Source organism: Rhinoraja longicauda, chromosome 5, assembly GCF_053455715.1.
Source record: "Rhinoraja longicauda isolate Sanriku21f chromosome 5, sRhiLon1.1, whole genome shotgun sequence".
NCBI classification, from domain to species: domain Eukaryota; kingdom Metazoa; phylum Chordata; class Chondrichthyes; order Rajiformes; family Arhynchobatidae; genus Rhinoraja; species Rhinoraja longicauda.
Genome location: NC_135957.1, coordinates 74,886,224 through 75,174,581, shown reverse-complemented (window position 1 = coordinate 75,174,581; position 288,358 = coordinate 74,886,224). Strand labels below are relative to the sequence as shown.

At 43.6% G+C, this 288,358-nt stretch overlaps 3 protein-coding genes across 5 annotated transcripts; 1 reads left to right on the top strand and 2 right to left on the bottom strand.

Annotated features, from left to right (window-relative positions):
* Nucleotides 1–32,398: 32,398 nt before the first annotated feature.
* LOC144593939 (calcium homeostasis modulator protein 4-like) lies at nt 32,399–38,907 on the bottom strand. Its single transcript, XM_078400072.1, is given in 3 exon segments — nt 32,399–32,794; nt 38,412–38,619; nt 38,621–38,907. Coding segments are annotated over 3 exon segments (891 nt in total).
* Nucleotides 38,908–90,870: 51,963 nt separating this feature from the next.
* ibtk (inhibitor of Bruton agammaglobulinemia tyrosine kinase) lies at nt 90,871–212,092 on the bottom strand. Of its 2 annotated transcripts, XM_078399822.1 has the most exons (28): nt 211,966–212,092; nt 185,136–185,878; nt 183,516–183,615; nt 181,844–181,968; nt 179,399–179,509; nt 174,242–174,412; nt 172,937–173,054; nt 169,627–169,807; nt 167,228–167,351; nt 158,221–158,398; nt 154,527–154,707; nt 147,548–148,153; nt 145,788–145,874; nt 141,567–141,649; nt 141,443–141,480; nt 139,326–139,422; nt 137,264–137,365; nt 134,136–134,253; nt 131,936–131,996; nt 129,032–129,159; nt 122,254–122,360; nt 114,923–115,074; nt 112,102–112,250; nt 108,366–108,458; nt 104,781–104,942; nt 101,250–101,411; nt 96,196–96,328; nt 90,871–93,753 (listed from the first exon to the last, which is right to left on the bottom strand). In XM_078399822.1, the coding sequence occupies exons 2-28, from the start codon at nt 185,457–185,459 to the stop codon at nt 93,628–93,630; spliced, it is 4,017 nt and encodes a 1,338-aa protein (XP_078255948.1). In that variant the 5' UTR covers nt 185,460–185,878; nt 211,966–212,092; the 3' UTR covers nt 90,871–93,627. The 2 variants fall into 2 exon arrangements, with proteins under 2 accessions (XP_078255948.1, XP_078255950.1); XM_078399824.1 differs by lacking the exon at nt 147,548–148,153 and having other exon boundaries at nt 90,875–93,753.
* Nucleotides 212,093–230,575: 18,483 nt separating this feature from the next.
* tpbg (trophoblast glycoprotein) lies at nt 230,576–242,727 on the top strand. Of its 2 annotated transcripts, XM_078400235.1 has the most exons (2): nt 230,576–231,732; nt 242,676–242,727. In XM_078400235.1, the coding sequence occupies exons 1-2, from the start codon at nt 230,576–230,578 to the stop codon at nt 242,695–242,697; spliced, it is 1,179 nt and encodes a 392-aa protein (XP_078256361.1). In that variant the 3' UTR covers nt 242,698–242,727. The 2 variants fall into 2 exon arrangements, with proteins under 2 accessions (XP_078256361.1, XP_078256360.1); XM_078400234.1 differs by lacking the exon at nt 242,676–242,727 and having other exon boundaries at nt 230,576–232,174.
* Nucleotides 242,728–288,358: the final 45,631 nt, after the last annotated feature.

Genomic DNA, 288,358 nt, shown 5'->3' with positions numbered 1-288,358 from the left:
AGTCCAATCAAAGATAGACAGAGGGTCTCCAGGGAGGTAGATGGTTGCTCAGCACTGCTCTCTAGTTGTTGATGGGATGGTTCAGTTGCCTGATAACAGCTGGGAAGAAACTGTCCCTGAATCTGATGGTGTGCGTTTTCACACTCGTACACCTCTTCAATACCTGGTGGGAGAGGGGAGAAGAGGGAGTGGCCAGGGTGCGACTCGTCCTTGATTTTGCTGCTGGCCTTGTGTCCTATGGAGGAGGAGAGAGTGGAGAGCTTTGGAGAGTGAATCACACCACATGGAGCCCAAGAGATGGATGGGAGTACGGGGTACGGTGTGTATTGATCAAGATTTTAGTATGAGACAGGATACAGTCTGGATGTGACTGTAGTAATGGGGCCACGTGGAGGTCTGAAGAAGGATCCTGACCCAAAAACGTCATCCGTCCATTTCCCTCCTGAGTTCCTCCAGCACTTTGTGTTTTGCTCAAGATTCCAGCATCTCGGGTCTCTTGTGGCGCTGGATTTAAAGGATTAATTTTAGATTAAAGTTTAGGTTTAGTTTAGGTGCACAAGACATTGTTGTCTTGTGTACCGAGGTACAATGAAAAGCTTTGTTGTGCCTGCCATCCAAACGGGTCAGGTATACCGTACATAAATACAATTAAGTCAAACTCAAGTACAATAGATAGAGCAAAGGAAAAGATACAAAGTGCTGAATACAGTTCTCAGCATTGCAGGGCAACAGTCCCAGAGACAAAGCTCAACGCCTGCAATAACATATAACAATATAACATGTAACAACTACAGCATGGAAACAGGCCTGTCCGGCCCTACCAGTCCACGCCGACCATTCTCCCTGACCTAGTCTCATCTACCTGCACTCAGACCATAACCCTCCAATCCCCTCCTATCCATATACCTATCCAATTTACTCTTAAATAATAAAATCGAGCCAGCCTCCACCACTTCCACCGGAAGCCCATTCCATACAGCCACCACCCTCTGAGTAAAGAAGTTCCCCCTCATGTTACCCCTAATCCTTTGTCCCTCAATTCTGAAGCTATGTCCCCTTGTTGGAATCTTCCCCACTCTCAAGGGGAAAAGCCTACCCACGTCAACTCTGTCCGTCCCTCTCAAAATTTTAAAAACCTCTATCAAGTCCCCCCTCAACCTTCTACGCTCCAAAGAATAAAGACCCAACCTGTTCAACCTCTCTCTGTAGCCTAAGTGCTGAAACCCAGGCAACATTTCTAGTAAATCTCCTCTGTACCCTCTCCAGACAATGGGGTAGGGGTGAATCAGACAGTGCCCTAGCTTATGGAAGGACCGTTCAGAAGCCTGACAACAGAAGGGAAGAGTCTGGTCAAACCTCTGTATCTTCTGCCAGACAGAATCAGGGAGAAAAAGAAAGTGGATTGAGAGACCAGTGGATAGAGAGGGGCCAGTTGACTTAATATATTTTGGATTTTCAAAAGGTACTAACCCAAATTATTACTTTGAGGGAAATACCCTGGGCAGCACAGTGGTGCCAAGGTAGAGCTGCTGCCCCACAGTATGGAAACCCCGGTTCAATCCTCACTCCCCCCTGTGTGGAGTTTGTACATTATCCCTGTGACCATTTGGGTGAAAGAGAACAGCCTCAGTCTGCTTCATGCAGGGGATTTTGCCTTATCTAAGACGGATCTAAGGGGAGAAGGCAGGAGAATGGGGGTTAGGAGGGAGATATAGATCAGCCATGTTTGAGTGGCAGAGTAGACTTGACGGGCCGAATGGCCTAATTCTGCTCCTGTCACTTATGGATGGTCAATCAAGCACTTTGGAAGTCATCAGTAAACGCGCGCAAGCTAATGTGTAAATAATGGGTGTTACCAAGTGGCAGCATTTAGACGAAGAGGATGAGAAAACGCATCCATGGGGGACATTGAAGTGACATTATTGAAAAAAGGAAGAGATGCCACTGTCAGTAAAGCTACACCTGTGATCAAATGTGAAAGATATTGAACACAATAGACAAAAGATAGACACAATTCATTAAAGAGACGACAGTCCCAAACAAGCAGAGAGCACTTCAAATGAAACAACGTCTCCAGGTTTAATGGCAATCTAATATTGAGCAAAAGTAGCGTGGAGATTAATGAGGTGCTTACTGCTTCAAATGAAGTAGTTAGACGGCACTGAATGTGGAGAGGCAGATTGGACCTAGGCAACGTCCACATTCAGAAAGGCTGACAAACTGACAGGCAATTACACCTCAGCCCTGTACAAAATAACAGGACCAATTCTCAACTGAAAAATTACACAGAATTTACAGCATCTGGCAAGGCCCACCTGTGAAATGGCTTTGGACGGATAGAATTTCCCGGCAGAAGCAAGACTGTGAGACTCGTGCCAAGAAAAGCCCTTTCGGGCCAGCCCAGTGTCACATCTAACGTTGTTTAATGTATTTTCCAGGTCAGGGACAGTTCGATTGTTATGTTGACCACATCAGTTTGAACAACTAACGTTTACCGATGCCATTAAAATCATCCCAGGTATATTTATGGTCCACCACATGGAGATATTTTACTTTAGATTTGGTTTTGCTTGTTTTCGATTGACAACTGAGCATGATAAAATTAACTGGCTTCAATTTTCCGGAGCGACTCGTTGACCCAGGAGAGAGAGCACGGATCCAATAAGAACTTCGCAACGGTGTGAGACCCATATTTGGATGCGAAAAAAAAAGGCATTGAATGTTGTGTTGCATTACTGAGCGTCCTTAATGTATTCATCTCGGTTTGTTTTCAAACAGCACTTTAGGGAATTTAATTCCGACGTTTCAAGTATTTATATCAAAATGTCAAACAGCCTAGTTTCCAGGGCAGAAGCTGCTTTGCAGCAAGCACTCCAGAAGATTCCACGCTAACACAGCAAACATTTCCATAGCAACCAGCAACCATAGTTGCCAGTGAATCTCGGAACCTCGAAGTGACTGTGGCAGATTACCAACCTGCTTTCTTTTAAATCGCGTCAGGAACCTTGCATTTCTTGAAGGGATCTAGGAGCTGCGTCAATAACTCTCTGATCTGATCACCACTTGCAAGTGTCTGCCTTTGGATACATATGATGCACATATTTAACTTCATGTGCACCAATGCTTCCATTCTGTTCCCATCCTACTGTTTAAACCACTGTTAAAGGGCAGCACAGCGATGCAATGGCTTGGATCAAGGAGAAAGTCACGGGGAGAAGGTACAAACTCCATACGGACAGCACCCGCAGTCAGGATTGAACCCAGGTCTCTGCCGCTGTAAGGCAGCAACTCTACCGCTGCGCCACCGTGCAGCCCATGTCGTATGGACAGGTTGGGCTGAAGGGCCTGTTTCCATGCTGTATGACTCGATGACTCTATGGTGACTTCCACTGAAGTCGCTAACACTCAAGGTGCGGAGGTGTGCTCTTATTCTCACATGGACATTGGGCAATTAAAGACGTTAGGGAGACCCAGCGTTGGGGGGGGGACACTGAGAAGAAAGGGGAACCCGGCATGGGGGGGGGGGGGGGGGGGGGGGAATGCTGAGAATAACCGGGGACCATTAAGGACTAAATAAGGACCAACAACCAGCAACCAATATGGGGAGAAGGCAGGAGAATGGGGTTAGGAGAGAGAGATGGATCAGCCATAATTGAATGGCGGAGTAGACTTGATGGGCCGAATGGCCTAATTCTGCTCCTATCACATGAACCTTTGAACCGGGCCTGGGCATTGACTGGGTGCCCTGTACTACAGGAAGGAAACCCTGTCCTTTAGACTTTAGAGACACAGTGGGGAAACAGGCCCTTCAGCCCACAGAGACTACACCAACCAGCAAACACCCCACACATTAACACTATCCTGCACACACTATGGACAATTTACAATTTTACCGATGCCATTTAACCTACAAACCTGCACGTCTTTGGACTGTGGGAGGAAATCGGAGCACCCGGAGAAAACCCACGCAATCACGGGGAGAACGTGCTAGGTTTCCATGCAGTCAGCACCCATAGTCAGGATCGAAAACCTGGGTCTCTGGCGCTGTAAGGCAGCAACTCTACTGCTGCCCCCAGCTTTGCCTGCCTTAAAGCCTGTAAAATACGTTTTAAAAGTTTTTAAATGCTTCTGACATTAAAAGAGATTAAAATACTTTAATATTGACAAAAACAAATAGTTAAAAGAAGTGAAACAATTAAAACCGCTACCAATTAGTTTTAGTTTTAGAGATACAACGTGGAAACAGGCCCTTCGGCCCATTGAGACCAAGCCGCCCATCGATCCCCGTACACTAGCCCTATCCTACACACAGGTGACAATTTTACAGAAGCCAATTAACCTACAAACCTGCATGTCTTTGGAGTGTGGGAGGAAACCAGAGCCCCCTGAGGCTCCACAAGGCGCTGGTATTTGGAGTATTGTGAGCAACTGTAGGCCCCATATCTGAGGAAGGATGTGCTGGCCCTGGAGAGGGTCCAGAGGAGGTTTACAAAAATGATCCCAGGAATGAGAAGGTCAACTTATGAAGAGCGTTTGTCGGCACTGGGCCTGTACTCGCTGGAGTTTAGAAGGATGAGGGGGGACCTCATTGAAACGTACCGAATAGTGAAAGGCTTGGATAGAGTGGATGTGGAGAGGATGTTTCCACCAATGGGAGTCCAGGAGCAGAGGCCATAGCCTCAGAATTAAAGGACGGTCCTTTAGGTAGGAGATGAGAAAGAGTTTCTTTGGTCAGAGGATGGTGAATCTGTGGAATTATTTGCCACAGAAGGGTGTGAAGGCCATCAATGGATATTTTTTTAAAGCAGAGAGAGTTAGGTTCCATTGGCTATGTGTCTTGTTGCTTTTTACGTAGTTTGGCTGCATGGTAACTCAAATTTCACATTACCTGAATTGGTACATGTGACAATTAAATTGAATCTTGAATCTTGATCTCTTGATTCTTGATTAGTACAGTCATGCGGAGAAGACAGGAGAATGGGGTTAGGAGGGAGAGATAGATCAGCCATGACTGATACTTAATGGCCTAATTCTGCTCCTGTTACTTATGAACTTATAATAGTGTCAAAGAACATGACGAAGTTGACCCTCAGATCCCCTCGAAAACCTACGACATCTAGTTTTAGACTCTCCTACCCTGGAAACAAGGCGATGCTTGTGTCATATGAACCTTCTGACCTTACGAAACCCACGCGGTCACTGGGAAGGACGTACAAACTCCATAGAGTCAGCAGCCGTAGTCAGGATGGAGCTTGGATATCTGGCGCCAAAATAAAACTCAAATGAAACAGCTTTAAAAACACCAGCATTCCTTTCCCAGTAGCATTTTTTGTCTTTTTACCCGCCCGACTCCAAAATCCCATTCCTATCAATAGGATCTCGGGTCTGGCACAGGGTCCTACCCTGGCACAGGATGAAAGAGACGACTTCCGAGGATCAATGCAGGGAGATTGGTTCTGAGCCTGGGGACCATGTGGAGTCTAGTGACGGATTGAAAGGGCAGATTCAGCATTCCATTTGGAACTGCTGGCAGGAGCCAGTGGAGACCTGGCCCGGCATATTAGTTCAGGAAGCAGGGCAGGTTTTCTTGGAACTCCACAGGATCCAGGTGCTAATGACACATGCAAGAAAGAATCTCACTGTTCTACGAGCAAATTCTCTTTATTTACAATTTCCAGTGAATAATTTGACCCAGATGCCTGCGTTTTGAGAGAGAGAGAGAGAGAGAGAGAGAGAGAGAGAGAGAGAGAGAGAGAGAGAGAGAGAGAGAGAGAGAGAGAGAGAGAGAGAGAGAGAGAGAGAGAGAGAGAGAGAGAGAGAGAGAGAGAGAGAGAGAGAGAGAGAGAGAGAGAGAGAGAGAGAGAGAGAGAGAGAGTCATGCAGGGTGGAAACAGGCCCTTCGGCCCAACTTACCCGCACCGGCCAACATGTTCCATCTACACTACAGTCCCACCTGCCTGCGTTTGGTCCATATCCCTCCAAACCTGTCCGATCCATGTACCTGTCTAATTGTTTCTTAAACGTTGGGATAGTCCCTGCATCAACTACCTCCTCTGGCAGCTTGTTCCATACACCCACCACAAGTTATCCCTCAGATTCCTATTGAATCTTTTCCCCTTCACCTTAAACCTATGTCCTCTGGTCCTTAATTCCCCTATTCTGGGCAAGAGACTTTGTGCATCTACCTGATCTATTCCTCTCATGATTTTATACATCTTTATAGGATCAGTTTGTCAGTTTGCTGACGACCCTTTGATAACTATGTACCCCGTGGACCACTGTTCAAGCACAGCTGTCGTCAATTCGGTCACTTTGTTTAGTTTAGAGATTTAGCGCGGAAACAGGCCCTTCGGCCCACCGAGTCTGTTCGAACATGGATCCCCGCACATTAACACCATCCTACACACACTAGGGACAATTTACAATCATACCAAGCCAATTAACCTACACACCTGTATGCCTTTGGAGTGTAGGGGTGGGAAACTGAAGATCTCAGAGAAAACTCATGCGGTCACGGGGAGAGCATACAAACTCCGTACAGACAAGCACGCACAGTCACGATCGAACCCGAGTCTCTGGCGCTGTATGGCAGCAACTCTACCGATGCAGAAAATATGTGTGATTATATTGTTTGGTTTTTTTTTATACAATGTTTTTTGCACTATTTAACTTTCACAACTGTATGGTCAATCTGTTGTATTGTATTGACCGGAAAAATAAATAAATAAATATATATTTTTAACTCTACCGCTGCGCCACCGTGCCACCCACTTTTTTCCGAAATGAAGCTTTTCCTTTCTGCCCCTCTGCGTCCAACCTGTCTGAGGGAAATAATTACAGAAGCAAGTGGCTTTATTTCGTATAGTGTTCCGCACAGCTGTAGTCGTCTGTATGTTATTTTAAGCAGTGCCAGTAAAACTTCATGTGGCCCTATAATCCAGGAATTCAGCAAATTATTAAAACATAGGGAAATTCAAACATCATCTGCATGAATTGCAACTGTTCCCTTTCCATAAAGGGGTGGGCGTTAATTTGGATATTATCCTCCCTGCGTTTTCTGTTTATGGATCAGTTTTCCAAATAACTAATTTTTTCCTGCCTCTCAGATCTCTCCAGCTCACACTATTCTGGAACAATTACACCCCCCTATTAAAGAATAAATAAAGATCTCAATACAAAGTTGCTAAGGACAATGTTAACCCTTTTGTGCTGTTACCATGTTGCAGCAATGCAAAGTGGCCCACAAGGTACTTCCTCGGCAAGGCCACCAACATAGGACCATTTCCTCTTCTCCCCTCTCCCATCAGGCACGAGGTACAGAAATGTGAAAATGCAAACCTCCAGATCCAGGGACAGTTTGTTCCCAGCTGTTATCAAGCAACTAAACCTTCCTACCACCAACGAGAAAGTCAACTCAAGTCAATTTTATTTGTATAGCACATTTAAAAACAACCCACGTTGACCAAAGTGCTGTACATCTGTTCAGGTACTAAGAAACAAACATACAATGGCACACAAACATAACAGCACATACATAAACAGTTCACAGCGCCCCCTCAGAGGGCCTCAAACGCTAGGGAGTAGAAATAGGTTTTGAGCCTGGACTTAAAGGAGTCGATGGAGGGGGCAGTTCTGATGGGGAGAGGGATGCTGTTCCACAGTCTCGGAGCTGCAACCGCAAAAGCGCGGTCACTCCTGAGCTTAAGCCTAGACGCGGGATAGTGAGTGGCCCCAAATCGGCCGACCTGAGGGACCTGGAGATAGAGTGGTGGGTTAGAAGATTTTTGATGTGGGGGGGGGCAAGCCCGTTTAGGGCTTTGTATGTGAATACAAAGCGGTCCTGAGCTACTATCTACCTCATTGGATTTGCACAAAGTATCTCTAATCAAACTTCAGTGGACTTTATCTTGCGCTAAACGATATTCCCTTTATCCTGTATCTGGATGCTGAGGACAGCTTGGTTGTAATCATGTGTAGTCTTTCCGCTGAGTGGATAGCACGCAACAAAAAAGCTTTTCACTGTACCTCGGTACACATGATAATAATAGTGTACACATGATACACATGATAATGTGTACCTCGGTACATGTGTACATGATGTGTACATGATAATGTGTACATGATAATGTGTACCTGATAATGTACCTGATAATGTACCTGATAATGTACATAATGTACATAATACCTGATAATATACCTGATAATGTACCTGATAGTGTACCTGATAATGTGTACCTGATAATGTGTACATGATAATGTGTACCTCGGTACATGTGTACATGATAATGTGTACCTCGGTACACATGATAATAAAGCTTTTCACTGTACCTCGGTACACATGATAATAATAAACTAAACTCAACTAAATTAAATTCCTAACTAAATTAGTTATCAAAGCATATTCAGCAAACAGAGAGAACCAGGTGTCTGGGTCAAATTATTCACTGTGAACTGTAAATAAAGGGTTTTTGCTCATGGAACAGTGAGATTCTTTCTTGCACGTACCATCAACACGTGGAATTCCACGGATCAAATTCCAAAGAGGATGGATTTGGCTGAATAAATTGCCACCCTGATTATGTGGAATTCCAATTGTTATTCAGCCAAATCCATCTCTCCTGAGACAAAATCTTCACTTACTCATTTCCTAGGACCGTGAAATGGTTGGCAAGGCTAACTATCTCTAACTGCCCCAGAGAAAGTGGTTGTAACCTAGCTGCTTAAAACGCTGCAGCTTTTCTGTCAAGGTAGTCCCGCCATTGTTGGGAAGAGAAATGCAGGATTTAGAGGAAGGAATGCACACCTCCAGAGTCAGGGATTGTTTCTTTCCGGCTGTTATCAGGCAACTGAATCATCCCACCAACAACTCGAGAGCAGTCCCGAACTGCTCTCTGCCTCATTGGTGACCCTCAGACTATCTTTGATCGGACTTTACTGAATTTATCTTGCACTAAACGTTATTCCTTTATCATGTCTCTGTTCACTGTTAATGGTTCGATTGTAATCGTGTCTTGTCTTTCTACTGACTGGTCAGCACGCAACGAATGCAATTCACTGTACCTCGGTACACGTGACAATAAACTAAACTGAATGGAAAAATATTTTAAACCCAGAGTGATGCACAAGTTGAAACGTATCTTAATTAGTTTAATTTAGAGATACAGCGTGGAAACAGGCCCTTCGGCCCAACAAATTTATTTAGATTTAGAGATACTGCGCGGAAACAGGCCCTTCGACCCACCGAGTCCGCCCCACCCAGCGATCCCCACACATTAACATTATCCTACACCCAATAGGGACAATTTTTACATTTACCCAGTCAATTAACCTACATACTTGTACTTCTTTGGAGTGTGGGAGGAAACCGAAGATCTCGGAGAAAACCCACACAGGTCACGGGGAGAACGTACAAACTCCGTACAGACGGCGCCCGTAGTCAGGATCGAACCTGAGTCTCCGGCGCTGCATTCGCTGTAAGGCAGCAACTCTACCACTGCGCCACCGTGCCGCGCTCTATCTTACACGCTAGGGACAATTTTACAGAAGCCAATTAATCTACATACCTACACGTCTTTGGAATGTGAGAGGAAACCGGAGCACCTGGAGAAAACGCACGCGGTCATAGGAAGAACGTACAAACTCCGTACAGACAGCACCCATAGTCAGGATCGAACTCTGGCGCTGTAAGGCAGCAGCTCGACTGCTGTGCCACTGTGCCGCTCCGGGTCTGGAACACACACAGAAGCCACATCTCTGATTATTTGCACATCTTTATTACAGTTTTAAACAAGCTCTTTCCGAGTAATTTTCTGCAGACAGCTCTGCAATAAATTTTTAGACCTGGGCTCTTTCGTGAATTTTGGAACAGGGCTGCTTTAGATTCCTTCTCAACAAGCTCAGGAAATGAATGAAAGCAGATGTTGAGAAAGTGCATTCATCTCCATCCACCTGCAGATTCAATGTTTAGGAAGGAACTGCAGATGCAGGTTTATACCGAAGATAGACGCAAAGAGTAACTCAGTGGGTCAGGCAGCTTCTCTGAAGATAAGGAATAGATAATGTTTCGGGTCGGAATCCTTCTCCAGTCTGTGGAAGGGTTCCGACCGGAAATGTCAACCATTCCTTCTCTCCAGAGATGCAGCCTGACCCGCTGAGTTACTCCAGTACTTTGCGTCCACCTTCAGATTCAGATTGTCAGTGGGTGCTGGTAAATTCCTTCCTCAGAGGGGCTTTAAGCTTCCAGCTCACAATATATAAACAAGCAACTAAAATCAAACACGGCACTAATGAAGCCATGCAAAATGTCAAAAGTAAAAGTAATTTAAGTAGAGGTGGTTGAAAATTTTCAAATTCCTACGAGTCAATATCACCAACAATTTCTTCTGGACCACCCATATTGAAGCAATGACCAAGAAAGCACACAAACGCCTCTACTTCCTCAGAAGGCTTAGGAAGTTTGGTATGTCCCCTACAACTGTCCCATACTTCCACAGATGCACCATAGAAAGCATTTTATCAGGATGCATCACAGCTTGGTTTGGGAACAGCTCCATCCAAGACCGCAAGAAATTGCAGCAAATTGTGGACGCAGCCCAGACCATCACACAAACCAACCTCCCTTCTATTGACTCCATTTATACCTCACGCTGCCTCGGCAAGGCCAATCAAGCATAATCAAGGACATGTCGCACCCTGGCCATTCCCTCTTCTCCCCTCTCCCAACAGGCAAAAGGTGAAAACGCACACCACCACATTCAGGGACAGTTTCTTCCCAGCTGTTATCAGGCAATTGAATTATCCTGCCACAACCAGAGAGCAGTGCTGAACTACTATCTAGCTCTTTGGTGACCCTCGGACTATCCTTGATCGGACCTTGCTGGCTTTATCTTGCACGAAATGTTATTCCCTTTTCATGTATCTATACAATGTAAATGGATCGATTGTAATAATGTATTGTCATTGTGCTGATTGGTCAGCACAAAAACTTTTCATTGTATCTTAGTACACGTGACAATAAGCTAAACTGAATTTTATTATTACCTTAACAATACTTTCATCAAAAATAATTCCCAGTATCTCCTTATATTGCCGTGCATCTAATTTTGTTGGTTAATACTACACACAATATGCACTTTGATGTGACTGGTTTATAGGCAACTGTGAACAATTAAATATTGTCCAGTTTTAATTTGTATCCCTCCTTTAATTTGTCACCTTTATTTTGACGCAAGAGAATAAATAGAAGTAATTAATAGCCACTTCCTGCGATGATCTAAAATGGCTGCCCAATGTACCATGATGCATTGCACTGGTGAGGAATTTGAAACAATGGGGCTTGAAGACATGCAGGCAACAAACAAAATCAGGAGAACCTATCCATTGCTGGAATTGGTAGGTGTGGAGCATTATTTGATAGGCCAGATGGTTGGACAAAGGCCAGAGATGAAAAAAATAGGTTGGGCGGCAAAAGGTTTGAAGAGTTGCAAAGAGTGAAGCTAGAGGATGGAATAACTTTAGACTTTAAGTTTAGAGATACAGCAAGGAAACAGGCCCTTCAGCCCACCGGGTCCATGCCAACCATACGCGAGCATTATCCAACACACCAGGGATAATTTACAATTTACAGAAGCAAATTAACCAACAAACCTGCACGTCTTTGGAGTGTGGAAGGAAACCTGAGCACCCGGAAAAATCCCACGCGGGCACGGGGAGAACGTACAAACTCCGCACAGACTGCACCCGTAGTCAGGGTCAAACCCGGCTCTCTGGAGCTGTAAGGCAGCAACTCTACCGCAGCGCCACTCTAAAGCTGTGCTGTCCTCAGAATGTCGATGGGAGGGGTGGGGGAGGGGAGAAATTGGTGCGAGTCCAGGTGGGGTAGAAGGGAGAGTGGGGAGGGGAGCAGAAGTGGGGGGAATCTAAGTTACATAGGAGGAGAAGGGAGAGTGGGAGGGTTAATGTACAGTAGTTACCTAAAATTGGAGACTTCAATGTTAATACAGCTGGGTTGTTTATTACCAAAGCAGAATACGAGGTTTATAGGATTATGTGCATCAGCCTTTCTGCACCCATGTGGTGAAACAAGTGAAACTGTACATTGGCCTTGAATCCAGCTGATTCATTATATAAAGATTATATGAGCAGCAAATGCATTCTACAAATGGGTTCAGATTACAGCCAAGGTATGTCTTCAATCTTGGAGCATTGGAAGTGGACATTTACATGAAGCAGATTTTATTCTAAACATGAGTCAGAGAATCACGCTGACATTTCTGTTTCTTTGAACATCAACATTTGCAAAGAAGGACTGATGAAAACCAGTTGTGGAAAGGGGTGCAGCAAACGCCCAGAGAATTTGATTAGCATGGGTGTCAGGGCTTATCGGTAGACGGCAGGAGAATGGGGTTAGGAGGGAGAGATAGATCAGCCATGACTGAATGGTGGAGTAGACCTGATGGGCCGAATGGCCTAATTCTGCCCCTGTCACTTGTGAATTTACGAACTTATGAATTCTGAAGCACCAGCCTTCCAGCGCTGGTGAAAATCCAAACCCAGAGCATCTTAAAATCCCAGCGCATTTCATGCTTGAATTAACAAGTTAAATAATGGAACGAAACGCCGGCATGGATGATGTTTCAAACTTGAACGAAGAACGGGGACACAAGGAAACTGCAGATGGGTGGCATGTGGTGCAGCGGTAGAATTGCTGCCTTACAGCGCCAGAGACCCGGGTTCGATCCTGACCACGGGTGCTGTCTGTACAGAGTTTGTACCTTCTTCCTGTGACCACGTGGCTTTTTCCCCGGGTGCTCCCGTTTCCTCTCAAGTTCCAAAGATGTGTAGGTTTGTAGGCTAATTGGCTTTGGTAAAGATTGTAAATTATCCTGAGGTAGTTGAGACGGGGTCTATTTAGAATCATGGGTCAAACGCAGGCAAATGAGAGTGTTGTAGGTGGGACATGTTGGTCAGTGTGGGCACACTGGGCCAAGGGCCTGTTTCCACACTGTGTCACTCTATGACTTGTCAGGTCAGGCGGCATTTGAACAGACAGAAACAGACTTAAACTTCCAGGTCATTGACCTTTCCATCATAGAATGGGAGGAAAGAATATTGACAGTGTTGTTAAAAAATCTCCTGGAAGTTGTTTTATAAAATATGGAATTGAAACCCATTTGCTTTCTTGGTTTAGTATGTACAATAAGTCTGAAGGAAAGGGTAGCTGTCAAGTGAGCTCATTTGTTATGAATGTGACCTGCAGCTGTGTTTAAAGTAGGAATAATTCCTGAATGTCTGATAACCTCACGGTTAAGGTATGGCTGGGTTAATGCTGGGTTATTTCATGTGAAGGGGCTGGAACATCATTCCACACCAAAAAGATATAATAATATTTGTTAATCAGCTCAAACCCAAATTTTTGTTCAAGTCTTAATTCACGAAATATTTCAATATGGTTGCTGAGATTTACAGCATTACCGCTCTGTTCTAAGTGGCCAACAGGATGTGTGAGAGTGTGAGTGCATTATATATATATATATATATATATGTATGTGTGTGTGTGTGTGTGTGTGTGTGTGTGTGTGTGTGTGTGTGTGTGTGTGTGTGTGTGTGTGTGTGTGTGTGTGTGTGTGTGTGTGTTTTGTATGTATATGGTATGTGTGTGTGTGGGAGTGTGTTTTGTGTGTGCGTGCATGCTTGCGATCGCCTGTGCGCATGCACGTGTGTGTGTGTGTGCGTGTGTGTGTGTGTGTTCAATAAACACAGATGACCACTGCCTCCAGTGCTTCACCACTGTCTTTGACCGTCTGGGAAGCAATGTTTGAAGGTTAAGCCCTCCATCCCAGCACAGACGGTTCAGTAATGATCTTTAATCTGCTGCATGTTTCAGGGATAAGGATAACTTGCAGTATAGGAGAGTAGGTTTCAAGAAATTGGCAGAAGGATGGGAGGACCGTTGAGGAGATATTTCATGAGGATGATGATGAGGGACTGTTTTGAGCAAGTTCACGGCCTGAAAAGGTGATTTTAGTTCATTGTAAAAGATGCCCAAGGATGTCACCAAGACTGCAGGGTTTGAGTTATAAGGAGAGGTTGGATAAGTTGAAGATTGTGCCTCTGGAGAGTAAGAAACTGAAGGGTTATAAAACCTATGTAGGGTTTTATAAAGCCACGAGGCAAATAGAAAGGGGAAATGTCCCGTCTTGTTTCCAGGGTAAGAGAGTCTAAAACTAGATGTCATAGGTTGTCAGAGTGGGAACATTTAAAGCGGATCTGAGGGGCAACCTCTTCACATAAAGGGTGGTGCGTCAATAGACAATAGACAATAGGTGCAGGAGTAGGCCATTCGGCCCTTCGAGCCAGCACCGCCACCACAGCGTCTATGGAATGAGCTGCCAGATGAACTGATAGAGGTAGCGGCATTTAAAAAATAGACAGACAGAGCGTTTTTCGGCACTGGGCCTGTACTCGCTGGAGTTTAGAAGAATGAGGGGGGACCTCATTGAAACTTACCGAATAGTGAAAGGCCTGGATAGAGTGGATGCGGAGAGGATGCTTCCACTCGTCGGAGAGTCTCGGATTAGAGGTCATAGCCTCAGAATTGAAGGACATTACTTTAGGAAGGAGATGAGTCGGAATTTCTTTAGTCAGAGGGTATTGAATTTGTAATTGAGGCAGTGCAGCGTAGGTTCACGAGATTGATCCCTGGGATGTCGGGACTGTCATATGAGGAAAGATTGAAAAGACTAGGCTTGTATTCACTGGAGTTTAGAAGGATGAGAGGGGATCTTATAGAAACATATAAAATTATAAAAGGACTGGACAAGCTAGATGCAGGAAAAATGTTCCCAATGTGGGGGGAGTCCAGAACCAGGGGCCACAGTCTTAGAATAAAGGGGGGGGGGGCATTTAAAACTGAGGTGAGAAGGAACTTTTTCATCCAGAGAGTTGTGAATTTGTGGAATTCTCTGCCACAGAGGGCAGTGGAGGCCAAATCACTGCATGGATTTAAGAGAGAGTTAGATAGAGCTCTAGGGGCTAGTGGAATCAAGGGAACCTATTTTCTATGTTTCTATGTTTCTATGAATCTGTGGAATTCTTTTCCACAGAAGGCTGTGGAGGCCAAGACAATGGATTTTTTTTAAGGCAGTGATAGATAAGATAAATTCTGCTCCTATCACTAGTGACCTTATAGACAATATACAATAGGTGCAGGAGGAGGCCATTCGGCCCTTCGAGCCAGCACCACCATTCATTGTGATCATGGCTAATCATTCTCAATCAGTACCCCGTTCCTGCATTCTTCCCATACCCCCTGACTCCGCTATCCTTAAGACCTTATGACACACGCACACACACACATCTATGAGATGGCTTGTTTGGTATTTTACCCCTGTACCCCTGCTCAGCGGTGCTGGCTCAAAGATCCAAATGGCCTCCTCCTGCACCTATTTTCTATGTTTTCCTATGCTACCCAGGTCACATGTCCAATTTGCACATCAGGACTGCTGCGGGCTTCCACCAGAGTTTACACTGGTTTCTCTCTGACCTGGCATGGTTTGCCGTCTTTCAGCTCCGAACAGGTACGCTCCTGGTCCACCTTCCTGCCTGCACGGGCCCACCCCGCAGTAAAGGGAATCAGCTCAGGTCTGCATGGATGAGTTGGATCGAAAGGCCTGTTTCCGTGCTATTTAGCTAAAAGACCCTGTGATTCTCTATTTACAAGTGCACGGAACAGTTTTTTTGCAAACCCGTGTGAGCAGGCAAGTGAGATTAGACAAGGAGGAAGGAATAGGATTTCCAAAAATTAGGTTTGAGATTTGGAAGGAGATGTCAGAGGAGGCAACGGAGGTAAGCACTATTGCAATATTTAAAAGGGATTTGGACACGTACACGGATAGGAAAGTCATTGAGGGATGTGGGACAAACATGAGCAAAAGGGAGTAGCGTAAATAGGCATCACAGTGGAAAGGATGAGGTGGGCAGTGAGAGGTTTTTGTTTCTCTGCTGTACATTTCTACCATTCTGTGATGCCATAAAAGGTGTTTTGGTGTCATCTGCACCATACATTTCTCTAAATCTATTAATTAATTTAATGCAGCACTATTTGCAAACATCAGAGTTGTGAAATCCATGGTATAATTGGACCAATTTATCTAAGTGACCAAATTAAACTAAACTAAACCAATTATATTAAATAGCTAAGAACTCCGGTACTCTGAACAGGGCATTTTGATGTTAACGAACTATAAAGTTCCTTCACAACTTTTAGCTGCGAACACTTAATTTGATTCGAAAATCCATTTAAAACATTGACCGTCATAACAATAAAATGCAATGTATTTTACTTCCTGCGCTCAGGGGCTAAAGTGTTTTCTAATTGCACCAGTCATTATTTTTTAACATGAGGAAAACGGACGAGTTGGGAGTAGTGAAATTAGGAGGCTGAGGGGTGATCTTAAAGAGGTGCATAAAATCAGAAGAGGAATAAGTTCATAAGCTCATAAGTGATAGGAGCAGAATTAGGCCATTCAATCTACCCCGCCATTCAATCATGCCTGATCTAGCTTTCCCTCTTAACCCCATTCTCCTGCCTTCTCCCCATAACCCCTGACACCCGTACTAATCAAGAATCTATCCATGTCTGCCTTAAAAATAGATATGGTGCATGCAGAGAGCCTTTTACCCAGAATAGGGGAATCAAAAACCAGAGGACATGGGTTAAGCTGAGAGGGACAAGATTTAATAGGAACCTGAGGGGGAGATTTTTCACACAGTGAGTGGTGGGTGTATGGAACAAGCTGCCAGAGGAGGTAGTCGAGGTAAGTATTATGACAGCATTTAAGAGACACTTGGGCAAGTACATGGATCGGAAAGGTTTAGAGAGATCTATCTTAGATGGGGCATCTTGTTCAGAATGGACAAGTCGGGCTGAAGGGCCTGTTTCTGTGCTGTGTGATTTTATGATGTTATGTTCATTGGGAATCAAGAGAACATACCAAATCCAGATAATGTGAAATAAATATTTTTCAAGATCAATGCAGATACTTCCTAATTTACCCCACTTAAAAACAAATAATTTAAAATCCTTTATACTTTAGAGATACATAATGTCATAAGTAAAAGGAGCAGAATTAGGCCACTTGGCCCTTCAAATCTACTCTGCCATTCAATCATGGCTGATCTCTCACCCCCTCCAATCTCCATTCTCCTGCCTTCTCCCCATAACCCCTGACACCTTTACTAATCAAGAATCTATCTATCTCTGCTTCAAAAATATAAACTAACCTGGCCTCCACAGCCTTCTGTGGCAAAGAATTCCACAGATTCACCACCCTCTGACTAAAGAAATTCTTCCTCATTTCCTTCCTAAAAGAACATCCTTTAATTCTGAGGCTATGACCTCTAGTCCTAGACTCTCCCACTAGGGGAAACATCCTCTCCAGATCCACTCTATCCAAGCCTTTCACTTTTTGGTATGTTTCAATGAGGTCCCCCCTCATTCTTCTAAACTCCAATAGTGCCATCAAAAATGTTCATCATATGTTAACCCACTCATTCCTGGGATCATTCTTGTAAACCTCCTCTGGACCCTCTCCAGGGCCAGCACATCCTTCCTCAGATATGGTGCCCAACATGGAAACAGGCCCTTTGGCCCAACGAGTCCGTTCTGACCAGCGATCACCCTGTACACTAGTTCTGACCTACACACTCGGGACAATTTACAGAAGCTTATTAACCTACAACCTTGCACATCTTTGGAATGTGGGAGGAAACCGGGGCACCTGGAGAAAACCCACGTGGTCACAGGGAGAATGTACAAATTCCCCCCAGACAGCACCCGTGGTCAGGATCGAACCCGGGTCCCTGGCACCACAAGGCAGCAACTCTACCACTGCGCTACTGAGCTGCCCTTTCACTGGACCAGAACAATGTTTGTTCAAGTTTTGAATTTTAATGCTCAGCAAAAAATCTCTCTGACAAAGACACTGAGTGCTGGAGTAACTCAGCGGGTCAGGCAGCATCCTTGGAGAACATGGACCCGGTCATGTTTCGGCTCGGGAACTATATTCAGACTGAGAATTCTCTGAGCGGATTCCACTGGACACATTACAATGCCACGTGTTAGCTCTCCGATAAATCGGAGCCTGTGCTGGGAGGGGATCGGGATGAAACCATGTACACCAGGCGTTTTGTTCATATCTCTATGTGTCCTGTCATTGGAGATATGCAACTTGCATGGGTCAATAGTCTGCACAGTTAAACAGTTTGCTTTGGACACGAATACAGTGCATACATTTAAAGTCCAGCCCAAGCAGTGAACCAGGCAGCAAGGTGGGTGTCCGAAGTCACCACCAGACTTTCTGAGCACCTTCTTCAGAGGGGCGAAACAGCGCTCTCTTAGTTGAAGCTGGTGACCACTTCCCTTCACAACTCCCCTGCCCTTGTTGGCAATGCTGCCGGCATGCCACTCGATCCCAGAGGTTGAAATGATTTGGATCGAAAATCATCACCATGTTTCCACATTAATTTCCTGGTTACCATGGTGACCGTGGCATTTTAAACACAACACATTTGAGGTGAAATAGTGACCTCAATATTTATCGACCGTAGTATTTAAAAAAAAAAAAAAAACAAAGTTCAGTCTTAGTTTAATTTATTTTTAGTTCAGTTTAGTTTATTGTCACGTGTACCGAGCGAGGTACAGCGAAAAGCTATTTTGCTGCGTGCTATCTAGTCAGTGGTAAGACTATACCTGATATACCTGTCCACAGTGTGCAGAAACAGGATGAAGGGCATAACATTTTGTGCAAGATAAGGTCCAGTAAAGTCTAATAAAGTTACAGATACAGCATGGAAACAGGCCCATTGAGTCCACGCCGACCAACGATCGCTTGTACACCAGTTCTATCCTGCACACGAGAAGTCAATCAACTTACAAACCCGCACGTCTTTGGGATGTGGTCACGGGAAGAATGTACAAACTCCATGCAGACAGCACCCGTAGTCAGCATTGAACCCCAGGTCTCTGGCGCTGTAAGGCAGCAACTCTACCGCTGCATCACCCAGGAATTAATCATTAATATTTTAATATCGTTCTAATATATTCATGAAAATTGAAGGATTAATATTCACTCCGCCAACTGCCTCTCTTCATTGCTTTGTTTTCATTCTGCAGCCTTGTTGCATTTAGTTGCATACCATTTAGAATTGATTGGGGATCTGGGGAAAGGATTTGACTAATCCCTTGTGCTTTTGCAAATGAAAATGGCTGACTGTCTCCACACAACCTAAACCACGAATGTAACGTAAGTAATGACCTGGAGTCTTCTGTGACATGATAAAGAGTGTATTAGTCGCACTTGAACATTCCAGATGAATATTAGTGATTCATAACGGCAGACAGAATGCCAAAGAATCTCAGAAACATACAGGATTGAAAGATCTCTCCTGCTTTAGGGTAATTTTGTAGTCTGCACGCTTGTGATAAATTGATTGCAAAAGCAGACTGTATGCTTTGTATCTCATGACAGAAAATTATGTCTACTCGAGCTGTCAATCTGTAAGAATTACTGTCCTGAATGAGCAGAAATCACAAGGAAGGAGATGCTGCATGGAAAATATATATTTGCCGGAATCACAAGACTCAGGGATCAGTTTTAGTTCAGTTTTAGTTATAGAGATACAGCACGGAAACAGGCCCTTCGGCCCACCGAGTCCGTGCCGACCAGCGATCCCCACACACTAACACTATCCTGCACACAATTTCACATCTCTACCAAGCCACTTAACCTACATACCTGTACATCTTTGGAGTGTGGGAGGAAACCGAAGATCTCGGAGAAAACCCACGCTGTCACGGGGAGAACGTACAAACTCAGTACAGGCAGCGCCCGTAGTCAGGATCGAATCCGGGTCTTTGGAGCTGTAAGGCAGCAGTTCTACCGCTGCACTGCCGTGCCACCCTGATCTTTGATCTTTGGAAAAAATAATATTTGGTTGGCAGCAGTGGACCATCCGTTGACATTCACTACCATGGGAATCGATGGATGTAGATTCAAGGAGGTGAGAACATGTGACTCCTTTCACCTCCTTTCAGTGGAGAATCTGTGGAATTCTCTGCCACAGAAGGTAGTTGAGGCCAGTTCATTGGCTATATTTAAGAGGGAGTTAGATGTGGTCCTTTTTGCTAAAGGGATCAGGGGGTATGGAGAGAAGGCAGGTACAGGTTACTGAGCTGGATGATCAGCCATGATCATATTGAATGGCGGTGCAGGCTCGAAGGGCCGAATGGCCTACTCCTGCACCAATTTTCTATGTTTCTATGTTTCATGACAAAGGTATCAAAGGATCATTTTAATATCAGTCAACTGAACCATCCTTTCACCAAATAGAGAGCGGTCCTGACCTGCCATCTACCTCATTGGATACTTTCAAACTATCTTTAATCAGGCTTCACTGGACGTTATCTTGTATTAAACTTTATACCCTTTATCTTGTATCTGTATACTATGGGCAGCATGATTGGAATCATGTATAGTATTTTCATTGATTGTACATCACACAACAAAAAGCTTTTCACTGTACCTCACTGCACATGACAATAATAAACTAAATTCGATTGATATTTGGATGTGTAGACCATGGGCTCACCCTGCCTGCCAAGAGTTGGCACGGTGGTGCAGCTGGTAGAGCTGCTGCCTCATAGCGCCAGAGACCCAGGTACAAAAACCTGACCTCGGGTGCTATCTGTGTGGAGTTTGCACGACCGGGCCGGTTTCCTCCGGGTACTCCGGTTTCCTCCCACCACCCAAAGACATGTGGGTTTAGAGATTGATTGGCCTCTGTAAATTGTCCCTAATGTGTGGGGAGTGGACGTGGAAGTGGGATAACATAGAACTAACGTGAAAGGGTGATCGCTGGATGGTGTGGACTCGACTGGCCGAAGGGCCTGTACCCTTCGCGTGGCTGCGCCCTGCAGCTGCGGCTCACCGGCAGTCTCTCTGTCTTTTTTTTTTGTTTTTTGTCTATTGTTATCGTTTAAATGTACGTTTTGATTTATTTTTAACTCTGTTTATGTGGGGGGTGGTGGGGGGTGGGGGTGGGGGGGGGGGGTGGGGGGGGTGGGGGAAACCTTTTTTTCCAATCTCCTCCTCAACGGAGATGCGACCTTTATCGTGTTGTATCTCCGTTCGTGCTATGGCCTAACACCGTGGAGTCGGCGACCTCCAGCTGGGATCGACCTTGAAGACTCCGGTCGCAGGGCCTGGACTTACCATCTTGGAGGCTTCGGCCGTGGGCCCTGCAGACCGCAACATCGGGAGCTCGCAGGTCCCTGGCTGCCGACCGGCTTTCGGGAGCTCCAGCCATAGCAGCTTCGACCGCCCCGGAGCGCGAGGTTTGATCGACCCGCTCGCAGGACCTTCATCGCCCTGCGTGGCTCGGCCGCGGCACTTTCCATCGCCCAGTGGGGGCTCAGGACCTTCATCGGTCTGCTCGGCTCGGCCCTGGGACTTTCCATCGCCCGGTGGGGGCTTCAAAAGTTGGGAGCCTCGATCGCCTCGTGCACCACGGGAGAAGAATGAGGAGGAGATAAGACTTTTTTTTGCCTTCCATCACAGTGAGGGTGTGCCTGGAGCAATCACTGTGATGGCTGTGTGTTAAAAATTGTAATTGTGTGTCTTGTGTTCTTTATTGTCTACTGCCGGACCCTGACGTGAGAGGACGCTGGCGCTATTTGTTCGCCGCTTCTCCGTCAGGACAGTTCGTCTGTTTGTTTTTATGTCTTGACTGTTTTTGTAAAGCGTCTTTGAGCACTTGGAAAAGCGCTATAAAAAATAAATGTTTATTATTATATTATTATTATTATCCTGACTGTATCTCTAAACTAAATGGAGGGCCAACCTGATTGATGTCTGCACAAGGAACTGCAGTTGCTGGAAACTTGAGCAAAACACAAAGTGCTGGAGTAATTCATCGGGTCAGGCAGTACCTCTGGTGGACATGGATAGGTGATGTTTCGGGTCGGATATTTGATGTTGGCTATGGAACTCAAGTCATTGTATTAGGTTCAAAGTCGTCTTGTTGAGTCTCATTGTCTGTACCTTGTTTTCACCTTGTCCACAGCTAACAATGGCTTGTTTCCTTTATCATCCTTACTTATTTGCACATCTTTCATTCATTTGTTCCATATATCTCTCTATATCACCTCTTGTTTGCCTTTCCCCTGACTCTCAGTCTGAAGAAGGGTCTCGACCCGAAACGTCACCTATTCCTTCTCTCCACAGATGCTGTCTGACCCGCTGAGTTACTCCAGCTTTTTGCGTCTATGTTCAGTTTAAACCACCATCTGCAGTTCCTTCCTACATCAAGCTGTTATTGTGTTTGTATTCTGATACAATTGCAATTTCTATCATCCATCTAATTTCTATTTTGCCATTGAAAGTCCTGTTGCAAAGCCAACATTTATCAAATGGAAAATACCAAATCGAAACGGGTCCTTCGACCCACTGAGCCTGCCCTGACCATCACACATACTAACTATACTGGCTCGAAGAGCCAAATGGCCAACTCCTGCACCTATTTTTCATGTTTCAATGTATCTAGTCCTAGATTCTCCCACTAGTGGAAACATCCTCTCCACAGCCACTCAATCCAAGCCTTTCGCTATTCTGTATGTTTCAATGAGGTCCCCACTCATTCTTCTAAACACCAGCGAGTACAGGCCCTGTGCCGACAAACGGTCATCATAAGTTAACCTACTCATTCCTGGGATCATTCTTGTAAACCTCCTCTGGACCCTTTCCAGAGCCAGCGCATCTTTCCTCAGATTTGGTGCTCAAAATTGCTCACCATATTCCAAATGTGGCCTGACCAGCGCCCTAAAGAGCCTCAGCATCACATCCCTGTGTATACTGGGACCATGTCTGCTTTGGCTTTTGGCTTTAGAGTGGTCACTATTCCCTCAGGTTCAGGCCTATTCTAACAATAGGGCCCTCTCACCAGTACAGTAACCGGGGAGGGGGAGGGGGGGGGGGGGGGGTTAGGGGGACTGCTCCAACTTCAAGGGATCTCTCGAACATTTAAGTTTTGTGTCTCAGTTTTGGAAATAAAAGCTTAGAAGTTTCTTCCCTTAATAGATAACATCAGAAACCAGTATACAGGAAGCGAAGATGCAGCCCAAGACAATTAGAAAATCATTCTTTCATTGTCTAAACCAAAACACATTAGCTTCACCCATCAGCTGCTTTTGGCAAGACTGATAAACAGCTGCAGAGCAGTGCTGAATAATAAAGCAGCAGGGCCAGTAAACAGGAGACAGAGGCCAATTGATTTATTGACAAGATACTGTACTCAATCTGGATCACCGGCCAGCAGATATCCCTCACATTGTAGCTGAAAAATCAGTTTGAGTTTCAGTTTAGTTTATTATCACGTATACTGAGGAACAGTGAAAAGCTTTTGCTGCGTGCTAACCAGTCTGTGGAGAGACAATACATGATTACAGTCGGGCCGTCCACAGTGCAGATACCTGATAAGGGAATAACGTTTAATGCAAGATAAAGCCAGTAAAGTCCGATCAAAGATAGTCCGACGGTCACCAATGAAGTAGATAGTAGTTCAGGACTTCTCTTTAGATGTGGAAGGACGGTTCAGTTTACCTGAAAAAAACTGTCCCTGAATCTGGAGGTGTGCGTTTTCACACTTCTATACCTTTTGCCTGGTGGAAGAGGGGAGAAGAGGGAGTGGCCAGGGTGCGACTCGTCCTTGATTATGCTGCTGGCCATGCCAGTGTGAGGTATAAATGGAGTCAATGGAAGGGAGGTTGGTTTGTGTGATGGTCTGGGCTGTGTCCACAATTCTCTGCAATTTCTTGTGGTCTCGGATGGAACTGTTCCCAAACCAGGCTGTGAAGCATCCTGATAAAATGCTTTCTATGGCGCATCTGTAGAGGTTGGTGGCAGTTGTTGGGGACTTCCTAAGCCTTCAAAAGAAGTAGAAGCATCCCAATGCAAAGTTTAAGTTCATAAGTTAATAAGTTCTAGGAGCAGAATTAAGCCATTCGGCCCATTAAGTCTACTTCGTTAATACAATACAATACAATACAATATATCTTTATTGTCGACCATGGCTGATCTATCTCTCCCTCCTAACCCCATTCTCCTGCCTTCGCCTCATATCCCCTGACACCTGCACTAATCAGAGGTGATTATGTTCAAAGGTGTGTCCATAAATGATGAAATCTGACATGACGGCAGGATGATGTTGTGTGTCATTGTCCAGGGAAATGGGTTTCATGAAGCAGCAGGTAAAGGTGATAGTGTACGGGAGAGGCCTGAAACAGAGAGATGTCATGGAAGCTGATATTCACTCTATGCTTCTCAGCAGGGGCATGCCTTCTTTACAGTTTATTAAACTTCCTGGACGTCCAGTTTGCATGTGGAACCCTAAACCAGATGTGAGAACCTGGCTTCCATCACACAGATCCGCAGATAAGAGTCAACCTCAGAGGAAGGATCCAAAGAAATTCAATGATTGCAGACTCACTTTGAACTCAGCTTTGTATTTTATAAACTTGAAGAGAACCGGTTTTGTCAATGCTATCTAACTGGTGATTTCATGAAATGCCATTTATGCATAACTTCATAGTGCCTTTGGTAGTAATATTTCAAAGTGTGTAAGCTAACTTTATCAACTGACTTTTCACGGTACATTGATCCTTATGGTATTTTCCACCATGAGGAATCATTCCTGCTCTTTGAATGTTGCCAGTGTCGAGAGAAATCATGCTTTGCATGGGTGATACAAACAATCTCTCAGATGTTCCAGTGGCCAGAGATCCTAGGGTGACGGAGGAACTGAAGGAGATTCACATTAGGCAGGAAATGGTGTTGCGTAGACTGATGGGACTGAAGGCTGATAAATCCCCAGGGCCTGATGGTCTGCATCCCAGGGTACTTAAGGAGGTGGCTCTAGAAATTGTGGACGCATTGGTGATCATTTTCCAATGTTCTATAGATTCAGGATCAGTTCCTGTGGATTGGAGGGTAGCTAATGTTATCCCACTTTTTAAGAAAGGAGGGAGAGAGAAAATTATAGACCGGTCAGTCTGGGGAAGATGTGGTGGGGAAGATTCTGGAGTCAATTATAAAAGACGAAATTGCGGAGCATTTGGATAGCAGTAACAGGATTGTTCCGAGTCAGCATGGATTTACAAAGGGGAAACCATGCTTGACTAATCTTCTGGAATTTTTTGAGGATGTAACCAGGAAAATTGACAGGGGAGAGCCGGTGGATGTAATGTACCTTGACTTTCAGAAAGCCTTCGACAAGGTGCCACATAGGAGATTAGTGGGCAAAATTAGAGCACATGGTATTGGGGGTAGGGTACTGACATGGATGGAAAATTGGTTGGCAGACAGAAAGCAAAGAGTGGGGATAAATGGGTCCCTTTCAGAATGGCAGGCAGTAACTAGTGGGGTACCGCAAGGCTCGGTGCTGGGACCGCAGCTATTTACAATATACATTAATGACTTGGATGAAGGGATTAAAAGTACCATTAGCAAATTTGCAGATGATACAAAACTGGGTGGTAGTGTGAACTGTGAGGAAGATGCTATGAGGTTGCAGGGTGACTTGGAAAGGTTGTGTGAGTGGGTGGATGCATGGCAGATGCAGTTTAATGTGGGTAAGTGTGAGGTTATCCACTTTGGTGGTAAGAACAGGGAGGCAGATTATTATCTGAATGGTGTCAAGTTAGGAAAAGGGGACGTACAACGAGATCTGGGTGTCCTAGTGCATCAGTCACTGAAAGGAAGCATGAAGGTACAGCAGGCAGTGAAGAAAGCCAATGGAATGTTGGCCTTCATAACAAGAAGAGTTGAGTATAGGAGCAAAGAGGTCCTTCTGCAGTTGTATAGGGCCCTAGTGAGACCGCACCTGGAGTACTATTCTTGTTATTGAGCATAGGTTTACTAGGTTAATTCCCGGAATGGCGGGACTGTTATATGTTGAAAGACTGGAGCGGCTAGGCTTGTATACACTGGAATTTAGACGGATGAGAGGGGATCTTATCGAAACATATAAGATTATTAAGGGGTTGGACACGTTAGAGGCAGGAAACATGTTCCCAATGTTGGGGGAGTCCAGAACCAGGGGCCACAGTTTAAGAATAAGGGGTAGGCCATTTAGAACGGAGATGAGGAAAAACCTTTTCAGTCAGAGAGTTGTAAATCTGTGGAATTCACTGCCTCAGAAGGCAGTGGAGGCCAATTCTCTGAATGCATTCAAGAGAGAGCTAGATAGAGCTCTTAAGGATAGCGGAGTCAGAGGGTATGGGGAGAAGGCAGGAACGGGGTACTGATTGAGAATGATCAGCCATGATCACATTGAATGGTGGTGCTGGCTCGAAGGGCCAAATGGGCTCCTCCTGCACCTATTGTCTATTGTCTATTGTCTATTGTGAGAGGGAAGAATAGTGTGTAAAAAATGACTAATTAAGAGAAAAGTTTACAATTTTTACTTTTCACTTGAACCCACACCAGTGCTAGGCCCAGCCATCAAATAAACGAATATACTTTTAATTGCCACACACCTCCTTCTTTTATGTACATGATGTCTGAAATTATTTGGAGTATTGCATGCAGTTGTGGTCACCCCATTACAGGAAGGATAGGGGTGCCAACTATCTCACTCCCAAACTAAGGATGAGGTGACGTCACTGCCTTGCGCCCCAAGTGACCTCACCCAGCCAGCGGCCACGTGCTCCCGCTCCACCAATGGCTGCCACCCAGGCTGGGAGCCGGGTTGCTAAGCAACCTCTGTTAGGCGGCGCCTGGGCTTCCAGACCTAGTCTGTCCGGAGCTAAAATGTCGGAAACTTAGAGTGTCAGGACCGAAACTGTCGGGGCCTACAGTGTCTGGGCCTACAACGTCCGGGCCTACAGCGCCCCCCGGGCCTAATAATGGACAAGGGCAGTCCCGTAAGGGACAAATCAATTTAGCCCAAAATATGGGATGTCCCAGCTAATACGGGACAGTTGGCAACCCTAGATGTGGAGGCTTTGGAGAGGGTGCAGGAAAGATTTACCAGAATGCTGCCTGGATTAGGGGGCATTAGCTACGGGGAGAGGTTGGACAGCCTTGGATTGTTTGATAGTCATAGAGTCATACAGCACGGAAACAGGCCCTTCGGCCCAACTTGCCCATGCCGACCAAGATACTCCATCCACACTACTCCCACTTGCCCACGTCTCTCTAAATCTTTCCACTTGCTTGTCCAAATGCTTTAAATGTTGTTATATTACCGGCCTCAACTACATCCTTATACCCACCACCTTCTGTATGGAAAAAGTTGTCCCTCAGGTTCTTATTAGATCTTTTCCCTCTCATTTTAAAGCTATCTCCTCTGGTTCTTGATTCTCCGACTCTGGGTAAAAGGCCCTGCACATTCACCATATCTATTGCCCTCATGATCTTACACACCTCTATTAAATCACCCCTCAGCCTTCCTTGTTCCAAGGAATAAGGTCCTTGCCTGCTCAACCTCTCCCGATACTTACCGAATGGTGAAAGGCTTGGATAGAGTGGATGTGGAGAAGATGTTTCCACTAGTGGGAGAGTCTAGGACCAGAGGTCATAGCCTCAGAATTAAAGATTGTTCCGTTGGGAAGGAGATGAGGAGGAATTTCTTTAGTCAGAAGGTGGATGCCGACAATGGATATCTTTAAGGCAGAGATAGATAGATTCTTGATTAGTACAAGTCTTAAGGTCATAAGGAATAGTAGAATTAGGCCATTCGGCCCATCAAGTCTACTCCGCCATTTAATCATGGCTGTTCTATCTGGCCCTCCTAACCCTAAAGTGTGGGAGGTGACAGGGGTTATAGGGAGAAGGCAGGAGAATGGGGTTAGGAGGGAGAGAGAGATCAGCCATGATTGAATGGTGGAGTAGACTTGATGGGCCAAATGGCCTAATTCTCCTATCAGTTATGCCCTTTGAAAGCTGCCAAGCATGTTAAATATGAGCACATGACCTTTTTGGGCCTTGAGGTCAAATCAAAATCAAGCTGCAAGCATCACACGTTGCCCGGAATTTTGTGCATTTAATAAGATTCACATAACGGGGGCCTCCAAAGAATCCGCCCTTAAAAGGTGACTTGATTCTGAACTGTAATCAGGTGATGTTGGCGCAAGTTGACCTTGACTGCGATCCACGCGACACTCTCTGGAATGTTGGTCAAAGCCAAACAGCAAAAGCAAATTGGACCCGTTAGTGGGCGGATAGCATTGCTCAGTTCCTGTCAAAAAGTGGTGCGGGAAGCATTGCCTAAAAGTAACACGGCTTATTAATAGCAGCATACTCTTTATTTGGTGCAAACACCAAACAAAGAGTATGTTGCTATTAATAAGCTGTGTTACTTTCAGGCAATGCTTCCCGCACCAGTTTTGACAGGAACTTAGTGTTGCAGGACTCCCTAAATACTGGCACGGAGCAAGAGCATCAACCACAGGTTGCATAGGTCAATGTTGTAAATCTCTCTGTGTAATATCATGCACAGACTGACTTTGTTGGCATTCACCCCACTGATGCCTGATATACTGTTTGTTGTACTAATGCCTTTGTTGGTATTCATCCTACTGAATCAGTCTCGACCCGAAACGTCACCCATTCCTTCTCTCCTGAAATGCTGCCTGACCCGCTGAGTTACTCCAGCATTTTGTGTCTACCTTCGATTTAAATCAGCATCTGCAGGGTTTTTTTTCCTACACTTCTGAATCTTTATTGCCATTTCTCAATGAGTTGTGCCACAATACAAACAAGAGTCTTCAATTGCAGGAAATGGTTCGACTGAATGAATTGATGTTTAGATGAAGGGAGGGGGGATAGGAGAGTGATCTCACAGGGGTCAGTGGAGCCAAGGCAGGCCAGTGCAGGGCTGTTACTGCAGAAGGCATCTTCTTTGTGTAACCCTTCATTTTTTGGTGTTGAATACTCAGTTATTCTCGGCTGTGGGCGAAAATCAGGCGAAAGTTGGGTTTGTTTACTTTTCTGTAGAGTGACGCAGTGGTCGGGTTGATGCTTCTCTGTGGGTGCTGCCTGTGTGGAGTTTGTATGTTCCGAAGGCCTGTTTCTTCGATGAATCTCGACACTAAACTAAACTAAACTAAAATATAAGATTATTAAGGGGTTGGACACGTTAGAGGCAGGAAACATGTTCCCAATGTTGTGGGGGGGGGTCCAGAACCAGGGGCCACAGTTTAAGAATAAGGGGTAGGCCAGTTTGAATGGAGATGAGGAAAAACGTTTTCAGTCAGAGAGTTGTGAATCTGTGGAATTCTCTGCCTCAGAAGGCAGTGGAGGCCAATTCCCTGGATGCATTCAAGAGAGAGCTAGATAGAGCTCTTAAGGATAGCGGAGTCAGGGGGTATGGGGAGAAGGCAGGAACGGGGTACTGATTGAGAATGATCAGCCATGATCACATTGAATGGCGGTGCTGGCTCGAAGGGCCGAATGGCCTCCTCCTGTACCTATTGTGTATTGTCTAAACTAAATCCTCATGGAAGATGAATGTTGTCTTTTACACCACTATTACTGTCACTTGGCCAAAAGTGAGCAAAGGGGTTTCCCGACAAGCACCCAAACACCCAGAGCGTGTGCGCATTGCACACACCGACCGAGTGGAAGCTTGACTAAACCAGCCATATCAATACTGAGGCTGCAAGAGCTAAACAAAGGTTGGATATACTGCAGCAAGTTATTCATCTGACATCTCAGAACTTCATCATCTGTAAGCCAGGGAATACTTTCCACTTCATGTTCATAAGTGATAGGAGCAGAATCAGGCTGTTCGGCCCATCAAGTCTACTCCACCATTCAACCATGGCTGATCCACCTCTCCCTCCTAACCCCATTCTCCTGCCTTCTCTCCATAACCCCTGACACCCGCACGAATCAAGAATCTATCTCTTCTCTGCCATATCCATGGAAGGCCTCCACAGCCTTCCATGGCAAAGAATTCCACAGATTCACCACCCTCTGACTAAAGAGATCCTCTTGTTCTCCTTAAAGGAACGTCCTTTAATTCTGAAGCTATGACCTCTGGTCCTAGACTCTCCCACTGGTGGAAACATCCTCTCCTTATCTACTCTAACCAGGCCTTTCAATACTAGTCATAAAGTCGCACAGCAAGGAAGCAGACCGATCAGCCCAACTCGTCCATGACGACCAAGATGCCCCATCCATACTAGTCCCATTTGGCCACGTTTGGCCCATATCCTTCTAAACCTTTCCTATCCATGTACCTGTCCAAATATCTTTTAAATACTAATATAGTACCTGCCGCAATTACCTGTTAAATTCACAACCTGTATGTCTTTGAAAGGTGGGAGGAAATAGGACCACCCAGAGAAAGCCCACGCAGTCACAGGGAGAACATACAAACGCCGTCCAGATTGCACCTGTAGTCAGGATTGAACCCAGGACTCTAGCACTGTGAGGTAGCAGCTCTACCACTGTGCCACACTATGGAACTATTTATCCAAGAGGGGTGTGAACACTTAGATGGTTAAGTACATTCATAGCAGAGATCAATAGGTTTTTGTATATTAAGGGAATCAGGATAAGTGGTTAGTGCAGGAAAGTGGTCATAGATCATGATTTGATTATACGGTGTGGCGGACACAAGGGCCGTATAATCTACTCCCATCTCTTATGTTCTACATTGAAATGCTTATGTAAAAACTTCAAAATTGGTCATTAGGAGCCAAAAGTATCCAGTCATGCAGTTTGGTAGTAGGAATAAAGGCATAGATTACTTTCTAAATGTCGAGAGAATTCAGAAATCGGAGGTGCAAAGGGACTTGCGGGTGCTGGTACAGGATTCCCAAAAAAGTTAATTTGCAAGTTGAATCAGCAGTAAGGAAGGCAAATGCAATGTTAGCCTTTATTTTGAGAGGACGAGAATTTAAAGACAGGGTATAACGGTGAGGTTTTATAAGGCACTGGTTGGACCATAGAAACATGGACATAGAAAATAGGGGCAGAAGTAGGCCATTCGGCCCTTCGAGCTAGCACCGCCATTCAATATGATCATGGGTGATCATCCAAAATCAGTATCCCGTTCTGGCCTTTTCTCCATATGCCTTGATTCCCTTAGCCCAAAGAGCTAAATCTAACTCTCTCTTGAACACATCCAGTGAATTGGCCTCCACAGCCTTCTGTGGCAGAGAATTCCACAGATTCACAACTCTGGGTGAAAAAGTTTTTCCTCATCTCAGTCCTAAATGGCCAACCCCTTATTTTTAAAATGTGACCCCTGGTTCTGGACTACCCCAACATCGGGAACATTTTTCCTGCATTTACCCCGTCCAATCCTCTAAGAATTTTATATGTTTCTATAAGATCCCCTCTCATCCTAAATTCCAGCAAATACAAGCCCAGTAGACCCATTCTTTCATCATATCTCAGTCCCGCCATCCCGGGGATTAACCGGGTGAACCTACCTGCATTCCCTCAATAGCAATAATGTCCTTCCTCAAATTAGGAGACCAAAACTGCACATAATACTCCAGGTGTGGTCTCACCAGGGCCCTGTACAACTGCAGTAGGACATCCTTGCCCCTTTACTCAAATTGGCTACCTTCCAGTCCACAGGAACTGATCCAGAGTCGGGAGAACATTGGAAAATGATCACCAATGCATCCATGATTTCTGGGGCCACCTCCTTTAGTACTCTGGGATGCAGACCATCTGGCCCTGGGGATTTATCTGCCTTCAATCCCAACAGTTTACCTTACACCATTTCTGACTAATGTGGATTCCCTTCAGTTCCTCCCTCCCAATAGATCCTCGGTCCCCTAATATTTCCAGGAGGTTGTTTGTGTCTTCCTTAGTGAAGACAGAACTAAAGTATTCGTTTAACTGTTCTGCATTTAAAGTATTGTGAGTAGTTTTGGGCCCCATATCTGAGGAAGGATAAGCTGGCGTTTGAGAGGGTCTAGACGAGGGGAGACCTGATTGAAATTTACCGAATAGTGAAAGGCTTGGACAGAGTGGATGTGGAGAGGATGTTTCCACTAGTGGGAGAGTCTAGGACCAGAGGTCATAGCCTCAGAATGAAAGGAAGTTCCTTTAGGAAGGAAATGAGGAGGAATATGTTTAATCAGATGGTGGTGAATCTGTGGAATTAATTGCCACAGAAGGCTATGGAGGCCGTCAGTGGATATCCTTAGGGCAGAGATAGATAGATTCTTGGTTAGTACGGGTGTCGGGGGTTATGGGGAGAAGGCAGGAGAATGGGGTTGAGGGGGAGAGTTAGATCAGCCATGATTGAATGGCAGAGTAGACTTGATGGGCCGAATGGCCTAATTCTGCTCCCATCACTTATGAACATGATAAATTCATTATGCATCAACCACCACATCATCAACTGGAATGTAATGACCACTTAGAGTTGATTCATCAGCCCACGTATGCAGGAGGCTGTATTGACAGGAGTCTTGGTCCAATTTAGTAAACATATCTATGCCTGAGATCATTCTCCAATCCTTCTTGGCAGGCAAGCATATTTTCTTGACTTGTTTCTCTTCTGATGTAAAGCCAAAGAACGTCTTGATGTGCTTCAAAGCATACAGTTGAGAATGTTTTTTTGATGTTTCTTGAAAGAGTGCACCTTCATTTTCTAAGTACTGAACACAGTAGTTGAGGTGCAGAAAGCTGAGTGGAGAGCAGCATCTTGGAATACAAACAATTAGAAAACCAGCGATGGTGATACACGCCATCAAAATCCAACCCGCAATCTATGGAAAAAAATAAACAAAAATCGAGGAAAATCTAATTAGTAATGAAGGCAGTCACATTCAAATTGTGGGGTTGCTTGTATTTCATTAGGGTTAGAATCAATTAGAATGCAATTAGATCCCAATAGAAGGTGATTTATAGATGCTAAAATAGATGCCAAATATGATGAATGCATTTTGGAGAGTAATTTTACATTGCACAGTAGTGCAAAATGAGAGATAACAGGACAGTTGTCCATTTTACATCATTTTTGATTTTGTTTAGGATATACTGTTATATGGAAAAGGCTCTATTGTTAAAAGGCTAAAAATTAGCTGTCTCAAAAATACTGCCCAGCTACAAATTCTAATTTTAAATAATTCTTGAGATTTAACTTTTATTAACAATCAGTAAATAATTCTGCAATACTTTTTCACACTTATGTAGAACCAAAGGAACAGAAAATGTTTAAACAGAGTATTTATTGCTACAATGATTTGCCACATGATGAACAAAAAAGAAAATTCAGAACACAATTAGTTACTAAACCTTGTAGAGGAATAATCCCATTGTGCATGTATAAGATACCCTGCAAATAGAGCAAATAAATGGAATGGGTGATGAGGAGTAATGTGAAGATATTCACACTGATATTGATAATGTTGGTATTCAGAGATATTGATCCAAATTGAAGAAGCAATTTTTTTTTTTTTTTTTTTTTTTTTGTGTGTGTGTGACTGCAATGTAATTTTGTTCGGTACCCCGGTACCGAATGACAAATAAAGCTCTGTATTCCTCTGTATTCTGCAAGCAGGCACCAGAAGTAATCACACAGACAGAAAAAAGAAAGGAATACTAGAGAAACATGCAGCAGATCATGCAGCATTTGTGAAGCAAGGAACTGAGTTAATTTGGGTGAAAATGTCTTATTAGGTGCACATCTGATGGTAGACAGATGTCGACACACTGGCATAAAAAGCATTTGGAAATAGTCGTTCCAATTTTTGCAATGGGAGCTATTTCACTTTGGTATGATTGGTAGAGTGATCCAACTTAAAGATTCAAGATTCAAGATATCTTTATTTGTCATCCAAAAAACAAGTTTTTTGGACGAAATTCAGTCATCCACAGTCCAACAATAAAAGCATTAAAATAGGCAAATTACACAATAAAAGCATTAAAATAGGCAAATTACACAACCCCAATCAACACACAAAAAAAAGAAACATCCATCACAGTGAGTCTCCTCCAGTCACCTCCTCACTGTGATGGAAGGCCACAATGTCTTTTCCCTTCCCCTGCCGTCTTCTCCCGCGGTCAGGTTGTTGTGGTTGTAGGCCGCGCCGGACGGTGGAAGGTCCGCAGCGGGCCGACCCAAGCCCCGCGCTCCGGGGCGGGCGAACACTCTGTCGCTGCCGCTGTTGCTGCACGTCGGGGCAGTCGGGGCTCCCGACATTGCCCAGCAGAGAAAAATCCCGCGGCCTATTTTAGGCCGCGCCGGACGGTGAAATGTCCGCGGCGGGCCGACCCAAGCCCCGCGATCCGGGGCGGGCGAACACGCTGCCGCTGGCGCTGCCGGAGCTCCCGATGTCGGCATCCACGTGGCCCGAGCCTCCGAGGACGGCCGGCTCCACTGATGGTAAGTCCAGTCCGCGGGCTCTGCGAACCAGAGCCCTGGAGGCCGCCAGCTCCAGGAGTTTGGCCGATGGTAGGCCGCAGCAGGAACGGAGGGAGACCCGACCCAGAACACAAAGGTCGGGTCTCCGTTCGGAAGGGACAAATTTACAATTTTACAGTTCCCCCCCTCCTCCCCACACCCACACATAGTACACAAACACAAAAACACGACATCACATTTACACTTAAGACAAAAACAAAAAAAAAACACAAACACAAACGGACCGCAGATAATCCGCAGCTGCTGGGGCAGCGCCACCATTTAAGATCAATCGTTAAATGATCCAAGTTTTTCTGAAACAATTTCTCAAGGATTTTGCAGTTGTGTGTAAAGCTGTTTAGTTTCGGAAACAAATGTGTACAAAAAGTCTATGATTCGTCGGCAATCATCGTTGGTAGAATTTGAGTCTCTGAGTCAAAGTTCCTCTCCAGAATTGAGTGGGAACTTTAGGCTGATAGTTAGTCCAGTCCTGAAGGACTGCTGCAGTACATTTCAGACTAGACTTTAAATTGTGATGCCCACTATTCCTCTTGTGTGGAGTTTAAAGATCCCATGCAGTATTTAAAATTCTCTCTGGTGATTGATCCAATATTAGGGCGGTACTGTGACACAGCTGGTGGAATTGCTGCCTTACAGTGCCAGAACCTGGGTTCAATCTTACCTCAGTTGTTGTTTGTGTGGAGTTTGCACGTTCTGCCTATGACTGTGTGGGTTCCTCCGGGTATTCCAGTTTCCTCCCACCTCCCAAAGGTTTGAGGGATAGTTGACTTTGTAAATTGCCTCTAGTGTGTAAGAAGTAGACATGAAAGTGGGATAAGATAGAATGTGTGAACGGGTGATTGCTGGCCGCCATGGACTTGGACTTCTGTTCTGTGTATTTCAATCAATCAATAAATTTAGTCCTCTAGTGACATTGCTAAAATATGTATCACTTGCTTGTTCACTTATTTCTATTCATGGATGTATTAGAGCACAAATTACGTGCAACATATTTTTTATTTCAAGCTTGAACTTTCAGTGTTTAATCTTCGTCTGCTCATGTTGATCCTTTCAATCCAACTGTGTGCTCTTTAATTTATGAAGGAACTGCAGATGCTGGTTTAGTTTAGTTTAGAGATAGCGCAGAAGCAGGCCTTTCGGCCCACTGAGTCCGCACTGGCCAGTGATCCCCGTACACTAACACTATCCTACACAGACTTGAGACAATTTACAATTAACCTACGAACCTGGACATCTTTGGAGTGTGGGAGGAAACTGGAGATCCCAGAGAAATCCCATGCAGGCCACGCGGAGAACGTACAAACTCCATACAGAGAGCACCCATAGTCAGGATCGAAACCGGGTTTCTGGTGCCGTACGGCAGCAACTGTACCGCTGCGCCACCAACTCAACTCAAGGTCTACTCACGAAAATCTTTATTATTCCTTTTGGAACAAGTAAACCTGATGCCACCTGCAATATTTACATTTCAGCTCCACTTAATTTCTTGCAAAGCAATTTGAATCTCATATGGAAGTTGCCAGATATGTGAAACTCTTCGTTTGCATTGGGCAAGAAATCAAGTCAAGTCAAGTCAAGTCAAGTCAAATTTATTTGTCACATACACATACACGATGTGCAGTGAAATGAAAGTGGCAATGCCTGCGGGTTGTGCACAAAAAGAATTACAGTTACAGCATATAAATAAAGTTAATAAGTTACTATTAGTGTCGACAAAAATTTAGTCTCTGGGGTTATAAAAGTTGACAGTCCTGATGGCCTGTGGGAAGAAGCTCCGTCTCATCCTCTCCGTTTTCACAGCGTGACAGCGGAGGCGTTTGCCTGATCGTAGCATCTGGAACAGTCCGTTACTGGGGTGGCAGGGGTCCCTCATAATCTTACTTGCTCTGGATCTGCACCTCCTGATGTATAGGTCCTGCAGGGGGATGAGTGTAGTTCCCATGGTGCGTTCTGCCGAACGCACTACTCTCTGCAGGGCCATCCTGTCCTGGGCAGAGCTGTTCCCAAACCAGACTGTAATGTTGCCGGACAGGATGCTCTCTACAGCCCCAGATGCTCTCTACAACCAAACCCCAACTTTCCATTAAATTTGAAGTCTAAGATGTGTGTGGAATTCAGAAGTCGCTTGTCTTTCAGCCAACTGATGCAATGAAGTTCCTGAATCTATTATACTTCCAGAAACTGAGTACGAAAAATATATTTATATGTATTGAAACAGAAAGCACCTAATTTAACAGTTTTCAATAACAATATAAATAAGATTGCTGAAAAGTCAGATCTGCCTTTCTCAAAAGGAATAATGAAAATGTTCCTGAGTGGGGCTCGTAGGCAGATTGAAAGTAAATTTAAACTGAATAAGATAAACAATTTTACTTAATAGAAAAAAGGAACTGCAGATACCGACATACAAAAAAAAAGACACAAATTGCTGGAGTAACTCAATGGGCCAGACAGCATCCCTGGAGAACATGGATCTGTGACGTTTTGGGTTGGGACCCTCCTTCAGGCTGACAATGTTTTCCTGTAGATCAGAAATAGTGTTTTTTTTAAAAGTTTCAGAGATACAGCACTGAAACAGACCGATGATAAGACACAAAAAGTTGGAATAACTCAGCGGAACAGGCAGCATCTCTGGAGAGAAGGAATGGGTGAAGTTTCGGGTCGAGACCCTTCTGCAGACTGAAACAGGCCCTTCGGCCCACTGAGTCCACACCCACCAGATATCCCTGTAACACCAACACACACTGCACACTAAGAACAATTTACAATTCTTACCAAAGCCATTAACCTACAAACCTGTACATATTTGGAGTGTGAGAGGAAACTGGGGTACCCGGAGAAAACCCAAGCGATCACGGGGAGAACGTACTAACTCTGTACAGACAGCACCCGTAGTCAGGATCGAACCCAGGTCTCTGGCACTCTAAGGCATCAACTCTACTGCTGTATATCTGTACCACCCTAGTGGGCTTGACTAAATTTACTTTCATGCTCCCATAGACCACGCTGATTAATCTTTTTATTTTACATTATAATTTAATAGTGTGTTATTCTACCCCCATTTGGCCAATGGCATATTGTAAAAGCTCTGAAAATACTTGTGTTTGGCTATTGAACTCCTGAGGAAGGTTTCTTCAGCACCATCAGCTGGAAAAGGAGATGAAACCCTTATTAATTTCTTTAGATATACAGTATTCTGCTGGCAGCCACACAGTGGCCCACTGTGTATTGAACTGTTCTACCTTGTACAAATGCACAGAAATTACTTTTTTACCTAGATTTTGTTTGACATTCTGATATAATAGAACACATGGAATCGGACCAAAATGACATTTGAAGAAATTCGTTTCACAATTTATTTGAATTAATATTTATTAAGAGTGTTACAGGAAAGACGTCTCCAAAGACGTACAGGTATGTAGGTTAATTGGCTGGGTAAATGTTTAAAAAAAAAATTGTCCCTAGTGGGTGTAGGTTAGTGTTAATGTTACGGGGATCGCTGGGCGGCACGGACTTGGTGGGCCGAAAAGGCCTGTTTCCGGCTGTATATATATGATGATGATGATATGAATAGTGGAGAGAGCTTACTGCTACTACTAGAGATAATTATGTCTATCATTTAGCTACATTTTCTCAAGAAATACTACAGTCAGTACTGTATAACACTCTTGGCAAGAATGAAAATCACTTTTTAGCAAGTTTAGTGAACACTGAAAGCAAATTGTCACTAATCCGTTGTGTAGGGTTATACTGTACAACTTATTTAGTAAGTTTGCTAAACTTTGCAATTGCAACTCCAATAAAGAATCATAAATATAGATGTTTTTAAAACAAATTTCGGAAATTGAATGACATAATGAAATTTTAATCCCTAGGAATCCGCATATAGAATGGAAACGGTAAAGAAAACAGTTGTTCAGCCTTACATACCTGTGACTGGAACAGAAGAATACGATTGCCTTCATCCCTTGTATGCCTGTAATTTTCACATTTGGACAGGGAAAGCGAGCGAGAATGTCCCTCTTTTCATGAAGACTCATATTCTCAAAAACTTTCCAGCCATCAACTGATAAAAACTCACTCAAGGCACACTTGTAATACAAGCCATTTAGCAGAGTTACTGCTACCCAAGTTACTGGAGCAACTAAAGATATTAACATTATGCTGACAAAGAAAGCAAATCAATTCGATTTTTTACGAATTTGAGCCAATTCTTAAACTCATTATTAGTTTCCAGGTCAGATTATTAATGGCAAATCCAATAATCAGCAACACGAGGGCAGGAACTATTGAAAAAGACAGGCCATAGTATAGATTTATCCTTGGCTTGCATGGACACTTGAAAGCGAAGAATGAAAAAGCCTGCTGCCGCAAGGCTGTTGCCAGAGTAATCAACGTAGTTAGAATTGTTGTCTGCTTGTGTACAAAAAAAGACACAAGGTTGGAAATCAACATTTTTGCAACAAAAAAAATTATCTCGTTATCTGACACTGCAGGTACTGTATATACTACAGTACTGCCTCCAACTCAAAAGATGGGCTTATAATGTCAAACACAGTTAACGGAACTACTTAAACATTTGCAATGTCATTTCCTTTGTTCTAATCTCATTACTGTTTAGAGGTGTTTTATAATCAGTGGTGAAACAAGTTGACTTGCCTGCAAGCTTTTGATATTTTATGTTTCTTACCTGGTCATTTTTTTACCATTTTCATTTTGATTTGATTAACTACTTACACTTTTCCAATTCTTTATTTGTGGGTAATGCTGCTTCAACAGTCGCAACCTGCATTGAAATACTAATTTTAACACAGTAAGACCTTAGTAACATTGAAGAGGTTAAGATAGGGTCTGAGTTTCTGAATGCAATTAAGATCTTTTCTTATGTCTATTTTTTTTTTTTAACCATGATGCTTTGCTTGAAGCTCCTACTCACACAAGAGGGTGGTGGGTATAGGGAACAAACTGCTAGAGGAAGTAGTAGTCATTCCTTTGTTGTAATCTCATTACTGTTTGGAGGTGTTTTATAATCAGCAGTGAAACAAGTTGACTTGTCTTCAAGCTTTTGATATGGGCCAAAATGCAGGCGAGCTAAAATGGGGTATCTTGGTCAGCATGGACAAGTTGGGCTGAAGGGCCTGTTTCCATGCTGTATGACTCTAAGCACTCCAGCAGCCTTCACCACGACCACTGGCTGCTGGTTCCACGCACCCACTAGTATAGACAATAGACAATAGGTGCAGGAGGAGGCCCTTCGAGCCAGCACCGCCATTCAATGTGATCATGGCTGATCATTCTCAATCAGTACCCCGTTCCTGCCTTCTCCCCATACCCCCTGACTCCGCTATCCTTAAGAGCTCTATCTAGCTCTCTCTTGAATGCATTCAGAGAATTGGCCTCCACTGCCTTCTGAGGCAGCGAATTCCACAGATTCACAACTCTCTGACTGAAAAAGTTTTTCCTCATTTCAGTTCTAAATGGCCTACCCCTTATTCTTAAACTGTGGCCTCTTGTTCTGGACTCCCCCAACATTGGGAACATGTTTCCTGCCTCTAACGTGTCCAACCCCTTAATAATCTTATACGTTTCGATAAGATCTCCTCTCATCCTTCTAAATTCCAGTGTATACAAACCTAGTCGCTCCAGTATTTCAACATATGACAGTCCCGCCACTCCGGGAATTAACCTAGTAAACCTACGCTGCACTACTCTATGTGAAATACTAGCCCCCAACCCGCCTCCCGTATCCCCTTTAAGCTTTGCTGCTCTCACCTTAAAACTATGCCCTCTACTGACTGGCAGCACGTAACAAAAATGCTTTTCACTTGGTACCTTGGTACACGCGACAATGATAAACGAAACTAAACAATGTGCAAGGCCACAGTTCAAGGGCCGGGAAATGAGATTAAACTGAAGCTCATTTTTTTGCTAGTATGGATGAGATGGGCTGAAGGATCTCCCCCTAAGCCATAGATCTTGATGGCTCTCCAGTGCCAAGGCCTGTGTGTGGACATGGTGATTCCTACTAAAATGTACATATATGGATAAAACAGTGTTGCCGTCTATATCCATTGTATAACACTGCACCAAGGCAAAGGGAACAACACATTGTGTTGTGTGCGAGCAAATACTTTTCAGGCTGACCCAAAGTTCAGTGCTCATTTTTTCCATTTGCCATAGTTAAGATGACTCAGGCAATATAACCGAATGGACAATTATACAAATTGTTTGCAGACCCTTCAGAACCTGTGATCATTAATGTATACAGAGACTGTGGGAAGTTTGTTATTCCATGTGATTCTAATAAACAAGTCCCTTTCCAAAATTTTGTTTTGTGTTAGGATTTTTCAGAAGGATCTAAAGAACACGCAACTGTTGTCCATTTAGCAGGCATCCTACCAAAGACTAGAGAGCAGTCCTGAACTAGCATCTACCTCATTGGAGACTGTCTTTGTTCGGACTTGCACTACATATTATTCATGTTATTCCCAATATCATGTTTCTGTTCACTGAAGATGGCTCGATTGTAATCATGTATAGACTTCCCGCTGGATGGTTAGCACGCAACAAAAGCTTTTCACTGTACCTCGGTACACATGACAATAAACTAAACTAAACTAAACTAAACTAAACTAAACAAAACATAGCATTAAGGTGAAAGGAGCAAGATTTAAAGAAGATGGGTTTTTTCACAGAGGGACATGCTGCCAAGGGTAATGGTTGAGCCAGATACGATGGTGGCATTTAAGAGACTTTTGAAATAGGCACATGGATATGCAGGAAATGGAGGGATATGGATTGTGTACAGGCCGGTGAGAGTTCATAAGTTCATAAGTTATGACAGAATTAACCCATTCGGCCCATCAAGTCTACTCTATCATTCAATCACAATAGACAATAGACAATAGGCAATAAGTGCAGGAGGAGGCCATTTGGCCCTTCGAGCCAGCACTGCCATTCAATGTGATCATGGCTGATCATTCTCAATCAGTACCCCGTTCCTGCCTTCTCCCCATAACCCCTGACTCCGCTATCCTTAAGAGCTCTATCTAGCTCTCTCTTGAATGCATTCAGAGAATTGGCCTCCACTGCCTTCTGAGGCAGAGAATTCCACAGATTCACAACTCTCTGACTGAAAAAGTTTTTCCTCATCTCCGTTCTAACGGTTCTCCGATCATGGTTGATCTATCATTTATTCTCAACCGCATTCTCCTTTCTTTTCCCAGTAACCTGACACCCGTACTAATCAAGAATCTTTCAACCTCTGCCTTAAAAATATCCACTGACTTGGCCTCCACAGCCTTCTGTGGCAATGAATTCCATAGATTCACCACCCTCTGACTAAAGAAATTTCTCTTCATCTCCTTCCTAAAGATACGTTTTTTTATTCTGAGGCTCTGGCCTCTGGTCCTAGACTCTCCCACTAGTGGAAACATCCTCCCCACATACAGAGTTGATCATAAAGAGTTGGTCTTGGTATCGTGTTTGGCACCTTATTTGTGGCTGAAGGGCCTGTTCTTGTGCTACAGTGTTCTATGTTCTATCTTTTCAACCGCAGGAATGTTTTGAAGGCACAGAGGTGCAGTTGGTAGAGCTGACCTTGAGTGCTGCCTGTGTATGGAGTTTGCACGTTCTTCCTGTGACCTCTAGGTGCACTGGTTTCCTCCCACATCCCGAAGACATGCAGGTTTGTAGGTTAATCGGCCTCTGTAAAATTGCCCTTAGTCTGCAGGGAATGGATGAGATAGTGGGATAACATAGAACTAGTGTGAATGGGAGATCGATGGTCAGCGTGGACTCGGTGGGCCAAAGGGCCTGAATCTATGTTGCATCTGACAATCAATCAATCAATCAATCAATCAATCAATCAATCAATCAATCAATCAATCAATCAATCAATCAATCAATCAATCAATCAATCAATCAATCAATCAATCAATCAATCAATCAATCAATCAATCAATCAATCAATCAATCAATCAATCAATCAATCAATCAATCAATCAATCAATCAATCAATCAATCAATCAATCAATCAATCAATCAATCAATCAATCAATCAATCAATCAATCAATCAATCAATCAATCAATCAATCAATCAATCAATCAATCAATCAATCAATCAATCAATCAATCAATCAATCAATCAATCAATCAATCAATCAATCAATCAATCAATCAATCAATCAATCAATCAATCAATCAATCAATCAATCAATCAATCAATCAATCAATCAATCAATCAATCAATCAATCAATCAATCAATCAATCAATCAATCAATCAATCAATCAATCAATCAATCAATCAATCAATCAATCAATCAATCAATCAATCAATCAATCAATCAATCAATCAATCAATCAATCAATCAATCAATCAATCAATCAATCAATCAATCAATCAATCAATCAATCAATCAATCAATCAATCAATCAATCAATCAATCAATCAATCAATCAATCAATCAATCAATCAATCAATCAATCAATCAATCAATCAATCAATCAATCAATCAATCAATCAATCAATCAATCAATCAATCAATCAATCAATCAATCAATCAATCAATCAATCAATCAATCAATCAATCAATCAATCAATCAATCAATCAATCAATCAATCAATCAATCAATCAATCAATCAATCAATCAATCAATCAATCAATCAATCAATCAATCAATCAATCAATTTAAACCAGCATCTGCAGTTCTTTCCTACACAATCAATTAATCTATCAACTGATGGTGTATTTACCTTTTATTGATTTAACAGCAGCTAGGTTTTGTTATTCAGACTCAAAAAACATAATCTTTCACGGCATTTCTCAGGAGAATATTTACAGAGGAGACAAAATGTGTAGGACGAACCTGAGGTGCTGGTGCTACACACACAAGGGACAATTTACACCTACACCAATCCAATTAACCTACAAACCTGTAAGTCTTTGGAGTGTGGGAGGAAACCAAAGACGTACAGGTCACGGGGAGAACGTACAAACTCCGTATAGACAGCATCCGTAGCAAGGGAGCAACTCTGCCGCTGCGCCACCTATTGGAAAGCAATTTGGATCCGGAACTCAGTCCTTGGGTTCCACATGTTGAGTTCATGAGTTCATGAGTTCAACTAAGTGTTTCAGGATGGTGTTAAATACAGATTATGCAACCTAGACCAAAGAGAGAGAAGGAAGCAAGGTCACCAAGTAAGGTTACAAGTAACCTAATAAAGTAGGGTTGACGGGACCTGGGGGCATGTGTTATAGGGGGAGATTGGGCAGGCTAGTACTTTGTTCCTTAGAGTGCAGGAGGACGAGGTGTGATCTAAAAAGATGTCCATGATCTAAGATCATGGAGGGCAAAACTGTAGACAGGCTGAATGTACAGTCTTTTACCCAGCAGAGAGGAATCAAGAACCAGAGGACGTAGGTCTCAGGTGAGAGGGGAAAGATTTTAAAAGTCATAGGACCATCAAGTCTACCCTGCCATTCAATCAAGGTCAATCGAGATGAGAAAACATTTCTTCACACAGAGAGTGGTGAGTCTGTGGAATTCTCTGCCACAGAAGGTAGTTGAGGCCAGTTCATTGGCTATATTTAAGAGGGAGTTAGATGTGGCCCTTGTGGCTAAATGGAACAGGGGGTATGGAGAGAAGGCAGGTACAGGTTACTGAGCTGGATGATCAGCCATGATCATATTGAATGGCGGTGCAGGCTCGAAGGGCCGAATGGCCTACTCCTGCACCTATTTTCTATGTTTCTATGTTTCTATGTTTCTATGTTTCTATGTTTCTATGTTTCTATGTTTCTATGTTTCTATGTTTCTATCTATCTTTCCCTCTCAACCCCATTTTCCTGCCTTCTCCCCGTAGGAACTTTAGGGGCACCTTTTTCTCAGAGAGACATATAGAACAAGCTGCCTCATGAGGTAGTTCAGCCAAGTACTATTACAAAATTTAAACATATTTGGACAGATACAGGGATAGGAAAGATTTAGAGGGATGTGGGCCAAATGCGGCCAGATGGGACTAGTGCAGATGGGGCTTCTTGGCCGGTAAGGTGAATGAAAGGGCCTGACACATGCTTTATCACCATCTGGCTCTTTCCACAGGTAGCTGCTAATAATTGTTATTTCACTTCAAAAGTGACTAGTTGCAGCAGTTATTTTGTTTCATACGAAGCAAAAAAAACACAGCAATGGAGAAACTAGGGGGGCGGGGGCGGGAGCGAGAGGGGAGGGGCAGATCGTTATGGTGGGTATGGACAAACAATGTTTTGGGTTGGGACTCTTCTTCATTTTTGAAGGGCAAGGAAAGGATTTGTATGATCTCAGTAAGCAATTTACAATTTGCAACCCAAAGCAATTTCTTCCAGGTGATAAAAAGCTGCAACCAATATGATGCCATGCAATCACCCGCAAGCAGAAAGTAAATGAAACAATGACCATAAAATGTTGAGGAAGGAACTCCAGATGCTGGTTTACACCGAAGACAGACACAAAGTGCTGGAGTAACTCAGCGGGACAGGCAGCATCTCTGGAGAGAAGGAATGGGTGACGTTTTGGGTCGAGACTCTTCTTCAGACCCTGTCTGAAGATGGGTCTCGACTCGAAATGTCACCAATTCTTTCTCTTTGGTGATGCTGCTTGTCCCACTGAGGTACTCCAGCGCTATGTGTCTACCATAAAATGTTATACACATTGGCCAAGGCAGCTGAGAATCTACCATTCTTCAAATATCATGGGATATTTTACATCTACTTGATGTATAGACAGGGTTTTAGTTGATGTACGGAAGAGCATTATGTGTACCAGTTTAAAGGAGGCACAAAGCAAGCATGTAGGTCTTTATTTACAAAAGTAAGCATGGCTTGCTGCGATTATGTAGAGCTTTGACTTTACTTTAGACTTTAAACTTTAGAGATGCAGTCTGGAAGTAGGCCCTTCGGCCCACCGAGCCTATGCCAACCAGCAATCACTCCATATACCAGCTCTATCCTACACACTAGGGACAATTTACAATTTTTACCGAAGCCAATTAACCTACAAACCTGTACGTCTTTGCAGTGTGAGAGGAAACCGGAGCACCCGGAGGAAACCCACGCAGATCACAAGGAGTATGTACAAACTCAGTACAGACAGGACCCGTAGTCAGGATCGAACCTGGGTCTCTGGAGCTGCAAGGCAGCAACTCTACCGCTGCGCCACCGTACCGCCCATGATAGTAAAACGTAGTTTGGAGCACTCCATGTAGCTTTGTTTTCCATATCTAGATTTCTGTACACTTGCCTAAATATATTTTGTGTGATTATTTGATGAACAGCGAATCCTTTTATTGCTTTCAACAGGTAACTAATACCCAGATTGGCCAAATAACTGTACTCTGCAACAACTGGTCACTTTTGAATTAAAGTAACAATTATTAGCCGCTTGGAAAGACACTAAATGCTGCAGTAACTCAATGGGCCAGGCAGCATTCTTGGAGAAAATGGGTCAGTGACGTTTCAGGCCGAGACTGACACACTGAATTACTCCAGAATGTTGTTGTCTTTCCTTGCTAAACCAGCAGCTGCAGTTCCTCTTCCACAATTATTAGCAGCTAGTTGCTTAACAACGGAATTTCTTACAGACACAAAGGTAACACCGGGCGATGGAAAGTCCCAGGGCCGAGCCGAGCAGGCCGATGAAGGTCCTGAGCCCCCACCGGGCGATGGAAAGTGCCGCGGCCAGGCCACGCAGGGCGATGAAGAGCCTGCGAGCGGATCAATCAAACTTCGCGTTTCGGGGCGGTCGAAGCTGCTACAGCTGGAGCTCCCGAAAGCCGGTCGCCAGCCAGGGACCTGCGAACTCCGGATGTTGCGGACTGCAGGGCCCACGGCCGAAGCCTCCGAGATGGTAAGTCCAGGCCCTGCGACTGGAGTCTTCAAGGTCGATCCCAGCTGGAGGCCGCCGACTCCACGGTGTTAGGCCATAGCGCGAACGGAGACACAACACGGTAAAGGTCGCATCTCCGTTGAGGAGGAGATTAGAAAAATAGGTTTCCCCCACCCCCCCCACCACCCCCCACATATACAGAGTTAAAAATAAATCAAAAGAAACATTTAAACGATAACAAAGACAAAAACAAAAAAAGACAGAGAGACTGCCGGTGAGCCACAGCTGCAGAACGCAGCCACGCCCCCTAAAATGGGGCGTGTTGGTCAGTTTGGACAAGCAGGGCCAAAGGGCCTGTTTCCACATTGTGTCACGCTATGACTCTCAGGGCAAGTGGCATTTGAACAGACAGAAACAGACTTAAACTTCCAGGTCATTGACCTTTCTATCATAGAATGGGAGCAAAGAATATTGACAGTGTTGTTAAAAAATCACCTGGAGGCTGTTTTATAAAATATGGAATTGAAACCCATTTGCCTTCTTGGTTTAATAAAGAAGGGTCTCGACCTGAAACGTCACCCATTCCTTCTCTCCTGAGATGCTGCCTGACCTGCTGAGTTACTCCAGCATTTTGTGAATAAATGCCTTCTTGGTTTAGCGGGATGGTTCAGCGCCAGGTGCGGCTCGGCCGCGGGACCTAACATCGCCCGGCACGGCTCGCCGCGGGACTTTACATCGCTGGTGCGGCTCGGCCGCGGGGCCTTCCATCGCCCGGCGCGGCTCGGCCGCGGGACTTAGCTGCGCACGGTACGGCCGCGGGGCCTTCCATCGCCCGGCTCGGCCGTGGGATGTTTCAGCGCCCGTTGTGGCTCGGCCGCGGGGACTTGGGCGTGGGGAAGAGAGCGGAAGTTTTGTTGCCTCCATCACAGTGAGGGGGTGTTTGGAGTCACTGTGATGGGTGTTTGTGTTGGGGTCATGTGTCTTGTGTTTCTTTTTTTGTGTGACTGCTGGTAACGTAATTTCGTTCGGTACCTCGGTACCGAATGACAAATAAAGGCTCTGTATTCTGTATTCTGTATTCTGTACAATAAGTCAGAAGGAAAGGGTAGCTGTCAAGTGAGCTCACTTGTTATGTAGATGAGACATGTTGGTCAGTGTGGGCAAGTTGGGCTGAAGGGCCTGTTTACACATAGTATGGCTCGATGACTCTATGACACTATGTAGAGTTACCCTTCAAGGTTCAAGGTTCAAGGTCTTTTATTGTCACGTGCACCAATTAAGGCACGGTGATATTCGAATTACCATACAGCCATACCAAGAAGAAAGCAGCAAGACCACAACTACATAAAAGTTAACATAAACATCCACCACAGCGGCTCCCCACATTCCTCACTGTGATGGAAGGCAATAAAGTCCAATCTTCTTCCCTCTTTATTCTCCCGCAGTCGGGGAAAATTGAACCATCTGCAGTCGGGGCGATCGAAGCCACTGTGTCGGAGTGATCGAAGCCACCGCGTCAGGGCGGTCGAAGCTCCCGCGTCGGGGCGATGCTCCCTTAGGAGTTAGCTTGAGTAAGATTCTTCTCATGGAAGTTTAGAACCATGTTGTTTGCTACCATTAACACATTGAAGGTTCTGAGGGGTGTTTGGACAGTTCAGGGAGTGGGGGCGTCCATCCCAGCTGCAGAGTTTAGAGCTGTCATCCTAGCATAAAGAAAAACTCATTTATAAAGTTTATAAATCTTTTGGAATTCTCCATCTCAGACATCTGTGGATGCTTGGCTGTTTAGTTGATCCACGGCCTAATGTGTTGGATTATTGTACACCGTGGGCATCAGAGGGTGTGAAGTTGGACAGCATAAGATCATCCTTGAACTAAGTGTTGGAGCAGTTGTACAGGGCCCTAGTTCCTTCTACAGTTGTACAGGGCCCTAGTGAGACCGCACCTGGAGTACTGTGTGCAGTGTTGGTCTCCAAATTTGAGGAAGGATATTCTTGCTATTGAGGGCGTGCAGCGTAAGTTTACTAGGTTAATTCCCGGAATGGCGGGACTGTCGTATGTTGAAAGACTGGAGCGGCTAGGCTTGTATACACTGGAATTTAGACGGATGAGAGGGGATCTTATCGAAGCATATAAGATTATTAAGGGGTTGGACACGTTAGAGGCAGGAAACATGTTCCCAATGTTGGGGGAGTCCAGAACCAGGGGCTGAAACAGTTTAAGAATAAGGGGTAGGCCATTTAGAATGGAGATGAGGAAAAACTTTTTCAGCCAGAGAGTTGTGAATCTGTGGAATTCTCTGCCTCAGAAGGCAATGGAGGCCAATTCTCTGAATGCTTTCAAGAGAGAGCTAGATAGAGCTCTTAAGGATAGCGGAGTCAGGGGGTATGGGGAGAAGGCAGGAGCGGGGTACTGGTTGAGAATGATCAGCCATGATCACATTGAATGGCGGTGCTGGCTTGAAGGGCCGAATGGCCTCCTCCTGCACCTATTGTCTATTGTCTATTGTTTATTGTCTAGCAGGCTACAAGGATCCTAGTCTTCTGCCTCCTACATCACATGAAAAGAGAACATCTCTAACAGCACAACAGTCTAGGTGGCACGATGGCGCAGAGGTAACGTTGCTGCCTTACAGTGCCAGAGACCCGGTTTCAGTCCTCACTACGGGTGCTGTATGAACGGAGTTTGCACATTCCCCTAGTGGCCGTGTGGGTTTTCTCTGGGTGCTCAGGTTTATTCTCACATTACTGAGACGTGCAGGTTTGTAGGTTAATTGGCTTCTGTAAAACGTCCCAAGTGTGTAGGTTAGAGGGAGAGTACAGGTCGGCTGTATCTCTAAACTAAACTCCCTCACTGCCATCTTGAATTGTCATCCTAGATTATATGCTGTGGTGTCTGGAGTGGGAGTTAAATCTTCCACCCGTGAGTTAGCAAGATAACCACAGGTCTACTTTCTCTGCTCAAAATGTCCTCAGGAACAATCAGGATTGCATCTCAGTTTGGTCTGGAGGGGTATTTTTTTTTAAATCCCTTCAGAAATCAGCTAAATGTACAGATTGGCTATGTTGTTGAACTTCCAACACAACAAACAAGAACAAAGCACAACCCAGAGGCAATGATATACGGTTCTCAACATCCCTCTTTATTAAAATAAAGTTGGCAACTGATGAGAGAATGTCAACAAAGCCTCCTTAACCTATTGAGCTCAATTTTGATTGTTCCATAAATGCACAGATGTACATTTTTGAGGGGAAAAAATGGGGAGTAAGTTGTAGGTTTAAAGGAATTCAACCAGCATCCAGTTAGAAACAAAAAGCTGGTCTGCGAGATTAAGGCCTGGTGCTAATCTGTGGTCCATGGTCCAGCTGGGCTGAGGAGCCAAAAGGTTGGAGATTTTACAAGGCAGAGAGCCGGAAGGAATGAAATCAGAAATGGTGTGTGATATTGAGGTCTGGAGCTCGTCTGTGGGGTCATGGTCCAAGGGTAAGTAGGAGGTGTCTGAGGGCTGGCGTCTGGCCTCAGCCCAGTAGAGTCTGGAGCGCCAGACTATCACGGCACCTCCCTTGTCGGCGGGTTTGATTATCGTGTCGGGGTTGCTGCAGAGTGAGCGGAGGGCTGTACGTTCAGAGGGGGTGAGGTTAGAGTGGGTAAGAGGATTGGAAAGATTGAGACGATTGACGTCACGCCGGCAATTCGAAATAAAAAGGTCGAAAGAGGGTCGAAGGTCAATCGGGGGAGTCCAAGAGGAGGGAGGGGTCATGACTGGGTGGGGAGGACTCCATCTTGCATCCCCCTGCTGTCAGCCCTGCATTCCCTCTCTCCATCCCTCCCCCATCCAAGTCATACCAACTTCAATGTCGTCTTGTTGAGTCTCATTGTCTGTACTTGTTCTCACCCAACCAACAACTAACAATGGCCTGTTTCCTTTATCATTGTTACTTGTTTGCGTATCTTTCATTCATTAGTTCTATATCTCGCTGTATCACCGTCAATATCTCTCATTTCCCATTCCCCTGACTCTCAGTCTGAAGAAGGGTCTCGGCCCGAAACGTTACCTATTCCTTTTCTCCAGAGATGCTGTCAGACCCGTTGAGTTTTTTGTGTCTATCTTCGGTTTAAACCAGCGTCTGCAATTCATTCCTTCACCATGCATCACAACGCATCCAGTTATTTTAGTTTAATTTAATTTAGTTTGGATTAGTTTAGTTTAGTTTAGTTTAGTTTGGTTAGTTTAGTTTAGTTTAGTTTAGTTTAGTTTAGTTTATTGTCAAGTGTACCAAGTCATAGAGTCATAGAGTCATAGAGTCATGCCTCGTAGAAACGAGGGCCCTTCGGCCCAACTTACCCACACCAGCCAACATGTCCCAGCTACACTAGTCCCACCTGCTCGCGTTGGCTCATATCCCTCCAAACTTGTCTTAAACGTTGGGATAGTCCCTGCCTCAACTACCTCCTCTGGCAGCTCGTTCCATACACCCACCAACCTTTGGATTTTAGATTTCGAGATACAGCGCAGAAACAGGCCCTTCGGCCCACCGGGTCCGCGCCGCCCAGCGATCCCCGCACATTAACACTATCCTACACCCACTAGGGACAATTTTTTTTTTTTACATTTGCCCAGCCAATTAACCTACAAACCTGTAAGTCTTTGGAAACCGGAGATCTCGAAGAAAACCCACGCAGGTCACGGGGAGAACGTACAAACTCCGTACAGTACAGCACCCGTAGTCAGGATCGAACCTGAGTCTCCGGCGCTGCATTCGCTGTAAGGCAGCAACTCTACCGCTGCGCCACCGTGCCACCGCCCCTTTGCTACAGTGAAAAGCTTTTCTGTTGCTCCATTCATTCAACAGCCAGATATCAGAGATGAAACGTGAAAATTCCGTGCCGGGGGAATTAAACTGTTGAAGTTAATCGAGAGTGGTGCAGCAGAGCTGGAGGAGATGAGACCGTTGTTGCCATACTGTTTTCCCCTGACAGTTCTTCACTATCTCACTCCACCCAGACAAGCACAAGGTTGCATCTTCATTTGGTTGATTGACCTTGAGGTCAATGGATTACAACAGCATGTGCTGTATAATCTTGCATTGCATCGAGCAACAGCATTTAGTCATAGAGTGATACAGCATGGAAAAAGGCCCTTCGGCCCAACTTGCCCACACCGGCCAACATGTCCCAGCTGCACAAGTCCCAACTGTACCAGTCCCACCTGCTGCGTTTGGTCCATACACCTCCAAATCTGTCCTACATGTACCTGTCTAACTGTTTCTTAAATGTTGGGATAGTCCCTGCCTCAACTACCTCCTCTGGCAGCCTGTTCCATACGCCCACCACACTTTGTGTGAAAAAATTACCCCTCAGATTCCTATTAAATCTTTTCCCCTTCACCTTAAACCTATGTCCTCTGGTCCTCAATTCACCCACTCTGGGCAGGAGACTCTGTGCATCCTCCCGATCTATACCTCTCATGATTTTATGCATCTCTATAAGATCGCCCCTCATCCTCCTGCGCTCCAAGGAATAGAGTCCCAGCTTACTCAACCTCTCCCTACAGCTCAGACCCTCTAGTCCTGCTAACATCCTTGTAAATCTTCTCTGCACCCTTTCCAGCTTGACATCATCTTTCCTAAGAAACATGGTGCCCAGAACGGAACACAATACTCCAAATACGTCGGTCTCACCAACGCCTTATATAACTGCAACAAACGACATCTGTACAGGGCTTGGCTGAAGGACGAGGAATGAGAGAGGAATGTCAAATTTCATTGCTCAGGGTAACAAGCAAGTGAATTCTTGCTTCTGATTCTCACTGGTTCGAAGCATGTTGCTGCAGAATAGTTCATCCTTATGTTGGAATGAAGTAACAGTCAATTCTTTGTTGACCTCCATTCTCTGAATTAAAGCCAGCCTTGATGTAAGTGCAGAATGACAGCGGCATTGAGAGAAGGGAAAAGTTCCTTAACCTGCTATTTTTCAAGTTTATTTTTATAGATTAAAAGTAAGGAATGTCGGGAGTTGTTACGATGCCTGACATTTTATGAGATAAGCGTTGCCAGAATTTCTTTTTAATTTGTACGAGGTGATTCTTTTTGTTTTGTACATGCCACCTGGTTCTCAGGATGGTCCAAGACTCTCTGGGCTTTCAAAATGTCATCACTACTGCAGGACCACAACAGTTTCGACCCGATCAAGGCATCGCAAGCAGCGATTAAATAACTTACCAGATCATGGGGTTAATTTTGATTTTTTGTCATGAGCATTTTCTCCCACCTGCATCACTGCGTGGGCAGGTTAGCTAGTGCACACGGGTCAGCTTATTCTGTATTCAAAGAGGTTTTGGTTTAGGTTTATTATTGTCACGTGTACTGGGGTACCAAGCTTGCTTCGCATGCTATCGAAACAGATCAGATAACACCATACGTAAATATAAGTAAGTCAAACTCAAGTTTAGTTTAGTTTAGGTTGGAGATACAGTGCAGGAAACTAGGCCCCTGGTCCGCCCAGACCAGCGATCCCCGCACATTAACACTGTCCTACACTAGGGACAATTTTATATTTATACCAAACCAATTAACCTACAAACCTGTACGTCTTAGGAATGTGGGAGGAAACCGAAGATCTCGGAGAAAACCCAAGCAGGTCACGGGGAGAACGTACAAACTCCGCACAGACCTGCACGAGATATCCACTTATGAGGTGTTTGTGCAGTAATCAACCAGAACCAGACAGCACCCGTGGTCAGGATCGAACCCAGGTCTCTGGCGCTGTAAGGCAGCAATGCCACTGCTGCGCCACTGTGCCGCTCGAAGTACTATAGATAGAGCAAGGGGGAAGATACAGAATGCAGAATATAGTTCTCAGCATCGTGGTGCATCAGTTCCATGGACAAAGTCCAATGCCTGCAGTGGGGTAGAGGTAAAGCGGAAGGACTGTCCAGAAGTCTGATAACAATTGAAAGAAGATGGTAAAGGTATGAATGGAGGAAGTGTAAACAGCAAGAAATAACAGCAATCTGAACTAACGGAAGAGGGGAAAAAACTAACTGTTTAATTTAAGATAGACACAAAATGTGGGAGTTTCAGCTCAACCCGAAACGTCACCCATTCCTTCTCTTCAGAGATGCTGCCTGTCCCGCTGAGTTACTCCAGCATTTTGTGTCCATCTTCGCTTTAAACCAACATCTGCAGTTCCTTGCTGTACAACTGTTTAATATAGTTTAGTTTAGCTGAGTTTAACGCAGTTTAGTTTAATTTATTATTGTCATGTGTACTATTGCATACTATCCAGTCAAAGACAAGACTTTACATGATTACAATCAATTTGTCTACAGTGCATCGACGAAGGATGAAGTATACAACATTTAGTGCAAACATAGAAACATAGAAAATAGGTGCAGGAATAGGCCATTCGGCCCTTCGAGCCTGCACCATCATTCAATATGATCATGGCTGATCATCCAACTCAGTATCCCGTACCTGCCTTCTCTCCATACCCCCTGATCCCTTTAGCCACAAGGGCCAGATCTAACTCCCTCTTAAATATAGCCAATGAACTGGCCTCAACTACCTTCTGTGGCAGAGAATTCCACAGATTCACCACTCTCTGTGTGAAAAAAAACGTTCTCATCTCGGTCCTAAAAGACTTCCCCCTTATTCTTAAACTGTGACCCCTTGTTCTGGACTTCCCCAACATCGGGAACAATCTTCCTGCATCTAGCCTGTCCAACCCCTTAAGAATTTTGTAAGTTTCTATAAGATCCCCCCCCTCAATCTTCTAAATTCCAGCGAGTGCAAGCCGAGTCTATCCAGTCTTTCTTCATATGAAAGTCCTGCCATCCCAGGAATCAATCTGGTTAACCTTCTCTGTACTCCCTCTATGGCAAGAATGTCTTTCCTCAGATTAGGAGACCAAAACTGTACGCAATACTCCAGGTGTGGTCTCACCAATGCCTTGTACAACTGCAGCAGAACCTCCCTGAGGTCTGATAATGTCGGGTTAAAGATAGTTCAAAGGTCTCCGATGAGTTAGAGGGAGATCAGGACCGCACTCTAACCGATGAGAGGATGTTTCACTGGTTCACAAAACGGCACTGAGTGCTGGAAATATGGGACAAAGACTGGTAAAGCTGAAATGATTTTCAATGGTCAGTCTGGAAATCTACAGTGATGGCCTCCAGCAGATGAGATATTGTTCCATAAGTTTACATTGAGTTTCATCAGAGGCCAAAGGCAGAGAGATCGTAGTGGGAACAGGATGGAGAATAATGTTCATAATATTCATGTCATGGGAGTAGAATTAGGCCATTCGGCCCATCGAGTCTACTCCGCCATTCAGTCATGGCCGATCTATTTTTTCCTCTCAGCCCCATTCTTCTGCCTTCTCCCCGTAACCTTTGACCCCCTTACTAATCAAGATCTGGCACTCTGGTGTCAGGACAGCAGCCTCCTCTTGAATGTCACAAAAACTAAGGAGCTGATTGTGGACTTTAGAAGGGCTCAACCTCCGAGGACGTACACGCCACTGGAGATAAATGGGTCTACTGTGGATAGGGTGAGCAGCTTTAAATACCTGGGAGTCCACATCACAGAGGATCTGACATGGACAACACACATTGCCGTACTGGTGAGTAAGGCAAAGCAGTGCCTTTACCACCTCAGACTGCTGAGGAAATTCAGAGTCTCTCTGAGGATCCTTCTGTGTTTCTACTCTGTAGAAAGCATCTTGTCCGGCAACATCTCAATCTGGTTTGGGAACAGCTCTGCCCAGGACAGGAAGGCCCTGTGGAGAGTAGTGCGTTCAGCTGAACGCACCATGGGAACTACACTCGCCCCCCTGCATGATCTATACATCAGGAGGTGCAGATCCAGAGCCAGCAACATTATGGGGGACCCCTACCACCCCAGCAACGGAGTGTTCCAGCTGCTACGGTCAGGCAAACGCCTCCGCTGTCACGCTGTGAAAACAGAGAGGATGAGACGGAGTTTCTTCCCACAGGCCATCAGGACTGTTAACTCTTAGACCACCAGGGACTAATTTAATTTACTGTATTCATTTATTTTTTGTGTTGTGTCTTTTAAAAAAAAAATCTATTCTGTTTGTAGTTTAGCACAATCCGCAGGCACTTTCATTTCACTGCACATCTTGTATGTGTATGTGAAAAATAAAGTTGACTTGACTTGACTTGAACCTGTTAATCTTCGCTTTAAAAAAATCCCGTTGACTTGGCCTCCACATCCGTCTGTACCAATGAATTCCACAGATTCACCACCCTCTGACTAAAGAAATTCCCCCTCATCTCCTCACCTCCTTCCTGTTCCTATAAGGTACTTCCCTTTATTCTGAGGCTGTGCCCTCTGGTCCAAGACCCTAACCCGGGCATCAGGGGTTAAGGGGAGAAGGCAGGAGAACGGGATTGAAGAGGGGAAGACAGATCAGCCACGATTGAATGGCAGAGTAGACTCGATGGGCCGAATGGCCTGATTCTGCTCCTATCACTTATGAACATTATGAACCGATGAACTTATGAACCCTCCCATGTGACAGGCAACTGGAAACTCAGGATCATTCCCGGAGATTGAAAGGAGGCATTATATTAAGCAGTCGTCTAATCTGTATTTGCTCCCTAAATGTAGGAGGGAGAGACCACGTCATGACCACAAATACAGTGCATGAAGTTGGGAGTACAAATAAATCACTGCCTCTCCCACGAGGAATGTACGGGACACTGCTTGGTGAAAGGGCTTGTTGTGTCTGGCCTGGGTTGCAGATGTTTGCACTATATCCCAGAGCCTCTGCAGATCATCACGGATTACCGCAAACGATTGGGAGAATTTCCACCAGAAAATCAAACCGATTTGTTCAGAGATAAATGCCATCAGTAAAAACCTCTCACGACTTTGAACATACGATAAAAAGGTTCAGGTTAGTTCAGTTTAGAGTTCAGAGATACAGCGAGGAAACAGGCCCATCAAAGTAGGGATGACGTTATGAACTGCAGCAGCTTGAAAGCAAAATTCCACTCACCCTCAGGCAGCATGAAGAGAAAGTGCCTCCACTCAAACTATCTTTATTTCTTAGCTTTTTATTCACAAAATGCTGGAGTAACTCAGCAGGTCAGGCAGCATCTCAGGAGAGAAGGAATGGGCGACGTTTCGGGTCGAGACCCTTCTTCAGACTGATTTGGCTGCAGTGGCGAATAGCTACAAACGACATTGTAAAAGGGTTTCAACCTGTAATCTTGGAACCTCCTTGTCAAAGGGCTTGTTTAGTTTGGTTTAGTTTAGTTTAGTCCAAATGTTCATCATTAAAACGTTACTTGTAGGATCACCAGATAAGCCAAGAGTTTATTGATTAGCAAGCGAAGTTTGAAGGTGAGAGTGGCAAAGTTGAGAAGGGTGATATGTTTAGTTTAGTTTAGTTGAGAGATACAGTGCTGAAACAGGCTCTTCGGTCCACCGATTCCGTTCCGACCGGCGATCCCCGCACACCAATGCTACATTACCCACCAGGGATGATTTACAATTACTGTAGAGTAAACCAATTAACCTACAAACCTGCACGTCTTTGGAATGTGGGCGGAAACCGGAGATCCCGGATAAAACCTACACGAGTCACAGGGAGAACGTACAAGCTCCGTAAAGACAGCACCCATAGTCAGGATCGAACTTGGGTCTCTGGCGCTGTAAGGCAGCAACCCCACTGCCGCCACATCACCCCGATTCTGGCCTCTCTCCACTGGCTCCCAGTACAGTACAGAATCAACTTCAAGCTCCTCCTATTCACATACAAAGCCCTAAACGGGCTTCCCCCCCCCCCATATCAAAAATCTTCTAACCCACCACTCTATCTCCAGGTCCCTCAGGTCGGCCGACTTGGAGCTACTGACTATCCCGCGGTCTAGGCTTAAGCTCAGGGGAGACCGCGCTTTTGCGGTTGCAGCTCCTAGACTGTGGAACAGCATCCCTCTCCCCATCAGAACTGCCCCCTCCATCGACTCCTTTAAGTCCAGGCTCAAAACCTATTTCTACTCCCTAGCGTTTGAAGCCCTCTGAGGGGGCGCTGTGAACTGTTTATGTATGTGCTGTTATGTTTGTGTGCCATTGTATGTTCGTTCTTAGTACCTGAACTGATGTACAGCCCTTTGGTCAATGTGGGTTGTTTTTAAATGTGCTATACAAATAAAATTGTCTTGACTTGACTGCTGCTCAGCTTCTATCAACCATAACCATGTAACCTGGAACATTTGAAATATAAATGCCTGCATGTTTTGAACATTAATATTCCATTGTAGATCTGTATTTAATTATACGTAGAAATGTACTTGTCTTTCAAAGGGCGTCACAGCGACACAGCGGTAGAGTTGCTGCCTCACAGCGCCAGGGACCCGGGTTCGATCCTGACCTCGGGTGCTAACTGTACAGAGTTTGTACGTTCTCCCCGTGACCTGCGTTGGTTTTCTCCAGGTGCTTCGGTTTCCTCCCACACTCCAAAGAGCTGCAGGTTAGCAGGTTAATTAGCCCGCAATAAATTTTCCCCAGTATGTAGGATAGAACAAGTGTACGGTAGAGCATTGGTGGGCGGCAACTTGATGGGCTGAAGGGCCTGTTTCCACGCTGGATCTCTAAACTAAATGTAGAATAGCCAGCATCGTGGATAAGTTAGGTTAGAGTTAAACAGGAGTTATATCAGAGAGAAGAATGATTAGCATGAGGTATGGGATGTTGCACGCATGGAATTTTAATTGCTGGACAAGCTCCATCATGTCTGGGCCCAGAAAGCACTGAGGGAGGAGAATAGGGCTAACTGTAATAAATATCCCAGAGAGATAAGGACGTGAAGGCTACCCAGGACAAACACAGCATCTTATTGATGGAGAATATCCAGAAACAGTGAGCAGAGTAACATTAGTAATAATGTTGATCTACACAAAATGCTGGAGTAACTCAGCGGGACAGGCAGCATCTCTCTCTGGAGAGAAGGAATGGGTGATGTTTCGGGTCGAGACCCTTCTTCAGTCTGACCTTTTCACTCAGAGGGTAGTGGGTTTATGGAATGAGCTGCTAGACGAGGTAGTCGAGGCAAGTACTAAAACAGCATTTGCAAGACACCTGGGCAGGTATATAGATAGGGGAAAAGTTCATGGGGAAATGCAGGCAAGTGGGATTAGCTTGGATGGGACATCTTGGTCAGTATGGACAAGGTGGGCCAAAGGGTCTCTTTCTATGTTGTATGACTGTACGACTCTATGCATCTACACGCTAATGTCATGCTTGTCCTTGATTATACAAATTAGGGCTCAGCCCTTTCAGACCAACATAGAACAGATTACATGAAAGAATACAGCAGAAAAACAGGCCCTTTGGCCCACAATGTTTGTGCCGACTTTACCTAGCCTTAGTTATTTAGAGCATCGGTGATCTGGAGAACACAGTGTTTAAGTTCCGAACACTTCCCACTTCATGTTTTTGGTATTGGATGTAATGTGGTGTATCTGTGTTTTTCTGCAAAGGCTATTAATCAGGAATTCTTCTTTCCATTGGTTCTTTCTCCAAGTCGACCAATTACTGAGGCTGGTCTCGAGAAGAGTGGCCCAAGTCACTCTTGCCCAGAAAAGAGTCAGGATTTTTGTCTCTCCGCAAAACACTGACAATCCCTTTCCCTCTTCAGATGCTGCCTGACCTGCTGAGTCACTCCAACAGTTTGGGGGTTTTTGCTCCAGTTTCCAGCATCTGAGGAAAGACACTTTTGTCCAAATAAATGACAAGAACCCGAGGGGAAACATTTTGCACAGATGGTAGTGGGTATATGGAGCGGGTATATGGAGGTAGTTGAGGCACCTACTATAACAAGCTTTAAAAGATATTTGATTTAGATTTTTTTAGATTTAGAGATACAGCGCGGAAACAGGCCCTTCGGCCCACCGAGTCCGCGCCGCCCAGCGATCCCCGCACATTAACACTATCCTACACACACGAGGGACAATTTTTACATTTACCCAGTCAATTACCCTACATACCTGTACGTCTTTGGAGTGTGGGAGGAAACCGAAGATCTTGGAGAAAACCCACGCAGGTCACGGCGAGAACGTACAAACTCCGTACAGACGGCGCCCGTAGTCAGGATCGAACCCGAGTCTCCGGCGCTGCATTCGCTGTAAGGCAGCAACTCTACCGCTGCGCCACCGTGCCGCCATTTGAACAAGTACATGGATAGGAAAGGTTCATCGGGATATGGGCCAAGTGCAGGCAGGTGGGACTAGTGTAGTTGGGGCATGTTGGTCGGTATGGGCAAGTTGGGACGAAGGGCCTGTTCCCACGCTGTATGGCTATGAGTCTATGACTGACAAAATATGCCTTTTCTGGTGGCAACTTGCTGCTAGGCATTCCCACAGTCAGCTCAGTGTTGAAGTGGTGCAGCGGTAGAGTTGCTGCCTTACAGCACCAGAGACCCGGATTCGATCCCGACTGTGGAGTGTGGAGTTTGTACATTCTCCCTGTGCCCCAAGTTTCTGGGTGCTTCTCTTTCGCTTCCAGTTTTTTTCCCCCATCCTATCACAACCAGTCTGAAGCAGGGTCCCTACCCCATACGCCATATACCCATGATCTCCAGAGATGCTGCCTGGACTGCTCAAGATTCAGGATATGTTTATTTGTCATCCAAAAAACAGTTTTTTTGGACGAAATTTCGTCACCCACAGTCCAACAATAAGAGCAATAAAATAAGCAAATTACACAACCCCAACCAATACAAAACACACAACAACATCCATCTATGAGTCTCCTCCAGTCACCTCCTCACTGTGATGGAAGGCCAGAATGTATTTTCTCTTCCCCTGCTGTCTGCTCCCCGCGGTCAGGCTGTTGTCGTTGCCACGTTCCAGGCCGCGCCGGACGGTGAAAGGTCCGCAGCGGGCCGACCCAAGCCCCGCGACCGCCCCTGCTGAGTTGTTCCAGCACGTTGTGTGTTTTTTTGTAAACCAAGGACATACAGGCTTGTCGGTTAATTGGCATCGGTAAAAATTGTAAATTGTCCCTGTTGTGTAGGATAGTGCTGGTGTACGGGGTGATCGCTGGTCGGCACGGGCTCGGTGGGCTGAAGGGCCAGATTCCACGCTGTATCTCTAAAGTCTAAACTCAGCACACCAGAGTCTCCATCTGCTGCAGCACGCTAGGAAATTTGCCCAAACATGTTATCCCGTGAGAGCAGATGGAAAGTTTTGTTCTCTTCCTTGCTTATAACTGATGTGCTCCGAAAGCTTCACGCAGGAAGTGAAGGAGAAAAATATGTTGCCTATTGTGATTTGAATTGAAATTGCCTTCTTTCTGTAATGCCTTGCATTGTGAATATCCAAACAGTTTTCCCATTAACTCTTCCCTCTGCTACAGCTTGTGACTTATTTCATTAAAAGAACGTCCTGGTTCAGGAACAACTTCTTTCCTGCAGCTATTAAACACTTCAACCTCAAATAAGCTCTGAACCACATAGACTATTATTGTTATTATTGCACTATTGCTGTTTGTTTTTTGTGTGTACGTACGTGTGCTTGTTTATATATATATTATATACACACACGCGCGCACACATATATATATGATCTCGATATATATGTGTATTTGTGAGTATGTGTATATATACACACACAGAACCTTTTTTTTCTCTCTCGTTTATTATATCGTTTACAGTGCACTATGTTTACATATTCTGGTGTGCTGCTCAAAGTAAGAATTTCATTGTTCCATCTGGGACACACGACAATAAAACACTCTTGACTCTTGACTCTTGAAAGACTCCTCAGCTTCAATCTATTTTTTTTTGATGTTATGAAAGAGTCATAGAAACATAGAAAATAGGTGCAGGAGTAGGCCATTCGGCCCTTCGAGCCTGCACCGCCATTCAATATGATCATGGCTGATCATCCAGCTCAGTAACCTGTACCTGCCTTTTCTCCATACCCCCTGATCCCTTTAGCCACAAGGGCCGCATCTAACTCCCTCTTAAATATAGCCAATGAACTGGCCTCAACTACCTTCTGTGGCAGAGAATTCCACAGACTCACCACTCTCTGTGTGAAGAAATGTTTTCTCATCTCGGTCCTAAAAGACTTCCCCCTTATCCTTAAGCTGTGACCCCTGGTTCTGGACTTCCCCAACATTGGGAACAATCTTCCCGCATCTAGCCTCGCCAACCCCTTAAGAATTTTATATGTTTCAATAAGATCCCCCCTCAGTCTTCTAAATTCCAGCGAGTATAAGCCTAGTCTATCCAGTCTTTCTTCATATGAAAGTCCTGCCATCCCAGGGAGTCACAATCCCATTTCCTTACATTCCCTAATTACACAGAATCACATAATGGGCCACTCCCGAAACACAGGAGGATCACATAATGGGCCACTCCCTTCAACCCACTGCCCCTGTCCAGTTCCCCAAAAGTGGCACCCCACGTTCTACATGCTCCATGTTCAAATCGACGAGACGGTGGCAAAACTCACACAGATTGGAGTCATATGGTTGGACAAAGGCCAGAGATGAAAAGACTAAACGTGTGAGATAAGGATAGAAGAGTTTCAATTTGTGAAGCCACTCTTCGAAATTCTTTGATCCTTATCTTTGGCTTTTGTCCAACCATCTACCTATCCAAAGCCCCCTCCCCTGTGTCCACCTATCACTTGCCAGACTTTGTCCTGCCCCTCCTCTCTTCCAGTCTTCTTCCCCCACCCTACTACATGTTCTCCATAGACGCTGCCTGGACTGCTGAGTTGTTCCAGTACATTGTGTCTTTTTTAGTAAACCAGCATCTGTACTTCCTTGCCTCAACCACACTGTGAAGAATCTTGCCATTAACTTGCATTTGATCTCCCAAAGTGCAAAGATTAATGTCTATCTGCCATTTCTCCGCCAATTTCTATGGCTGATCTATATCCCACTGTATACTTCCTCGCTGTCTGCAACTCTACCAATTATGGCATTGTTTACACGCTTACGAACTGACCCATCTACATTCACGCCCAAGCCGTTTATACACAGTCTACATAAGAAGATAGACACAAAATGCTGGAGTAGCTCAACGAGACAGGCAGAATCTCTGGATAGAAGGAATGGGTGACGTTTCAGGTCGAGACCCTTCTTCAGTCTGAGAGTCAGGGGAGAGGAAAACAAGAGATATGGTAAGGTAAGGTGTGAAAACGAAAGATCAAAGGGAGACGAAAATGAAGGAAAATGTAGAATAGATCATTGTTAGCTAGGGGAAGGTGACAATGAGGCACACAATACCTATATTATATTATATTATATTATATTATATTATATTATATTATATTATATTATATTATATTATATTATATTATATTATATTATATTATATTATATTATATTATATTATATTATATTATATTATATTATATTATGTTATATTATATTATAATATATTATATTATATTATATTATATTATATTATATTATATTATATTATATTATATTATATTATATTATATTATATTATATTATGTTATATTATATTATATTATATTATATTATATTATATTATATTATATTATTTTATATTATATTTTATATATATATATCATGAACAGTAGGCCATTCGGGCCTTCGAGCCAGCATCACCATTCAATATGATCATGGCTGATCATCCAAAATCAGTACCCCATTCCTGCTTACTCCCCATATCCGCTGATTCCGTTAGCCCCAAGATCTAAATCTAACTCTCTCTTCTAATTCTAGTACAGTTCCCTGCGGACCTCCGCTGGTCACAGACCTCCAGCCAGAGTCCTACCACCACAACCCTCTGTCTTCTGTGAGTCGGCCGGTCCTGACTCCTAGCGACCAAGTCTCCGTGGATCCCATGCATCTTAATCTTCTGGTTGAGCCTACGAAGCTTTGCTAATACTTCAGATATCCATGCATCTCCGTCCACTGCTTCACCACTCTGCCCTTGTATGGTACCCCGTCTCCTACTAACTCCCTGCGTAAATTAAGACATCCTAAACTCCACCGACATTCTTTTGGGCAAGACTTTCAAAGTAATCTCCTTGATTACATACCGGCCGTCCATTGGAAGTGCCCTCGTAAATCTAAATATCGCTTCCTATCCTTATATAGTTCAGTGAATGTTATTGCTATTAAATGATTTGAACGGTCTTTCATCCAAGGTAAGTTATTGTATTTGTTGGCACGCTGAAATGCAGTGGGTAAAAAGTGGAACCATCCCTTTTTTTATTGGGTTGGTGTTAATGATTCCCAAGGAGGTTGAAATAACAATAAAATATACCAATGAGCGAAATAGTTTAGAAACTGACATTCTAAACACGCTTTTTTTTAACATTTAAAAACAATATTTACAATACATTAAAACAAGACAGAACCAACCACCAGAATACAATACAAACAAATATACCAAAAGAAACTATTATATAACTGTACAACAATCCCTATCCAGGATACATCCAATCCCCCGCGGTGCCCAGCGGTCCCGGAAATCCCCCAGGGTGCCCGTGGGCAGCGCCCAGTCCCTCTCCAACACCACCCGGGCGCGGACGTAACCCCGGAAAAGGGGCAGGCAGCCGGCTCGGGCAGAACCCTCTTCCGCCCGGCGCCGTGACTCGCGGATGGCCAGCTTGGCCAGGCCCAGGAGCAACTCAACCAGGACATCTTCGGCCCTGCCCCTCTCCCCTACGCACAGGGTGTCCAACGATGAGAATGGTGGGTGAGAAGTGCAGCCAGAAGGCAAGGAGCAGCCCCTTTAGATATTGATTCTAAACAGGCTTAGCCTTAATGACATGGTCACCGTGCCTGGAGCATCTAGATTCACAGTCTGCACTCCATATCCTAAGGCACAGATTCCCCTCTTGACTGTGGAGCAATGGTGAAGCACAGAACAGGCCTGGGTAGAGTGGATGTGGAGAGGATTAGTTTAGTTTATTTTATTTTAGAGATACAGCGTGGAAACAGGCCCTTCAGCCGACTGGGTTCGTGCCGTCCAGCGATCCCCACACATTAACACTATCCTACACCCACTAGGGACAATTTTTACATTTACCAAGCCAATTAACCTACATACCTATACGTTTTTAGAGTGTGGGAGGAAACCGAAGATCTCGGAGAAAACCCATGCAGGTCATGGATAAAACATACAAACTCCCTACAGACAGCACCTGTAGTCAGGATCGAACCCGGGTCTCCGGCGTTGCATTCGCTGTAAGGCAGCAACTCTACCACTGCGCCACCGTGACCGCCCAGTGGACTAGTGGATGTTTCCACTAGTGGGAGAGTCCTGGACCAGAGGTCACAGCCTCAGAATTAAAGGACGTTCCTTTAGGGAGGAGATGAGGAGGAATTTCTTTAGTCAGAGAATCTGAATCTGTGGAATTCATTGCCACAGAAGGCTGTGGAGGCCACGTCAATGGGTATTTATAAGGCCGAGATAGATTGATTCTTGATTCATACGGGTGTCAGGGGTTATGGGGAGAATTCAGTAAATTTAGTTCAGTAAATTCAGTTGAGTTTATTGTCACGTGTACCGAGGTACAGTGAAAAGCTTCTGTTGCGTGCTATCCAGTCGGCAGAAAGACAACACATGAATACAATCGAGCCATTTACGGTGTACAGATATATTGGCAGGAGAATGGGGTTAAGAGGGTGAGATAGATCAGCCATAATAGAATGGCGGAGTAGACTTGATGGGCCGAATGGCCTAATTCTGCTCCTGTCACTTATGAACTGATGAACTTATGAGCATGTAGTCACTCGAAGGGAAGGATTGATTGAATGGGCTGCAAAAGACCCAGGTCATTAGCATACTCCTTGGAGTTCAAAGGAAGGCCATTGCAATTAAGCTACGTCGTTGTCAAGAAGAGATTTTCTAAATGGGTTAATATTCCAGACAAATAGCTTGAAGAAAGATCCAAAGATCTTGGAGAGCAATAGAGGCTACTGAGGCAGCAATGGTCTGATACCATAAGTTTTAAAATATATAAAAGACTTACCTCCTTCATGACCTTGGGATGTTCAAACTGCTTTGCTCCCAACGAAGTCGATTTCAATTGCAGTCAATCTTGTAATGTTGGAAGCAATTTTCGTGTAATTGTTTGCTTTCAATGTAGCTTCCATTGGCCCAGAAGGTATATGCCTATAAGTGTATATTGCTTTCACAGCGGTCATGGTACAATGGTGAAATTAAATGGGATTGCTCACATCACTTAGTCAGCTGCATTATAATGTTCAACCACAAATGGTCTGGAGAAACCACAATGAAAGTGAGGAGCTAAAACAAGATTATAGAGTCATAGAGTGATACAGCGTGGAAACAGGCTCTTCAATCCAGCTTGCCCACACCCGGCCAACAATGTCCCTGGTACACTAGTCCCACCTGCCCGCGTTTGGCCCACTTCCCTGCAAACCTGTCCTATCCATGTACCGGTCTAATTAGGGAAGACTCAAGAAAGACACAAAGGGCTGGAGTAACTCAGCGGGTGAGGCAGCATCTCCGAAGAACATGGATAGGTGATCTTTTGGGTTGGGACCCTCCTTTCAGACTGATTAGAATACGCTATGCAAAGTCGGCAGTAAATTCTCAGCAGCGCTGAGGTATGGTCGAGCATGGCACTTTATTTATCTCATGTACGAGCGGGGATTTGTGTGAGGGGGGAAAAAAGCAACAGCAACTTTTTTCAGAGTCAAGAACTTTAACCAAGCCAAGCAGACTGCAAATCAGGGAGTATTTACCAGGTTATTTCATTCAATACAGAACTATGCACTGAAAACAAGAATTAGGAAAGATAATGTCGACAGAGAGGGGGAGAAAACAGACATAGCAACAAAAATCAGAAAATTACTGTCTTTCGGTAATTAAATTCTTAAATATCACTGAATTAAATTTACCAATTGAAAATGTTTTTCTGGGAAAAAAATTGGAGGAACAGCACCTCATATTTTGCTTGGGCAGCTTACAACTCAGCAGTATGAATATTGATTTATCTAACTTCAAGTAACTCCTGCATTCTCTCCCCCCCCCCCCCATAACCCCCCCCCCCCCCCCCACCACCCCCCCCACCATCTCTCCCCTCCTCATCTAGTCGACTCACCAGTTCCACTGTTCGCATCTTTGTATCCCTCTCATTAGCACACCTTCTCCAGCCAACAATGGGCCATTATGGACTCCACCTTTTCCTGAGGTCATCTGTTGCCAGTTCTGTTGTGTTCCCCACCCCCCCCCCCCCCACCTCCTCTCCGTCTTTCAGTCTGAAGAAGGGTTCCGGCCCAAATATTCACCTCTTCCTTTTCTCCAGAGATGCTGCCTGACCCGTTGAGTTACTTCAGCATTTTGTGTCTATCTTCAAGATTTCATGTTTAGCTGCCTACTTGCAGCCTCTGGAAGCCTGTGTCCAATTTAATCCGGGCAAACACTGAGCACCCCCTGGCTCACCATGATCCTGAGGGTTAAATCTGGCATGACCACTTCTAGCCACCCTCACATCCATATCCCACTTGTGCACTTCATGGGACTGAATTTCATCTATCTCCTTTCTCCATAAATCAAAATGAAGATTAAAAATGATGAAAGCAATGGAAAATGAAATTTGTGTGGGTTTGAAAATCTTTTCCACTTCGTAAAATGCATTTATTTGATATAGAAATATTTACTGTTTCCACGATGTTAAATCACTTTTAGACTCTACACTTTAGAGATACAGGGCGGAAACAGGCCCATCGGCCCACCGAGTCTGTGCCGACCAGCGATCACCCCATAGACTAGCATTATCCTATACACTGGGGACAATTTACAATTTTACTAGAGCCAATTAACCTACAAATCTGTACATCTTTCAAGGGTGGGAGGAAACCGGAGCACCCGGAGTAAACCCACGCAGTTACAGGGAGAACGTACAAACTCCGTACAGACAACCCCCTTAGTCAGCATCGAACCTGGGTCTCTGGCGCTGTCAGGCAGCAACTCAACTGCCGCGCCACTGTACTGCGGGAAATGAGGAAAAACTTTTTCACTCAGAGAGTTGTGAATCTGTGGAATTCTCTGCCTCAGAAGGCAGTGGAGGCCAATTCTCTGAATGCATTCAAGAGAGAGCTAGATAGAGCTCTTAAGGATGGCGGAGTCAGGGGGTATGGGGAGAAGGCAGGAACGGGGTACTGATTGAGAATGATCAGCCATGATCACATTGAATGGCGGTGCTGGCTCGAAGGGCCGAATGGCCTCCTCCTGCACCTAGTGTCTATTGTCTATTGTCTATTGCCCCAACATTTTAGCATGTTCTCCTAACTACATTTCCCTTTCTTTAGGAAAAAGTAAACATCTTTCAATCCACCAGGATTTTTAGATACCTTGAACGTCTTCCAAAATCTGCTCTTTCAGGACCCGTGCCAGAAAGATTAAGCATGAATCAAATATCACAAGTGATTCAAACATCCCACTTAATGTTTAACTTCTTTCCTTAACTCTATGAAACGTAGACTGTCTAAGGTGAAAAGACATGTTTGCACACCCATGCCTTCCACTCACTCATCTCCCTCAGGATCAGTGCTTTTTCTGTGATGGTTTGCACTGGTACAATGTCACGGCACCTCTAAAATTATAAACATTATTATTTCGTTTTCCAGTCACGTAACAAGTATATTTATTAATCGTGCTTGCCGGGACATCTTTGTGTACATAAAAAGCATTGATTCAGATAATATAAGTTTAAAACAAACACTAAGATAGAAACATAGACACAGAAACATACAAATTAGGTGCAGGAGTACGCCATTTTTGGCCCTTCGAGCCAGCACCGCATTTAATATGATCATGGCTGATCATCTAAAATCAGTACCCTGTTCCTGCCTTCTCCCCATATCCCTTGATTCCATTTGCCCGAAGAGCTGAATCTAACTCTCTTGAAAACATCCAGTGAATTGGCCCCCACTGCTTTCTATGGCAGAGAATTTCACAGATCACAATAGACAATCCTTCTCTCCAGAGATGCTGCCTGACCTGCTGAGTTACTCCAGCATTTTGTGAGTATAGACAATAGACAATAGGTGCAGGAGGAGGCCATTCGGCCCTTCGAGCCAACACCGCCATTCAATGTGATCATGGCTGATCATTCTCAATCAGTACCCCGTTCCTGCCTTCTCCCCATACCCCCTGACTCCGCTATCCTTAAGAGCTCTATCTAGCTCTCCCTGGGTGAAAAAGTTTATCCTCACCTCAGTCCTAAATGGCCTACCCCTTATTCTTAAACTGTGACCCCCGGTTCTGGACTCCCCCAACATCGGGAACATTTTTCCTGCATCTAGCCTGTCTAATCCCTTAAGAATTTGATATGTGGTAAAGTATGTTATAGATTGCTAACCACCATGAATTGGCGTAACTTAAGAACACATTGGCTAAAGGATAGATAAAGAGCGAATAAAAATAAGATCTAAAGACATAGGAGCAGATTTAGGCCATTCGGCCCATCGTCTACTCCGTTATTTGACGATGGTTGATGATGGTTGAACTATTTTACCCTCTCAACCCTATTCTCCTGCCTTCTCCCTGTAATCTGTGATGCCCTTACTAATCAATAATCTGTCAACCTCTGCTTTAAAAATATCCGATGTCCTGCCTTCTACAGTCTTCAGTGACAATGAGTTGCCAAGCCAGGCCAGACTTGATGGGCTGAAGGGCCTGTTTCTGTTCTGCATCTCTAAACTAAAGCAATCTAAACATTGGTGAGGCTGCTTTTGAAGTACTGTAGATAGATACAAAGATACTGTAGATAGATACAAAGCGCTGGAGTAACTCAGCATCTCTGGAGAAAAAAAGGATGGGTGATGTTGTGGGTGAGAAGTACAGTGTTCAGTTTTGGTTCACCCTGCTATAGGAAAGATTTCATTAAGTTGGATGGAGTGCAGAGAAGATTTACGAGGATGTTGCCAGGACTTGAGGAGCTGGGTAATGGGGTGTGGCTGGACAGGCTAGGACTACACTCCTTGGAACGCAGGAGGATGAGGGGTGCATTGCAGATGTGTATGAAATCATGAGGGGAAGAGATAGGATGAATGCATGGAATCTTTTACCCAGGGTAAAAAGGGAATCAAGAACTAGATGACATAGGTTTAAGGAGAGAGTGGAAAGAAGAGAGTTTAATAGGAACCTGAGAAGAAACGTTTGGGCTCAGTGTTACAAGATTGGCTGAAGCACTATCTGAGTAGGCCTGTATTTATGGGCATCTCAAGGCCTATTAGGTTAATGTTTTATTGTGGTAGCATCTTTATTGTGGCTATCATCCGTGCGGTCTCTTGCTCTGACAATCACGTCATCTAACAAGTGACGGTCCCTTGTAGTGTTGCTAATGACTGCCAGTAGGTCTTATACTTGTCTCTCTGACAAAACTTCTCGATTTGTACGGGTGTCAGGGGTTATGGGGAGAAGGCAGGAGAATGGGGTTGAGAGGGAAAGATAGATCAGCCATGATCGGATGGCGGAGTGGACCTATCTGAGGCAGAATGTGCTGGCATTAGAGAGGGTGGCACGGTGGCGCAGCGGTAGAGTTGCTGTCTTACAGCGAATGCAGCGCCGGAGACTCAGGTTCGATCCTGACTACGGGTGCCGTCTGTACGGAGTTTGTACATTCTCCCCGTGACCTACGTGGGTTTTCTCCAAGATCTTCGGTTTCCTCCCACACTCCAAAGACGTACAGGTATGTAGGTTAATTGACTGGGTAATATGTAAAAATTGTCCCTAGTGTGTGTAGGATAGTGTTAATGTGCGTGGATTGCTGGGTGGCACGGACTCGGTGGGCCGAAGGGCCTGTTTCCACGCTGTATCTCTAAATCTAAAAAAAAAAAAATCTAAAAAAGGTTCCCGAGGAGGCTCGCGAGAATCATCCAGGGTTAATTTTAAATTGAATGATCCAGTTTTATCTGTAAACTTCCCCAGTGTGGGACAAATAAAGGAATATATTATTAACACACGAGGCCGTTTGATGGCTCAGGGCCTGTGCTCGCTTGGGTACATTAAAATCTACCAAATAATAAAAAGTCTGGAAAGAGTGGACGTGGAAAGGATATTTCCAGTAATGGGAGAGTCTAGAACCAGAGGGCACAGCTTCAGAATAAACGGAGGCACCTTTAGAATGGAGACGAGGAGTCATGTCTTTAGCCAGAGGGTGGTGAATTTGTGGAACTCATTGTCACTGACGGCTGTGGAAGGCAGGACATCAGACTCCGCTATCCTTAAGAGCTCTATCTAGCTCTCTCTTGAATGCATTCAGAGAATTGGCCTCCACTGCCCTCTGAGGCAGATAATTCCACAGATTCACAACTCTCTGACTGAAAATGTTTTTCCTCATCTCTGTTCTAAATGGCCGACCACTTATTCTCAAACTGTGGCCCCTGGTTCTGGACTCCCCCAACATTGGGAACATGTTTCCTGCCTCTAACGTGTCCAACCCCTTAATAATCTTATACGTTTTGATAAGATCCCCTCTCATCCTTCTAAATTCCTGTGTATACAAGCCTAGTCGCTCCAGTCTTTCAACATATGACAGTCCCGCCATTCCAGGAATTAACCTAGTAAACCTACGCTGCACACAGTACTCCAGGTGCGGTCTCACTAGGGCCCTGTACAACTGCAGAAGGACCTCTTTGCTCCTATACTCAACTCCTCCTGTTATGAAGGCCAACATTCCATTGGCTTTCTTCACTGCCTGCAGTACCTGCATGCTTCCTTTCAGTGACTGATGCACTAGGACACCCAGATCTCGTTGCATGTCCCCTTTTCCTAACTTGACACCATTCAGATAATAATCTGCCTTTGTTTGTAGAATGTCAGCCTTCCTCCTAAATTCAACAGTCAGTTCCTTGGTTTTACTGATGTTAAGAGCAAGGTTGTTGTTCTGGCACCGTTCAATCACACAATTGATCTTCCTCCTGTGCTCTGACTAGGGAGTGACACAGTGGGGGCTGCTGGTAGATCTGCTGACACACAATGCCAAAGAGCCAGGTTCGATCCTGACGTCGGAATGGCTGATTGATGGTCGGTGTGGATCGATGGGCTGAAGGGGCTGTTTCCGTGCTATATTTTTCAATGAATTTAATCAAAGGTGGAAACTCTGCAGCTGCAGTAACACTTTAACGGCCTTCTCCTCTTACAGGAAAATAGACCAAGTGGACCCGTTGGGCCCAAACCTCTGCTGCATTGGTGCAGCACCCTCTCCTCCCCCCTCCACCCCTCCCTCCACCCCCTCCCCCACCCCTCCCCTCCCCCCTTCCCCTCCCCTTCCCCTCCCTCCCCACTATTCCCCTCAACCCCCATTATCCTCCCTCCCTCCACCCCCTCCCTCCCTTCCTCCCTCCCCCTCTCTCCCTAGGAGATAGATTTAAACTTTAAAATGTGAATAACTTTAAATATATAACAGATTTCAATGAAACGTCTTCCATTAGCACCAAAGGGACGACGGTGAGTAAGGTGGGCTAAAATTGTCACGCTATCGTGTACCGTTTTGGCTGTAGTTCAGGAACAAACAAACAAACAAACAAACAAACAAGAGTTTTAGTATATAGATAACAGAACAGTATTTACTTGTGTGTAATACAAATGTGGCATTTTGCAGTATCGGAGGTCTTAGTTTCTCAGACTTCTGCAATGTTGTTGATGCATCTCACTTGGGTGTCAGCCAAACTTTCCCTTCAGGATTCATCAGAATTTCTCCCAGGTTCTCTCTACCCACTTCCTCTGTAGCTTCTTTATGCACTGACATAATATCCTCATTGAGCATATCATGGGGATCATGTCTGAAAACCTTGTCTGTCTTACAACTGGTGTTTTCATTGGTCTCGATCCCAGTGGCTCTTACCTTCTTGAATGCTTTCCTTTAGAGTTTCGATCGTCATATCAGCAGAAAGATGATGAATAGTTAGTTACTGTCTCGTTGGACCCACTGCCACTTCTTCATCCATGTCTAGGGAGCTCCACACTCACTGTTCGCCTCTCACCTGTGGAATTGCTTCAACATTGCAGAGTAACTTTGGCCTTCTCAATATGATTGAAATCAGACACGTGCAACTCCTTCGTATTTTATTGTATTTCCTTTGCTATTTTGATCCACAAAGCCATTTCAAGAATCTTCTGAAGAGGCATTTCTTGGCAGAATGTTCTGGGCTGTGTAACACAACACCTGATATCATTTTGGTCCCGACTTCACTTTGTTTAGTTTAGAGACACAGCGCGGAAACAGGCCCTTCGGCACACCGAGTCCGTGCCGACCAGCGATCACCCCGTACACTGGCACTATTCTACACACTAGGGACAATTTATAATCTGTACCGAAACCAAATAGCCTACAAACCTGTATGTCTTTGGAGTGTGGGAGGAAACCAGAGCACCCGGAGAAAACCCATGCGGTCACGGGGAGAACGTACAAACTCCTTACAGACAGGATCATAGTCAGGATCGAGCCAGGATCTGGCGCTGTGAGGCAGCAACTCTACCGCTGTGTCACCGTGCCGCCATGAACGGATCACTGTTGCCAGTAAATCGACCAATAGACCAACTCAATAGACAATAGACAACAGGTGCAGGAGGAGGCCATTCAGACCTTCGAGCCAGCACCGCCATTCAATGTGATCATGGCTGATCATTCTCAATCAGTATCCCGTTCCTGCCCTCTCCCCATACTCCGCTATCATTAAGAGCTCTATCTAACTCTCTCTTGAAAGCACCCAGAGAATTGGCCTCCACTGCCTTCTGAGGCAGAGAATTCCACAGATTTACAACTGTCTGAGTGAGAAAGTTTTTCCTCATCTCCGTTCTAAATGGCCTACCCCTTATTCGACCTGTGCCCTGCTACAATTTCAGTTCTGTTCTACTTCCTCTTTGCTTTCAAATTCAAGTTTACAAAAAGCTTTGTGATGCCATTACATCATAAGAGGTAGGAATTCTGGTGTTAATAACAGCTTTGAAAGTTACTTTAGGACTCCCAGACATTATCTTGAGTAGAAGGTATGTGACAAGCAACCTCTTCAATTCATCAGACACAGGGAACTGCAGATGCTGGCTTACAAAAAAAAGACACAATATGCTCGAGTAACACAGCGGTTCAGGTAGCATCTCTGAAATCTGAAGAAGGGTCCGAATCCGAAACGTCAACTACCCATGTTCTCCAGAGATGCTGCCTAACTCGATGAGTTACTCCAGCACTTTGTGTCTTTTTCTCTTCGAGTGTCTCAATAACATGCAGCATATCCCTCTGCTTGCCTCAAAGATATGTTTGGTTGCTCTCCAAATTCTTGTGGACCACTGTTCTCCAAACTCGCTGCGCCTTGTCTAACTTTGATTTATTGCAGCCAGACTGAATGGACTGAATAGTTTCGTTTTTGAGATACAGCATGGAAACGGGCACTTCGGCCCACCGAGTCCGCACCGACCAGTGATCCCCGCACACTAACACTATCCTACACACTAGGAACAATTTACATTTATACCAGGTCAATTAACCTACAAACCTGTACGTCTTTGGAGTGTGGGAGGAAACTGGAGATCCCAGAGAAAACCCACGCAGGTCACGGGGAGAACGTACAAACTCTGTATAGACAGGGCCCGTGGTCAGGATCGAACCTGGGACCCTGGCGCTGAAAGGCAGCAACTCTACCGCTGCACCACTGTGGTGCCCTGAATAATTAGCGACCAGCAAAATAAAACCGCAAAGTGCTGGAGGTCAGGTAGCATTTCTGGAGGCAATGAATGGCAACGTTTCAGGTTGAAACGCTTCCTCAGAGCGGAGAATCCAATCTGAAGGAAGGGTTCAAAGCCAAAATGGCGTCCGTTCATTCCATTCAGTCCGACTGCAATAAAACAAACTTAGACAAAGCACAACGAGTTTGGAGATCAGTGCTCATTGAGAGGCAGACACAAAATGCTGGAGTAACTCAGCGGGTCAGGCAGCATCTTGGGAGAGAAGGAACGGGTGACGTTTCAGGTCGAGACGAGAGGCAGTCTGAAGAAGGGTCTTGCCCCGAAACGTCACCTATTTCTTTTCTCCAGAGATGCTGTCAGTCCCGCTGAGTTACTCCAGAGTTTTGTGTCTATCTTCTGGTGCTCCTCGAGAATTTGGAGAACACCGAAATATATTTTTGAGGTGCGCAAGGTGGGATGTTCTACATGCTTTTGAGATACTTGAGGACAATGAAGAATTGAACAGGTTACTTGTCTAGTAATTTCTACTCAAGATAACATTCAAAAGGTAATTCTCAAAGATGTTATTAATGCCAGTATTCCTGCCTCTTATGATGCTGCCTGACCCGCTGAGTTCCTCCTGCACTTTGTGTTTTGCTCAGGATTTCAGTATCTGCAGTTGACTCCAAAAGACTGTGGATGTTGGAAATCTAATAAAAAAGGAAAATGCTGAAAACACTCAGCAGGTCAGACACCATCTGTGGGAAGAGAAAGTGTTCAACCATAACAAAGTAACCTGGATTATTGAAATATAAATGGCAGTGGAGGCCAATTCTCTGAATGCATTCAAGAGAGAGCTGGATAGAGCTCTTAAGGATAGCGGGGTCAGGGGGTATGGAGAGAAGGCAGGAACAGGGTACTGATTGAGAATGATCAGCCATGGTCACATTGAATGGTGGTGTTGGCTCGAAGGGCCAAATGGCCTACTCCTGCACCTATTGTCTATTGTCTTGTAGATATGCATTTAATTGTACTTGTAGATATGTATTTAAATGTACTCGTCATTTAAAGAGCGCTACCGTGACACAGCGGTAGAGTTGCTGCTTTATAGCGCCAGAGACCCGGATTCGACCCTGGCTGTGGGTGTTGTGTACATGGAGTTTGTACGTTCTCCCCGGGACCGCATGGGTTATCTCCGGGTGCTTCAGCATCTCCAAAGACGTACAGGTTTGTAGGTTAATCGGCATCGGGAAAGTTGTAAATTGTCCCTCGTGTGTAGGATCGTGCTAGTGCATGGAGATCGCCGGTCAGCATGGACTCGGTGGGCCGAAAGGCCTGTTGCCATGCTGTAACTCAAAGTCTAAAGTAAAAGTCTAAAGTCTAAAATCTAAAGTTAATATTTTCGGTCAGTGACCTTGGATTAGCACCTGAAACCTGCACTTGGCACATATTCCAAATAGGGACCAAATGTCTCCTGTATTTTCATGCACTCTTGAAACCTCCTGACATATGTGGCTCCTATTAGACTGGTTACAAACTCCATTTTGCACTTCTCTGAACTTTCCACACTTGGACTGCAATGTTCCCAATCTCCCGGCCATCTGGACTTGCTGTAGCCTTGCGTCCTTGGCAACGATGCAGTGTCTGGATCGTTTACATAAGTTTGTGGGTGAGCAATGACCAGGCACAGGAACGCAGCACAAAATGACTCCTTATTCCAGGGGCCTCTCCAGACAGGCTCTGTCCGTGACTCCAGACAAGTGCTGCAACCCTGGAAGTGGTCCAACTCATGACCTTCTACCTAATGAGGTGAGAGCTTCAAATTCACACTTTTTGAAGGATTAACCACACCGCCGGACAGAAATGAGAGTATCCCTGTGACTGTACAGAGCTCTCGTGAGACTGCATTTTGAGCACCGTGCGCAGTTCTGCTCTCCCTCCTCAATAAACAAAATCAACTTCTTCTTAGATAGGCCCAAAATGCTGGAGTAACTCAACGAGTCATGCAGCATCTATGGAGAAAAAGAATAGGTGACCTTTCAGGTCGAGACCCTTCTTCCTTTTCTACGGAGATGCTGCCTGACCCGCTGAGTTACTCCAGCATTTTGCGTCTATCTTCGGTGTAAACCAGCATCTGCTGTTCCTTCCTGCTCATCTTCTTCTAAGGGCAGTCTCTCTGGGTCGAGGGCAACTTGATCTTCTCCAGTTCTCTGGTTTTGAGATGGGTGATGAGGCCACAGACACAGCTACATAGAAAATAGATGCAGGAGTAAGCCATTCGGCCCTTCGAGCCAGTGCCACCATTCACAACTTTCAGTCAGAGAGTTGTGAATCTGTGGAATTCTCTGCCTCAGAAGGCAGTGGAGGCCAATTCTCTGAATGTATTCAAGAGAGAGCTGGATAGAGCTCTTAAGGATAGCGGAGTCAGGGGGTATGGGGAGAAGGCAGGAACGGGGTACTGATTGAGAATGATCAGCCATGATCACATTAAATGGCGGTGCTGGCTCGAAGGGCCGAATGGCCTCCTCCTGCACCTATTGTCTATTGTGTATTGTCTAATATGATCATGGCCTATAAGTGGAGCAGGCAGTGGTTGGTCACGTTGGTCTTCCGTATGCCACCATTGTATGGACCTGAAGTTCTCAATGCCATTCAGAGCCCCGTAACGCTCATTACTTTGAGTGGCCAACAGTCAATGTTTCCTACCTTTATGCGGATGCTGCAACTTCCCGTTGAGCTTTTGAGGCTATCCCTGATTTATTTCTTCGGTCCAATTTTCGGCTGCTATCAAGCACGCCACTACTATGGTCTATCCATTAGCGCTGTGAAGGTAATTAGGCCCTCAACACTGAAGATGTTGATCTGGGAGAAGATGGGAAAAGATCCTGCCAGTGCATCTGGAGGGCTTTGCAGATACAGAGTGCCAAAGAAAAGCAAGATCTCATGACTTGCCATCCACTGGCCTTGACATCCACCATCGTGAAGTGCTTTGACAGGCTGGTTATGGCACACATCAATTCCAGCCTTCCATGCAATACAGATTGTAGACAATAGACAATAGACAATAGGTGAAGGGGGAGGCCATTCGGCCCTTCGAGCCAGCACCGCCATTCAATGTGATCATGGCTGATCATTCACAGCAGCTCACCTACTGCCACAACAGGTAGCTGTTGCCATCTCCCTGGCCCCACACTCATCCCTGGAACACTTGATTAGAAGGACATCTACGTCTGACTCCTATTCACAAACGTGTAGGAAGGAACTGCAGATGCTGGTTTAAATCAGACCCAAAATGCTGGAATAACTCAGCGGGTCAGGCAGCATCTCTGGAGAGAAGGAATGGGTGATGTTTCGGGTCGCGACCCTTCTTCAATCTCAGCTCTGCTTTTACTACCATTATCGCAGCCAAGCTTGGAGTCAGCATTCCACTCTGAAACTGAATCCTGTCTTCTTGACCAACTCTGTTCCAGGTTTGAGTTCAAGAAAAGCTAGACTTGCTTTCATCAGTTCAATAATATAAGAAAATAACTGCAGATGCTGGTACAAATCGATTTATTCACAAAATGCTGGAGTAACTCAGCAGGTCAGGCAGCATCTCGGGAGAGAAGGAATGGGTGACGTTTTGGGTCGAGACCCTTCTTCAGTTCAATGCAGACTCGCTAAGATTTATCCCCGGATGAATGGATTGTTGTATGAGATAAGTTGGACTGCGCTCGACACTTTAATGAGAGGCGATGTCTTTGGGATTCTGAAATGGATTAGCTGGGGAGAGTCTGGTTGTTGTTTTCCTTCGGCTGTAAAGTCTAGACTCAGGGATGGTGTCTCAGAGTAAGGAGCCCAGCCATTTGGGACTGAAAGGAGGAGAAATTTCTTCCTGCAGAGTTTCGAATCTTTGAAATTGTATACGTCATTAAGCAGAACAAAGTCTCAGAGCGACAGATTTTTGGATGCTAAGGAAATCAAGGTTTATGAAAATCAGCTGAAAAATCGGACGAGGATGAATCATGACACTATGTAAGCAGAACAATCTCTAAAGACTATATGGCCTCTTGTTTCCAAATTCCTTAGGCAGAGAAATCGGATAGCAGTGGAAGAGCTTATTCTTCCAAACAAGGTTGATGTATTTCTTAATATGGGCGAAATAGGAGGATATGAAGCTAGTAGTTGAGTTTAGTGTTTTTTGCAAAGAATCTGTGCAATGAAAGACCATTTGGAACTATTTACCAAATGGGAACTTGTTAAACGAAAAACTAGTTATTTATTTTAATTGCACGCGTTAAAAAAAACCTCATCAAATGCTTCTTAAAGGACAGTTTCTTCCCAGCTATTATCAGGCAACTGAACCATCCTACCACAACCAAGTGCATGGAAACACATATTACACACTCGTAAAACTGTGGTGTTGGTTGGAAATTAAAAACGCTTTGAAATCATCTCCAGAGGCAGATACTTGCCGATTGTTTACATAAATTGCTCTTCGAGCCCTTTCTTTTTGCGAGTCTTTTAATTACATGCACGTTTGGAAGTTTTCTTTCCCTGAATTTACGAGCCCCGGGAGTGGTCTCCTCCCATCCCTTCTGAACCAGCGGAGCAGATGCATCAGTATCGGCTGAGATGGCGGTGGCAGATCCAGTTGAAGTTTCAGCTGATGAGCGAAGTTATCATGGTCACATTATAGAGAGATGACCTGGGCGTGTTCCACAGCCCTGGGAGAACGATGATCTTGTCTGAAGACCCATGGCCCAGGCTAACCACTGTCGTGAGCGCCTCTTTCATTTTTTAGATTTTAGATTTAGAGATACAGCGTGGAAACAGGCCCTTCGGCCCAACAATATCCCAGCTACACTAGTCCCACCTGCCGGCGCTTGGTCCATATCCCTCCAAACCTGTCCTATCCATGTACCTGTCTAACTGTTTCTTAAATGTCGGGATAGTCCCTGCCTCAACTACCTCCTCTGGCAGCTCGTTCCATACACCCACCACCCTTTGTGTGAAAAAGTCACCCCTCATATTCCTATTAAATCTTTTCCCCTTCATCTTAAACCTATGTCCTCTGGTCCTCGATTCCACTACTCTGGGCAAGAGACTGTGCATGACTCACAGTCCACCCCAACCATCAATCACTCATTCACACAAGTTCTATGTTGTATTACTTTCTCATCCACTCCCTACGTACTCGGGGGGCAATTTACAGAGGCCAACTAACCTACAAATCTGCACGTCTTTTGGACGTGGGAGGAAACCGGAGGATCTGGAGCGAATCCACAGGGAGAACGTGCAAACTCCACACAGATAGCACCCGAAGTCAGGAGAGCAGGGGTCTCTGGCGCTGAGGCAGTAGGTCTACCAGCTGCACCACTGTGCTTCCCCTGCAGCGTTTAACATGGATAATAGAGTGGGGAGTGTCTCATATAGTGACTTGCCTTACACAAAACTGCTGGGAGAAATACTTATCCAGTCAGTCATCACCCTCATCACAAGCAATTAATTAATTGGAATATGTTCATTCTAACTTTTACAATGTTGTTGCGGTTCCTTTTAAATCATTAAAGTATCACCAAAAGGCTTTTAATTTTTGCAGCTCCGGCTGGTTACAAAATCCTGCAATAACTCGCCCCACTTCCGCAAGGATTGAACGTGAACATTAGTTTGTACGTTCTCCCCGTGACCTACGTGGGTTTTCTCCGAGATCTTCGGTTTCCTCCCACACTCCAAAGACGTACAGGTATGTAGGTTAATTGGCTGGGCAAATGTTTTTTTTAAATTGTCCCTAGTGGGTGTAGGATAGTGTTAATGTGCGGGGATCGCTGGGCGGCGCGGACTCATCACACTGTATCACTGTATGACTCTATGTAGCCCATGCCTCATCACTAAGCTAATCTTAGACCGGACTATGCTGATCATTAATCAAGTTTTCTCTTGCAACTGGACAGCAGGTATTTCATAACAGTGAAAAACTGCAGATGACGGAAATCTGAAATAAAAGCAGAAAATTCTGTAAATATTCAGCAGGCCAGTCTGCATCTGCGGCAAGAAAATTGGAGCTAGATTTTCGGGCAGAAACGTGTATTGTTCCTTTCCCCCTGATGTGGTCTGGTGTGTTTAGTATTTATCAGTATTTCCTATATTTTGTATTTTACCCACTCTATGTTGGGTGTCTCCAGTTTAGATGAGAGTGTAAGAAAATAACTGCAGATGCTGGTACAAATCAAAGGTATTTATTCACAAAATGCTGGAGTAACTCAGCAGGTCAGGCAGAGCATCTCAGGAGAGAAGGAATGGGCGACGTTTCGGGTCTGAAGAAGGGTCTCGACCCGAAACGTCGCCCATTCCTTCTCTCCTGAGATGCTGCCTGACCTGCTGAGTTACTCCAGCATTTTGTGAATAAATACCTCCAGTTTAGATGAGATATGTACATGCATTAAATATAAGGGAGTGCGAGCATATTGTTGTTTTGCCTGTCAATGGACATTTTTACGGCAGAGATAGATCGATTCTTGATTAGTACGGGTGTCAGGGGTTATGGGGAGAAGCCAGGTGAATGTGGTCAGGAGGGAGAGAGATAGATCAGACATGATGGAATGGCAGAGTAGACATGATGTGCTGAATGGCCTAATTCTGCTCTTATCACCTATGAACTTATGAATGCTAAAAGTTGAGGAAAGGACTGTATCTGAAAGGTGGAATATTTTAACTTGAGGTTAGGATCTGCAGAAGAGTGGAAGGTTGGCACCGATCCAACATAAACAAAGGCGCAGAGCAATTAAAACATTGAACATGGATAAACACAACACAGGCCCCCAATGGCTGTGCCAAACATGATGCCAAGATAAACTAATCACTTCTGCCTGCGTGTGATCCATAGCCCTACGTTTCCATGTGCCTATCTGAAAGCCCCTCAAACACCACTCTCGTAACTGCTTCCACCACCACCCCACCCCCCCATCACCAGCACTTTCCAGCTACCCAACACCCTCTGTGTAAAATAACAAACTTGCCCCGCATGTATCCTTTAAACTTTTCCCCAGTCGCCTTAAAGCCAAGCCTTCTACCCAGGGGGAAAAGGTAGTGACTCTCTCCCCCCAATAATACTTCTTGCAGGTCTCGACTCAACCTCCTGCAGACCAAATGCCCCACCACCATGTTGAAAGATGGTTCGTAATTGTTTCAAGGTATGATGAGTTGCTTCTGTATCAAATTGAATTTAGAAAAAAATGATACTGATGTTCAGTACTGGCAAAACAAATAAATATTGAACCAGTCCGTATTATACTGAAATAGCCTTCTGAATAAATGTTATTGCCAATTGCCGCATATTGTTATAGCAACATTTTAAGTGTCAGATCTGCTCCCAGGAACACACAGAGACCAGCATTTAGCAGATTAGAAAATATGCATAATATATACATTATTTCTTATTTTCTTCCCCCCGTTGACGAACTGTACACTGCAAGGGCCAGGAAGCGAGCGGGCAAGATCATCTCTGACCCCTCTCACCCTGGCCACAAACTCGTCGAAGCAATTCCCTCTGGAAGGCGACTCCAGACTGTCAAAGCAGCCACAGCCAGACATAAAAACAACTTTTTTCCACGAGTGGTAGTTCTACTCAATAACCAAAGTCTGTAGTCTCTTTTTTGCTCTGGTTTATTTTCACCCACATGTTTAGACCGTAATGTTGTATCCTTATTGTTTTGATGTGGTTATGCTTTATTTTTAATTGTTAACTGTATGTTTGTGTTGTCATTTGTGAGCGGAGCACCAAGGCACATTCCTTGTATATGCACATACTTGGCCAATAAACATTCATTTATTCATTCGTTCATAATTGCTGTACAAGTGACTGGTGACAATAGACAATAGACAATAGACTATTGCCAATCTCCATCTCCTGGATAACTTCCGGTTCCCAGGCCCCCACTCCCTCATTTTCACCATGGATGTCCAGTCACTCTACACCTCCATCCCCCACAAGGATGGTCTCGAAGCCCTCCGTTTCTTCCTCGACCGTAGAACCAGCCAATCCCCATCGACCAACACTCTCCTCCGCCTAGCAGAGCTGGTTCTTACCCTCAACAACTTCTCCTTTGACTCCTCCCACTTCCTCCAAACCAGAGGCGTAGCTATGGGCACTCGCATGGGCCCTAGCTACGCCTGCCTCTTTGTCGGGTACGTCGAACAATCCCTGTTCCAGACGTACACTGGCCCCATCCCCGAACTCTACCTCCGCTACATCGACGACTGCATTGGTGCTACCTCTTGCACCCATGCAGAACTCACTGACTTCATACACTTCACCTCGAATTTCCATCCTGCCCTTAAATATACCTGGACCATCTCTGACATCTCCCTCCCGTTTCTGGACCTCACCATCTCCATCACAGGAGACAGACTAGTGACGGACATTTACTACAAGCCCACCGACTCGCACAGCTATCTGGACTACACTTCTTCCCACCTGGTCCCCTGCAAAAAGTCTATCCCCTACTCCCAATTCCTCCGTCTACGCCGCATCTGCGCCCGGGATGAGGTGTTTCAGACTAGGGTTCCGAGATGTCCTCGTTCTTCAGAAAACGGGGCTTCCCCTCCTCCATTATAGATGAGGCTCTCACTAGGGTCTCTTCTACATCCCGCAGCTCCGCTCTTGCTCCCCCTCCCCCCACTCGCAACAAGGACAGGATCCCCCTCGTTCTCACCTTCCACCCCACCAGCCAGCGGATCTAACATATCATCCACCAAAATTTCCGTCACCTACAACGGGACCCCACCACTGGCCATATCTTCCCATCCCCTCCCCTCTCTGCGTTCCGCAGAGATCGTTCCCTCCGTAACTCCCTGGTCCACTCGTCCCTCCCTACCCAAACCACCCCAACCCCGGGCACTTTCCCTTGCAACCGCACGAGATGCAACACCTGTCCCTTTACCTCCCCCCTCAACTCCATCAAAGGACCCAAACAGTCTTTCCAGGTGAGACAGAGGTTCACCTGCACCTCCTCCAACCTCATCTATTGCATCCGCTGCTCTAGATGTCAACTTATTTATATCGGCGAAACCAAGCGCAGGCTCGGCGATCGCTTCGCTGAACACCTGCGCTCGGTCCGCATTAACGCAACTGATCTCTCGGTGGCCCAGCACTTTAACTCCCCCTCCCATTCCCAGTCTGACCTCTCTGTCATGGGCCTCCTCCAGTGCCATAGTGAGGCCTGCCGGAAATTGGAGGAGCAGCACCTCATATTTCGCCTGGGCAGTTTGCGGCCCGGTGGTATGAACGTCGACTTCTCCAACTTCAGATAGCTCCTCTGTCCCTCCCTTCCCCTCCTCCTTCCCAGATCTCCCTCTATCTTCCTGTCTCCACCTATATCCTTCCTTTGTCCCACCCCCGACATCAGTCTGAAGAAGGGTCTCGACCCAAAACGTCACCCATTCCTTCTCTCCCGAGATGCTGCCTGACCTGCTGAGTTACTCCAGCATTTTGTGAATAAATAGACAATAGACAATAGGTGCAGGAGTAGGCCAATCAGCCCTTCGAGCCAGCACCGCCATTCAATGCGATCATAGCTGATCACTCTCAATCAGTACCCCGTTCCTGCCTTCTCCCCATACCCCCTCACTCCGCTATCCTTAAGAGCTCTATCCAGCTCTCTCTTGAAAGCATCCAACGAACTGGCCTCCACTGCCTTCTGAGGCAGAGAATTCCACACCTTCACCATTCTCTGACTGAAAAAGTTCTTCCTCATCTCCGTTCTAAATGGCCTACCCCTTATTCTTAAACTGTGGCCCCTTGTTCTGGACTCCCCCAACATTGGGAACATGTTTCCTGCCTCTAATGTGTCCAATCCCCTAATTATCTTATACGTTTCAATAAGATCCCCCCTCATCCTTCTAAATTCCAGTGGTGAGATGGCACTGAAATCCAATGTGCATTCCTGGTCACCATACTGTAGGAAGGGTGTGAGGATACACAAAAGATTCAGATGGGTATTGCTCATACTGGAGTTCTTCAGCTAAAAGGAGAGTCTGGATAGGCTGGGATTGTTTTCCCTGGAGCAATTGAGGATGAAGTGGGGGGTGGGGGTTGAACTTATAGAGGTCTATAAAATCACAAGGGGCAGATAAGAATGATTGTCATAGTCTTTCACAGAGTAGCAGAGTTTAAAAAGAGAGGGCATAGGTTTAAGGTGAGAGGGACAGGTTTTAAAGGAGACCGTGAGTTAACACAGATGATGATGGGTATATGGAACGATCTGCCAGAGGATGTGGTAGAGGGTGCTGGATATCCCTTAGATGTATGAAGGTAGAAGAATCTCTGGGGCCTGATTAGGACACTGATAAGCATGAGAAGAAACTGCAGGAGTCCTGGCTGAGATGTGTGAATGTTAGGTGCGGGTGAGGTGTTGAAGGATGGTTCATGTCGTGCCTCTATTTAAGAAAGGATGTGAAGAAAATTCTGGGACCCATAGACTAATAACCAAATATCGATAGTGAGAAGGACGGCACGGTGGCGCAGCGGTAGATTTGCTGCCTTACAGCGAATACAGCGCCGGAGACCCGGGTTCGATCCCGACTACAGATGCTGTCTGTACGGAGTTTGTACGTTCCCCCCGTGACCTGCGTAGGTTTTCTCCGAGATCTTCGGTTTCCTCCCACACTCCAAAGACGTACAGGTATGTTGGTTAATTGGCTTGGTAAATGTAAAAATTGTCCCTAGTGTGTGTAGGATAGTGTTAATGTGCGGGGATCGCTGGTCGGCGCGGACCCAGTGGGCCAAAAGGGCCTATTTCCGAGCTGTATCTCTAAAAACTAAACTAAAGGTACCACAGAGGACACTGAGAAATAAGATATACATTCATTTGGAAAGACAGGAGTTGACAAGGGATAGTTAGCATTGGGTTTTGTTTTTGCATGGGGGACATGTCGCATAAATCTAATTGATTTTCTTGAAGTAATTACGAAGGTTAATGAGGGCAAGCATGGAAATACCCTGCATGGACTACAGCACGATCATTGAGAAGGTTCTGCATGGTTGGCTGTTCTGGAAGGTTTGATCGTCTAGGAGAGTCTAGGACTAGATGTCATAACCTCAGAATCAAAGGACGTTCCTTTAGGAAGATGAGAAGGGATTTATTTAGTCAGACAGTGGTGAATCTGTGGAATTCTTTGCCACAGAAGGCTGTGGAGGCCAAGTCAATGGATATTTTTAAAGAAGAGACAGAAAGATTGTTGATTAGTACAGGTGTCAGGGGTTGAGGGGATAAAGGCAGGGGAATGGGATTAGGAGAGAGAGAGATCAGCCATGTTTGAATGGCGGAGTAGACTTGGGATGAATGGCCTAATTTAGATTTAGATTTAGATTTAGAGATACAGCGCGGAAACAGGCCCTTCGGCCCACCGAGTCCGCGCCGCCCAGCGATCCCCGCACATTAACTATCCTACACCCACTAGGGACAATTTTTTACATCTACCCAGTCATTTAACCTACATACCTGTACGTCTTTGGAGTGTGGGAGGAAACCGAAGATCTCTGAGAAAACCTACGCAGGTCACGGGGAGAACGTACAAACTCCGTACAGACGGCGCCCGTAGTCAGGATCGAACCTGAGTCTCTGGCGCTGCATTCGCTGTAAGGCAGCAACTCTACCGCTGCGCCACCGTGCCGCTTATGATCTTATGACCTTATGACCACGAAGAGCTAGAAGTTGGGCAGGCTAGGACTTTATTCCTTGGAGTGCAGGAGGTTAAGCTGTGATATTATAGAGGTGTGTAAAATCAACCTGTACCCTAGCTTATGGAAGAACCGCTCAGAAGCCTGATAACAGGGGGGGGGGGGGGGGGGAGAAGCTGTCCCTGTGGCTGGTGGTTCACACTTTCTGGAGGAGAGAAAACACAGAATATTGCTCAATGCTTTTGCTGTACATTAGGACATTTTATCTGATTCACATCTGACCACAATAGAAATGTTGACCATAAAAGATAATAAAAACGACCATGCGAGACCCAGGCGGCATTGTGCACGTGAAATGCGGAAGATTACCAAGCAGATGCAGCGAGTAATTTGGAAGAAATACGAAATTTTGGCCCGTGTGGAAAGCAGATCGGGTTTAAAATAGGACGTGCCACTGTTGTACAGTGTGCTGTTGAACCGGCTCCGCACAGTGGTCGGCCGGTTCAATGCCAGCATGCATCGTTGGGGGTTGCGTCCATCAGCAGCCTGCCTGTGTGGAGCAGACCAGCAAACAGCGCAGCACGTCATTTTCGACTGCGCTGTCCTCCGTCCCCCTGGTGGAGGGGTAGACCTCACGGCCCTCGACAACAGCACATTGCACTGGCTACAGCGCCTGGAGGGCGTTACATAATTTCTGCTGCCTCAAACGCAAGAAGGAGAAGTGTGCTGGTGAAACCACACCCGGAGCACTGCATAGAGTAGTAGACTCCTTATTCAAGTATAATAGTTGCATTAGCTAAAGTTCATTATTTATAGCAAGTTCATTATTTATTGCTTTAGAATCGAGATTTATAACTTGACTCCTAGAATGAATGGGCTACCTTATGAAAAGTTGCAGTGTCAAAGATATAAGACAAGTTATAGAGTCAAAGGCTCATACACCATCGAAACAGGTCATTTGTCTCATCTCGTCCATGCCGGCCGAAGGTCCCCTTTAAATCTTTACCTTCGCCATCTGGGAAATAGACTATGACAATGCCCGTCATAGTCTATCTAAGCCCGCCCTTACTTTATAAACCTCTGTAAGGTCTCTCCGCACCTTTCTGCATTCCAAGGAAAACAGCCCCAGCCTGTCCTGCCTTTCTTCTTAACTCAAGACTTCGAGAACTGCACATCCTCGTGAATCTTTTTCTCCACCTTCTCTCTCAATCACACCTTTCCCACATGTCTTGCATTCTAGTTCTCGAAGTATTTCCTACTTTACTCTTCTGTCAAAATTTCTTTGCTTTTAAAAAAAATAATAATCGGTCCGACCAACTGAACTGCCAACTGTCTTTGTGGAATTATACGTCTTGAGTTTGAGTTTCAGTTGAGTGGTAAACTGTCAGCAGAAAGACAGTACATGATTACGATGGAGCATTCCAGTGTACAGGTACACGATAAAGGGAATAACATGAATTAAAGACGTCAGTAGTCAACCATTGAAGATGGATCCCCCCCCCTTTCCCACCCCCTTCCTCCTTAGGATTCTTTCTATCGTTTTGCGAGAAGAGAGTTGGGACTATAGTTATTAGAGTTGATGGAAGAATGAAAAATTGATCTTATAAAAATATAAGAATCTGGTTTGTGTTGGGGGGGGGGGTATTTAATGATGGAGATGCTGAGAGGAAGTTTCCTTTACAGGTTTGTCTAGGACTAGGGAAACGGTTATTGTACTAAGGGGATGCCCATTTAAGATGGATAGATGGATGTGCGGCAGTTTCTTTCATGAGAGGGTGTGAACATTTGGATCCCCTCTGGGGGGGAGAATTCCAAGTCTAAGATTCATGATCTGAAGAGGTTGTTGGGAACAGGCAGGAAAGTGGAGCTGGGGCCAAGATCAGATCAGTCATGATCGATTTGAATGGCATGGCAGCTTCAAGGGCCAAACAGCCTACTCCTAGTTTTCCAAGTTCTTGTACTCCATTTAGAGTCTATACCCCAGTCCCAAAATTCCTCATGTAATCAACTCCAGACTGGTTCCTGATTCACTTGCACCAATGACATAATGTTAATTAATTCTCTGATACCAACATCAAACAAGAAGAGGCTTGAGTGCACTAATAGTTGGCATCCATATCTGGCATAAAAATATAACATGTAAATACTTTATAATATTATAATCATTAACATACTGAGGAACAGGCATTTATTATAATTGAGAACATTTGTTATTTTTTTCCGTAATTCTGTTCAGGATTTAAAATTTTTAAATTGTGGAAATGAGCTGCACTCCCATGATAGACATAAAGCAGACAACATGCAGTACAGGAACGGGTCCTTCGGCCCCCAATGTCCGTGCCCAACTTGATGCCAAGATAAACTAATCTCATCTGCTTGCATATGATCAATATCCCTCCATATCCATGCGCATGTCTAAACGCATCTTCAATGCTATCATATCTGCCTCCTCCACCACCAACCATTGTAGCATGTTCCAGGCATCCAGCAACCTGTGTAAAAATACCTGAAAAGGGCGGCACGGTGGCGTTGCGTTAGAGCTACTGCCTTGCAGCACCAGTGACTCGGATTCGATTCTGACTATGGGTGCTAGTCTGTACGGGGTTTGTACGTTCTCAATAGACAATAGGTGCAGGAGGAGGCCATTCGGCCCTTCGAGCCAGCACCACCATTCAATGTGATCATGGCTGATCATTCTCAATCAGTACCCCATTCCTGCCTTCTCCCCATATCCCCTGACTCCGCTATCCTTAAAAGCTCTATCCAGCTCTCTCTTGAATGCTTTTAAAGGTATTCCCTTATCATGTATCTCGATACTGTAAATGGCTCTATTTTGATCTTTTGATTTTAGATTTAGAGATACAGCGCAGAAACAGGCCCTTCGGCCCACCGGGTCCGCACCGCCCAGCGATCCCCGCACACTAACACGGTCCTACACCCACTAGGGACAATTTTTACATTTACCCAGCCAATTAACCTACATACCTGTACGTCTTTGGAGTGTGGGAGGAAACCGAAGATCTCGGAGAAAACCCACGCAGGTCACGGGGAGAACGGACAAACTCCGTACAGATGGCGCCCGTAGTCAGGATCGAACGTGAGTCTCCGGCGCTGCATTCGCTGTAAGGCAGCAACTCTACCTCTGCGCCACCGTGCCGCCCACGTGACTTGCGTGGGTTTTCAGTTTCCTCCCACACTCCAAAGACGTACAGGTTTGTAGGTTAATTGGCTTGGTGTAAATGTTAAATTGTCCCTAGTGTGTGTAGGATAATACCAGTGTACTGGTCGACGTGGACTTGGTGGACTGAAGAGCCTGTTTCTGCGCTGTATCTCTAAACTAAACTAAACTAATCACTCTTTCAACTTTGTCACTCTCACCGTACAAATCTGCTCTCTAATCAATAAACTCTTGGCTTATCTGGTGATCCTACATGGATTATGTTTTATGATGAATGGTTGGACTAAACTAAACTAAACTAAGCATTCTGAAGAAGGGTCTCAACCCGAAGCGTCACCCATTCCTTCTCTCCAGAGATGATGCCTGTCCCACTGAGTTGCTCCAGCATTTTGTGTCTACCTTTGAACTAAGCAAGCCCTTTGACAAGGAGGTTCCAAGGTTACTAGTAGTCATCGTTGGCAGGTTTTTGTTATGCCTGTTTCAGTCACTGATTCCAGTACTTTGCAGCCTCTTGGACAAGCCGTGTTTTCAAGGTAATCTTCTCGTGGTGTGGATATCCACTGGCAATTTGAACAACCTCCCATTGATCTTCCATAAGTTCCACGACCCATCCAATGGGTCAGTAACAGTGTCCTGGTCAGATGCAATTGGAGGTCCACATTTAGGACAACAGCATCATGATTTCCTTTTAATATTCAAGCCCATGTTACTCTTCCATATTTTCATTTCATCCCAACACGAACAAAATATTTATTATGCACCATCTTTGTCCGTACTCAAACTGCTGTGGGTACATTAAAATACAAGCATTCAATTGTAAATCATTGATGCGTTTGATAACGTAGATACAATATATCCTGTCCATCACAGGCACTATTTTCAGTACTTAATCATGTTTCAATCCTCTTTCTGACTGCTACATATCCAAATCAGACCCACACGTGTCAAGCTGCCAAAAAAAGATTTATTCAAGGCAGGGGCGGATTAAGCTAGTGAGGGGCCCCTTAGTATCTACATACTAAAACTCTCGTTTGTTTGTTTGTTTGTTCCAGAACTACAGCCAAAATGGTGCACGATAGCGCGACAATTTTAGGTCCACCTTACTCACCGTCGTTCCTTTGGTGCTAATGGAAGAAGTTTAATTGATATTGGGGTTATATTTTTAAAGTTATTCACATTTTAAAGTTTAAATCTATCTCCTAGGGAGGGAGGGGAGGGAGGGGGGGATGGAGGGAGGATAAGGGGGGTTGAGGGGGATGGAGGGGAAGGGGGAAGGGGAGGGGAGGAGCGGGGTGGTGGAGGGAGGGGATGGAGGGAGGGTGAGGGGGAGGGGGAGGAGGGAGGGGTGGAGAGGGGAGGGGGGGGAGAGGGGAGTGAGCTAAGAGAGGGTGCTGCACCAATGCAGGAGAGGTTTGGGCCCAACGGGTCCACTTGGTCTAGTATGTTATAAAGGGGCCTTAAATTTAAAAAATACACATAAATATTAAATAATGGAAATATTCTCTCCACATCCACTCTATCCAAGCTTTTCACTATTCTGTATGTTTCAATGAGGTCCCCTCTCATTCTTCGAAACTATGTAGCATCAATACTGTTGAATATGTGATTTCCCACAGTTGTTATACATATCCAAATGTCCAGTATGAATCTCAGGGCATTTTGCTCCCAGTGTAAATCTCCAGTAATCAAACCACCCATAAAATATTCTGCACAACTGATAATCATCTTCCACTCAAAACACACAGGAACCTGTTGTACTGCTGCTGCAGCAAGCAAAATTTAATTGTTCCGTTTTGGTGCATATGACATTTAAACTCTTTTAACTCTTGAGAGGGTGCAAATAATCATTTTGTAATCGAGACTTAAATAAACTATGAATCTGCTACAGAATCAAAAAGATTAATATAAGCTGATTTCTGCTAGAGATATAGGAATATCTATAAATTGAAATTTCAAATTACATGTTTGTAAAACCTTTATTTGAAAATGGATATTACCTGTACAGCAAGTGATAGAAAAACAAAATGTTCCTATGGATCAAATCATAAAAGGTGTAGCATTCACTTTTTAATTTCCTCATGGAAGTTGGAATATTTATTGATTCAAGTGAGTGAACAGGAAAAAATAAATATAAAATCTATTAAGTACACTCCAAAGAAATACAGATTGTAGGATGATTGGCTTGATATGATTGTAAATTGTCCCTGGTGTGTGTAGGATAGTGTTAATGTGCGGGGATCGCAGATCGGTGCGGTCCCGGTGGGTCGAAGGGCACGTTTCCACACTGTATCTCTAAACTAAACTATTTAGATAGACTGCATATATAGTGTTAGAGAAAAAAACAAATAATTATTTGTTCAAGTACATATTTATTATTTTTATCACTTCCAGCTTGCCACCCATCGTGGCTAAACATTTGCATGATATTTGAAATATACTGAAGAATCGTGAACACTGCATCTTAATTATGTTTTGGAATTGTTTCTCTTTGTTTCAGAGTTTGAAGACAGGTTTCGAACCAAAATGTAATTTGTCCATTACCCCTAACCCGCTGGATTCGTCCAGCACTTTATACTTTGTTCACACATACACACACACGCGCACACACAAACCCATCCCATCTCAAAGTGCCATTAAGGCATCTTTTATGCAGTGACTCTCCTTTATAAGTGGTCATGTTTAAATTGCAAATGAACAATTAGAAGAAGCACACATTTCACTCGCTGGAGCCCAAAATCACAGTTTTTGTCAATGGTACAGAAAAGTCAACAGCTCCAACCTCAGTTGCACAAACACAAACAAGTCAACAAATAAATCATGCATGAATAGCTAGACCCATTACACAGTTAGGGTAATGTCTCTCGAACACAAAAGCACAAATACCTGCATTGTCTCAATTACATAATGGGGAAAGCTAGATAGCATAACAATTTAATTTTTGTTTTAATATTGCCATTTATAACTTTTCAAACCTACCAGATGGTTTGAAATTTATTCTCATTCTTAACAGAATGTACAAAGTTATGACTTTAAAAATAGTGCAAGCTTAAAATGTTCAACTTTGCAACAGCAAAAAAGCTTATTTTCACTCTTGTGTACATCATGTTTATATTAATATATTTCTCATAAGAAGCTTATTTCAGCAATTATTAAAACAAACAAGCGTTTGAACTGCACTGGAACAGCAACATATCAACATGTGACACTTAATAGCAATGTTTCCAATGACACAATTGCAGTCAAACCTGCCAAGTTTAATTAAAAGCCAATATGCAGCATGGGTGTTCTTTAAGTGGGAGCTTCTTAAGCTCTTTGCCTGCAAACAGTGCCAAATATAAGTAGCATCCATTACTGTCATAAAGGCTGTCATGTTAAGTCTGTACACAGGCAGGCTGAGCTGCCAGCATGCCTGCACCCAGACCTAAAATGGTGAAGTCAACCTTGGTGTCAGCAATAGGTTAGGTAACTGGAGTTTACTTTATTTAGATTTAAACCAACCATGAAAAGAAGAATAATGCGATGCTCAATTTGATTTTTGCTTGGCTTTGTTGCACTATAAAAAATTGTATTATGAGATGCTTTTTGTGCTTTTGTACGATAAACAGCACCATTATTTTTGCAAATACGCACTTTGAAGATGTTTTTTTTTTTAAATGAATGCAATTCATTATGCAGATATGCACGAGTTGTAAAGTAATATCATCAAGCAGCATTGGTTAAGCCTTAGAAGTCATTTAGAGTATGGTTGACTTCTAAGGCTTCACCAATATTGTTTTCGGTTAATTATCAAGAAATGTCACTGCATTTTTCTCCCCCACAAATTTTCTTGTCCCTGTGATCAGGCATTAAATACCATTAACACTATGAGTGAAATTAGGAGTTAGTGAACAATAAACCTTTGCTGGTGCTCTACCACTGAATCAATTTCGAGGTTGGCTCATTCCAGCTCTATATCTTATAGAGGTGTACAAAATCATGAGAGGAATAGATCGGGTCGTCTCTTGCCCAGAGTAGCGGAATCAAGATCCAGTGGACATTGGCTTTAGGTGAGGGGGGGAAAGATTTAGTAGGAAGCTGAGGGGTAACTTTTTCACACAAAGGGTGATAGGTATATGGTATGAGCTGTTGGAGGAGGTAGTTGAGGCAGGTACTATTGCAATGTTTAAGAAACATTTAGACAGGCACATGGATAGGACAGGTTTAGAGGGATATGGGCCAAAGGCAGGCAGGTGGAACTATTGTAGATGGGACATGTTGGCCGTTGTGGGCAAGTTGGGCCTCAGGGCCTGTTTCCACGCTGCAAGACTCTATGACTCTAAGTGATCACTTCAAGACCATTTACTACTGGAGCTGGAGCTGGCCAAGATCAGAAACAATAGGCCGAGTGTTCCTCTTATGCTCATGCTTTAAAGTGAAACAGTAAAACTGCTACCTCCAGAGCTCCTGTGTTTTCTTACTGACCCCATGTTCTGTACCCTGTAACCCATTATTTATCCACCATTCTAATTCAGAATTCTCAGCCACCAATTTTGCACCATGACAACTAAAAGCAGGCTTTAAAGTCTGTGTGAAAATATTTGTGGAGGGGAAGTTGAAAGATGATCAATATTTGATCAGCACTAATGAAAACGGTCTATAAAGGAATAGAATCCAGATGAAAGCATTTTCTTGACAGCAATTGAGATCAAACACACCAAATGATCTCCGACAACATGCAACACAGAGGAACACCTTTGCTCCGTTAGCATTGACCAATTTAACTTCATGACCATGTAATATTGTAAATTCAAAACAGAAGTTGGCAAAAATCAGTGTTTACTCCATACTGGGGTCGCCATGGGCCTTTGTGGTGATCTATCTATTATAATGAATTCTTCAGGGTTGTCACAGGCATGATAGTGAATTCGTAATTCCTGGATAGCACATTCCTCGATCTGAAAATAGAGGGGAAAAAAATCACTTACAAAATTTGGAGATATCACTTTATGATCACTTTATGACCATTTGAAAATTCTCTGGGGACAGACGATTAAGATCACCCTCTCTGCCCCCCCCCCCCCCCCCCCCCTCCACCCCCACGCACCAGAATCATGGCATTACAAGGGACAGAAAAAAGCCCATCTGTCCAACTCATCCACGCAGACCAAGGTGTCTTGCTGGGCAAGACTCATCTGCCTGCATTTGGTCCATATCCCTCTAAACCTTTCCCGTCCACGGACCTGTCCAAATGACCTTTAAACAACATGATTGTACCTGCTTCTATATCTTCCTCCTCTCTCTCCTAGATGCTGCCTGACCTGCTGAGTTACTCCAGCATTTTGTGATACCTTCTATATCTTCCTCTGGTTGTTTGTTGCCCTCTATGTGAAAAAAGCACGGTAGCGCAGCGGTCGAGTTGCTGCTTTACAGCGAATGCAGCGCCGGAGACTCAGGTTCGATCCTGACTACGGGTGCTGCACTGTAAGGAGTTTGTACGTTCTCCCCGTGACTTGCGTGGGTTTTCTCCGAGATCTTCGGTTTCCTCCCACACTCCAAAGACGTACAGGTATGTAGGTTAATTGGCTGGGTAAATGTAAAAATTGTCCCTAGTGGGTGTAGGATAGTGTTAATGTGCGGGGATCACTGGGCGGCATGGACTTGGAGGGCCGAAAAGGCCTGTTTCCGGCTGTATATATATGATATGATGATATGATATGATTGTTCCCATTGAATCTTTTCCATCTCACCTGAAACCCAATCCCTCTAGTTTGAGCCATCCCTACCCTTGCAAATATATTGTGAATAACTACCCTACCTATCCCCCTAATGATGTTATAAACCTCTGTGAGGTAACCCCACAGCCTCTTTTGCTCAAGGCAAAAAGGTTGCAGCCTATTCAATCTCTCCTTCTATCTCAAGGCCTTCAGTCCCTGCTACATCCTTGTGAATCTTTACTGCACTCTCTCTAGCTTAATTACATCCTTCCTATTGCGAGGCAGTCAGAAGTGCACACAATACTCTAACCTACTCCAACATAACATCCCAACTTTAGTACTCGATACCACAGCCAATGAAGGGAAACATGCCATACATTTTCTTCATCACCCTGTCTATTCTGATCATTACAAGTGCAGCTTGATCGCAACATCACAGCAACTGTGGCACTTTGAGTTCTGAATAATATCCTCAACTTGGAAGTAACCCTTCCAAATCTCTCATACTTGGCATGCAAGAAACATTGCATTCTCTGTTGACATCCTGATACAACTAGCAAAAAAAAAGTTGAATGTGTTTTTTTTTAAATGCTTAGATCTATGGCACTATTCAGGGGGTATATCTTTCTACTGAGATTATAAAAGAACATGACGATGAATCAGGATAGACCAGGGAAATAGGATTTTTTTTCCTTTTCTATAGAAAGCATCTATGAAGCTAAGAATATGAGTCACGGGCCTCTCACTTTACACTGATGACATTTATACAGAAGCACCACATGGGAGTACCTGGATTGATTAACACAATTCTATTCCAGAATCTTAACTGAGCGCTTTATATATAAAAATATATATTATCCACTGGAATGAGGAGTGCTCTTGATAAACTGGTCTGGTGTAATCTAATCAAGAGTAACACTACATAATGTGCCTCAGATAATTTCTCCATGAGTAAAGAATGTTAGTTATGAGAAGTGTTTGCATGTGCTGGAGTTGCCTTCTTTGGTACGCAGAGGGTTGAGTGTAGTTGTAAAATTATGCAAGGTCCAGATACGGTGCACTGTGAGGGCACAGATTTAAGGTAATTGCTGGCTTAAACAAGAACTACTGAAAAGTTCAAACCCACACTATAGTGATGTCTGAAAGTTGCTGCCCGACAAGGTGGTGGAGGCAGAACCATTCATTGTATTTATAAGAAAATAACTGCAGATGCTGGTACAAATCGATTTATTCACAAAAGGCTGGAGTAACTCAGCAGGTCAGGCAGCATCTCCCGAGATGCTGCCTGACCTGCTCATTCATTGTATTTAATGACCTCACCCCCCCCCCCCCCCCCCCCAGAGCCCTGGTGCATTTCAGGGAACCATCACTTCGATGGGTCGATTGGTCTACTTCTGCTCCTATGACTTATGAGAGCCAGTTGCCAAACGATCATGGTTTCCAAGTAGTCGATTGGCGTATTTTCTGAAAATTTACTGTACCAGGCTACCTTTGATTGTCAATATACACCCTGTCTATTTTGGATTTGTTCACGAGTGCTGCTGAAAACTATATTTAAGCACTTGCATATCTATTGCTACCTTTTCTTTCCTCTGAATATTCAACATAATTGAGATCTCCAAAAAAAAGGTTTTATGAAATTGTTAGCACTCTAAACAGTTTCCACAAATCAAGTGACATTACCTGAATCAATGCCAGTGGCTTCTCCCTGCTCCTCACAAGTGCAGCCTCTTGCCGACGTTCCTCTTCCACAATAGCCGCAAAAGTAATCGGAGTCATTGTTGGTTGACTTTTAGCAACCGTCGTTAACCATGGACTGTTATGAGATGAAGCAATTTCAAGTTAATAGACTTCCTGATTTACAGACCATTAGTCCCAGTTGCTCTTACGGATTGGTGAAAATAAATTGGGTGCAGTTAGGAAAAAGAAAGTTTACTCACAATATTCTAAATCTCATATTTTTCAACTATTACCAAGTGATATTTAGACAATAGACAATAGAAAATAGGTGCAGGAGAAGGCCATTCGGCCCTTCGAGCCAGCACCGCCATTCAATGTGATCATGGCTGATCATTCTCAATCAGTACCCCGTTCCTGCCTTCTCCCCATACCCCCTGACTCCGCTATCCTTAAGGGCTCTATCTAGCTCTCTCTTGAATGTATTCAGAGAATTGGCCTCCACTGCCCTCTGAGGCAGAGAATTCCACAGATTCACAACTCTCTGACTAAAAAAGTTTTTCCTCATCTCTGTTCTAAATGGCCTACCCCTTATTCTTAAACTGTGGCCCCTGGTTCTGGACTCCCCCAACATTGGGAACATGTTTCCTGCCTCTAACGTGTCCAACCCCTTAATAATTATATACGTTTTGATAAGATCCCCTCTCATCCTTCAAAATTCCAGTGTATACAAACCTGAATTCATACTCATATTCTAAAACAAATACGATTAATTACTGTGTTGATTGCAATGTTAGCTTTAAATTTCTCAGAGGCATAAAAGGTCCAATTTTCAATATGCTGATCATAACAGCAGTTAATACTGCTGGATAAATATTACATCAAAGAACAATTCACAAATCCATGGTAAAGATTTTAATTTAATAAGGTGGTTTATAATAAAGCCCTTATAACAAAGTTGTGTAAACAAGTAATTGCTACGTATAAACTAAAGACCAGATTTACAATGTACTATATGGCAGCACAGTGGCATGGTGGTAGAGCTACTGCCTTACAGTGCCGGAGACCCGGGTACAATCCTGACTAAGTGTGCTTGTCTGTACGTTCTCCCCTTGACCTGTGTGGGTTTTCTCCGAAACCTTTGGTTTCCTCCCACACACCAAAGACGCACAGATTTGTAGGTTAATTGGCTTGGTATAAATGTACAAAATTGTCCCTAGTGTGTGTAGGGTAGAGTTAACGTGCGGGGATCGCAGGTTGGCGTGGACTCGGTGGGCCAAAGGGCCTGTTTCCGCGCTGTATCTCTAAACTAAACCAAACTATAGATATGAGCAGAGAAATGACAGAATGGAGTTTAACCCCAGTAAGGGGTTGCACTTTGGGAGGTCAAATGTACACAATGGCAAAACCGTTAACGGCACTAATGTTCAGAGGGATCTTGGGGTCTTGAGTTCATAGCTCCCCGAGTTATCTACACAAGTAGACAGAGTGGTAAAGAAGGCATATGGTATGCATGCCTTCATCGGTCAGGGCATTGAGTACGAGAGTCAGGAATTCATGCTGCAACTTTATAAAACTTTGGTTCGGCCGCATTTGGAAAATAGCGGGGAGATCTGGTTAAAAAATGTGGAGACTTTGGAGAAGGTGCAGAAGAGGTTTATTAGGCTGCTGTCTGGATTAGAGGGTATTAGTTATAAAGATAAGTTGGACAAATTTGGATTGTTTTCTCTGGAGAGCGAGAGGTTGAGTGGAGACTTGATAGACGCTTATAACATTATGAGGGGCATAGATGGGGTAGACAATCAGAATCCCAGGGTGAAAATGACAAATACTGGAGGGTGTTGCTTTAAGTTCAGATGGGGCAAATTTAAGAGAGATGTGCTGGGCAAGTTTTGTTCATACACAGACAAGTGGTGAATGGCTGGAATGCACTGCCAGGGCTGGTAATGGAAGCAGATACGATTGTGGTGTTTAAGAGGCTTTCAGATGAATATGCAGGGAATGGGTGGATTTGGATCACACGCAGGCAGAACATATTAGCTTAATTTGGCATTATGTTTGGCACAGACATCATGAGTCAAAGGGCTTATTCCTGTGGTTTACTGTTAGATATTCCATGTTCAATCCTGGATACTTGCAGAGATTCACTGATGCTTTTTGTATAAAATTGAGATCATGGCGAATAAATACCATCATAAATTATTCTCTAAAATTTGGTCCAAAATGTTTCCATTCATACTTTTATGCCGATTTTATGATTAAAAGTATTAACTTTGTAAAGCTCGTCTTTAGCTTTGGTCGAGTTTCTCTCAGCACACCAAAGTGCATGCAGTCTTATGGATTGAGACAAAGTCTTAGATTCATTTCAGTTTTATGCTAACAAAAAAAACTTTTTTAAAATCACTCTTTGAAAAGGTCATCCAACTAATGGCACCATAACACCAAACTAAGAGGTTCGCATCAGGGGACATTCCTGCAATTGCTAACTCCAGTAACACTGCCTGTAATGGTCAACCGAAGATAGGCACAAATGTGCCGGAGTAACACAGCGGGTCAAGCAGCATCTCTGGCGAAAAAGGATGGGTGATGTATTGGATTGGAACTCTTCTTCAGACCCCCACTCTTCTACGATTTTCTGTGTTTATCATTTTCTGCCCAAACTTTCCAAATGCATTTTTTTTCGTAATGGTCTACCATCAGTTTAGAATATAGCCAAAATATTTACAACGCAAGAGGACACATAACTCATCATGTCTCCTTTAGGTATTCACTAGAAAAATCTCTAACAATCTTGTTGCCAAATCTCCTCATAAATGCAAAGGAAAGGTTACAAATACTTTTAAAATTCCCGTCCCAACATTTCAAGAACTCCACTCTTCTACGATTTTCTGTATTTATCATCTTTTGCCCAAACTTTCCAAATGCATGTTTTTGTTCGTATAAATAAGGGGATATGTGGTTAATAAAGAAAGTGATGTTGAGAATTATTTTAAAAAAATCATCCTCCCTCCATTTGAATAACAAATCAACCTTTTTTTAAATTTGGTTGGAGATACAGCATGGCATCAGACTCTTTGGCCCACCAAGTCCCTCGATCACTCTTTCACACCAGTTCTATGAAATCCCACTTTCTTATCCACATTAGGGGCAATTTTATTTTACAGATGGATATGTCTTTGGGGTGCACCTGGAGAGAACCCATGTCGTCACAAGGAGAACATGCAAACTCCACACAGACAGCACCCAAGGTCAAGCATAGAACCTGAGGCTCTGACCCTGTGAGGCATCTGCTCTACCAGCTGTGCCATTGTGCTGCCTTACCTGACATGTCAAATGGAAAAGGAAAATTATACTATGTAAATTATCCTACAAAAGGGAAAGTGGAAAGTCTCAATAGATTATATCAAATGCAGAAATTACATTGAAACTTGCCTTTTTTTTAAAAACAGCGCTTAACGTGCTCAGAATAAAGGTTAGGCTGATTAGGATAAAGGTGGATAAATTTATTTACGCAGAGAACGGTGAATCTTTGGAATTCTCTACCCTGGAAGCTCAATCATCAAGTTTGTTCACAACAGAGATCATGATGATAGAGCAACACGCTGAAGGGCGGTACGGTGGCACAGCAGTAGAGTTGCTGCCTTACCGTGCCAGAGATCCTGACTACGGGTGCTGGCTAAACAGAGTTTGTACGTTCTCCCTGTGAATGCGTGGGTTGCTTAGGGAGCTCCAGTTTCCTCCCACATTCCAAAGATGTATAGGTTTGTAGGTTAACTGGCTGCAGGAAAAAATGGTAAAGTTGTCCCTGGTGTGTAGGATAGTGCTAGTGTACGGGGGACCGCTGGTCGGCATGGATGCAATGGGCCTGTTTCCGCGATGTATCTCTTAAACAACAAAAAACGGAAACTAAAGAAATTTCAGAAACAGTAAGTGATGATTGTGGGACTTGGGCAAGAAATTGGCATTGCAGTAAAAAATCAGTCACAATCTTGATGGATGGCAGAGCAGGCTCAAAAGGCCGTCTCCTATTTCTTTTGAGTGGAAAGATACACGATTAGTACTGATAATCAAGAACAAAAAAAAGAATTTGCACAAGATCTACTTATCTTATAGCTGACCTCAAGGCACTTAAAAAAAAAAGACAAAACCTCTGGAAAAATGAAGAATGAGTTGATTGTTAACACATGAACTTGAATGTTTAACCTAAATATGATTTAAATTAGTTCTCTCTTGAAAATCTCATATGCATTTTCCTCTACAGCTACTTGAAGATGCCGCCAGTGGAAGTGAATGATGATAGGGATGGAGAGACAGAGGCCAAACGTGCATGACTTCCGATAAAAAAAGATGAAATTGTCAACTAGAATAGGAAAAAACAAGTGATTGAACATCCAAAGATCACTCCACAGCTTTATCCTACACACGAGAGACAATTTACAATTTACAGGCACCAATTAAACTATAAATATGTGGGTCTTTGGAGTGTGGGAGAGAAAAAAAAAGAGCACCTGGAGCAAACCCACGCGGTCAATGGAGAACGCACAAACTCCGTACAGACAGGATTATACCCAGCTCTCTTGCGCTGTAAGGCAGCAACTTTACCACTGTGCCGCCCCAACAGGCCTTTTAGCCCAACTTGCCCATGCTGACCAAGCTGTCCCATCTACACTGGTACCACCTGCCCGCGTTTGGCTCACATCCCTCTAAACCTGTCCATTTACTTGTCCAAATGTCTTTAAAATGTTGTTAACTGGTCAAATGGTTGTGGATGACGCAGTCTATAGTAGCAGCATGCCAAAAAGAACAGTGATACAGTCATATCCAAACCTTCTTTATCTTGTTGGAGATAAATTTGGATTAGAAAATTGAATATATCAACTGGATACTGTTAGTTTGTTATGTGCTGATTTAAATAGAAGCACAAAATGGAGTGAACACCCAGCACATCAGGTGGCATTTGTTCTCATTTCAGATTTCCAGTATCTGCGGAATTTAAACATTTTATTTATCGATTCAGCAAACCAATTTCAAAGATAAAAAGGTTTTCTTGAATTCCTCACCTGATGGGTTGCTCATATTTGCTGTTAGGCTGCTCTTGTGGTTTAGAATTATGTTCCCACGATCTGGAAGGCAAGGAATCGCCTGTTCTGTCTGAAGACTTTTCTTCTACCAAGAGGTCACGGAATGATTTTGGGGAGGCAAGTCCATTGAATGGGGTAGCCCTGAATGAAAATGTTTATTAACAGTTAACAAGAACACTTCAAAATAACCAAACAGAACTAAATAAATGAGTAGGAAAGAGCTGCAGATGCTGGTTTAAATCGAAGATAGGCACAAAATGCTGGAGTAACTCAGCGGGACAGGCAACATCTCTGGAGAGAAGCAATGGATGACATTTCAGGTTGAGACCCTTCTTCAGACTGATCTAATAAATAAATGAATGAGTAATGGTTTTGAACTACACTAATGCTAGAGCCAAGCTTGTCTTCACTTGAATTTTCAAATTAGTTTTGCATAACTGGAAGTCTAAGCCTTTTATCTTTAGAATTTACTTTAGACATTTAGATTTTGGATACAACATGGAAACAGGCCTTTCGGCCACTGAGTCAATAGACAATAGACAATAGACAATAGACAATAGGTGCAGGAGTAGGCCATTCAGCCCTTCGAGCCAGCACCGCCATTCAATGCGATCATGGCTGATCACTATCAATCAGTACCCCGTTCCTGCCTTCTCCCCATACCCCCTCACTCCGCTATCCTTAAGAGCTCTATCCAGCTCTCTCTTGAAAGCATCCAACGAACTGGCCTCCACTGCCTTCTGAGGCAGATAATTCCACACCTTCACCACCCTCTGACTGAAAAAGTTCTTCCTCATCTCCGTTCTAAATGGCCTACCCCTTATTCTCAAACTGTGGCCCCTTGTTCTGGACTCCCCCAACATTGGGAACATGTTATCTGCCTCTAATGTGTCCAATCCCCTAATTATCTTATATGTTTCAATAAGATCCCCCCTCATCCTTCTAAATTCCAGTGTATACAAGCCCAATCGCTCCAGCCTTTCAACATACGACAGTCCCGCCATTCCGGGAATTAATCTAGTGAACCTACGCTGCACGCCCTCCATAGCAAGAATATCCTTCCTCAAATTTGGAGACCAAAACTGCACACAGTACTCCAGGTGCGGTCTCACCAGGGCCCGGTACAACTGTAGAAGGACCTCTTTGCTCCTATACTCAACTCCTCTTGTTACGAAGGCCAACATTCCATTGGCTTTCTTCACTGCCTGCTGAACCTGCATGCTTCCTTTCATTGACTGATGCACTAGGACACCCAGATCTCGTTGAACTCCCCCTCCTCCTAACTTGACACCATTCAGATAATAATCTGCCTTTCTATTCTTACTTCCAAAGTGAATAACCTCACACTTATCTACATTAAACTGCATCTGCCATGTATCCGCCCACTCACACAACCTGTCCAGGTCACCCTGCAGCCTTATTGCATCTTCCTCACAATTCACACTACCCCCCAACTTAGTATCATCTGCAAATTTGCTAATGGTACTTTTAATCCCTCCGTCTAAGTCATTAATGTATATCGTAAATAGCTGGGGTCCCAGCACCGAACCTTGCGGTACCCCACTGGTCACTACCTGCCATTCCGAAAGGGACCCATTTATCCCCACTCTTTGCTTTCTGTCTGTTAACCAATTTTCTATCCATGTCAGTACCCTACCCCCAATACCATGTGCCCTAATTTTGCCCACTAATCTCCTATGTGGGACCTTGTCGAAGGCTTTCTGAAAGTCGAGGTACACCACATCCACTGACTCTCCCTTGTCAATTTTCCTAGTTACATCCTCAAAAAATTCCAGTAGATTTGTCAAGCATGATTTCCCCTTCGTAAATCCATGCTGACTCGGAACGATCCCGTTACTGCTATCCAAATGCTCAGCAATTTCGTCTTTTATAATTGACTCCAGCATTTTCCCCACCACTGATGTCAGACTAACTGGTCTATAATTACCCGTTTTCTCTCTCCCTCCTTTCTTAAAAAGTGGGATAACATTTGCTATCCTCCAATCCACAGGAACTGATCCTGAATCTATAGAACATTGAAAAATGATCTCCAATGCTTCCACTATTTCTAGAGCCACCTCCTTAAGTACTCTGGGATGCAGACCATCAGGCCCTGGGGATTTATCAGCCTTCAGTCCCATCAGTCTACCCAAAACCATTTCCTGCCTAATGTGGATTTCCTTCAGTTCCTCCATCACCCTAGGTTCTCCAGCCCCTAGAACATTTGGGAGATTGTGTGTATCTTCCTCAGTGAAGACAGATCCAAAGTAACGGTTTAACTCGTCTGCCATTTCTTTGTTCCCCATAATAAATTCCCCTGCTTCTGTCTTCAAGGGACCCACATTTGCCTTGACTATTTTTTTCCTCTTCACGTACCTAAAAAAACTTTTGCTATCCTCCTTTATATTATTGGCTAGTTTACCCTCGTACCTCATCTTTTCTCCTCGTATTGCCTTTTTAGTTAACTTTTGTTGCTCTTTAAAAGAGTCCCAATCCTCTGTCTTCCCACTCTTCTTTGCTATGTTATACTTCCTCTCCTTAATTTTTATGCTGTCCCTGACTTCCCTTGTCAGCCACAGGTGTCTCTTACTCCCCTTAGAGTCTTTCCACCTCTTTGGAATAAATTGATCCTGCAACCTCTGCATTATTCCCAGGAATACCTGCCATTGCTGTTCTACCGTCTTCCCAGCTAGGGCCTCCTTCCAATCAATTTTGGCCAGCTCCCGCCTCATGCCTCTGTAATCCCCTTTGCTATACTGTAATACCGACACTTCCGATTTTCCCTTCTGCCTTTCCATTTGCAGAGTAAAACTTATCATGTTGTGATCACTGCCTCCTAATGGCTCTTTTACCTCTAGTCCCCTTATCAGATCAGGATCATTACACAACACTAAATCCAGAATTGCCTTCTCCCTGGTAGGCTCCAGTACAAGCTGTTCTAAGAATCCATCTCGAAGGCACTCTACAAACTCTCTTTCCTGGGGTCCATTTCCAACCTGATTTTCCCAGTCTACCTGCATGTTGAAATCTCCCATAACCACGATGATCAGTGGAGTGATCACTCCGTACACTAGCACTATCCTGCACACTCGGGACAATTTTACAATTTTTACTGTAGCCAATCAACCTACAAACCTTTACGTTTTTAGAGTGTGGAAGGAAACTGGAGCACTCAGAGAAAACTGTGAGAGGGAGAACGTACAAACTCCGTGCAGACAGCACCCGTAGTCAGAATCGAACCCAGGTGTCTGGCGCTGTAAGGCAGCAACTCTACAGATGCGCTACTGTGCCGCCCTAACTTTGTTAACTTTATCTAAGAAACCCAAGAGAAAAAAATGTCTTTAACTAATGCAAGTTGCAGTCAACATGAAACAGACTGGTGGAGAAACAAAACAACAATCTGAAAGAAAATACTATCCAGGTAGCGGTGTATGGTATATCAGAAAACAAAACAGATACTTTAACCATGTTTAAAATCCATTCAGTTTAAAATGCCACACTAAATCTTACCAAGCACTTCCGGTCTTTAATGGAGTTAACTGCGCAATCAGATTTGATTTCAGTGGAGGGCTGTCCAGTCTGTTATTTGGGCTTGGTTCTTTAGCAGCCATTGCAATCATCTTCCTTTGTTTCTGAGAGAGCTTTCCTCCATGGCACAATGATTTATTCCCACTGTGAACAAATTGTATTGTTAAGCAAACCCTTCTTACAAGTTACACGGTTCTGACAGACACGTTTTGCTATGTTACGTGGAAGTAGAATTGCCTTGTATTTCAGTCCTCAGAATATAAATCTACTCTAAAAGTTTAAATATAATGGCTTTCATTTTAAATTTATGAGTCATTGAGAGACAGAGATTGGAAACAGGCCCTTTGGCCTGTTTGTACCATTTACACCAATCTTCCATTAATCCCATTCTTTCATTCTCTCCATATTTTTCATAAAATAATTAGAAACACGAAATCTCATTCTTTTAACACTTAGAATTCTTAGCATACCATTGTCTACTTGATTCAGTTGCTGAAGCATAAAAATAAAATCTTTATCTTTATAATCTGGACTGTTCAAAACCTGGTCCACCATCACATGCATATCAACCTTTGAAGTATTCAAGATAACACTAGTCCCATTCCTTGAAAATCATCTGTGTCAAGTCTTATACAAAACTTTTGGCCAACACAAACTCAAAAGTTCTAGAAAAGATAGGTGCGTGGGATTGTGATGCCTGAAGGAGTTGCAGATAAAAAAAAAAACAGTTTGCATTAAGGAAACATTCACAGGCCCATACGAGACTTGTTCACACAGTGCAAATGTAGGGAGGAAGAGAGGGGATTGGCCAGGAAATTCAAATCCCTATTGCCAAATGATTCTTGCATAATAATTACATTTAAATAGCAACATCAACAGGCATTCAATGCACATCCCAAATTGCACCCAAATTAGCCATGTCCTTTCAGAGAATTATTAAAAGTCTCCAGCATTGTTGTACGTCTGTGTTCGCATCAGAGCCCCTCCAGGTATGGCCATATTGGCTTTCCTGTGAGTATTCATGGATCAGTTGTGTTTTCATATCAAACTAGCAAATTGACGGTCACAATTAATGATGCTAACTTTCTTCCCAAATGTATTTGTTCAGTTGTATATGCTGCCTTGCAGGGTCAGAGACCCGGGTTCGATCCTGACCACAGGTGCTGCCTCTACGTTCTCCCTGTGACCGCGTGGATTTTCTCCGGGTGCTCCGGTTTCCACCCACACTCCAAAGACATGCAGCTTTGTAGGTTACTTGGCTATTGTAAATTGTCCCTACTATATAGGATAATGCTAGTTAGTGTATGGGGTGATCGCTGGTTGGCGCGGACTCAGTGAGTTGAAGGGCTGTTTCCATGCTGTATATCTAAAATCTAAAAAATACTAAAAATTATTACTCCAGTCTGCTTTCTCCTGTGCTACTGGGTCATTGACGGCAAAGAGGAAACACTCTGGGGACTTTATTGCTATTGGAATGATGGCTGAGCATGGTTAAATACATGATGATTTGCCAAATTCGCCAGTTTGGATATAACCTTGATGAGCATTTACATAGTGAAACCTATGGCACATTTCTCCAACTTTGAATATGTACAAATATGGGAAGAACACCTCTTGATATAAATGGAACACACTAAACACCCCCAACCCTGTGAAGCAAGACTCCAAAACAGAATTCAGCCGACAAGAACTTAAACCAGCGACTTATGAAAGCTACTTAAAAGCTCAATTCAAACATTAGTTCTAGATTTTATGAAAAAGTCTTCAGTTTTCCTTGCCACGGTCATCTCTGCAAGCACCTCACGAACAAGGGGTGAAATTGGTGGGGACTGAGGATGGGTACATATGCAGATGCTTCTCACATCCAGGGGGGAAACATGTGGTTATGTGCCCTCACTGATCTGTAACTTTAGTGTATTACTCCACTTGCAATCCATTAGTACAATGGCAGAAAGTATCCTGGATGTTGCACTGAACCAAACTCCCAGATTTCACAAGCTTACACTCTCCTTTAGTTTTAGTTTAGTTTAGAGATACAGCACAGAAACAGGCCCTTCGGCCCACTGAGTCCACACTGACCAGTGATCCCCGCATATTAACACTATCCCACGCACATTAGGGACAATTTTTTTCACATTTACCAAGCCAATTTACCTACATACCTGTATGTCTTTGGAGTGTGGGAGGAAACCGAAGATCTTGGAGAAAACCCACGCGGTCACAGGGAATATATACAAACTCCATACGGATCGAAGTCGGGTCTCCGGCGCTACAAGCGCTGTAAGGCAGCAACTCTACCACTGCGCCACCGTGACGCCCCTTACCTCTGGACTTCTGCCTCAACAATACCCTCACTTTCAGCCTGAACCATCCAAAAATATTGAAGAAACAAGGAACTGTAGATAGTGGTTAATACACAAAAAGACACAAAGTGCTGGAGTAACTTAGCAGGTCAGGCAGCATCTCTGGAGCAGATAGATAGGCAAAGCTTCAGATCGAGACCCTTCATCAAGCTGTCGATGAAGAGTTAAGAGTGTCTCGATCCGAAGCGATACCTATCCTTATTCTCCAGAGGCGCTGCCGGAACTGCTGAGTTATTCCAGCAATTTGTGTCCTTCCAAAAATATTGTTGCTCTGGCACGGCAAAGCTCCAAAGCTATCTAATTATAATTTCCACATATGAAGGAAACCCAAGGTCCAACATGCAGCGACAGTTCCTTCCTACACATAATCCAATTACATTTGTTCCCCAATCCAACCATGCAACTCCCATCACACTGCGACAAATGCTGACTTACTCTCAAGACTCCAATATGCTGTAACTCTGGAATCTACGCCGCAATAGTACGCTGATATTTGTCGTACATTTTGCTTTAGGTAAAGTCAGTGCTCAACGTGGTTAACAGGTACAGTTCTTAACGTATCGGTTTATTAGTTACTACTATTTACAATTGTTTTCATGCAAAATCAAAGGGTAACTCACATATTGTGCTTTTTGTTTTTAAAAAGAGGATAACTTTCTTCAAAGACAAAATCCTTTACAGAAATTAATATTATTTGAATCAGATAGCCTTGTGCGCTGAAACTAGTGCATTTGCTCAGTTTAATAAACATTCGAATGGACAATTTGGTGATAAGCCCAAGCTAAAAATGAACAAAATATAGTGATCCAGTTAGGAGCTCAAATGTTTACAAGTATATATATATCCATTGTGTGTAAAGGCTCACTGAACAGGTGGTGACGAAGTATGCTTATAGACAATAAGGGATGATATTAAGAACTGACATTAATACGGATGGCTGTGGCTTTAACTCTAAGTCCCAGTATCGGGTACTGTATGCAAGTAAGAATTTCATTGTTCTATCTGGGACATAAAACACTCTTAACTCTAGGGATCAAATTTTTAAAGATTTGTCTAAAAAACCATTTTCAACAAAAAATAATGTTCTGCAATGTGCAAATATAGTAGAATGGAGAATAATAATGAGGATCTTTGTTCAGATTTATTATTTAATTTTGAATGCAGATTTATTATTTAATTTTGAATGCATTCAAGCTTATCTTACCTTGCATTGGTCTTTGGCGCATTGACACATTTTTGTATATTTTCTTCCATTTCCATTATCGCTCGTAGGCCTACAGTGGGAGGGCTTGCAGGACTACAAAATAATAATTTAGTTTAGGACGTCCTGGCCAATTTAGTGCGTTGCATTCAACTCCTCCAATGACAGAAGAATTAATACAATTAAATATATTACAATTTTAAAGTAGTCTCAAATATTGAAGCTAAGGAGTACTAAAAATGTCTTTGTGCCAGTAGGAGATGAGTCAGAATGATTGCTTAGACTTGACAAGGCAAGAAAGATGAACAGCAGGATCGCAATGATGGCATGATGTTGTACAGGGCCCTGGTGAGACTGCACCTGGAGTACTGTGTGCAGTTTTGGTCTCCAAATTTGAGGAAGGATATTCTTGCTATTGAGGGCGTTCAGCGTAGGTTTACTAGGTTAATTCCCGGAATGGCGGGACTGTCGTATGTTGAAAGACTGGAGCGACTAGGCTTGTATACACTGGAATTTAGAAGGATGAGAGGGGATCTTATCGAAACATATAAGATTATTAAGGGGTTGGACACGTTAGAGGCAGGAAGCATGTTCCCAATGTTGGGGGAGTCCAGAACCAAGGGCCACAGTTTAAGAATAAGGGGTAAGCCATTTAGAACGGAGATGAGGAAAAACTTTTTCAGTCAGAGAGTTGTAAATCTGTAGAACCCTCTGCCTCAGAAGGCAGGAGGCCAATTCTCTGAATGCATTCAAGAGAGAGCTAGATAGAGCTCTTAAGGATAACGGAGTCAGGGGGTATGGGGAGAAGGCAGGAACGGGGTACTGATTGAGAATGATCAGCCATGATCACATTGAATGGCGGTGCTGCTGGCTCGAAGGGCCGAATGGCCTACTCCTGCACCTATTGTCTATTGTCATGAGATCTCTCAAAAGAAAAGCAAGAAAGTCAGAAAAGAAGAAAAAGAGCCAGAGGAAAGATGCAACAGAAAAAATGTTAAGATGACTCTGGGAGACTGTACAATTACATAAGCCACCTTCTACATGTGTTGAACTCAATACTGGGCCAGACCAATGCAATTCTGTCACATCTCAAATGGAATTGCAAACCAAAATTCTCTTTATTTACAGCACAGTAGGCCATTCCTCTAATTTCTTTAGATGATTTGCAGATACAACTGTGCATCCATTATACACTGTTGAATTAAATAACAGTACCCAATGTTTTTCAGCCTTACTGCAAATTCCTATCTAAGTTTAATTAATATAAATCATTTATTAACATTCTGCATTTCAAAACAGCGGCAGAGACCCGGGTTCGATTCTAACCTCGGGTGCTGTTTTTGTGGAGTTTGCAATAGTCTCCCCGTGACCGCAGAGAGGTCCGGTTTCCTCCCACGTCCCAAAGAAGTGTGGGTTTGTATTTTAATCGACTTCCGAAAATTCCCCCCTAGTGTGTAGGGAGTAGATGAGAATTTAACATGACATAGAACTAGTGTGATGGTCTTGGTGGACCGAAGGGGTTCCACACTATAACGTGGAAACGTTATAGCTAAAACGCTATAACGTGGAAACGTTAACGTGGAAACAAAATCAGTCAAAAACCTCACTTTCAGCCCCTTCAGCATACTCCTTATACTTTAACCCTTTGTTTAAGCTTCTAAATACCTCAGAAACCATTTAATCATAATTATTCTTCTGTAGTGCTTTGGGAAACATTTTTGCTGGAAAATATAATTATTCCAGGATAATTTTCTCGCAGTAATATCTCTACAATATACATGAATTGGAGAAAATTTGGATTGCATTTCGCCCTGCAGCACTCCAAGAATTACTCCTGCGGCTCTGGTCATTGTTCTTCCTCAGATTTAATTGCTCTACCTATAGTTATCTCATTAGCTGTCAAGATCTTAAAGGTTTGGAATTCTCTCCCCTACTCTTTGGCCTCTCAGTTTTCTTTTCAATATTCCTTGAAAGTTACCCTTCTGAACAAGCTCTTGGTCATCTGCCCTTATAAACTCACTGACGAGTGTCACATTTTGTTCCTATGAAATACTTTGCAATGTGAAAGATACCACAAAATTACACATTTTTGCTGTTAATAACATTAAATAATCATTGCAATGTTTAGGTTTATTATTGTCATGTACCGAGACACAGAGCACAGATAGAGCATTGGAGTGCATCAGTTCCCTAGACAAAGTCCTCAATAGTGTAGAGATGAACCGAACAGTACCCTAACTTATGGAAGAACTGTTCAAAAGCCTAAAAATGGAGGGAAAGAAACAGCTCCTGAGTCTGGTGGTGCATGCTTTCTGTATCTTCTGCCAGATGGGAGCAAAAGGTTAAGACTGGGGTGGGACCAGTCTTCGTTTAGTTTAGTTTAATGTCACTTTGATTAAATTGCAGTGAAGAAAGCTAATGGAATGTTGGCCTTCATGACAAGAGGATTTCAGTATAGGAGTAAAGAGGTTCTTCTGCAGTTGTATAGGGCCCTGGAAAGACCACATCTGGAGTATTGTGTACAGTTTTGGTCTCCTAATTTGAAGAAAGACATCCTTGTAATTGAGGCAGTGCAGCATAGGTTCACGAGATTGATCCCTGGGATGGCGGGACTGTCATATGAGGAAAGATTGAAAAGACTAGGCTTGTATTCACTGGAGTTTAGGATGAGAGGGGATCTTATAGAAACATATAAAATTATAAAAGGACTGGACAAGCTAGATGCAGGAAAATGTTCCCAATGTTGGGGGAGTCCAGAACCAGGGGCCACAGTGGTGGAATAAAGGGGAGGCCATTTAAAACTGAGGTGAGAAAAACCTTTTTCACCCAGAGAGTTGTGAATTTGTGGAATTCTCTGCCACAGAGGGCAGTGGAAGCCAAATCACTGGATGAATTTTTGGATAGAGCTCTAGGGGCTAGTGGAATCAAGGGATATGGGGAGAAGGCAGGCACGGGTTATTGATTGGGAACGATCAGCCATGATCACAATGAATGGCGGTGCTGGCTCGAAGGGCCGAATGGCCTCCTCCTGCACCTATTTTCTATGTTTCTATGATTATGTTGGCTACTTTTCCAAGACAGCGTGAAGTGCAGATGGAGTCAATGGTGGAAAGGCTGGTCTGTGTGACGGACTAGGCTCCATCTACAACTCTCTGCAATTTCCTGTGGGGGTGGGCAGAGCTGTTCCCCAACCATGCTGTGATGCAAACAGTATGCTTTCTATGGTGGATGCTGGGGTTTGTGAAAAGATGCTCAGGGGTTTTGTTCAAGACAGCTGTTTTATACACATTTTCTTACTATTGAGATCCCCAAAAAGTGGAGAAATCTAATGAGGTGCAAGTAGTACAGATGATCACGGTACAGAAGCTTGAAACTGTGCACCACCAGACTCAGGAACAGCTTCTTCCCTTGTTATCAGGCTTCTGATCGGTCCTTCTATAAGTGAGCGTACTGTCCGATTCACTTCTACCCCATTGCAGACATTGGATTTGTCTATGGAACTGATGCACTGCAATGCTGAGAACTATATTGTGCACTCTGTTCCATCTATCATACTTGAGATTGTGTTAATTGTCTTTACATATAGTATTACCTGATCTGATTGGATAGCATGCAAAACAAAGCTTTTCACTGTACACGTGACAATAATATGCCTAATAATATGAAAGGTTTCATGTTAAACCTATTATTAATATAAAGCAGTTTTCAGATTTTCTGAATCAGAAATGGATTACTTTACCTTAGAGAACAAGTAGTCCAGCCTGTAGCATTACTAGAGCTAGATCTCAGGGAGAATTTGGGGTTCGACTCCTTCTTAGAAGGCAATAATTTCTCATTCATTTTTGCCTCTTCGGTTGGACTTTTTCTTTCTGAAACTTTTTCTTCAACCTCAAAATGTCAAAAATCATCCATTAAAATACCGATCAACTCTATCATTAACTGTTGGTTATAAAGCACTAAAGGCAATTATGTGTCACAGATGATAGATATTAATACACCACAATTTATAGGTTCAATGTCAAACTGAAAGAGCTTAACCTCATCAAATATGCATCATCTCAATATATTTTGCTCTGATGTCATTGAAAGATTTGGTATTCTCCTCAACAAGATTGAATTATTTTTTAAAATGTTTTAAAACATGGTAGAAGGTCCATGATAGAAAGGGGCTATTGCCTTGAGAATATTGGGCAATTTATCAGCAAAATAGGAAAGATAAAATCAGATTACTCTTTAGAGTTAATTCGCTACCACTCAATAAATACAACAGATCTGCCTTAACCTTGACAGCAGTTCTACTCCATTTACTTCTTTGAATGGTGTCATGTGCTTGGAGCTGTTAATAGCTTCTCCATATTCATTACACTTTTGCAGGTCAAAAGTGATAACGAATACAACCAAGGAGGACAACTAAAGATTATTAAAGTTTTGTTATTGCATAGATCAACCCCAGATATTAGACATGTATTATTTGTTTTTTTTAAAAATAAATTAAACTTTTTTCTTTACTGTGTTATCAATGAACACTGTATTTGCAGAACAGTTATGCTACTGCAAGTAAGAATTTCATTGTTCTGCTTTCGATACATATGATAATTAGACACTCTTGATTCTTGACTTAACTCTTTGTAGACTTTGATGGGCCAGTGCTTGCTTTTGTTAAGCTAACTGGTCAATTGCAAACCATTGATTAGTACTGGTATGCACATCTGCACACTACAACAATTTGAATCTCCATCTTTGTCCCTGGATTCACCATCAGGTCCAGTGAACGCAGGGGTCAGACATACTCCATCGAGTCCCTCAACTTTATGCCAACAATAGTTGGCGCATTTAGCATAGCCCTATTTATTTAAATATGATTTAATTGGGGTGGCACAGTGATGCAGCTGGTAGAGCTGCTGCCTCACAGTGCGAGAACTGGGTTCGAGCCTGACCTTGGATGCTGTCTGTGTGGAGTTTGCATGCTCTCCCTGTGACCATATAGGTTTCCTTCCAGGTCCCAAAGACGTGGATGTTTCATTGGCCTCTGTAAATTGCCCAGAGTGGATGCAAAAGTGGGATCACATAGAACTAATGTGAACAGGTGATTGAGGGTCTTGCAGAATTCTCGTCGGAGCGCCGAAGGGCCTGTTTCCATGCTGCATCTCTAAACTAAGACTTTAAAAAGTGTTTTATTTTAATTAATATTTGTTGTGATTTCAAGTGAATTCAATATTTAGTTTTAAAAATAATAAAACTCTCATATTTAAATTATTTTTGGCAGTTTGTACATGTCTTCATTGAAAGAGCAATGAATCTTTGAATTCCACACCCACTCCCAAAGAGTGGGCCTACTTTCTTGCTACTTCATAGCTCCAGCAGTCTGAAATCAATCATGATCTCCGGCATTATCTGCATGAAATCTGCACACTTTCCCCGTGACTGGAAGGGTTTTCTCAAGGTACTCTAGTTTCCTCCGAACATAGACCCAAAATGCTGGAGTAAGTCAGCGGGTCAGGAGAAAAGAAACAGGCGACGTATCGGGTCGAGACCCTTCTTGTAACTAGTTTCCTCCTATGTCCAAAAGATGTGCAGGTTGATATGTTGATTGGCTATTGTCAATTGCCCCCTAATGTGTAGGTGAGTGGAAGAAGTTAGAGGAGGGAACATGAAGGGAATAAAATGGGATTAGTATAGGGTTACTATTCATGGATGTTTGATGGTACTTGGTGGGCCAAAGGGCCCGTTTCCATGCTATGCCATTCTAAATGGTACTGATCATATGAGAAATAGTAAAAAGGCACCATTTCTCAGAAGTCTGTCAGGGCACTCTAGGGACTCTGTATGAACCACCTGAAACCAACTTGCTGCTTGCAGTCCTCCAATTTGTGTAACCACTGCCTTGGGGATTATTAGGCCTTGTATATCCACAAAAGATTATTGCATTTACAGAGCTGGAGCAGAGTATGAGCAGGCAAGACGAATCCCTCTGCTCACTCACAGCAATCATACCAGGGAAATTTAACTTGCAAGTATTTCAAAAATAGTCAGCATTCGTTTTGTGTCCCCCATTATCATATTAGTTTTATAGTTATAAGTGGAGCAATTCATGTGAAAAAAAGCTACTCCATGCCAGAAAGAAATGTAAATGTTTCAAATACACTTCTATTAAGTATGTGCTTTATGCCCTTTAGCCGTTTTAATAATTTTGTGTAAATGACAGTTCCAGGATTTTATATTAGTGGTGGTTTTTTAAAATATCGTGTTTCATGCTCAGTGACTTCCCCAAATGCATTTTATTTCCCATTTATTCAATAACAGCTACTTCATAAGACCTTTCAAAACAAAATATTAATTTTTACATTGGACAAAATAAAACACTGATGAGAACCAGGCACCAGAGCAACGAGGACCTGCAACAAACCACAAAGGAGACGGTGTCATTAAAAAAATAGCGAGCTAACAAAGACCTGGCAAGGCACTTGAAACCTGCAGAGTGTCACTTGGCTGCAGTACTTTTTGTCTGGTTTTGTGTTTCACTGTAACCATCAACAACAAATTATATTTACTAGGCAGACCTCTGATTTCTCTTGCAAGAACCCAGCTGCAAAGTCAGGTGAAGCTAATTCTCTGGGGCTGGCTAGTCCGCCAGCATAGCTGCCTTCAGAATCGGACATCAACAGTTCTTGCAGGGATTCCACCGAATTGGTTTTAGCTGGTTTTAAAAATTCTGCAGAAATAAAAAGAATGATCTTACAGTAACAGTAAAAACATTTTTTTGTACAGTGAAATGTTATTTTACTGACTTGACAGTTCCAACATCAATTCTTTGTTTCCTTATAGAGTGATAGTGTGGAACATTGCACTTCAGCCCAACTTGCCCACACTGACAAACATGCCCCATCTACACTAGTCCCACCTGCCTGTGTTTGCCCCATATCCCTCTAAACCTGTCCTATCCCTGTACCTGTCCTATTGTTTCTTAAATGTTGCGATAGTCCCAGTCTAAAATAGATTATCTCACTGCGGCCTTCAGAGGTTTCACCCAATTATCCTCGTCAGTTTGTCATTTGTATCAAATGTATTAGGCATGATTGGTAAGATGGCACCAAAATAGGTGGCATAAAAAAACTTGATCCGACGGGCAAGAGTGCAGAGGAATGCCAATGGAGTTTAATTCAAATAGGTATGAGGTTTTGCAATTTGGGTTAAACCAGAGCAAGATGTTTACAGTGAACGGTAAGTTCTGGGAAGTGTTGTAGAACAAAGGGACCAAGGAATGCAGGTACGTAGTTGAAAGTGGTGTCAAAGGTGGTGAAGGAGGCCTTAGCATGCTGGCCATGATCAGTCTGGGCAATGTGAAGAAGGGTCTCAACCCAAAACGTCACCCATTCCTTCTCTCCAGAGATGCTGCCTGTTCCGCTGAGTTACTCCACATTTTTTGTCTATTAAGTGTACAAGTTGGATATTACATTAGCTGTCCAAGATGCTGGTGAGGCTACACTTGGAGTATTATGTTTAGTTTTGTAACCCTGTTATAGGAAAGAAGACATTAAACTGGAAAGAGAGTGCAGAGAAGATACAAGAGGATGTTGCCAGGACCAAACGCCGAAATTAGAGACATTGTGCAGGCTGGACTTTATTCCTTAGAGTGCAGAACGAGGGATGATCTTATAGCGATGTGTAAAATAGTGGTGTGTAACTGCTGACTGGTTAACACGCAACAAAAGCTTTTCACAGTACCACGGTACACGTGACAAAAAACGAAACTAAACTACACTCAAACTCAAAAATCTTGAGGAGCATAGATATGCTGAATGCGCACAATTACATTCCCCAGATAGGGGAATGAAGAACTAGAGGGCATAGATTTAAGATGAAAGGGGGAAGATTCTAAGAACCTGGGGGCGACGTTTTCCAGAGAGGATGGTGTCTATTTGGAACAAGCTGCCAGAGTAAATAATTGAGGCATGTACAACAACAAAATTTAAACGTTATTTGGTCAGGTTATGGACAGGAATGGTTGAGAGAGATATGGGTCAAACACAGGCAAATAGGCTAACTGAAATTGGACACCTTGGTCAGCAAGGATGAGTTGGGCCAAAGGGCCCGTTTCCATGCTGTATGAATATGACTTTATCATCTTTTCATTCTTTCATCCTTAAACCAGGAACCAAGTGCTGCAAAGTAGTGTGCACCATCATTTCTATAATGCACAAATGGAAATTATCTTTTATTTATTTTGCATCACTCAGGGATAAGTATTCTTAAGTATCCCATAGACCCACTGAGATAGACTTTTGATAGATAAGTGCATCAAGTAAAATATGGCAAAGGCAGAATACTCAGTTTAAGTGGTAGAGCAGACAAATTAAAATTGACCCAGATTTCATATTCTTAACTCAAACATACAGCACAGAAATAACCCCTTCAGCTCAACTCGTCCATGCCGACCAAGATGGTGCATAGTAGCGCAGTGGTGGAATCACAGCACAGTGCCGCAGAGAAATGCTGCCTTACAACGTGAGAGACCTGGGTTCGATCCTGATGATCGGTGCTGTATGTATGGATTTTGCACGTTCTCCTTGTGACCGCGTGGGTTTTCTCCAGGTACTCTGGTTTCCTTCCACATTCCAAAGAAGTGCAGGTTTGTAGGTTAATTGGCTTCTGTAAAATTGTAAATTGTCGCTAGTGTGTAGGATAGTGCCAGTCTCGTTGGTCGTAGGATCGTTGGTTGGTGTGGACCCGATGAGCTGAAGGGCCTGTCTCCATGCTGCACCTCTAAAGTCTAAAGATGCCGCATCTAAGCTACTATTTGCCCTTGTTTGGCCCATATATCCCTTTAAACCTTTCCTAAAGGTCTGCTTAAACTTAACTGCGGTTCCCAAAGCTGCACTAAGAGAAACAATAATCTTGGGCCGACTGGACATTTGAAGACAAGCAAGAAACCGGATTCGACCTATGTAATTACAGAGTAATTATTAGCATCAGTAACAATCATGTTAGATTGATTGAGAGTGCGCCTGTAGGAAGTAGCCACTTTCACTGAATGCTTACCACAATCGGCACTGTTAGTATTACTACATTACAAACTTACATAAATGATGCACTTGTGCAACCCATGTCTAACCGCCTGTATTCAGGATGCGCAAGTTGCATTATATGGCAAAAGACAGAAGAAACCAAAATATTGCATAACCTTCTGAAATCTAGTCTCAACAGATGTTTCGGCCAAAAGACTTAACGCTGCAAAACCTTACATTACGGCATCATTACCCCCGGCATAATTTTAAGCAGTAACGTTTTTCTTCTATTCTTAAGTGAGGAGGAGTGGGGAGTGAATAGATGGGAGGCGCATTTGGAAATAAAATGATTTGATGAAATTATTTAGTGTTTAAGTAATTGCATAATTCAATAACATCCAAGAGCAACTAAGCAATCCCCAATTCTTTAAAAAATAAAAGCAACTAAAATCAAAGTGGCAACTATCGGAACAGAGTCGTACAATTGTTTAAAACAACTTGTATAGTTGAGCTACCTTTTTATCTTTTTTAACCTACCGAAAATATAGGATGAACAGATCACTGACAATAGATTTTATTCTTGTCTAAGTAGCCTAAAAAATCTTGAAAGTCCAAAAAATTATCTTTTAAAGCAAAATATGTTCTTCCATTAGGAACTTGGCATGCGATGTAGAGTACTTGGCTGCAGTTCAAATTATTAAGATGGATTTAGTTAGCAGTTCTGCTAACATATCACAACCTCCCAACTAGCTGTAGTCGACACCATTCTCAATAGTCAATTTGGTTTTGCACACTATTTTCCAAAAATTCTTTCAACCAGATTTCTTGTTCATTTTACATTCCGACCTATGGGGTTGCTCTGATGGTAAGGAATGATATTCATTCCCTTGCAAGGGGTGACATAGAATCAGGAGATGTTGAATCAGTATGGATAGAAATGAGAAATTGTAAGGGTAAAAAGACCCTAATGGGAGTTATCTATAGGCCCCCAAACAGTAGCCTCGACTTAGGGTGCAAGTTAAATCAGGAGATAAAATTGGCGTGTCAAAAATGTAATGCTACGGTGGTTATGGGAGATTTCAACATGCAGGTAGACTGGGAAAATCAGGTTGGAAATGGACCCCAGGAAAGAGAGTTTGTAGAGTGCCTTCGAGATGGATTCTTAGAACAGCTTGTACTGGAGCCTACCAGGGAGAAGGCAATTCTGGATTTAGTGTTGTGTAATGATCCTGATCTGGTAAGGGGACTAGAGGTAAAAGAGCCATTAGGAGGCAGTGATCACAACATGATAAGTTTTACTCTGCAAATGGAAAGGCAGAAGGGAAAATCGGAAGTGTCGGTATTGCAGTATAGCAAAGGGGATTACAGAGGCATGAGGCGGGAGCTGGCCAAAATTGATTGGAAGGAGGCCCTAGCAGGGAAGACGGTAGAACAGCAATGGCAGGTATTCCTGGGAATAATGCAGAGGTTGCAGGATCAATTTATTCCAAAGAGGTGGAAAGACTCTAAGGGGAGTAAGAGACACCTGTGGCTGACAAGGGAAGTCAGGGACAGCATAAAAATTAAGGAGAGGAAGTATAACATAGCAAAGAAGAGTGGGAAGACAGAGGATTGGGACTCTTTTAAAGAGCAACAAAAGTTAACTAAAAAGGCAATACGGGGAGAAAAGATGAGGTACGAGGGTAAACTAGCCAATAATATAAAGGAGGATAGCAAAAGTTTTTTTAGGTACGTGAAGAGGAAAAAAATAGTCAAGGCAAATGTGGGTCCCTTGAAGACAGAAGCAGGGGAATTTATTATGGGGAACAAAGAAATGGCAGACGAGTTAAACCGTTACTTTGGATCTGTCTTCACTGAGGAAGATACACACAATCTCCCAAATGTTCTAGGGGCTGGAGAACCTAGGGTGATGGAGGAACTGAAGGAAATCCACATTAGGCAGGAAATGGTTTTGGGTAGACTGATGGGACTGAAGGCTGATAAATCCCCAGGGCCTGATGGTCTGCATCCCAGAGTACTTAAGGAGGTGGCTCTAGAAATAGTGGAAGCATTGGAGATCATTTTTCAATGTTCTATAGATTCAGGATCAGTTCCTGTGGATTGGAGAATAGCAAATGTTATCCCACTTTTTAAGAAAGGAGGGAGAGAGAAAACGGGTAATTATAGACCAGTTAGTCTGACATCAGTGGTGGGGAAAATGCTGGAGTCAATTATAAAAGACGAAATTGCTGAGCATTTGGATAGCAGTAACGGGATCGTTCCGAGTCAGCATGGATTTACGAAGGGGAAATCATGCTTGACAAATCTACTGGAATTTTTTGAGGATGTAACTAGGAAAATTGACAAGGGAGAGTCAGTGGATGTGGTGTACCTCGACTTTCAGAAAGCCTTCGACAAGGTCCCACATAGGAGATTAGTGGGCAAAATTAGGGCACATGGTATTGGGGGTAGGGTACTGACATGGATAGAAAATTGGTTAACAGACAGAAAGCAAAGAGTGGGGATAAATGGGTCCCTTTCGGAATGGCAGGCAGTGACCAGTGGGGTACCGCAAGGTTCGGTGCTGGGACCCCAGCTATTTACGATATACATTAATGACTTAGACGAAGGGATTAAAAGTACCATTAGCAAATTTGCAGATGATACTAAGTTGGGGGGTAGTGTGAATTGTGAGGAAGATGCAATAAGGCTGCAGGGTGACCTGGACAGGTTGTGTGAGTGGGCGGATACATGGCAGATGCAGTTTAATGTAGATAAGTGTGAGGTTATTCACTTTGGAAGTAAGAATAGAAAGGCAGATTATTATCTGAATGGTGTCAAGTTAGGAGGAGGGGGAGTTCAACGAGATCTGGGTGTCCTAGTGCATCAGTCAATGAAAGGAAGCATGCAGGTTCAGCAGGCAGTGAAGAAAGCCAATGGAATGTTGGCCTTCGTAACAAGAGGAGTTGAGTATAGGAGCAAAGAGGTCCTTCTACAGTTGTACCGGGCCCTGGTGAGACCGCACCTGGAGTACTGTGTGCAGTTTTGGTCTCCAAATTTGAGGAAGGATATTCTTGCTATGGAGGGCGTGCAGCGTAGGTTCACTAGATTAATTCCCGGAATGGCGGGACTGTCGTATGTTGAAAGGCTGGAGCGATTGGGCTTGTATACACTGGAATTTAGAAGGATGAGGGGGGATCTTATTGAAACATATAAGATAATTAGGGGATTGGACACATTAGAGGCAGATAACATGTTCCCAATGTTGGGGGAGTCCAGAACAAGGGGCCACAGTTTGAGAATAAGGGGTAGGCCATTTAGAACGGAGATGAGGAAGAACTTTTTCAGTCAGAGGGTGGTGAAGGTGTGGAATTCTCTGCCTCAGAAGGCAGTGGAGGCCAGTTCGTTGGATGCTTTCAAGAGAGAGCTGGATAGAGCTCTTAAGGATAGCGGAGTGAGGGGGTATGGGGAGAAAGCAGGAACGGGGTACTGATTGATAGTGATCAGCCATGATCGCATTGAATGGCGGTGCTGGCTCGAAGGGCTGAATGGCCTACTCCTGCACCTATTGTCTATTGTCTATTGTCTATTGACCTAATCTGTATTCTATGCTTTCTTCATAGATTGACTTGTATGGAATTGATTGGATCCCATATTGCTGATTTTCCCCAGCTCTTCCCAAAGGATGAGCATCTCCTCAAGTTCCTCCTAAAACACCGCAAGGCTTTCTATCCTAATATCTGTCCAGATCTCTTTTAAACTTAGTAACCGTCTCTGCTTCCCCCACTTTCTCGGGAAACTTGTTCCAGATATTCAGCGTGAAAAACCTGCACCTTGGGTCTCCTTTAATTTTTTTTCTTTCTCACCATAAACCTGTGGGCTCTGTTTCCAGATTACCTGCCCTTTTAAAAAATATATATTTTGACTATATATTTCAGCTATGCTCACCGTGATCATATAACCTCCAATAACCTCTCAATCTCCTACATTCTAGAGAAAATAATCCCAATTTATCCTATTTTTTCCGATAACAATATTGTTCCATTCCAGGCAACATCCTGGTGAATCTCTTGTGCAGTCTCTCTGTTGCTAACAAATCCCTGCTACTGTGTGGTGACCAGAACTGTACACAATACTCGAGGTACAGTCTTACCAATGTTTATTTAGCTGCAACATGACATCCCAACTCTTAAAAACAATGCCCTTCTGACTACCCTTTGTATCACGGTCACTAATTTCAGGCAGCTATAGTCTTGCCATAGAAGGTTCCACTGGACATCAATGCTTCTAAATTCCTGGCCATTTACTCCAAACGTCCTACCAGAATTTGACTTCCCAAAGTGCATTACTTCACACGTGTTTGGGTGAAATTCTTTTCGTCACTGGTCCGTCCAATTTTGTAGCTTATCTATGTCCCACTGTATCCTTAGACATCCATCGTTGCTATTCTGACTCCACCAATTTTAGTGTTGTCTGGAAACATACTAACCAGACCACCTACATTCACATCCAAGTAATCTATACAGATTACAAACAAATCTTCTGGCACTGATCACTATGGTACACTCCTTACAGCAGACTTCCAATCAGAAAAAGACCTATCCACCACTCCTCCAGCTCCTCTTACCAACCAATTATGGATCTGCTTGTCAACTTGCCTTGGAGGCTTTATGCCTCAACCTTCTGAACCAACATACCATATGGAACCCTCCCTAAATCAAAAACTTTGTATGCGATAATATCACGTCAGCATATTATGTTGCTCAAACAAAAAAAATTACTGTTCAAATGACAGCCTTATAGTCCCAATATTGAATGAAAATATATCTACCAGATATTTAATGACCAGTAATACAAATCTAGGTCATAACCTTCCTTCAAACGCTCCTTCACCGTGGTTTGCTCACCTGTTGAAGTTGGGCTCGGAATGAGATCAGATAAATTATATCCTCCTGAACTGTCAGATCGTCGTCTCGGTTTCTTCTTTGCTTTCGCCTTTTTGAGCAGCTTTTCTCTGAGGAAAAACAAGTATAAACTGCCTGTTTAAATCATACGCACTTTTACACAAAATGTCACAGAAAATGGGTTTCTGTATATTTTCTCATCTTAATTCTTGAAAGCAAAGTACCTGATCTATGAAACTTACAAAAGCAAATTACTTATCACGGTGCCAATTTATGTTTTTGACGTTGCGGTTAATTAACATTGATTTAGTTGTTTTTTTTAATTGATGCTCTCACTTTTCCTTGAATAAAGGGACCAAATCACAACTCCATACATTCAATGATAAAAGATTTTTCACTCAGAGGGTGGTGACACAAGGAATAAGCTGCCAGAGAGGTAGTTGAGGCAGGTACTATACCAACATCTAAAAGACACTTGGACAGGTACATGGGTGGAAACCCTTAGAGGTATTTGGGCCAAACACGGGCAAATGCGACTAGTTATATGGGGCATCTTGGTTGACATGTACGAGCTGAGCTGAAGGTCCCGTTTCTATGCTGTAAGACTCTATGTCATAGGTTAACCTGTAGAGCTACCTCACTAAACTGGCAACTTCATAAAAAAGTGACGATATTTTCTTTGGTGGGTACATGCTGCAGTTTTCACTGAACGGTATTCTAGAATATCAGCCACTCCCCGTTTCATTCCTTTTCACCATATGCGGGAAACGTTCTCAATTCACTTTTTCGAAAGTGATTTTAATATTTCATAATCTCTGCCGTGACTGCCCTTTACATTCATTGATTAAGCAAGAGGAGCAGAAAATGTTCACAGATTGATAGCATGAAACACGCATTACAGTTTTGATATTACATTCCACTCCCCTGCTCGATAATCAATTTTACTAAAGTCAGTGGAGAGAAATGCCGTCACAGTCAATAGTTTAGCAACCATTTAGGACGACTGGCCATCTAAGATGAATTTTCTCCACAGGAAGCTGGACAGGCAGCATCTCTGGAGAGAAGGAATGGGTGATATTTCGGGTCGAGACCCTTCTTCGGACCCAAAACATCACCCATACACTGGAATTTAGAAGGATGAGGGGGGATCTTATTGAAACATATAAGATAATTAGGGGATTGGACACATTAGAGGCAGATAACATGTTCCCAATGTTGGGGGAGTCCAGAACAAGGGGCCACAGTTTAAGAATAAGGGGTAGGCCATTTAGAACGGAGATGAGGAAGAACTTTTTCAGTCAGAGGGTGGTGAAGGTGTGGAATTCTCTGCCTCAGAAGGCAGTGGAGGCCAGTTCGTTGGATGCTTTCAAGAGAGAGCTGGATAGAGCTCTTAAGGATAGCGGAGTTGGGGGTATGGGGAGAAGGCAGGAACGGGGTACTGATTGAGAGTGATCAGCCATGATCGCATTGAATGGCGGCGCTGGCTCGAAGGGCTGAATGGCCTACTCCTGCACCTATTGTCTATTGTCTATTGTCCAGAGATGCTGCCTGTCCCGCTGAGTTACTCCAGCTTTTTGTGTCTATCTTCGGTTTAAACCAGCATCTGCAGTTCCTTCCTACACAATTTTCTCCACAGGCTTTCTTCTTGCTACTGTGGTAAGACTCGAGCCCTGCTAAATCAAAGGACACACGCCTCAAACATAGATGTGAATAATCACACCATTCAGATAACTGACGTTCCAAAAATTTTGAACATGGGCAATGACTGTCATACCCTCCCTAAAACCACTGGGGGCTTCTAGTTTGTATATTTGTCCAATCAGACCAAACACATTGTGTTAAATACTGTAAGAAAAATTGACAAAGTTGGTTTAGAATTAAACAATTTGGGAACCATCTAACCAAATTACAGAATCATTAATTTACTACACAGGCGGTCATTAGGGCAATCCCAGTCAAGAACTACAATAGAGGCTACAGGACCAAACACCACTCAATTACAGTACTGATTGGCCTGTACTCCAGGAATAGCCAAACTGTTCAATTACAATTATAACATTGGCACCTAAAAGCTACAGTACCCAACAACATAAAACTATGTGGGAAAACTACATAGAAATGTCCTGTTCACAAATCCATTTTGGCTAATTTCCACCTCATCTGTCTATTCTCAATCATCAAAATGATGTAAGTCATCATTGATAGTCTTATCAAGTGGCGTTACCTCACCAACAACCAAGTCACTGTTGCCTGGTTAGGCTTTTAGAGCCATAGGGTGATACAGTGTGGAAACAGGCCCTTCGGCCCAACTTTCCCACAGTGGCCAACATGTCCCAGCTACACTAGTCCCACCTGCCTGCGTTTGGTCCATATCCCTTCATACCTGTCCTATCCATGTACCTGTCTAACTGTTTCTTAAACATTGGGATAATCCCAGCCTCAACTACCTCCTCTGGCAGCTTGTTCCATACACCCACCACCATTTGTGTGAAAAAACAGGACCAAATCGCTCTGGGCTTCATCGCAGCCTTGGTCCAAAACTTGACCAAAGAACCCAGACAAGGTGAGTATGCTGTGACTGGAGCATTTGATTGAGTGAGGCATCAAGTTGCCTAGGTAAAGGAGAAAAACGTCAAACGGAAAATACTCATGCGGTTGGGTCATAACAAAGGAAGGAGATTATGGTTTGTCAGAGGTCAATCATCTCAGCCCTACGACAAGACTGTACGAATTCCTTGGGACAGTGTCCGAGGCCCAATTATCTCCATCAGTATTTCCATCATAAGGTCAGAAGTGGGGATGTTTGCTGATGATTTCACAATGCCTAATATTTCCAACTTCTTACAAATGAACTAGCCTATGCTTGCACACAACAAGACATAGACAATATTTACACATGAGCCAATGAGAAAGGTACCAGGTAATGATCATCTCCAACAAAAGTCTAATCATCAATCCTTAGCAATGATAATTTCATTGAAATTTGAATTGCATGCTGTCTATATCCTGAGGGATCACCATTGAGAAACTCACCTCAACCAACCACAGAAATATCTGGGCTACAAGAACAGGTCAGAGGCTCTGCATTCTGAGGTAAGTTTCTCACATCCTGACAACCAAATCCTTTCCATCACGTACCAGGTACAAGCCAGAAACACAATGGAATACTCACCATTTGGAAAGAGAAAGTTCAACAACATTGACAGCGAAGTCACCAGTAAATACCACCATATCCACCACCAGTAACATTTAATCTCTCCACCATCGGTCACAATGGCTGCAGAGAGCACCATTTACAAAATGCACTGCTGTAACTCACAGTGGCTTCTCCAACAATACCTCCCAAACCAAACCCATGACCTCCAACATCAGGAACACTGAGCAGAAGGTGCATAGGAACACCACAAACTGGAGGCTCCCCTTCAAGTCGCATAACATCCTGACTTAGAAACATATTGCTTGTCCTTCACGAGTCTAGATCGTGGAACTCCCTTTCCAACAGCACCATAGGAGTACAAGTTCACAAGTTATAGGAGTAGAATTAGGCCATTTGGCCCATCGAGTCCACTCCGCCATTCAATCATGGCTGATCTGTCTTCTAATCCCATTTTCCTGCCTTCGCCCCATAACCCTTGACACCCGTACCTCAGCAGGTCAGGCAGCACCCCTGGAGAACATGGAATTTGTGACTTTTCACGTCGAGACCCTTCAGATTTTAGTCTGAAGAAGGGTCTTGACCTGAAACGTCATCTATCCATGTTTGCTGATGATTGCACAATGCCGAATACTTCCAACTTCTTAGCAAATGACCTGCTGAGGTACTCCAGCAATTTGTGTCCTTTCATGTATTAACCATCATCTGCAGTTACAGAACTTTATTGTCATTCGGTACCGAGGTACCGAACGAAATTACAGCAGTCACAAAACACAACAAAAAAGAAAAGAACACAGGACACACGACCCCAACACAAACATCCATCACAGTGACTCCAAACACCTCCTCACTGTGATGGAAGGCAACAAACTTCCACTCTCTTCCCCCCACGCCCACGGACAGGCAGCTCGGCCCCTACCGAGGCGACCGACACGCACAGTTCTTTGTTTCTACTCTGTGGGAGCACCTTCGCAAGATGCACTGCAGCGGTTCAAGAAGATGGCCAATCACACCTTCCCAAGGACAAAATTATGGAAAGTCAATTCATGTCGGATTTGCCAACAATGCCCTAGAAACACATAAATAAAGGCTCTGGCAGTCCTTTGACCCCTGTAGGATATGCTACATTAAGTGGTCATCCAGATACTTTTAAATGTAGGGCATTTCTACCTTTACCACGCTTTTTAGAAGGGTTCAGACTCACCATTCAACTAGTATTAGAAAAACGAATCCTCAAATTCTTCTAATAACCAACTTAAACCTATGGCCCCCAATTATTTATCTCTGCCAAGAGGAAAATAGGTCATGTGGAGGAAAGAACTGCAGATGCTGGTTTAAATCAAAGGTAGACACAAAATGCTGGAGTAACTCAGCGGGTCAGGCAGCATCTCTGGTGAGAAGGAATGGGTGACGTTTCGGGTCGAGACCCTCTCCAGAGACGCTGCCTGACCGCTGAGTTACTCTGGAAAATAGGTCATTCCTGTTCACAATATCTAGATCTTGCATCATTTTAAAAGTCTCATTTAAATCTCCCCTCAGATTCTTCTGCTGCAAAGAGCACAATTCAACCCAGGGCAATCTCTCCTCTTGATCAAAAAAACTTTTCCCGTCAATATGTGGGTCAGAAAACAGATCCAAAGAGTCAAAAGCTGCAATCCATATTTAGCATCTGTGGTTGCTTCAATTAAAAAAAGGATTTATAAAATTAACTTCTTCATGTATATAAAACGTATTCATCTGTTTAACCTCATGCACCCTGTTGATAATAATTACTTATCTAGGCATTAGCAATTGTAAAAATCTGTTTGACTTAAGAGTAGATGTTAATTCAAGCTAAACAGTAATGCCAATAACATTTAAGCAATGCTGCTGCTCCCTCAGCTGGTCTACATTTGAAATTAATTCCACTACCGTAACTTCCTAAAGCATTATCATACTTCCTTATAAGGGGTGCTGTGCATGCTCAAACAGCAAGACATCCAAATCAACAGGATGGGTTAATGGCTATTATATTGATGCAGTTGCAAAGGTATCCAAAAAAAGTGTCAATGACCCAGTTTCTCAAATTTATGACAGATTGCATACGTTTCAAATTGACAATAGACAATAGGTGCAGGAGTAGGCCATTCGGCCCTTCGAGCCAGCACCGCCATTCAATGTGATCATGGCTGATCATTCACAATCAGTATCCCGTTCCTGCCTTCTCCCCATACCCCCTGACTCCGCTATCATTAAGAGCTCTAGCTCTCTCTTGAAAGCATCCAGAGAATTGGCCTCCACTGCCTTCTGAGGCAGAAAGTTCCATAGATTTACAACTCTCTGAGTAAAAAAGGTTTTCCTCATCTCCGTTCTAAATGGCCTACCCCTTATTCTTAAACTGTGGCCCCTGGTTCTGGACTCCCCCAACATTGGGAACATGTTTCCTGCCTCTAGCGCGTCCAATCCCTTAATAATCTTGTATGTTTCAATAAGAGTCAGCTTTTTGAAGGAAATCACTGGAAGTTCCCATCCAGCGCCTAATACGCAGGCACTGATACACATACTGCATTGATCAACATAACAAGAATGAATGACTTAAGATGCATACTGCTGCTAAATGCCAACAGTGTTGTGGTGATCGGTCACATTTACCTTCCTCCCAAGCTTACCAACAGATTCTAGGGGACCTCTGTCAGCACACTATAACTATTGGAATTAACACAGGTCCAATAGCAATAGCGCACTGAGATTTCCCCAACACTGCTGCAGAAGAAATCTGAACTCAAATCTCGCACCTACATTTCAACTTTACTTTCGCCAGAAAGGAAGTGAAAAATGAGGCATGTCATGCTTTGTCAAATTGTGCTTATTGTAATATTTAATTATTTAACAGTGTTCAGACTTTGGTGACATTATTGGGGAGAAAAAAAAAGAATTTCCAGGAAAGCAGAGAAACATTTCAAAGGTATGCACCAGTGGCCAGTTGGTTAGACCTGCTGCTGTACAGCTCCCGTGATCTGGGTTCAATCCTGACTTTTGTTGTCATTAGTATAGAGTTTGCATGTTCTCCCTATGACTGCCTGGATATCCTCCAGTTTCCCCCACATCCCAAAGATGCAGCGGTTGAAAGGTTAAATGGTCTAAATAACCAGGTGAGTATGCAAGTGGGGAGCAGAACAGAATCAGGGAAGATTGGCAACAATGGGTGGTTGATCGCAGGCGTGGACTCAATATAAAAGGACACAAAGTGCTGCAGTAACTTAGAGGGTCACTCAGCATCTCTGGAGAACATGGATGGTTGACATTTTGGGTCTGGTCCCATCTTCAGACTGATTTTGGACGGGAAAGGGGGGGGGGAAGAGTGGAAGAAAGCTGGAAGAAAGGAGAGGACAAAGCATGGCAGGTAATCGGCAAATACAGGCAGGAGGGGGGTTGATAGACAGATGGTTGGAACAAAGGCCAGGGATTTTTTTAAAAACAGGAGGTGCGATTAGATTCAATACTTGTAAACTTACTATTTTAAAAGATTTAGATAGTTAGATCATCAGCACAGATGATCCAAATGTAAATCTGGTAAGATTTTTCATTTTTAGATAAAACATAAGATAAAGAAAACATCATCTCATCCAGGACAGTACAGGCATTTACCTGGAAGCTTGCTCCATGTCCAATTCAATGTTGCCGGTTGCACAGTCATCATCAATCCCTTCTCCGAGAAAACGGATATCTGGACCATCTGGATATGGAGTAATAATTCTTTTTTGCATTGCTGGAATCTGTCATTTAAAAACTCAAGATAAAAACTCTGCTTTTGAACTTAGAAAATAAATATAAAAGCAAAGTATTCCTGAAAGTATTGTAGTTTCATCTATCAAAAAAATAAAAATCACACAAGTCACAAAGGCCCCACATGAAATATAATATGTCTACAGCTGACAAAAGAAATAAGTTAAAGTGTTAGATCAATGCAAGTGGTTTGTAAAGTTTGCACGGGAAATTTTAGGCCCATCTTGAGGATCAGCAAAGGAGGACAAAAGGCATCAGATAAGATGTGACTGTTTTTATTTTTAGTTTTGGACTGGTAAGAAATAGAATCAAACTGCAAACCAAAATCTGCAGAGAACAACTAATAAGGACAAGTGAGTCTTATTACAGTGGAATTTATTGTGGGGAATAAGGAAATGGCAGACGAATGGCACCATTGCACCAGTCTTCACTGAAGGCACCACAGAAAACCTCTCAGATATTTTAGCGAAATTATGAATCTGGCAGGAAGGAAAAACTGAAGGAGCCAGGCATTAGTCAAAATAAAAAAGTTCTAAAGAAGTTGGAGAGTCTGAAAGCTGATAAATTGTAAAAAACCAATGGTTTTCATCTGAGTTTTGAAAGAGGCATCTTTAGAGACAAGATGATGATAACCAGACATCCATTAATTTGTATGAATTCTGGAATTGTGCTTCTGAATTGGAGGGTAGCAAATATGACCCTATTATGGAACGAGAGAGAAAATGGAACATGCTTAAAGTCAACAGCAAGCAAATCACTGGTATTTATAATGTAAGATGTTAAAAAAAAAACTGGGCTGAATTGAATACAAATTTATGAAAGAAAAATCATGCTTGTTAAAAACCAGTTCTTTGACTACTCTGAAGTCCATTTAATTGAATTGATCTGGGAAATTAAGGGCAGCACGGTGGCGCAGCCGTAGAATTGCTGCCTTACAGCACTTGCAGCGCTGGAGACCTGGGTTTGATCCCAACTATGGGTGCTGTCACTATGTTCTTCCCATGACCACGTCCCTAGTGTGTGTAGGATAGTGTTAAATGTACGGGGATCTCTGGTCGGTGTGGACTTGGTGGGCCAAAGGGCTTGTTTCCACATTGCATCTCTAAACTAAACTAAATCAATGGGCATGGCGTATTTCCAAATTTGCTGATGATATTTCCCAAGAGGAAGGTACAAGAAGGTATCAGTAAAAAATAAAGATGGTCTTAAGCACACAGGAGATTTTAAAAGATGCTAGAGAAAGCAGAAGATCTGAAGATTGGGAGCATTTTAGAGTTCATCAAAGAAGGACCAAAAATATCTTTAAAAGGAGAGATATAACTAGAGAGTAAACCAATGCAAAACATACAAATGGATTGGGGAAAAAAAAGAAACAAAGCGGAGTAATCAGCAGATCAGGCATTCGTGGAGAACATGAATAGGCATGTCCAAAGTGACACCATGTCCTCCAGAGAGGCTGCCTAACCCACTTAGTTACTCCGGCACTTTGTGTTTTTGGTTTGTTTTGTTGTAAACCAGTATCTGCAGTTCCTTGGTTCTACAAATGGATTCTAACCATTCCCTAAGCATGTAAAATGTAAAAATTGAGCTAGTGACATGAGAATTCATAAAGCGTAAGGAGTAAATAGTAAAGAATAAGGAGGATTTAAAGAAATATTTCAGAACATAGAACAGTACATCACACGAATAGGGACCTTCAGCCCATAATATCTGTGCCGAACATGATGCCAAGACCAACTCTTATCTGCCTGCACATAATCCTATCCCTCCATTCCTGCATATGTTTATGCCTATCCAAAAGTCTCTTAAATGCCACTATCGTATCTGCCTCCACCACCACCCACTGGCAGCACGTTCCAGGCACTTGCCACCCTCTATGTAAAATAACATGCCCCGCACATCTCATTAAAACTTTGCCCCTCTTACCTTTAGGCTATGCTCTCTGATATTCAATATATCCATCCTGGGAAAATAGCTCTGACTGCTCACCCTATTCCTGCCTCTAATAACTTTATATACTTCTTACTGGTCTTCCCTCAGTTTCTGATGTTCCAGAGAAAGCAATCCAGGTCTGCCCAACTTCTCCTTGTAGCTGATACCTTCTAATCCCAGCATCTTTCCGATAAACTTCCTCTGCACCCTTTCCAAAGCTTTCCTGTATTGGGGCGACCAGAACTGCATGTAATACTCCAAATGTGGCCTAGCCAAAGTCTTATAAAGCTGCATCCTGACTTCTTATACACAATGTCCCGATCAATGAAGGCAAGCATACCGTATGGCTTCTTTACCAATCTATTTACATGTGTGGCACTTGCAGGGATTTTGCAGAAGACACAAACAAATATAGAAATACCAGAGAAGTATCTCATGAGAATACGGAATTTAAGGAAAATAGTACTATTCAAAAAATTGTGCCAAAGAAATTAGTGAAGCCAAAAGACAACACAATAATGCAACTTGACTACATTTTACTTCTGAATTTAGGTTGAATTATGACAGGATGTATTTCTACGTTTGTGTAGGGTGTCAGGGGTTATGGGGAGAAGGCAGGAGAATGGGGTTAGGATACATAGATCAGCCACGAATTAATGACAGTGTAGACTTGATGGGCCGAATGGCCTAATTCTGCTCCTATCACTTATGACCTTATGTTCTTATAACCTTTACAACATGATGAGATGTTTTCCTTGTTCAATTCTGAAGTACTAAGGATTGTCATCATGTGGTTCACTCACTTTTATATCCGAAAGATCTGAAAATTCTTACCATATTTCGATAAGCAATTGAAAGTTCCTTCAGCACTTCATCGCTGAGAACATCCAGAGATCTGAAAAACAGTAGCTATTTTCAATACTCTTTTTTTTTGTAAATCTTTTGATTTGCATGTCTCGGTCGGGACCACTTCTTATTCAATCTACTTTTAATGGCTTAAAACAATTTTACAAAAAGAAATTTAACCTAAATGCTTTACATTTAGAAAGCATATCATTTAATGAAGTGAAACACATGAAAGGATTATACAATCACAAGATAGATTCTGAGCCAAAGGACATGTATGAAAGATAAGGCAAAGCTGTACGTGGATAGGACATTTTGGCTAAGCCACAATTGCAGGCAAGATTGAGGAATTTATGGGGCATTTTTTTTCTCCTCATGAATGTATTTCAGGAAACGAAAAAACATTTCAAATCAAGACGTTATTTTTGCCTTTCATTATTTTATCAATAAGTTAAAAAAATATGAAGACAGAAACCGCCAAAGGTTGATAACATTCTATTTGCCCATAAATTAATATGGCTCAAAATGAGTAGGAAGGAACTGCAGATGCTGGTTTAAACCGAAGATAGACACAAAAAGCTAGAGTAACTCAGCGGGTCAGGCAGCATCTCTAGAGAGAAGGAATGGGTGAAGTTTCAGGTCGAGACAAGAAGGGTCTCGACCCAAAACGTCACCCATTCCTTCTCTCCAGAGATGCTGCCTGTCACGCTGAGTCACTCCAGCTTTTTGTGTGTAAATCAGTATTGGTGTTTATGCTGCCGAACAGCGGTAGTCAAGAGTGCTTAATTGTCAGATGTACTGAAATGGAACAATGAAAATCGTATTGTTAGAAGCATAACAGGTCTGTAAAAAGTCTGTAAAAAATTCAATACATTTTTTTAAAGTGTAAGACCAAAGCAAAAGCCCGACGTCCCTACTGCAACCAAGACTGTTCATAGTTCAGTTGGTACTTGTGGTGGATTTTGTAGTGTACTAATCTATAAGCCTGTCTTTTGTTTCCATCTTTGATCACATTTTCAATATGTATCCATCTAACAATCTCAAATCTTAAGTGTAATCAATAGAAATAAGGAGATAATGTCCTAAAAATAGTAGTGTCGGCCCCACAGGATCTTTCCACCGTTCCCTAGAGGCTAATGTGTGAGCTGGAGAGCCTCATGAGTCAGGCCACCTCAATGCATGAAGTTGCCTTAAATCCAGATTAAAGCCATTTCAGTAAACTAGGCCAGACCAGTACTTTGGACACTCTGCAGAGATTTGGCCTGTGCTAGAGCTGTAAAAGAAACTTGAAAATAACTTTTCATTTATTTTTAGAACTAGGAAAACTGGGATGATCTCTTCAAGGGTTCCACCAAATACACATATCTAAATTCTTCCAGAAACTAAATAACAAACCATGCATATCGAGTTCATTATACAGGTGATCTCAGAAAGAATTTCAAGAGAAAGAACATTACAAAAACAAAAGCATACACATGAACAAATGAGTCAGTCCGCCATCAAGATCTCTCTGCCTTTCTTTAAGATCGTGACTCCCTTGACAGTGACTTCAGCTCTCTGGTTACGCCTACTTACACGAACCTTTCATCCTCTTGCTCATCAAGAATATTTCTAACTCTGCCTAAAAAATATATAATGACTCTGCTTCCTTCATTCTTTGGTGAAGAGTTCCAAAAACTCTCATTGCTCATCTGCCATAAAAGGTTAGATTTAAACATTGACCCTTCATTTAGATACCCCCACATGAAAAATAATCCTCTCCACATCCACCTTTTCAGGACCTCTCAGAGTATTTTATGTTTAATTTATCCCTTGTTTTTTTTTAATATCTTCAAATACAACCCTAGCCAACCTTATAAGACAAACCACCCATTCCAGATATTAGTGCATTAAACCTTCTCTGAAATGCATCCAAAGCATTAATATCCTTCTTTAAGTAAGGAGACCAATATTATACACGTATTATAAAATGGATGGGATGAAAAATGGTGGCAAAGGAAAGGAGTTGTGTAAGATGGATAGTGGGTTGTGGAGTGGCGTGAGCTTGGATGTAGTAGTTGATCTCCAATGGTGAAGCAGCAGGGTGAATATCAACATTCTGTGCAAAATGTAACATCAATAACAAATAAAATCGAACCAGTTAGAAAACCCGATAGAAGTTCTAAATGGTGTAAGAAATTGATTTTACCTTATTTCAAGCAAAGCTGGCACATTTAGGCCTATAAATTGTAGACAGGACACTTTTAATTGTTCAGCGTTGTACATTGCAGCAAACTCCAGAAGTTCCGCAGCATTTTTCAAAGTTACTGAAAATAGAATATAGTTAATCCGTTAAAACAAAACAGACACATACGAACAAGAAAAGGCTATTTTGACTACAAACCCGAGCCTAATCCTGCATATGATGAGGTCATGGCGAACTAAAATTTATAAATGCAGATGCTCGAAACAAAACAGAAAATGCTGCAAACATTCAGCAAGTCAGGCAACATGTGTGGAGAGAGTTGGATAGTTAAGCGTCCAGACTAAATATCTTCCATCTGAACTGGAAAAGAGAGAAAACATGTTAGACCCAGAAGTTGTGAAGAGAAAAGTCCCATCAAACGGAATTTGTTTCTGGTGGTGAAAATTATAAAGGTTGATCTGTTGAATGAGAGGCTAGTCAGATGGAGAGAGTAGGAGCTCTACCCTTGTTGTGTTTAAAAGGAGAGGGTTTAAGAGCAGAGGTGTGGAAAATAAATTAGTAGAATCAAGAGTTCGGTCTACCATCGTAGAGGGGAAGCACTGTTCAAGAAGAAAGACATCTCTGGAAAGTCTGTTCGTCAGAAAATGGGAGAACGTAACGCTGAAGGCAGGGTTGGGGGAAGTTTAGACAAGATAGCTATAAAGAGCTTGTCCCACTTAGGCGATTTTTTAGGCGACTGCCAGCGACTGTCAAAATCGTAGCAGATTGCCAAAATTTTCTTTTGACCGACGACAATGACCACGACAATGCCGAGTCAGGTCGAGATTACACCGTCTTCGGAAACATCGCAAAATTCCCACGCTGTCAATGCTTCTCCGGCGTCCTAATGTTCGCTGAAATCACTGACAAGTCGGTAAGTACTTGAGAGTTTTGAAATATAACATCTTGCCCGGGTTACTTGAAAACCAAGCTTCACGGTAACAAGGCATAAACTGGATTGACTTCCAGTTTATTAACAGCAGTATTAAGAAATTTAATTTTAAAAGTGGTTAAATGAATTTTTGTGGGGAGTGTGGGCATTCTTTGAAAATGTACGGGAGATGCATATCTGGTTTCTGGGTTGCATATCTGGGTTTGGAGCCCACTTTAAATGTAATTGCTGATGGCCATAAACATCGCGAAAATTCCCATGCTTACCTCACCGTCAAACTGTCGCCTCCAATCTACCTGTCAAATGTCCTGGGTAAATAAATTAGTTAAACACAAGTGTTTTATGGTATCTTCAAAAGACTTTACTTAATTTAATATTATGTGCTTCTAAATGCATCTAGCAAACCTGGGGACAGCATGCGACAGCGCCCGCAATAAGCGATGATACCTGGCGACAAGCCAGCTGTCGCCGAGAAATTTCATTGGTTTCTCAGCGATGTGCCGAGATCCACTATGATTCTTTGAAGACACCTCACGATCATGCCCGTGACACCCTGGCGAACTGTCGGCGACAGCCTAGTCGCCGGCAGTCGCCTTAAAATCGCCAAAGTGGGACAGGACCTTAAGAGTGTAAAGGCTGATAATGAATGTCTGAAATGGATATGAAAAGTTGGGAAGGGAGAGGTCAGCGATGGACCATACAAAGAGATGAAAGCAGGATTGAAATTAGCAGCAAAAGCAAATGAAATTTTCTAGTTCTATCTAAATGCAGGCAGATCAATTAGAAACATAGAAACGTTGAAAATAGGTGCAGGAGGAGGCCATTCGGCCCTTCGAGCCAGCACCGCCATTCATTGTGATCATGGCTGATCATCCACAATCAGTAACCCATGCCTGCCTTCTTCCCATATCCCCTGATTCCACTAGCCCCCAGAGCTCTATCTATCTCCCTCTTAAATTCATCCAGTGATTTGGCCTCCACTGCCCTCTGTGGCAGAGAATTCCACAAATTCACAACTCTCTGGGTGAAATAGTTTCTTCTCACCTCAGTTTTAAATGGCCTCCCCTTTATTCTAAGACCGTGGCCCCTGGTTCTGGACTCCCCCAACATTGGGAACATTTTTCCTGCATCTAGCTTGTCCAGTCCTTTTATAATTTTATATGTCTCTATAAGATCCCCTCTCATCCTTCTAAACTCCAGTGAATACAAGCCTAAATTGTATTTAACTTCCCGTGTTCCATATACGTCGATACACTCCAAGCTCCAAACATGACTGATTGGAGTGTGTGACGAGTTTAATAGAGAACATGTTTTCAGCTCAGTTGGAATTTCATTCAAAGTGTTACAAATCTAGAAAGAAAAACTAGTACAAAAAAGTAATCATGAGCTTTCATGTTGTCATTGAAGCGCAACTGATTCACTAATATCCTTAAGGAAAAGAAAGCTTCCATCAATTCCTCGTTAGACACTCATAACTCAGGCCGCACACCACAGTCACTGATCCAAATGAATTGATCCAAGGAATCAGCTGGTAAACCAAATCACTACAAAGAGCTAGCTGAAGTAACTGAAGATGATGGCTCACCACTACCTTGTTGGGGCACCCAGGATAGAAACCAAATGGATGTCAAACACTGTGGGCAGCACGGTGGTGCAGCAGTAGAGCTACTGCCTTAAGTTGCAGAGACCCGGGTTCAATCTTGACTACGGGAGCTGTCTGTACAGCGTTTGTACTTTCTCTCCGTGACCGCGTGGGCTTTCCCCGGATGCTCCAGTTTCAAACTCCAAAGTCATACAGGTTTGTAGGTTAATTGGCATCAGTAAAAATTGTAAATTGTCCCTAGTGTGTGGGACAGTGCTACTGTAACAGTGATCACTGGTTGGTGCGGACTCAGTGGGTCAAATGGCATTGTATCTCTGAACTAAACTAAACACTGGCCTTGAATACGCCAACCACATCCTGAGAATTGATTTTAATAAAATCTAAACATTTACCAAAATTTAAGATTATTGTCCAATCATAACCTAAATAATAAGAGATCATTACTAATCATATCTGGAAACAATCATGATGTGCATATATTTGTGAAAGCTGTCATAAATAAAATTAAGTCCTCCCTTCACAAAGTACCACGTCTCAATTCATTTGACTCTGAATCTCCTAAAAATAGACACTACATAATTAAGCAAAGAAACTCACATTTTTCTGTAATGACCACTTCACATATTTCCTTGAGACGACCGATAAGCAGTTGATCGGCCACCACCAGCACATTACAAATAAACTCAACGTCTTGTGAATCTGTAGGGAAAAATACAGAATGTGAACATTTCCATTTGTAATCAACACAAAAACTACAGGACAATTTGACGATTTTTCACCTTAAAGCTAATGACTGTTCAGAGCTTTTAATACATCATGAAAGGCTGTCTAAGCAGCTGTAGTCAACATTAACGTGCAGCTAACATTAATGTTAACCACTGATGTAGTCATTATTTCGTCAAAATGAATGCAATTGAAGCGGTTTTAAGTGAATGATTAGGACAGGCATAAAGAATAAGAAATAGCAATGAGAGAATGCCATTCAGCCCTTGGCTGTTGGCTACTCCAACTCAACTCCATTTACCTGTCCTGATCCCATAATGACAGTCTAGCGATTAACAATCCCTTCGGAGAAAAAAAATATTCCTCATTTCAATCTTAAACCTTATTCTGAGATTACTCTCACAACACATCCTCCCAGCATTTTATCTTGTCAGGGACGCAGGTATGTTTAATTAAAAGTGCCTCCTTAAACTCCAGCAAGTGCAGGCCCAATTAACTTAGCCTCGCGTTTCGGTATCATATTTGGCACAGACATTGTGGGTTGAAGGGTCTGTTCCTGTGCTGTTCTATGTTCCTGGGATAATGCATGAAGGGACAAAGTTCAATGAGTATATCAATTTTTGGCATCAAGTGTTTAAGAAAAAACAAGGAACTGCAGATGCTGGAATCTAACCCCATTCTGTTTAAACTAAACTTAAATATTTGTGTTAGACATAAAGTGCTGAAGTAACTCAGTGGGTCAAGCAATATCAGTGGATGGAATGGATAGGTGACGTTTCAGGTCAGAACCTTCCTTCAGACTCTTGGTCTAAGTCTGAAGAAGGGTCCTCACCAGAAACATCGCCTAACCCACTGAGTTACTCCAGCACTTTGTGTTTAACACAAATATTTAAGTTTAATTTAAACAGAATGGGGTTAGAAAGGAGAGATAGTTCATCCCTGATTGAATGGCGGAGTAGACTTGATGGACCGAATGGCCTAAATCTACTCCTATCACTGATGAACTTATGACCTTATGAACTTGGTTCGGTGTGCCAACTGCTAACAACTACTAGGGCATTCAACTTCCCAGAAAAAATCCTTAAAATCTATTATGCAATGAACGATTAACCTTTTAGAGAAAGGATCCCGAATTAGTTGCTTCTAAGCCTCAGCCTCCTTTACACAACAGAAATTGTCCCAATAGTTAAGACAAGCAATTTCTAGTGAAATAAAAATGTGCTTGATTTTAAATGCTAGAATTTGTTTTTAAGACTACAGGCCATTGACAATGCAATCTCAGAGCATGTCTTTGATGGACAAAATGATCAATGCACAAACAACATAGCTAATGACAATCTTCTTTTCCATCATGCAGTTTTCAACCTTGAAAGGATTCTTGTTTTAGAGTCATGGAGTTATATTCTTACAGCATGGAAACAGGCCCTTCGGCCCAACTTGCCCACACCGTCCAACATGTCCCATCTACACTGGATCCATCTACCTGCATTTAGCCCATATATATCCCTCTAAACCTGTCCTATCCATGTACCTACCAAATGTTTCTTAAATGTTGCGATACCGCTTGCCTCAATCACCTCCTCCTGCAGCTTGTTCCTACACCGCCACCTTTTGTGTGAAAAAGTTACCCCTCAGGTTCCTATTAAATCTTTCATCCCCTCACCTTAAATCTATGTCCTCTGGTTCTTGACTCCCCTACTCTAGACACGAGTCTCTGTGCATTCCTCTCATGATTTTATACACCTCTATAAGATCTATGTATTATATATCTTTCTATGTATTAAACCAGAGCAAAATCCTGTCCAAGATCTGTGACGTTTTATATTTGAAGGATTAAAATATCAAGAACTAAACTATTGGAAAGTAGAAGGGAGGCTTTTAGAAATTAATTGCATATATTTGCATATCTTAACATGATTTGCAATATAAATCTGACCTTTAACAGCTGGAGCTTCATCTGTATAAATATAATCCAAAATAACTTCCAAAATATCAGAATGGATGGGCATTTCCAGTGCTGCACAAGTTGAGGCCTAAACACAAAATACAAATGAGAGGGATTGGTAGGTGGAAGGGGGGGAGAAGATGGGTAAGAAAATCAAATTCAAGTCAGATTTAGATTCAATAATATTATTCATTGCCTCTCAAATTTCACAAATTACTCACTTAAAGATTTATTGCATGAATAATACATGAAGTCAATAAATGTGTCCCGGTGGTCATATTTAATAAATCGCTTAACAGAATACGAAGTAAATTTGAGTCACCAAAAATAGCAGCAACCGTTAACCAAATCAGTTACATCAGTATCCCTAGAACATAGAACAGCCCTTTGGCCCACAATGTTTGTGCCTTTGCCCCACAATGTTTAGAGGCAGCATGGTGGCGCAGTGGTAGAGTTGCTGCCTTACAGTGCCAGAGACACGGTACAGTACAGTGCCACCCTATCTACTGTGGATAGGGTGAGCAATTTTAAATACTTGGGAGTCCGCATCACAGAGGATCTGACATGGGCAACGCACATTGCCGCACTGGTGGGTAAGGCAAAGCAGCGGCTTTACCACCTTAGACAGCTGAGGAAATTTAGAGTGTCTCTGAGGATCCTTCATTGCTTCTACTCTGGGGCTGTAGAGAGCATCCTGTCCAGCAACATTACAGTCTGGTTTGGGAACAGCTCTGCCCAGGACAGGATGGCCCTGCAGAGAGTAGTGCGTTCGGCAGAACGCACCATGGGAACTACACTCGTCCCCCTGCAGAACCTATACATCAGGAGGTGCAGATCCAGAGCAAGCAAGATCATGAGGGACCCCTGCCACCCCAGTAACGGACTGTTCCAGATGCTATGATCAGGCAAACGCCTCCGCTGTCACGCTGTGAAAACGGAGAGGATGAGACGGAGTTTCTTCCCACAGGCCATCAGGACTGTCAACTTTTATAACTCCAGAGACTAAATTTTTGTCTACACTATAGTAATTTATTAACTTTATTTATATGCTGTAACTGTAATTCTTTTTTGTGCACAATCCGGCATTGTGCACAAAGAGGCATTACCACTTTCATTTCACTGCACATCGTGTATGTGTATGTGACAAATAAACTTGACTTGACTCAATCCTAACTACGGGCACTGTCAGTATTCAGTTTATGCATTCTCCCCGTGACCTCGTGGGTTTCCCCCGGGAGCTCCCGTTTCCTCCCACACTCCAAATGCATACAGGTCTGTATTTAATTGGCTTCAGTAAAGATTGTAAATTGTCCCTAGTGTGTAGGATAGTGTTAGTGTATGGGAATCGCTGGTCGGTGTGGACTTGGTGGGCCGAAGGGCCTGTTTCTGCACCGTATCTCGAAACGAAACATGATGTCAAGTTAAACTGATCTCAACTGCCTTTACATGATCCATGTCCCTCTATTCCCTGCACTTCCATGTGCCTATTTAAAAGGCTTTTCAACAACACCATTGTATATACCTCCACTACCACCCCTTGCAGTGTATTCCAGGCCCCCACCACTCCCTGTGTAAAACAAATTTGTCCCACACATCTCCATTAAACTTTCCCCCTTCACCGTGCAGCTTGGCCTTCTAGTTTTGGACATTTCCACCCTGGGAAAAAGTTTCTGACTGTCTACCCTATCTGTGTCTCTCATAATTTTATATACTTCTGTCAAGTCTCATCTCAACCTCCAGCGTCCCAGAGAAAACAATCCAAGTCTATCCAATCTGTCCTCTAGCCTAATCCAGGCATCCAGACACAGTGGGCTGAAGGGCCCTTTTCTGTTTGGTATGACTTTGATAAATGTTGGCCTTGCATCACAACATTCAATGGTAAATAGAAATTAGATGGACTAGAGAAGTTGTGATGGTATCAGAATACTGCACAATAACAGCTTTCCTCTGATTTACAGATTAAACAAATTGCTCTTAATTTGAAATTTCAGATCATGTTACAATTATAAGGAACATAGACACAAAACACTGGAATAATTCAGTGGGACAGACAGCATCTCTGGAGAAAAGGAATGGGTGACATTCAGGTCGAGATCCTTCTTCAGTACCTCAATCCAGGCGTTACTCAGCATGATATGAAAGTACTCTAGAAGGAATGAAAAAACATTATAAATATTCCCAAACAGAAATAAAAACATACAAATTCAAAATATTAAAAGCAAGCATCTTTACCCAGTCTTGCACACAGCACACATTTGTGGCAGAGAAACTCTTTTCCATCTTTTGACTTCAAAGTTACGTCATACAAGTAGGAACTAAGAAATAAAGCAAAGATAAGGGAAACAAGCTCAACCCAGGCAATATCAACACAATGGAACTGTCTAAGAACAGCAGAAAACTAAAGAAAATCTTAAATCTTTATCATTTTTATAAGAGTAAAGATTGTTTTGATTTATGGTACATACAGTGCATTCAGAAAGTATTCAGACCCCTTTGTTTTTTCCACATTTTGTAACATTACAGCCTTATTTTAAAATGGATTAAATTCTTTTTTTTTATCATCAATTTACACACAATACCCCAGAATGAAGAAGCGAAAGCAGGTGTTTAGAAATTTTTGCAAAGTAATTAAAAATAAATAACTGAAATATCGCACTTACATAAGTATTCAGACCCCTTGCTATGACACTCAAAATTGAGGTTATGTTCATCCTGTTTCCATTGATTATCCTTGAGATGTTTCTACAACTTGACTGGAGTCCACCAGTGGTAAATTAAATTGATTGGGCATGATTTGGAAAGGCACACACCTGTCTATATAAGGTCCCACAGTTGACAGTGCATGTCAGAGCAAAAACCAAGCCATGAAGACAAAGGAATTGTCCGTAGACCTCCAAGACAGGATTGTGTCGAGGCACAAATCTGGGGAAGGGTATAAAACAATTTTTGCAGCATTACAGGTCCCGAAGAGCACAGTGGCCTCCGTTATTCTTAAACCAAAGAATTTTGGAACCACCAGTACGCTTCATAGAGCTGGCCGTCGGACCAAACTGAGTAAACGGGGAAGAAGGGCCTTGGTCAGGGAAGTGACCAAGAACCCGATGGTCACTCTGACAGAGCTCCAGAGTTGCATGTGCACTTTAACCACATGTGATTTTTTTCTATTACAAATCTCAAATTGTGGAGTATCGAGGCAAATAAATAAATGATGGGTCTTTGTCCCAAACATTATGGAAGGCACTGTAATAAAGCATTACAATTCAGTCAAAGTTATATGCTTCAATGTTACTGCACGAAGAGCACAGTAGTTAACCAGTGCTATCTTGTACAGTCAATTATGGCTAGTTTTATACACAATGGAATTGAAGGTTGGCAAGTTTTTGATAAAAGAGTCCTTGCAGACAGAACTTTCATCCCATTCGCATGGGAATCCATATCAAAAAGTTGGACTGGTGATTGTCTAAATTCTCTTTCCCATCCTGATCCGATACCTATGGTCTATGCAACATTTATTTAATTACTTTAAAGAGAGATCCACATTTAATGCTTCTAAACAATTTAAGTATTAAAAGGGGACAATTTTGGAAGTGAAAAGATCCAACAAACTTTACACTCTAAAAATGAGGTTCATTTCACGCGGGATGTACCACTGACTGCAACTCAGGAAGATGCATCAGTTCTAATACAGAAGTTGGAGACACAAGGAACAGCAGATGCTGCAATCTTGAGCAAATTGCAAAGTGCTGGAGGAACTCAATGCATCTGCTTGTCTGATGATGGACCTTGACCTGAAACATCGTCTGTTCGTTTCCTCCACAGATGCTGCCTGGCAGGCTGACTTCCTCCAGTACTTTATAGACAATAGACAATAGACAATAGGTGCAGGAGTAGGCCATTCAGCCCTTCGAGCCAGCACCGCCATTCAATGCGATCATGGCTGATCACTCTCAATCAGTACCCCGTTCCTGCCTTCTCCCCATACCCCCTCACTCCGCTATCCTTAAGAGCTCTATCCAGCTCTCTCTTGAAAGCATCCAACGAACTGGCCTCCACTGCCTTCTGAGGCAGATAATTCCACACCTTCACCACTCTCTGACTGAAAAAGTTCTTCCTCATCTCTGTTCTAAATGGCCTACCCCTTATTCTTAAACTGTGGCCTCTTGTTCTGGACTCCCCCAACATTGGGAACATGTTTCCTGCCTCTAATGTGTCCAATCCCCTAATTATCTTATACGTTTCAATAAGATCCCCCCTCATCCTTCTAAATTCCAGTGTATACAAGCCTAATTGCTCCAGCCTTTCAACATACGACAGTCCCGCCATTCCGGGAATTAACCTAGTGAACCTACGCTGCACGCCCTCAATAGCAAGAATATCCTTCCTCAAATTTGGAGACCAAAACTGCACACAGTACTCCAGGTGCGGTCTCACCAGGGCCCGGTACAAATGTAGAAGGACCTCTTTGCTCCTATACTCAACTCCTCTTGTTATGAAGGCCAACATTCCATTGGCTTTCTTCACTGCCTGCTGTACCTGCATGCTTCCTTTCAGTGACTGATGCACTAGGACACCCAGATCTCGTTGAACATCCCCTCTTCCTAACTTGACACCATTCAGATAATAATCTGCCTTTCTATTCTTACTTCCAAAGTGAATAACCTCACACTTATCTACATTAAACTGCATCTGCCATGTATCCGCCCACTCACACAACCTGTCCAAGTCACCCTGCAGCCTTATTGCATCTTCCTCACAATTCACACTACCCCCCAGCTTAGTATCATCTGCAAATTTGCTAATGGTACTTTTAATCCCTTCATCTAATTCATTAATGTATATCGTAAATAGCTGGGGTCCCAGCACCGAACCTTGCGGTACCCCATTGGTCACTGCCTGCCATTCCGAAAGGGACCCATTTATCCCCACTCTTTGCTTTCTGTCTGTCAACCAATTTTCTATCCGTCAGTACCCTACCCCCAATACCATGTGCTCTAATTTTGCCCACTAATCTCCTATGTGGGACCTTGTCGAAGGCTTTCTGAAAGTCGAGGTACACCACATCCACTGACTCTCCCCTGTCAATTTTCCTAGTTACATCCTCAAAAAATTCCAGTAGATTTGTCAAGCATGATTTCCCCTTCGTAAATCCATGCTGACTCGGAATGATCTTGTTACTGCAATTTCGTCTTTTATAATTGACTCCAGCATCTTCCCCACCACTGATGTCAGACTAACTGGTCTATAATTACCCGTTTTCTCTCTCCCTCCTTTCTTAAAAAGTGGGATAACATTTGCTATCCTCCAATCCACAGGAACTGATCCTGAATCTATAGAACATTGAAAAATGATCTCCAATGCTTCCACTATTTCTAGAGCCACCTCCTTAAGTACCCTGGGATGCAGACCATCAGGCCCTGGGGATTTATCAGCCTTCAGTCCCATCAGTCTACCCAAAACCATTTCCTGCCTAATGTGGATTTCCTTCAGTTCCTCCATCACCCTAGGTTCTCCGGCCCCTAGAACATTTGGGAAATTGTGTGTATCTTCCTCAGTAAACACAGATCCAAAGTAATGGTTTAACTCGTCTGCCATTTCTTTGTTCCCCATAATAAATTCCCCTGCTTCTGTCTTCATGGGACCCATATTTGCCTTGACTATTTTTTTCCTCTTCACGTACCTAAAAAAACTTTTGCTATCCTCCTTTATATTATTGGCTAGTTTACCCTCGTACCTCATTTTGTTTAAGAAATTAAGTTAGTTGATGCATCTCCACAGTTGCTTGGGAAAGTGCAATACAGGCAGTGGTTGTTGAAGTCAGACGACAGGGCCAGTGAGTGATGAAGGGAGCAACCTCTTCAAAATGCTGCAGAGAAAGGGAAGCTATGTGTGGTAATGGAATCTCATTACTTTGCTCTCTCGTATGCATTGGAACTTGTCAATGCATTTGTGATATTGGCATGGTTTTCTCAGGTTGACCTGCCAGGCATATCCTACAGGTCTATATCTCACAACTTTTACATTCCTTTGTGTTTTCACTCTCAAACAGCTCCCATTTCATTTCATTTAAGTTCTTTTGTTCAGATTTGCTCCTAGCAGATCCCATTAATCTCTTCATCTGGACAGCCTTGCTTACAATTCATCCCTGAGGCAACCTTGGCCTCGCCCACTGTCTTATCCAATGCCTCCCCAGATACAAGTCCAACTTTCTCTTTCCCACTTCCGACAAGAGGCGAGCTTACCTTGGATCCCACGTGATCTAACCTTCCAGACAAGCCTACCATGTGGGACCTTTTCAAAGGCCTTTCCAAATCCCATTTAGACACCATCCATTGCCCAACCCTCATCAATCCTCTTGGTCATCTCTTAAAAAGAAAACTTGCGATTTGTGAGTTACGATTTCCCACTTATGACAAACATTTTAACATTGTTTTCTTACATTTTGATTGTACCTACCACTTTTTCTGAGTGAACTTAAATTTGTTTCCACTTATTTTGTGCACAACTTTTATGTTCCAATTTTCCAATTTAACGCCATCTAGCCTGCAATATACAAGATGTGGAAGGTTATTAAGCATCAATTGACACTAGCCCCACCTCCCCGCATTTGACTGATAACCTTCTAAACCTATCCTATTCATATCATCATATCATCATATATATACAGCCAGAAACAGGCCTTTTCGGCCCACCAAGTCCGTGCCGCCCAGTGATCCCCGTACATTAACACTATCCTACACCCACTAGGGACAATTTTTACATTTACCCAGCCAATTAACCTACATACCTGTACGTCTTTGGAGTGTGGGAGGAAACCGAAGATCTCGGAGAAAACCCACGCAGGTCACGGGGAGAACATACAAACTCCTTACAGTGCAGCACCCGTAGTCAGGATCGAACCTGAGTCTCCGGCGCTGCATTCGCTGTAAAGCAGCAACTCTACCGCTGCGCTACCGTGCCGCATGTACTGTCAAAATGTCTTTTAAATGTAATGATAATACCTGGCTCAACTACCTCCTCTGGCAGCTCATAACATATACCCAACAACCATTTGGGTTCAAATATTACGCCCTCAGGTTGCTATTAAATCAATCCCCCCTCACCTTAAACCTGTCCTCTTGTTCTCGATTCCCTTCCAATGGACAAAAGACTCTGGGCATTTGCCCAATCTATTTCTCTCTTGATCTAGCAAACCTCTATAAGATCACCCCCTCATCCTCCTGTGGTCTAAGGAATAAAGTCCTCACCTTCTCAACTTCTCCCTATAGCTCAGGCCTTTGCAACTCCAAACTCCTATACATGGACTGATGTCGGCCAATGTGCCAAAAGCCCTCTGGACCATCTATGATGCCGCTTTCAAGGAACTCTGTACCTGCACTCTTTGATCCCACTGCTCTACAGCACTCCCCAGTGCCCTGCCATTCACTATGTACGACCCACCCTCGTTAGACTGCCCAAAATGCAACACCATGCATTTCTCTGTATTAAATTTCATCAGCCATTCCTCAGCTTACCTGCCCAACCGATCAAGATCCTGCTGCAATTTTTGACAACCATCTTCGCTATTTACAATACCACCTACTTTAGAGACATCTGCAAATTTGCAAATCATGCCTTGCACGTTCTCATCCAAATCATTGGCATAGATGACAAGCAGCAATGGACCCAGTACCAAACCCTGAGGCACACCACTAGTCACGGGCCTTGAGTCCTCTCTAGTTTCACACAGTGTCCTCGGATTTATATCATCAGGCCCAGGATATTTGTCTACCTTCATAAGTGTCAGAACCTTCAGCACCTCTTCGAACGTAACACTAACTGCCCTCAAGACACTTCCATTGACTGCCCCAAGTACCCTGGTCCTCATGTCCTCCTCCATGGAAAAACAGAGAAGAAATATTCATTGAGGACCTTGCCCTTCGCCTGCGGTTCCATGCAGAGTTGACCGCTTTGATTCACGAGGGGTCCCATTCTCTCTCTGGTTAGCCATTTTCCCTTTAGGCATTTATAAAATCTCTTGGGATTATCCTTAATATTGTCTAGGATAGTAGAGCTATCTCCTGCTGTCCCCTTTTTGCCCTCCTGATTTTCTTTATCAGCTTGCTCCTTAGGGATTTATTTTAACTGGACCAAAAGTGCTGGGAACAATGAAAGAAGAAAAAAAAGCCATTAGTTTAAAATATGCACCTCCGATAGGGTTTCCGCTCCATTCTTACCTTGCAGATAGACTAGTAAGACCAAGTTTCTTTGCTGTAGCCTGCAGCATTTTAACTGGATTAGCCTCTTCATTAAGCCCTTTATTCTTTTTGCTGGTTTTATTTTTGGACTTTGATTTCTGACTCTGCTGGTTTTCAAAAATAGCTGATGCAGATTTCCCTTTTAAATCTTCACAATATTTGAATTTCTGCATAGAGCTCTCCAATGTGGATATCAGTGGATCTTGATAAGTTTCTATTTTATCTGTGAATTGGATTTTTGGTTTGTAGCCGTCTGTTAGCAAGTCACAAGTGTCTGTATATATGAACTGCAAAATATAGGCAAACAAGTCGGCCTGAATCTTATCCAGAACGTACAAGTCACATCCCACTACATCCTTGTCTTGCAAATGGGCATCAGGGATCTCCACATGGTCTCCATCAGGGAAGAAAAGCTTTCGAAAGAAGTCGGATCGCATGGCCAGGATGTACTTATGACTGGGAAAAATTTGATTGCCAACCTGACACGTGACATCATGGATATTGTCAGTTTCACTGACTTCCCTGAGAAGTTTTCCTAAGTCTTCAGTAAAACTTGAAGATGACGCATTTGGAATTTCATAGAGGCTAAAAATAAATAAAACATTCCATGAAAGTGTAACGGTGCAAACAGAACACCAAACCCGGTGACACAGCAAGCCTTGGTGAAGACGGTTTTAGCAGAAGAAATAGGTAAATGTAATGGGCAGATATTGTTCAACATTAAGAGACGTGAATACATTTTGGTACAGAAGCTATAACGAAGAAAATGGAAGTTTCAATAAAATGGGCTAGGTGGTTATATGGACGTGTTAAAAAGGTGGACCATAGAAAGAAAGTGGGTCAGGACATTTTCTACAATTAAATATAAATGTACGGAAATGACACTTGGCACAATTCATATAATAATAATAATAATAATAATATATTTATTTTATATAGCGCCTTATCACATGCTCAAAGCGCTTTACAAATACAATTAACATAGAAACAAACAGACAAACTATCCTGACGGAAAAGCGGCGAATACTCAACGCCAGCGTCCTCTCACGTCAGGGTCCGGCAGCAGACATCAAAAAGCACAAGGCACACAGATACAATTTTTTACACAAAACAGCCATCACAGTGATTGCTCTAGGCATACCCTCACTGTGATGGAAGGCAACGTCTTATCTCCTCCTCATTCTTCTCCCGTGGTGCCACGAGGCGATCGAGGCTCCCAACCCCTTGAAGCCCCCACCGGGCGATGGAAAGTCCCAGGGCCGAGCCGAGCAGGCCGATGAAAGTCCTGAGCCCCCACCGGGCGATGGAAAGTGCTGCGGCCGGGCCACGCAGGGCGATGAAGGGCCTGCGGGCGGGTTGATCGTACCTCGCGCTTCGGGGCGGTCGAAGCTGCTACGGCTGGAGCTCCCAAAAGCCGGTCGCCAGCCAGGGACCTGCGAACTCCCGATGTTGCGGTCTGCAGGGCCCAACGGCCGAAGCCTCCGAGATGGTAAGTCCAGGCCCTGCGACCGGAGTCTTCGAGGTCGATCCCAGCTGGAGGCCGCCGACTCCATGATGTTAGGCCGTAGCGTGAACGGAGATACGACACGGTAAAGGTCGCATCTCCGTTGAGGAGGAGATTTAAAAAAGGTTTCCCCCAACCCCCCCACCACCCCCCTACATACACAGAATTAAAAATAAAACAAAACGTACATTTAACAACGACAATGACAAAAAAAAACACAGAAAAAAAACGGAGAGACTGCCGGTGAGCCACAGCTGCAGAACACAGCCACGCCCCTCTATCTTGGCACAATTCATATAGATTAGACATTAGGCCACATTTGGGCAGCTGAATGCGTTCAGGATAAACCAATTTGCAGGAATATTAAACGCGTGTAAATGGCACGGAAAATGCATCACAAAGACTTGAACAATTAGGATCTTTATCCCACAAGGGAGATTAAATAGGATAATCTTATTGATCATCAAAATTATGCCGTTTTGAGATAGGTTTCACTGATTGACAAGTTGATCACTAACTGAGGTGAAACAATGCATCCAAAGGCCACCTGTGCGATTATCCCTGTTACTATATTAAAAAAAGTAAGATTTACTTCCAAGTCTCCTACATAGTGTTTTTCATAATATAATAACCATATAACCATATAACAACTACAGCACGGAAACAGGCCCGTTCGGCCCTTCCAGTCCACGCCGACCACTCTCCCTGACCTAGTCTCATCTACCTGCACTCAGACCATAACCCTCTAATCCCCTCTTATCCATATACCTATCCAATTTACTCTTAAATAATAAAATCGAGCCAGCCTCCACCACTTCCACCGGAAGCCCATTCCATACAGCCACCACCCTCTGAGTAAAGAAGTTACCCCTCATGTTACCCCTAAACTTTTGTCCCTCAATTCTGAAGCTATGTCCCCTTGTTGGAATCTTCCCCACTCTCAAAGGGAAAAGCCTACCCACGTCAACTCTGTCCGTCCCTCTCAAAATTTTAAAAACCTCTATCAAGTCCCCCCTCAACCTTCTACGCTCCAAAGAATAAAGACCCAACCTGTTCAACCTCTCTCTGTAGCTTAAGTGCTGAAACCCAGGCAACATTCTAGTAAATCTCCTCTGTACCCTCTCCATTTTGTCGACATCTTTCCTATAATTTGGCGACCAGAACTGCACACCATACTCCAGATTCGGCCTCACCAATGCCCTGTACAATTTCAACATCACATCCCAACTTCTATACTCGATGCTCTGATTTATAAAGGCAAGCATACCAAATGCCTTCTTCACCACCCTATCCACATGAGATTCCACCTTCAGGGAACAATGCACAGTTATTCCCAGATCCCTCTGTTCCACTGCATTCCTCAATTCCCTACCATTTACCCTGTACGTCCTATTTTGATTTGTCCTACCAAAATGCAGCACCTCACACTTATCAGCATTAAACTCCATCTGCCATCTTTCAGCCCACCCTTCCAAAAGGCCCAAGTCTCTCTGTAGACTTTGAAACTCTACTTCATTACTAACTACACCACCTATCTTAGTATCATCTGCATATTTACTAATCCAATTTGCCACACCATCATCCAGATCATTAATGTAAATGACAAACAACAGTGGACCCAACACAGATCCCTGGGGCACTCCACTAGACACTGGCCTCCAACCTGACATACAATTGTCAACCATTACCCTCTGGTATCTCCCATTCAGCCATTGTTGAATCCATCTTGCAACCTCACTATTAATACCCAACGATTTAACCTTCTTAATCAACCTTCCATGTCGAACCTTGTCAAATGCCTTACTGAAGTCCATATAGACAACATCCACAGCCTTGCCCTTATCAATTTCCCTGGTAACCTCTTCAAAAAATTCAAGAAGATTAGTCAAACATGACCTTCCAGGCACAAATCCATGTTGACTGTTTCTAATCAGGCCTTGTTTGTCCAAATAATTATATATATTGTCCCTAAGTATCTTTTCCATTAATTTTCCCACCACAGACGTCAAACTAATAGGTTTGATAAGCTAATAGGATATGATAAGCTTTGGATATCATATCCTCTCCCAGAGGTCATAAGTTTAAGGTGAAGGGGGAAGATTTAATGGGAACCCGAGGGGTAAATTTTTTTTTACACAAAGGGTGGTGGGTGCATTGAACAACCTGGCGGAGGAGGTAGTTAAGACAGGTTTAGTTTAGTTTAGAGTTACTATCACAACGTTTTTAAAAAACATTTGGACAGGTACATAGATCGGATAGGTTAGAGGGATATGGGCCAAAAGTGGGCAGGTGAGACAAGTGTAGATGGGGCATGTTGGGCGGAGTGGGCAAGTTGGGCCATAGGGCCTGTTTCTACGCTGCAGGACTCTATGACTCTATCTCAAATCATTTACAAGATATTATGTAATTTTTAAACATGGTAATTGTTATAATGCAATTAACTTAGCAGCACATAAATACATAACAAATAAACCATTGATTCAATTTGTAAATTCTGAGGAAGATCTCAAAAAACTGGCATAAGATAGATAATGTCTACCCAACAGGATGGAAGACAGTCTTGGTTTAACACCTCAGCTGGGAGACATCACCTCATTGTATTGCTCTGGAAATCTAAATCTGGATTTGTGCACAAAACACTGGAGAGATTCCAGTACTAACAATTAACCCAATTGTTTATGTAGTGGAAAATCAAATCTTATAATTATTGCATTTCCAACTAAATCCAAAGATATCAGAAGGTGTAATGCTACATCTAGTGAGGCATTTTAGAAAGCAAAACAATACAAATCTTGAAGACATGGCTCACAAATGAGAGGAATTCTGCTTTTGCCTGAAGCAACAATTTCTCTGTAGCAAGCTTTTAACATTTTAGTCCAAATAAAATTCTAGATAATTGTATAGGTTTCTGCATATCTCAGATCCCTGTTTTCACTTTCCATTTCTTTGTACGTGCACCTAGCCTGCTAATTCATTACCAAAAACAATCCCCCTTTGATTCTGTCTTCTGCTTCTCTCGTTCCCCTGTACAGATCCTATCTCAGCTGCTGAAATTCCTGAAATCACTTTTTGTTCATAAGTCAATTTAAATCTAGTCCTTAATGCAGGATAATATCTGTCACTCTTCCTAACAGGTAAAGTATGTTTCATTTATTACATTGCTTAATTTCCAACAAAGTAATAAAACAGTTACATGTTAAATAAAAGTTAAAATAAATCAAGAAATAAAACAAAGCCAATAACATTATATAACTGGGAGATCCTATGCAGCAAAACCTCAATAATCCAGGACTTGTGGTACTCGTTTCCAGACCATTTAAGACTCCAATTAAGGCTCAAACACACGTATTTCACTATTTTATAGTACATAATACTTTTTCAGCAAACCAAGAGAGTTTAATGGGGGCAAGAAATGGCATTTGGTGAATTTCAGCCTGCGTTTAACCTCTGCCCTGGTGTCTACTCCAGCTACACATTCACTTAACACTTTGTTTTTTGTACAACTGAATGATTGTTTCAATAATTGATTGTATCATTGTTATCAGAGTTTCATTCCATTTATATCTCAATAAATATGTGCACGTATCGTTGTCATACAGCATAGGGGACCATCATTGACACCCTACGACATCTATGACACACTATGACCACAGTAATCTCACGATTGATGGGTCAGCAGTGAAGAAATGTAGTCCTGGATTAAACCAAGATTAAGTGTTGATGGAGCTGCACTCATCCAGGCAAGTGGTGAATAGTTGACACTTGAAATCATAACTTTCAGTACAGGTGTCTGAGGTTATGGGGAGAAGGCAGGAGAATGGGGTTAGGAGGGAGATAGATCAGCTATGATTGAATGGCAGAGTAGACTTGATGGGCCAAATGGCCTAATTCTACTCCTATTCCTTATGACCTTATGATATTATGACGATAACGTAGCTTATAATAGTTGAGCCGAGAATACAGTCCAGAGGAATTTGGGAGGTAATGCAAGGGAGGAGGGTAGGCGAGGTAAAGATGATTGACCTCTAACAATAACCATCAAGTTCCTTTACACTATGTATGATGGTCAGCTGTGAACCTTCCCCATTTTAAATTAACTTCAGTTGAATAACACTCCTTTACAACGCTGTACGACAACAATATACGTACATACATATAAGCCTTCCTTTGTCCCGCCCCCCTGACATCAGTCTGAAGAAGGGTCTTGACCCGAAACGTCACCCATTCCTTCTCTCCTGAGATGCTGCCTTACTCCAGCTGCTGTTACTCCAGCATTTTGTGAATAAATACATATTTATTGAGATATAAATGAAGTGAAACTGATGACAATACAATTATTCAATCAAATGTTGCTTATATCTAACCCAGAATCTAATCCTTGACAATAAATGGACTGTGATTTTAATGAAGCCAATAGAGTGATCTTTGCACAATTGAAAATGAGCATTAGTGATACAGTTCTGCCCGTGTCATTTAAAGTGTTCTTTCATCACTTTGACGCTGGTTAAAAGTGGACTAAGATGGACACAAAAGCTTGAGTAACCTAGCAGGACAGGCAGCATCTCTGGAGAGAAGGAATGGGTGACGTTTTGGGTCGAGACCCTTCTTCAGACTAGTCAGGGGGAAATGGAAATGAGATATATAGACGATGATGTAGAGAAATAAAGGACAATGAATGAAAGATATTTGTTAAAAGTTACAATGATAAAGGAAACAGGCCATTGTTTGTTGGGTGAAAACAAGAAGCTAGTGTGACTTGGGTGGGGGAAGGAATGGAGGGAGAGGGAATGCCGGGGTTACTTGAAGTTAGACCATACCACTGGGCTGTTAGCTGCTAACTGGGGCGACACCAAGTCTGGTCTACATCTTTTATTGGGGTATAAAATAATGTGAAGCGATTGAGGCAGTTGAAAACACTTCATGGCAAATAATTAACTCCTGTTCCTATATGACATAATGTCCTGCCACACCATATCTGCTATTTTATATTTCTTGGGATTTTGAGAAATGTAATTAATTTTGAAGAAAATATCCTTTCAGCGCGTAATAATATCACCTAAGCGGAAAGTCGATATTTAGAATGTTTACAATTTAATTAGCCATGAGATAGCAAAAGTAACACAAACAGAAGGGCATAGCTTTAAGGTGAGAGGGGCATAGTTTAAAGGGGCAATTTTTTTAAATATAGAGGGTTCTGGAACGCGCTGCCAGGTTTGGGTGGTGGAGGCAGAAACAATAGTGGCATTTAAGAGCCCTTTCAAAAGGCATATAGATATGCAGGGATATAGATTATGTGCAGATAGAAAAGAGATGGTCTTAGCATCATTGTGGGCCGAAGGGGCTGTTTTTGTGTTGTACTGTTCTATATTCTATTTTCAAAGTAGTTTCCTTCTCTTATGTCATTTGTCTTGCTGCAAGTTAGGCTTGGACACTGCACAAAGTAAATAAAGTTACCTAGTTTTAGGATCAGACTGCAAAATAGCAAAGTTGCGCCCATTTGAATCACTTGCAACGGAAACAGCACGATGAACGCAAGGTAGTTTCTCGAGTTTGATCCTTTCATACAAGTTGTTGCTCAATTCCGTAGTGTTAATCACTTGATCCATAGGATTCTGCAGAATGCAGGACAATTCATCTAATAAAAAGGAAAATAAATTCAAGCAATATTACACATTTTAATCAAGTAAGGCTAACAATCCAAATGGGAGATAATTAGACATTACACAGACTGCTCCTGCATTGAAAATAACAATTTATGAGAACTGTATCAGCAAATTTTACCAAGGCATTGCAGCAATTATATTTTGATGTATGAAAACCAGGAATATTATTTTTGATGCCAGTAATATTTTATTTTTAAACATCTCTCCACATTGCACTTTAACTCCTCAAGTGACAGATTATAGTAATTCAAGTACCAAAACAAACTGTGACGGGTCTCCTATCAATTTCTGAAGACTTGCGTCATGAATGGCAAACTTAAAATAGGTCATCCAAGTCAAAGATTAATAGTTTAAACAAATAAACAACTTCTCCTTAATTCTTCCCATCTCCGAGCACCAAAGAAGATAGGTCATTTGATAGAGGTCATTAGCGTGAAACATCAATACAGATTCCCATGGATGCAGCCCAACTTGCTGAACATCTCCAGAGTGTACTCCAGAGATTACCACCGGGTGGCGCCAGCAATGCCTGCCTCGCCAACAGTCTGTCTGTCCCTTCCTTCCTTGTTGTTTTTTAAGTATGTGTTAAATGTATGTTTTTAGTTTTCTTTACCTTCTTTTATGTGGGTGGTGGGGGAGGGATGGGGAAAACATTTTTAGATCTCTTACCTCGATGGAGATGTGATTTTTTGCCATATCGTATCCCCGGTCTAACACCGAGGAGGTGGAGGCCTTTGCTGGAGACCGACTTTGGGAGCTCCAACCGCGGAAGCCTGCGGGACAACATCATGGAGCTCGCAATCCCTGTCGGGGATCGACCTTCGGGCTCCTATCGCGGGAGCCTGCGGACTTTAACATCATGGAGCTCGCGGTCTCTGGTTAGAGACCGACTTCGGGAGCTCCAAGCCACAGGAGCTTCGATCGCCCCGACGCGGGGGCTTCGATCGCCCCGACACAGGGGCTTCGACCTCCAGCTGCGGAAGCTTCAATCGCCCCGACTGCGGATGGTTCAACTGCCCCGACCACGGAAGAAAAATGAGGGAAGAGGATTAAACTTTATTGCCTTCCATCACAGTGAGGAAGGTGGGGAATCCGCTGGGGTGGGTGTTTATGTTAACATTTTTGGTTTTGTGTTTCTTGTTGCTTTTCTTTAGTATGGATGTATGGTAATACGATTATCACTGTACCTTAATTGGTATATGTGACAATAAAAGATCTTTGAAACCTTACTCTATTTCAGACGTCCAGCAGTTTTTGACTTTCAAAGAAAAATATTTTAATTGCCATGACCACCTGTGTAATCAGCCAATTGTGAAGAAAAATATCTTTTTTTTTAATGTAAATGCAAAGTTGTGCATTTAAAGTTGTACACATAATTCTGAAGTTTCTGAAGTACATAATCAATTCACATTGAATAAGCGCCGTTAGTTTAGATGAAGCATACTAGTTACTCATTCAGAAGCATCTAAACAAACATTTGAAGGAGGCAAATTCCCTGGTTGCACCACTAGATGGACCTAGAAGTGAGCTGGATGATGGCACAGGCAATATGGATTTGTGTTGAATTAGATATATTAACAAAGGAACTGGCTGCTGCACTACCTGACTGGCAGACCTATCATATAGAACTGGTCAAGACATTTCCTCCACCTCTGACCCTCAACACTGGGCTCCTCGGGGATGTGTGTTCATTCCCCTGTTCTACTCCCTCCACACCCACGACTGTGTGACCAAGTATAACACCAACTCAATTTCTAAGTTCGCTGACGACACCACTGTCGTCAGTCAGATCAACAATAACGAAGAGATGAAGTACAGAAAGGAGATTAAGAACTTTGTGTCATGGTGCCAGAACAACCTAGCTCTTAACTTCTTCAAGACGAAGGAGTTGGTTGTTCAGCTATTGAATGGGGAGGAGATTGAAACCAAATCTTCATCAATGGCGCTGCTGTAGAGACCTTCCAGTTCCTTGGGATCTCATATCACCAGCAACCTACTCTGGACCTCACACAGTTGTGATCAAGAAATTTACTTCCCTAATGCATCTGAAAGGATCTGGCATGTCCACAGGATTCTCTTGAACCTCCACAGATGCACTATAGAAAATATTTTGACAGGATGCATCTCTGCCTGGTATAGCAAGCGCTCTACTCTTGACGACCTGAACCTGCAGAGCGTGATGAACCCTGCCCGGTCCATCACCGGCTCATCACTTTCTTCTGTCTAGTCCATCTTCACGGTGCATTGTATCATGAAGTCTGGAAATATCATCAAGTATGTCTACCACCCTGGCCAATCCCAATCTCCCCCTTCTACCTTCTGGAAGAAGATACAAGAGCTTGAAAGCCCAAATTTCCAGACTCAAGAATAGCTTCTTCCACAAGAAACTCCATACTCCAAACCAGTCATCTTCAAGGAGGTGCTGTCAAATATTTTCCTGTTAACTATGAATTTTTGTTTATATCTGGAGAACCATACTTGGCCCATTTAAAGATACTATTACTTAAGCAGTTAAGCTTAACTACCCCATACTGAAGCTCAAATTTAACAAAAATCAGAACATTAAATATTAACCTGATTATTCCAAGGCAGAATCAGATGCAAGAGCTCAGCAGGGTAAAATTTCTTGCTACAAATTTAAGCACAAAATGTCCTTGATAATTTGGCTGTTAAAATTAATGGATGGAAACAAAATCACAAGCAGCTTATGACTGAACCTACAATGAGCTATTACAACTGCCAATTTTTGCATTCAGGCACTGGAAAGGAAAACCTGCCTTAAGCCAACATTCCAATTTTGGCTTCAATAGGTTGATTTCAGCCTTCTTTCAGAAAATGAAATGCGCTGTTGATATCCACACATTTAAAATGCCCAGAGTTAGATAAGGATTGTTTTGTTTTAGGGAGAATAGGCTGGAAAAATGGCATGGGTAAAAGGCAAAAATTAGAAGAAAGTTATTCATGTTTAACTTTTTCAGACAGAATTTTATATTTAAAGATTATCAATCATAGATACCGTTAAAGGAAACATACCACAAGTATAGCTCAAATTAATTGCTGGAGCATTGAAGCTAGAATAAACTTGTCAAAAGCATCTTTAGTTTAGTTTGGTTTAGAGATACAGCGCAGAAACAGGCCCTTCGGCCCACCGAGTCCATGACAACCAATGATCCCCGCACATTAACACCATCCTACACACACTAGGGACAATTTGCAATTATGCCATGCCAATTAACCTACAAACCTGTATGCCTTTGGAGTGAGGGAGGAAACCGGAGATCCTAGAGAAAACCCAAGCAGGTCACGGAGAGAACGTACAAACTCCGTATGGACAAGCACCCGTAGTCAGGATCGAACCTGGGACTCTGGCACTGTAAGGCAGTGACTCTACCGCTGCGCCACGGTGCTGCCCATCTCAACTAATTGTTTTGCAACATTAAACTTTAATCCATCTATATTATTTCAAACAAGAATGAAATGCTTACCTTTCTTTTCTAAATTCTTTTTTTCTGATTCAGTCCAGCTTCCCGTAAACCCATCCCCATCTTGTGTTACAAAAATCATTCCATTCTTGTTCAAAGCAATATCCGACATGAAAACCTGTCGCCCATATGCCCAACGACACTGTTTAGTCAAGCAGTTTGTTGATCTCCAACAAAAAATCTAATAAGGGCACAAGGAGAGCAATTTAATTAAATATCTTACTATAAATAATATTTCTCCAAGTGAAACCTCCTCCTGTATATTCAAAAGACGAGAAACAACACAGCTGTAAAAACAATGAATTGGAAATAATACATTCGGTCAGATTTGTGCAATAGTCTGTATCCATGAATTTAACTTTATTTAATTTTTTTTTAAATCTAGTCAATTTATCATGCTTGACAAGGCCAGGAAAAGAGGGAAATAAGCTTCCTATCCCTTTTGTTTTGCACAATTCGATCAATGATCTAGATAACTGTCCCACAGAAGCAAGCTGCAGTAAAACTCCTAATCATGCACATATTGCTAGTCCAGGACAGCCAGATTTTCCAGGCTACTGAATGCTGTTCATATTAATTCTCCAAATTGTTTTAAAACACTTTAAAAGTATGGTACACCGCAGAAAGATAAATGTTGCAGTGAACCCGGTATGTTTCACGGTCACAGGGACACTAATGATTATGAGCAGGGTCATAGTGAGGGTTATTATTTCAATACGAAGACAAATAGGATATTGTTTTAAATGGAAAGAACTGCTAAATGTTAGTGTACAGACAAACCGAGCTGCGTTTGTGCATGAAACACAACATTTTCACTTGCAGGTTAATATTTACATTCAAACCTATCAGATACTCTTAAAAGACAAAACTATGACAGAACATTCATCCTCTGGGCAGTGTCCTAGACTCAACCACCATCACCATGACCTTCTCTCCATTATAAAATAAGAAGCAGGATCGCCTGAAGATAACTGCTCAATGTTTAATTCTTCAGACAATGAAAACATCCATCCTTACATGCAGAAAATAATGGACAATATTCAAGCACAGACATTATAATTTAGAGAGAGATATAGCATGGAAACAGACCATTCGGCTCACAGAGTCCACGTCGACAGACCCGCGCGTCTTTGGAATCTGTGAGGAAACTCACATGGTCACAGGGAGAATGTGCAAACTCCACACAGACAGCACCCGACTTCAGGATCCAACCTGGGTCTCTGGTGCTGTGAGGCAGCGGTGTTTTACCAGCTGAGCCACACTGCTGCCCTTAAACAGCAACTACACATGTGCAGGGCATTGACCGTCTCCAATTGGAGATTCTGACCAATTCCTAATGTAGCCTGGCATATATCTTGGGAAAGGTTAAATTATCAAAGTAGTAATTCAGAGGCCTAAATTAAAACCCAGAGCACCAGCTGTGGAATTTAAATTAATTAATTATATAATGGTAAATAGAAAACTATTGAATTGGCCCATATGGTTCACAAATCCTCTTCTGGTGAAGAAATATGTCATCTCCACCCATTGACCTAAATGCAACTCGTGGCACAAATTCAATAGGACAAATCTCCTCTTCCAAGCAATAACAATTCTATTAATCTCTGAACATTCAAAAATATTACCATACCAAAACCCATCCTACAGGGATGTAATGCTGAGGCTTTATAAAACACTGGTCAGATCATATTTGGAGTATTGTGTGCGGTTTTGGGCCCCATATCTGAGGAAGGATGTGCTGCCATTGGAGAGGGTCCAGGGGAGGTTTACGAGAATGATCCCAGGAATGATTGGGTTAACATATGATGAGTGTTTGACGGCACTGGGCCTGTACTCGCTAAATTTTAGAAGGATGGGGGGGAACCTCATTGAAACTTACCAAATAGTGAAAGAACTGGATAGCGTGGATGTGGAGCGGATATTTCCACTAGTGAGAGAGTCTAGGACCAGAGGCCATAGCCTCAGAATCAAAGGACGTGCCTTTCGAAATGAGATGAGGAAGAATTTCTTTAGTCAGAGGGTGGTGAATCTGTGGAATTCATTGTCGCAGAAGGCTGTGGATATTTTTAAGGCGGAGATTGACAGATTCTTGATTAGTAAGGGTGTCAGGGGTTATGGGGAGAAGGCAGGAGAATGGGGTTGAGAGGGAAAAGTAGATCAGCCAAGATTAAATGGTGAAGTAGACTCAATGGGCCAAATGGCTTATTTCTGCTCCTCTTACTTATGATCATCCATTGCCATTTTGAAGATCAGGGTTAACCGGACACTTAACTGTACCATCCACGCAAATACTGTAGCCATAACAACAGGTCAGAAGTTACTATATTTTGCGAGTGATTTGCCTTTTGACTCCTCACATCCTTCCCAACATTTTCAAGACCAATCCAGAAGTGGATGTGAAGGAATAGTCCTAGCTTCCCTGGATAAAGCAGTGCAGTTGACAAGCAATCCATCCACCAAAAAGGCACATGCTGAATGTTATAATTAGGGAGAATGTTATAAGTTAGAGTTAGAGTCAGCTCTTAGGGCTAAAGGAATATAGGGATATGGGGAAAAAGCAGGTACAGGGTGCCATGATCATATTGAATGGCTCGAAGGGTTGAATGGCCTACTCCTGCGCCTATTTTTCTATGTTTCTATACTGATTGGAGTATGTACATTAGCAACAATATGTACTTCTTATCATCATATCATATATATACAGCCGGAAACAGGCTGTAAACTTTTCGGCCCACCAAGTCCGTGCCGCCCAGTGATCCCCGCACATTAACACTATCCTACACCCACTAGGGACAATTTTTTAAAAACATTTACCCAGCCAATTAACCTACATACCTGTACGTCTTTGGAGTGTGGGAGGAAACCGAAGATCTCGGAGAAAACCCACGCAGGTCACGGGGAGAACGTACAAACTCCTTACAGTGCAGCACCCGTAGTCAGGATCGAACCTGAGTGTCCGGCGCTGCATTCGCTGTAAAGCAGCAACTCTACCGCTGCGCTACCGTGCCGCCCATGTTCTTACATGTTGTGGTGCAGTGGTATGACAGGACTTCCTTGACATCATCCATCAAACCAAAAATCACCATCACCCCGAAGGTCCACAGCATGGAAATGCCACTATCTGTAAATTGCCCTCAAAATTGGACATTGGCCAAATGTGGAAATATGTCACCAGAGATACTGGGTCAAAATCCTGGAAACCAAATAGCATGGCAAGTGTAGTTTCACTATAAACTGAAGTTATTCAAGAAGGTGACTCGGAGCTACAATCTCAAAGGCTTCTAGGACATCAATAATTATTGTTTTTGTCCAAGTCATCCAGAAATTGATAGTTTATCAGCAAGCTCAATCTGCACCTTGAGCAGAACTCACTGCTCCTGTTACATGCAATCTTCTTGAGTTAAACCTCCAGGTTTTAGTACCTTTAGGAAGTACACATTTTGGTAAGCAACGAGAATCTGAATTCTATAAAATAAGATTTTTAAACAAGTATGCCTTATTACCACATCATATGCGAGCAAATGTTATCATCCTATCATAACATTTTTAGTGCAAACTATTTTTTTCTTGCAGAATTACATGTATGTTGATTAAAAAGACTTCAGGAACTGGAACGAGTCATGGTTGAATATATGTTAAAAAATAAAGTCAAAGCATTTGCAATTTGTCAATGAAAATAGATTTCAGACCAGTGACTGAAGTTGACTCCTGTTACAGATAATTCTGCTATAACATAACAGTTAGGTTCCTGCGAAAGCTAGTGTTGTACGAAATCATGTTATAAAAATAATTGTGTCAATGAAGAAAAGGATTTATGGGCTAAAGAGCTTCAGACTTGCAATAAAAATGGGGTTTTTTCTCCTCCCGACAGGATTAAAGGTATTTTGTTAAGAGCTACAATTTAGTTTTTGGTGATGCATGTTAAAAATACTAAAAATGTTTGTTATAGTGTTTAATAGAATACCATTGCACAAGCATCATCAGATGGAATTACATATTGATTTCGATGGCTATCTGTGGTGAAACTGACAGTGTTCTTAAGACAGTGGTGTCTGATTACCACAGGAAGATTACATGGAAGCAATTTTATTCCCTAGGCTGTTTTTTCCAAGATAGTTTGGAAATTGACAAACCAAAAACAAGCCAATTTTTAAGTGGTTCTCTGGTTCCCCTTTGAAATCGCTTTATGACCAATTCAACCCACGTAATATCAATAGTTTTATAACAAACAAGCGCTGCAGCAGATTGCTTAGAGAGCTGAAATTCAGATTTGTGCTTAGTAAAATGGATGCATGGAACAATTCATCCAGCAGAATCAAAACATTAGTCACTGTGTGAAATGGGCTTAATTTCATAAAAATTAGTTTCCATCAATAACAAAGTGGCACAAAAGCACTTTACAGTAAACCCACGTTATTCCAGGCCTCTCTATAATGGATTTTGGTTATAGCGGACGGACCGACCGACCTTTCTGCCAGTCCGGGCTGCCGACACCACCCCCGGCCCACATCATCTGCCTGGCCACTTTCAGGCCGGGCTGCCAACGCCATCTACAGCCCGCACCACCTCCCTGGCCGCTTCCACTATCTATACAATGATACTGTTTTACTCGGTAGTCCCTCTCTTGATTATTGCGAACAATCAGCTGTAGTGACACCATTCTCCTCCCTGCCCCCATGTTCCTTTATAACGAGGGTTTACTGTATTTTGTTAAGATTCTTTGTACTAAGAATTTTACTAAGATCACCATCTCTGCTGACATTAACCCAAGGGAAAGAAACACTATTTTAATCCATTAACTATGATGCATTGAATGCAGAGTAGGATCTCCAATGTGAAATTTCCCTCATTTTATTGCGAGCTCGACTATTAAACCTGTGGCTGGCACTTAGCTAGTCTCATTTTTGTTAGAGAGCTGAGCACAGCAGGTAGCTTGTGTTCTTGGTAATTGCCCATTTGCTTATATTGATGAGTTGCTAAGTGTACAATATTTCTTCTAGTACTCCATTAGGCTGCCTTCACCTTCATGGTCTGTAATAAGATCTATCTGCCCTTCAGATGCGTCTTGACAGAGCAATTCCCACGATCATTGCAAAATAAAGCTTTATAATAATCTTGAAATTGTCCTGTTCTACGCTGAAAGATTTTAAATTTCTCGTTCAAAATTTTATTTAGCTAATTTTACATTCACGCGGGTGGGCCAAAGGTGGGTTGAAGTAGGTAATTATAGAGTTTAAATATTACTACCACCGTAATATTTTTAAACTACTACAATCACTGGTGCAATTTCCACCTTTTGCGTGCTGGCATTAAACATTGCCTAAGTACCACATGCAATGAAGAGAACCTGAGGCAGCAATATTATAAAGTTGTACCAATAAAATGTATTGAATTTTTTCAAAAAGACAATAATTAGTGAATCTAGCCTTTCCTTTTAAGCCTCCCAATAGGTATTTTATTTAATTTGGAATCTAATAACCTTGTTTCCTATTGACTCACAAGATTTCAATTGGCATTTTTAAAACTTATTACAGTTTTGTATTTCAGCTCAGTGCGATATTCTGGGCATCATCGATATGTACATATAAAGAGCATGTGACATTGAAAAACATCCCCAAACACATCACAAAAGGGAAAACAAATTTAAGCCAAAGTTTAGATTAGAGATACAGCATGGAAACAGACCCTTCGGCCCAGAGTCCACACCAGCCATCGATCATCTATTCACACTAGTTCTATGTTATCCCATTTTCTCATCCACTCCCTACACACTAGAGCCCAATTAAGGTAATCTCAGTTCAGTTCTTGCTATTCTTGCTATTGAGGGCGTACAGCGTAGGTTTACTAGGTTAATTCCCGGAATGGCGGGACTATCATATGTTGAAAGACTGGAGCGACTAGGCTTGTATACACTGGAATTTAGAAGGATGAGAGGAGATCCTATCGCAACGTATAAGATTATTAAGGGGTTGGACATGTTAGAGACAGGAAACATGCTCCCATTGTTGGGGGAGTCTAGAACAAGGAGCCACAGTTTAAGAATGAGGGGTAGGCCATTTAGAACTGAGATGAGGAAAAACTCAGAGTTGTGAATCTGTGGAATTCTCTGCCTCAGAAGGCAGTGGAGGCCAATTCACTGAATGCATTCAAGAGAGAGCTAGATAGAGCTCTTAAGGATAGCGGAGTCAGGGGGTACGGGGAGAAGGCAGGAACGGGGTACTGATTGAGAATGATCAGCCATGATCACAGTGAATGGCGGTGCTGGCTCGAAGGGCCAAATGGCCTCCTCCTGCACCTATTGTCTATTGTCAGTTCAATTTAGTTTATTGTAACGTGTACCGTGGTAAAGTGAAAAACTTTTTTTGTTAATCTGCACGTCTTTGGGATGTGGGAGGGAAACCAGAGCACTGAGGAGAAACACATGCAATCACAGGGAGAACGTGCTAACTCCACATATTCAGCGCCAGACACCAGAATCGAACATGGGTTTCTGGTGCTATGAGGCAGCAGCTCTACCAGCTGCACCACTATGCCACACTGTTACAACATGAAGAATGACCAAAGGAGAGAAATAAGTGGATAAGCTGTGATGTTATACAAGGAGTACAAGAGCAAGTACAAGGCTGTTAAAGGCACCACTCACCTTGGTGGTGACTGGTGAAAGGGAAGAGAGTTTTATTGCAACAATGAAATGTTTAAAATTAGAGGCACAGAAAATAACATACAATAGCAAGAACAGGAGCACTAGTGCTGATCAGGATTCAAATTCAAGGCCCAGATGAGTGGTCAAGTTGTAAAGTGTGGAGTCTGCAACAGTTCTGAGGGCATTCAATCTGAAAACAAAGGTCCTAAAAGAGTTGATAGGCTGAAACAATAAAATGAAAGCAGCCTTTCTTAATCTTTAATGAAACTAAAAGACACTAAGATTTTTGCTTTTCTTAGACGGTCTAGTGTGGAACATCAACCGACTTCCATTCCACTGGAACACCCCTTGCAGAATCCAACGTGAATCTAAAGACTGGGCAGCAAGGCCCAGGACTTACACATTTACAAGCGAGTCCCAACGACAACTGAAAGCAGAAAACTATTGACATCATCTAGCAAAATGCAGGCCATAACATTTGAAAAACAAACAGTTGCGTGATTAAAACGGCTCATGAATGCTCGGGCCACTAGATGGCATCTGTGACATAAATTCAGCCAAAAAAGTTATTTGAACCCACCCTCCTATCTGCACTGTAAAGCTGCATCATGACTTCCTGACTCTTATATTCAATGCCTTGACCAATGCCGGCAAGCATCAAATCTATTTCCAAGATGCTGAACCAAACATATTTTTAAATTGAAGTTATTTATGATTACAAAAGATGCAGGTATACATGACAATATCTTTACATCAAATTGGCTAAACTACTCTGTCAGCAAACATGATTGCCACCAAACTGTTTTATGTACTGGTTTTACATGGGCATGACAACAACAACAACAACCCCAACAACAAGATAAACCAACTTATGTTGGGGAAGTTAATTTATATTCTTGATTAGCACGGGTGTCTGAGGTTATGAGGAGAAGGCAGGAGAACGGGGTTAGGAGGGAGAGATAGATCAGCAATGAATGAATGGCGGAGTAGACTTGATGGGCCGAATGGCCTAATTCTACTCCTATCTCTTAAGATCATATGATATTCCAAATTATATAAAATAGAGTATTCCACTGGTGACATGGGTGAAAGGCTGATATCACAACAGGCTTAAAATGTGGTGATCAAAATCAGTAAAATGCCAATTTTCTGACAAATCCCAAGCCGAGCCTCCAATTGCCAACGCCCCAGAAATTGTTCCTACAGCAACAACTAAAGGTGAAAAATGTGAATTCTGGCCATTAGCAAACATCCCATCATATTCTGGAGTTTAGGGAGGAAAAAACCCCAGAGCAATTAAAAAAAATTTTTTTTTTAAGTACAAATAGAACATTATCGTAATATGCTATGCTGGTAAAGCTGCTACCTCATAACGCCAGAGTCCCGGGTTTGATCCCGACTTGAGGCGCTGTCTGTGTAGCGTTTGCACATCCTCCCTGTGGCTCCGGTTTCCTCCCACATCCCAAAGACATGTGGGCTTGTAGGTCAATTGGCCTCTGTAGATTGCCCCTGATGTGTAGGGAAAGTGGGAATGCATAGAACTAGTGTGAACGGGTGATCAATGGTCGGTGTGGACTCGGTGGGCCGGAGGGCCTGTTTTCATGCTGTATCTCTACACTAAACTCTATGCTGTTTATTCTACGTAATTCAATGCCAACTTCATGGTTAAAATGTTTCCCTTTGCTGTGGCCACTAGATGGCACCCATAACACATTGTATACTTTGCCTCCTGATATACAGCAATGGAACTCCTTGTGCAGCAATGAGTTTATATAATTTATTGCCTTGCTGGGCTACTTCAAAGGACATTAGGAACCAGTCACTAAGTTTAGCACTGGAGTTGCGTGCTGATCTGGCTGGCTAAGGGTGGCAGTTTTCTTCCTCTAAAGGTCATAAGTGATGTGGCTGGCTTTTGTAACAGACTAATAAATGCCTACACGAAACAACTTCCCAGTTGCTGATATTGATCTCATAAAATAATATAATAACTCGGCAAATGCGACCAAAAATGAGATAAATACATATTTTTAAGCATGGATGCAAAACTGAGTAGAGGGGATGTAAAGTAATGTCTTCTCAAAGTATATCCTTTCCCACCCTGCATCATTCCTTCAGGAGAAGATATACTCTTGCAGCTCAAGAAATACAAGAGAAGCAATTCACTCTGAGCAAAGAAAATAGTTTGGTGGAGACGCCTACCTTTCCACAGCCTGTGAGTCAACTCATCTCAATTTAGCAAAAACCATCTAGCTCAAATCTGTGCACTTCCGATCGATGACATGTGCAGTAATCTAATGCTGTGTGTAACTATCCCATTGCTTAATAATGAAGATGGGAGGGGAGGGGGTAAAATATAGATTCACTTACCCTGCCTGCTTCATCCAGGGCCAATATACAAACTTTTTCGCCTCCTCCTTCATTAAGTACCTGAGGATCAACTTTATGATCCAGATATCCACCAGTAACTAGAACTTTCTTCAAGTTCAACTGCCTGCACAAGTCCGAAGAAATAATTAAATTTAGCATGTCATAGAAAGAAAATATCGCATTTACACAAACGATATATTATGGGAATATCTTGGATAACAAAAATAAAATAAGATATTTATCTAGCTGCATTATTCTCTCAGGCTACTATTTAGATGCATCTTAAATGAATTTAAAGTATTACTTACATCATAATTTACTAATCTCATTTCAATCATTCATTATTCCTTACGCATTTTTGTCAGGCATCTGAAATGGACTTTTCACTAACTTGTACTTAACAACCGCTGGAGTCACCAGCTCATCTTATTCATATCCTGGATTTATTCCACAGGCTATTTAATACTTTATGTGCCAACACAAAGATTGTCTCTCGGTTTTGTACCAAGACAGTACAGTACAGAGTGAAATCATTTGACTTTTGCTCGTGGTTCAAGCCGCCTGCACTCCAATTTAATGCTGTTCATCTTTTTGTTTGAAACGTTCTCCAATGTTGGTAAATCTCTTTTGCAGCGTGATCACCAAAGCTGCACATAGTGCCTTTACGTGGTTCATCAAATGTTTAAATATTGATAGCAATTAAACTAAGCATTATTCTCAGTACAAGTGTAATTATAAATATGCAGTACTACAGTGCTCATGTTGGGTCTTTAATATTTAATATTTTATGATCCTCGACTTTAACATACAAGTTGTAGGAAGTGCCTACATTATTTATGTGAATAAAATATCTTGGTTAATGACACAATGATACAAATCTACTGATTAAATCTTTTTAAAAAGTGCCATTTTTTGCAATAACTATCAAGACTAATTACAAACATATCTGGTTTTGTAATTCAACGTGTGGTCAAAATAGCCCAACCAAACAAAGCAAAACAATTTAGTCCTTTTGGGGAGCTCTGCAAAACGTTTCAGTTTAGTTTATTGTCACGTATACCGAGGTACAGTGAAAAGCTTTATTGTATCTGTATGAGAGATCAAAAAATCAGTTAACACCACAAAATGGATATGTTGTTCATCATCCAGAAATAAAATACAGCAGATGCTAGAAACCTGAATCAAAAGCAGAAAATGTCAGAAATACTCAGCGTATCTGTGGAGAAAAAAACATTTGTTCTTTCCACATAATCCATTTTACCTGCTTGGTATTTTCTAAACTTTCTACTTTAAAGCTGATCTTTATGGTTCCCCAGTCTGTGTTCCAATCACCTAAGAATATCTGCAAATATAGCCTCTAATTCAAATTCAGCAGGTGATATGACCATATTTGCATATCAATGATTTGGTTGAGGGGATTGAAGAAGGCTTTGCGGCCAAGTTTGCAGATGATACGAAAATAGGTGGTGGTGCAGGTAGTGTTGAGAAAGCAGGTACTCTGCATAAGGACTTGGACAGGTTGGGAGAGTGGGCAGAGAAGTGGCAAATGGAATATAGTGTAGCAAAGTGTAGAGTCAAGCATTTTGGTAGTAGGAATAAAGACGTAGACTAGTTTCTAAATGGGGTGAGAATCCAGAAATCGGAGGTGCAGAGGGACTTGGGAGTGCTGGTGCAGGATTCCCAAAATTTTAATCTGCAAGTCAAATCGGTAGTAAAGAAAGCAAACTCATTTATTTCAAGAGGGCTTGTATACAAATGCAGGGATGTAATGTTGAGACTATAAGGCGCTGGTCAGACCACATTTGGAATATTGTGAGTAATTTTGGGCACCATATCTGAGGAAGGATGTGCTGGCTCTGGAGAGTCCAGAAGAGGTTTACAAGAATTATCCCAGGAATGAGTAGGTTAACCTTTGATGAGCGTTTGTCGGCACTGGGCCTGTACTCGCTGGAGTTTAGAAGAATGAGGGGGGACCTCATTGAAACATACAGAATAGTGAAAGGCTTGGATAGAGTGGATGTGGAAAAGATGTTTCCACTGGTGGGGAAAGTCTAGGACGAGGCCATAGCCTCAGAATTAAAGGATGTTCTTTTAGGAAGGAGATGAGGAGAAATTTCTTTAGTCTGAGGGTGGTGAATCTGAGGAATTCTTTGCCACAGAAGGCTGTGGAGGCTGTCAGTGGATATTTTTAAGGCAGAGATAGATAGATTCTTGATTAGTACATGTGTCAGAGGTTATGGGGAGAAGGCAGGAGAATGGGGTTAGGAGGGAGAGATAGATCAGCCATGATTGAATGGCGGAGTAGACTTGATGGGCCAAATGGCCTAATTCTACTATTCCTTATGACCTATTTAAACCATTTCCACCACAATAATTAAAATACAAAGTCAAATATGTACCTTGAAGCAATCTTCTTACACTGATAGCCAGTTAACAGGTAAACATCTCCTCTTTCTGTAACACAGACGGTGGCCCCATCACTTGCTGCTACCAGAGAGATCACCACATCTTTATGATGCAGAGCAGATACTTGACGAGGTACAAGCACACAACGTTCCCCATTCGGATCCAACAGGTAACCTGCATCAATATTGCCAACAAATTATGAATTATAAATCAGTCTGAAGAAGGGTCACAACCCAAAACGTCTCCCATTCCTTCTCTCCTGAGATGCTGCCTGACCCACTGAGTTACTCCAGCATTTTGTGATTCCTTCGAGTTGAACCAGCATCTCCAGTTATTTTCCCACATAAATTGTAAACATGTAGGGGTACTCAGGCATGCAAATAAATTGGATTAAAAAATCCTCATCCTTTGGTGCCTTATATCTTTGAAAGGCAAGACCAAAATGCTACAAATTCAGTGCAAGAGCAATAATAAAAATGTCGATTTTTAATGATAATATCCCTATATATTCACATTTGACGTCACACAGACGTCAAAAGTTATTCATTTTTTCCATTTACACATTTACAACTACACTAGGTTGCCAAATAATCAAAACACAATGACGAAGCACACACACAATCTGTTAACAATGCAACCAAAGTTTCACCTCGCATCCAAATATTTAGTAATTTCCTCTCCATATTACAGTGTCTGAAGTAAAGGTGGGAACTTCGATCGGGAGCTTTGATCGCTCAAACGTGGGGGCTTCGAACCGCCGGCTGCGGGAGCTTCGATTGCCCCAACGGATGGTTCGACTGCCCCGACCGCGGGAGAATAAAGAGTGAGGAATGTGGGGAATCCGCTGTGGTGGATGTTTACGTTAACTTTTATGTATTTTGTTGCTTTTTTTTTAGTATGGCTGTATGGTAAATTGCATATCACTGTACCTTAAATGGCACACGTGATAATAAAAGACATTTGAAACCTTTGAAAACAATTACAGCACTTACACTTTTAATTTGATCCAAATTGAGACGACGCATAAAGTTAAAATCCTACCCCAATGCAACATAACGTGCATTTCTGAAGATAAGGCAGAATAGTAAAACATTATGCTTTATCCTAAACCATGCACCGTAAAAGAAAGTGACAACACTTGATATTGATACAATAAAAAAACAGAGGACCATGCAAAGAGAAAAGAATAACATTTTGATTACAGTAGGCTAAGGGACAGAATTTTATTGGTCTTACCAATAGAAAGAAATAAAAATAATGCCCGATTGGCTTACTTAAACTTATATTTTGATAAACCTCAATTCCAACAATAAATAGCAGCTTTATAGTTTGTTTTCAAAATGCTGCATGCTGTTCTTAAAATGTGCAATTAAGCCCACTTCGTACACATATCTGTGGCATGCACTGGTCGATGGCAGTGACAAATGATGGAAAGAAATGGGATGAAACATCCAGTGCGCTTCATTAATGTAAAAGAAAGCGCACATTTGTCACGTTGTTCAGTCTCATGATTTTCATTTCAGAGACTATGTTACCATGGTACAGTGACTTACAAAGTAGCAATGCAACACATGGTTGGGTCACAGGATATTGCTATCTACACATTGCTAAATAAATATCGTTCACAGATCAGCAAACTTATTGTTGGATCGGAAGGTGTAGGAAGGAACTGCAGATGCCGGTTTACACTGAAGATGGACACAAAATGCTGGAGTAACTCAGCGGGTCAGGCAGCATCTCTGGAGAGAAGGAATGGGTGGCATGCCTGAGTTACTCCAGCATTTTGTGTTTATTGTATTGTTGGATCATGTGGGTGATCCATTTAGTTAAAGTGAGTTACCTGAAAACAAGTTTGAGAGCCACCCATTTAGAAGAAATTGTGTGAACAAATTCCAATATTCAACCAAGCAACTGATAGTCTAAAAAAAGAAAACTAATAAGACAATGATGGTCCAATGATGATGTTTGGTGCTAAACCCATTTCCTGACAGACTGGAAAGCAGGTTTGCTTCAGCTCCTTTACATATTTGAATGATGCACCAACATGAATAATGTGATCCTATAGCCTTTATCACCATATCTAACAAATGGCTGATCTGTCAGATGTAATCCTCCAAAGTCAGGGTAACGATTTAAATCATGATAAAGATTTGCCAAATAGCGTGCAGAATCAGTGCACAGAGATGTCACATCAGTCCATGATTTTGATTTCAACTTAACCGCGCTTACAGTGACCAAAATTGTTCTTGGTTAGTAAGGGCGTCAAAGGTTACAATTAGAAGGCAGGAGAATGGAGATGCAGGGGAAAAATAGATCAGCCATGATAGAATGGCAGAAGACTGGATGGGCCGAATGGCCTAATTCTGCTTCTACACCTCATGGTCAAAACTAAAAATTTCATATTGACTGAAGATTTTAATTATTTTTTTTTAAACCTAATTTATTAAGTAGTAATAAGATTGAAAAATTACCAAGCCCGAACCAAAAAAAAATTCAAGCTCCATGAATAAAATGGCAGGTGGAAGTTGTGCTGGAGCAAGTAAGAAATGTATCACCATGTGGCATGGTGGCACAGCGGTAGAGTTGCTGCCTTTCAGCGCCCGGGACCCGGGTCCGATCCTGACAATGGGTGCTGTCCGTAGATTTTGTAAGTTCTTCTCATGACCTGAGTGGGTTTTCTTCGTGAGCTCCGGTTTCCTCCCACACTCCAAGTGCGTACAGTTTTGTAGGCGAATTGGCTTGGTAAATTTGTAAACTGTCCCTGGTGTGCATAGGAGAATGTTAGTGTGCGAGGATCGACGCTGGTCGGCGCAGACTCGGTGGGCCGAAGGTCCTGTTTCCGCGCTGTATCTCTAAGCTAAAAAAAATGAATTCATTGTTCCGTTTTGGAACATATGACAATAAAACACTCTTTGCTCTTTGAGAGGTTTTGATATGCAGAATTATCACAGCATATTGATACAGTTACATGTGAAATTTTATATCTATACTAGACCAAGTGGACCCGTTGGGCCCAAACCTCTCCTGCATTGGTGCAGCACCCTGTCCTCCCCCGTCCTCCTCTCTCCCTTCTCCCCCACTCCCCCCTCCCTCTTCACCTCCCCCTCCCCTCCTTTTAAACTTAAAAATGTGAATAACTTTTAAAATATAACACCGATTTCAATAAAACTACTTGCATTATCACTAAAGTGACAATGGTAAGTAAGGTGGGCCTAAAATAGTCGCGTTATCGTGTACCGTTTTGGCTGAAGTTCAGTCACAAACAAGATAACAAACGAGAGTTTTAGTATATAGATATCTTACCAAGCTGACCACCATTCAGCCCCATGGTGTACAGTGCATCCTTGGTCCAAAGAACAGTGTGGAACCTCGCCACAGCAACTCCAATCACAGTTCTTCCTTTAAGGTTTTTGGACTGTACCTTTACAAACATTTTAAAAAGATGCATTCGCTTAAATATCACGAAAAAGTGGTAACATAGCTCCATACCTATTCCAAATTAGCAGGATTACAAAAATCCTTAATTTTTCATGAATCCTATAATAAATAGCACATGTTAAGAACTTGTGGAATTAAGATCAGTAAAACAATCTTAAATTAGTTTGAGGCAACTTTAGCTAAGATCTGCCATCAAAACCATGCTCTGAACTTCATAAACAAGAGCTACATTACGTAATTAAAGTTTCATGAGACGCAGAATTCTTCAAAAAATGCAAAGTTGAGACAGTTTAAAAAAACATATCAGTTATGGGGAACTTTCAAAGCCATCATTCAATAAACATACACAAAGCTTAATGAAAACTGCTATCGTCACTAATTTAAAAATTTGCACTGAGAATATTACTTAATTGTACAAATAGATGATAACAAGACGACTCCAGAGAAAATATTTCCAGACTCAAGCCATAATGTTGCATTTCTTATCTTTTCAGGTAAATATCAATTTTCCTGAAATAAAGCTCTCCAAAGAGACCTTTATCTTCATTTTCTGTCAAACTGCATCCTCTCCCAATCCAATGCATACCCAATTCTCATTTTACACATTAACACTTCCAAAACCTATGGAATAAAAGCAAATCTCAAAATTCACCTCCCACCTTACACGAGCTAATCATTCAATCAGTAATTAGAAAATTTCCCACAAACTCATTGAAACTTGCCAAAATTCTAAAAAAAATATCGAGAATATCTCTCATCATTATACACCTTCATTTTTGAAAAAAAATAGATTATGTTACTGCATATTCATGTGTCGGAAGGAATAGCAGATGCAGGTTTACACCAAAGATAGACACAAAATGCAGGAGTAACTCAGCGGGACAGGCAGCAACTCTGGATAGAAGGAATGTGACATTTTTTGGGTTGAGACCCTTCTTCTGAAAAAGGGTCTCGACCCAAAACATCACTCATTCTTCCGAAGAAGGGTCTCGACCCGAAACGTCACACATTTCTATCCAGAGATGCTGTCTGTTCCGCTGAGTTACTCCAGCATTTTGTGCCTATCTGCTGCATATTCATTTCATATCATAAATATGCAAAATAAGACTGTTCTGTGATAAGCACATCAACTCCTCTTCGAGTGTACCCTAATAAATTTCTTACAATTACCTGTCTTGGTAAGCTACTGCTGGCAGGAGGAGGTGCAATGCCCAGCTGATTATAAGTATTCAGTCCAAAAGCATAAACAGATCCGTCTTCTGTCAATACGATGGTGTGGTCCTTTGCAGCTGCCACCCAAGAACAACGATGGCTTGCTAATCCTTCCACCATTCGAGGAATCTAACAGAATAGCATTTATATAGCAACTGTATATTCGAAATGTTTCAGCAAAAATGTTTATATATATCATTAACAATATCTCAGATGAGAAAAACATAATGGTGAATCGTAGAAGTATCTCTAAACTAAACTAAACTAAAAGTGTCAATAATGTTTTAAATTATCCTCAAAATTATTGTTTGAAGTCTCCTGTTCCTCAGCTACCCATCCTATAGCCAGCCAGCCTTCATTATACCTTACGCCAAGAAGCCATTTAATACAACTACTGTATCACCAATACACCTGTAATCTGGATTTCAAAACTGGTAGATTAGTTTCCAAACACCATGTTTCATATTATTGTTGTGGGGATGTTTAAAAAGGATAGAATTCAGCTTAGCAGCTGTAAAAATAAAGGACATTTCCCAAGCTGTGACTCTGCAGAAATGAGGAACAAAACGGAAGGGTATCAACCTGAAACGTCACCCATGCCTTCTCTCTAGAGATGCTGCCTGTCGTTACTCCAGCATTTTGTGTCTGTCTTCAGAATCATAGATCCCATGTCAGAGGGAGAGAGGTGGTGAAATCACTTTGTTTGATTACCTAGTTACAGGGAGAGGTCATTAAAAGCAGAGAAAAGTACAAGTGCTAAACTAGGAGATGCAAGACAGCTGGGAGCTCAGACGGTCTTAAAGAGGCAAAGGGGAAAAAAAAGTTTCAATATATGTCCAGAATATTCAATGACTGTAATCAGACTGTAAAATAATCCTGACATCCCACAAAAGCTGGTAAAACGATGAAAAACACATTTCACTCCCTCACATCATCAATAAGAACATGGCTAATGTTTTATCTCAATGTTACTTTCTTGTACTCGCACCAAATTCTTTGATACAATATCTATTGATCTTTCTCCTGAACTGAACTGGAATATACTCAGCAAATGAGCCCTCACAGCTCTCACAGGCATATAATTGCAAAGATTACGCCACACTCCGCATGAAGAAGTTTATTTTCATCTCTATCCCAAATGGTTTAGCCCATAATTTGAATCCATGCCCCTGGTTTAGACTCGCCCAGTGGGGAAGCTCAATTTTGAATCCACTCAGTCAAGTCCTATGAGAACTGTGTATATTTCAAGAATACTCAAGTTCGATGTCCTCTCAAGTAAGGATCCAGTCTGCCTAATAAATCCTCACAGAACAAGCCCACCATCCTCAGAATGAAGCATGTTCAGGCCCCAATATATGTTAAGCAAATCTAACCAGGCCCTACTAATTCACAGAAAGACATCCCTGTACATTACTTCCATGTTCTTGCAAATAAAAAGGACTTGTACTATTTGCTTTACTTGCTGAACCTGCAAAGTCATTGATCGTTCAGTGTGGAAACAGGCCCTTTGACCCAACTTGCCCACACTAACAACATGTCCCATCTACACTAGTCCCCTCTGCCTGCATTTGGCCCATATCCGTCTAAACCTATCCTATCAATGTACATGTCTTAATGTTTCTTAAATGTAGAGATAGTTCCTGCCTCAACTACCTCCTCCAGCAGCTCGTTCCATAGACCCACTACCCTTTATATAAAAAAGTTAGTCCTCAGGTTCCTATTAAATCTTTCCCCCCTCACCTTAAACCCACATCCTCATTACCTGAAATAGAAACATAGAAAATAGGTGCAGCAGTTGGCCATTCGGCCCTTCGAGCCAGCACCGCCATCCAATATGATCTTGGCTGATCATCCAAAATCAGTACCCCGTTCCTGCTTTCTCCCCATATCCCTTGATTCCGTTAGCCCAGACCTATATCTAACTCTCTATTGAAAACATCCAGTAAATTGGCCTCCACTGCCTTCTGTGGCAGAGATTTCCACAGATTCACAACTCTGGGTGAAAAGGTTTTTCCTCATCTCAGTATTAAATTGCCTACCCCTTATTTTAAACTGTGACCCCTGGTTCTGGACTCCCCCAACATCCGGAACATTTTTCCTGCATCTAGCCTGTCCAATCCCTTAAGAATTTTTTATGTGTTTATATGTTAAATAATTACCAAGTGTTTCTCCTAAATTTCTCCTAAAATGAAGCACCGGAATACTGTAGCTACTGCAGCTCAGGTTATCATTATGAAAAACAACTGTGAGATTACTGGCAAACAATCCTTAAGTTTGAAAATTACTTCTCACCAATATCAATACCAATTGGTCATATTCTCACCAATATAACTTTTAGTCAAATAGTCAAAACCAGCTCATGATAAGTACACTGAGCCTCCAAAATTCTGCAAAAGTTCAACATCTTTTTGTTCTGGAGAGGAGAACGATCACAGTCCAAATGGACACTTGTCACATCAGTTCCAACATTCCGGTCAAGCATTCAGATTGCTTCATGGTGTCACTGAATGCTGAAGTTTAATAATAGTCTCAATTATAGCAGATCTAGTTGCTAAATCAGGCTAGATCATTAATTATACAAGTAAAATATGAGTGACATGATAACCAAACTAGACATTAGACTTCAACCGAACTTGAAATGGATCAGGAAATCTGGAAAACTCTCCTAGCAGCCCATGTAATTCTAACTGCTGCCCAAAATAAGTTAAGGACCTTCAATCAAAAAATCCCAGCAACACGATCAAAAGTCAGGATATGTGATATTGCACTCGGATCTCTTCACTAAACTCATCAAAATCGGCAAACAAAAGAGGGGGCATGATACATGGCAGCCATACTGACACCTTTCTCATTATCCTAAGTCGCCCTAACTTTACATTTCACGGCCAGGGTAAATAACCACAACGTATTTACCCATTCATGCCTCCTTGGAATCCTACACGTTCCTTTCCTATCATAGTGGTAGTGTCTTGAACAAGAGGACATGACTACATACAGTCATTTAAAACTGAGGTATGTAGAAATTTCTTCTCCCAGAGTGTAGTGAATATCTGGAGTTCTCTGCCTTGGCGGGTATCAGAAGCTGGGATTGTTAGAAGTATTTACAGTGGAGGTGCATAAATATTTGATAAATTGAGGAGTAGAAGAGTATGGAGAAATGGCACAGAAGAAGAGTCAAGACCAGTATAGATCAACCATGATTGTGTTGAATGGTGGAACACGCTCCTCTTTTCTTAAGTTCTTGTTCTTCTGATCTCTAATTAATATCGACTCAATCTATACATTGTTTCATCAGTTTATTCTCCGTGTATGTGTTATGTGAGTATGAGAATCAGGAGGGCATGATGCCGTCATTCAAACTTACCAAATAGTGAAAGGCCTGGATAGAATGGATGTAGAGGGAATGTTTCCACTAGTGGGAGAGTCTAGGACCAGAGGTCAAAACGTCAGAATTCAAAGGACGTTCTTATATGAAGGAGAAAAGGAGGAATTTTCAGAGTCAGAGGATGGTGAATCTGTGGAATTTATTGCCACAGAAAGCTGTGGAGGCCAAGTCAATAGGTTTTTTTTAACAGCAGAGATAGATAGATTCTTGATTAGTATGGGTGTCAGGGGTTACGGGCAGAAGGCAGGAGAATGGGGTTAGACAATAGGTGCAGGAGTAGGCCATTCAGCCCTTCGAGCCAGCACCGCCATTCAATGCGATCATGGCTGATCACTCTCAATCAGTACCCCGTTCCTGCCTTCTCCCCATACCCCCTCACTCCGCTATCCTTAAGAACTCTATCCAGCTCTCTCTTGAAAGCATCCAACGAACTGGCCTCCACCTCCTTCTGAGGCAGAGAATTCCACACCTTCACCACTCTCTGACTGAAAAAGTTCCTCCTCATCTCCGTTTGAATGGCCTACCCCTTATTCTTAAACTGTGGCCCCTTGTTCTGGACTCCCCCAGCATTGGGAACATGTTTCCTGCCTCTAATGTGTCCAATCCCCTAATTATCTTATACGTTTCAATAAGATCCCCCCTCATCCTTCTAAATTCCAGTGTATACAAGCCTAATTGCTCCAGCCTTTCAACATACGACAGTCCCGCCATTCCGGGAATCAACCTAGTGAACCTACGCTGCACGCCCTCAATAGCAAGAATATCCTTCCTCAAATTTGGAGACCAAAACTGCACACAGTACTCCAGGTGCGGTACAACTGTAGAAGGACCTCTTTTCTCCTATACTCAACTCCTCTTGTTACGAAGGCCAACATTCCATTGGCTTTCTTCACTGCCTGCTGTACCTGCATGCTTCCTTTCAGTGACTGATGCACTAGGACACCCAGATCTCGTTGAACATCCCCTCTTCCTAACTTGACACCATTCAGATAATAATCTGCCTTTCTATTCTTACTTCTTACTTGAGAGTGAAAGATAGATCAGCCATGATAGAATGGCGAAGTAGACTTGATGGGCCGAATGGCTTAATTCTGAACTTATGCAGCACTATTAGACTTTAGTTAGACCGCATTTGGAGTATTGCATGCAGTTCTAGTTATCTCATTACAGGTAGGATGTGCAGGCTTTGGAGAGGGTTACCAGAATGCTGCCTGGATTAGAGGGCATTAGCTACAAGGAGAGATTGGACAAATGTGGATCGTTATCTCCGGATATTGAGGGGAGACCCGATAGAAGTATATAAAATTATGAGAGGCATAGATGGGGTGGAGACACAGAACCTTTTTCCTCAGGGTGGAAGTGTCAAAGACCATAGGCCATAGCTTTAAGGTAAGAGGGGCAAAGCTTAAAGGAGATGTGCGGGTCATGTTTTTTTTTAAAACACAGAGGATGGTAAGTGCCTGGAAAGTGCTGCCAGAGCAGGTGCCGCGGACAGATACAATAATGATATTCAACAGTTTTTAGAAAGGGATATGGATATGCTGTAAATGGAGGGGTATGGATCATATGTTGACAAATAAGATTAGTTTATCATGCCATTATGTTCAGCACAGACACTGTGGGCCATTGTGCTCTATGTGATGACAAAATATGTTTTTTTTCCTAATAATAAAAGAAATACATAATAATGACAAGTAACTGTAACCAAGATTTTTCGCACAAATACATACTAGGTATGTTTCTTCATCTCCATGTCCAAGTCTTCCTCCTTGACCATGACCACAAGTATACACTTGACCTTTCTGGGAGAGGAACACAGAATGGAACTTGCAAAGCACAACCTAGAGAGCATAAAAATGATGTTAAGTAAATCATTTGAAGAGTACAGGGTATTGTATCTCAGCGGGACAGGCAGCATCTCTGGAGAGACGAAATGGGTGACGTTTCGGGTCGAGGCTGAAGAAGGGTCTCAACCCGAAACGTCACCCAGAGTCTGAAGAAGGGTCTCGGCCCGAAACGTCACCCATTCCGTCTCTCCAGAGATACTGCCTGTCCCGCTGAGTTACTCCAGCATTTTGTGTCTATCTTTGGTTTAAACCAGCATCTGCAGTTCCTTCCTACACAGAGATTGTTATTGTTCTCAATTTTACGTCTGATTACTCCGTCGCGCTGAGTTATGCAAAATAGTTTCCACAGGTAATTATAGAAGCAATTTCTTGATCCAGTTATAGAAACAGCTTCAGCTTTAGTGTAATTGCTGTTTTCTCAAATCATAGTGGGAGGAATAAACTTGATGTAGCTTTGTGCCAAACAATACAGATCTAATTCAGAGCAAAGTTAAAAACATGAATATTAAATAGGCAATTGTAAAGTAGGCCCATACAGCACCTTTTCTGCTCTGAACTTATAAAGATCACGGCTGATCTGATTGTCGATTTTAATTTCACTTCCCATTATGATTCCTCCAGAATTTTAAAAATCTCTCACAGCTTTGAACACAGTGACTTGACTTGGCATCAGAGCTAAGAATTCCAAAAATTCATAAACCTCAAAGAAATTATTTTTCAGATGACCCTAAAAATGTAGCTCCCTTTATCCCAAGGTCAAGCCCCCACGAATTGAAAGCCCACCTCTCGGGCAAACACCCGCTTGGCATTCATCCTGACAAGCCACCTCAGAATCTTGTGTCATGTTTTAATCAGATTACTTGTTCTAAACTTCAACTTGTATAAGCCCGATCTACTCAATCTTTCCTCATAAGGTAAACTCCTCACTCCATGCATCGGTCTAGTAAATCCTTTTTGCACTGCCTCCAAGACAAATATACGGTTGCTTAAATAAGGAAACCTGAGACTGTGCACAGTATTCTAGAACGGTCTTATCATAGCAACTTCTATTTTTAATGCAACTTGTCTAATTTGAACATAATTAGCTTTCAACTACAAAGTGAACATTCTACTGAAAAGCAGCTTATAATTAAAGCTGTGATGTGAAGGGCATTTCCTGAGCAAGATACAAGCCTGTAGTAGATTCAACTATTGATTAATTTAATATTCAAGACAGACTGCTTTTTTTTTTAATGAAGTCAATAATTCTATACATATCAGTCATGAAAATACTCCAGTTTTGAATAAAGTAATACACTATTCAAAATGTTATAGTATCCATTTCTTTTACTTCACATACTACATTTCCACAAAATTTACAATTCACAAGTTGTATTTTCCATTTTCCTTTTCCTCCAGAGATGCTGCCTGACCCACTGAGTTACTCCAGCACTTTGTGTCCCAGTCTGAAGACGGGTCCTAATCCGAAACGTCATCTATACCTTTTCATCCAGAGATGTTGCCTGACCCGCTGAGTTAGATTTTTTAGATTTAGATTTAGAGATACCGAGCGGAAATAGGCCCTTCGGCCCACCGGGTCCGCGCCGCCCAGACGGCGCCCGTAGTCAGGATCGAACCTGAGTCTCCGGCGCTGCATTCGCTTTAAGGCAGCAACTCTACCGCTGCGCCACCGTGCCGTATCGTTAGTTCAGTACTTTGTGTCTATCTTTGGTATAAACCAGCATCTACAGCTCTTTGTTTCTCCACCCTATCTGTTCATTTACTGTTGAAACCCCTATCCACACCTCGGTTACCTCTTGGTTTATTACAGCCCACTCTTGGAGTACTAACTCATTCTGCAGTCCCGTACACCTGAGGTTATCCAAAGCTATGATTCCCCTACTCTAATTCACTGTTACTTGACAATGTGCTTTAATGCACTGTTAACTCTGCTGGATGTTGCTTGCTAAGCTTTTCCAGCTCTCATTAATCCTTCAAAATACTCCTTAAAACCTTCCTTCTCAAACAAGCTCTACCAAAATATCAATCCCATGTGTTCAAAGTAAAACTAAGTTCCATAATTACCTCATAAAATACCTTGGGATGTTTTACCATTTTTAAACAGTACAGTCAGAAAAAAAATTGGTGTTGACACCAAACAACAAATTAAAAGTACAAGCTTTATTTTCTATGAATTATTTGAATTTGAGAGCGTTAAATCTTAAAACATCCATAGAGGAGAATGCAAGATAACTGGTTAGGAAAAGTGGTTAACGTCAACTGTGAACAAAATGTTTTATAATGACAAAGGATTTTAAAACATAATATCTCATTATAGGAAACATTTACCTGCTTAATATACGTTCCCGACCTTGAGAAGTAATCAACAAGCTCGGGGTGATGTTTACTTTGTTGGTTTCCATGACCGAGCGTGAAATTAGTGTTGTTTCCCCATGTGTATACTTCCGTAGGATCTAGAAAACAAACCTGAATATTCAAGTCAAAAATACATTACTAAATGCAAAGTTCATCAAATATTCAAATCTGAATTAGCGAATGGATTGATTCCAATTGGCAACAGAAAGGCCCATAGGCCCACCATGCCTGTGCCAACCTTGATGCCAATTCAAGCTAATCCTTTCTGTCTGCACTTAACCCATATTCTCCCATTCTTTGTATACTCATGTGCCTATATAAAAACCTCTTAAATGCCATAATCGAATATGCTTCCATCAACACCCCTGGCAACAGTTCCTGGCATCTACCACTCTCTATATTAAAAAAACACTTGTCCCACATGTCATGTAAGCTTTCACCCCTCACCTTAAAGCTATGCCCTCTAGCATTTAACAGTTCCACCCTGGAACATGGTGGCGCAGCAGTTGATTTGCTGCCTTACAGTGCTTGCAGCGCCAGAGACCCGGGTTCGATCTGTATGCTGTCTGTATGGAGTTTGTATGTTCTCCCCTTGACCGCGTGGGTTTTCACCCAGATCTTCGGTTTCCTCCCACACTCCCACACTCCAAAGACGTACAGGTTTGTAGGTTAATTGGCTTGGTATAGTGTAAATTGCCCTTAGTGCGCAGGATCGTGTTAATATGCGTGGATCTTTGGTCGGTGCATGGATCTAGGGTCTGTTTCCGCACTGTATCTCTAAACTAAACCTATGAAAAAGATTCTGTCTACTCTATCCACGCCTGTCATAATTTTGTAAGATTCTATTAAGCTTCCCCACAGCTTTGAAAATTCCAGAGAAAACAATCAACGTTTATCCAACCTCTCCTTTATAGCTACCACCCTCTCGTCCAGGCAGCGTTCAGTTAAAAAAAAAACTGTTGGAGAAACTCAGTGGATCTGATAGCAACTATGGAGGGAAATAGACAATTGAAGGAAATGGACTGTCGAGGAAATGTAGAGCCAACCTGAAACATTATTGGTCCATTTCCCTCCATAGATGCTGCATGACCTGCTGAGTTCCTCCAGCAGATTGTTTTTTTTGGTCATGATTCCAGAATCTGCAGCCTCTTGTGCTCCAACCCCTTCTGCACCCTCTCCAGTTTCCACATTCTTCTGGTAATGGGGCGAACAGAACTGCACACAATACTCACAATGCAGTTTATAAGGCTGCAACATTGAACCAATTGTTTTTAAAGCTGCACAGTTTTGGTTATGGTTTTTTCCCATGAATGTCTTTTACAGAATTGTTTATACTTTTTCCATTGCTGTTAAATTGTTGCCATACATTGTTGACATAGATTCTTAGCTAGGCTTTCAGTGAAACTTGTCAGTTTGAAAATTATGATAATTTGGTACAATATATTGTAATGATACGACTTGTTTTTAAGTTGTTTACATAAATCATGAAGCAACCAACTTTTAAAATATAATTGAATGCTTCTCCAGTTCCTCCTGAAACTGGAGGCAGTAGATGATGACATACACGCTCAAGGTTTTTACTGCAAAAATACAGGAAACTCAAAGTTAGTCCATAAAAAGAAACTACAGAAAAAGAGGGCAGTACCAGTCTTTCTATAAATCACATATGATGGTCGATCTTTCATGGCCAAGTCAAGTGTACATAACCCTTCCTTATCCTGTACATATAGGCTACTCCCGCCGTGCTGTAAGATATGGAGAAATTATAAATTAGAAACTGTACGTTTAAAAACTAGAGATGTACATGCTCAACAACTCTCAATCCTGAAACAAATATAATGAAATGCCAGTTACCACCAAAAAGCAATTTTAATATTAGTGTAACAATATCTCAGAGAAAGAGACCTTCTGATTACTGTTAACCTTACTAGCAGTTACTGATTTGCCCAATGGTCTAGATTTTGCATGGAATGGTCATCAGGATTGGGATTTTCACAAATGCTTGCACACACAAGTCCCAAACACGCCATTTGCCATTTCATGAGCAACATTCAATCTGCTGGAGGTACTCAGTGGGTTGAGCATCACCTGTGGGGGAAGGGGAATGGTTGACGTTTTGCGTGGAGAGGGGAGATGGCCATTATAAAGAGGAAAGAGGAGCTGGTGGGACAGGAGCCAGAGCAGACTGGTGGATGGAGGTGGGGAGGGGCTGGGACAGCTGGCAGAATGAGCAAAGCTCAATGAAGCTCAGGGGGAAACCATTTCCACCAGTCAGGGAGTCTAGAGGTGAAACCTTCTTAGCTGGTTGGGGAGTCTGAGGGTGAATCTTCCTCAGCAGATTCGGGATCTCAGAAGGAAAATTTCTCGGTGGGATGGGAAGGCCAAGGATGTCAGATCCTATAAATTATGGGAATAAACTAGGGAAAACATTCTACACAAAGTTCAGCTGCATCATCAGTGACTTTTCTTCCACAATAAGGTCAGGCGGAAGGCGGAAATGTTTACCGATAGCAATTATGGATGGGCAACAAATGCTAGCCTTGCATGTGATGTCCAGACCCAAAAAATGAAAACGTATTTGAATCCCCAATTGGCAAATGAAGATTGATATTACATCGACGTCAGTTTTTAAATCTTAAGAGCTTTATCAGCCATGGTAAGGTGAAAAACTAGAATATGGAGGTGGGTTACAAATGAATATTAGAATTGAATTGAGAGATGGAGTCACCAACTCTTTCCTCTCTCACAACCTCTGCTGAGAATTTGCTGCGAAATTTGCTGAGAACACTCCAAAACCACTAAAAATGAAAAATAAAAATAAAGGCACTTGAATCTCTTAATTAAACATTCAAACAATTACAAAGGTTAAAACGCCATCACTTTTTAATTCGTTGTGACTATTCTACTACTTTGAAATCATTGCTGGCAGCAGGTCTACACTGGCATAAATACCGAGGGACTGCCACAACTTTATGGATTTGCTAAAATCCATTAGTCTAGCATAAGTGAGCAGCTGAGAAAGCACTGGTGACGAGGAACTTCAGTTGCTGGAATATGGAATTACAAACAATTCTCTAAAGAGGACCATATTCCAAATTGACAGGAGGGCTGTTCATTCATTGATTTTCTTTTGCCTATTTCCTCCTCTCAGCACAAAATAAGACAGGGTGAAAGAAAGTTTCCATATTGCAAGAGCAAGACATTAACCAGAACAGTGGATCCCCGAAACAAGTAAAACATACAAAATCAGAACAGATTACAATACCTTCAGAAGAAACATAGCACAATCAATGTGTCCGTAAAAGATGCTTCTGTGTAGAGCGGTCCATCCAGATTCTTTATCCTTGGCCGAGGGATCAGACCCTTTTCTTTCAAGAAGCCAACCCAAAACGGACTTTTTACCGCAAGATGCAGCCATGTGTAGAACAGTTCGACCAAAACCATCCTTCAGGGAAGTTGCATTATAGCAGTAAGATGAAAGAAAGACCTTATTCTGCCCTTCTGTTCCCTTCGTCATCACTGAAATCACGTCGTGGGCGTGCTGCACAGATCGGCATTTTGGAGTGCAGTCAGCAGTCACAGAATTCATCCTATTCCCAGTATCCAGGTCTTCAAAAAAAATCTGAAGAGGTATGGAACCTAACACAAAGGTCTAGAAATGACCAGGGTTACTAGATTTGTGCTTGTGCTATAAAACACCGCACTCTAGCAATTCTGTACTCTTAGTTACATTCGCTCAGTTCATAGAAGCAGTACGGAATTAGTCCACGATACTGCTTTTTTATATTATAAAACATTATACAGAATATGGTTCTCTATTGCAATTAAATAGTCAAAAATAGAACTTTAGTTATATCTGTGAAAAATAAAAACATTTGTAAACTTGCGGTCAAAATATAACCTTCACACCCTCCGGAATATAGTTCCTTTGAAGCCAACTACCACAGGGGAAGGGAAGCTCCCCTATAACTCGTTTCCTCTTTAAGCCTCCATAATTGCAAGCGCTGCCTGTAAAAAATAATTTAAAAAAAAAGATCAGTATAACATAAATATTTCCGTATTGTTCCAATGTACTACTCTACAAAAGTAATTCCTTATTTACCCACACGTTTTAAATTTTGACATGATAACTTGAGGAATGTAACATGTGAATGCCAGGCAAGTGAATAGACGATTTCTCCATTTAAGCTGTCCCACCATTGAATGAATCATGCCCAATCAAAGCCTAACTCAATATACTTGCACCAATACTTTGACCCATTTCCTTTGAGGCTTGTTAAATTAAAACAAAAATAATTTTCAGATCTAAAGTTTGCTGTTGGCCAAACATCCAATGCCATTTGGAGAAATTAGTTCCAAACCTTAACTGCCCTAGAAGATTGTATACATTATGCAATCTTTTAAAATGCACTCCTTGATTTTTGACTCTCAACCAGCTCATAAGGAAAGAAGCCACTAGTTCCCCTTAAAGTCCCTACAGATTCCTTCACAGATTGATAATAACTGATGGGGTTCAATTTGAACTTTGTACAGCTATGGCATACCTTTACCTTCCTGTACTCCAGCCCCAAGACAACTGGTGACCTCACTCCATTGCATGGATGTTAAAAATTACACATTAACGGGACATGTATAGATGCTGCCCAGCTTGTGAAGGAGGCCTTTGCACGCCATCTTCCTTATCTCTTCTTGGCCATGCTCCTACCTGCTCTCTGGTCACCAATTCCCAGCCAATTCCCTAATTCAGCTACACACTAATGCCTGGCTCCAGCTACACACCTAACCATATAATCACCATATAATCGCCATCATCTTCAGGTGAGGCAAGCAGAAAGACTGCCATTGTCAATAACCTCACTATCAAAGACGAGCAAATAACTGAGTGGGCAAAGTTAGTGAATGCCTTATGATTGACCCTCTGACTCACTCTTGAGCCAATATGCTATGGTCATCAGTGCATATGCACTAATCCTTGCCACTTTGGATGAAGTCAAGGGAGCATCAACCTTGGAAAAATAGTCCTGGAGCACTCACAGTGACAGCCACCAATGAATGCTACACCGACAACTGCCTAATCAACTATGCCGTCTATCATCTTTAAACCTTCACAGAAATAACACCAGAAAAAGGTCAACGGAGACTCCCACAAATGCCAGCTCTTCTCTGACAAAACCTTACATGTTGCCTCTCAACCCCAGCCTGCAGGAGCTGCTAAGTGTCTGCAGCTCACGAGCTTCCCTGAAGTCCATTATATGCAGTTTGTGAAGAGACTGATTTTTAAAAAAATATTCAGCATTAGTTTAATAAGTATAAACCAGGAGATCAAGGAGCTAATTAACCATCAACTTCAGGTGTCCCTCGTTGGAAAAGAAACAGCTATGAAGGCATTGAGGCCAAGGTCCAACAGAAAACCTGGCATCTAACAAACAGTTGAACGATGGAGAGAGCACTGGAGACACAGCAACTTGCTAACATACATGATGATGCCAAGGCTCTTAACCACAAAAAAAATTCCACCCAACCTAAATTCTGCAACAAATTTCTCCATAAAATGCTATAGCCCGTCTCAAATCTTTAAGTAGCGATTTGTTAATTCTCGAAGGCAGAATTTATGTAACCCAAACAGCCATTATTTGGGAATTGCCTGTATGTTGCTCCGACATTGGCCTCATCACTCATCTTATAACCATATAACCATATAACAACTACAGAACGAAAACAGGCCCGTTCGGCCCTACCAGTCCACGCCGACCACTCTCTCTGACCTAGTCTCATCTACCTGCTCTCAGACCATAACCCTCCAATCCCCTCTCATCCATATACCTATCCAATTTACTCTTAAATAATAAAATCGAGCCTGCCTCCACCACTTCCACCGGAAGCCCATTCCATACAGCCACCACCCTCTGAGTAAAGAAATTACCCCTCATGTTACCCCTAAACTTTTGTCCCTCAATTCTAAAGTTATGTCCCCTTGTTGGAATCTTCCCCACTCTCAAGGGGAAAAGCCTACCCACGTCAACTCTGTCCGTCCCTCTTAAAATTTAAAAAACCTCTATCAAGTCCCCCCTCAACCTTCTACACTCCAAAGAATAAAGACCCAACCTGTTCAACCTCTCTCTGTAGCTTAAGTGCTGAAACCCAGGCAACATTCTAGTAAATCTCCTCTGTACCCTCTCCATTTTGTCGACATCCTTCCTATAATTTGGCGACCAGAACTGCACACCATACTCCAGATTCGGCCTCACCAATGCCCTGTACAATCTTAGATCCTACAAATCCAGAGTAGATGCAAATCATGTTCGATCTCGCCAGACTGCCCAACATAAAATTGATCTTCAGACAGACACCCACCCATCTGTCATGCAGACAAATCACTGAAAATTAACATGGAGTTACAGCAGCAATTAGGGAGGCAAATAACATGTTGGCATTTACTGCAAAAAGATAGCTGCTCAATTATACGCTGCCTTGGTTAGAGCACATCCGGAATATTGTGTACAGGTGTGGTCACTCGTGCTAACATAGAATATACTTGCAAAAGAGATCACCAAATTGATTCCTGGCATGGTGGCTTTGTCCTACAAGAGTCTGGACAAACAGGGCCTCTATTCTAAGGTTCAGAAGAGCGAGGGGGTGATCTCACTGAAACTTCCAATACTCTTACAGATCCTGACCAGCTAAATATTGACATTTCAACTGGACAGGGGATCTTCAACGAGGAATTCCATTCATTAATGAGGTGAGAAGACATTTCTTCATCTAGTAGGCAAGGAATCCTTGGAATCCCCTATCTCAAAGGACTATGCAAACTCAATCACTGAATATATTCAAGACAAAGGTCGACAGGTTTAAAGAAATCAAGGGGTACAGGATTTGTGCAGGAAAGTGGCACTGAGGCAAAATATCAGTGATGATTTCACTGAAAGCAAGAGGGGCTGATTGACCGTCTTGTACTGTTTCTTATCAATACAGATATGAACAATCTTATTTTCATATCTACATTTCATACTTTTGTTTTGGCAGTTCATATTCTTCATGCCTCTCCAAGTCACTGAGACCTGCAGTTATTGGATTATTTATTTCCTTAAAAAAAAGTACATTCCTGTCTCCTGCACAGAAGTGAAATTTCATCGCTTGCAATGTATTTAAGCGTTTCAAACATTAACATAATTTGTGCCTCACGCATCAACCTCATCCTCACCCTTCACCAATCTGCCAATGGCAGATGAATCTGCCCACGACAGAAATGAGGTCCTTGCTCGGATCATTGCGACTCCAACATTACTCAAGAAATATGACATTATCCAGGATAAAACAATCTGATGACTGGCACCCAGTCAACCTCCCTAAATATTAATTCCATGCATCCATAGTACACTGCAGTGTGCTCCATCTTGCACTAAGCTAAAAGCCAAAAATCACAAAAAACTTTGCTGTCTGTTTATCATCACCTTTCAAAGCTGTAATCCACATGTACCTTACACCCATTCAAAATACATTGAGTTGTGTGCATTAAGTCAGAATCAAATAGAAGCTTGCATGAAAAGATTATGTTTTTATTCTTCTGAAGCCTCACAAGAAATAGATTTAATCTTTGGCTATAAATACAGCAAGTATAGATCAATGGCGTAATCTTTTTCCACATAGAATTAATCAAGACCTTTGTGGAATATTCAAGAGTTATAGAATTACTTGGATAGGAGATAATTTAAAAAAAATAAGAACCTTCAAAATGTCAAAACAACTTGTTCAATTTGCAAGGATACTTTAAGGCTATTGAAACCAGGCAGTCATCAAGTGCAGAACATTACGATCAGTACCATAGAGGACAATAAATGAATGTTCAAAAGATGCATAGTGCTGGAATCACTCAGTCGGTCGGGCACCATCTCTTGAAAATATGGATAGGGGACTTTTTGGGTCGGGACCCTTCATTAAACTGAATGTAGTTGGGAGAGAGAAAGCTAGAAGAAAGGTGGTGGGTTGGTGGTACAAAACCAAGGGTGATAGATGGATACAGATTTGATTGGCAGATGGGTGGACAAAGGCTAGAGATGAGAAGAAAATAAAAGGCTGTGAGATAAGTAGAGAAGATGTGCAATATGTAAAGCCAGAGGAAGGAATATAGGTGGAAGGGGAAAATGGAAATGGGGGAGGGGAGGGGAGGGGTGGCAGGATAGTAGGAGAAATGGGTGTGTATCCAGATGGGCCAGGATAAGCACAGGGAAGACGGGGAAGAAGGAGTTAAAGCCTAGTTACCCAAAGTTGGAGATTTAAATGTTCATATTGCAGAAACAAGGAACCGTAGATGCTGGTTAATACGGAAAAGAACAAAAAATACTGGAGTAACTCGGCGGGAACATGGAGAGGTGTGTTCTCTAAAGATGCTGCCTGACCTGCTAAGTTACTCCAGCACTCTGCAATGTTTATACTGCTGGGTTGTAATCTACCCAATATGTGGTGCTGAACTTCCCATTTGTGTGTGGCCTCGCTCTGGCAGTGAAGGATAGTGGAGGTCAGTATGGAAATGGGAAGGAGTCAAAATGGTTAAAAACCAGGAGATCAAGCAGGCCTTGGTGGACCGAGCACAAGTGTCTGGCGAAACGCTCGCCTAGTCTGCACTTGGTCTTACCGATGTAAAGGTACCCACATTGTGAGCACAAATGTAGTAGATACAAACAACAACCCCCTGTCCTTTTTTCTCCCCCCTCTCTTCCCTCTGCCCAACCTGGATGCCTATCTATTTCTTCCACTGTCTCACCCCCTTTCCCCTTCCACACATAACCCTCCCACTGGCTTCACATTTCGTGCCTCTCGTCTCCTTATCTCACAGCCTTTTGTCTTCTCATCTCTGGCCTTGATTCACACTTCTGCTCATCAAAACCCCTCTCGCCTGTATCCACCTATCACTTGCATGGCTTTGTCCCACCACCATCTCTCTTCCAGCTTTCTCCCCTCCACGATAATCAGTCTGTAGAAGGATCCTGACCATGTCCTCCAGAACTGCTGCTTGACCCGCTGAGTTACTCCAGCACTTTCTCTTTTTTCATAAGCCAGCATCTGCAGTTCCTTGTGTCCAGATAAATCTTCATGTTAATTGGTCCTCATTGAAACCTCCAGGGTGGAAAACATTAAGTTGCCATCTAGTGTATTAACATATTGTTAAAGACAAATCCCTTTCACAGTGCAGTTTATTTGATCTTTTGTTTGATGTATCCAGAGAGCCAATCCTCAACACTATAACAAAATAAGCATTTTTGGATGCCTGAGTTCTATCCTCAGAAGCTTCTAGACAGTCCAAGTGAATTGATTTGCCTCAGTAAAGGTGTTTGAATGTTCAGAAGACTCTTGACATCGGTAGTGTACTCCCATTGTAAATATGTAATTCTGCAAAATTACCTGTTTCATTTACAGTGGCCTCCATAATGTTTGGGACAGACCCGTCATTTATTTATTTGCCCCTGTACTCCACAATTTGAGATTTGTGATTTTAAAAAATCACATGTGGTTAAAGTGCACATTGTCAGATTTTATTAAAGGGTATTTTTATACATTTTGGTTTCACCATGTAGAAATTACAGCACTGTTTATACATAGCCCCCGATTTCAGGGCACCATAATGTTTGGGACACATAGCTTCACAGGTGTTTGTTATTGCTTAGGTGTGTTTAAATGTCTCCTTAATGCAGGTATAAATGAGCCCTCAGCACCTAGTCTTTCCTCCAGTCTTTCCATCAACTTTGGAAACTTTTATGCTGTTTATCAACATGAGGACCAAAGTTGTGCCAATGGAAGTCAAAGAAGCCATTATGAGACTGAGAAACAAGAATAAAACTGTTAGAGACATTAGCCAAACCACATGTTAGGCTTACCAAAATCAACTGTTTGGAACATCATTAAGAAGAAAGAGAGCACTGGTGAGCTTACTAATCGCAAAGGGACTGGCAGGCCAAGGAAGACCTCCACAACTGATGACAGAAGAATTCTCTCTATAATAAGGAAATAACCCCAAACACCTGTCCGACAGATCGGAAACACTCTTCAGGAGTCAGGTGTGGATTTGTCAATGACCACTGTCCGCAGAAGACTTCATGAACAGAAATACAGCAAAAATAGGATGGCCAGGTTACAGTTTGCCAAGAAGTAACAAAGAACAACCACAGTTCTGGAAAAAGGTCTTGTGGACAGATGAGACGAAGATTAACTTATATCAGCGTGATAGCAAGAGCAAAGTATGGAGGACAGAAAGAACTGCCCAAGATCCAAAGCATACCATCTCAAGTGTGAAACACGGTGGTGGGGGTGTTATGGCCTGGGCATGTATGGCTGCTGAAGGTACTGGCTCACTTATCTTCATTGATGATACAACTGCTGATGGTAGTAGCATAATGAATTCTGAAGTGTACAGACACATTCTATCTGCTCAAGTTCAAACAAATGCCTCAAAATTCATTGGCCGGCAGCTCATTCTACAGCAAGCCAATGATCCCAAACATATTACTAAAGCACCAAAGGAGTTTTTCAAAGATAAAAAATGGTCAAATCTTGAGTGGCCAAGTCAATCACCCAATCTGAACCCAATTGAGCGTGCCTTTTACATGCTGAAGAGAAAACTGAAGGGGACTAGCCCCCAAAACAAGCATAAGCTAAAGATGGCTGCAATACAGGTCTGGCAGAGCAACACCAGAGAAGATACCCAGCAACTGGTGATGTCCATGAATTGCAAACTTCAAGCAGTCATTGCGTGCAAAGGATATGCAATAAAATACTAAACATGACTATTTTCATTTTCATGACATTGCTGTGTCCCAAACATTATGGTGCCCTGAAATGAGAGGACTACGTTGAAACCAAAATGTATAAAAATGGCCTTTATTAAAATCTGACAATGTGCACTTTAACCACATGTGATTTTTTTTCTATTACAAATCTCAAATTGTGGAGTATAGTGGCAAATAAATAAATGATGGGTCTTTGTCCCAAACATTATGGAGGGCGCTGTATTCCTGTATACACTCAAAATGTTACAGTTAAGCAGTAGTTAAAACTAGTTAATCATTTATCATTGCTTTTGAGTTCACAAAAAATAATAAAAACTCAACACGGTGGCGCAATGGTAGAGTTGCTGCCTTATAATGCCAGGGACCTGGGATCAATCCTGACTATGGGTGCTTGTCTGTACGGAGTTTGTACGTTCTCCCCGTGACCTGCGTTGATTTTCTCCGAGATCTTCGGTTTCCTCCCGCACTCCAAAGACGAATAGGTAGGTTAATTGGCTTGGTATAAATGTAAATTATCCCTAGCGTGTGTCGGATAGTGTTAATGTACAGGGATCGCTGGTCGGTGCAGACTCGGTGGGGCGAAGAGCCTGTTTCTCCACTATATGTCTAAACTAAATTAAAACTAAACTTTGAGTGTGGAGATTGTATCGGACGGGCTAGCAAGAGAATGTGTTTTTCTCTTGATGGACTTTTATTCAGCCAGTGAGTGATTTAGTTCAAGTCTCAACAAAGACTGCAATAAAAAAAAAGTTTTCCTTACCAATCCTCAAGACAATGGTTCACTAAACCTCAAGAACAGCTAATATTTCATATTTTGTCATGGACCAGATTGGCGAGAAGTATAATAAATTTGATTTTTTATTTTGTTCTACTGCATTACAATTCATCGCTAATCGTATTAAATTTCATGCGATTCAAAAATTCGGCCAAGTTTTTTTTCCCTGAGAGTTGTATTTACATGATCCTGGTTGTAATATTTTCCATTTGTTTTGAAATTTAAGACTGTTTTATATGCCATTTAAGGAAATCCAACACATGATATATATAATCCAATGCACATAGGGATAGTTTAAAAAGAGATGGTATTAGCAGTAATCCAAATGAAGATATAGTTTCAATTGTTCCAGGATGCTACATTTATGATCTTGTGATCTATTACCTATGATCGAGTGCCTACAATGGTTATAATATTGTCAAAGCACCATAATTTTAAGTTCTATCTGGGATTTGAGGTTGGGGGATATGTATCAGCCTCACATCTATCTTAAGTCTATAAATAGCCTACACCTACAATAGATCATGTACAGTCTTTTGCCTGTCCTACTCAGTTACTCTCGCATGTTGTGTCTATCTTCAGTGCAAACCAGCATCTGCAGTTCCTTCTTCCAAATATACAGTCTTTTCTTCGATTGGTTAACATGCAAACAAAAGCTTTTCACTGTACCTCGGTAAACATGACAATAATAAATTAAACTAAACTAGACCATGTTATTACAAAATAAAGGACCCACACATGTAGGTACATATGACGTGGGTAAGAGGAAGGAGGTTCTGCAACATGAGTATAGAGAACTAGGCAGGAGCAGGAGGCTGAAAAGCAGAACTTCTAGTGTGGTTATCTCTGGGTTGCTTCCAGTACCTCATGCTAGTGAGGGTAGGAACGGGGAGATAGGGGATCTGAATGTGTAGCTGACCATGTAGCAAAGGTACAGCAGTTATCATGGGTGACATTAACCTACATATAGATTGGGCCAACCAAATTGGTAACAGTGCTGAGGAGGATTTCCGGGAATGTATATGGGATGGGTTTTTAAACCAATATGTAGAGGAACTGACTAGAGGGCAGGCCATCCTAGACTGGGTATTGTGCAATGAGGAAGGATTAGTTAGCGATCTTGTTATGCAAGGCCCCTTGGATGGATAATTCAGAGACTAGGGCCCAGAACTTGAATAAGGAGACTTTGAATGTATGAGACGGGAATTGGCTAGGATAGACTGGGAAATTATATTTAAAGGGTAGACAGTGGAGATGCAATGGCAAAGATTTAAAGACCGCATGGATGAACTCCAGAAATTGTTCATCCCTGTCTGGCGAAACAAATTAAACTGGGTAGGCGGCTCAACCGTGGCTGACGAGGGAAGTCAAGAGTAGTGTTAAATCCAAGGAAGAGGCATATAAATTGGCCAGAAGAAGCTGCAAACCAGACGACTGGGAGAAATTTAGAACTCAACAGAGGAGGACAAAGGGGTTAATTAAGAGGAGGAAAAAAAGACCATGCAAGAAAGCTTGCAGGGAATATAAAAACTGACTATAAAAGTTTCTTTAGGTATGTAAAAAGGAAAAGATTAGTGAAGACGAAGGTAGGTCCCTTACAGTCAAAGACAGGTGAAATTATAATGGGAAACAAGGAAATGGCAGAACAGTTAAATGAGTACTTTGGTTCTGTCTTCACTAAGGAAGATACAAACAATCTCCCGGAAATACTAGGGGACCGAGGATCTAGTAGGGGGGGGGAAACTGAAGGGAATCCACATTAGTCAGAAAATGGTGTTAGGTAAACTGTTGGGACTGAAGGCAGATAAATCCCCAGGGCCTGATGGTCTGCATCCCGGAGTACTCAAGGAGGTGGCCCTGGAAATCGTGGATGCATTGGTGATCATTTTACAATGTTCTCTACACTCTGGATCCGTTCCTGTGGATTGGAGGATAGCCAATGTAACTCCACTTTTTAAGAAAGGGGGGCGAGAGAAAACAGGGAATTATAGGCCAGTTAGCCTTACATTGGTAGTGAGGAAGATGCTGGAGTCAATTATTAAAGATATTATAGCAGTGCATTTGGAAAGCAATGACAGGATCGGTCATAGACAATAGACAATAGGTGCAGGAGTAGGCCATTCGGCCCTTCGAGCCAGCACCGCCATTCAATGTGATCATGGCTGATCATTCTCAATCAGTACCCCGTTCCTGCCTTCTCCCCATACCCCCTGACTCCACTATCCTTAAGAGCTCTATCTAGCTCTCTCTTGAATGCATTCAGAGAATTGGCCTCCACTGCCTTCTGAGGCAGAGAATTCCACAGATTCATATCTCTCTGTCATAGTCACCATAGAAGGGAAAATCATGCTTGACTAATCTTTTGAAATTTTTTGAGGATGTAACAAGTAGAATGGATAAGGGAGAGCCAGTGGATGTGGTGTATCTGGACTTTCAAAAAGCCTTTGACAGACAATGTGCCACACAAGAGGTTAGTGTGCAAAATAAAAGCACCTGGTATTGGGGGTTGGGTATTGACATGGATAGGGAACTGGTTGGCAGACAGGAAGCAAAGAGTAGGAATTAACGGAATGGCAGGCAGTGATGAGTGGGGTGCCGCAAGGCTCGGTGCTGGAACCCCAGTTGTTTACAATATATATTAACGATTTAGTCGAGGGAATTAAATGTAACATCTAAGTTTGCGGATGACACAAAGCTGGGTGGTAGTATGAACTGCGAGGAGGATGCTTTGAGGTTGCAGGGTGACTTGGATAGATTGGGTGACTGGGCAGAAGCATGGCAGATGCAGTATAATGTGGATAAATGTGAGGTTATTCACTTTGGTGGCAAGAACAGGAAGGCAGATTATTATCTGAATGGTGTCAGATTAGAAACGGAGGTGCAACGAGACCTGGGTGTGTTTGTACATCAGTCACTGAAAGCAAGCATGCAGGTACAGCAGGCAGTGAAGAAAGCTAATGGCATGTTGGCCTTCATTGCGAGAGGATTTGAGTTCAGGAGCAAGGAGGTCCGACCGCAGTTGTACAGGGCCCTGGTGAGACCATACCTGGAGCATTGTGTGCAATTATGGTCTCTTAATTTGAGGAAGGACATTATTGCTATTGAAGGAGTGCAGCCTAGGTTCACGAGGTTAATTCCCGGGATGGCGGGACTGACATATGATGAAAGAATGGGTCAACTGGGCTTGTATTCGCTGGAATTTAGAAGGATGAGAGGGGATCTTATAGAAACATATAAAATTCCTAAAGGATTGGACAGGATAGATGCACAAAAAATGTTTCCGATGTTGGGGGAGTCCAGAACCAGGGGTCACAGTTTAAGAATAAGGGGTAGGCAATTTAAGACTGAGATGAGGAAAATCTTTTTCACCCAGAGAGTTGTGAATCTGTGGAATTCTCTGCCACAGAAGGCAGTGGAGGCCAATTTACTGGATGTTTTCAAGAGAGAGTTAGATATAGCTCTGGGCTAACGGAATCAAGGGATATGGGGAGAAAGCAGGAATGGGATACTGACTTTGGATGATCAGCCATGATCATATTGGATGGCGGTGCTGGCTCGAAGGGCCGAATGGCCAACTGCTGCACCTATTTTCTATGTTTCTATTTCAGGTAATGAGGATGTGGGTTTAAGGTGAGAGGGGAAAGATTTAATAGGAACCCGAGGACTAACTTTTTTATACAAAGGGTAGTGGGTCTATGGAACGAGCTGCTGGAGGAGGTAGTTGAGGCAGGAAATATCTCAACATTTAAGAAACATTAAGACATGTACATTGATAGGATAGGTTTAGACGGATATGGGCCAAATGCAGCAGAGGGGACTAGTGTAGATGGGACATGTTGATGTGGGCAAGTTGGGTTAAAGGGCCTGTTTCCAAGACCCAAAATGAAACCTATTCCTTTTCTCCAGAGATGCTGTCTGAACCACTGAGCTACTCACCTTTTTGTGTTTATCTTCAGTATACACCAGCATCTGCAGCTCCTTCCTACCCCTCCACTTATTACTTCGTGAGACTTCTGAAGGGTCTCAACCCGAAACATCACCCATTCCTTCTATCGAGAGATGCTGCCTACCCCACTGAGTTACTCAAGCATTTTGTCATTTTGTATCTATCTCCACTTATTAGTTGCCAGGCTTTGTCCAGCCCCTCATCTCTTCCAAATCATTTACAGCCCTCCCCCACCCCGCCGAAATCACTCATGAAGAGTCCCAACCCAACCAAAATGTCATCTATCTATGTATTCCAGATGTGCTGCCTGACCCGCTCAGTTACCCTAGCTCATTGCATTTTTTTTTTGTAAACCAGTATCCATGGCTCTTTGTTTCTACATAAATTAATCAATTTAAACAAAATAGATAACTTTGAACATAAAATGGCCATACTTCATCCGCTACATTAAACACATTTTTTGTTGAAACAGGATAACACCATATCAAGGAAATTGGTAGATATATTAAGTAATAACCAGAGGTGCTGAGAGAGGACATCTAAATGGCAAACAGATAGAACTTCAGGCTCTAGAGGGCTAATCAATTTCTTTCAATCATTTACAAAATTTCTCTATATTGGAGACTTAATGAAAACATTTGGAGCCTTCATTTCGATCAGAGTTTATATTTAGTTCAGTATATTTGCTTGTTTCAAAAGGAAGGTATCTAATTAGCCTACATCAACCAGCTCCATGTCCCCAGTACCGACAGGCACACAATCTCAAGTAAAAACCTTATTTTAAGAACCGTCTATCATTTTTCCGAGAAGACGACTCTGTTGCTAACCTACAAAAATATCTACGAAAATTTGCAAAATAGTAAAAGCGTTGTTTGATATCATTGCCAAGCAACATTTAGAAGTCTTAACTAGGTGAACTGTACTCCAGCTTACATATGTTTCCATTTTCTTTCAATTTTTTTCCCACCTTTCCTGAATGCAATGAGTTATGTCTGGTGTCAATTCCCAAACACCGAAAGGCGTGTTTCACACTCTATGACTCTAACTGGAATTGAACAATCCAATTATGAAATTAAAAACATTTTTAACATTATGTGAAGAGACGGATGCCACAAACCAACTTTCCTAAATATTAAAAGATATTAATACAAAGTAACAAGTCTTCAATTTTAGTCACAAAACTAGAACACATAAATACAATTTTTGAGTTTCAAGATCACCCAAATAATTTCACACAAAGCAGGTCTCAAACAGCCCGTCAACAATAGGAGATGGCCAAAGAGCTGCTCTTCAATTCACTGTGGATTCCATCCATCGAGGAGGCACAATACATAAGATTTTAACCTACATCAATTTCAAGAGAAACATAGTGAATAACAACCACCACAAGACATCACCTTTTTTTAATATCACAACCACCTGACTCAAATTGATTCAGCATCCTTTTCAAATTTATTCTCAACAGAACTTCATCTCCAACTTGTGTTTTCTACATGACAGGCAAGCCATGATTTCAATCAATGGTTCACATCAAACACAATCTCAAAAAATATAATTGAATAAGGCGACAACATCAATCCAAAACACATCGCAGTCTTTCTGCAGCAATGCACCTCCAATGAGCCGAGCTACCTGCCCACTGGAACCAAACTGCAAAACAAGTGGGAAGCTGTTCAAACTGTTTCCTCATCTCCAGAAACAGGTTCACCCTCAACTTCAGACATTACCCTGCAATATGTAGATGATGCTTGTTTTTGTGTACTTGCAGAGTACGAGCTCCGAGTTAGCATCAAATTGTTTGCATAGCAATAAATGAACCTCATGTTTAATGTCCATAAATCAAAGGACATATCCTAACTTGCTCCCGCTTCTCACTATATTCCAAACCCATCATTCAAAAAAGACAAATATCAATGTCGAAATTCTATGTTATTTTTACGATCATAAGACATAGGAGCAGAATTAGGCCATTTGGTCCATTGTGTCTGCTCCGCCATTCGATAATGGCTGATCTATTTTCCCTCTCAGCCCCATTCTCCTGCCTTCTTCCCGTAACCGTTGACACCCTTAGGAGTCATCCACAATTTTGGTGCATCGGCATAATTTTTGGCCATCTGAGGACATGTTGTTTTAAATTCAAGATCTGAAACTCAGCACATTGTTCTATTTGGACACACTGATTGCAGCTTCTGAGAATTGGACTAGCTACAGCAGGTGAATCAAAGCACCAAAGTGATACCACCAGTAGCTAGTCAAGCACTGCTAGTCCCACCTGAGGTGGAGTTGGGTAAACCCAAAACGGACTCATAATTCCACCTCAGGTGATCTCATTGCAACCTACTAAATAATGAAAGCCCTAGTTAGACTAGTGGTGGAAAGAATGTTTCCACTAGTGGGACAGTCTAGGACCAGAGGGCACATCCTCAGAATGCAGGGGCGTACATATAGAATGGAGATGAGGAGGAATTTCTTTAGCCAGAGGGTGGTGAATCTGTGGAATTCATTGCCACAGACGGCTGTGGAGGCCAAATCATGGGGTATTTTTAAAGCAGAGGTTCTTAAGTTCCCGATTAGGAAGGGCGTCAAAGCTTACGGGGAGAAGGCAGGAGAATAGGATAGAGAAGGATAAATAGATCAGACATAATCAATTGGCGGAGCAGACTCGATGGGATGAGTGGCTTAATTCCATTCCAATGTCTTATGATCTTATGATCTCAGAACCTCAAAATGAGCATGAAAACAAATCATTCTCAAACTCCTCCCCCGTCGCATCCCAAACACTTCCCCAAAAAAACTTCCATCATAAAGAATCGACAAAGCTAGAAAATCAATGCAACTGCAAATGTCGGAAATCTGAAATAAAAATTTAAAATGCAGAAAACAATGAGCACGTTCGGCAATATCTGTGGAAAGAGAGAAAGAAAAACATTCCAGACGAGACTTTTTGTTATAAAGTGCGTCAGTACCACATGCAATCATGATTTTCTGAAACTGTTAAGAGTATCACATGCAGAACTGAAATGCTAGTACTAGATAACGTGGGACTATGTTTCATCCAATCTGCCATCTGCACTAATCCACAACCTTCTCCCGCACTAATTTTGCAACCGCACCGACCTGCTGCAACACTTGTGCAATGAGCAGCACTGGTGCCTCCACTTTGCAGAACCCGAGGTTTCCACACCAGCTCAAACCTGATGACATTTGATGGCTCCATACTTGATTCACAGACATTTAAAAATATCAAATCCAAATAAAATAACATCCAGATCAAAACAATAAATTTAGTTCAAAATACAACACTGTTAATAAACCCCATAAATATATACTCAAATTATTTTATTTTTTTAAACAGTAAATTAAGTTCCACAATGAGCACAGGATTAAAAAGGAAGGAAATGTTGAGTACAAGGTAGAGTTTGCTAGAAATATTAGAAAAAAGATCAGACAGGTTTCTATAGATATTCAAAAAGAAAATGCTATTTGAGTGAGAACCAACCAGATGGAAAGCGAGTCTGAGGAAAGTAATATTGTAAGAATTAATTTGCAGATAAGTTATACTTGAAGTTTTCTTCACTACAGAGGATACAATTCACTTCACAGAAGTATCTGCAAAGCACGAACTGGAAGGGAGGAAGGAAAATTACAATCATCGATACGATATGATATGATACGATAGAACTTTATTAATCCCAGGAGGGAAACTGATCTGCCTACAGTCATAAAACACAAAGATCAATTTCCCTCCTGGGATAAATAAAGTTCTATCGTATCATATCGGGGACCAAATTGTTGATGCTGCCAGATGAAAAGTCTCCAAACCCAGATTGACTTTATCCTAGGGTCTTAAAAGTGGTCTGTGAGATAGCTGATACGTCGCTTTCAATTTCCCAAAGATATCCCGATTTATAGGTTATAAATAGATTTATAGATTCATTAGATTGGAAAAAAAGCAAATATGGCTCCATTCAAAAACAATGGGAGACAGATTGCAGGAAGCCTCAACCGAGGCAATTTGAAAAATTAAATGTAATAAGACAAAGTCAGAGTTTTTGTAAAACAGAAAACACATTTCAGTCATTTGTAGGAGTTATTTGAAGAATTAACACATGCTGTAGAAAAAGAGGTACCGGTGGATGTACTGTACTTATTTTCCAGAAAGTAATTGATAGGATGCCATATTAAAGGTTTTGTAGAAAATAAATTCATGGTGTGGGAAGTAACAGATTAGCGTGGCCACAAGAATGGCTGAAAACAGGAAACAGAGCAGAGGCATAAATGAGCCTTTTCCGGTTGGCAAGATACAATGGGTAGTGTATCACATGGACCTATATTGGAGCTTCATCTATACAATAAATTGGATGAAGGACTCAAAGTATGGCTGTTAAATTTGCTACTGTCATAAAGATAATTAGGAAATTAGGTTGAGAACACGAGATGGCCAATCTTATTTCACAATATGTGAAATTATCCATATTGGCAGGGACAATAAATAAAAAGCATCTGAATGGTGAGAGATTGTGAAGCACTGTGATACAAAGAGATCTTAGCACATGATTCACAATGACTGGAGGACAGCAAATGTGGTACCTTTCTCCAAGAAGGGAAGAAAAATTAAGCTTGATAACGGCAGGCTAGTGTTTCGAACGTCAGTTGGAAATGTATAGGAAAAGATTCTGATGGACAAGATCTACACTTGGAAATGTGATGATTTAAGGGAAAACCAATGTAGTTTTGTAAGGGGAAGGTCTTGTCTGACAAATAAATAGCAAAGTGTGTTGAAGAGGGCAGTGCAATTGATGTATTGAACATAGACTTCAGTTAGGCCTTTGACAAGGACACACATAAAAGACTGGTCCAGCACGACAGAAGTCTTAAGATCCAAAGCAAGTTGGCTTTGTGATACGAGGATAAATGCTGAGGGGTTATTTTTGTGACTGAAAGCTGTTTGTTGCATATATTAACAATTTGGCTATGAATGTAGGAGGTATGTTTGCAGATGACACTAACAATATTGGTGGTGTTTATCATGAAGAGCACAGATTTAGGTTGCAAGTATACGTTGATTAGTTGATAAAATGAGCAGAGAAATGGCAATTGGAAATTGTGATAGACGAGAGATGGTGCACTTTACGATAAGAAGTAAACCATGAATGAGGTGGCCCTGGGGAGTATTGAGGAACAGAAGGACTTAGTATACATCCAAGAATATCTGAAGCTGGACGGACAGGTTAATGAGGCAATGACGTCAGCACATTAGTCAGGGTATAGAACACAAGAACAATTATGGCATTGCCATACAAAACTTTGGTTAGGCTACAGCTGGGGCACTATGTGTAGTTCGAATCACAACATTATATGAAGGACTTATTACATTAGAGAATGAGCGAAAGAGATTCACCAGAATGTTGCCTGGGATGAAGCCTTTCAGTGAGGAGAAGGGAATGGAGAGATTGAGTTTGTTCTCCTTGGAACGTACAAGACGGAGGAGGAACTTGATTAAAGTGTACAAAATTATGAAGTGCATGGACAGGGTTGCTTGTAGAAAACTTCTCATTATAATATGTCTAAAATTGAAGATATAGGATTAAGGTAATGAGGAAGAGGTTTTTAAAGCATTGGAGGAAGCTGTTCTTCACTAGAGGGTGGTGGAATTCCAATAAATTGCCTGTGTAAGTATACTTGCATAGCATTTATTAAGTAGGTAGACAACCCCTTGAATTGGGATGGCATAGAAAGCAATGGCCCAAGTGCTGGTAAATGAGATTAGTGCAGTGAATAATTAATGGTCAACGAGGTCGTGGCAGACCAAAGGGCCTGTTTCTGTTCTGCAAGACTTTAACACGCTTGCCAGAGTAGGTCTTCCTAGACTAATATATGGAATGTGTGGGTCTTTGTACAAGGAAAGATCGGACACACTACGCTTGTATCTGTTGGAGTTCTGTAAAGTGGTGACTTGATTGAAAATATAAGAAACCGAGGGATGGTTTAGGGTAGACATGAACAGGATATTTCCCGTTGTGTGAGAATCCAGAACTAGAGGAACCACTGTTCAAGACTATATAGTTGGTTAATGACAGATGGGAGACTTTTTTCCCCCTCTCAGCAGATCAAATCATCAAAACTTTCTTCTTCAATGGGTGCTTGACGCACTTAGCACAAATTTTACAACAGGAAAAGACAGATGCTGGGAAGCAAATGCTTTCCCTACAAAATGACAGAAATAGACAATAGGTGCAGGAGTAGTATAAGAAAATAACTGCAGATGCTGGTACAAATCGATTTATTCACAAAATGCTGGAGTAACTCAGCAGGTCAGGCAGCATCTCGGGAGAGAAGGAATGGGTGACGTTTCGGGTCGAAACCCTTCTGCAGGAGTAGGCCATTCGGCCCTTCGAGCCAGCACCGCCATTCACTGTGATCATGGCAGATCATCCACAATCAGTACCCCGTTCCTGCTTTCTCCCCATATCCCCTAACTCCGCTATCTTTAAGAGCTCTATCTAACTCTCTCTTGAAAGCATCCAGAGAATTGGCCTCCACTGCCTTCCGAGGCAAATTCCACAGATTCACAACTCACTGGGTGAAAAAGTTTTTCCTCATCTCCGTTCTAAATGGCCTACCCCTTATTCTTAAACTGTGGCCCCTGGTTCTGGACTCCCTCAACATTGGGAACATGTTTCATGCATCTTCTGTGTCCAATCCCTTAATAATCTTACATGTTTCAATAAGATCCCCACTCATCCTTCTAAATTCCAGTGTATACAAGCCAGTCGCTCCATTCTTTCAACATATGACAGTCCCGCCATCCCGGGAATTAATCTGGTGAACCTACGCTGCAGTCCCTCAATAGCAAAAATGTCCTTCCTCAAATTTGGAGACCAAAACTGCACACAATACTCCAGGTGTGGTCTCACCAAGGCCCTGTACAACTGCAGAAGGACCTCCTTGCTCATATACTCAACTCCTCTTGTTATGAAGGCCAACATGCCATTAGCTTTCTTCACTGTCTGCTGTACCTGCATGCTTACTTTCAGTGACTGATGTACAAGGACACCCAGATCTCATTGTACTTCTCCTTTTCCTAACTTGACACCATTCAGATAATAACCTGCCTTCTTATTCTTACCACCAAAGTGGATAACCTCACATTTATCCACATTAAACTGCATCTGCCATCACACCCAACCTGTCCAAGTCACTTTGTATCCTCATAGCATCCTCCTCACAGTTCACACTGCCACCCAGCTTTGTGTCATCGGCAAATTTGCTAATGTTACTTTTAACCCCTTCATCTAAATCATTAATGTATAGTGTAAATAGCTACCGTCCCAGCACCAAGCATTGCAATACCCCACTTGATTGTAGTGTAGGTTACAATTAGAGCAGTAATGATCTTAGTAAGTAGCAGAGCAGACTTGAGGAGCTAAGGTGCCTGACTAATGCTCCTGGTGCGTTTGTTTATAAGGTAAATGGTTACTGGAAACATTACATTTCAACCACATTTCCTCAAGAGGTTTTCTTTCGCATAATTCAAGAAGCTACTTACATTTGTGAGTGCAGCTATTCAGACCATGAGAAACTACTGCCCACTAATAATCCACATACATAACACTTCCATTTAAAATCAAATTAAATGACAAAAACATTTAAACTTGTAAAAAAAAAACACATTAAATGAACCTTCTATCTTTTTCAATTGAAATCTGAAGCATTGAGCTTTTCTTCTTTTTTTTTATAGTGATTTACAGTCTATAATGAATACTCAAAATTCCACCAGCATTTGGCAAGGTGTTACATAGGAGGTCCCTGACAAAGAGCAATCCAACCAAGATCTCAACGGTGAAACAGGCGGAGGATGATGGCTGACTTTAGTGCAGCATCACAATGGCTGGGAAGGCGGATGAAGGCTGCAGCGGGCAGGTGCTATAGACGGGAAGGTAGGCGCTCCCGCCCCCATGAGTCTCGGGCAGATGAGGCTCGTCAGCTTGGGAAGGCAGTCCATCTAGGAGAGGGAAAACTCTGATCACTGCTTTGTGGCCATATCCAGTCATGGAAAAGGCTCCAGGAGTAAACCTCAAGAAAAATCCGGAGTCAGAGTCCCTAAGGCAGTTGGTCGTTGTCTACAACCTCGTTCTGGCAGCTCCTGTGACGGCGCTGGTGCCAAACTGTAACGGCTCTGCTGTTCCTTTGGATCGATCAGTGACGTGGAGAGGGGGGACGTGCTGCACGGGCAACAGCCTGTCCTTCATACGCGTCGCCCAGGCTTACATCCGACCACACATCGACGCTGCTCCTTCTGAGGCGTCACCCTGCATCCTCATAGCATACTCTTCATAGTTCACACTGCCACCCAGCTTTGTGTCTTCTGAGGCAGAGAATTCCACAAATTCATAACTCTCTGTGTGAAAAAGTTTTTCCTCATCTCAGTTCTAAATGGCCTACCCCTTATTCTTAAACTGCTGTCCCTGGTTCTAGACTCCCCCAACATCGGGAACATGTTTCCTGCATCTAGCATGTCCAATTCCTTAATAATATGACATGTTTCTATAGGATCCACTCTCATCCTTCTAAATTCCAGTGAAGACAAGCCCAGTTGCTCCATTCTTTCATCATATGGCAGTCCCGCCATCCCGGGAATTAACTTCGTGAACCTATGCTGCACTCCCTCAATAGCAAGAATGTCCTTCCTCAAATTAGGAGACCAAAACTGCACACAATACTCCAGGTGTGGTCTCACCAGGGCCCTGTACAACTGCAGAATGACCTCTTTGCTCCAATACTCAACTCCTCTCGTTATGAAGGCCAACATGCCATTAGCTTTCTTCACTGCCAGTTGTACCTGCATGCTAACTTTCAGTGACTGATGTGCTAGGACACCCAGGTCTCGTTGTACTTCCCCCCCTACTAACCAAATGTGCCACTTTTACATCTTTGATAATCGACTCCAGCATCTTCCCCACCACGGATGTCAGGCTAACTGGTCTATAATTCCCTGCTTTCTCTCTCCCTCCTTTCTTGAAAACTGGGTTAACATTAGCTACCCTCCAATCCACAGGAACTGATCCTGAATCTAAAGAATATTGGAAAATGATCACCAATACATCCACGATTTCTAGAGCCACCTCCTTGAGTACCCTGGGATGCAGACCATCAGGCCCTGGGGATTTATCAGCCTTCAGTCAAAATCAGTCTACACAACACAATTTCCTGACTAATGTGAATTTCCTTCAGTTCCTCCATCACCCTAGGTCCTCTGTCCCCTAATACATCTGGGAGATTGGTTCTGTCTTCACTAAGCAAGACACATTCAAAGTGCCTGTTCAACTCGTCTGCCATTTCCTTGTTCCCCATAATAAATTCACCTGTTTCTGTCCTCAAGGGACAATGGAGGAGGCCCAGGACAGAAAGATCAGTGTAGGAATGGGAAGGGAAATTAATGTGTTTGGCAACCGGGAGATCAGTTAGGTCCAGGCGTTGGTTTAAACCAGCATCTGCAGTTCCTTCCTACTCATTTTGAGCCATATTAATTTATGTATTACACCTTAGTGGATGAATGGATCACAGATAAAATACATGCAATGTTAATAATAGAATTCAGTCACTCCAAATATGGTTTGATATTCCTTGATGTTTATCTTTTAGACCACTTTCATCTTTTAGCCACTTAAATTAACATAAATCACAGGCAGAGAAGTAGCACTTACTTCATCTCCAGCGAGAAAAACCGTGTGTACATTTGGGACCAATTTGATGAACGGCTAAACTTTCCTTCACACACAGCACTTTATTAGGACACATAAAACTTTTAACATGATATTATTCAGTGCCATTATGAGTTCACGTCTCCATTGTAACAAAGATGATAATTAATTGAAAAATATATTTCACCATTATGCCATGAAGTTAAAAGGTTCTCTATGAAAATATCAGTATATCTTAACAATGTTTTGTTCCAATGTAGACTGTTTATAGCAAAATATAAGAGCCACACTAGGAAACCAAGAGCAGAGATTTCCGCACAAATAACAATCCCATTCTCAAACAATGATTTCACCTGCATTAAGGATTTGCACTACTTTACACTTAACTAGGCCAACAGATTCCTGGCCACCTTCCTTTATTTTGCACCTTGAAAACACCAGGCTTTCAAAACATAATTCCCAGTGTCTTAACTTGAAACATTTTCTTTTCACCCAGTGTTATGGGAATAGCACGCTCTGTGGCGCAGTACCAAGGATATAATACCCATGAGGCAGTAGCCAAGAGGATCCTGAATTAAAATGGCTGAACCCAAGGCTCGAGTGTAAAGCCTCTATTCACAAAATGCTGGAGTAACTCAGCAGGTCAGGCAGCATCTCAGGAGAGAAGGAATGGGCGACATTTCGGGTCGAGACCCTTCTTCAGAGTGTAAAGCCTCTGTTAATTAGTTGTGTAGCTGTAAAGGAGCAGTTTACAGAAAGGAAACACAATAACAAAACATGGTGTCAGATTCGGCCTGTTTCAGGATTCATTGAGAGTTGATTGGGTGCACGGCGACAACGGACGTTTGTGAATAAGTACTACCGAGAGACGATTGTGCGGCCTACATTGTTTCCATCGATAGAGGGGCGGAGTTATCAGGAAAATGGAGCAGCTGAAGCCAAGGCACGAGGCCAAGGCAAATGAATTTTGAGGCAAGAGACTGCCGATGGAGTGGAGACAATGGAGGGAGGAGTTTGAGCTCTATGTTGATTTGAGCATGGAAGGGAAGGATGACAAGACAATGAGGAAACTGCTCATGTACCTAGTTGGACTGCAAGGGAGAGAGCTCTACCAAACGCTAGAGATACGGACGCCGGAGGGCAGCGTACAAGAAGTTACGCTAGAGCAGGCTCTCGATCCTCGAACAGCATTGTCAACCAGTGAGGAATGAGACCATCGACAGGTATAGATTCTTTACGAGGAGCCAAGAGAGAGGGGAGACTTTTGATTCATTTTTAATAGAACTGAAGCTCTTGGCAGCTCATTGCGGTTTCAGAGAGTTGAAGGGTTCACTGATACGTGATAGAATAATATGCGGCATAAGGGATGACATGCTGCGGGAAAGACTTCTCCGAGAAACCTCACTTGACTTAGAAATGTGTGTGAAGATATGCCAAGCTTCGGTGCTGGCCAAGGCCAGAGTTGATGTTCTGTTAGGGGACCAACGACAAGATGTCTGTGCAGTGAGTCATGAGGGAAAAAAATACCAGCCAACCATACAGTGCAAATACTGCGGATACAAACATGAGATAAAGGAGAAATGTCCGACATATGGCAGGGAGTGTTTCAAATGCCATCAGAAAGATCATTTCGCCTCACAATGCACGGAAAAGCAGGGGCAAAAGAAGAAAGAAAGAAAAGAAAGGGAAAAAACCTGTGCATGCAGTGATGGAAGTGGAGAGCTTCAGTGATGAGTATGATGACAGTCAAGAGGATGATGAAATTCACACAATGGAACTTCAACCAGAAGCAGTAAAAGCAGAAAGTGTGCACAGGGTTGAGGAGACTCAATTCCCAAAGAAAATCTTTGCGACCATGATGCTGAAAGGGAAGGAAGTAAAATTCCAGGTGGACAGTGGAGCCACATGTAACATCATTCCCAAGATGTATGCAAAGGATGTGGATGAAACCAAGCAAGTACTGTCCATGTACAACAATACTACAGTGGTGCCTCTTGGGAAAAGCAAGGTGAGACTGGTGAACCCAAAGAATGGAAGGAAATACAAAGTAGAGTTTGTAGTCCTGGAGGAAGACTTCATTCCAATCCTGGGAAGCAGGGCAGCCCAGCAGATGGGGCTCATCTTAGTGTGTACAGAGAACATAATGACATTGAATGGCAATGAAATCCCTCTGAGCAAGGAAAGATTGATAGCGATTTATTCACAAAATGCTGGAGTAACTCAGCAGGTCAGGCAACATCTCGGGAGAGAAGGAATGGGTGACGTTTCGGGTCAAGACCCTTCTTCAGACTTAGCGAAGTATGCTGATGTGTTTGAAGGGACAGGTAAATTTGAGGGCAAGTGCCATCTGCTGGTAGCTGACAGCATAACGCCATCCACCACGAAGAGTCCCTGTAGCCTTACGGAGTAAGCTGAAAGAGGAGTTAGGCAGACCAACAAGCGGATTTATTCACAAAATTAAAGAAATATAAAGTCCTTCATAATTGATTATGGCAAATGGGAAATTGCAATTGATGAAAGAAACCAAATGTACAACATCTTAGCCGTCGAAGTTTGAACCACCATGACAATCAGTAATTTCAATGGCTCTGCAATGTAGCACAGCACTATTTTGCAAGGTCCACAGACCATCCAACAATATCAGCCAAATTACATTTCTCGGAATGTCACATGCCAAGTCATTGGCTTATTTCGTTATCAGCACAAACGCTGTACATGATGTGACTTCCACTGTGAGTTACATACTGATTATCTCAGAGATGGAAGGATGCCAACCAGAGTAGCAAATTGTGTGCTATTTTAAAGAAGGCATTCATGCAAATAGATGCAACCAAGTAACTTTTTTTTCAATTCCAAGAAATTGTTACTTCATCTCACTCAGTTAATCACATCAAAGATTAGGAAATTAAGTCTGACTTCTCTAACTAATTGGCTTTAGGGTTAGATAAATGCAGAAGTGCTCAGATAGGAACACTACCTGACCCGCTGAGTTACTCCAGAACGTTTGTGTAAAGCAATATTGTAGTTCCTTGTTTCTACCCAGATATGAATATTTGAAACTGGACATGAAAGAAAGGTTGACAAGAGTTTTGTGGCAGAAGCTCATAATCGAAGACACGGCCAACTAGCTGCACGATGAATGGGCCTGTGTAGTCACGTAGCCTATGGCCACGTAGTCAATGTACTGCAAAAGCATTGGCAGCAAAAGCTTCAGAGAGCAGCAAAGCCAGTAATGGCATACCCTGGACTGCAGTGAAACGAGTCGAGGTGTCAGAGATGTCAAAGTCCTTGCGATCAGAGGGTAAGAGCGAGCTCTCCCACTGCCAGCAGACGCAAGTTGACAGGTCAGGTTACAGGGCAGACACACTGACGGGAGTTAAGGACCCAGCCCCAGATGGGACACAGATGACGCCGGTCACAGGAGATGTTCCCCACACCCCCTGGGGAAGAGGGTCCCTCGACCGGTGACTAACCCCGGACGAAATGTGTAGGAAAGAACTGCAGATGCTGGTTTACACAGAAGATAGACACGAAACGCTGGAGTAACTCAGCAGGTCAGGCAGCTTCTTCGTGGGGTGAAAGAGTGGGTGATGTTCCGGGTCTGGCCCCAGACAGTCCGGGAAACCGGACCGACCACCCGCAACACTCCCTCCTCCTCGTTAGGGGCTCTCCTTACATCTTGGTGGATGAAACGGCTGTCAGGGACGGTGACAATGACGGCGGACTGGTAACGGGAACCATTATCACCCATTCCTTCATTCCAGAGATGCTGCCTGTCCCCCGCTGAGTTACTCCAGCATTTTGTGTCTACCTTCGATTTAAACCTAGCATCTGCAGATCTTTCTGAACCATGATCATGCTTGGGCCGACCTCCCACACCGCGCCGTCCTCAGATAAAAGATCCCCCATGCCTCTCGCTCGATGTTGGTGGAGGCAATAACGACGCACGATGGGACGGGGAAAGGGGCGAGGGGGGAACCATCCATGGTCACACTCGGGCCCGACAGACCATCGGCTGCTGCATCTACACCTGTATCTGTATCTGCACCCTTCTCCTCCTCCTCCTCCTCCTCGGCGCCGCCACACTCCGCCCTCACCCAAAGGGGGCTCAGCGCTCTCACACAAAGGGGGCTCACACTCCACCCTCACACAAGAGCTCTCTCCTTGTCTCTCGCTGGATGGAGAGGGTGTTGCTGAAGGAGGCGGCGACGGAGGTACTGGGACAGGGAAAGGGGAAACCATGATTACACTCCCACCCTCCCCTCATATAGAGGTCCACCCTCCCCTCATATAGAGGACCACCCTCCCCTCATATAAAGGTCACCCTCCCTTCATATAGAGGGCCACCCTCCCCTCATAAGGTCCACCCTCCCCTCATATAAAGGTCACCCTCCCTTCATATAAAGGTCCACCCTCCCCTCATATAAAGGTCCACCCTCCCCTCATATAAAGGTTCACCATCCCCTCATATCGAGGGCCACCCTCCCCTCATAAGGTCCCACCCTCCCCTCATATAAAGGTCCACCCTCCCCTCATAAGGTCCACCCTCCCCTCATAAGGTCCCACCCTCCCCTCATAAGGTCCTTCCTCCCCTCATATAAAGGTCCACCCTCCCCTCATATAAAGGTCCACCCTCCCTTCATATAGAGGTCCACCCTCCCCTCATATAGAGGTCACCATCCCTTCATATAGAGGTCCACCCTCCCCTCATATAGAGGTCCACCCTCCCCTCATATAAAGGTCCACCCTCCCCTCAAGGTCCACCCACAAAGGGCATAAAGGTCCCACCCACCCCTCATATAAAGGGTATAAAGGTCAATCCACCCCTCATATAAAGGGTATAAAGGTCAATCCACCCCTCATATAAAGGTCTTCCTCCCCCTTACCTCTCGCTAGATGAAACGGGTGTTGTTGGGGGAGGCAATGACGGCGGATTGGGACAAGTAAGCGGCGACGGGAACCATGATCAAAACTGGGGGCCGAGCACAGGCCGAGCACCTCCTCCTCCCTGCGTAGCAACCGCCACCTCGCAGTGCCGGCCACTGCCATTGGCCCAGCGCTCAGCACGGCCGGCCCTGATTGGGTGCGGGCCGGGAGGTCGAGGGTTCGCCTCCTGAGGGGGGGAGTGAGTGAGGAGAGGGAGAGAGGAGGGGAGAGAGGGAGGGAGAGGGGGGAGAGAGGGGGGAGAGAGGGAGGGAGGGAGGGGGGAGAGAGGGGGGAGAGAGGGAGGGAGAGGGGGGAGAGAGGGGGGAGAGAGGGAGGGAGAGGGGGGAGAGAGGGAGGGAGGGGGGAGAGGGAGGGGGGAGAGGGAGGGAGAGGGGGGGGGAGAGGGAGGGAGAGAGAGGGGGGAGAGAGGGAGGGAGAGGGGGAGAGAGGAGGGGAGAGGGAGAGAGAGAGGGAGGGAGAGGGGGGAGAGAGGGAGGGAGGGGGGGAGAGGGAGGGGGGAGGGAGGGGGGGAGAGGGGGGGAGGAGAGAGGGAGAGAGAGAAGAGGAGAGTGAGAGAGAGAGGGGGAGAGGGAGAGAGAGGGAGTGAGGGAGGGGGAGATAGAGGGGGAGAGAGGGAGTGGGGGGGAGGGGGAGAGAGGGGTAGAGAGGGAGAGGGAGGGGGAGGGAGGGAGAGGGGGAGGGGAGAGAGGGAGGGAGAGAGAGGGGGAGGGAGGGAGAGAGAGGGGGAGGGGAGAGAGGGAGAGGGGGGAGAGAGAGGGGGGGAGAGAGGGGGAAGGGAGGGGGAGAGTGAGTGGGGAGAGAGAGGGGGAGAAAGGGGGAGAGAGAGAGAGAGAAGACGAGAGAAAGAAGAGAAGTGAGAGAGAAGGGGAGAGAGAGGAGAAGGGGGGGAGAGCGACAACTGGACGCCAAGGACCTTCTTCTCTTGGTGTGCTTAAAAATAAAAATAAACAAACGGTACAGCCAATCAAAGGTCGGCTCTCTGCTTTTCCACCCTACAGGTGTCAGAGGTTTATGGGGAGAGGGGCAGGAGAATGGGGTTAGCAGGGAGAGAAAGATAAGGCCATGATTGAATGGCGGAGTAGACTTGATGGGCCGAAGAGAGTATAGGAAAAGTTAAGAATGACCCCAGAATTAATGGGACAGAAAGCTCACGAAGGGATAGGAAAGTATGGCCAAGTGTAATAGGAATCGATGTGAAAGGCGAGATGAGTAATGAATTCAATGTATTATATATGAATGCGCAAAGTATAAGAAGTAAGATGGATGAGCTTGAGGCTCAGTTAGAGATTGGTAGATATGACATTGTGAGGATTACAGAGACGTGGCTGCAGGAGGATCGGGACTGGGAACTGAATATTCAGGGTTATACGTCCCATAGAAAGGACAGGCAGGTGGGCAGAGGAGGTGGGGTAGCTCTGTTGGTGAGGGATGAAATTCAGTCCCTTGTGAGGAATGACATAGGAACTGACGATGTCGAGTCACTGTGGATAGAGTTGAGGAATTTTAAAGGTAAGAAGACACTAATGGGAGTTATCTACAGGCCCCAAACAGTAGCACAGATATAGGTTGTAAGTTACAGCAGGAGTTAAAACTGGCATGTAACAAAGGTAACGCCAATGTGGTTATGGGGGATTTCAATAGGCAGGTAGACTGGGAAAATCAGGTTAGTTCTGGAGCCCAGGAAAGGGAGTATCACACATATAGAATTTAAAGGCCTATCCGTGTTTTACAGAGAACTGATCACGTGCAATTCAGAGTTTTAACTCAGATTTTAGTACTCAGAAGTTTGTACAAAACCCAGCAACAGTTCATCGGTGTGAAATCTGGGATTAGGACACCTGACTGTGAAAAGAGTAACGTGTTCACTTGTAATTAAGAGATTGAGGACAACCATATTGTTGTGCGTTTAAAAAATAACGTGAATTGGAAAGGTAAGCCTGTGTTTTCTGTCCCCAACTGCCCATGAACTGAATGACATACAAGGCCATATTGGAGGGTAGTTAGGAAGCAGTCACAGCTGGGTCAGACTGCAAAAGGAGGACAGATGTCCCTTTTGAAAAGGACGTCAACAAACTAAGTGGACTTATTGGTAATCATTGTCACGATTACTGACATTAGGTTTTCTTTAAAATTCCATGATATTTAATTAATTAATTTAGATAATCATGGTATTGCAGTGACACAGTAGTTACTGCGATAGTAATCCAGAAGACTGGGTCAAGAACCTAAAGATCGTGGGCAGCACGGTGGATCAGCGGTAGAGTTGCTGCCTTACAGCGCCAGGGACCCGGGTTCGGTCCTGACTACGGGTGCTGTCTGGGTGGAGTTTGTACGTTCTCCCCGTGACCACGTGGGTTTTCTCCAGGAGCTCTGGTTTCCTCCTACATTCCAAAGTCGTACAGATTTGTAAGTTAATTGGGTTCGGTACTAATGTGCAGGGGTCGCTGGTCATCGCGGTCTCGGTGCGCCGAAGGGCCTGTTTCCATGCTATGTCTCTAAGCTAAACCAAAATAATCTGAGTTCAAATCCTGTCATGGCTGCTGTGGACTTTAAATTCGGTTAGTAATCTAGAATTAATAAGTACAATTGGCCATTGATAATGATTACAAAATTACTAAACTGTTGTTAAAAACCCTCCTGGTTTACTAAACCCCTTCAAGGAAGGAAATTTTCCATTTTTACATGGTCTACCTTATGTGTGACTCAAGTTCATACAAACAAGCCACTCAGCTGAAGGGCAATTAGCCGAAACTAAACAAAAACTGTTTTGAAATCAGAAACACAAAAAAACTGCAGATGCTGAAATCGTGAGCAAATCCCTATCTATTCCCTCCACAGATGCCGCCTGACCCACTGAGTTCCTCCAGCAGTTTGTGCTTTGCTTTGAATTCAAGTCTGTGTCTAATCAGTGGTCCGGGCATCTGGATACAGCATTTTAAACACTATTTTCCACACCCCATGACAAAACATTCTGAATAGGCTTTTGAATGTTGAACAGATTTAAAGTGTATGGAGGACACTCATGGTTTGGAGTGTGTGGTGGTCGGAAATAAATCTGCCATTCTTATCTGCTTTTGTCTGCATATGCCTTCTGACAGAAAACTATATGGTTAACATCTCAACAACCTCTCAAATGACTGAAGTAAGGACTGACTAGATATGGGCAATAAAGCTGGCTTTGCCAGACATACCAGCATCTTGAAAAACAAAACAAAACAAAAAATTATCCTTGAGCTAAGGCAATTGAAGGCTCTTTCAAGAATGATGGAAAAGGCAAAAGAGGGACCCTAGTATACAGAGTCGGAAAATAACTGAACAATTGCTCACATATCTTTCCCTTTCAAAGGTTGAATGCATTGCAGGGGAGGCCATTGCTGTATTGGCACAAATGACAGCAGTGGACCACTAAACTGACTGGTGGCAGAAGAGATCACCAGGCCAAAGGACATAATCTACCGATTGTCACTTTGGCTACCAGTCAGTGTAATTGTGTAGGTTAGAATTGGATCGGAATGATGACATGATGCAAGCAAGTCGACAAGGTATTGGGGTAGAGATGGGTGGAAAGAATGAATTTGGCAAATGCGTGGGCAACGCAGAAAAAGGTATTATTTTAAAATTCAAACAAATTTAAAGACTGATTCAATGATTTTGAGAATATTAAATTTATGGCCTTGCTAATTAATCTAATAGCAGATCAGTTAATACTTAGAACAGGTAAAGCTCCAGGAGTCTGTAAAGCAGTTTACTTACAACATTAAAAAGCACTGTAACATTGAAAAATCTGGCAATGTCTAGTTTTAATCCGTCAATTAAAATAATTTACTATGAGCTCTCTACACAGTTTGAAATTGGAAAGTGGATGTTTATTCGTGGAATCAAGCTGTCCAATACGCTCCGTTTTCTGCACTTTAGAAATCCCCAAAACTAGATACCACTGGCCATTTAAAAAAATGTTCACCAGAATTACAACTTTACTCATGGGTCTGATCTGTGTTTTTATGCTGAATACCATCTAGGCTAGTGGAATCAAGGGATATGGGGAGAAGGCAGGCACAGGTTACTGATTGTAGTCTGAAGAAGGGTCTCGACCCGAAACATCACCCATTCCTTCTCTCCCGAGATGCTGCCTGACCTGCTGAGTTACTCCAGCATTTTGTGAATAAAAACCTTCGATTTGTACCAGCATCTGCAGTTATCTTCTTATACTGATTGTAGATGATCAGCCATGATCACAATGAATGGTGGTGCTGGCTCGAAGGGCCAAATGGTCTCCTCCTGCACCTATTTTCTATGTTTCTATCTCCAACTTTTTTAAAGCCATTCTGGCCTTAGAAACATAACATCCAAGTCCCTTTCTAGAAATAATCTAGCATGGCTCCTCATCACAACATGGCAGTTCAACTTTGCTTTGTTTTCTGTTTATAGGACCTTGCAATGAATTCATTCACTGCCAGATTTGTCTATGTTACAACTATAATCACACTTGAAAAATAATTCATTGGCTGTGATGTGCTTTAACAAATTATGAAAGGCATTATGACAGGAAGAATCCTGGGACTCCAATGGATTTCCCCGACCACCACACTTGCACCACCAATTTCCTTATATTATTGTCACCCTTTATTACAAACCACTGCATGCTTGCAGTAAACTCAAGGATGCCTGACAAAGTCATGTCATGGATGTCTTTGTAGTGGCTTCCTACTTCTCCATTTAATCTCACACATTTACCTGCTGCAGGCTTAATGTGCTGCTGTAATTTATCACTCAGCAAATATGGGAGAAATTAACAGAAAGAACGTATAGGAAGGAACTGCAGATGATGGTTTACACTGAAGATAGGCACAAACTGCTGGAGTAACTCAGCAGGTCAGGCAGCATCTCTGGAGAGAAGGAATAGGTGACGTTTCAGGTTGAAGGGTCCAAACGTCACCTGTTTCTATTCCTTTTCTCCAGAGTTGCTGCCTGACCCGCTGAGTTACTCCATCATTTTGTGTCTATTAACAGAAAGAATCATTGATATTTCAAGATAAACCTGAGATTTGAGAAAACACACTGTTTCACCCTTAGTAGCTGATTCCAATCATTGGCCAGGATAAAAGAGAGTCCAGTCAAGATGCAGCAAAAGGTCATATTTGTTGAATAAACCTCTAAATGCCTTGAGCATCTCAGAGAGGAAGTCACCTTACAGTGTACACTTTGGATTAGCAAATACCTCATTTACAATCGGAAACTGATCTCATCCCTCATCAGGATGAGCCTGGATCACATGCAAGGGCAAGCAGAATGAACAAGTTTTTTTTCAGCAAATGAATGAATTTAGTTTTACCAGTTCAATACTTCTCATTATATATGCTTGGTAAGTGCCCTTTAGAGATAATGTTAAATAAGAAGATTGCAGTCTGATTGAAATGTAAAAAGGATTCACCATGAGGATATAAAAGTACTCAGATATCACAAAACAACACGAACAGGAGAGGGAGAGAAATCTTGATCAGGGAAAGCAGCATTTGTGGAATGGAAATTGGAGGATGCGGTATCAACCATGACACCAAATCAGCAACAACTACACTGGCACTCTTAGTAGGGTGAACTCACGCAATGGGCTTTATTTAACAATAGTGTCTATAAGGCCCAGGTCCACTCAAGGGCAGTGACCATCATCATCAGTGAGAGGGCACCAGCAACTTGGATTCACTCCAACAACTTCTGGCCTCAAGAGGAAGTGCTGACGGTCTCATGTTTGTCCAGGTGCCTCAGTCATCTTGAGAGCCTGCAAAAATAGAAGCCCAGTCAGCACGTGGCTCCGCCACTTCGTCCTTTACCCTTCCTCCTTTCTCCCTCTCCTCTCCTGGCTCAAGCTCCTGGGTTGAAAGGAGTAGGGCTGGCGAGATGCAGGTGAATTGATCCATTAACCACTAATTGGACCGGGCTGTGGCATGTTTGTATGTGGCTTCGGTTTACTCCAGTGTGCCGTTTTTTTGCCAGCCACCCCTACACCTTGGTGACGATCCCAGGGTTTGTAATGGACCTGACCAGGGGGTGTGCAATCGGGGGAGACCATGCTTCGCTCCAGAATGATGTTGGAGATGAAACAAGTAGTCTTGTAGAGAGAGGAACCAATGCATTATTCTGGAATTAGCGTCCTTGGCTTTTGCCATTCATTGCAGATGGGCTTGGTCCATGTGTCAAGTGTACAATGTCGCCCAGCCAGATAATACTGTATCTGAGGGTGGTCAGTAGAATTATTACTGAGGGTGGTCAGTAGAATTACTACTCGGGGTGGTCAGTAGAATTATTACTGAGGGTGGTCAGTAAAATTACTACTCAGGGTGGTCAGTAGAATTATTACTGAGGGTGGTCAGTAGAATTACTACTCAGGGTGGTCAGTAAAATTACTACTCAGGGTGGTCAGTAGAATTACTGAGGGTGGTCTGTAACATAAAATTACTGAGGGTGGTCAGTAGAATTACTACTCATGGTGGTCAGTAGAATTACTGAGGGTGGTCAGTAAAATTACTGAGGGTGGTCAGTAAAATTACTGAGGGTGGTCAGTAGAATTACTACTCAGGGTGGTCAGTAGAGTTATTACTGAGGGTGGTCAGTAGAATTACTACTCAGGGTGGTCAGTAGAATTACTGAGGGTGGTCTGTGACATAAAATTACTGAGGTTGGTCAGCAACATGAAATTGCTGAGGGTTGAGACACGCATTTAAGGTGATACAACATCGATAATTGTTGTGTGGAAATCTTTGGCCGAAATGGGTAATTGTTTAGATACCACAACTGATCCTAGGAGTTCCTTACAAATACTGTGTGATAAATATCCTGATGAAGCAAAACAATTTAGACAGTTATCAGATGGATTAAATTTTAAAAAAAGGAAGCGAATTGTGGCCTCTAGGAGGAGCTAGAACCCTGGAGAGTGTAACACAGGCTCAGGAGATACTTTGGAAACGTAGTAGAAGTATCAATGCCAAAGAACTTATCAGTCTTTGGAAGCAACACTGTCAGCAACAAGAAGAAGCCACAATGTTTGCAAAGTGGTGGGAAAATGCTCGAAAATCAAGAATGGAACTTACGGAGGGAGGCGTGACCAAATTCATAGATGTACTGGAAAAAGAACGCGCTCATAAGAAAGGCCAGAAACAGGAGTCCAAAAGGACCCTGGGTGAGTCAGAGGTGGACAAGAATAAAGGATTATGTAATCCAATGGTTGGCCTTGGTCTGGCAGAGGGAGACGACGAGGATTTGGATGAGTGGTGAGTTTCGACTATCCGATGAGGCCCAAGAAGCCTTTGAAAACCTGAAAAGATCTCTGACACAGGCACCAGCATTATGAAGGCCACTCTATGACCGACCATCCCAGTCGTACTGCACAATCCTTACTGATTGTTCCACTGCGGTCCTTACTCAGAGACATGGAGGCAAACATCGGCCGGAGGCCTATTACTCCTCGAAACTTGATCCGGTAGCACAGGGACATGCCATATGTACGCAGATCTTGACTGCGATCTACAACAGCTTGCAATCAGCTGCCAATTTGACTCCGCAACAAACTGAGTTCCCACTCAGTTGCTGCCCTGCTGGGACAGTTGCAGACTCAACACCTCACTATGGCCCGCCAGAATAAATACGAGATCTACCTGCTGAACAACCCCACATTGCAATTTAAGTATTGTACCATCATCAATCAGGCATCCTTTCTTGCCGAACCACCGGAGGAACAAGCGGAATCAGGGCACGACTGCCTATTTGTGATTAGAGAAGATACCTCTGTTGGGGAAGATTTGACAGATATTCCCATGGCAAACCCTGTATGTAGATGGGAGTGCATCAATTGGACCCCTAGGGGAAAGACTTTCAGGATACGCAATAATAGATCAGGGTGGCAAGAGTGCGGAAACGGTGGCCTTCGAAACACCATTCTCTGCCCAACAGGCGGAACTGTTTGCCTTGATAAGAACCTGCGTCTTAGAAAAGGGATTAAGAATAAATATTTACACTGACTCTCGAGATGCTTTCGGAGTGGTCCATGACTTCGGCCAGTTGTGGACGAATAGGGGATTCTTGACTTCAGCGGGCACACAGTTATCCCACCAGAAATTGGTATCGGGCCTGTTGCAAGCATTAGTGTTGCTGAAACAAAATTCGGTGATAAAATGTACGGCCCACACTACGGGCCAAACCCTCGTAGACATAGGAAGTCGCCGTGCCGACCAAGAAGCTAAGGAAGTGCCCAAGTGTCCCAGGGGGCAGGGTGGTGGTACCTAAAATGATGAGGCAGGCTAAAAACATAGACAAAAGCAAGTCTCCCTCGGAAAGGCCAATGCCAGCCATCCAAGACATCGTTAGATTACAGGAGGATACTCCTGACAGAGACATAGAAATGTGGGAGCAGCTCGGCTGTACGGTTGATTGCATGTCGGGATTATGGGTTACCCAGGCAGGGCAAACATGTATGTCGGATGAACTCACGATGTGGGTCATCGAATGTGTACATTTTGCAACTCACCGTGGTGCCTGAGCAACTGGCGATACGCTTCTAGCTACATGGTGGCATCCAAAGTTGCAGACTCTGGCTCAGGGGATTAGTAGTCGTTGTCTGATCTGTCAGCAACATAATCCCGGAAAGGGTATAATTTGTGAAAATGGGAGAACCCCCTTAACCATGGGTCACTTTGAGACCCTCCAGATTGAGTTGAAAAGATGTCAGTGTTACAAATATGTATTGTTATCGTTGATGGCTTCAGTAAGTGGATTGAGGCTTACCCCACCACTGATAACAAAGCCTCTAAGGTTGTTAAAGTACTCATGAAAGAAATTATACCCAGGCATGGGATCCCAACCCGGCTGAGTTCGGACAATGGCCCTCATTTTGTGGGAGAGGTGAACAAGGAATTTTGCACCCAGATGGGTATCCAACGGCAATTACATTGTGCCTATGGACCAAGGGCTGCTGGACTCGTTGAACGAGCCAATCAAACAATGAAAAACAAACTTATCAAATTACAGACCGAAACAGGGACTAATTGGCTTAAACGACTCCTTGTGGCGCTGTTCCAGATGTGCACCACCCGAGCGGGGAAGGCACGATTGAGTCCAGCAGAGATTATATATGGCCGCCCACTCAAAACCCCATGGAATTGGAATACTCCAAAGGCCGTTCACATTCACCATATGACAACAGAAATGACCAATTATATTTAGGAAAATAACTGCAGATTGAAGGTAGACACAGAATGCTGGAGTAACTCAGCGGGTCAGGCAGCATCTCAGGAGAGAACACATGGGTGAAGTTTCTTCAGACTGAAGAAGGGCCTCGACCCGAAATATCACCCATTCCTTCTCTCCTGAGATGCTGCCTGACCCGCTGAGTTACTCCAGCATTTTGTGGTTGACCAATTACATCTTATTGTTAACCAGGGCATTGAGAGACCCACATTCCAGGGTACGAGCGGCGTACGTTAAGCTCCCACCTCCAGTCTAAAATTGAACTTGGTGCTTATGTAGTGATTAAAAATTGGACAAGGAAGGGAGGGGCTGGATGCTCGGTGGGAAGGACCATGATCACATTGAATGGCAGTGCTGGCTCGAAGGGCCGAATGGCCTCCTCCTGCACCTATTGTCTATCTATTGTGACCCTACCAGGTCCTCCTCACAACCACAACCGCTGCCAAAGTGGAAGGGAGAAATGCGGGTATCCACCTTCACCACTGTAAGATTGTCAGTATTGTGCCTAAAACCTAAAATGCTAACCTCTTCTTTCCTTTAAGAAACCTTTTCCCAGGACAGACAGACCAGTTGAGTCACTATGGGCACACAGCTATTGCTCGCCTACCTTGGAGTACCGGTAGCCTTCAGGTTTGCGGAAAACAGAGCATGCCGACGTGATGACCCCAGGGGAATCCATCACATTTGTGAAAGAGACGCACTGTAATCAAAATGGCAATGTACCTGGGGATTGCAATTGTCTGTGTGTTTGCACTTCTGGCTATTCTGAAATATGTGTATTGGGTTGGAAAGATTAGAAGTAACCTCAGGAGATTAGATTAGCAGGAACATGAGGAGTTATCATAGAATGATAAAAGGAGGTAATGAGAATTTACAGGAGTAGGGGTACTCTGGGATTGGAAGATGGCTCCTTAGAATTAATGGTAATGCCATCATGGAGTTTAGTTCGCTTTTCTGAAACCATGTGACACCTACTGTGTACATGCCCTGTCTGTGATTTGGCCATGAAGTTACTACTGGCCCCGAGGTGGGGGTCCCTCTACGCAGGGATTCTGCCCCTCTCCATCGGGGACCTGGGGTGGAAGGTATTGCACCGTGGAGTCCCCTGCAACCTGTTCCCTGCGCGGTTCACAGACTCGCCAGCCGCCTGCCACATTTGCGGGTTGGAAGAGTCTGTGTACCACGTGTATATGGAGTGTGTGAGGTTGCAGCCCCTGTTCCAATATCTAAAGGGGCTGCTCCTTGCTTTTTGGCCGCACTTTTCACCCACCACCCTCATCTTTGGACACCCTGTGCGTAGGGGAGGGGGTAGGGCCGAAGATGTCCTGGTCGGGTTGCTCCTGGGCCTGGCCAAACTGGCCATCCGCGACTCACGGCGCCAAGCGGAAGAGGGCTCTGCCCGAGCCAGCTGCCTACCCCTTTTCCGGGGTTACATCCGCGCCCGGGTGGTGTTGGAGAGGGACTGTGCGCTGTCCACGGGCACCCTGGAGGATTTCCGGGACCGCTGGGCACCGCGGGAGATTGGATGTATCCTGGATGGGGATTGTAATATAACTGTATAATAGTTTCAATTGGTATATTTGTTTGTATAGTATTCTGGTGGTGGGTTCACTTTTGGTTTTATTGTATTGTATATATTATTTTAATATTTTAATAAATATTTTTGATTAAAAAAAAAAAAAGTTACTACTGGTAAGAAAGTTACTATCTGCTGTATTGAACTATAAATATGTGCCCAGTTGTATGTTGCTCACTCTCTCTCTCTCTCTCTCTCTCTCTCTCTCTCTCTGCTCTATTCGTGGACTCTGGTGAGAGCTTGAACGAGTGGAGCAGAAGAGAGTCCTGCGGAAAATAAAGCGTTTGAACTCCAGTAGTGTATTCGACTCGGCGATTACTGAACCAGACTGAGGGGATGTGCAAATCGGAACAAACATACGTCGTGTTGTTACTTGGGAGCAATGCGTCAAGGCAAATTCCTTGTATGTGTACGTACTTGGCTAATAAAATTTATTCAGAACAATTCAAATGTGATATTATTCAAATGCTGCCAAATAATTCTTTCATCCTTTCGTCTTTTTTTTTGACAAACTGCCATCTGAAAGTAACTCAGCGGCAGCTGTGGCCACCCTTTACAGATTAGTATTAAAAACAGCGAACAAGTTGACAGACTTGAATAATGTGCAAATCAGACACAACTCTGGATCTGTCATCTTATTATTGATAACTGAGCAGCCGCAGCCAAGATTTATGATCTTAAACAACTCAAACTTCCGAGGAAGTGTAGGAAGGATACTGGGCTTATTTCTTTTTGAACATCAGCAAAATAAATTTCTCTCTGTTGTCAAGGCAGTTTGCTTTTCTCTTTAAATATTTGTTTTTTCCCCTCAGAAGCATTGCTTCTCTCTTTAGAAACGTAACTCTTTCATATGTTATCACTTACATGCCTTCTGGAGGCTAATAGTCTCTCTCTCCATCATGCCTTTCTCCCTACAGATTTCCGTTTAAACTCCCTCACAACAATCTAATGTTCTCACTGACATGCTGCCGCAGTTTGTCCTATTATGCAACAGATGGAAAAACCTAAGTACTTTTGTGGCCTGGATCGAGTGAATGTCGAGAGGATGCTTCTACCTGTGGGGAGAGTTTAGGACCAGAGGCCATAGCCTTCAGAATAAAAATATGCACCTTTAGAAAGGAGTTGAGGAGGAATTTCTTCAGTCAGAGGGTGGTGAATCTGTGGAATTCATTGCCACAAGAAGGCCGCGGAGGCCAAGTCAATGAATATTTTTGAGGCCCAGACTGAACAAGTGCAATTGTTTGATGAACACGTGTGTGAACAAAACTGTGTGTGTAGAGGTAGAGCCACTAGAGACCCGGGTTCGATCCTGACTGCGGGTGCGATCCTGACTGCGGGTCCTGTCTGTACGGAGTTTGTACGTTCTCCCTGTGACCTGCGTGGATTTTCTCCGAGATCTTCGGTTTCCTCCAAAAAGGTGCCTGTTTGTGGGTTAATTGGCTTTGGTAAAGCTGTCCCTGGCGTGTGTAGGATGGTGTTAATGTGCGGGGGTCGTTGGTCGGTGCCGGTTCCCGCGCTGTGTGATGGATGTCTTGTCAAAGGCTTATTCAACATGAAGCAGGATTGAGCCTTTTAACATAGCCTTTGGGGAAAGTTTGTTGTTATTCGCAGACATGTGTGAAATTTTGGAGTAAATTGGTAATTTATCAATCATTTGTGGCTGTTTGGAAGTCGGTGTTGGGCAAGTGCGGGACTGTGAGGCCGCCTCGTTCATCTCAACCCACAAAGACATTTTGTCTTATTTCCATTTCAAAGAAAGCCCCGTTCCTCAGTGTGACTTCCTGCAGCAACTATTTCTAAACCTCCAGCTGCGAATCATGGAAGAGTGAAGTGGGTGAGCGCAGAGGAACGCAATGGGCCCGACCTTGCAATTTAAAAAGTTGGATGGTGTCGAGTTACTCCAGCATTTTGTGCCTATCTTCGGTTTAAAACCAGCATCTGCAGTTGTTTCCTACAGAGAGACAGGTACATGGATAGGACAGGGTTGGAGGTATATGGACCAAGCGCAGGCAGATGGGACTCGTTACCTGGGACATTGTTGGCCGGTGTGGGCAAGTTGAGCCGAAGGCCCTGTTTCCACACTGTATCACTCTATGACTCTATAACTCGACACTGTTCCTGTACTGTTATATGTTATCCAAAATACAACATCTTCCTGCTTCTAGTCAAGAATCACAAATGTCTTATTGTCAAATGTGCGGAAACGGACCATTTAGATTCTTACTTGTAGCAGCACAACATAATATGTAAACATGCTGTTCAGTGGACACCATAATAAACAGCAAAAACAAGTTCAATATAAAAACACAAAGGCAAAAAACAAAGCGCCTAGACCCCAGAGCAACCAAGGCAGTTCGTAGTTCTGGATAGACTCGGCTGATACTCGCTGGAATTTAGAAGACTGAGGGGGGATCTTATAGAAACATATAAAATTCTTAAGGGGTTGGAGAGGCTAGATGCAGGAAGATTGTTCCCGATGTTGGGGAAGTCCAGAATCAGGGGTCACAGTTTAAAGATAAGGGGGAAGTCTTTTAGGACCGAGATGAGAAAACATTTCTTCACACAGAGAGTGGTGACTCTGTGGAATTCTCTACCACAGAAGGTGGCTGAGGCCAGTTCATTGGCTATATTTAAGAGGGAGTTAGATGTGGCCCTTGTGGCTAAAGGGATCAGGGGTATGGAGAGAAGGCAGGTACAGGATACTGAGCTAGATGATCAGCCATGATCATATTGAATGGCGGTGCAGGCTCGAAGGGCCGAATGGCCTACTCCTGCACCTATTTTCTATGTTTCTATGTTTCTGGGCTAGACACAAAATGCTGGAGTAACTCATCGGGACATGCAGCATCTCTGGAGGGAAGGAATGGGTGACGTTTCGGGTCGAGACCCTTCTTGGGCTTTAGTTGGAGTTGGTAATGTTTCGGTTCGTCCTAATCCCACATTTTCCCCTTTTCGAATCTATTTTTTTTCCAAGTTACCATTGGATCTGCTCTGATCAACATTTCAGGCAATGCAGTGTGTGTATTGCCAGATCACAATCCCGTGTAAAATCATGGGGTCGGGTTTATTGCCATGTACGCGGAAAGGGAACAATGAAATCCTTACTTGCAGCTGCACACCAGATATGTAAACTTAGTACTCAGTAGACACCATAATAAACAACAAAAAGTTCACTTTATGTGTGTGTGAATGTGTATATATACACACACGTATATATGTGTGAGTGTGTGTGGATACACTGAAATATTTTGTATGTGTGTGCGTATATTATAACAAATCCTCAGCTTGCTTCTGTTTCTGATTCCCTTAACTGTTACCTGAAAACGACATCTTTAGTTAATTGACACATCTGCACATGCAGTCTATTTCTCCATCTATTCTATATCAAAATGCTACACGATTTCCAATACCCGGATCAAATTCTTTATGCGCGCTCTTTCTGAACTTCGCTACATATACCTAATTCCAGATTTTTGTTCATCGTTGCCAATACCGGCCCGAGGAGACATAGTAATAAAAACTTTCTTCCGGCATATAAACCAAAAACTTCGTCGGAGTTCTGGGTTTTCTTTTAGACTCTCCACTAGAGCACACGGGTTTTTACAATGTGAGGACGGATCTACCCAACGGGAGATGATGCCTTTTGTTGCGTGCATCATCGGCGGATCCCGGAGCATTGGTCCTTCGCTCCAGTAACAACTTCATCTGAGGAATTTGCAACATGTGGGAATGCATCCACAAGGTTTTAATGAAACCGAGCCTGAAAGAAGGGAAACATCGCCCGTGCATTCGTTCCACAGTAACTGCCTGAGCCGCTGCTGAGCTCCTCCAACACTCTGTGTTTTGATCAAGATTCCCAGCATCTGCATTTTTCTTATGTCTCCTGAACATTGCACCTGAGCCCGCTCTCACCTGTCCGGGTAAATCTCAACCCCACACATTTCTGCTTGGACACAGGACAACAATTGCAGGCTGGGCAAAATGCCCGTCGTCGTCAAACCTCCCCGCAGTTCAGAGAATTTAATTGAGCAGGAGCAGAGCGGGAGAAGGGAGGTTGGACTGGGAAACTGGATAAGACGGCAGTTTAAAATAGTCATAGAGTAATGGAGGGCGGAAACAGGCCCTTCGGCCCAATCTGCCCACACCGACCAATATGTCCCATCTACACTTGTCCCACCTGCCTGGGTGTAGTCCATATCCCTCCAAACCTGTCCTATCCATGCACCTGTCTAACTGTTTCTTAAACGTTACAATAGTCCCTGTTTCAACTACCTCCTCTGGCAGCTCGTTCCACACATCCACCACCCTTTGTGTGGAAAAGGTTACTACTCAATTTCCTATTAGATCTTTTCCGCTTCACTTTAAACCTGTGTCTTGTGGTCCTCGATTCCCCTACTCTGGGCAAGAGACTCTGTGCATCTATTCCTCTCCTGATTGATCTAAAACGTTGTAAGAAAGCGTGTTAGTGAAGCCAAGTAACGCACAAAAGACACGACATTTTGTATAAACGATTCCAGTCCCCTCACCTGTAACAGATATCTGAATTTGAAAGCAAAATAGTTCCAAGGAGAGGACGGAAAGCATATCTAAATATTATTAATATTATTATTATTACTATTATTATGTAGGAAAATAACTGCAGATGCTGGTACAAATCGAAGGTATCACAAAAAGCTGGAGTAACTCAGCGGGTCAGGCAGCATCTCAGGAGAGAAGGTATTTATTCACAAAATGCTGGAATAACTCAGCAGGTCAGGCAGCATCTCAGGAGAGAAGGAATGGGTGACGTTTCGGGTCGAGACCCGTCTTCAGACTGATTTTTAAAAAGTATTATTATTATTATTATTATTATTATTATTATTATTATTATTATTATTATTATTATTATTATTATTATTATTATTCTGTTTTCTATGTTTGTATAAAGCTATGTCTTTCTATTTGATAACCCCAGCTCGGTAAGTTTTTACTGCCACAAAAATATTGTTCCAGTTTCACTGTATCTCTGCTGCTATGTAAATACTCACGCCCAATGCATTTCCAAACAAATCGCGACCCTGGCAATATGTTTGAAGGCAATCAGTCTGAAGAAGGGTCTCGGCCCCAAACGTCACCCATTCCTTCTCTCCCGAGATGCTGCCTGACCTGCTGAGTTACTCCAGCATTTTATGAATAAATCTGGCAATATGTTTGGTTTAAAGGCAAATCTGATATTTCTTCAGAAATGTCCAAGTTTCGTCTGTCCCAAGCGACCCAGAACACGCGCAAACAGACTGTATTCGCAGACTTTTATGCTTTAGAGGTGTGAGAGGGGGGTGCGATCATTTTAAATGGTACAGTATTCCGTCGCCCGATTCAAAAAGCGACTCGGCAAATCAGACCCGGCGTTCACATACCCCACCGAGAACCGTGGGTGGAAGGAGGGGGTTGGAGAGTGGGTTAGTTGAAACCCATGCCCCGTTTTCCACAAGAGTTCCTATATCCTGACATAGGACGACGGGCAAACAGACCAATACATCGGAGACACATGGAAATGCACATGCCGGAATCTTGAGTAAAACACAAAGTGCCGGAGTAATTCAGCGGGTCAGGCAGCAACTGTGGGGGGGATGGACAGGCGACGTTTCGGGCCGGGAACACTTCTTCAGATGCTGAAGTCTGAAGAAGGGTCCCAATCTCAAACGTCGCCTGTCCATTCCCTCCACAGACTAATAATACATTACATATGCAGCCCGATCTGTAGCGGGCACCTGCAATCTATTAACGAGGATCAAGTATCCGCTCCAACTATTCCAGAAATGTATAAACAAAACCCCATGTTTTCAAGGTAACAGGCTCGGCCCATTCTGTTTATGAAAGGCGATGGGGGTTTCATTGGCCTTTGAGAAACATTCTTCCTATTTAAACACAAAAATGCTGAAGCAACTCAGCGAGATGGGCTTCTTCAATCTGAAGAAGGGTCTCGACCCGAAACGTCACCCATGCCTTCTCTCCTGAGATGCTGCCTGACCCACTGAGTCACTCCAGCATTTTGTGTCTATCTTCGGTGTAAACCAGCATCTGCAGTTCCTTCCTACATACTTCCCATTTACCCTTTGTTTAGAACAATTGTTACACCAAGTGAATATATTACCCACTTTTCCTCTCCCCTTTGTTTTTAAAGAACGATTTTAATGTGTTACAATAAGAAAATAACTGCAGATGCTGGTACAAATCGAAGGTATTTATTCACAAAATGCTGGAGTAACTCAGCAGGTCAGGCAGCATCTCAGGAGAGAAGGAATGGGTGACGTTTCGGGTCGAGACCCTTCTTCAGACTGACACATACACACACACACACACACACACTCTGTCTCTCTCTCACACTCACACTTCTTCAGTCTGAAGAAGGGTCTCGACCCGAAACGTCACCCATTCCTTCTCTCCTGAGATGCTGCCTGACCTGCTGAGTTACTCCAGCATTTTGTGAATTAATGTGTTACAAGTTCTCTCCTAAACACACACGAACAGCTGGTTTGCAGTGTTTAATCGCAGCATGTAAGTGGAGGTGCAGGATGGGGAGATGTCTTCCTTTCGGTTATGAAGTGCAGCAATCACAACACGATGCACTCAATAGTCTCCCTCCACGAACAGAGAAGCAAAGCGCCGTTTCCTTTCAGTGCCCTGGTAGCGGAGACGTGGTGATTCGGCGAATACCCCCCCTCTCTCTGTTCGAATAGTCCTATCACTGGGACACAGCGAATCATGTCCGTTCTCGCAGCGATTGGCAGAGAAATCCTTGAAACGCGTTAAAATTAAACCAGGGTCCAGTTAAAAAAAAGGGGGGGGGGGTGGGGGAGAAGTGGAGGAGGTGGCGCTCTGGGGTTTTCTGGACACGATTGGATCAGTTACCCCTTTGTGTGTGTGTGTTTGTGTTTTAATATATTCCCGCTGAGCAGGATTGATCATCGAGCCATCAAAAACAAGAGGCTCAAGAACAAGTTGAATTTTTTTTTAAAACCAAGACTCTGAACAAGTAACCCGAGACTTTGGGAGCAGGTTCTTGGAAGGGATTTGACCAACGTGGGGCGGGCGAGGAAGCGGGGACTTGCAGCCGGCGCTGGAGGTTGGGGGGCGAAGGAGCGGCTACAAACGCGGCAGAAAAAAGTTCAGATCGCCGAGGAAGTGGGGGGGGGGGGGGGGGGGGGGGTGGGGGGGGGAGGAAGGGATTGCGTGGAAGAGGCGAGAGAGGTGAGGGGGAGTGGGACCGGGGGCGGGGCGCTTGCAGGAGCGCGTTGAAACCACACACACTCACATACACACACACACACACACTCTGTCTCTCACTCACTCTCTCAGAGCAGGAGGAGTTTCTAGGCTCGGCGGTGCCTCTGATTTCTTCCATTAAAACCTCCGGGCTCCTTTTGCTTCCCCCCCACCCCCCATCCATCGATTATAATCCTCGGCCTCTGGCAAAGATTTAGATCGTTTGCAACAGCCGACCCGATACATTTCCCTCTCTCTCCCTTCTCCAGAACAAACCTTAAACTCCCCCCCCCCCACCCTCTCTGGCCCCCACCCTCTCAGGCCCCCTCCACGCCGCCAGTGTGTGTTCCCTCTCTCTCTCTCTCTCCCTCCTCTAAAACAAACCTTAAACTCCCCCCACCCTCTGGCCCCCTCCAGTGTGTGCGCGCATTTTGCAGAGGTTGCAATCTTTGCTGGGTTGGTTGGTGGGTGGGTGGGTGGGCAGGGAGAGCATGCCTGGGTGCAGCCCGGTGCAAAGTTTGTGCCGCCCGGAGGGGTCTCGGGTCTGTGTCCCGTCTCGGCCCACCCCGCCCCTGCCTCTCTCGTTGCCCCTTCTCCTTCTGCTGCTATTGTTGCAGTTGCAACTCCACGGCTCGGCCGCCTCCTCCTCCTCCTCCTCCATGTCCTCCAACCCTTGCCCCATGCTCTGCGAGTGCTCTGAGCCGCCGACCAAGGTGAAGTGCGTGAGCAGGGAGCTGAGCTCCATCCCCAGCGACATCCCGGCCGCCGTGGAGAGGCTGTTCATCACCGGCAGCGGCATCTCCTCCCTGGGCGCCGGCTCGTTCGGCCGCCGCCTCGAACACCTGCTCAGCCTCAACCTGAGCGGCAACAAGATCGACAGCATCGAGTCGCTGGCGTTCGCCTCCATGCCCAGCCTGCGGCAGCTGGACCTCAGCAACAACCCCATCTCCACGCTTCACCCAGAGGCTTTCGGAAACTCCCACAGCCTGCGGGAGCTCAACCTGAGCCGGGCGCTACACAACGACTCGATGGCCGAGCAAGTGTCCGACCTGCTCCAGAACGGCTCCCTGGACAACCTGGTGCACCTGGACATGTCCCACAACGACCTCTTGTACATGCCCGCCAGAGCCTTCTCACGCCTGACCAGCCTGCGGCAACTGCAACTGGGCAACAACTCCTTCGTCTCCTTCAGAGACACTTTCCAAGACCTCAACCTTCAGCTGCTCGACCTCAGGTCCAACGCCCTGAAGACGGTGAGCAACGGCACGTTGGTCGAGTTGAGCGGTCAGCCCCAGCTGAGGGTGGACCTGCGGAACAACCCATTCGTCTGCGACTGCGGCCTCAAGGATTTCTGGGCTTGGCTTCAAATCACCGACAAGGTGGTGGAGAAACGCAGCTTGCTCTGCTCGTCGCCAGGGAGCCTAGGAAATAAATCCATCCTCCTAGCTCGCTACTCCGACTTGCAGTGTTCCTACCAAGGGGGCATGGAGAGCGTGTTGCAAACTTCGTACGTCTTTCTCGGGCTGGTCTTGGCCCTGATCGGGGTGATCTTCATGTTTGTCTTGTACCTGAACCGAAAAGGCATCAAAAAGTGGCTTAACAACTTCAGGGATGCGTGCCGAGACCACATGGAAGGCTACCATTACCGGTACGAAATTAACTCTGATCCCAGGTTGACAAACCTTAGTCCTAGTTCGGACGTGTAATGTACAATGACGGGGGAGGAGAACAAAAAAAGACTTTATTCGGGACTAAATACGACCTGGATGGATTTTTTTTTTAAAGAAATTATTCATTATTTGTAATCTCAATGCATGATGACATCTATTCATTTCAGATGGTTTTAAAGTTACTGTCGCACCATGGAACTCCGACAGTGACTAAAAGGTTTGACACTCAAAGTGGGACCGGTTCCATGCGCTGCTGTGCATGTGTGTGTGTGTTTTGTGTGTTTATGTGATCCTTAGCTCTCTCTTTTACGACCTGCGGTGAAACTGTGCCAAAAACAAACAAAATAACAGGGAGGCTGCTAGAAGGCAGTGCTAGCCTTCAAACCTTGTGCTCAAGAGTAGACTACTTCTTGAAACTTACAAAGGGGATCTTATAGAAACATCTAAAATTACAAAAGGACTGGACAAGCTCGATGCAGCAAAAATGTTCCCAATGTTGGGCGAGTCCAGAACCAGGGGCCACAGTCTAAGAATAAAGGGGAGGCCATTTAAAACTGAGGGGAGAAGGAACTTTTTCACCCAGAGAGTTGTGAATTTGTGGAATTCTCTGCCACAGAGGGCAGTGGAGGCCAAATCACTGGATGGATTTAAGAGAGAGTTAGATAGAGCTCTGGGGGCTAGTGGAATCAAGGGGTATGGGGAGAAGGCAGGCACGGGTTACTGACTGTGGATGATCAGCCATGATCACAATGAATGGCGGTGCTGGCTCGAAGGACCGAATGGCCTCCTCCTGCACCTATTTTCTATGTTTCTATGATTTGGACTTCCAATGTATCCTAGTCGGGGAGGGGAAGGATTCATTGCTGCAGTAACCGCCTCGCCGTTTTCATAGAATAATAAGTCAGAACAGAATTGCCTGGAGCAATAAAACAAAACGGTGGGGCAGCTAACATTGTTTTTAAACTTCCCAAATTCGGAAGTTTTATCGTCCAAGCGATGTCCCATCACAAAACAACCGACTGCTTATCAGAAATTCCAGCCGCTTAAATCTGGCCCCCAGTCAATAGAACGAAACGGGAGGCGCCGTCTAATTTAAGTGCAACCATAGCGTTTTTTTTTGTTCGCCTTTAAAAAAAAAAAAGTTTACCTGCCTCCCACTAACTTTGCGAAATCACTAACAATCCTCAGTTTTGTTTTGCGTAGGAAGGGATTTCAGATGCTGGTTTGCTCTCTAATTTCAAGTAACCCCATGCATTCCCTCTTTGCTTTGGAATGGAAGGTGGGTCGGTCGTCAGTCAGTCAGTCTGCTCCAGTGGAACGGGGCGCTGTTTGAAAACAGCTGGATGCACAAAGATCAAGGACTCTCCTGGTCCCCCACCCCCATTCAATAGCACGCCCTCCGGAGTTCGGAGAGCGGTTTAATTGATGTTGTCCGCAGGCCTCTCTCTCTCTCCCCCAGTCTCACATTGTGTGAGAACTGCGAAATAAATCCCGCTTGGCAACAGCCTATTTCAAAGGAGCACACGCGGGTGAAAAAACAGCAAAGTAATGGTGAAAACTGAGCCCCGCGAGTTGATGTGGATTTTTATTGAAAGGTGAACTGAGACGAGGAAAAACTTTTTCAGTCAGAGAGTTGTGAATCTGTGGAATTCTCTGCCTCAGAAGGCAGCGGAGGCAAATTCTCTGAATGCATTCAAGAGAGAGCTAGATAGAGCTCTTAAGGATAGCGGAGTCAGGGGGTATGGGGAGAAGGCAGGAACGGGGTACTGATTGAGAATGATCAGCCATGATCACATTGAATGGCGGTGCTGGCTCGAAGGGCCGAATGGCCTCCTCCTGCACCCATTGTCTATTGTGCATTGTGAGAGGAAGGAACTGCAGATGCTGGTTTGAACCGAAGTTAGACACAGAAATGCTGGAGTAACTCAGCGGGACAGGCAGCATCTCTGGAGAGAAGGGATGGGTGACGTTTCGGGTCCAGACCCTTCTTCAGACTAGTCAGGGGGAAGGGGAAACGAGAGTTATTGAAAGTGCATCTCTTCAAATCTCTTTTGAAAGAGGGAATGAAAGGGTTACTTGAAATGTGAGAGTTTGACAAAAATACAACTTTTAGCAATTAGTGGGGGAAAAAAATATTTTTTATAGGCAGGAGGCACAAAACACAGAGACACTGTGGTAAGGAATGGTGCAGAGAGGGCATGTAAATAACAAATATTTGCACGGACAAGCCTGCATTATTTATAAAAAGTAGTAAATTAGATTCTCAGCCCGACAGTAAAACGTTAGAATCTGAATGCTTTAGCACGACTTGGTAATAATGCATGAATGCTCTGGGGAAGGGGTGTACTGGGGTAATACTAGAAACTCGTTAGCCAGTGAATAAATCCAGCTCATAACATTTGTTCATTTCCTCAGCATGAACGAGCCTTGCCACATCACAACAGCAGGGAACCTTGGCAATGTAGACAATTGACTGCTTCCATGTGCAGCTTATTTCATCTGAGCCTGACTAGTTGATTCATTTAGTTCTTCTGTGCAGATGCATGTCACAGGAGTGGAAGCATTCCCACCACTTGCATGCCCTAGAGTCCTACAGCGTGAAAACAGAACCTGTGGCCCAACTTGCCCACACCAGCCAACATGTCCCACCTACACTAGTCCCGCCTGCCTGCGTTTGGCCCATATCCCTCTAACACTGTCCTATCCATTTACCTGTCTTAAATGTTTCTTAAAACGTTACGATTGTAAATATGTGCTGTGGAAAAAGTTTAAAGTTCCCTTCCTCTGCAATTTTAAAGTTCAACCTATGACTCTATGACTAACCAGAGAGCTGACATTTTGCACAACTTACAGTGGGGAGGTTTGATGGAATGACTTGCTAAAAACCAGATGGGTTTGGGAAATTGCGCCAAGCTGATGTTTATGATCTTCAGGTTTGTAATCTCCTATCACTCGTTTTGAAAATGTTGCCAGCGCTGTGGGAGATAGCGAGCTGGATGACGCACTGCTAGTTTTGGCAAAGAATGAAGCTTTGCAAGTTGCTGCAGACTTGCTGTCCCTCCTCAGTCCCAAGCAGCAGGCAGTTCTTTGAACACTTTTGCTGTAATAACACACCAGGTTGTAGAACTTGTATCAGCTGATGCCTCAGAGAAATCTGCAGACAGTGACTAAAATCACATCCTGAATTTGCAATCTTGGTGACACAATATATATCGGGCAGAGGAAAGACCTCACGAGTTGAATAGAAAATCGTCACTATAATGATGTGGCAGAAGCCCTTGTAAGCTCTGAGCTGTCACCGATATTTGTTTCATAATGCAACCTAAAGCCAGAACTATTAGGAAACAGCCACCGTCTTCTTTATCAGCATCTCCTCTATTTAATCTATCCAAAATCCACTTGAAATAGCTATTTTCTACTGGTGTTAATCATTTGGATTCCTACAGCAGAGAGGGCAGCATAAACTACCACAATACAGCTGATGACTTGTATTCAGAATCCATTCGTTCGAAATGTATATATTTATTTATATAAGATGAGTTTACTTATGAAACGATACTGACGTGCGTTGCTTAAATGCGGGGTTATATCCTGAATTTCACCTATTTGCCTGGTCATATGTAAATTTTAAAAAACAGGTAGCTCGGTCTTTTTATAAGCTGTTGTTCTTAAACAGATTCGAATTTTTGTTCGTTGTTCTTTTTTAAAATTGTCATTTAAAAAAAAAAAATCCTTCACTTGTGAATTATTTTTCTGCGGGAGAAGACGAGCAGGTATGATTGTGTCATTGATCAGAGGAAGAAGTAAAGCGAGAGGCAGAAATCTAGGTCGAGGCCATCTGGAGTGCATTTTATTCTGATCTATATATAGGTTTCCGCAGTGAAGAGATGGCGAGAAATGTGCTGAATACAGCGTTCTACCATGTCACATCAATGACTGGTACCCATCGGGCTTCTAGATCCTCGCGACGCTAACAAGGCCGTGATGGGGACGGCTGGGTTGGGGTTGGGAGGGGGGGAGGGAAGTGCATTTATTTATTTTGTCCTAATGATGCCACTGATGTAGCCATCAAGAAATATCTTGTCAGCAACAGAATCATTGCATGCGACAAACAAAAAAGCAGTGTAATAGAAGTTGGAATAAAAGGAAAGTCACATTCCTGGGGCCCTGATGAATGTAAGCTGTATGTTGACTGCTTAACAATGGCTTTGTTAACTTTTATTAAGAAAATAAATACTATTGTAGCTCGTTTCTGGTCTTAATTTGCTACGCATTTAATCATTAATATTGATTATACATGTTGTGTATGTGCAATCTATGCATATGTGTGAGAGATAGAGTTGCTGCCGGGTATAGTTGATACCTGTACTTGCTGTCAACGTCAAATGCATCTTCTCCACGGTGATCGGAAGCTAGTCATTTTCATTTAAAAAGTTGTGGTAGTCATAAGGAATAGGAGTAGAATTAGGCCATTCAGCCCATCAAGTCCACTCCACCATTCAATCATGACTGATCTATCTCTCCCTCCTAACCCCATTCTCCTACCTTTTCCCCATAACCCTTGACACCCGTACTAATCAAGAACTTTACGATTTCTGCTTTAAAAATACCCATTGACGAGGCCTCCACAGCTGTCTGCGGCAAAGAATTTCACAGATTCACTACCCTCTGACTAAAGACATTTCTCCTTGTCTCCTTCCTAATAGAACATCATTTAATTCTGATGCTGTGACCTCTGGTCCTAGACTCTCCCACTAGTGGAAACATCCTCTCCACAGCCACTCTTTCAGTGAACAGCGGACAGTTTAGTGAACAAGAAGTAGTTCTGACTAATTAGAAGATAAGTCATTCATCATTGAAACAGTAATGCCCGGTCATTCTGCGTGTGATCTGGTTTCCTTTGACTCCCCTGACGTGCAAGTGGGATGTTGAGTACCTGCAGCAGGCTCCATCCATATTTCTTACAGACTCAGCCAGCCTCGCGGCGTTTACTGAGTCTGTCACGGGCAGATGTTACTGTCTTGTGGTAAAGTTACATAAACCAAAGCCAAGGATGAGTGTAACAATGAAAGACCATCTGTGGAATTCTCTGCCTCAGAAGGCAGTGGAAGCCAATTCTCTGAATGCATTCAATAGAGAGCTAGATAGAGCTCTTAAGGATAGCGGCGTCAGGGGGTATGGGGAGAAGGCAGGAACGGGGTACTGATTGAGAATGATCAGCCATGATCATTTTGAATGGCGGTGCTGGCTCGAAGGGCCGAATGGGTCCTCCTGCACCTATTGTCTATTGACCAAGACCAAATACACACAGGCTGCTGAATAATGGTGACATGAATTTATACGAGTCTTTGATAGAAACCGTTTGAAAGCAATGATTAAAAAAAAAAACATGCAATCGGACAAACAAAAACATAGTTAAAAAGGCAGGTTTCAAGAAGACTTTCACAAATAGAAGCAATGGGCTTTAGGAAATAATGTTTTTAACCACTGGAGCTGAAGAAGCTAAAGGAATCAGGGCGGCACAGTGGCGCAGTGGTTGAGTTGCTGACTTACAACACCAGAGACGGGTTCGATCCTGACAACAGGTGCTGTCTATATGGAGTTTGTATGTTCTCTCTGTGACCCTTGTGGGTTTTCTCCGGGTGCTCTGGTTTCCTCCCACACTCAAAGACGTACAGGTTTGTAGATTAATTAGCTTCGGTAAAAAATTGTAAATTGGCCTGAGTGTGTAGGTTAGTGTTAGATTGTTGGTCAGCATGGACTCGGTGGGCCAAAGGGCCTGTTTCTGCGCTGTATCTCTAAAGTCTAAAGTAAAGGACTGCGTTCACCTATGGAGGTGGGTAGAGTGGTACATGGCAGTGGTCAGAAGTGAAGAAGATGTTCTGACTGATGCTCTTCCCCAGGTACATGCTGCTCTGCAGGTACATTATGTGCAGCCATGGTTTATGGGGTGTGTTGGCAAAACCCATCTTCAATTCTCTCCTCATCCTAGTCCTCTTGGAGTTTGCACAGATATTGTGCATTGGGCCGTGGAAGAAGTACTTGAAAATAATAATTTGGATTTTTAATTTATTTTCTTAGAGACGTAACCCAATGCAGATGTGTGATAACAGAGGTGATAGACTAACAGAACTTAACAGAACAAAATATGTCTATTGGATTTTATAAATTCATTGGACTTGATCGTCTGATGTGGAAGTTGATGCTGGGGAAACCATAAGCATGGCTAATGTAAGAAAATAACTGCAGATGCTAGTACAAATCAAAGGTATTTATTCACAAAATGCTCGAGTAACTCAGCAGGTCAGGCAGCATCTTTGGAGAGAAGGGATGGGTGACGTTTCGGGTCGAGACTTTTCTTCAGAGTCTGAAGAAGGGCCTCGACCCGAAACGTCACCCATTCCTTCTCTCCTGAGATGCTGCCTGACCTGCTGAGTTACTCCAGCATTTTGTGTATAAGCATGGCTAATGGTCTGTGTAGCACTGAGGAAAGGACAGTGGCATCCATGCTGCAGAATTGTTGATGATCAGGCGTAATTGATAATCAAACGGTGCTGAGGGTTCACATAATATTGGTGTTCTTGCTCAGAGTCTGTGAGGGAGGGGCAGGCAGTAGGATGAGTGACAAATGACTGCCCATGAAAACTTGGCTCGGGTAATCAATCTGTTCACATCTAGAATGGTTCAACAGTTCTTTACCATCACATGTGCAGAGGTACGGTGAAATTATTTTTCTGCATACAATTCAGTAAAGTATTAGCATACCTATACCATTAGCATGATCCCCGATTAGTAAAAGTGTATAAAGTCCACTGAGACCGTATATAAAACTTGTAAAGGTCGGCACAGTGGCACAGCGGTAGAGTTGCTGCCTTACAATGCTTGCAGCGCCAGACACCCAGGTTTGATCCCGACTACGGGTGCTGACTGTACAGAGTTTGTACATTCTCCCCGTGACTGTGCGGGTTTTCTCCAGGTTAATTTTCTTGTAGGTTAATTGGCTTGGGCTTGTATAACTTGGTATAAGTAAATTGTGCCTAGTGCGTGTAGGCTTGTGTTAGTGTGTGGGCATTGCTGGTCGGCGCGGACTCGGTGGGCCAAAGGCCTGTTTCCACGCTGTATCTCTAAACTAAACTAAATTAGTCGCTGGGTTTCTGGACATTTTCAAAAGTTCAGATAAAATTAAAAGTCTTGCGAGCATTTTTTTTTACAATAAACACCCAAAACGGCTGAAAGAATAGTAACCAAGGAGCAGAGTGGAAAAACCAGGAGAGCAAAACTTGTGTTGGGTACATTTAAACCAACAGAAGTAGACCCACATGAGTGTAAGAAAATAACTGCAGATGCTGGTACAAATCAAAGGTATTTATTTCACAAAATGCTGGAGTAACTCAGCAGGTCAGGCAGCATCTCAGTAGAGAAGGAATGGGTGACGTTTCGGGTCGAGACCCTTCTACAGGCCCACATGAGGATAGGTCTCGGGTTTTAAGTATGGTATTATTTTGTGTGCAGCAAAAAAGCTTGTTATCCGATTTAATCTTATCTGGGAACTAAAGTTTAGCTCATTTCTTATTGCTGTATGTTTTCAAATCACCCCACTCAAAAGGTCCAGTGCACCAACGATGTGATTAAGACCAAGCCTGGCTTTCTTCATAAGCAAATAACCAACAAGTCAAATCAACTGTGTGGACAGGTTATTTGGCACGGTCATTTATGTGTCGAAGGAAGCTGAGTTAATTGTCACCAACAAAGAAAGTGAAAGTGGAATGAAATGGAGATTTTGCTTCTTTGACTGAAATTTGCTTGGAAACAATGGATATTAAAAAAATCATATTTTGCTGTTATATTTTGCATGAAAGGTATTTCATTTGTCATTGATGTTTTCTGTTTTCTTCTTACAATAAGAAATAAAATAGAAACAAGTAGACATTCTGCTTTGAGTACAATTAGAAAACTGTAGCCAAAATATATATATATATATATATATATATATGAAATTAGGCTAGTTTACAAGGTTTGGTTTAAAATGTATTTGTGCTAATACAAATGTAAAATATTACAATCACTGCAATCGGTCAGTGCACATGTTTCTCATTCTATTAAAACATATTCCTCAAGGTATTTACGAATGGTAACTTTGAACAATATTCTAACTGCAATTGAAAATAAATTCATGATGAAAAATAAGCATTGAAAGTCAGTGAGTCCAGTCATTGTGAACAGTCCTTTTTAATAATTAAACAACATTACTTTAAAAAGTCTTATACTAGGTGTGTTGCTAATAAATTAAATGCATTTTAATAAGAAAACTTTAAAGAAAAAAATGTTCCTATTAGTGCCACTGTGTACAAGAAAATTAATGCAATTTGAAAGGTTTAGTAGAAGGTCATTAGGTCATAAATGATAGGAATGGAATTAGGCCATTCGGCCCATCAAGTCTACCCCACCATTCAAACATTTTTGATCTATCTCTCCCTCCTAACCCCATTCTTCTGCCTTCTCCCCATAACCCCTGACACCCGAGCTAATCAAGAACCTATCTATCAGAATAGAATGTGTGGAATCTCACAATTACATCAGTGAGCATGGCATGATTTGAGGCTGTGACTTTACTTGGGTGAATTAAGTCTTGAACTAGCGTAGAAGATCATGGAAAAAACAAAGACATAAGTGGTTTGGGATATAATTCCTTTATGTTTTAAACTCCCTGATCATTTGCAAGGATCAACCCAAAAATGATCTACTAAAATGAGCACACACCCGACCCCCATCTGTATAAAAGTAGTTTAATTCCCCAGAGACCATTCTAACACAGTGAAATGTCATCTTTTGAGGTGTAACCTTGAGACATAGCAATTTGAGCAACTGCACTCTCTTTGATTTTGTCTATTAAATTCTGAATGTGTTTGCACAAGAGTGGAATTAACATTTTGTTATTTGGTTAATTTTAGAGTCTGAGAGCTTAACAGCATGGTAACAGGCCATTCAACCCACTTTGTCCATGCTGACCAAGTTGCCGTACTGGGCTAGTCTCATTTGGAATTTAGAAGGATGAGAGGAGATCTTATCGAAACATATACGATTATTAAGGGGTTGGACACGTTAGAGGCGGGAAACATGTTCCCAATGTTGGAGGAGTCCAGAACCAGGGGCCACAGTTTAAGAATAAGGGGTCGGCCATTTAGAACTGAGATGAGGAATTTTTTTTTCAGTCTGAGAGTTGTGAATCTGTGGAATTCTCTGCCTCAGAAGGCAGTGGAGGCCAATTCTCTGAATGCATTCAAGAGAGAGCTAGATAGAGCTCTTAAGGATAGCGGAGTCAGGGGGTATGGGAAGAAGGCAGGAACGGGGTACTGATTGAGAATGATCAGCCATGATCACATTGAATGGTGGTGCTGGCTCGAAGGGCTGAATAGCCTCCTCACCTATTGTCTATTGTCTATTGCCTGCATTTGGCGCATTGTCCTCTAGACCCTTCCTCCCCACATATCTGTCCAAATGTCTTTCAAAAGCCATAATCGTGCACAGAGCCAACAGGTAATTGTGGTTTTAAAAAGATTTCAGCCCAATGTAACTACCACTTGAGAGTTTGCAAAATATCTCCAAACATTTTGATAAAGCTGATCAGGATCAACTTCAGTCCTGACAGAGTACAAACAGGCTGGTTTGCCCTCCAGTATGTAAATAATGTAAATTTGACTATACATGCAGGTTGAGTGCTATTTTCCACCTGACCTTTTCGTTGGACCAGTTCTAACCTTTAAGTTGTGTCCAATCTATAGGCGGTCACAGTGGCGCAGTGGTAGAGTCGCTGCCTTGCAGCACCAGAGACCTATGTATTGTCCCTAGTGTGTCGGATAGTGCTCGTGTATGGGGTGATAGATGGTCAGCGTGGACTCAGTGGGCCGAAGAGCCCGTTTCCACCGGGTATCCCTTAAACTAAAACTAAAACAAACAAAAATATCCATCAGGTGCTTTCATTCTTGAGCAAAAACGAGATTGTTGGAGCAATTCAGTTATTGGTAATATCCACTGAAAATGTAATGATCTTAACTCGAGGTTTATTTGATTTTATGGGTTTAAACCCCTAGCCCCATTCCCCCCACCTTTGTGTTATATATTATATTTCTACTCAGAATTTGCTTTTATTAATACCGTGATCAGTCGAGCTGTTTATGTTGAAAGCGGATTTTAAAAAAAGACAGATGCTGCAGTCATTTAATTACATCTGTTGGAGGTATGCTTCATTGGTAAAGCTGTACATAGCTATGCAAATCTAAACACGGCCCAAAACAGGCTTCAGTTTAGTTTATTGTCATGTGTACCGAGGTTTTGTTGCGAGCTAACCAGTCAGTGGAAAGACAGTACATGATGACAATCAAACAATTTACAGTGTCGAGATACATGATAAGGGAATAACGTTCAGTGCAAGGTAAAGCCAGCAAAGTCCGATCAAGGATAGTCTGAGGGTCACCAATGAGGTAGATAGTAGTTCAGGTCTACTCTCTGATTGTGGTAGATGATTCAGTTGCCTGATAACAGCTGGGAAGAAACTCCCTGAATCTGAAGTCTGAAGAAGGGTCTCGACCCGAAACGTCGCCCATTCCTTCTCTCCTGAGATGCTGCCTGACCTGCTGAGTTACTCCAGCATTTTGTGAATAAATACCCTGAATCTGGAGGTGTGCGTTTTCACACTTTTTCCTGATGGGAGAGGGGAGAAGAGAGAGTGGCCAGGGTTAATTCAACAGAAGATACATAAACATAACGTTGGAAATACTGACAGCCTTTCTCTTTCAGATACTAATGGGTCTGTTTTGAATTCCTGTACTTGTTCTGCGGTAACAGAAAGAGATTCCAATATCCAGTCAGAAAGATGAGGTTTCATGGTTATAACTTGCCTGGATGTTCTGTTTAATTTCAGAGACTCATGCTGGAAAATATGAATTACTTATGAAATCATGTTTCCATCGATGGACCACAAAAGACAAAGTGATCAAGTTTGATTGTTACTGTGATATTCTTGTGTATCTCACCAAGTGTTAGCAATCTTGGAGATTCATCAGATTTCTATGTTATATCTTGCACTAAATGTTATGTTATCCTTTATCTGTCTACAACAGACACTTGATTGTATTCGTGTGCAGTCTTTTCTTTGACAGGATAGCACACAAACTGAAGCTTTTCACTGTACCTCGTTACAAGTTACAATAGTAAACCAAACTAAACTAAACTAAATCCTTTACTCTGTTGAACATTTCATGCTGACACTGCCTCGGCAAGGCCAGCAGCATAATCAAGGATCAGTCGCACCCCGGCCACTCTCTCTTCTCCCCTCTCCAATCAGCCAAAAGGTATAGAAATGTGAAAATGCACACCTCCAGAGTCAGGGACAGCTTGTACCCAGTTATAACCATATAACAATATAACAATTACAGCACGGAAACAGGCCCGTTCGGCCCTACCAGTCCACGCCGACCACTTTCTCTGACCTAGTCTCATCTACCTGCTCTCAGACCATAACCCTCCAAACCCCTCCCATCCATATACCTATCCAATTTACTCTTAAATAATAAAATCGAGCCTGCCTCCACCACTTCCACCGGAAGCTCATTCCACACAGCCACCACCCTCTGAGTAAAGAAGTTACCCCTCATGTTATCAGACAACTGAACCATCCTACCAACAACTAGAGAGCCGTCTTGAACTACTATCTACCTCATTGTAGTTCTACTCAATAACCAAACTCTACAGTTTCCTTTTTGCTCTGGTTTATTTTCACCCACATGTTTAGACCGTAATGTTGTATCCTTATTGTTTTGATGTGTTTACGCTTTATTCTTAATTGTTAACCGTGTGTTTGTGTTGTCATTTGTGAGCGGAGCACCAAGGCACATTCCTTGTATATGCACATACTTGGCCAATAAACTTGTTCAATCATTCATTCATTGGAGACCCTAGGACTATCCTTGATTGGACTTTACTGGCTTTATCTTGCATCAAACGTTATTCACGTTATTTCCTTTATCATGTGTCTGTACACTGTGGACGGCTCGATTGTAACCATGTATTGTCTTTCCACTGACTGGTTAGCACACAACAAAAGCATTTCACTGTCCCTCGGCACACGTGACAATAAACTAAACTCACCATTTCATCAACCAGCTGGGAACGGAGAAAATATTTCTTCAAAATGAACATTGCCTTGTTGGGGGGATGGGGGGGGGGGGAAGTAGTGAAGGAAATGAACAAGTCTCCAAACTGCTGTGTCTACTTGCACTGGAATTTTGTTTGACTCTATTACAATCACAACAAGTAGGAAAATGCCACGAATTAGGATGTGGATGGCACGGTGGCGCAGCGGTAGAGTTGCTGCCTTACAGCGCTTTCAGCGCCAAAGACCCGGGTTCGATCCTGACTACGGGTGCTGACTGAACAGAGTTTGTACGTTTTCTCCGAGATCTTCGGTTTCCTCCTACATCCCAAAGACGTATGGGTTTGTAAGTTAATTGGCTTGGCATGAATGTAAATTTTCCCTAGTGTGTGTAGGGCAGTGTTAATGTGCAGGGATCGCTGGTCGGTGCAGACTCGGTGGGCCGAAGGGCCTGTTTCTGCACTGTATCTCTAAACTAAAGTTATCTTTCCATTATTAACTGAACATTGTATTCTATTTCCCAAGCTTATTAAGTTGTGCGCTACCACTGGTTGTGGTGTCACGCTCCATTGATTATCACTGTGAAATTACTACGAGTGATGTTGAGTACAAACACTCAATAAAACATGAAAAGTGGGAGAGAAGTGTAATAAATGCTCTTTTTATATTAGCTGCAAAGCTCAAAACGACCCCCTAATGTGATGCAAGTGGATTTCTCTCCTCATTATTTCACAGGAGATCTTTATCAATTTAAAACAAATAGGGTAATGCCATTGAATAGCAGAGAGGGGGATTTGATATTAGCGCATTCAGCATACATGATATCAGCAGCCGCTGTGATTTCAGGAGCGGTGATGCACTTTTACGCTGTGATGTGTCTACAATGAAGTACAAACCTCTGCCACTGCCTACCATTTTTCCCATATGCTTCCAATTACCTGTCACCATTATTTACTGTTATCTGCTTCTTGTATGGAAAAAGGTATATCTGTACTTCCACCAAGTGAAACAGGTGTACAATTTCCTGGAGATAAGCTGTCAGATGCATTATTTTTCTAAGCATCTGAGAAATTATATGTGAATGTATGGACTGTCTGTAGTGGTCACACTGAGGATTTGCACTTGTGCACAAATTATTGTTTATTATTTATTATCTATGTGTATTGTATGTTTACAGACCTGCTACGCTGCTGCAAGTAAAAATTTAATTCTTCTGTTGACGGCACATATGACAATAAAACACTCTTGAATCTTGGCTTGAAGCAATGCCTGTTGCTCATTTTCCTTCTACGACAAAATGCCAACCTCTTCTCCAATCCTTTAGACAATAGACAATAGACAATAGGTGCAGGAGGAGGCCATTCGGCCCTTCGAGCCAGCATCGCCATTCAATGTGATCATGGCTGATCATTCTCAATCAGTACCCCGTTCCTGCCTTCTCCCCATACCCCCTGACTCCGCTATCCTTAAGAGCTCTATCTAGCTCTCTCTTGAATGCATTCAGAGAGAATTCAGAGAGAGAGAATAGAATTGTCTATTCTTAAACTGTGGCCCCTTGTTCTGGACTCCCCCAACATTGGGAACATGTTTCCTGCCTCCAACGTGTCCAACCACTTAATAATAATAATAATAATAATAAACATTTATTTTATATAGCGCTGTTCCAAATGCTCAAAGACGCTTTACAAAAACAGTCATGACATAAAAACAAACAAACGAACTGTCCTGAACGAATCTTATACGTTTCGATAAGATCCCCTCTCATCCTTCTAAATTCCAGTGTATACAAGCCTAGTCGCTCCAGTCTTTCAACATATGACAGTCCCGCCATTCTGGGATTCTGTAAGTTTCAATGAGGTTCCCCCTAAACCTTCTAAACTCCAGCGAGTACAGGCCCAGTGCTGTCAAACCCTCATCTCCGCTCATTTCCCCAGCACATCTCTGTAAAACTTTGCCTCACTCACTTTAAAACTATGCCTTCTGGTCTTTGATATTTCCAGGCTGGAAAAAAAGATTTTGATTGTGGGACATGGGTGTGGATCCGGCAAGACTGGCAGTAATTACCTAGTCCAGTGTGTCCAGAACCAAAGGTAGATACAAAATGCTGGAGTAACTCAGTGGGTCAGGCAGCATCTCTGGAGAGAATGAGTGGGTGACGTTTCAGGACGAGACCCTTCTTCAGACTGATGTCAGGGGAGTGGGTGGGACAGAGATAGAATGTAGTCGGAGACAGTAAGACTGGTGGGAGAACTGGGAAGGGGAGGGGATGGAGAGAGAGGGAAAGCAAGGGCTATTTGAAGTTTGAGAAGTCAATGTTCATACAGCTGAGGTGTAAGCTGCCCAAGTGAAATATGAGGTGCTGTTCCTCCAATTTGCGGTCGGCCTCCCTCTGACAATGGAGGAGGCCCAGGACAGAAAGGTCAGATTGGGAATGGGAGGGGAAGTTAGCGTTGAGCAACCGGGAGATCAGGTAGGTTAAGGGGGACTGAGCGGAGGTGTTCAGTGAAACAATCGCCGAGCCTGCGTTTGGTCTCGCCGATATACAGGAGTTGACACCTGGAATAGCGAATACAGTAGATGAGGTTGGAGGAGGTGCAGGTGAACCTCTGCCTCACCTGAAAAGACTGTTGGGGTCCTTGGATGGAGTTGAGGGGGGAGATAAAGGGACAGGTGTTGCATCTTCTGCGGTTGCAGGGGAAAGTACCTGGGGAGGGAGTTGTTTGGGTGGAAAGGGACGAGTGGACCAGGGAGTTGCGGAGGGAACGGTCTCTACGGAAAGCAGACAGGGGTGGAGATGGGAATATGTGGCCCCCGTTGGAGGATGTTGGAGGATTATGTGCTGTATGCGACGGTTGATGGGATGGAAGGTGAGAACAAGGGGGACTCTGTCCTTGTTACGAATGGGGGGAGGGGGAGCATGTAAAGTAAGGTTTGATGTCAAGTACGGTTTAGACAATAGACAATAGACAATAGGTGCAGGAGTAGGCCATTCGGCCCTTCGAGCCAGCACCACCATTCAATGTGATCATGCCTGATCATTCTCAATCAGTACCCCGTCCCTGCCTTCTCCCCATACCCCACGACTCCGCTATTCTTAAGAGCTCTATCTAGCTCTCTCTTGAATGCATTCAGAGAATTGGCCTCCATTGCTTTCTGAGGCAGAGAATTCCACAGATTTACAACTCTCTGACTGAAAAGGTTTTTCCTCATCTCCGTTCTAAATGGCCTACCCCTTATTCTTTAACTGTGGCCCCTGGTTCTGGACTCCCCCAACATTGGGAACATGTTTCCTGCCTCTAATGTGTCCAACCCCTTAATAATTTTATATGTTTCAATAAGATTCCCTCTCATCCTTCGAAATTCCAGTGTATACAAGCCTAGTCGCTCCAGTCTTTCAACATATGACAGTCCCGCCATTCCGGGAATTAACCTAGTAAACCTATGTTGCACGCCCTCAATAGCAACAATATCCTTCCTCAAATTTGGAGACCAAAACTGCACACAGTACTCCAGGTGCGGTCTCACTAGGGCCCTGTACAACAGCAGAAGGACCTCTTTGTTCCTATACTCAACTCTTGTTATGAAGGCCACCATTCCATTGGCTTTCTTCACTGCCTGCTGTACCTGCATGCTTCCTTTCAGTGACTGATGCACTAGGACACCCAGATCTCGTTGTAGGTCCCCTTTTCCTAACTTGACACCATTCAGGTAATAATCTGCCTTCCTATTCTTACCACCAAAGTGGATAACCTCACACTTATCCACATTAAACTGCATCTGCCATGCATCCGCCCACTCATACAACTTGTCTAAGTCACCCTGCAACCTCATAGCATCTTCCTCACGGTTCACTCTACCACCCAGTTTTGTATCATCTGCACATTTGCTAATGGTACTTTTAATCCCTTCATCCAAGTCATTAATGTATACTGTAAATAGCTTCGTTCCCAGCACCGAGCCTTGCGGTACCCCACTAGTTACTGCCTGCCATTCTGAAAGGGACCCATTTATCCCCACTCTTTGCTTTCTGTCTGCCAACCAATTTTCTATCCATGTCAGTACCCTACCCCCATGACCATGTGCTCTAATTTTGCCCACTAATCTCCTATGTGGAACCTTGTCGAAGGCTTTCTGAAATTTAAGGTACACTACATCCTCCAACTCTCCCATGCCAATTTTCCTAATTACATCCTTAAAAAATTCCAGAAGATTAATCTAGCAATTCCTCTTCGTAAATCCATGCCGACTCGGAAAGATCCTGTTACTGCTATCCAAATGCTCCACAATTTCGTCTTTTATAATTGACTCCAGCATCTTCCCCACCACTGATGTCAGACTAACTGGTCTATAATTTCCTGTTTTCTCTCTCCCTCCTTTCTTAAGAAGTGGGATAACATTAGCTACCCTCCAATCCACAGGAACTGATCCTGAATCTATAGAACATTGGAAAATGATTACCAATGAGTCCACGATTTCTAGAGCCACCTCCTTAAGTACCCTGGGATGCAGACCATCAGGCCCTGGGGATTTATCAGCCTTCAGTTCCATCAGTCTACCCAACACCATTTCCTGCCTTATGTGAATTTCCTTCAGTTCCTCCCTCACCCTAGGATCTCTGGCCACTAGAACATCTGGGAGATTGTTTGTATCTTCCTTAGGGAAGACAGATCCAAAGTAGCGGTTCAACACGTCTGCCATTTCCTTGTTCCCCATAATAAATTCCCCTGCTTCTGTCTTCAAGGGACCCACATTTGCCTTAACTATTTTTTTCCTTTTCACATGCCTAAAAAAGCTTTTACTATCCTTCTTTATATTATTGGCTAGTTTACCTCAATGTACCTCATCTTTTCTGCCCGTATTGCCTTTTTAGTTATCTTCTGTTGCTCTTTAAAAGAGTCCCAATCCTCTGGCTTCCCACTCTTCTTTGCTATGTTATACTTCTCCTTTATTTTTATGCTGTCCTTGACTTCCCTTGTCAGCCACGGGTGCCTCTTATTCCCCTTAGAATCTTTCCTCCTCTTTGGGATGAATTGATCCTGCAACTTCTGCATTATTCCCAGGAATACCTGCCATTGCTGTTCCACCGTCTTCCCTGCTACGGCCTCCTTCCAGTCAAATCTGGCCAACTCCTGCCTCATGCCTCTGTAATCCCCTTTGCTATACTGTAATACTGACACTTCCGATTTTCCTTACTCCCTCTCAATTTGTAGATTAAATCTTATCATATTATGATCACTGCCTCCTAATGGCTCTTTTACCTTGAGTTCCCTTATCAGATCAGGTTCATTACACAACACTAAATCCAGAATTGCCTTCTCCCTGGTAGGTTCCAGTAGAAGAATCCATCTCAGAGGCACTCCACAAACTCCCTTTCCTGGTGTCCAGTACCAACCTGATTTTCCCAGTCTACCTGCACGTTGAAATCTCCCATAACCACCGTAGCATTACATTTGCGACATGCCAATTTTACGATTCTTCTTTTCGATGTGACCTGCCAGGCATTGAAACTAAGAATAAATATGCTTTTCACTAAGCACTCAGTTGATGCACTCCACACGTTGTAAAAGGTTGTTGATGTAAGACTGTGCAACATAACCTTTACATAGTTTCCACAAACTTACTCTTTCCCCGTATTTCTTTTAAGAGACTAATTCCAGCTGGAATATCTTCCAATTAGTCTGAATGTTTATGGCACGGTGCCGTGCAGTGCATCTGCCAGGTAATTTGTCAGGAATTGCAACAACCTGACTTTTTGAAAAAAGAAAATAATCAGTAATAAATGTCACCGTTTTCATCTTGATTTCTGAAAATGTCACCATTTTCATCTTGATTTGTTGCAAGCGTTTCCTTCACACACCATCACGCAAAACGCAGGAGAAAGAGGCACGTACATTGCTATTTGTTTTAAGCACTGAATGGTGACATCGGGCAGCGTTTCCAGTCTGATTGCCTGGTGACATCAGCAGGAGCTGAATGATAATTGAGGCCCATTTAAATACAAGTGTGGAGCTCCTTTACTTTTAGGCAGTTCATTGTTTTTTTAGGAGTGGGAATATATACCTGCTGCTTCTTAAAGCCTGCTTTCACAGGTTGATAAGTCAGAGCACCCAGAGCAATCACAGGGAGAACGTGCAAACTCCACACAGACAACACCCGAGGTCAGGGGAATTGGGCACAAGAGTTGGGACATTATCTTGCAACTGTATTAGGAGTATTAACACATTAGGAGTACTGCCGTCGCCCTGCTGTAGGGTGATGTCAATAAGCTGAGAAGGGTGCAAAAAAGATTTACAAAGATATTACTGGGTCTGGAAGGCTTGAGTGAGCTGGAAAGGTCGAACAGACTGGGTCTTTATTTTCAATGGTTCAATGGTCCTTCATTGTCACCTATACCGAGGTACGGTGAAATTTGATTTACCATACAGTCATACCAAAAAAAGCAACAAGATACAAAACTCCATAAAAATCTAAACATGAACACCCATCATAACGGCGTGTGAGAATCCCCAGGGCACACAGCATAAGTGAAGACCCACAGCCATCAGTTCAATGTCCGGGCCACACACACGCTCCTTCACCGTGATGTGACCAGAGTTGTACCGACCGCTGTCACTCTCTCTGTCCAAACAATCAAAAAGCCGTCCACATACGCACCAGACTCCAGGATGTTCTCATGGCACGATATCCCCGCAAACACCGAGATCACTGCACTCACGGCAATCCCTCCGAGTCTCCACCAGCGCCGGCAGCACATCCATCTTGTTTATCGGCAACCTCACATTCCCCACTGTGATGGGAGGCGAATAACTTTTACCTTCTTCCTCCTGTTCTCCCGCGGTTGGGGCGATCGAACCTGCAACGTATTAGGCTGAAGGGTGATCTCATGGGAGTTTATAATATTCCTAGGGGCACAGATAACAAGGTACCCCTAGCATTTTACCCAGGGTAGGGGAGTCTAAAATTAGAGGGCACAGGATTAAGGTGAGAGGCGAAAGATTTTAAAGGGATACGAAGGACAACGTTTTCACACAGAGAGTGCTATGTACGATATGATACGATCGGACTTTATTTATCCCAGCAGGGAAATTGATCTGCCAACAGTCATAAATCACAAGATCCATGAAACATGAAATGAATGTGACGAGTGGAAAGGATATGGATGTGCAAAGATTGGGGGTGGGAGGGGAGTCAGTCTCAGTCTCATTTCCCCCCCCCAACAGAAGGGGGAGGACTTGTACAGTTTGGTAGCCACAGGGAAAAACGATCTCCTGTGGCATTCTGTGCTGCATCTTGGTGGAACCAATCTGTTGCTGAAGGCGCTCCTCAGGTTGACCAGCGTGTCATGGAGGGGGTGAGCTGTATTGCCCAAGATGCTCCGCAGTTTGAGGAGCATCCTCCCCTCCAAGACCACCTCCCACGAATCCAACTCCGCCCCCCCCCCGGAACGAGCTGGCAGAGGAAGTGGTAAAGGCAGGGACAATTACTTCATTTAAAAGATGCTTGGACAAGTAAATAGACAAGGAAGGTTTGGAAGGATATGGGCCAGACACAGGCAAGTGAGGATCACTCAGTTGGGCAATTGGGTTGGCGTGGAAAAATGAGGCCAAAAGGCCTGTTTCTGTGCTGCATAGGTGGGTCTGTGACTCTTATTAAGCAAATAACTCCTCAATCATCTTTAGTTTAGTTTAGAACCAATCCTTTCAGAATGCTGAAAGAGGAAGGGAGCAAAGGCAAATATATTAAGTTTAATTTAGAGATACAGTGCAGAACCAGGCCTCACGCTGACCAGTGATCCCCGCACCTATCTACTTAATTTTACAATTTGCAATTTTACCGAAGCCAATTTACGTACAAACCTGTACGTCTTTGGAGTGTGGGATTAAACCGGAGCTCCGGGAGTAAAACCACACAGGTCACGGGGAGAACATACAAACTCCATACAGACAACACCGGTAGTCAGGATTGAACCCGGGCCGCTGGCGCTGCAAGGCAGCAACTCTACCGCTGCGCCACCGTGCCGCCCATCAGCAGGGTAGCTAAAAACAGGAAATACAGGGCACCACAACACACACACAAACGATGCATTCCAATCCAACGAGTATTCAGAAGTAATGTTCAAACTACAGCAAACATCCCATTCTTGGTTTGCAAAACTCAACCGACTCTACATCAGGAGTGGATCAGTGAGGCCAGACGTATATTCCAACGAGCGAAGCCCTTCTCATCTCCAAACCAAAGGTTGCAACTGTTGTCGAAGAAATAAACCTTCAGCGCATTTTACAGTCAGGCTTGGAGGACATTAAAAGATTTCCGTGTTCCTATTTAGACGCTCCATTGGATGTGATCAATAATTTAAAACACCTGCAACTGTGATGCTGAGAAACCATTAACTCAAGATTAAAGCTTATTGGTCCCAGTATGCACAGACCCAACAGTAAGAATAATCCTTTCAATAATCCTCATTTTGGCAACTCTCCAGTGTTATAGGAGGTGAAAAAAGTGGTAAAAATGGGTCTTTACACTTTACTTTAGACTTTAAAGACACATGCCCTTCAATCCGCCGACCAGTGGTCACTAGCACTATCCTACACACTAGGGATAATTTATAATTTTACAGAAGTCAATTAACCTACAAACCTGTACGTCTTTAGAATATGGGAGGAAACCGAAGCACCTGGAGAAAGCCCACGCAGGTCATGGGGATAATGTACAATCTCCGTACAGACAGCACCCGTGGACTATCTTTATTTGGACTTTACTGGAGTTTATATTACATTAAATGTTATTCCCTTTATCCTGTGTCTGTCTGTACACTGTGGACTGCTTGATTGTAATCATGTATAGTCTTTCCGCTGACTGGATAGCACGCTACAAAAAACACTGTTCACTGTACCTCGGTACATGTGACAATAAATGAAACTTTAATTTAGTTTAGTTTAGAGACACAGCATGGAAAGAGGCCCTTTGGCTCACTGACTCCATGCCGACCAACAATCACCCCTGCACATTAGTTCTATCCTACACATGAGGAACTATTTTATGGAAGCCAATTAACTCACTAACTTGCACGCCTTTGGAGTGTGGGAGGAAACCAGAGCACCCGGAGAAAACCCACCCGGTCACAGGGAGGATGTACAAACTCTGTACAGACAGCACCCGCAGTCAGGATCGAAGCCATCACTGCAAGGAAGTAACTCTACCATTGGGCCACTGTGTAAATTAACAAACTATCTGATGCTATCAGACTGAAGAAGGGTCTCGACCCGAAACGTCGCCCATTCCTTCTCTCCTGAGATGCTGCCTGACCTGCTGAGTTACTCCAGCATTTTGTGAACGATGCTTCTACATGGTTTAATTGGGTTGTTTAACCTTAGGCACTCTTACCCAATGCAGAACTAAGCTTTTGTCAAAAACAAGGAGCCACTTTCCTACATCTCGATCAAGTGGTGCACGTCCAAGTGCGGGCAGAAAATCAGGCCCTGTCACCGGTTGATCGAGTTCTGGCGGGAAGTGTGATGTTTCCCAGGAAAGGCCAACATGTTGAAGTGTGGCTCAGAAGGGTAACTGTCAGTTTAAAGAAGCACGTTTTTGACAGCTGTTGAAATGCACTGCATTAGTGGGGGAGTCTGGGACCAGAGGTCATAGTCTCAGAATTAAACGATGTGCCTTCAGAAAGGAGATGAGGAGGAATTTCTTTAGCCTGAGAATGGTGAATCTGTGGAATTCATTGCCACAGACGGCTGTGGGGGCCAAGTCAATGGATATTTCTAAGACAGAAATAGATAGATTCGTGATGAGTACACATGTCAGGAGTCATGGGCAGAAGGCAGGAGAATGGGGTTGAGAGGGAGAGATAGACTAGCCATGATTGTCACAGTCTGTCCTGTTCGTTCACTCGCCTGCCAGCCACGCCCACCACGTTAAGCCAACTCCCCTCACCTGTTCACTCACCTGCTCCAGATCACCAATCAAGCCAGCATATAAACCCTTCCTCTTTGCCAGAATGTTCTTAGCCCTCATGCAAGACTCTCCAGCATTCTCTTTTGGACTGATATCCCGTAGCCGACCCTGCCTGCTCCCGACCTTCGTGCCTCGTCGTAGCCCTGGTGAACGCCTCAGTCTTCTGTCCCCGACCGCGAGCAGGTAGAAATAAAGCTCATTCTAAAACTACTTCCTTGGTTCCGTGTGCTGCATTTGGGTCTACCTGCGGTCCGTTACAATGATTGAATGGCAGAGTAGACTTGATGGGCTGATTCTGCTCCTAAAAACTTGTGAACTTATGAACATCAACATGAGATGAATTCCCTCACCATCCTAAAGATGGCATTGGAGGTCTGGCGAACGTAGGAATGGATGGACCCTGAGGCGAGGCTTTGAAACATCTCACTGCAGCCTGGAATGAGCAAGCGAGGTAAAAATAGAGAAGTGTTCTTTTGCTTTGACAGCTAGTCAAGAGCTGTTTGGGGATGAGATCTGGATGTCATGTTCCGGTATCAAAGCTACAAACATACGAGCTTACAGCTGGATGTCGAGGGAACCTAGTGAGTGCCAGCGAAAGGAAGAAACCTAACCTAGCAAGACAGGTCACACAAACATGTACAGGTGCATGAGTGGTAGGAGCAGAATTAGGCCATTGGGCCCATCAAGACTACTCCGCCATTCAATCATGGCTGATCTATCTCTCCCTCCTAACCCCATTCACCTGCCTTTACCCCATAACCCCTGACACCCGTGCTAATCAATAATCATTCTATCTCTGCCTTAAAAATATCCATTGATGGTCTCCACAGCTGTCTGTGGCAATGAATTTCATAGATTCACCACCCTCTGACTAAAGAAATTCCTCCTCACCTTCTTCCTAATGGAATGTCCTTTAATTCTAAGGCTATGTCGTCTGCTCCTGGACTCGCCCACCAGTGGAAACATCCTCCCCACATCCACTCTATCCAAGCCTCTATCCATATATACCAAGATACAAATCAGGAACAAGAGAGGGTGGCTTGATCAAGACTGGTCTGTCTGACTGTAATCTCAACTTTACGTTCCCACATATCTGCACTGAACTTTCAGCCCATCGATATTCAAGTCTCTTTCCTCCCCGGCCTTCGAAATGCTAAAATACTTTCTTCTTCAAAGGGCAGTGGAAATGGGATTCCAAAGTCTCATGACCCTCAGAAAGTAACAATCACACCTAATCTTTGAGTTTTAACTAGACAATCCGTTATTTTTAAACAGCAACTCATTCTAGATTCTCCCTCAAAAGAAAACATACCTGTCATAGTGACTCTGCCAAGACTCTTCAAGATACTGCTTCAAAGCATGCCACCTCTCACTCGTCTACATTCCAGTGGGTACACCTAGCCTGAACAACCTGACAAGATTCTTGATCAGTGCAGATGTCAGAGGTTATGGGGAGAAGGCAGGGGAATGGGGTTAGGAGGGAGAGATAGATCAGCCATGATTGAATGGCGGAGTAGACTTGATGGGCCGAATGGCCTAATTCTGCTCCTATTCCTTATGATGTTATGACCCTAAGATAACCAGATAATAATCTTGCATATCTTCTCTAAACTACTTCCAAAACAATTAAGTCCTTCCTTAAATAAGGAGACCAGTTCTGTATATAGTTCCAAAGATAGACACAAAAAGCTGCAGTAACTCAGCGGGTCAGGCAGCATCTCTGGAGAAAAGGAATAGAAAAGATAAAGGAAAATAAAGACCCTTCTTCAGACCTACTCTACCTGAAATATCACCTATTCTTTTTCTCCAGAGATGCTGCCTGCCCCGCTGAGTTAGTCCCACTTAGGCGATTTTTTAGGCGACTGCCGGCGACTGTTAAAGTCGTAGCAGATCACCGAAATTTTCTTTTACCCTACGACAATGACCATGACAATGCCGAGTCAGGTCGAGATTACACCGTTTTTGGAAACATCGCAAAATTCCCACGCTGTCAATGCTTCACCGGCGTCCTAATTTTCGCTGAAATCACTGACAAGTCGGTAAGTACTTGAGAGTTTTGAAATATAACATCTTGCCCGGGTTACTTGAAAACCAAGCTTCACGGTAACAAGGCATAAACTGGATTGACTTCCAGTTTACTGATAGAAGTATTAAGAAATTTAATTTTAAAAGTGGTTAAATGGATTTTTGTGATGAGTGTGGGCATTCTTTGAAAATGTACGGGAGATGCATATCTGGTTTCTGGGTTGCATATCTGGGTTGGGAGCCTACTTTAAATGTAAACGCTGATGGCCATAAACATCGCAAAATTCCCACACTTACCTGACCGTCAAACTGTCGCCTCCAATCTACCTGTCAAATGTCCTGATGGTAAATAAATTGGTTAAACACAAGCATTTTATGGTATCTTCAAATGACTTTACTTAATTTAATGTCACGTGCTTCCAAATGCATCCAAGACAACCTAGCAAACCTGGGGACAGCATGCGACAGCGCCCGCAATAAGTACCGATACCTGGCGACAAGCCAGCTGTCGCCGAGAAATTTCACTCCGGTTGATTTCTCAGCGACGCGCCGAGATCCACTACGATTCTTGGAAGACTCCTCACGATCATGCCCGCGACACCCCAGCGAACTGTTGGCGACAGCCTAGTCGCCGGCAGTCGCCTTAAAATCGCCTGTGGGACAGGCCCTTTACTCCAGCATTTTGTGTCTATCTTCAGTGTAAACTAGCACCTGCAGTTCCTTCCCACACACTGTGTACAATACTGCAGATCTAGTCTCATCAGTGGTCTACATAGCTTAAGTATCACTTCACTACTTTTTAAATGTATCTTAGTTATGTGTTATCTTCACTATTTATATAGTATTTATGTAATAGCCTTTTGCCATTGTGCACTAGGACACACAGATCCCTCTGCGTTGCGGTGCACTCTAACCTCACTATTTTAAAATTATGGTGCATGCTTCCTTGCCAAAGTGGATTGTTATATTTATAGTAACAATTCATATTTTCCCCATAAATTCCTTTTGTCAAATCTTTGCCCGTTCGGTGGCAAGGCTGCTAAACATAGAAATATAGAAAATAGCTGCCATAGTAGGCCATTCAGCCCTTTGAGCCAGCACCGCCATTTAATATGAACATATGATCATCCAGAATCAGTACCCCATTCCTGCCTTCTCCTCTAATGGAATCCCTTGATTCCATTAGCTCTAAGGGCTATATCCAAATCTCTCTTGAATACATCTAGTGAATCGGTCTCCACTGCCTTCTGTGGCAGAGAATTCCATAGATTCACAATGGAGAATTCCATAGAACTCTCTGGGTGGAAAAGTTTTCCTCATAAAGAAGATGAGAGCCCAAGGTATCAAAGGGCAGTTACTAGCATGGATATCAGGTTGGCTGGATGGCAGTAGGCAAAGAGTGGCAATAAAGGGGGCTTTTTCTGGTTGGGTGCCAGTGACTAGCGGAGTTATAGACAATAGACAATAGGTGCAGGAGGAGGCCTTTCGGCCCTTCGAGCCAGCAGGGCCATTCAATGTGATCATGGCTGATCATTCTCAATCAGTACCCCGTTCCTGCCTTCTCCCCATACCCCCTGACTCTGCTATCCTTAAGAGCTCTATCTAGCTCTCTCTTGAATGCATTCAGAGAATTGGCCTCCAATGCCTTCCGAGGCAGAGAATTCCACAGATTCACAACTCTCTGACTGAAAAAGTTTTTCCTCATCTCAGTTCTAAATGGCCTACCCCTTATTCTTAAACTGTGGCCCCTTGTTCTGGACTCCCCCAACATTGGGAACATGTTTCCTGCCTCCAACATGTCCAACCCCGTTTATAACCTTATACGTTTCGATAAGATCTCCTCTCATCCTTCTAAATCCGAGTTCCGCAGTGGTCAGTGCTGGGGCTGCTTCTCTTCACGTTGTATATCAATTATTTGGATGAGGGGATTGAAGGCTTTGTGGGCAAGTTAGCGGATGATACAAAAATCGGTGAAGAGGCAGGTAGTGCGGAGAAAGCAGGGACTCTGCAGAAGGACTTGGACAGGTTGGGAGAGTGGGCAGAGAAGTGGCGGATGGAATATGGCGTGGCAAAGTGTGGAGTCATGCATTTTGGTAGGAATAAAAGCGTAGACTATTTTCTAAATGGGGAGGGTATTCAAAAATTGGAGGTGCAAAGAGACTTTGGAGTGCTGGTGCAGGATTCCCAAAACATTAATGCGCTAGTTGAATCAGTAATACAGAAGCCAAATGAAATGCTAGCAATTATTTCAAGAGGGCTAGAATATAAAAATAAGGAAGTAATGTTAAGTTTTTATAAGGCACAGGTTAGACCACATTTGGAATATTAAAGAGGAGCTTTAGGCCCCATATCTGAGGAAGGATGTGCTGGCTCTGGAGAGGGTCCAGAGGAGGTTTATGAGAATGATCCCAGGAATCATTGGGTTAACATATGATGAGCATTTGAAGACATTGGGCTTGTACTTGCTGGAGTTTAGATGGATGAAGGGTGTAAGAAAATAACTGCAGATGCTGGTACAAATCGAAGGTATTTACTTCACAAAATGCCGGAGTAACTCAGCAGGTCAGGCAGCATCTCAGGAGAGAAGGACTGGGTGGCGTTTCAGGTCGAGACCCTTCTTCTGACTGATCTGTCTGAATCAGTCTGAAGAAGGGTCTCGACCCGAAACGTCACCCATTCCTTCTCTCCTGAGATGCTGCCTGACCTGCTGAGTTACTCCAGCATTTTGTGAAATAAATACCTTCGAGATGGATGAAGGGGGACCTCATTGAAACTTACCGAATGGTGAAAGGCCGGGATAGTGGATGTGGAGAGGATGTTTCTACCAGTGGGAGAGTCTAGCACCAGAGGCCATAGCCTCATAATAAAAGGACGTACCTTTAGAAAGGAGTTGAGGAGGAATTTCTTTAGTCAGAGGGTGGTGAATCTGTAAAATTCATTGCTACAAAAGGCTATTGAGGCCGTCAATTGATATTTTTAAGGGGGAGATTGACAGGTTCATGATTAATAAGGGTGTCAGGGATTATGGGGAGAAGGCAGCAGAATGGGGTTAGGAGGGAGAGATAGATCATCCATGATTGAATGGTGGAGTAGACTTGATGGGCCGAATGGCCCAATTCTCCTCCTATCATGTGAACTTGTGAACACACATCCTTTTAAAATGTTACTTTTCTACCTATCTGTGTGAGATCAGCAAATTTACTCTCCTTATCTCCGATGCTTTGTTCCAAGTTATTTATAGAAATTGTAAATCTTTGATGCACAAACACGGATCCCTGTGGCATACTACTTGTTGCATCTTGCCAGCAATGAGAGGGTCCATTTATGCTGACACTCTGTTTCCTGTTAGCTGGAGGGGTGGCACGGTGGCGCAGTGGTAGAGTTGCTGCCTTAAAGACCCAAAGGCCCGGGTTCCATCCTGACTAGACAATAGACAATAGGTGCAGAAGGAGGCCCTTCGGCCCTTCGAGCCAGCACCACCATTCAATGTGATCATGGGTGATCATTCTCAATCAGTACCCCGTTCCTGCCTTCTCCCCATAACCCCTGACTCCACTATCCTTAAGAGTATCTAGCTCTCTCTTGAATGCTGTCTGTATGTTCTCCCTGTGACTTCATGGGTTTTCTTTGGGTGCTCTGGTTTCCTCCCATATTCCCAGGTCGTGCCGGTTTGCAGCACAATTGGTCTCTGTAAATTGTCCCTAGTGTGTAGGATAGTGTTAGTATACGGGTGATCAGCACGGACTCCGTTTCCACAATGTGTTTCTAAACTAAACTAAGAGATTTAGTTAAGAGATGCAGCACAGAAACAGGTCCTTTGGTCCGCCGAGCCCGCACCGACCCAAGTGAAAATTAGATAGAGCTCTTAGGGCTAACAAGTCAAGTCAAGTCAAGTCAATTTATTTGTATAGCACATTTAAAAACAACCCACGTCGACCAAAGTGCTGCACATCTGACTAGGAAAAAAAGAAACATACAGTGGCAGGCAGCCAAACACAACGGCGCGGCCATCTTGAACAAAATGTTAATTCAATCACCCACAGTCCAACAATAAAAGCACTAAACAGGCACCCAAATTACCCAACCCCAAAAAAACCCCCAAAACACAGTCCAACAATAGAAGCATTAAATAGGCATTCAAATCACACACCCCAAAACCCCCAAAAACACAGTCCAACAATAAAAGCATCAAACAGGCACTCAAACCACCCAACCCCAAAAACACACAAAAAAGAAACATCCATCAAAGAAACATCCATCACAGTGAGTCTCCTCCAGTCCTCTCTCTCCTCACTGTGATGGAAGGTCACAATGTCTTTCCCTTCTCCCGCTGTCCTCGCCCGCAGTCAGGTTGTTGTGGTTGCAGGCCGCACCGGACGGTCCACAGCGGGCCGAGCCCAAGGCGCTTCGCGTCGCAGCCGCTCCCGCAGCCTCCGAAGACGGCCGGCTCCGCCGATGATAAGTCCGATCCGGGGCGGGCGAACACGCTGCTGCCGCTGTTGTTGCACATCGGGGCGGTCGTGACTCCCGACATTGAAGCCCCCGCCCAGCAGAGAAATATCCCGCGGCCATCCTAGGCCGCGACGGACGGTGAAATGTCCGCGGCCCAAGCCCCGCGATCCGGGGCGGGCGAACACGCTGCCGCTGCCGGAGCTCCCGATGTCGGAATCCACGCGGCCCGAGCCTAAGGCGAGTCGCAGCCGCTCCCGCAGCCTCCGAAGACGGCCGGCTCCGGTGATGGTAAGTCCGATCCACGGACTTGGATGGTAAGTCCGATGGAGGCTGACAGCTCCAGGAGTTGGGCCGATGGTAGGCCGCAGCAGGAACGGAGACACGGCCCAGAAAACAAAGGTCGGGTCTCCGTTCTGAAGGGACACATATTTACAGTGTTACAGTTTCCCCCTCCCCCCCACATACACACATAGTACACAAACACAAAAACACCACATCACAACTACAATTAAGACCAAAAAAAACCCAACAAAAACACAAAGACAAATGGACCGCAGGTGAGCGGCAGCTGCTAGGGCAGTGCCGCCATTTTGTTAATTTTGTTAACAAGGTGAGGAGGAACTTCTTTAGCCAGAGGGTAGTTAATCTGTGGAACTCAATGCCACAAAGGACTGTGGAGGTCAAGTCTGGAATTTTTTTAAGGCAGAGATAGACAAATTCTTGATTAGAACGGGTGTCAAGGGTTATGTGGAAATGGCAGGAAAATGGGATTAGGAGGCAGAGATCAGCCATGATTGAATGGTGGAGTGGACTCGATGGGCCGAATGGCCTAATTCTACTCCTATAACTGTGAACCTGTGAACTAAATCATCAAGGGATATGGGGGAGAAAGCAGGAAAGGGGCACTGATTCTGGATGATCAGCCATGATCATATTGAATGGCGGTGCTGGCTCGAAGGGCTGAGTGGCCTACTCCTGCACCTATTGTCTATGTTTCTATGACCCGCGATCCCCGCACACGAGCACTATTCTACACACACTAGGGACAATTTACAATTATACGGAGACAATTCGTCTACAAACTTAAACGTCTTTGGAGTGTGGGAGGAAACCGGAGAACCTGAAGGAAACCCACGCAGGTCTCGGGAAAACGTACAAACTCCGTACAGACAGCACCCGTAGTCAGGATCGAACCCGGGTCTCTGACGCTGTAAGGCAGGCGTTCTACCGCCACTCCACCGTGCCGCACCGTTTCAATGTAAGCCTTGCTGGCATAGATAACTTTCCCCGTTTGATTCCTGAAATTCTGTTCCAACGGTCCAACCTTTCCTTTGTCTACGTTGTATTCAATACAAGTTCACTTGGAAATGGATGCTGCTCTATTGTACCCTGCTGGCACAAAATCATCTGGTAAAACTGAGTGCTGTGGCAAGAACAACTATCGATCTATATTTTTAGCCAAGAAAGACAACCTTTTGAAAAATGTGGGGGTAAATTTGAGAAAATATTTTTTGTTCGGAAAGCTAGCACATTAGTAGTATGGTTCATAAGTTCATAAGCCAGAGCAGCAGAATTACTCCATCAAATCTATTCCTGCATTCAAACAGACCTGATCTATCTCTCCCTCTCAGCCCCATTCTCCTGCCTTCTCCCCATAACCCCTGACACCCGTACTAATCAAGAATCTGTCAATCTCCGCCTTAAATATATCCAATGACTTGGCCTCCACAGCCATCTGTGGCAATGATTTCCACAGATTCACCACCCCCTGACTGAAGAAATTCCTCCTCATCTCCTTTCTGAAGGTGCGTCCTTTTATTCTGAGGCTATGGCCTCGGGTCCTAAACTCTCCCACAAGTGGAAACATCCTCTCCGCATTCACTGTCAGGCCTTTCACTATTCTGTACGTTTCGATGAGGATCACCCTCATTCTGTGCTATGATGCTCTGAGGTTGCAGGGTGACTTGGACAGGTTGTGTGAGTGGGCGGATGCATGGCAGATGCAGTTTAATGTGGATAAGTGTGAGGTTATCCACTTTGGTGGTAAGAATAGGAAGGCAGATTATTATCTGAATGGTGTCAAGTTAGGAAAAGGGGACGTACAACGAGATCAGGGTGTCCTAGTGCATCAGTTACTGAAAGGAAGCATGCAGGTACAGCAGGCAGTGAAGAAAGCCAATGGAATGTTGGCCTTCATAACAAGAGGAGTTGTATAGGAGCAAAGAGGTCCTTCTGCAGTTGTACAGGGCCCTAGTGAGACCGCACCTGGAGTACTGTGTGCAGTTTTGGTCCCCAAATTTGTGGAAGGATATTCTTGCTATTGAGGGCGTGCAGCGTAGGTTTACTAGGTTAATTCCCGGAATGGCAGGACTGTCATATGTTGAAAGACTGGAGCGACTAGGCTTGTATACACTGGAATTTAGACGAATGAGAGGGGATCTTATCGAAACATATAAGATTATTAATGGGTTGGACACATTAGAGGCAGGAAACATGTTCCCAATGTTGGGGGAGTCCAGAACCAGGGGCCACAGTTTAAGAATAAGGGGTAAGCCATTTAGAACGGAGATGAGGAAAAACTTTTTCAGTCAGAGAGTTGTAAATCTGTGGAATTCTCTGCCTCAGAAGGCAGTGGAGGCCAATTCTCTGAATGCATTCAAGAGAGGGCTAGATAGAGCTCTTAAGGATAGCGGAGTCAGGGGGTATGGGGAGAAGGCAGGAACGGGGTACTGATTGAGAATGATCAATCATGATCACATTGAATGGTGGTGCTGGCTTGAAGGGCCAAATGGCCTCCTCCTGCACCTATTGTCTATTGTCTATTCTTCTAAACTCCAGCCCCAGTGCCGTCAAACGCTCATCACCCGAGTACCCAATCATCCCTGGGATCTTTCTCGTAAACCTCCTCTCGACCCTCTCCAACAGCAAAAGTTAACGACAACAGTATATTTACCTGCCTGGAGGAAGTGATAAGCAGAATGGAGTCACGATTTTTTTTCAAAAATCATTTTATGGGATCGGGGTGTCCTTGGCCAGAGCAGCATTTATTGGCAATCCTGAGAAGATTGTGATTGAGTGCATTCATGAAGCACTGCAGCAGTTACACAGCGCTATTTTAATTAACCGTTTAACCTCCTAAACTATTTCATCTAGCAGAGATTTTATTTTAGTTTAGTTTAGTTTGGTTTAGAGATACAAGATTCAAGATTCAAGATTCAAGATATCTTTATTTGTCATCCAAAAAACAAGAGCAGAAATAAGCCCTTCAAGTCAGAGTCCGCGCCGACCAGCGATCCCTGCGCACTAACACTACCCTACACGCACTAGGGACAATTTACATTTATACCAAGCCAAATAACCTACAAACCCGCACGTCTTTGTAGTGTGTGAGGAAACCAAAGGTCTCGGAGAAAACCCACGCAGGTCACGGGGAGAACGTACAAACTCCGTACAGACAGCACCCGTAGTCAGGATCGAACCTGGGTCTCTGACGCTGTAAGGCAGCAACTCTACTGCTGACCAAAGTTTAAAATATTCTACCTCACCCATGATCAATGATGTAAATTCAAATGGTGCCTGGCACTTCAACACCAGGTCAAACACAAAGATATACACGCATTCTAGTTGCAGCAAGTTAGTGTATATCCAATAGAACGTTTGGTCTCACACATGCTGGTGATCACCACTCCCAGATTCTACGTAGTATTTTGCTTCTGAATATTTTGATTTTCCCAGTTGTATTTACATAATTAAAGTTTTTATTCCCATACCTTTGCCACAGTATCTGGTGTCACTAGCAAGGCCAGCATTGGCCCTTCAGCATTCAATGAAAATGAATTCATTTTATTCATAAAATGAATAACCATTTCATACCTCATTCATATTTTGTTTGTTGAGTCATAGAGTCATACATCCAAGTTGTATGACTCTATGACTCTACAACCAAAATATGAAGACATTGAATATAATTATAGTTATAGTGTCATACAGCACAGGCCCTTCATCCCAACTTGGCCACACCGACCGAGATGCCCCATCTACAGTAGTTCCACCTGCCTGCGTTTGGCATATATCCCTTTAAAATGTTCCAATCCACATACCTTTCTGGTTCAGCACACTGCTCGTGATAAATAACTCCCTGGTATTAATAGACAATAGACAATAGACAATAGGTGCAGGAGGATGCCATTCGGCCCTTCGAGCCAGCACCACCATTCAATGTGATCATGGCTGATCATTCTCAATCAGTACCCCGTTCCTGCCTTCTCCCCATACCCCCTGGAGATTAAATCTCCATTGACACTTAATCCACAGTGAATACTTAGAAATTTGTAGCCAAGATGGATATTTTGTTGCATGAATATTTTGCTGAGAGATGTGGCAAGTTCAAAAATTGTGTTGGCCTCTCTAAAAGGGAAAGAAAGTGAAGGAGTAATGAGTAATGAGTACAATACCTTAATCATTGTTAATCAATCCTTGAAAAAATGGGCCAAGCAAAACGAGAGTTCAAAACGATTGCATCCATATCTCTGTTGCAATATGATTTCGGTTTATCAGCTGATAAAACACTAAAGTCACACTTTACTAATGCAGTGCACACATTCTAGCCCGCCAGGAATGAGCTTTTCAATCCTAGGCCAGGAAGCATTTTTATATGTTAGATTGTAAACAGTTCTGTTTTTTATGGTTGACGCCTGAACAGAATGAGCGGTGTGTGCAATTACATACAATAAATTCAAAGTCTACTGTGTATGAATGAACTGCAGATGCTGGTTTAAACCGAAGACAGGCACAGAATGCTGGGGTAACTCAGCGGGGCCAGGCGGCACCCCTGACGTTTCGAGACCCTTCTTCAGACGGTTGTCTGCAGGTTGATGAGGTTGTATGTTTGCATGCCGGTGAAACTTCAGGTAGAAAACTAAACCAATGAATTGGTGCACAGAACATAGAAAAGCATAGAAGGTAGACACAAAATGCTGGAGTAACTCAGCGGGACAGGCAGCATCTCTGGAGAGTGGGAATGGGTGACGTTTCAGATCGAGACCCTTCTTTAGACTGAGTCACGGGAGAGGGACACTCTCTAACTAGAACTAAGATGAGGAAAAACTTTTCCAGTCAGAGAGTTGTGAATCTGTGGAATTCTCTGCCTCAGAAGGCAGTGGAGGCCAATTCTCTGAATGCATTCAAGAGAGAGCTAGATAGAGCTCTTAAGGATAGCGGAGTCAGGGGGTATGGGGAGAAGGCAGGAACGGGGTACTGATTGAGAATGATCAGCCATGATCACATTGAATGGCCGTGCTGGCTCGAAGGGCCGAATGGCCTCCTCCTGCACCTATTGTCTATTGAAACTAGAGAGGGAAACATGAAGGTATCACAAAATGCTGGAGTAACTCAGCGGGTCAGGCAGCATCTCGGGAGAGAAGGAGTGGGTGACATTTCGGGTCGAGACCCTTCTTCAGAGGGAAACATTATTGGTATCCCTTCGCTCTCACCTCTTCCACAACCAACAGTGGACCATTGTGGGCCACCATTCCTTGGTCATCAGTGCTGGCTCTGATTTGTTTTGTACCTTTTCATACCTCCCTCTCTCTGCCTCTCAGAACATCATATACTTTATCAGGTCTCCTCTCAACTTCTGGCATTCCAGAAAAAAATGATCCAAGACTGTCCAGCGTACAGCGTAGGTTTACTAGGTTAATTCCCGGAATGGCGGGACTGTCATATGTTGAAAGACTGGAGCGACTAGGCTTGTATACACTGGAATTTAGAAGGATGAGAGGAGATCTTATCGAAACGTACAAGATTATTAAGGGGTTGGATACGTTAGAGGCAGGAAACATGTTCCCAATGTTGGGGGAGTCCAGAACAAGGGGCCACAGTTTAAGAATAAGGGGTAGGCCATTTAGAACTGAGATGAGGAAAAACCTTTTCAGTCAGAGAGTTGTGAATCTGTGGAATTCTCTGCCTCAGAAGGCAGTGGAGGCCAATTCTCTGAATGCATTCAAGAGAGAGCTCTTAAGGATAGCGGAGTCAGGGGGTATGGGGAGAAGGTAGGAACGGGGTACTGATTGAGAATGATCAGCCATGATCACATTGAATGGCGGTGCTGGCTTGAAGGGCCGAATGGCCTCCTCATGCCCCTATTGTCTATTGTTCAACCGCTCCCTGTAACAAATACACTCTAATCCAGGCATCATTCTGGTAAGCAACCTCTGCAGCCTTTCCAAAGCCTCCACACCCTTTCTGCAATGAGGCAAATTGCACTCCTAACTCGCATTGCGCACGCTGGATGGAGAGTGTGGAACACAACTCAATCAGTGACATTGATTTGCCTTTCTACCATTTCGTTTTCTGCCATTTTGCCTGGAAATGTTTGGAATGAAAAATAGTGAACTTGTCGTAAACGGTGGCAGGATTTTTTTGTTTTGCGTGGGCCTAGTATCTGCAACAAAATCCGCTGACTGGTTAGCACGCAGCATAAGCTCTTCACTGTACCTCAGTACATGCGACTCTAAATTAAACTAAACAAAGGAATTAAATACTAGAAGATTTTAAAGCTCAAAATTCAGAAGCAAGCTGCAGTAAAAGTGAAAGCAATAACTTCCAGCTTTACTCTAGTGTGGGTAAGAATTACTTAAAATGAAGGTGGAAACATAAGAACTCTGGCGATAGACACAAAAAGCTGGAGTAAATCAACGGGACAGGCAGCATCTCTGGAGAGAAGGAATGGGTGACATTTCAGTTTGAGACCCAAGAAGGGTCCTTCTCTCCCGAGATGCTGCCTGTCCCGCTGAGTTACTCCAGCTTTTTGCATCTACGGTTTAAACCAGCATCTGCAGTTCCTTCCTACACATAGCTGGCTCTCTGAATCAATCCCCTCTCTATACTCAGTCCATTCATTAAATGGGTTCATTTTCCAGGTGATTTGTGTCTTGCTAACCTAATGTTCTGGAATAGGCAAACTGGCAGAAAGGCAAAAGTGGTCGCACCTTAAAACCAATTTAACAGCATTGCTGGTTAATAATGGAATTTATAAATATTTAAAGCACTATTGCCCAGAGCAAAACAGAGGGAGAGAAAAATAAATCACGATTTCAAGCTACATTCCAAGTCATGATAATCAGACCACTGTTGCACCTTCTTGCTTTTTGCTGCAGAATTTTTTTTGTAAATGGATTTAATTTATACCAACCACAATACAAGACATTGTGTCTATTCAGCATTCCAGTAAATTACTTTTCTTCTCGTTTCCTTGCTCTGTTCCCTGCTTTCAATCCTTCCTGCCATTGTGCTTTTACTTGTTCTTCTGTTTCTGGATGGAATTGCAGCAGATAAATAACTGAGTGAGTAATAAAATAATGCAATCTGGCATCTTGGTAGTGAAGAAGGCCAAATATACCTACAGGATTGAGCAGAAGAAGCAACCTGGTATTTATGAGCCAGTTAATTCGCCTACAGTGTCAAGGGGGGTGCTTCACAGATCGCAATGAAACTCTTTGAGTTTGGTCTCCCTATTTAATGAGGGATATGTTTACCACTGGAGCCAATTAAGGGCGGCACAGTGGCACAGTCGTGGAGTTGCTGGTGCCTTACATCACTGGAGACCCGGGTTTGATCCTGAACACGGATGCTGTAAGAAAATAACTGCAGATGCTGGTACAAATCGAAGGTATTTATTTCACAAAATGCTGGAGTAACTCAGCAGGCCAGGTAGCATCTCAGGGGAGAAGGAAGGGGTGACGTTTCGGGCCGAGACCCTTCTTCAGACACGGATGCTGTCCGTACGGAGTTTGAACGTTCTCCCCGCGAGCGAGTGATTTTTCTCCGGGTGCTCCGGTTTCCTCCCCCATTGCAAAGACGTACAAATTTGTAAGTTAATTGGCTTTGGTAAGGTGAGGATTCGCTGTGTAGGATAGTGCTAGTGTACGGGGATGATCGCTGGTCGGCGCGGACTCGGTGGGACAAAGGGGCTGTTTCCAGGCTGTATCTCCAGAGTAAACTAAACTAAATTAAGAGCTTCATTCCAAAGTGTGTTATTTTACGAAGATAGATTAGGCAGGTTGGTCTCACAGTCTAGAGTTGGATGGAATGGAATACTTTCTTGTCACACGTGACTAGGCACAGTGAGATTCTTTGCTTGCATATCCAATGTATACAAATAGCGGCCACCTACGGTGCTGACAAAGTTACAAAACACGCCGGCTCCTCCTGTTGTTCCCACTCCCCACTCCCCACAGCGGTTCGCCCACGCTGGGTCCCCATTGTCAATAGACAATAGGTGCAGGAGGAGGCCATTTGGCCAGCACCACCATTCAATGTGATCAGGGCTGATCATTCTCAATCAGTACCCTGTTCCTGCCTTCTCCCCATACCCCATGTGCTCTAATTTTGCCCACTAATCTCCTATGTGGAACCTTGTCAAAGGCTTTCTGAAAGTCAAGGTACACCACATCCACCGGCTCTCCCCTGTCAATTTTCCTAGTTCTCCCCCCACTCCACCCAATTGTCCATTGTTCTCCCCCCACCTCCCTCACTGTGGTCCCCCCAGGCCTGGTCTTCCACTGTTCTTCCCCTCCCCACCCCACGGCGGACCTCCACGCTCTCATCGACTGTCGACTGCGGGTTGACCCACAAGGCCTCACCACCGCCGCGTTCAGAATGAAAGATGATTTTTATTGAAAGGTAATATACTCTGAGGGGGTGTGATAGGACAGAGCTGAAAGGATGCTCCCCCCTTCGGGGGATATCTGGAAGGAGGCAAGATTTCAGAATAGGAGTGTATGTGGGTGGCGGAGGGACTGTGATTGTCATTTATGGGCGGCATGGTGGCACAGCAGTAGAGTTGCTGCCTTACAGCGAATGCAGCGCCGGACACTCAGGTTCGATCCTGACTATGGACGCCGTCTGTACCGAGTTTGTACATTCTCCCCGTGACCTGCGTGGGTTTTCTCCGAGATCTTCGGTTTCCTCCCACACTCCAAAGACGTTCGGGTATGTAGGTTAATTGGCTGGGCAAATGTAAAAAAAAATTGTCCCTAGCGTGTGTAGGATAGTGTTATTGTGCGGGGATCGCTGGGCGGCGCGGACCCGGTGGGCCGAAGGGCCTGTTTCCGCGCTGTATCTCTAAATCTAAAAAAATCTCAAAAGGTCTCTAGGGCAGCACAACATCCTTGTGCCAACCATCTTCAGCTGCTTCATCATTGACACTCCATCTATCATATGTAACAGAAAGGGAAGTTGCCAGAGGAGGTGGTTGAGGCAGGTGCCACAACAACATTTGAAAGACACTTGGACAGATACGTAGATGGGAAAGGTTCAGAGGGATGTGAGCCATATGTGGGCAAATGGGACCAGCTTATTAGATGGGGCATCTTGGTCACCATGGGTGAATTGGGCCGAAGGGCCTGTTTCAAGTGCTGTATGAATCTACGAGTCTATAAAATCAGTTGCATAAATACAGTTGTTACAAGAGTAGAAACTCGTATCCTGTCACTGGTCACTTACTCAAGACTTTTCCACCATCCACGAGGCACAAGTCGGGAATGTCAAGCAATGCTCTCCACTTGTCCTTCATTCTCTGGGAGGTTGAGGGGAATCTTGCTGAATGTTGCTTGGATTAGAGGGTTTCAGCTGCAGTGAGAGATTGGATAAACATGGATTGTTTTCTCCAGAATATCCGAGGTTGAGGGGGAACTTGAGAGAAGTACAGTATATGAAATTAGGAGAGGCATAGATAGGGAGGACAGTCAGAACCTTTCTCCCTCGGTGGAAATTGACCAACAAGGGTGGTGCAGCGGTAGAGTTGCTGCCTTACAGCACTTGCAGCCCCCAGAGACCTGGATTCGATCCCGACTACGGGGTGATGTCTATACGGAGTTTGTACGTTCTCCCCGCGGCCGCGTGGCTTTCTCCAAGATCTTCGGTTTTCTCTCACATTCCAAAGACGTACAGGTTTGTAGGTTCATTGGCTTGAGCTTGTGTACTTGGTATAAGTGTAAATTGTCCCTAGTGTGTGTAGGCTTGTGTTAATGTGCGGGGATCGCTGGGCGGTGCGGACTCGATGGGCCGAGGAGCCTGTTTCCGCGCTGTCTCTCTAAATGAAACAGAATAGAGGGCAGAGCTGTAAGGTGAGAGGTGGAAAGTTTAATGGAGATGCGTGGACCAGGTTTTTGATTTCCCACCCAGCTAGTGAGCAACCAGTTTCTTCCCTCATAACATAGAAACATAGAAAATAGGTGCAGGAGGAGGCCATTCGGCCCTTCGAGCCAGCACCACCATTCATTGTGATCATGGCTGATCATCCCCAATCAGTAACCCGTGCCTGCCTACTCCCCATATCCCTTGATTCCACTAGCCTCTAGAGCTCTATCTAACTCTCTTTTAAATTCATCCATTGAATAGGCTTCCACTGCCCTCTGTGGCAGAGAATTCCACAAATTCACTACTCTCTGGGTGAAAATGTTCCTTCTCACCTCAGTTTTAAATGGCCTCCCCTTTATTCTTAGACTGTGGCCCCTGGTTCTGGACTCCCCCAACATTGGGAACATTTTTCCTGCATCTAGCTTGTCCAGTCCTTTCATCCTTCTAAACTCCAGTGAATAGACAATAGACAATAGGTGCAGGAGGAGGCCATTCGGCCCTTCGAGCCAGCACCGCCATTCATTGTGATCATGGCTGATCATTCTCAATCAGTACCCCGTTCCTGCCTTCTCCCCATACCCCCTTACTCCGCTATCCTTAAGAGCTCTATCCAGCTCTCTCTTGAATGCATTCAGAGAATTGGCCTCCACTGCCTTCTGAGGCAGAGGATTCCACAGATTCACAACTCTCTGACTGAAAAAGTTTTTCCTCATCTCAGTTCTAAATGGCCTACCCCTTATTCTTAAACTGTGGCCCCTTGTTCTGGACCCCCCTCAACATTGGGAACATGTTTCCTGCCTCTAACGTGTCCAACCCCTTAATAATCTTATACGTTTCGATATGAAAAAGTTTTTCCTCATCTCAGTTCTAAATGGCCTACCCCTTATTCTTAAACTGTGGCCCCTTGTTCTAGACTCCCCCAACATTGGGAACATGTTTCCTGCCTCTAACGTGTCCAACCCCTTAATAATCTTATACGTTTCGATAAGATCTCCTCTCATTCTTCTAAATTCCAGTGTATACAAGCCTAGTTGCTCCAGTCTTTCAACATATGACAGTCCCGCCATTGCGGGAATTAACCTAGTAAACCTATGCTGCATGCCCTCAATAGCAAGAATATCCTTCCTCAAATTTGGAGACCAAAACTGCACACAGTGCTCCAGGTGCGGTCTCACTAGGGCCCTGTACAACTGCAGAAGGACCTCTTTGCTCATATACTCAACTCCTCTTGTTACGAAGGCCAACATTCCATTGGCTTTCTTCACTGCCTGCTGTACCTGCATGCTTCCTTTCAGTGACTGATGCACTAGGACACCCAGATCTTGTTGTACGTCCCCTGTTCCTAACTTGCCCAGTATACAAGCCCAGTCTTTCCAATCTTTCCTCAAATGACGGTCCCGCTATCGCAGGGATTAACCACATGAACCTATGCTGCACTGCCTCAATAGCAAGGTTGTCCTTCCTCAAATGAAGAGATCAAAATTGCACACAAAACTCCAGATATGGTCTCACCAGGGTCCTATACAACTGCAGAAGGACCTCTTTGCTCCTATACTCAAATCCTCTCGTTATGAAGGCCAACATGCCATTAGCTTTCTTCATTGCCTGCTGTACCTGCATGCTTACTTTCAGTGACTAGCGTACAAGGACACCCAGGTCTTGTTGCACTTCCCCTTTATCTAATCTGACACCATTGAGATAATAATCTGCCTCTTTATTTTTGCCGCCAAAGTGGATAACCTCACATTTAGCTACATTATACTGCCCAAAATATTTAACCCCCACTAGCAGCGTGTACCATGTCATTGCCATTACTCCATCCGCACCTCCCAAATCTCCAAAGATAAGACACAAAATGTTGGAATAACTCAGCGGGTCAGGCAGCATTTCTGGAGAGAAGGAATGGGTGACGTTTCTGGTCGAGACAACTTCTTCAGTCATCCTGATTTGGAAAGCCTTCATTGTTGCCGGGCCTGAATCATGGAAGTCCTTCGTCCGCCTGCCGTTTGACAGTAACTTCATCGGCAAGATTGCAGCAGTTCATCAACTTCCCTCTGAGCATGATGAATCTTTTGCAACCCTGTAACCCAGAGAGCTGTGGAGGTTGAATCACGGAATGTACTCCGACCGAGTCTCTGAATGCATTCAAGCGACTAGGTTTGTATACACTGGAATTTAGAAGGATGAGAGGGGATCTTATCAAAACGTATAAGATTATTAAGGGGTTGGACACGTTAGAGGCAGGAAACATGTTCCCAATGTTGGGGGAGTCCAGAACCAGGGGCCACAGTTTAAGAATAAGGGGATAGGCCATTTAGAACTGTGATGAGGAAAAATCTTTTCAGTCAGAGAGTTGTAAATCTGTGGAATTCTCTGCCTCAGAAGGCAGTGGAGGCCAATTCGCTGAATGCATTCAAGAGAGAACTAGATAGAGCTCTTAAGGATAGCGGAGTCAGGGGGTATGGGGAGAAGGCAGGAACGGGGTACTGATTGAGAATGATCAGCCATGATCACATTGAATGGTGGTGCTGGCTTGAAGGGCCGAATGGCCTACTCCTGCACCTATTGTCTATTGTCTATTGATCGAGAGAGATGTTCTGGCTACAGGGATATCAAGGGATGTGAGAAACAGGCAGGGAGATTAGAACAGAGGCCAAGATCAGATTACCCAATATCCTCCTGAATAGTGAAACAAGCCTGAGGGTCTTTATCGCCTTCCCCCACCTCCAGTTCTCAAGTTCTTCCTGTAAATAAATTATTACAGAGTATACATTGTGAGAACATGGAAAATAAATTGATTATATTCCTAAAATAGACACAAAATGCCGGAGTAACTCAGCGGGACAGGCAGCATCTCTGGAGAGAAGGAATGGGCGACCTTCAGGGTCGAGACCCCCCTTCTTCTTATTCCTTGTGACTTTTCGTGCGGAAGATAAAATGATTAAAAAGCCAGCAGCAAAGAGAATTATTTCTGGATGAAACTTTGGGTTTCTTTGACAGTGGCGAGTATTACCTCACTCATCACGGCAATGAGATTTGCTTGTCCTGGGGTGAATTTCATATCTTCATATCAGGTTGCGTGGGGAAGAAATTGGACGCTCACTAGCTGGTGTGGGAAAACAATTTTCACTTCAAATCCAATTGATTTTTGAAATCTCATGGAGGCAGATACAATAATGGCATTTAAGGGGCTAGTCAACAGGCACAGGGAATGGAGGGGTGTGGGTCATGTGCAGGCAGAGGAGATTAGTTTAACTTAGTGTCTTGTTCAGCAAAAACATTCTGGGCTGAAGACCCCGTTTCTGTGCTGTTCTATGTTCTATGTTAAACATGCCACTAGTTTTTAATTATCTGTTCAGTTCAATTTAGTTTATTGTCACGTGTACCGAGGTGCAGTGAAAACTTTTGTTGCAGTCAGTGGAAAGACAATACATAATTACAATCGAGCCGTTTACAGTGTATAGAAGCACGATAAGGAAAAAGCCTTTAGTGCAAGGTAAAGCCAGCAAAGTCCGATCAAAGATAGTCCGAGAGTCAGCAATGAGGTAGATAGTAGTTCAGGACTGCTCTCTGGTACAGTTGCCCGATAACAGCTGGAAAAAACTGTCCTTGAATCTGGAGGTGTGCGTTTTCGCACTTCTATACCTTTTGCCTGATGGGAGAGGGGAGAAGAGGGAGTGGTCAGGGTGCGACGTAATAAAAACATAGAAACGTAGAAAATAGGTGCAGGAGGAGGCCATTTGGCCCTTCAAGCCACACTGCCATTCAAGATGATCATGGCTGATCATCCAAAATCAGTAGCCCGTTCCTGCTTTTTCCCCATATCTCTTGATTCCGTTAGCCCTAAGAGCTTTATCTAACTCTCTCTTGAAAACATCCAGTCAATTGGAATTCCACAGATTCACAACTCTCTGGGTGAAAAAGTTTTTCCTCATCTCAGTCCTAAATGGCCTACCCCTTATTCTTAAACTGTGACCCCTGGTTCTGGACTCCCCCAACAACAAGATCCCCTCTCATCCTAAATTCCAGTGAATATAAGCGCAGTCGATCCATTCTTTTGTCACATGTCAGTCCCGCTATCCCGGGAATTAACCTGGTGAACCTATGCTGCACTCCCTCAGTAGCAATAATGTCCTTCCTCAAATTAGGAGACAAAAACTGCACACAATACTCCAGGTATAGTCTCACCAGGGCCCTGTACAACTGCAGTAGGACCTCCTTGCTCCTATACTCAAATCCCTTCGCTATGAAGGCCAACATGCCATTAGCTTTCTTCACTGCCTACAGTACCTGCATGCCTACTTTCAGTGATTGATGTACAAGGACACCCAGGTCTCATTGCATCTCCCCTTTCCCTAATCTGACACCATTCAGATAATAATCTGTCTTCTTGTTCTTGCCACCAAAGTAGATAACCTCACATTTATACACATTATACTGCATCTGCCATGCATCCGCCCACTCACCCATCCTATCCGAGTCACCCTGCAGCCTCATAGCATCCTCCTCGCAGCTCATGCTGCCACCCAGCTCTGTGTCATTATTGGTCCACTTATTGTCCTTGATTCTGCTGACAGCCATCTGACAGCCAGCTAAGCTCTGACAGGCAGCTTGGTAAGTTTTTGTCAGCTGTTCGTATGAGAGCTGGTCCTCGATTCTCTCAGGCAATGACATCCATGTATGTTGCAACCTGTCACCAAGCAGGACTTCACCACAAAGAGCCGGTGACAATGTCCATTGAGAATTAGAGCCATAAGCCATAACGCAGGGAAACGGGCACTTTGACCCAACTCTTCCACGCCGATAAGCTGCCTAACTGATTGTGTCCTACTTGCCCGTGCCTGGCACCTCTCCTTCCAAACCTTCTGTCACGCACACTTTGAGAAAGTAGGTCATGTCTTCTAAACCCACTGGAATCTCTGAGGAAGGTTATAGAGGTGTGCAAAATCATGAGAGGAATAGACACACAGTCTCATGCCCAGAGTAGGGGAATCGAGGACCAGAGGATATAGGTTTAAGGTGAGGTTGAAGAAATTTAATAGGAATCTGAGGGGTAACTTTTCCACACAAAGGGTGGTTGGTGTATGGAATGAGTTGTTGGAGGAGGTAGTTGAGGCTGGTACTATTGCAACGTTTAAAAAACATTTAGGCAGGTACATGGATAGGACAGGTTTGCCAAACACATGCAGGTGGGACCAGTGTAGATGGGACTTGTTGGCCGGTGTGGGAAAGTTGAGCTGAAGGGCCTGTTTCCACACTGTATCACTCTATGATTCTAATTAACTAAAGTGGTGCAGAAATTATTCAGCTGTGATTGCCTAAACTGAGTTTTCAAAAAGCCATTTTATGAAGTCCCTCGGGTAAGAAAAGCAGCAATCAGAAAGGCCGGTCAACCACAGTTCACATATATGGCTATTGCATTATGGCCTGACTTCTATAATAGACAATAGTTTCTATAATAGACAATAGATAATAGAAACATAGAAAATAGGTGCAGGAGTAGGCCATTCGGCCCTTCGAGCCTGCACCGCCATTCAATATGATCATGGCTGATCATCCAACACAGTATCCCGTACCTGCCTTCTCTCCATACCCCCTGATCCCTCTAGCCACAAGGGCCACATCTAACTCCCTTAAATATAGCCAATGAACTGGCCTCAACTACCTTCTGTGGCAGAGAATTCCACAGATTCACCACTCTCTGTGTGAAAAAAAACGTTCTCATCTCGGTCCTAAATGACTTCCCCCTTATCCTTAAACTGTGACCCCTTGTTCTGGACTTCCCCACCATCGGGAACAATCTTCCTGCATCTAGCCTGTCCAACCCCTTAAGTAAATTTTGTAAATAGACTTCTATAATAGACAAATGTTTATCGATCCTTGCATGAGCAGACGCAGACTCTGTTTGCTGATCTACCCCTGTATAAAAATCAAACACCTTAAATATTTCTATTAATTTCAGTCTCACTTCTAAACAGATATTGATCCCGCTATTTCTAAATGACGATAGTGATCTCAAATCCCTTTGCTTGGCAACTATGGTTTAATTTTTAGTTTAGAGATGCAGCACGGAAACAGGCCCTTTGTTCGGCACGGACTCGGTGAGCCGAAAGGCCTGTTTCTATAGACTAAACTAAACCAAACTTTGACCCACTGTGTCCACACTGACCAGTGATCCCTGCACACAAGCACCGTCCTACTCACACCCGGGACAAGTTACATTTATACCGAGCCAATTAACCTACAAACCTGTACGACTTTGGAGTGCGGGAGGAAACTGAAGATCTCGGAGAAAACCCACGCAGGTCACGGGGAGAACGTACAAGCTCCGTACAGACAAGCAGCTGTAGTCAGGATCGAACCCGGGCCCCTGGCGCTGTAAGGCAGCAACTCTACCGCTGCGTCACCTTGTTTCAGAAATAACAAATTGACTGGACGGACCAAGGTAGTTGAGAAATAAAATCAGAGGGGGGTAAGTCTATGCAGAACAAGGTGCCTGGGAAAATAATAACCAGTAATACTCATTAGAAATTCATGATTGATATGGAACCAATCTCTTGTTATTACGTTTCCTGATGTTGCAGAGCAATTAGGCAAGTAATGATCAGGAAGAAGATTGATTACCTTTTGCCGCTACGGCTAATTAAATGTCTTAAACAAGGAAATAGAAAGTAGATTAGAAAAATGATAATTCTAGTGTACTGCTGACAGGAACAGCTAATAATGAACATATGTACAACATGAGAAGATTTGGTTCTAAGTAAGCCAGTGAGAATTACGTACGTAATGGATTAAGCTGAATTGTACTGCATTTAAACCATTCCTTCAAATAGGCAAAAACAATTAACAGGGTTTGATTCAATAAAATTAGTGCCAAAGAGTCCAACTTGTAACCTAATGATGCAAACCTAAGAACAATCATTGCAGGGGTGGCAGCACGGTGGCGTAGCGGTAGAGTTGCTGCTTTGCAGTGCCCGAGACCCAGGTTCAATCCTGACTCGGGGGTGCTGTTTTTTAAAAATCATTTTTTTTTAATTTTATTTAAATTTTAACAAAACAAATACATGTATGAACTCATAGTACGCGATGGTACCTACATTATAAATTCGATTATACATTTAAATTCGATTATACCTGTATTGTTCTGTATTATCTCCCCACCCACAACCCCCCTCCCCCCACCCCCCAGTTAGAAAAAAAGAGGAAAAAGGAGAAGAAGAAAGATAAAGAAATACAAATTTAAAAAAAGGAAAGAAAGAAAGAAAGAAAGAAAGAAAGAAAGAAGGGAACCTGGAGACAAGAAGGAAACACTTTCGGCTAATTTCTTATTAAATTCTTTTTAGGGGTATCAAAACAATCCTGAAATTAAATATTTCCAATTCTTAATCCTAGTTTTAAAGTGAATGGGTTCCAAAGTTTCAAAAAGAAATCATATTTATCTCTCAGATTATAAGTAGCTTTTTCTAATGGGATACAACTACGCATTTCTGCATACCATCTTGCAATTCTTATTTCGGAGTATGAACACTTTCCCGGTGAGCGTGAGGGTTTTCTCCGGTTGCTCCAGTTTCCTCCCACATTCCAAAGACGTGCAGGTTAGTCGAGACGTGCCGACCAGCGATCGCCTGTGCAATGGATTCATGGATTTCTGTAAATTGTTCCTACTGTGCAGCATGGAACTAGTGTGCAGGTGATCGCAGGCCTGCGCGGACTCAGTGGGCCGAAGAGCCTGTTTCCGCGCTGTATCTCTGAACTAAACGGAACAAAACAATTGTTGTAAGCCAAAGGTTAAACCGAAGGTAGGCACAAAAAGCTGGAGTAACTCAGCGGGTCACCACAGCATCTCTGGAGAAAAGGAATAGGTGACGTTTTGGGTCAGGACCCTTCTTCAGATTGTTTTCTTTTACAGGGAGAGCATACCATGGTTTCAATGTTTCAGAATCTGCAGTTCCATTTTTCCCTTTCTACCACATTCTCTTACCTTCTCCCCATAATCATTGACGCCCAACGGATGTCGGGCATCAATGATCCACCAAGTTCCTCCAGCACTTTGTGTTTGGCTCAAGATTCTAGCACCTGCAGTTTCTTGTGTTTCCATTAAGACCGAAAAGATTGGTCATCATTGCTTTGAACAACAAACATGGCACCAATTATAAAACAGCAAAGAATATCTTATCTTTGTCAGCATTAATATTGCCGGCTATAAAGGGCACAACAATTCCACTGAACAGCAGGGACTGTAAACAGTGTGAATCGTCAGGCCAGAATGTGTATAAACCTAATTAAAAGTCATCTTTGATGAATTGGTTTTAGAATCATAGATTCATACAACATCAAAAACAAGCCCTTCGTCCCAACTTGCCCAACCCGATCAATATGCCCCATTTACACTAGTCTCACCTGCCTGCATTTGGCCCATATCCCTATAAACCTATCCTATCCATGTAACTGTCTAACCGTTTCAAGGTTTCAAGGTCAGTTTATTGTCACATGTACCAATTAAGGTACAGTGGAATTCGAATGCTTAAATATTGCAATAGTACCTGCCTCAACTTCCTCTTCCGACAGCTTTTTCCATACACCCACCACCCTTTGTGTAAAAAAGTCCTTCCCCTCAGGTTCCTATTAAACCTTTCCCCCCTCACCTTAAACCTGTTTTCTGGTTATCGATTTCCCAACTCTGGGCAAGAGACTCTGCGTCTACCCAATCTATTCCTCTCATAATCTTGTACACCTTTATAAGATCGCCCCTCATCCTCCTGTGCTCCAAGGAATAGAGTTCCAGCATCCCAGATTATTAAGGGGTTGGACACGTTAGAGGCAGGAAACATGTTCCCAATGTTGGGGTGTCCAGAACCAGGGGCCACAGTTTAAGAATAAGGGGTAGGCCATTTAGAACGGAGATGAGGAAAAACTTTTTCAGTCAGAGAGTTGTAAATCTGTGGAATTCACTGCCTCAGAAGGCAGTGGAGGCCGTTTCTGAATGCATTCAAGAGAGAACTAGATAGAGCTCTTAAGGATAGCGGAGTCAGGGGGTATGGGGAGAAGGCAGGAACGGGGTACTGATTGAGAATGATCAGCCATGATCACATTGAATGGTGGTGCTGGCTCGAAGGGCCGAATGGCCTACTCCTGCACCTATTGTCTATTGTCTATTGTTTATCTTCAACCTCTCCCTGTACCTCAGACCCTCAAATTTTGGCAACACCTTTCCTATAATACGATGGCCAAAACCTGACCACAATACTCTAATGTGGCCTCACCAACGTCCAATATAACTGCAACATGTCCTCCCAAAATTTATACTCAATACTCTGACTGATGAAGGCCAAAGTGCAGGAAGCCTTTTTGACCACCTGTGACGCCACTTTCAAGGTACTATGCACCTGCACTCCTAGATCCCTCTGCTCTGCAACACTCCCCAGAGTATTCACTGTGTGAATACAGTTTTATTCACTTATCGTTACAATATCAGTCGTTGGTACAATATTCATTGGATGGAGCAAACTCACTTACAGAGAAATCATAGACTGGGATCATGTCAAGAGTTGTCGTACAATGGCCTTGGAGTCACTTAGTTAATTTACTTTAGCTTAGTATATTTTAGTTTAGTTTAATGTAGTTTAAAGATACAGCACGGAAACAGGCCCTTTGGCCCACCGAGTCCACAACGGCCAGCGATCTCCGCACATTAACACTATCCTACACACACTAAGGGACTATTTTACATTGGAACCAAGCCAATTAACCTACAAACCTGTACCTCTTTGGAGTGTTGGAGGGAAACCGAAGATCTCGGAGAAAACCCACGCAGGTCACGGGGAGAATGTACCAACTCCGTGTAGACAAGCACCCATAGTCAGGATCGAACCTGGGTCTCTGGCGCTGTAAGGCAGCAACTCTACCGCCTTTTTAGTTTAGTTTAGTTTATTTTAGTTTACTTTAGTTTACTTTAGTTTATTGTCGCGTGTGCTGAGGTACAATGAAAATCTTGGAGCCCACTTGGAGCCCAGTGCCATTTCCAGCTGTGGCAGTCAGAGGGTTTGTTGCTCCATTTGCCTCTGATCTTCACATTCCTCCTGCACTAAAAGTCAACTGTCACAGCAGGGTGAGAACAGATGGAAGAGGAGAAGAAAAAGCAACGTTTTTGTAAGCTTTGCATCAATGCATTTTTTATTTATTTGCACTTTCTCTGTAACTGTAAAGCTAAAGTGCTGTGGCATTGTATTCTGCGCTCCTGCATTTTCCTCTTTGCATTACCTGTTGTACCTCTGTACGGCTTGATTGTACTCGTGGATAGTATGATTTGACTGTAGAGCGAGCAAACAAAATCTGCAGAGGTTTGACAGAACAATGTCTGCGCTTGTCTGTACGGAGTTTGTATGTTCTCCCCGTCACTTGTGTGGGTTTTCTCCGAGATCTTCGGTTTCCTCCCACACTCCAAAGACGTACAGGTTTGTAGGGTAATCGGCTTGGTATTAATGTATAAATGTAAAATTGTCCGTAGTGTGCGTAGGGTAATGGAAATGTGCTGGGATCGCTGGTCGGCACGGACTCGGTGGGCCGAAGGGCCTGTTTACATGCTGTATCTCTAAACTAAACACAAAAAAACAGACAATACAGATGGTACACGTGACAAAAATAAACTGATGGCAAACAATAGTCATTGTCCTTTGGCATTGGTATAAAACAGATCCGTAGCAATTCAGCCCAAAGATACTGGAGGAGCAAAATGAACCACTTCGTCGAAATCGTCTACACTGAAGTGTAGTATGCAAAGGAGCGTAACGTCCGCCATTTTAGTAGGCAAAACCCGCCGTTCGCTATGCCTCTCGCAGTGTTAACAGTGTTTTGGGGGAACAGTATGTGTGATGATACCATAAAAATGCAGAATATATCTCATCTATCAATTCACAGATTTTTGTTATTTTTCTTTTAAAATGTTTCTGCAAGTTTCTGCCAACTAAAATGGCGCCATGACACACTACGGTTTTTAGGGTTGAGTGGTCTATCTTGCTCTGCTCTATTATCTTTGGCTCAGCCTGAACATTAGTTTCTAATAACCTTGTGCTTTTTTACGCTCATTAAATTATTTGTTATTCTAATTTTATTTTAGTTGTGTTTACTTCAAGGGATAAAATGTGGAAATGCGATAAAACTACTGACAGTAGGATTACTGACAAAATAACAATTAGGTTCCCTAACAAGATGGCAATACTGCAGGTTGTTCATAGCTGAGGTCCACTGATCTCCAAAGGTTATAGATGTTACATTTGCAAAACAAAGTATAACGCAAATTAAAGAAATAACACTTCATATTTAGCTTGGGCAGCTTACAACCCAGTTGTTTGAATATTGATTTCTCTAACTTCAAGTAACCCTTGCACCACCACTCTATCCGTCCCTCCCCCACCCAAGTCATTGTACTAGTTTCAAAGTCGGCTCGTTGAGTCTCATTGTCTGTAACTCGTTTTCACCTAGCCCACAGTTTCCTTTATCATCGTTACTTTTTGGCATCTCTTTCATTCACTTGTTCTCCATCACTACATCACCGTCTATATCTCTCATTTCCCTTTTACCCGACTCTCAGTCTGAAGAAAGGTCTCAACCCGAAACATCACCTATTCCTTTTCTCCAGAGATGCTGTCTGACTCGCTGAGTTACTTCAACTTTTTGTGCCTGTCTAAAAGCCAACATCTTCAGTTCCTTTCTACAGAGTATGAGCTACCTTGGTTTCAGTTTGCAGGTGCCACAGCATCAAATAGAAGGTAACATTGAGACTTGATTTTAGGAAAAAAATCTCTTTATATTCAGGACAGGCAAATCGTATTTTTGAGGTTGTTTCTAACTGTTCCAAACTGTATTTTATGACCCAACCAGAGGGCATAGGTTTAACATGAGAGAGGGAATGGTAAAAGGAGATTTGGAAGACGTTTTTTTTTAACACAGATAGTGCTGGGTGCTTGGAATGCATTGTCATAAGGTCAGTAGACAATAGACAATAGGTGCAGGAGGAGGCCATTCGGCCCTTCGAGCCAGCACCGCCATTCAATGTGATCATGGCTGATCATTCTCAATCAGTACCCCGTTCCTGCCTTCTCCCCATACCCCCTGACTCCGCTATCCTTAAGAGCTCTATCTAGCTCTCTCTTGAATGCATTCAGGGAATTGGCCTCCACTACCTTCTGAGGCAGAGAATTCCACAGGTCATAAGGTCATGTGATAGGAGCAGAATTAGGCCATTTGGCCCATCAAGTCTACTCCACCATTCAATCATGGCTGATCTATCTCTCCCTCCTAACCCCATTCTCCTGCCTTCTCCCCATAACCTCTGACACCTGTACAAATCAAGAATCTATGTATCTCTGCCTTAAAAATATCCACTGACTTGGCCTCCGCAGCCTTCCGTGGCAAAGAATTCCACAGATTCACCACCCTCCAACTAAAGAAATTTCTCCTCATCTCATTTATAAAAGAATGTCCTTTAATCCTGAGGCTATTCCTAGGCTCTCCCATTAGTGGAAACATTCTCTCCACATCCACTCTATCCAAGCCTTTCACTATTCTGTATGTTTCAATGAGGTCCCTCCTCATTCTTCTAAACTCCAGTGAGTACAGGCCCAGTGCCGACAAATGTTCATCATAGGTTAACCTACTCATTCCTAGGATCATTCTTGTAAACCTCCTCTGGACCCTCTCCAGAGCCAGCACATCCTTCCTCAGATATTGTGCCCAAAATTTGCTCACAATATTGTCAGGGAAGTGTTGGAAGCATGTACAATTCCAATGTTTAAGAGACATTTCGACAGGCACATGAACAGGCAAGCTACTGAGGGGTAAATACCACGTACAGGCAAATGACTTTAGTTAGATTGACGTCTGGCTTGGCACAGGCATTGCGGGCTGAAGCCTGTTCCTGTGCTGTACTGTTACTGTTCCTACTATGTAGGAAGGAACTGCAGATGCTGGCTTAAACTGAAGATAGACACAAAAAGCTGGAGTAACTCAGTTGGTCAGACACCATCTCTATTCTTCAGACTGAAGAGGGGTCTCGACCTGAAATGTCACCTATTCCATTCCTCCCCAGATGCTGTCTGACCTGCTGAGTTACTCCAGCTTTTTGTGTCTACCTTCTGTACAGTTCTATGTTCTACGTTCTATGTAGCTGTTCACACTCTTGTGATATTGGAATTCATCACACTTCCCTTAGAAACTATACCATTTGGAATCACTTTTTGTAACAGGGAATTGCCTTGGATAGGACAGGTTTGGAGGGATATGGGCCAAACTCGGGCAGGTGGGACTAGTGTAGATGGGGCATGTTGGTCGTTGTGGGCAAGTTGGGCTGAAGGGGCTGTTTCCATGCTGTATGACTATGACGCTCTAGGACTCTATTTGCTGAGTTCACAAGCCTAAACAACCCTTGCCAGGACCAACTAAAATGGCATCTGCCAAAGACCAAAGAATGATCAAAGAAAGTCCCAAAAGCGCGAGGAGCCCTGTTAGTTTTCTGCACTGCCTTTTATATATATATATATATATATATATATATATATATATATATATATAGTAGACACAAAATGCTGGAGTAACTCAGCGGGACAGGCAGCATCTCAGGAGAGAAGGAATGGGTGACGTTTCGGGTCGAGACCCTTCTTCAGACTGATGTCAGGGGAGGGGGTGGGATAGGATGTAGTAGGAGACAGGAAGACAGTGGGAGAACTGGGAAGGGGAAGGGGAAAGAGAGGGACAGAGAAACTATCTGAAGTTAGAGAGGTCAGACCCACTGCCTGACCCGCTGAGTTACTCCAGCATTTTGTGTCTACCTTCGATTTGAACCAGCGTCTGCAGTTTTTTCCATACTTATATACATAGATATTACTACATAAATGATATGCACTGCTAACGCTTATTCAGCACAAACAGATCTGAGAGATTGCTGAAAATGAAATGAAAGGCACCACTATTCGTTGCTGAGATACTGAGCGACCAAAAATATTTACAACATTTATCCCATCTCATCCAATTGTAGAGGCAATCTGAAACTAATCTTGTTGCCCCATTGGTTTCTGTGTAACCTATATATGGAGAACTGAGCAAGCCCGCAGACTCATGAAGACAGAAGGACACAAAGTGCTGGAATAACTCAGCGGGTCAGGCAGCATCTCTGGAGAACATAGATAGGCCACGTTTCGGTTTGGAACATTTCCAATCTGAAGAAGGGTCCTGACCTGAAATGTCGCTAATGCATGTTCTCCCAAGACGCTGCCTGGCCCGTTGAGTTACTCCAGCTCTTACAGCATCCTCAGTTCCTTGTTTCTACTCTTGAGCACAGCAATGGTCTTAATTACGAGGGCATTTCTGAATTGTTCTGCTAAGCCTCTGCGTATATGTGTGTGTAGTGGCGGTGCCTAACGGCTGCGGTTCGCTAGCAGTCTGTTCGTCTTTTTTCCTTTTTTTGTTGTTGTGTGTCGGTGTTGGGATGTTTTTTGTTTTTTTTTGGTTATTTATGTGTGGGGGTGGTGGTGTGGGTGTGGGTGGTGGTGTGGGTGTGGGTGGGGGGGTGGTGGTGTGGGTGTGGGTGGGGGGGTGGTGGTGTGGGTGTGGGTGGGGGGGGGGTGGGGGAAACCTTTCTCTTTTAGGTCTCTTCCTCATGGCGCGGGGTGAGGCTCGGCTGCGGGGCCTTCCATCGCCCGGTGCGGCTCGGCCGCTGGACTTTACATCGCCCGGTGCGGCTTGGCCGCGGGGCCTTCCATCGCCCGGTGCGGCTCGGCCGCGGGGCCTTCCATCGCTGGTACGGCTCGACCGCTGGACTTAACAGTGCCCGGTGCGGCTCGGCCGCGGGGCGCAACATCGCCCGGTGCGGCTCGGCCGCGGGGCCTAACATCGTCCGGCGCGGCTCGGCTGCGGGACTTTACATCGCCCGGCGCGGCTCGGCCGCGGGACTTTTCATCGCTGGTGCGGCTCGGCCGCTGGACTTAACATCGCCTGGTGCGGCTTGGCCGCGGGGCCTTCCATCGCCCGGTGCGGCTCGGCTGCGGGACTTAGCTGCGCAAGGCTCGGTCGCGGGGCCTTCCATCGCCCGGCTCGGCCGCGAGACATTTCAGCGCCCGGTGCGACTCGGCCGCGGGGACTTCCATCCCCTTACGGGGACTGTGCGGGTCGGTCGGGGACGAGCTGTCTGTCCGTGGGCGTGGGGAAGAGAGTGGAAGTTTTGTTGCCTCCATCACAGTGAGGGGGTGTTTGGAGTCATTGCGATGGACGTTTGTGTTGGGGTTATGTGTCTTGCGTTCTTTTTTGTGTATGACTGCTACGTAGTTTCGTTCGGCACCTTGGTACCGAGTGACAAATAAAGCTCTGTTGAACTGTTGAACAATTCCTATAGTGACTGACCGGCACGGTGGCGCAGCGGTAGAGTTGCTGCCCTCCAGCGCAAGAGACCCAGGTTCGATCCTGAATACGGGTGCTGTCTATACGGAGTTTGTACGTTCTCCCCGTGACCGCATGGGTTTTCTCCGGTTGCTCCGGTTTCCTCCCACAGTCCAAACACATGCAGGTTTTGTAGGTCAATTGGCTTCTGTAAATTGTCCCTAGTGTGTAGGATAGAACTAGTGAATGGGTGACTGCTGGTCAGTGCAGACTAGCTAGGCCGAAGGGCGTGTTTCCACGCTGTATCTCTAAAACTCAAACAAAAAAATAACCCTTCTACAGCTCATATCAAAGTCTTTATGTGCAGGAAAACGAATTGCAGATGCTGGTTAAAATCGAAGGTAGACACACAATGCTGGAGTAACTCAGCGGGTCATGCAGCATCTCGGGAGAGAAGGAATGGATGACGTTTCGGGTTAATGGCATGTCAAAGTCTTGTTCCCCTTTTTAAGAGGAGGCAAAAGAACGCTAATAATGCTCATGTAGCGACCATAGAGAATGGTCCAGGTCGTCGAACCCTCGGATTGGCCAGCGAGGTCACGTGGGAACGCGACCATGGGGATTGGTCCAGGGAACGACATCGCTGATTGGCCAGCGATGTCATGTGCGCGTTTGGCGCCCGTTTTAGTCAGTTCGGCGAAGTCTTCAAGGATGACAGTAAGTTTGTATTGGTTGTCCTGTACCTTGTTGTTTAACTCTGTATTCGTGTATTGCGGCTGCAATAAACTTCGTCTACAACCAACAAGTTTCGGACTCGCCATATTGGTGACCCCGACGTGATCTGGACGATCACCGACTGAGCAGGAACCCGACGCCTCGTTGACGATGACCGAGCAGGGCACACCGGAGTCAAGCGCGGCAGGCGTTCATCTTCCGTTATTTTGGACGTACGCACCGCAAGCTTGGTTTATCCACGCCGAGGCTCAATTCCATATAAAGAAGGTGTCGGACGAGTCCACGAAGTACTTCTACCTCGTCAGCGCTCTATCGCCGGACACAACCAAGCGCGTGATGCGGTTCATCGTAAATTCACCTGCGGAAGACAAGTACGAGGCCATGAAGAAGGTATTACTACGAACCTTCGGGTTGAATAAGCATGGTGGTGCGGCAAAACTTCTGCACCTACCGGATCTTGGAGACCAACTGCCTTCCGTCCTCATGGCCGAAATGATGATGCTAGCCGGTGAGCATACGGATTGCCCGATGTTTGAACAGGCATTCCGCGAGAAACTTCCCGAGGATGTCCGACTGCTGCTTACGGATTGTTCTTTTAAGGACCCCGAAGCATATGCAGCGAAAGCGGACGCGCTCATAGCGGCAAAAAACAAGGCAAGTGGTTCAATCAACAAAGTCTCGACATCGGTGACCACGCCACAGCGACGGCAAGATGGCGCCACGTCTCCCGCCAATTCTCCGAAAGCCCGCCAAAAAGATTCGCACAAGCGCGGCTGGTGCTATTATCACCTACGATGGGGTAACGAATCCCGCAACTGTCGTTTGCCTTGTACCTTCGCGGGAAATGCCTCGGCCGATCGTACATAGGGGCAGTTACGATTGGCCAGAACCGGCGCCTCTATGTCCATGATCGATTCACGGACACAGAATTTTTGGTAGACACGGGAGCCATCGTCAGCATAGTGCCGCCGACCGACCTCGAAACCAGATCGGGTAAGACAGGTCCCACCCTCATCCCGGTTAATGGCAGCCCAATTCGCACTTTCGGTACACGGAAGATGTCCCTTGTGTTAGGCCTCCGCACGTACGAATGGCCATTCATCATAGCCGACGTCAAACAAGCGATCCTGGGCGCAGATTTTCTCTGGGCTTTTTCACTGGTTCCTGATGTCCGCGGTAACGACCTCCGACCCTCCGCCGAAGATGAGCACGTCGCTCCGACAATCGCCTCCTCGCCCAGCCCTACTGTCCAGGCCGTCGTCGCGGCCCCCGACTCGTATGCTGCGATTCTGGCAGAGTTCCCAGAGCTGCTCGTTCAACGTTTTGACGCACCTTCGGCTAAGCACGGTGTGGTCCATCACATCCGCACCGAAGGCCCTCCCGTTTTCGCTCGGGCCAGGAGACTACCGCCAGACAAACTGGTGGTGGCAAGGGCGGAGTTCAGGAAGATGGAGGAAATGGGAATTGTCCGTCAGTCTGACAGCCCGTGGGCCTCGCCGTTACACATGGTCTCCAAGGCATCTGGGGGGTGGAGGCCATGTGGCGATTATCGGCGTCTCAATGCTGTCACCACGGCTGATCGCTACCCCATACCGCACCTACAGGACTTTTCATCTGGGCTGGAAGGAGCGGTGGTGTTTTCCAAAATCGATTTGGTGCGAGGATACCATCAGATTCCGGTGCGACCGGAGAACATACAAAAAACTGCAACTATTACTCCGTTCGGGTTGTTTGAATGGTTGCGTATGCCTTTCGGTTTAAAGAACGCGGCA

Coding starts and splice junctions, on each gene's coding strand:
- ibtk (XM_078399822.1), bottom strand. CDS start 185,459: ATGAATTCTGTGACTGCTGACTGCACTCCAAAATGCCGATCTGTGCAG. Junction 141,481..141,566: donor TGTGCTGTGTGCAAGACTGG/GTAAAGATGCTT, acceptor CATTCCTTCTAG/AGTACTTTCATATCATGCTG. Junction 129,160..131,935: donor CAATTGCTTATCGAAATATG/GTAAGAATTTTC, acceptor TTTAAATGACAG/ATTCCAGCAATGCAAAAAAG.
- tpbg (XM_078400234.1), top strand. CDS start 230,576: ATGCCTGGGTGCAGCCCGGTGCAAAGTTTGTGCCGCCCGGAGGGGTCT.